This window comes from Lissotriton helveticus, chromosome 10 (assembly GCF_964261635.1).
Source record: "Lissotriton helveticus chromosome 10, aLisHel1.1, whole genome shotgun sequence".
Lineage (NCBI taxonomy): Eukaryota > Metazoa > Chordata > Amphibia > Caudata > Salamandridae > Lissotriton > Lissotriton helveticus.
This window is the reverse complement of record NC_136071.1, coordinates 696303882-696592239: the sequence shown is the minus strand read 5'-3', so window position 1 is coordinate 696592239 and position 288358 is coordinate 696303882. Positions and strand designations below refer to the sequence as shown.

The following is a 288358-nucleotide window of genomic DNA, read 5'->3' as shown; positions in this document are numbered from 1 at the left end:
GGTTATAGACCATATATAGTTAGGAATTAGCATTTACAAAACCTTGAAAATTCACTGAAAAAACCATAGGTTATAAACCATATATAGTTAGGAATTAGCATTTAAAAAACCTTACTTTACTCACACAAAACCATTGAAATTCCATATATAGTTAGTTGTACTAACTATATATCGCGCACCCGCAATCCACTGCTGATCATGTCACATATTACATCATTCATGACATGGTCAGTGACATCACTGATGACATCACTGATGACATCTCAAATGACATCACTGATGACATCACTGATGACATCTCAAATGACATCACTGATGACATCACTGATGACAACATCCAGTGACTGTATGTTTCTGTAAAGTTAAAATATGTCTTACATATTGAAGAATGAGTGGATGTAGAAGTGTCTGAACAAAGGATTTAGTAGGTGCATGACTGACTGTATGAGTAAGTGATTAAATGTGTCTCACTGAGTGCATGGGTTAGTGACTAAACTGTCTTAATTTGTGCATCATTATGTCTGTTGTTCTGTAAACTGCTGCATGTGTTGATCAGTAGCTATATGATTAACTATATGGGTTATTGATTGGTTGCCCAAGTATTTGTATGGGAGACTGAGAGTGTGTATGGGTGGCTGGGAGGTGTATGACTCTCTGCATAGATGTATGGGTTCAAAAGTGCATGTGGAAACAGCTGTATGGGCGGTTGACTGTGTGCATGACTGTATTGGTGAGTGAATAGATATCTCAGTGCTACATGTCAAAGTAAGTACATATGTAAAATACAGTACATGTGAGAGTTGACATATATAAATAACTGTGCATAAGAGCCAGTGAATGTGTGAGTGGCTGTATGGATCATTGTGAACTTGTATCCAGGATTGTATAAGTGAGTAAATATGTTTTAGTATATGTTTGAATAAGTAAGGTGTGTTTAACTGTATAGTTAAGGAAATGGAGGTGTGATTGATTGTTTGCATGACTGACTAGGTGTGTGTGTAACTTCATGGATGAGTGACAATCTGTGAGTCTGTGTTTACACTGAGTGTATCTAAGGTTATATTAGAGTCTGAAGAGGTTCATCGTATTATCACATGAATGATGTCATCAGTGATGTGATCAGTAATGTCAAATGAGATGTCATCAGTGATGTCATCAGTGATGTCATTTGAGATGTCATCAGTGATGTCATCAGTGATGTCATTTGAGATGTCATCAGTGATGTCATCAGTGATGTCACTGACCATGTCATGAATGATGTAATATGTGACATGATCAGCAGTGGATTGCGGGTGCGCGATATATAGTTAGTACAACTAACTATATATGGAATTTCAATGGTTTTGTGTGAGTAAAGTAAGGTTTTTTAAATGCTAATTCCTAACTATATATGGTTTATAACCTATGGTTTTTTCAGTGAATATATATATATATATATATATATGTATATATATATATATATATATATATATATATATATATATATATATATATATATATATATATATTGTAGTTAACAAAGCACAGTAACAACTGTGCCGATGCACTCCATTCAGGCAACGCGTTTCAATTAATTACTCCAGCAGTCGGGTGTACTTCTCCAGTTACTTTTTATTCACATCAGTTCCAAAGCACAGTACATGAAACAGCCCAACGCGTTTCAGCGAACCAGTCGCCTTGATCACGGGTAGTTGAGTAATGTTCCTAACACATATTAATAAAGTTTCAAAAAAGTTTCAAAAAACATACATACACACGTGATTGTCACAGTGAAAACATAAACAAGGGACAACAAAATAAATTAAAAGTACGGTGGCCATCTTATAGTGGTGTTTAAACATAACAATACATTGCAAAACATATATTGAGATGATGTCAGTCATATTATGTTTGCTAGTCAGAAGTAAAATACTTCAATTGTTTACATCCTATTTGATGCTGGACTTGAAAATCATGGAAAACAATATCACTATTGATTGGAAAATTCCCATCATTAATGCATGAATTAATCGGGTTGCTCACAATGTTCTAAATAATATATCCATTAAAAAAAATCCATTGTAAGAATCATTTCTCCATAGATATGCCTAACAATTAGAACCAATATGTATAATGCCAGTATATGATATGTTAATTAATCGAAATAAAACCCAAGTGGGTTAAGGTTCTAAGGCAAATCTTCATAAGTAAATTTATAATGTCGAAAAAGGAAAAAACAAGAGCAAACCAAAAGAGGAGAAAAAGAGAACAATCTACTGCCCCAGTGGGAAGATATCACGGCCAAATGTCCAAATTACACAAAGTCTTGAGAATGTCTCTCAGCAATCAAACTCCTCCGCAGCCCTCTGCAAGAAAGGGGGAAAGACAAACCACAAATTGCCTGTCAATGCTAGTATCACATCTTAACACCTATACTGATGACTTTAAAATTGTATGACTTTCTAACAGTGCCCTATTGATTCCCAAAACAAATAAATACAAACGTGTGATAGACAATAAGCCAAATTAGTTAATGGTTAAAAACAGATTCTAGCAAGAGTCTCAGGTAAGCAGAATTTCACAATGTACAAAAGGCACACTACAGAAAAGCAATATAAACATACAGACACTGTAAATGCCCTACGTAGTCCTACATAGTCTACGTGTCACCCAGATGCCATATCATTTCCTCTTCAGAATTGAGGCCACCAGGGATCCAGGTATCTAGATTGAGGATATACCTGTTTTCCAACTGTCGCAGTTTAGGGATTTTGTCCCCTCCCCTTGGCATTGGTGGCAGTTTGTCAATGACAAAGAATTTGAGGAGGTCACGATTGGTCTTGTGATACTCCTCAAAATGGCGGGCCACAGGTGAGGTCTGGTCTTTATTCTGGATAGCCCTCATATGTTGGAGGACCCGTATTTTGGCCGGGAACATAGTACTCCCAACGTACTTTTTAGGACAGGGGCATACCAGAATATACACACAGTATTCGGAAAGACATGTCAAATGTTTCCCAATGTTCTTTTCTTTCTCCTCTACTGGGTAGAATACCTTTTTCACGTTAGAACTATATTTGCACGCTTTACATTTCATACATGTAAAGAAACCTTGGATATTACTGGTTTTGGGTCTTATCGTGCTAATTTCATTTTGGCTTACTTTAGTTCTCAGTGAGTCTGCCCTCCGATATGTCATACTGGGATTGTCACCCAAAACGTCAGTCAACGTTGATTCCGTTTTGAGCACTTTCCAGTGTCTGATGAAACTTTTCTGAACTTTCCATGATTTGGAATGGTAAGTCGATATAAACCTAATGACTTCCTTATCCTGCCCTTTGTCTTTTCCTTCAGGGTTTAATAGAGATTCATGGCTAATCTTATTGGCCTTCAGGTATGCTTCCTCAATGATTTTGGGATGGTAACCTCTCTCTTTGAATCTTTCCTTCATAAATTCACTCTCTTTTTACAAAATCTTGATCCTGACTGCAGTTTCTCCGGGCCCGGAGGAACTCGCCGTATGGAATACTACGGATCAGTGCTTTAGGGTGTCCGCTGTCCGCATGTAGCAGGGTATTCCCGGCTGTCTCTTTGCGGTAAAGTCTTGTAGTCAAGTTTTTGTTAGACACCTCAACGGATAAATCCAGAAAAATAGCTTTAGAGCTACTGATTTTTCCTTCTAGCTTCAAATTGAGAGAGTTCTCATTAAGATCTTGTATAAATGATTCTGCTTGTTCACTAGGACCATCCCACACAATGAATAAATCATCTATATACCGCAGCCATATTTTCACATGGCTGCGGTATAGGTCATGGGTCCTTGCCACTTGTTGCTCCCAGCTAGCCATAAACAAATTAGCAAAGCTGGGAGCAAAACAAGTTCCCATCGCCATCCCCTGTTTCTGTCGATAATAGACATCATTGAAAACAAAAAAGTTTTTTTCTAGGCAGAAGGTCATCATCTGGATAATCATTTCTGTGTGTTCCAAATAGGAGATAGATCTGGTTTTAAGGAACCTGCTACATGCGTCGATTCCATCCTCATGTCTTATTGACGTGTATAAACTACACACGTCAAGAGTAATCAGCAAATAACTGTCCGGCCAAGCAAACTTGTGTATTTTGTTAATAAAATCCCTGCTATCTTTGAGATAGGAGGGAGCTCATTCCACAAAAGGACGTAAAAAGAAGTCAATATACTTCGATGTGTTCTCAAGTAGAGAACCCATGGAAGATACAATAGGTCGTCCTGGGGGGGAGGTGGCATTCTTGTGCAGTTTGGGCAGGAGGTACAATGCCGCTACCTTCGGATTTCTGTTTAGCAAATATGCATATTCATTCCACTCGATGATTTCCCTACTTCTCCATTCTTTGAGGAGCTCAAAATAGATATCATTAGTTTTCTCAATGACAGGTAATGAGGACACTTCATAGCATTCTGTACAATTCAATTGGCGCATACCCTCTTCCAAATAGTCATGTACATTCATTAAGACAACATTGCCTCCTTTGTCCGACGGCCTTATCACAATGGAGTGATCATCCTCCAAAGACTTAATTGCAAGTCTTTCGGATTTCAGCAAGTTGTCATGAGGCCAATAGTTCTGCTTAGCCAAGTCCTTGAAGTCGGCAATGACCAAAGACTCAAATGTATCACTGTGGGTAGAGAGGGATTGAATGTGGACTTGGGCTTAAAAGAGTTGGGGCAGTTCAAATTTGTGGTATAGCCCAAGGATGTCACATTGTCTGATCCATCCTCAGGAGTGCCGTGCTCCAAGCTGTTAAGGGCTATCAATGATTCAACTTCATTGATACTTACATCCGCAGGTTTAACAATTGATGTACTGTGGTCAATATGTCATTTGAGATGTCATCAGTGATGTCATGAGTGATGTCACCGACCATGTCATGAGTGATGTAATATGTGACGTCATCAGCAGTGCATTGCAGGCGCGCAAGTTATAGTTGGCTGAGCAAACTATAACGAGGAATTTCAAAGGTTTTGTATGAGAGAAATGTTCAGCTAACTATAACGTGTGAAACCTATGTTTTTTTCAATGAATTTGCATGGTTTTGTAAATGCTAATTCCTAACTATAACATGTGTGAAACCTATGGTTTTTTCAACGAATTTGCAAGGTTTTTTAAATAATAATTCCTAACTATAACGTGTGTGAAACCTATGGTTTTTTCAGTGAATTTCTGAGGTTTTTTAAATGCTAATTCCTAACTATAACGTGTGTGAAACCTATGGTTTTTTCAGTGAATTTCTAAGGTTTTGTAAATGATAATTTTGAAATATACTAATTATTATATTTCTTTCTTTTTATAGTAATTGCCTAAATTTTTATTATAAATACTAATATTTATTTTATTTTTAAAGTTACATTTCATATTTTTAACGTACAATAATAACAAAAGTAAATTCAAAAAGAATGCACTGCTAGTCAAACTGCCTGGGTGAATTTGTAAGTGTTTGTTAGGAGCAGATTTACAACACCCTTATGCCTCTTTTACACCACCGTTGTATCACTTTTCTGATGAAGCGGTGGTGCAAAAGATGAACCATGGTATGCGGTATTTAGAATGTGACGTATCTAGGAGGTGCATCACATTGTAAATCCCTGTACCAGAAGGAGACATTCCTACATGGGAGGGGGGAGGGGTGCCGTTCCGGCGCAGGAACACCTCCTAAAAGTGGCTCACTAAAATCTACAAGATTTCACTTTGTCACTTTTGCGCTCATGCTGTGTGAAAACCCTGCACTACCTTGAAGCAGGTGTAAGGATTGACACAGCAGTCTGAGCATAGGGCCCCCAGACCATTGCTGGAGATACGTTGCACTTCCAAGATAACTCAAACAATGCACCACCTTTACAGCACAGATACATTACATATATGTGCCTTTTTTGTCCCATGGTACACCGCATTGTAAATACGGCGCATCCATGGTGGTAGTGTCACAGAGCACAATAACTGACATATTCCTGGGGATATGCCAGTTATTGTATATGTGCCCATTAGTGTTTTAATGTAGTGATAGGATTACTACATACCAATGAATGAGTCACTACAAAACTAAAACAACAGTGACAGAGTGTTTGCTGGAAGTGTAACGATACAAACTAGTAAAATCTATACTACTATAATAAAGAGAGAGCCCAAACCTTTGAGGCGGGTAATCTCAGGAACCACAGCACCAATCACAACACCCAATACAGCGTTGGAAAGGGCAGTTGCAGCAGAAGGACATAGGCTATGCAGACGCCCACCATATACATTTAGAAGGTAAAAGAAACGTGCCAGCAAAGTAGTCCCTTGTGGGCGGGTCTGCGTTGTGCTCTGGGCGTGTGCTGGGGGCGTGACAAACGCTGGGGGCGTGTGGTATGTTCCGCCCTTCATGCCATGTTTCATATTGTGTGCTAATCCCACCCTGCTCCCTTTAAATACCCTGGACCCAATAATCATAACCCACCCTTACTCCTTAAAATACCCCAACACCCTTAAACACTAACCCATCTTAACCATATAAATATACCCTGTACCCCAAAACCCAAACTTATCCCTAAACCCAAAAAATACCCCTGTACCCCAAAACCCAAACCTAGCCCTGAACCCTATAAATACCCCTGTACCTCAAAACCCAAACCTACCCCTGAACCCTAAAAAATACCCCTGTACCCCAAAACCCAAACCTAGCCCTGAGCCCTAAAAATACCACTGTACCCCAAACCACCCCTGAACCCTAAAATACCCCTGTACCCCAAAACCCAAACCTAGCCCTGAACCCTTAAAATACCCCTGTACCCCAAAACCTAAACCTACCCCTGAACCCTAAAAATACCCCTGTACCCCAAAACCCAAACCTAGCCCTGAACCCTAAAAATAACCCTGTACCCCAAAACCCAAACCTACCCCTGAACCCTATTTCTATTTCTATTTCTATTTAGGGAGTTTTGTAAAGCGCTTGATGACGCACAACGGCGTGTCTCCGCGCTAAGGAGAGAAATGTACTGGGATCTACTGAGCGGCCTACCTTACTGAGCGAATAGTATAGTTTTAAGCTTGGCTCTAAAAATTAGCTCAGATGGTTCTAATCGCAGTGCCATCGGTAGTTTGTTCCATCTGGAGGCTGCAAGGTACCTAAAGGACCTTCCACCCATCCGCACTCTGGACACCTTGGGAACAACCAGGAGTCCAGAGCCGGCGGATCTCAGAGTACGGGACGGCTCATAAGACGTTAATAGTCCCTGCAAAGGGAGAGGAGACCGCCCGTTGATGATCCGGTGGCACGTGCATAGTGCTTTGAATTCTACCCTACTTCTGACCGGGAGCCAGTGCAGCGACCGGAGGGCAGCAGCAGAAGCGGCTCTTCTGGGTAGTTTAAGCACCAATCGGGCGGCGGCATTCTGCAGAACCTGTAGGCGGCTGAGATTCTTCTCCAAGGTCCCTAAATAGAGGAGGTTGCCGTAGTCCATCTTTGATGTAACTAATGCATGCACCAAAGTTTGTCGGGCTTTTAAGGGTAAAAACTTCAGAGTCTTCCTAAGACTTTTAAGGGTCCCAAAACAGGATCCGACCACCTGGTTAATCTGGGGGCCAAAAGTAAGGTCAGCATCAAACCAGATGCCCAGGTTCTTAGCTTTCTGGCACGGGATGGGTGTTGGACCAAGGCAGGATGGCCACCATGCCGACGTCCACGCTGAATGGCATCCCCCCACGACCAGCACCTCGGTCTTGCCCCCGTTGAGCATGAAATACCCCTCTACCCCTAAAATACCCCTCTACCCCAAAACCCAAACCTAGCCCTGAACCCTAAAATACCCATGTACCTCAAAACCCAAACCTAGCCCTGAACCCTTAAAATACCCCTGTACCCCAAAACCCAAACCTACCCCTGAACCCTAAAAATACCCCTATACCCCAAAACCCAAACCTAGACTTGAACCCTAAAAATACCCCTGTACCCCAAAACCCATACCTATCCCTAAACCCTAAAACTACCCCTGTACCCCATAACCCAAAACTATATCTGAACCCTTAAAATACCCAAACACCCCAAAACATATACCTCAGTACCCCAAAACTAATACCCCTATACCCATACTTACCTTATCCAAACATTTTTAAAAAACATGCTTTTACCATTCATGCATTTACAACGAATTTCGTTGTAAATGTATGCGTGGTAAAAGCATAGAAAATATAATGCCATGCGTTATAATGGCATTGCGGAGTCATGGTACTTTCGTAATGAAAGTATGCAGAGTGATGGTATGCGGAAAGAAAGTTGCGGAATAATGGGTGTTTACCCTCCCCCAGTAAGTACATTGGTGGCACGGCGGCCCACATCTCCAGCAACATACTCATATTTTTTCACCACCCATTTGAAAAATGCACAGGTCTCTCTCATTGATGGCCAGCACCGACATACACTTTTAGACACACCTCCCGCCACAAGTTCTAGAATAGCGAACTTTAGAGCTGGGGAGCTACGTTCGAATCTCGGCATCAGCTCAACATCCTGTGATTCCAGGCAAATCGCGTTGTCTCCCCGTGCCTACCACAAATGAATGTGTTCTTCTGTAATGTAAATTGTGCTCATGCCATGTTGTCAAGTTCGCGCTATATAATATTGCAAGGAAAAAGAAAGTAGGGAAACTCGAGTTCACACACTACTGAACGCACACTCTTAAGTGCATCAGCAGTGCAGTGTTTCACAGGCGTGTCACAGATAAGAAATGCTATCAAAACGAAATCCTACAAAACAATATACTACTGGCCGGCAGCAATTCATACCCGGACAACGTCGGGACGGGCTGCTAGTGAACGTATAAAACACAAATCTGCAAGTACATTGAAGACTGCATACATCGTCTACAAGGGTTTTGAAGTAGTCTATGCCCTAAGGACTATTTTAAAGCATGAGTACTTAGATAGTGAGTGGATGATTACAAGACTGCAAGGAAAGAACCTGATTGAATTTATAACAGCCTCAGTTGTACCACAGTATACAGATAAACACATACTGCTGAATGGCTCACTACAATATTGAAACAGTAGCGTGAGAATGTTTGCTGGAAGTATTAGGATACACATTGTGGAATTGAACGTATAAAACATAAGTTTGCTGGTGCATAGAACAGTGCATCCACAGTCCATAGAGGTTTGAAACAGCCTATGCACTAAGTCCTCTTTTAATCCATGACTATCTAGATACTGACTGGATCATTACACTTCTGCAAAGAAAGTTCCTCACTAAATTTATTACAGCTTCAGTTTTACCACCGTACAATCAAAAAGAACATACTGCTGAGTGGCTCACTACCATACTAAAACAGCAGTGTCAGGGTGTTTGGTGGAAGTCTAAGATTACAGACTGGGAAATTGAAGGCATAAAACACAAGTTTGCACCTGCATACAAGACTGCATGTATACTCCATACGGATTTTAAGCAATCGATACTCTCAAACTCACTTTGCATATTTTAAATCAATACAAACATTTAAAGAATATATAACTGAATCTATAACTGCTTCACTTTTAGTACAATAAATACATTAGTAGATAGTGTTCAAACCTTTATTATTTTTCAACAATAAATGTATTCTTGTAACATCTCATAATTTAACAGACATTCCAATACAACTTCACCACATATGTCATACAGATCAATTTCCTCGTCAGCAGGTTCTGATTTAATGTGTTCTAAAATTTCAACATAATTTAAAACTTCAACGAAATCTGCATCAAAGCTTTCGTCTTCAAAATCACAATTCATGTCTGCAGCACTAATTTCCCCTTCTTCACTCTCATTGCCTGTGACAGATACGATTAGTTCTTCAATTATACTCAAAGTAATATCCAAAATCTCCTCAATATGAGGCTGTTCTCTTTGCATAATTTTTCCTTTATGTTCTTGCTCCTTGTATAAAAATATAAACAGTTAATTTTATCACTTCTCATAATATATAATACAAAACTACCGTTTTCACCTATTTTGGCCTACAAAAAATACTATGTAAATACCATTATCTAATAATATTCCATTAGTAGACTTTTAGTCTTTTGCAAAATTATACAACTATAATTACTTATAAGGATATCCTGTTCTTAGCTTTTCTTAAATTTTGAAAGCAGTCACTCCTTAAGACTATAGGAAAAGACTCAGGCTGTTATAGTAAAAGACACTACAAAAAAATGTAGAATATGTCTATTCACCTTACCCTTTCCAAAATAGTAAATGTGTTTTACTATAATGGAAAAGATACTATTTATTGTCCTGAACACTGTGTATCTGTTTATATTTAGACATCATTATCACACTACTTTTTGAATACTTCATGTGTTTACTCTATCTCTATTCCTCATCTATAACTTAATCTAACCCTACTAATTACCTACCCCTTCCAATTTCGAACTAGCCTCTCCTCTAGTATTTATCTGCAACCTTGTAGTTTACGGTTCTTTATTTTTCTCACTGCTTTTAACCTATAATTACCTAACATTCATTAACCTAAGCCTCTCAGTTTATTGTCTAATTTTTATATTATTAATTTCCTTCTGTTCTTCTACTAACTTTTCTTTATGCAGTTGCTTGTTATCTATTCTGTCAATTCTTCAATATCTTGTGTTTTTCATTAATGTTCCTTCTTAATTCAAAAGTCTTTTTACTATTCCTAACTCAATGTGTTCTTTTCCACGAATTTTATCGTTTCTCCTTTTAAGTTAGAGAAAATACATCGACGGAGTACATTCAATATTGTCTATAATGTCAGGTAAGTTTACTTACTCACTAACTTGTCAAACAACGTTCTTTAACTCTCACAAAAATATTTCCACTTTCTCTTCACAAATGTCTAAAGAGCAACTGAAAATGGGTCTGAACTCCTAAACGTCTTCGGTGAAGTGCGCACTCGTTAGTGAGCGCGCGCCTCACCAAGGATTCCCCACAACTCTGTCGTAAATGACTAGACCGCAACCGCGTCTCAGCCGCGGCCCATGCAGGGATTTGCGATGGGCAGGCAGGGCGGGCGTTGGAGGGGCAGGGTGAGGGGTGATAAACAACAGAATCTGCATGATTGCAGGTAACTAAACAATGACATTAATAAAACTAATTTCGGGCCATATTATCAACAAAACTCGATCTCAACAAAAGGCGACACATTATCCCCGCTTTTATCAGCAAAAGTATCGATAAAGGGGCGATAATCCATCTCGTTTTATTCATAATATGATCCGAAAGGCATGCAAATGACTTTGTGGTGACGATCACGCGTGGTTAGGGGTTCGTACATGCATGTTTAAGCTCTTTTTTTAAATTTTATTTTTTAAGAAAAATCGCAGCGTACGCGTACAGAAATATGTACAATTACGAGCAGGAGCTGCATGCTGATTGGCTGTCAATACTCCAAACCAGGAAGTGTTGCAAGCCATCTTATTTGTCACGGCAGCCGTGTCACAAGGAAACAGTAAAACAAAGTTGACAAATAAGGAAAGGGGGCACGATAGAAACATTCTGAACCTATAGTGTTACTTAGGGGGTGGTAGATTTATTGTACAAGTACCAACCACGTATGGACGACGTACAGCTGTAATGTTTAAAGTCGTCACGTAAGCGTACGTAAGCAAGAAAACAAAAAATAATTTTAGATATTTATGAAGTGTATTTGTTTATGTGTTGTGGGGCTCTAAAAAGAGCCGTTGTGTTTATTACGAGATTTTAGTACCTACAAGTAAGTACCGATGCAGAGTCTTAAGTTTATAAGGAACACTCTGTTCCCCTCATCTGTAAAATATACACCATCCCTCCTATAGATGCCATGCATATTGAAACGCAGATTATTGTTGTAAATGGACCCCATTTGGTAGTCTCGGAGAAAGGCAGAAACAGATTTATTCACATGTTTCCTAGCTTTTTCAAACTGTGGACAATAATGGTTGGACCGCTTCCATCTCTGCCTTTGGCATATATTAGAATATACAAAGACAGTTTTGGGGAACAGTGTCATCAATTAGGCAAAGGTGTCATGAGCATTTCCAGAGCTACCCCAGTCAAAGTGCCTAGGTCATTGCCTCCACAGTGCACAATTATGAGATCAGGGTGTTTGAGATGCATAAAGGATTTCACCAATGGCATCAATTGGTACAACTTTAATCCTCTCTGTCCAATCCATTTAATGTCTACATTTGGTAAACCTAGGTCCTTGTGAATTCTTTTCTGTTGTGCGTACCTTTCACTCCAGAAAATATAGCTGTGTCCCACAATCCACATGTAAGCATTTTGAAGAGATGTCTGGATGCACTCTGATGGCGTCTGTAAATGAAATGCTAGTTTCAAAAGTAAGATTTTTCTAAAACGGTGGACAACATGCAGTTTCCAAAAAAAGAAAATAAAGAATTGGTTGTTTGACAACATTTTACAGAAAACTTGGTTCCATGTTTCTGTTTTTTAAAAGCCTTATTTTTATTGGTTAAGAAAAAGTGATAAAAAAAGAACGTTACATAAAATAAGCTGGTATATTCTCCAGTCAAGCACACTTGCTGTTTTAATTTGCAACAATCTATGATGAACTTTTCACCTGTGTGCTGAGTTAGGTGTTCCCTGAAGTGTTTCTATGGTAACTGGCAGATTCTGGAACGGGGAAAGGGTTGAAAGTTCTATTAGTTCGAAAGCTTTGGAATGTTAAACCAATAGAAATGTGTGTTTTCTTTTGAATTAATGTGAACAGGATTTTAATTGGTTATTTATATGTATGTATCCGTAAAATCAGAGGGGAAATGTTCAATTTGACAGTTGTGCTGCAAACACTGAACTCCAAGAATATCCACTGTGTGAGTGGTATTCTTGTTAATCTAGAATTCAATTTGAAAGGTGAGTTGAAAATGTGTATGGGAGTGCGTGTGTGCGGTGTATCTTTGTACATTAACGAATTATGGGGTATATTATCAAGACTCGGCGATACAATTATCGCCACTTTATCGGCAGGAAACTGTCGATAAAGTGTTGATAATGTTATCGCCTGTATTGATAATATCCCCCTATATTCATCCGTTGTTAAACGTTTTATAGTACTAAATGTGTTTTGCTACAATGCATGCTGTTATGTTTTTTTCTTTAATATCATTTTGTGCCTCTGTACATTAAGGGATTATTGTCGTTTTTATCAGCAGGAAAATGCCAATAAAGCGACGATAATGAGCTTGATAATATGCTCTTGAGAATTCCCATACCTGCCCAGGCTAACACTAGAACTTGGACTTCTATAGCAATTTACAAGAACCTATTATCAAGGCCATTTTCGCCGTTTTATCGGCAGTTTTCTGTCCATAAAAGGTCGATAATTTTAACACTGGTCCTTAATAATATGCCTTCAGTGCCATATTATCAGTAAAGGGCGATACATTATCGCCGCATTTACCGGCAGGAAACTGCCACTAAAGCGGCGATAATGGGCTCCATAATATATCCTTGTGAATTTCCATAGAAGCCCAGGTTAACACCATAACCTGGGTTTCTATGGGAATTCACAAGGATATATTATCAAGAGCATTATCACAGCTTTACCGGCAGTTTCCTATTCATAAAAGCGGCGATAATGTATCGTCCTTTATTAATAATATGGCCCATAATCTATCGCCTTTTGTTGATAATATGTCCCGAAATTAATTTTATTAATTTAATTGAATACTTACCTGCAATGATCCAGGGGGCATATTACCAAGGGGGGCGATTGACAATTATCACCGATTTAGCGTCCGTTTTCGGCCGCTAAGCGGCAATAATTCTATCGCCCTATTAGCAACCTGTCCCTAACGGATGTTAGCGACAGCTTTTAGGCGATAGCGAGCAGTTTATGGCCCGCTTTGCATGTCAGCGATCTTTATCGCTAATGACGTGCAAACTGGGTGTACACAACCAGTTACCGACTGAAAGCAGTCGCTAACGTCGCTATCGCCTATTAGCAAGGCAGGCGTACCCTTGGAAATATTTGCGCTAACCGCGAATATCTCCAAATACTAACACCTGCCCAGACCAGTTCTTAGCCATGTTATCCAATGGCAGGTGGATAACATGGCTAAGACCATTCCGTCTCTAATGCGTGAATATCGCTGTATTCTCAACGATATTCGCGCATTTCGCAGATATTGCTGGATATTTTAGCACAATGGAGAAAAACGTTGCTAATAGCATGTTTTCTCTGCTAACATATCCAGCGATAGGCAGCAATAAAAAAATCGTCGCTAACCCTATTTAGCGATAAATATCGCTACTTCTTGATATTATGCCCCCAGATTCCGTTGTTTATCACTCCTCACCCTGCCCCTCCTCCACCCCACCTGCCTGCCCCATCGCAACTCCCTCCACGGGCCGCGGCTGTTTCTATATTACGTTATATTGCACTGTCTATTTATACTCTCATTTGTTATTACATTTTCCTTGCTTCATACTCCTTGTTCTTTTATTGTAAGTCCTCTTATTTTTATACTCCAAGGTTTGTCCTCATACTCCTCCCTCTGTTCTTGTAAGTAATATAATAGAATATTTGATATATTTGTTTTGTAATGTTATATATATTTTTTTATTATAGGTTGTGTTTATCGATACTAAAAATACTGCATCATGCCAACGAAAAACCAAAAGAGAAAACAACAAAAGAAAAGTGTGTATTTAAAGAGAACTCACCAAGAAGATTTACAAGAAGAGAGATGTCTTAACAAACAGAAAGAAAGACCTGGTAGGAGCAGGTGCGCTTTTTTGAGGAAAAAACTAAAGACTAAGAGTAGTGTTCAGAAACAGAAAAATGTCTTTAGTGTATCAGCAACGAAGAAAATAAACTACTAATAATGAATAGAATAATGGAAAATCAAGTGCAGACAAAACTGTGTATAGTACAAGGAAAAAAAATCAATTCATAGAAATTAGGAAAAAAATGTTTTATAATAGATTGGTATCCAATTTAATGAAAGAAATTAAGGTATATAAGAAAAAAAAAGTATTTTATAAGAAGAAGAAAGCTACAGAAAATGTAGTTGAGAAAGCTTTATAATTGAAAAGGAAACTCCTTGCAGAACTCTTTCCTTGAGGGTCCTCCTTCCTGCTGCCAATGGGTCAGCTCAGGCAGGTCACCCAGTTCAGCTACCTTTTCCTCTTTGGGGGCTGGTTTCTCATGCCCTCTGCCTCTTCTCTTTAAGGCAGGCACCTGGGCCCCCCTCTCAGGCTCCAGGTCCTCTTGAACACCCTTACTGGCTGCCATGGACCGTGTGGTCACACACGCCCAGTCAGGCAGACCCAACATCTCCAAATGAGCACTTGGCTCCACCTTAGCCCAAGGTGAGCTCTCCAAATCATTCACCAACAACCAGTCAACAGACTTGGCTGGCCTCACAGCTACTTGAAAAGTACCAGAGGACCACCCCCGCCACACTCAAAGGGAACCTGAGCCACCTTGCAGTGGCTCTCTGTGTTGTCAGCGGCAACAACTGGGTAGACATCATTGGGGACACCCTGCTCTTCAGACACCAGGTGACACTTGATAGCTGTCACACTGGCTCCTGTGTCTCGAAGAGCTTACACTCTATGGCCATTGATGTTCGCCCACTGCCTGTACTTCTTAGTGTGTCAGGCAGTTGGTCCTGGGGACCACCTCACAGTCACCTAAAGAGACAAGGGACATCTCTGCGGAACCCCGCCCACCTTGTACACCCATCTCCTCCCCCAGGACAATACTTCACCGAATTTGAAGCACCTCAGGGATCCCCTGGGAACAGGTCTACCTGTCGGGCCCCTTGCTTCTTCTCAGGGGAAAGTTGGGAAACTTTCCCTTAGTTCTCTTTGGAAATACCTTGGGGCCCTTTCTGGAACTCCCTCTGTTTACCCTTGTCCCCCCTACTCTTCTGCTGGTGACCCTGTCCACTCTTGGCTGAGTCTCCCACGTGACCCTTGTGGTCCCAGGTACTCACCCAGGGGTCCGCCTCCTGAGCAAGCTTCCTCGTGTTAGTCAGCCTGCTATCAATCAGGTGCTGGCGTAGCTCTGGAAAACAATTACTTGACAAGTGCTCCCATGCAATTAAATCAAAGAGCCCCTCAAAATCATTAACTTTGCTACCCTTCACCCAACCATCCAACGCTCTGCAAAAGAAAGTTACATATTCTACCCATGTGCTTGACTCCAACTTCTTGCAATTTCTAAACCTCTGTCTATACAATTCAGGAGTCATCCCATACCTGGACATCAATGCATCTTTCATGTGGCTATAAGAATTTTAGACTTCAGAGGGCAAGTCTAACAGTGTATCCGGCCCCTCACTAAGGAACCGACCCCACAACCCCGCTCCCCAATCCTTCTCAGGGACCCGGTGGGAAGACATGGCTACCTCATAGGCTTTAAACCACTGTCCAATGTCATCATTCTTACAAAACTCTTTCACCACATCTTTATTAATATGCACTCTAGCTTCTACAGGCATGGATGGTGTGCTGCCACCAGAGGGAGTAATTTCTAAGCTGCTTGCTTTCAATTCCATCTCCCTCAAACTTTTCTCATGCTCCAGTTGCATTCTCTTTTCCTCTATGGCCAATTTCCTAGTTTGCAATTCCAATTCTAACTGCCCACTTAACTTGAGCTTGGTCAGCTCCATCTCATGCATCCTACACTCCTTTCTGTCCTCCAACTCCTCTGGGGACAGGCCATTGGCAGAAACACTGCTACCTACTGGGTAGGTTGCTCTCCTTCCCCCTGGACCCAATGGCCCATCCATCTGCGTATCTGCATTCTCAACCCTGTTCTCATTCTCAGGGATATTCCTTGCTTCGACCCAGGCCCTCAGCGACTTTTGGAACTCATACTTCTTGGTGAGACCAGTCATTGCAACTTTAAATTTCATGCAGAAGTGTTTTAGCTGTCTCACATTGTAGCATTCCAGTTTCTCCTCTTCCCAATCAAAATCAACAGATGCAATGGATGCTGCTTTCTCCATGGTGGTTAAACTTTGCAGTTCTTTGCAAAAATAGAAAATCCCAGGAAAAACAATCTACCAAAAGCATGTGGTTGCGTTTGGTCTGCACTCACTAGTAGTGTTTACCAATCACTCTAATATGAATCACAAATGCAAGTCCAAATCCTCACCGCTGACCACCAATGTTAGATTTGGGGGTCTCTAGTTGGCAGAAGTAGGTACCTTTGACCAAATAGGGACCATTGCGTCTAGTCAGGGTAAGGGGTATACTCCTAAAATAACCCCTGCTCACCCCCTTGGTAGCTTGGCACGAGCAGGCAGGCTTATCTCAGAGGCAGTGTGTAAGGCATTTGTGAATACATATAGTAACCCAGTGACAAGTTGCAGTATAAAAATAAGTATTTTTATACAGACTTAATACAAGAACACAAACAACAAAACTCCACAATACTGTACTTCAAAAATGGTAGAATTAGCTTGTTCTCTTAAGATGTAAAATGCGACACTTTGAGTTCAATGTACCTTTGGATGCGTAACGCTATACAACGAAAGGGTTGCAGGAAAGGTGGTGCGTCGGTTCCTTACACGCAAGAACGGTGATGCGCCAGGTCCTTACTGATGCTTAGGGGATGCGTCAGCTCTTCTTGTGTCGGAAGGTGATGCATCGGTTTCTTACTGCGCTTCCGTGGCGATGCGACCAGCAGCACCATGATGCGATGAAGATCCGGTGCAATGAAACAAAAATGGCATCTTCTTCTTGATGCGACACGATGCGTGCCCGCCCGATGGCCGTGTGGCGACTCATCAATTCTTCTGAGGCGTGACAGGCCCTGCAACACGCTTCTCCGGTGATGCGAAGGCGTCTGATACGATGGCGACACTCTTCTCCAGTGATGCGAGACGCTTCGGCGATGCGATGCGACAGCTACAGCGGTGACACCCTTCTTCAGTGATGCGACGACATCCGCTGTGTCAGCGCCACGCTTCTCCGATGATGCGACAGCGTCTGATGCGCCGTCGATCTTCTTCTCTGGAGATGCGAGGTGTTTTTGTGTTGCGAAGCGACATGGGCGACACCCTTCTTCAGTGATGCAACGGCAGCGGCTGTGACGCGCTTCTCCTTCGTGAGTCGCGCTTCCATCTCCTTGTGACACGCAGTCCCTCAGAAGGCCCAACACAACAGCAGGCACTTCAAAAGAACTCTTGGGGAGCTGGTTGGTGAAGCCTGTTGTCCCTGAGATTTCTGCAGGAGGCAAGCTCTATCTCAAGCCCTTGTAGATCCTTCACAAGTTGAATGACAGTAGCAAAAAGTCCTTTCTCCTTTCTTTGGCAGTCAGGCAATCACTCAGGCCAATCCCCCAGACAGCTTAGGGATAGTCTCTTCCTCAGTTCCTCTGGTTCCTCTCCTCAGCAAAGGTTTCTTCTTGTTTCCCAAAAGTGATCTAAAGTTCTGGGGTCTGGGTCGCCCCCTTGTATCCTCATTTTCTCTTTGTTCTCTGAAGGCAGAGAGGTCTTTGCCTAGGCAATACCTGTTCTGGTCAGTCCTGGAGCACTTTGTTGACAAGACTCCTTCTTCCCTTTCACAGTGTAGGCAAGGGACATCAGACGCACCACAGGAGGTGGAGCCAGCATTGTGGAGGGAAGGTGCAGCCCTATTCAGGTCCCAGGCACAACTCCTCCCACCCATCTACATGCATATGTTAAGTTAAATTAAGTTAAAAAAGACTTCTATAGCGCACAGCTGCCCCAGCAAAGGGGTGTCCCGGCGCTTAGGATAGGCAGAAGAAACACAACACTACAGAAAACCGCAGGAAGACCAGGGGCATAGAAAACTAAAAAACGGAAGGAAACAGAAAGGTTTTGATAGCCCTCCTGAACTCAAGCAGGTCATTGAGGGCACGAATGTGACATGGAAGTGAATACCAGAGTTTGGCAGCTAAAACACGATAGAAACGTCCACCAGCTCTACAAAGCCTAAATCGTGGAACAACCACCAGATTTTGGCCAAGAGACCTCAGAGATCGTGAAGGGACATAGGAAATAAGAAGTTTCTCAAGAATCCGAGGAGAGGATAACTTGAGAATCTTGAAGGAGAGACATAAGGTCTTAAAGTCAATCCTTTGCACCATCGGTAGCCAGTGGAGTGCGCGGATAGTTTCTTTTGCAGAGCAGAACCTCGGTAGGCCTACCACAGCCCTAGCCGCAGCATTCTGTGCACGCTGTAACCGGACAATTTCTGCTTGATAAGCCCCTAACAGAAGTGAGCTGGCATAATCAAGTCGGGATAAAATGCTTGCCTGAATAATCAGCTGCCTGGTAGGAGCATCAAAAAATTTTAATACGGGCCTCAAGCCATGTAAAATCCCAAAACAGGTCGCTGCTACTTTTTTTGAATGGCCACAGAAAGTGAGGGCTGGATCTAGCCAGACACCTAGGTTTTTAACCTCCGAAACCGGGGTAGAAGTGATTCCTAACTCTGGGGGCCACCAATTATCACCCCAGAGGTTGCTTTGCTTGCCCACAATCAAGACCTCCGTTTTCTTGGCGTTAAGCTGAAGACAGTTAGCTGTCATCCAGCCCGCCACTGCCAGGAGACCATTTCGAAACCTAAGGGCGTCGAGGTCAGAATTCCCACTAAGAGTAACTGCCAGCTGCGTGTCGTCAGCGTAGGAGACAACAGTCATACCCCACAGCTTGGCGACCGCAGCCAGCGGCTGCACTTAAAGATTAAATAATGTGGGACTCAATGCCGATCCCTGAGGAACTCCCAATTCCAGCGGGTAAGGTTTAGACTCATAGGGCAGAGTGGCGACCTTAAATGAGCGGTCTGCCAAAAAAGACCGGAACCATTCAAGTGCCATGCCGGAGACACCTGCATCTCCCAACCGTTGCAATAATATCGCGTGGGAGACTGTGTCAAACGCGGCACTGAGATCAAGTAACACCAGTGCCGCAGTTTGCCCAGAGTCCACCACAGTCCGCAGATGTTCAGTCATCGAAAGAAGAGCTGTCTCGGTGCTGTGACCAGCACGAAAGCCATTCTGGGTAGAATCCAACATATTGACCCTCTGCAGGTGTTCAGACAAGATGTTGTTAACATGGGCCTCAGCGACCTTCGCGACCCATGGAAGAAGAGAAATAGGTCGATAATTCTCTAATTTAAGAGGATCTAATGTGAATTTCTTCAGGATGGGAGTGACATAGGCCTGGTTCCATTTGATGGGGACTGTGCCTGATGAAAGAGACAGATTAATAAGATGACGTACATGGGGCAGACATCGAGTTGAGGATTCTCTCAGCTGTGCTGGTCTAAGTGGGTCAGCAGGGGACCCAGACTTTACCTTGGTTGCCAAGCTATCAAATACTTCTCCGGACATATCAGGGAGGATCGAAAGAACTCCATCGATGGTGCAGCTGGGCCTCAGAATCTCACTCTGTGAGGTGGATCTCGGGAAAGAGCGATAGATGGTTTGTATCTTTTCAAGAAAAAAGGTCGCTAAATCTTCACAATGGGCCACTGAGCGGATTTCGGTTGCTGGGGCTCTCTTGGTAGTGAGATCTTTAAGAACTTTAAAAATCAACTTCGAGGGATTAGAGCAGTTTTTAAACTCTAGAGCGTAGTAGGCCGCAGGGGCTCTACAGATGGCTCTATGATAAGTTTTAACTTTAGAAAGATATAATGCTTTCTTCTCAGCCCCGAAGGTTTTCCGCCAGCACCTTTCTGCTTGTTTACAAGCTTTTTTCAAAGGCAGCAAGGTACTATTGTACCAAGGGCTGGGCCCTTGAGAGCGGCATTTGCTCCAAGTGGCAGGGATCAGAAGATCGAGAGCCCGAGTGATCCATTCGCAAAATAGATCATAGCCATGATCTACATCTGTGAACGGACCAAGCGGATTTTCATCAAGTAGTCTGTGAAAATCTACAAGTGTTAATTTTTTCCAGGGACTTTTCAAGGCAACTTTCTCTGAGGGTTTAAAAAGAGGGCCATTGATCATAAGAACAAGTTTCACAAGAAGGTGATCAGACCAAACTATTGGACTAGGTGGCGACACCTTGGCTCATATTAAGTTGGTGAATATAGGGTCCAGGATATGTCTGTCCTCATGTGTAGGATGGGTCACCAGCTGGCTAAGCTGTATAGCCTCCAGGTCAGCAAGAATGCTACTGATAGCTGGAGTATGACAGAGGTCAAAATGGAGATTGAGGTCTCCAAAGACACTAAAGTTAGCAGAGCTTAGTGCAAGAGAGCTCACCAGATCAGGGAGAGCCTTCCTGAAAGCAGTGTCACTTCCAGGCGGACGATAAATCAACAGTCCCGAAAAGGAGAAATGATGGTTAACCATTATGCTAAAATGTGCACACTCACAGCCATCCACCTTCAGAATCTTCCAGGTACAGGGAAAGCAAGACTTCACTATTGCGGCAATACCCCCACCCCTAGAGTTGCAATTATGGGTGTAAATTGAGTATTCCGGAGGAATAGCAAGATTCACAATAGCCGATGCTTCATCCTGTAACAATGTTTCGGTCATGAAGAAAATGTCCGGGGTCCCCTCGGTAATAAGATCATGTATACCGGAATGATGTTTAGCCAAGGATCTAACATTAAGACTCCAGTCTATAAGATCAGAAGGGGCCCTCGACTCAGTACACGAAGGTGCCTCCAAAGGGAGACCTGCTACAGCTGGAATAGGGGTAGATTTCCTCAGAGAGAAATTACCACAGGCACATTGAAAGGGGCCACACAGCGGATTAACCGGGCCCAAAGTGCAATGTGGGAGCCAATGGCGAATACTCAGAAGCTCCTCCCTCGAATACCTACCTCCAGAGATCTCAGGCAGAGCAGGGTTCCTGGCGCTAAGCGCTTCCTTAGCGCTGACGGGCGCAGATGGGCAGGACTCTGGCACGACTCCGGCGCGAGTACGGTGGTCCTGCTGCGCGTCTCCATGACAGGTTTAAATAGGCGACTCGCCTGCACGCATGTGCACTAGAGCGCACACCAAAAATGGCGTCACCACACGTCCCTACCTACCTCCAAGATGGCCGCGAGGCGAGGATACCTGCCGAAGAATCCGCTAAAAGCAGCGGTGAGTATGACCTTTATAGTGCTGGTATGCGCTATAAATCTAATTTAAAAACAGGGAATACTAAAGTAAAATTAAATAAAGAGTAGACAAAACAGGGAAATTATAAAACACACTCGCAGTCGCAAATTAAATCGCCCAGGACCTGATGTATAAATATCCAGCGTCAGCGTTATACACACATACCTTATCCAAGGGCGAGCTGGCAATGAAGTACGCCTTAAATAGGCGACTCGCCTGCACGCATGTGCACTAGAGCGCACACCAAAAATGGCGTCACCACACGTCCCTACCTACCCCCAAGATGGCCGCGAGGCGAGGATACCTGCCGAAGAATCCGCTAAAAGCAGCGGTGAGTATGACGATTATAGTGCTGGTATGCGCTATAAATCTAATTTAAAAACAGGGAATACTAAAGTAAAATTAAATAAAGAGTAGACAAAACAGGGAATTTATAAAAGACACTCGCAGTCGCAAATTAAATCGCCCAGGACCTGATGTCTAAATATCCAGCGTCAGCGTTATACACACATACCTTATCCAAGGGCGAGCTGGCAATGAAGTACGCCTTAAATAGGCGACTCGCCTGCACACATGTGCACTAGAGCGCACACCAAAAATGGCGTCACCACACGTCCCTACCTACCCCCAAGATGGCCGCGAGGCGAGGATACCTGCCGAAGAATCCGCTAAAAGCAGAGGTGAGTATGACGATTATAGTGCTGGTATGCGCTATAAATCTAATTTAAAAACAGGGAATACTAAAGTAAAATTAAATAAAGAGTAGACAAAACAGGGAATTTATAAAACACACTCGCAGTCGCAAATTAAATCGCCCAGGACCTGATGTCTAAATAGCCAGCGTCAGCGTTATACACACATACCTTATCCAAGGTATGTCTCTCTATTTAGCCCTGTGCTGACTCACCCTGTCTCCTGGAATCCCTCAGCCCCTGTCACTCAAATTCCAGGCAAGGAATACACAACCTAGCAGAGGCAGGCTTGAATAGTTAGACAAGAAAATGCCTACTTTCTAAAAGTGGTATTTTCAAACACAGAATGTTAAAACCAATTTCACTAAAAGAATGTCATGATTCATCAGTCGCAGCTCCTTCTATAAAACTAATCCTGAATGAATCCCCCCAAAAGCAGTAATCCAAAGAGCTTTTCCCTTCATGAAACCCTATCCCGTGCATCCAGCACTCCAGGTATGTTCATGTAAATGTAATGTGCATTCTGTGAAATATGTTTTGTTAAGTACTTGCCAATGCTTGTTTATATAAGTACGTGCCAATCCTTGCTGTTTAGACACGAAGAAAGGAACAGTAGTTTTAGTATAATAATCTCGCCACTGTGTGCAGTTTTGAGAAAAGAACGGGAATAAAGAAAACCGAGAGGCGTTTAAAGTTGCACGCGTTCGAGTCAACAAATGCTCTTGCGCTGTGTGCAGTTCGAAACACAGCGTGAGAGCAAAGTTGACGCGTGCGGCAGAACGAACGTCCCGGGGTGTGGCAGGACTATAAAAGCCACACCCGGGATTCCAGAAGATGCTTAGCCTTCCGGATTCTTCAGAGGAGCATCGCGCCTGATGAATACTTACCGGAGATCCTAGGAACGGCATCTTTGCCAGAGTCTTCAGTCTTCAGAAATCCGTGATGTATCTGGTTCTGCAAAAGAAGGAAAGAGCTAAGTAAAACTTCTTTTGGGAAAGGCGCCCACCGCTAGCTAAAGACTTACTTTTCTTAAATGAAAGAACAATAATTTTTGAGAGATATGCTGGATGCCAAAATAGGGGCAGTGGGCACAGACGTCACTCTCTTGCGCCAAGACTTGCGAAATGCTGTGGCGCGGATCACGGAGGCTGAATCCAGAGTGTCGGTAGTGGAAGACGACGTGGGTACACTCAAGAAGAAGATGGCGGCAATGGAGACGGCGCAACGGGGTCTGGCGCTCCGAGTGGAAGATGCTGAAGGGCGCGCACGCCGCAATAATCTCCGATTTATCGGCTTTCCGGAACGATGTGAGAAGGGTAATATGGAACAATTCCTCACGCAGTGGCTGGGAACCTGGCTGCCCCCGGAGACTCTATCTACTTGCTTCGTTATAGAACGCGCACACCGCGCCTTGTCACAGATGCCACCGGAGGGTGAAGGGCCTAGGGCCGTAATTGCTAGACTTCTGAATTACCACGACCGGGATGCCATTCTGAGGGAAGCAAGAACCAGGGAGACCCTCCTTTATGAAAATCGCAAAATAATGATTTTCCCTGACTACACGAAGCTGGTACAGCAACAGCGCCAATCCTTCATGGACGCCAAAGCGAAGCTGCGGGGTCTTAAACTCCAGTACTCCCTGCTGTACCCAGCGCGCCTGAGGGTGATATTCCAATCACGGACATTGTTTTTCGATACTCCGGAGGACCTCTTTAGATGGACCGATGAGACAGTTAGGATCCGGCCGAATTCTCAGCCAGGGCTGAATCCGGGCCCTTCGAGGGGGGCGTCACAAGAGCAGAGTGGCCAAGCGACCAAGCCCAAGAGGAACCGGCGATCTAGGTCGCGTAAGCGGTCGGCCTCCTTCAGCGGCGCCCAGGCCGGTAGTAGGACCGAAGAATCAGACCAGTCTGAAATGGACAACGGCCAAATCTGAAGCATCTGCGCCCCTTTGTACTCTTGTTGCTATGGGCCCTGGCCGACGTGGTATGGGCTCTTGAGGCCCGATGTGCTGGTAGCGCCATGGCTGCCTCAGGATGGGTTTGTGACTGACCGCTGACCATGGGGGGGGATTGTGGGTGGGGACTCGGGGTGCATACATAGGGGCTACTGCTCTCCTTCGAATGTGGGAGGTTCTGGGTGAGGAGTGATGAGGTTGCTGTTTGCTGGGGAGTTGGGATCCATTGGCATGGCTGGCTCAGGGTCCTCGGTTCTGGACTCGGGGACACCCATGCCGCGACAGGTACTTCATGGTTTTTTGAGGTATAGGGTGGGGGGAGGCGGGGTACGAGTGGCCGGGGACGGAGCCACTGAGTTGGGCCTGCAACATATTCAAGATTGTGGTGACATTCCTTTGATGTTTGGCTCTGGGGTTCGGGGTGGGACGAGAGTTGCTCGTCATGTTCTCTTGGGGTTCTGGGGCGGGTGGGTGGGACTGCACGAGTGCTCTGCTATAGTATTCCTTACAGTGGGCGATGAGTGGCAATGGCGAGGACGTTCTGTTCAGTGGGTCCCACTTGATTATGGCTGACAAGACTAATAGACTTCCTGATGCCTCTCTGCGGGTGATCATGTGGAATGTCAGGGGGATGCTCGACAAAATCAAGCGTGGGGCAGTGTTGAGATGGGGGAAAAGTGAGAGTGCTGACGTTTTCTTGCTCCAGGAAACTCACATGATGGGCTCGAAAGTGCTGGGTCTACAGAGGTTTGGCTATCATCAAGTGTTTCATGCAGGATTTTCCCGGGGATCCAGGGGGGTAGCCATTTTAATACATCGTAGAGTGGCCTATGTCCATGAAAAGCAGTGGGTTGACCCTCAGGGTCGTTATATCTTTGTCAAGGGCATGGTGGGCACTGAATCTGTGGTCTTTGGGAGTGTCTATGCCCCCCCCCCCTGCAATGGGCCCTAGCTGAGAAACTTTTCACGATATGGGAGGACATCCCCGAATCCCTGGCGGTGGTTGGCGGTGATTGGAATGATGTGATGGAAACGAATGTGGATCGCTGGCGGCGCCGGGAAGTGGCTGAGACTGCCCCCTCCCCCGCGCACACTCGATTGCGTGCTATGACTGAGGGTCTGGGCTGGTCGGATGCCTGGAGACATATGCACCCCACTGCACGCGAGTATACGTATGTCTCCGCTGTGCATGGCTCCTATTCTAGATTAGACTGCGTGTTTGTGCCTGGCGACTGCTTGTGTAGAGTGAAGAGTGCTGCCATCTTGCCTAGGGGTCTGTCCGATCACTCCCCCAGTATCGATTAGGGTGGAACTCTGTCGACAACGCCAACCGTTTCGCTGGAGGATGTCCTCGTGGCATCTTCAGCAGCCGGCCTATGTGACACACTTACGGGAAGCATTAGACCTGTATTGGCGGGAGAATCTTGTGGGAGACATTGACGCTGGGGTGGTATGGGAGGCCATGAAGCCCACTATGCGGGGAGTAGACATAGCGTGGTGTGCCGCGGCCCGGCACAAGCGGCGAGAATTGATTGTTGAAGCGGCAGCACGGGTAGAAACCTTGGAGGAGCAGCACCGCATGGGGGGGGTGAGGCTGGGTTACGACTCCTTCTCCAGGCTCAGCAAGCCTACGCATCTGTCCTCCTCGATGATGCGAAACAGGCATGGCTAGCTACACGTAGTAGAATATACCAGTGGGGGGACAAGTCATGTACGATGCTTCATAGGCTCTGCCAGCGCCACCTTCAGCCGCTTACGCTGCCGGGACTCACGTCCATGGATGGTGGGGTCATTACTGACCCAGTAGAATTGGCGGCGAGCTTTGCCGCATACTTTGCTACTCAGTACGCCCAATGTGATCGCTAATCGGCTGATGAAGTGATCAAATTTATTGAGGACTTGCCCCCTAAGATGGTGTCGGACGACACCAGGAAGGCACTTGATGCGCCCCTTACAGCTGAGGAGCTGGGCGATGCTCTGGGACAGCTTAATACCGGAAAAGTCCCTGGCCCGAGTGGCTATCCGAGTGAGTTTTATAAACAGTTTCACATACAGCTGGGGCCCCATTATCACCGGGCGCTTAAAGCGGCGCGTGAGCGTGGCACTTTGCCCCGAGACTGGCGCCATGCCGAAATTGTAGTCTTTCAGAAACCGGGTAGACCTCCAGAGAGGCACGACTCGTATCGCCCCATCTCGCTACTCAATATTGAGGCTAAGGTTCTGGCCAAGGCTCTAGCAAATCGTTTGTCCCCGTATATCACGGACCTGGTGCATCCGGACCAGGCCGGGTTTATGCCTCATAGAGCGACGCGACATAACATTCGACGCGCACAGGCGGCGATTGATGCCATGGGAGCCACCGGGGAGCGGGCGGCTTTGTTACTGGCTGACATTGACAAAGCCTTTGATTCCGTTAGTTGGGCTTACCTATTTGCCCTATTGCCCCGCCTCAATCTGGGCCCGGTCTTCCTGTCCTATATCAAACTACTGTACACGGATAATACGGCCTCGGTGCGGGTTGCGGGAGCAGTGTCGGAGTCGTTTCAAATTAGACGAGGGACCCGGCAGGGTTGCCCGCTCTCCCCCTATCTGTTCGCTCTCCTAGTGGAGCCGTTGGCTGCATGGGTGCGTATAGATGCGCAAATGCGGGGCTTTGTCTGGAACAACAGCTTATCGGATAGGATCGCACTTTACGCGGACGACGTCCTTTTCTTTCTCACCGATCTGCGGCGCTCGGGACCGCGTGTACTAGAAATTATGCGAATCTTTGGGGAAGTCTCGGGCCTGTATCTGAACCTGCGTAAGTCTACCCTCTGGGTGCTAAATGGAGATGCCGAAACAGATCATTGGTCGGTGGGACTACAGGTGGCTACGCATGGCATAAAATATCTGGGGGTGTTTCTGTCCAACTTACCCAGCGTTGCCTGGGAACGCAACATAATGCCCGTTTGGGACCGAGTTCAGACGGATATCAAGACATGGTCTCGAATGCCCCTCTCTATCTTTGGTAGATTCGCAATTTTTAAGATGGTTGCGCTCCCACGTCTCCTCTATCAATTGCAGAACCATCCCTATCCAATTGCACCCCAGTGGTTCCGACAGGTCAACTCGATCTTGGGCCGCTTTCTATGGGCTGGGGGACCGGCCAGAGTGGCACTACGTACGTGCTTCTTGTCCACCTACTGCGGAGGCCTGGCCACCTCGGATATACTGTCCTATTACCAGGCCGCTCATCTGCTTATCCTGAACGATTGGTGGTACGGTGACAGTGGGGATCCAGCCTATGCCCTGGAACGCACATTGATGGGTGACAATACACTCCACACGATCCTCTACTCGGCTCGCCTGCGCCGGAAACTGCAGAGGGTCACGAGTCTCGTGTTTGCTGTCTGGTGGCATGCTTTACGCCGCATGGGATGGTGGGGCCGATTGACCGCGGAGACTCCGCTGTGGCGCAATGGCCTATTACCCGAATTGTCGGCCTTATCTGGTTTTGAGGGCTGGGATGCAATTGGGGTTTCGCAGCTGGGACATGTTATGTCCGGAACGACGCTCAAATCCTTTCAGGCACTCAGCATCGAATTTAACATGCCCCAGTCTCAATTTTTTCGGTATTTACAACTCCGGCACGCACTCATGCCCAGTATTGCCGATATGGATTCGCTCCCTGGATTTAGTCCTGTTGAGGCGAAAGTCTTTATGGGTGATCTGGGGGATAAGAAAGTCTCTCGCATCTATCAGACACTAGTCACTCATTGTTCCTCCACCCTTCTTCCACTAAAGACGACTTGGGAAGCTGATGTGGGCCCCCTCGATGAGGATGACTGGAGAGAGGCTCTGGAATCCCCTAGGGGAGCAGCCATTGCCATTCGATTTAGGTTAATCCAATTCAAAATTCTCCATAGAGCTTATTTCACCCGTGAACGACTGTGGAAAGCAGGCTTGATTGGATCCCCGGAGTGTTTGAGATGCGGAGCTGCAGTGGGCACTTTGCTCCACACGATGTGGTCTTGCCCTAGGTTGGTGGGCTTCTGGAGGGGTGTGTGGGACTGCCTGTCTGAGGTACTACACTGGACTCTTCCTCGCACTCACCGGCTGGGCTTGCTTCACATCCTTGAGGGGGTTGGTGGAAACACTTATAAACGTCACTTGCTACTCCTGGGATTGGTGATGGCCAAAAGAGACTTAGCTTGGGCTTGGAAGGATGTGAGAGCCCCTCCCCTGTGTGCCTGGAAAGCTGGAATGGACTTTTGTATGGGTCTGGAACGACCGATTTTTGAAGCACGTGGCTGCCCCCGCAAGCATTACAAGATATGGAAGGGATGGGCTGAGTATAGGGGATTGATGCTAGACCCACCAGCAGAACTGGAGGAAGATCTTTAGTCGCATGTTACTTGCAAGTCCTTGCATTACGCCACGAGTATCGCATCATGGTTACACGCTGAAGCTATCTATACACACGTGCATGGGGGGTGGGGGGGGCACGGGAATGGGAATGGGAGGGTTGGGTAGTTGGGTTAAGTGGGGGTAGGGGAGGGCATAGTTGTATTCCACTTATAATTGCTTTCTCTTGACTGTTTAGTCGGACGCTTGGATCTATGTTGTATATGTAACACAATGCTTGGTGGTGTTCTCCTGACTGTGGGGAGCCACGCGTACTTTTTGCCCGATCCTGCTAATAAAATTGTTGTGAAAAAAAAAAGAACAATAATTTTTGGACACTCTTCTTAACGAATGAGGAACTTGGACACTAAATAACTTTGGGACTTCTTCAAGGTGTTTATTTACAGCACTATAGAGAAATTGTGATGTTTTAGAATGTTTGTTAATTCTTTATTTTAAAAGTGAGAAGTCATTTTGAGCAACGAATTGGAGATTGTTAAGTGAGTAGAATTCAAGGAAGTTTTGATAAGGTTTTAAAAGGTAAACATAAGAGAAAGTGCAAATGATTTATGCTGTTGTTTCACACAGAATAACCATATTTTCGACGTAAAGATCTGGGGGCGGACAGTTCAACTACCTTCAGACTCTAAAGAACAACATCTCCTCAACCAGACTTCAAAACAACGACTTCCAGGATGCGAAGCCTAGCTTAGTAGATCGCAGGTAGGAGCTTAAAGACTTATCACTCGGATAAAGTTAAAAGTGCTGTCAAGTAACAAATTATAAAGGATACTGTTCTAAGGAGTTTCTTGTTGCTTCGCAGGTCGACTACAAGAATGTAAATAGCGTCAGACTCCGGCCTCCCTCCCTGACTGCTATCCATCACCCTAGTGTTAATTAAAAAACCACAGGTTGTAAGGTAGGGTTTCTGGGAGTTTGGCTCATAGCGTCTCTGCAAAACCAATCAAGCACCTTACAGGTAAGGGATCGTGAATACACAGTTAAGAGTGTTTGATCTTTCTAACAAAGAAGTATTTTATCATTCTGAGTTCAGGCATACTAAACTCGAATTTCTACCTAGTTCCCTGAGTCAGTTAAAAGCTGTAATAATCAAACTGCCCATTCTGGCCTATGGGGAACAGTTAGCCTTGCAATAGGGAAAAACGAAAATGGCTGTAATTCACTACTAGAACATGCCACACACATCAGGGCTTGTCCTACCTTTTACCTACAATACACCCTGCACTTTGGCCTACCATAGGGGTGATTAATATGCAGAAAAGGGAATGTTTAGGGACTGGCAAGTGGGTGCACTTTCCCAGTCAGCATGGCAGTACCAGACTGCACGCAGGCTCTGCAATGGCAGACCTGAGACACACTTTTACAGGTTGCTTCTGTGGGTGGCACAACCAGTGCTGCAAGCCCACCAGCAGCATTTGGTTCACAAGCCCTGGGCACACTCAGTGCACTGTACTAGGGTCTGACAAGTAAACCAAACCAGCCAATCATGGAGTCACTAGTCCAGAGATCAATTTACCATAGGGAGCACTTGCACTGTGGCACTGGACAGCAGTGGCACAGTGCCCAACGTGTCTATACCAGCAAAAACACATGAGGCAACAGCAAAAAATGGATGGGAGACCCTCGCCAAGGTGCCAGGTCTAACAGTTGTTAACCCTAACTAGGGTCACCAGCACCACTTCTACACCAGACCATGATCTGACATGAAGAAAAATTCAGCTGATTTACACCAAAGCTACACCTCTCTTGAATCACATCTGCACCAGAGCATGAATTGCACCAGGGCTGTATCACACATGAACAGGCCCTGTAATAAACTGCACCTGATCAACATAAGGGCTACACCACACCTGCATCACATGTACACCAGACCACCAGGAGACTGCTCCGGACCTGCACCAGGCAGACCTGTCTAAAACTGCACCTCATCTACATCAAGGCTACCCACACCCAATCACAACTTCATTCAGAATTTCTTTCACCCCCAGGCCAGAGAACACCGTAAGCGCTCTTACTTTTGGCATCTGACCGTCTGAAGCTCTTTCGTGTGCAGCTTTCTTACCCAGTGCGCATCTGAAGCTCTCTCACACTAGGTTCCTTACTGGCTGATGCTCTCTCACCCCACGCCCCCTTGTTAGATAGAGCTATCTAGCCCGAACCCCTGGCCGCCTTCTTACCTGAAGTCCCTGGCTGCCTGATGCCCGCTCACACTGGGACCCTTACCATATGGAGCTTTCTCACTCCTGTCCCCAGGTCACCTGAAGTTAACTCACCCCGAGTCCTGGCCGCCTGAGCTTTCTCCTCGCATGTCCTGGCCGTCCCTGACTGACATGTGTCTCTCTTTCCTCAGGAGCTGGACTCCCACTCCCTGGCAGACAGCGAGATGCACAGCACGCCCTGCAAGTTCCCGGAGGAGAGCACCATGGAGAAGCTGGAGGAGCGACGCCAGCACCTGGAGCGGCAGATCAGCCAGGACATCAAGTGAGATTCTTATCATCTACGAAATTCACGCACAGCGCTGCTTGGGGAGAGGCTGTGTCTCACCCAGTGTGAGGGCCCTTTAGATCAGTGCTGTAAGTGTAGTATGTTACTGTCCCACGGGCCAACTAGAAAGTGCCAGTGTCGGCCATTTGTTTGCATCCTGTTCGTGCTGACGGGACTAAAAACAAGTGCTAAAAAACAAGCGCGGCCCCGCGGACGCGAAAGTTAAAGTGACGCGCAGCCATGCGCTAAAAGTTGTCTATTGCCACTCGTGCACGTTTGCCGTTTACCTTACGGGAGCAAGCAGCGGCAGGGCGATAATTGTTAACAGATGGCACTGCTGCTCACTCCCGCAAGGGAAACGCCAAACGTGCACGAGTTGCAATACAAGCCAATGCAAAACATGCACGGTTTAAGCAAAATCCTGAGCGATAGCAAGAGGTCCCCTCCTAAGCAACGCTTGTACGCTGCGTAGGCGAGACCTAAAAACAGCTTTGTCTATGGCTTGCTTTCTTATATGAGCAAAGTGAGTGTCAATGGTTGATGTTTTAGTGAGTTTCACCCACTGGTGTTTCCATAGGTGAGGCAGACAGGGCCTGTGGCACAACTGTTTGTTCCAGATTCACTTGTGACCCATCTCTACCGCTATTACATTTTCCAGGAGGCTAAATAGGAAAAAGACACTACTCTTATCATACACATTATTTCTCCAACTTCCTTTTACTGCAAAGCATATGTATAAGGAACAAGGAAACCCAATTTAGATCAGTCAGGGACCTTGGGAGTTAACTTATTTCAAGAGACAGTGGTCCCTGAGAAGAACCATGGTTTAGACGTTAAATAAATATAGCCCAATCGGTACTATATTTGAGCCTTAGATCCAGATGGAAAGAAGGCAATTTAATATGCAATTTATACAAAATATACAAGCAAGCCCGGCTGAAGACGGCAGTCAACAGATCTGGGTTAAATCAAGCTATACTGGCTGAAGACGGCTGATAGCCAGAAACCGGTCCTAGGATGCTTGATTCCGGTCCAGGGAAGACATGGCTTGGCAGTTCGGGCTGGACTGTTCCCATGAGGCACAGGGTCAGACTGATTTGCATATGGCCATGTCTGAACTGGGGTGGCGGAGTGAGCTAAAGAACGGTGATGGGTTAAACCCAGATCAGTTGACTGGAGGTGAGTGTTTGTATTGTCAACGCTCCGTCCATCATCCCCTATGGTTTTTCTACAAAATATACACAACATATGAATTCATAGCAGTGAGACACAAGCCTGTGTCCAAAGACTCACAAAACAAGAAGCAAGGAAAGGCTCAGGCAGCATGTAAATGTCTGTATAGGAGCATTACGACAGAACAGACATCAAATGTGGAAGGTCACCTTTACACAAAAAATAGCATACATATCATAGTGTTTAAGGTAGACAACTGTGTCGACGCGTTTCGATCCTTAACATCAATATAGGATCATCATCAGGACTGTCAATATATAGTGCCTTCATTTGAAATTATCACAGTTTTATAGAAACCAGAAGGAAAAATTAGAGGGAAAAATAAAAGTAAGAGCAAAGGTTAGTGCGGGCTATGACAGAAAAGGAAGCACATGAGCGATGGGGGCCAAATTGCATATTACGTAGTTCCAAGTAATTCAGGCGATTACTACTGCAGGGCTCATGCCCGATAAGGAATCACACCGCGCAATAAGCGTGTGATTAGATGTAAAACACAATCATTCAGCAACAATTTACGTGTGTTATAGTGAGTGCACAAGACTATCTATCAATGGTGCATGTGGTGAGGTGGACTCTGCCAGTGGTGTTTGTGGATAGTGAGGTGGTGGCCGATGGAAGGGGGGGGCTAAATAGATTACCTTACGTAAGGAGTAGGTAACGAAGCAGTGCTATAGAGTTGGTCGATGCTCGAGCCGTGACTCAGACCTGGCAAGTGAGATAGAAATTAAGAAACTGCAAAACCATAGACTGACCATGTGGGTGTGAGTGGTTGGGGATAGCGGTGCGGGGGGCTTACCTAGTGTTCGGTATGAGACGATATATTCAGATCAAAATTCATGTCTCCCAGTATCGGTGGGTACGGGTCGCAGTAGTCAGGGAGGGCGGCAGTGTGGATGATTATGCCGTTAGAGTCAACGTGGTGGATAATCCTTAAAACAAGGGGTGGAGAGGAAAAGGTCAGGTCGGACCCATATGGCAATTGGTATCAGGGCATTCAGAGGGGGAAGCGGGACCGATAAAGACTTACTGGTCACAAGATGCGGAGCGGCATCGCGACGGTTGCTGTGTGCGAGTGGGGAAGGAGGCTCTACGTTCCGTGTTAAGGATCGGTGCATATGGTCATGTGACCGCAGGGGGTGGCGGCCCAACTGGGGTGGGGAGTCATGTGACCACATAGTGCGACGGCCCTGTTGGAACGGTGTGAAATTGCAGAGAAGGGGATAGCAGTAAGGGAAAATCAAGGTCACAGTATAATTATTCAGTCATAGATGTTGATGTGTGAAATACAATATGCTAAGTGCAATACATTTGAGCATTGCACCGGGACAGGAGGTCCTGTGATCACACTTATATGGTGATCAATTAAGGACGGTGTGCTAGATATTTGAGGAGATCATACATATGTTCAGTTATGCAATCATGCATGTTTGTTGGTCAATACAGTAATACAGTACATTCAGATTGATGAAGCAAAGCTTCGCATCGCGACTTGCTTTAGTCATGAACCTCGCTCATGTGTAATAAATTAATAATTTGTACGTCTTACTAATCTTTATTTCATGTTTGAACGTAATCGATGAAGCTTGCACATGTGTATTTCTAATACGATTAATTCGAGTCTATAAAATGGCCGCTGCTTTTTAAATAGCTTCTGCGCATGCGTTAGTCACACTCACGTGTCCTGACGTGTTTGCAGGCTTGGAGGGAAAAGATGCGCATGCGTAATACATAGCTTTGGTAATAACGTGGTACTGCTCGTGCAGTTGCTCTTGTGCCTGTGTATATGTAGCTAACATTTAGACTGCATAGTATATTTTTATAGTGATAAGTTGAAAGTACAAAACCAATGATGTGTTTTCATATCGTTATTTCTATGTATTAATTTGTTCTCGCTTACTTTTCATGTACCGCGGGAAATGGGGGTCTGACTGAGCCGAAAGCCATCTTGGAGGTCCTTTCTGCGCAGGACCGTCCGTCTGGGGAAATGTCAACCTTGGCTGGTGGAACTCAGCCAGCTGGCAGGGATGGGCAAGATGCTCCTGAGAAACTGACCTGCGAACCCAGCAGGACGGAGTCATGTGTCCCTATTCTGAAACAATGTTATAATGTCATTGTATTTCCCTGGACTTTCTCATGAGAACCCCAATCTCGCTAGGCGGTACCCAGAGATGCAAATTAGGCATCCAAATAGTGTGTTCTGATTGGTGTGTTACCCAAATCCTACCTTAGGACCAATCCAAATTGAGGGATTCTGACACTTTGCAACATTTGGGGGTGGTACACTGCCCCAAAACAGTATATCTACCCTGGGTTCACCTAGGGAAGTCGTCCGACTTGTCTGGTTTAGCTGACCTGTCACTGACCCAACGCACTCAATAGGTGACTGAGGATACAGAGAGCTGCGGAGCACTCTGTCCGAAATTGACCATAGACTAAGGTTCTACTGAATCTTAAAGTGCTGGCGGAGCACTTTGCTGGGAGTTCGCTGACCCAATCGGGGTCTTGATCGATAGCTGCAGAGAGGGTGGAGCGCAGGCGTTGCTTCCAAACTGCGGGTGCGGTCCTGTCCTGAGCGGTCCTGTCCTGAGGGTTTCCTGTCCTGATTCCTAATCTGAGGGTTTCCTGTCCTGTCCTGGGTGTCCATTCTGCACCTGCTGTCCATTGAGGGGTATCCTTCCTTGAGGGTTTCCTGTCCTTAACTGACCCTTGGCCAGGGTTTGGTTTCCACACCAGTCTAGGTAAATATTGCTCTGAAATCTTTAAACCTTGCACCTTTCTATTTTTCTGTCTTTTGCTTCAATAAAGACACACCTTTGCATATGTTAATTTTCCATGCTTTTCCGCAACTATTGAAACGTAAAGTCATTTGCATTTATTTCTTAACGTGTTCCCATGTTACCCTACCTGTTAGAAATTATATTTTGCATTGCGGTTTGTCATTTTCTGATATGGTCTAGAACCTCCTTACTTAAACTGTCTAAAGAACTTTTGCCCTAAATGCATAGCATATTCCCGTTGCATCTCATATTAGCATTTCAATGATTACCCTGACTTTATTTCTCTATAGTTATGTACTTTTCATTATCTTGATTATTGATTGTCTTATTCTTGTGAATCTCATGATTTCTGAAAACGAACTTTAGATAAACATTTTAAAACTTCCAGTTGTTCGTGGTCATTATACAGAGAAATTGAATGTTATTGGTTGGGTTTGTATTTTGCTGCCTTTCCTTTTACAGCTAGCTCCCTGATCCATTGTGGTCATAGGTACCCGTGTCGGTGGATGGTAAGTCGGGTACGCTGAAGAATAACAGTAGGGAATTCACACAAATTGGTAGTAGAGCGTGAAGTCACCTGCTCAATGTATGTGGTGAATTGAAATATATGGGCCCGAAGCCGGAAGTGGCGAAATTATTGGTCGGGTGACCTCGGGCGCTCTATCAGTTTTTCTGGTAGCAGAGGTATGGTTAGGGACTAGTTAAAGGATAGGTAGGACTAGTTAGGCTAGTCAAGTCGGTAGCTGCTAGTATATGCTGCTATAAGAGCGGCCGTTCCGAGGGACCTGATCATTCTCTTGAAATGTGTTGCCTTTGAAATTTATGAATTGTTTTAAAATTGTTATTCTTGTTCTTATATTGTTATATGTATTAATCCATGCGTTTGTAAACCGTCTCATTAAGTGTTGTCAGAACTCCCCGGGGAATTGAATGGCAAAGTGGTGAATAGAATCCATTTGCCTTGAGGTCGCAGGCTCGAGGAAAGTTAGGTGCAGGTTAAGTGGACCAGGAAGCACTAACTAGGGTTTTTCTGAATACGTGTGTGAACAAATGTTAGTAACGAGGTTCATTGGCAAAATTCCCATAGTGGCGTAACCTAATAAGGGTCACATCGGAAGAGTAGCAGGTTCATCGGAGCTTGGGTGAAAGCAGAGGGGTCCGCTGGGAAACCTTAGACTCGGATGTATCCCGGAAAAGTGGATGGGTCTGGGGGAATAACAGGTTCACTGATGCTAGAGTGAAGGGTAGGCGGAAGAGATCTACCCGCAGCGCGTGAAAAGTAAATGGAAGTAGTTTACTTGCAGTAAATTAACTTTTCTGTCTAGACACTTGAGCACTGTGGCGAATGTGTATTCGTTGTTAAATAACCAAGCACTGAGCACTTTAGAAAGAAAGAAAGTTTCCGTTACCTTGTGAAGGGAGGGAGTCAGCCGCGAAGCGTCTCTGACGTCACTCCGTGCCGCGCTGGGATTGGTAGAAACAGCGGGCGGGTAGCGGAGCTGGAATTGTGAAGGAGGGGTGAGCGCCGAAGCGTGAGAACTGCCTCGCGAAAAGGCCGCGCACCCATTGGTCGAAAATATTTGAACGCGTGCACCCCATTGGTCGCACGGAATTGCAAGACGCATCCTGATTGGAGGTCACTTTGTAAACAAAGTTAAGTGTAGAAATCGTATGTGGCACTCGTATTGTCCAGAGACTAGACCCGATCCAAGAAACCAAGGGTTTGAAAGGGATCAGTGGAAAGCCAATGGATACGATATTATGTACGGAACTAAGAGAAAAATGTCACTTGTAAATAAGGTGAAGAATTACTTCAAAAAGGACAACCCGATTAAAACCAGAGAGGGCGTTATTGTTCCACCTCCCAATACTCCCGCCTCTTTCATGATGTTTGACCGAGGGTACAATACCTGTGTGTGGTTGGAAAATTGGGTAAAGTACACAAAAGATGACGGAATATTGGCTTTTCCGTTAGACGGTACTTTCAATGGTAGGATTTTATTTAATTTGAGAACCCGAATGAATGAATTACATCCCAGACCGAGACTAACGCAGTATGAGGCATTAGAGGAATGGGAGATTGAGGCTTTCGAAAGAGAAAAACCCCGAATGGACAAAGGTCTGACCAAGTGGTACCCAAAGCTGAAACAAGAAACCAGGGATAAAAAGATGAAACAGTGGAGACAGAGCATGATTGTTGAGGGTCTGTTTCCCATGATGCCAGCAGGTAACCTTTCTGCGGGAGAGAAAAGGACAGAGAAGAGTAAACATTGGGGGCCCCTTGGGGAGTCAGACGATGAATTGTTAGATGACATCTTTACGAGAAGTCCGCCCCCTTATAATGAGGGAGCCCGACCTTCCAGTGCAGGAGAGAATCCCCGACATCCCTCTATTAAGGAGGAGGACAGATCCCTAAGTAGGGGAGGAGGTTGTCAGATACCGCCCTATTTTGAGAGTCCCAGACCCGCGGAGATGAGGGATATCTATCCCAGAGTGCCCGCGAGTCAGGAGGAAAAATATTCCCGTGAGAGAGTCTTTTTCCCCAGACCCCTTTATGAGAACGAAGAAAACCCATCAAGTTCAGGAATGCCCTTTTTACAGCCTCCATATGAGGAAGAGCGTAGGTCATTCGGCACCGGGACTTTGTTCCCAAAACCAAACTATGGTGGGGGACCGAGTGAAACGCATCCTACTGCCCCGAGCTTTACCCCTCATCTGACCCCACAGATAATACCTGACAGAACATTAGGCAGGGTACTGGATGAAAGGGAGCAAGAGGCTCTAGCTAAACAGAGAACAGAAATAATTCAGAAAATCTCCCAGTTAAATACCAGTCCTGAGGCTTTGACTATCCCGGTAACAATTGGACCAGTGGTTCCGTTATATGGGAATAATCAGGGAAATCCAAACCCTCCAGTTATTACTCCAATCGTGGCGCAACCAAGACAGGAACCCATAATAATAGATGATCAATCCAGTGAGTGCGAGTCTGAAGTTGCGTTCTTGGACCTGCCAAACAAACAGACCGGAAAGGGAATGCAGAAGAGGCCTAATCCTTTTAATACGAAAGAAATTAAATTAGAATCAACGTCAGGTACTAGGAGTGTCTCTCTGGTAACTCCGGAGGAAATTGAAAATTGGAGTTGTGAATTAGAAAAACAGACTCCGCCAACGAAACCTTTAGACCTCTACAAACTGAGGATAGAAATAGAGGAATTAATGGCAGGAAATGTGGGATTAGACAGATTAAATACCTACTCTGAAGAAGAGTTGCTGTTTATGTGTAAAAGCCTTACCAGAAGTACCAGAGTGCTCCACGAAAAGCTGACAGACACTGCGGCTAGTATGGGGGTAGATATTTCAAAATCCAAGCCCTTGCAAAAACCTTACCGAGCTGACTTCTCAGACAAAGATATGGAGAACCTGAATGTGTCAGGGAGAAAGTTGCAGATTAAAGAGTTGCTAGCAATTCTGCAAAAATGGGGAGATGTGGAAAAATGGAAAATCAGGTGGGCTCGAAAGAAAGATGAGGCTCGATCCAGACAAACGACCCCTGAGTTCGCGTTGAGAGAAGTAGACAAACCTGAGCAGTTATGCCCCATGCGGGAGGTACCAGGGGGGAGGTATGTGCACGTTCCATGGTCCAGACAGGATATTGTGTCCTTTACTAACGATTTCCCGAAATTTCGTGAAAAGCCAGTTGACTGGTACAGACAGGTGGAAAGGTTCGTAAAGGTGCAAAAATGCCTGTGGAAAGACCGGGATGGGTTCTTCGATATTGTGGTCCCGGTAGATCTATGGACCGAGAGTAAAATAGCCATTGCCTGGCCTAGTGAGGAGTACCCGAGGGACTCTAACACAGGGGAACCGTCTATTGAAGTGATGAAAAAATATGAACAAGTGATTCAGCATTTGAAAATTAAGGTGCCCGCAAAGGAAACTGATTGGACCAAGATAGATAGAACCACGCAGGAAAGAGACGAGACAGTGCATTCCTTTTATGAAAGGCTGTTGCAGGTGTTCAAAACATACAGCGGTATAGACAACATCGAGATGAAGGATATGACACATTTTATTTACAGGTTTGTAAATGGTTTAAGACCTGAAATTTGTCAGTGGATAAAAGATAACAAAATCTGTTGGCATACTAAAAAGATGGATGAGGTCCTACGGTATGCAAAATACTGTGAGGACGAGATGGCAGAAAAGAAAAAGGCTCTCAAGGAGAAGGTTATGTGGGCTCAAGTGAAGCTCGCAGAACAGCAGGAAAAACAGTTGAGTGAGATGGCCAAAAACACTCAGAACAAAGGTCCTGGGGGTGGGGGAGGAGGTAAGCCCCGGCCCAAAATGAGCAGGGAAGAAGCTATGAAGAAATTTCCCTGCCATCAGTGCGGAGAAATTGGACACTGGCGAAACGAGTGTCCTTATTTGCCAGATGATAACCCCAAAACACCTGATTTAACTCCACAGACGCAGAAAGAAAGACCAAGAAAAACTCAACCACAGGTAAAAACGATTCAGTTACCCCGAGCACCAAAGCAAGTGTATAAGGGAAAATCTACGGAGAGTGATGAGGTAGAAGTCTGGGAAAGCAATGAGAACAGAAATGCAGCAACTTCGCAGTATTTGTTAAAAGATACCTTCCTTTGTGATGACCAGTACTGACGGGGCCTGAGAGGGGAGGACGAGGAGTGCGTACTTGGCGCCTCCTTGCCGGTAGACCAGTCTGGACCATACATTGAAGGAAAGGTTGACGGAAATGATGTCAATTTTCTGTTAGACACTGGTGCTACCCGTTCTACTGTGAGAACAGTGGACGTTCCAAACCTACCCCTCTCGGGAGAAGCCATCCAAGTAGTGGGTGTATCTAATCAATTGATTAGTACTCCTGTTACCGAGCCCATGGAGATCTCAATTGGAAACTTTAAAGAAATGCATAGATTTGTCGTTTGTGACACTAGTCCAGTGAACTTACTTGGACGTGATTTGCTGTGCAAAATGAACTGTACCATCTTTTGCACACCAAAGGGTGTTGAAATTCAGACCCCAGATGAAGATGGCATTTATAAATTGATGCTAATCAGACCTGACTCAGAAATTAAACGAATGACTATGCAGGATTTGCCCAAAGAACTTCAAGAAGCAGTAAAGCCAGAGGTATGGGACTTTACGGGGAAAGATGTAGGGTTAATGAAAAACGTGGACCCCATACAGATAGCAATAAAGGACAATGCAGTATACCCCAATACTAAACCCTACAGAATGAATGCAGAAGTGAGAGCAGGTGTTACCCTGGAAATACAGAAATTGCTAGAAGGAAACATCATACAGGAAGTAATGAGTAGCCCATGTAACTCACCGATTATGGGCATCAAGAAGCCTAGTGGCAAGTACAGAGTAGTGCAGGACTTAAGAAAGGTAAACAAGATAGTGGTTCCCTGCTGCCCTATTGTACCGAACCCAGCAGTGATTCTGTACCAGATTCCCTGGGATGCTGAGTGGTTCACTGTGATAGACCTGTGTCATGCATTCTTTTCCATTCCCTTGCATCCAGACAGCAAATTTCTTTTCTCATTTGCCTTCAATGGTCACGTGTATGTCTGGAACAGGGTCCCCCAGGGGTACACAGAGAGCCCCTCTATCTTTAATCAGATCTTGAAAAAATGTTTGGAAACTTTGGTCCTGCCTGGAAACTCTGTCCTAGTGCAATACATTGACGACCTCTTGCTGGCGTCCAAAAGTCATAGGGATTGTGTGATTGACACCATTGCCCTACTGAATCACCTGAGTGAGAAGGGACATAAAGTGGCCCCTGAAAAATTACAGTTCTGTACAAAATCAGTGAAGTATCTGGGGCACCAGATAGAGAAAGGCGCCAGGAAAGTAACGTCAGAAAGAGTAAGGATAATTCAAAAAATGCAGTTACCCCGTACTCAGAAAGAAATCAGAATGTTCCTGGGAGTGATAGGATACTGCAGGCAATGGATTCTGGGATTTGCAGTCCTAGCTAGGCCCTTGATAAAAATGACCAAGAGAGGAACACCAGAAATCGTAGAATGGGATGATGAAAGCTTAACAGCCTTCACAAAACTACGGGAATGTCTGTGTACAGCCCCTGCGTTGGGAATGCCAGACTATACCAAAGAATTTGCCCTGTTCTGTGACACTCGCGATAATTGTGCATTGTCAGTCCTAACTCAAGAACATGGCACCACCAGAAGGCCTGTGGCATATTTTTCTGCCACCCTGGATCCAGTGGCTGCTGGATTACCAGGATGTCTGAAAGCAGTAGCTGCTACCTGCACCAGTTTGGAGCAGAGTGAGTCCATTGTCATGGGACATCCTGTAACTGTGTTTGTTTCACATGGAGTGGTAATTTTATTGACCAGAACGAAAACTCAGTATCTCACCCCTAGTCGGCTGACTAAATACGAGAGGATTCTTGTGGGTGCTGCAAATGTAAAAATTGTCAGGTGCAGTATTCTGAACCCCGCCACTTTGCTCCCCGACCCAATGGATATGAAAGATGGGGAGGACGATGAGCACAACTGCATTGATTTAACAGAATTCAGCACCAAGTCACGCCCAGACATTAAAGAAACACCTTTGCCTATACATGACAAGGAATTGTTTGTGGATGGTTCATGCCTAAGACATGAACAAGGAGGCCTGAGTGCTGCCTATGCGGTAGTCTCCTTAACCAAAATTGAAGAAGCAGGTTATCTATTTGACGTAAAGTCTGCACAAGTAGCCGAATTGATCGCTATGATAAAAGCTTACAAAATTGGGAAAAACCTACGCATAACAGTGTATACTGACAGTCAGTACTGTTATGGAGTTGTGCATGACTTTGGCCAGTTGTGGCTACAGAGGGAGTTCCTGACTTCATCAGGTACCCCTATTCGAAATGGAAAAGTTGTTCAAGACCTTTTAGAGGCAATCCAGTTACCAAAGGAACTGGCAGTGGTAAAATGTGTCGCTCATAAGAAGGGCATTGACACTGTATCACTGGGAAATGATTTTGCTGATCGAGTGGCCCAATGGTGCGCCAGAGATCGATATATCATAAATCCAAAACGAGGGGGGCCCGGAACCAGCTGCCAACTTCAAGTGTTTGAAGAAGTGCCTACATGGGATGAAGTGAGAGAGTGGCAGCAGGCGGCACCTTGGCAAGAGAGAGAGAAGTGGAAGGAAGACGGGTGTAGACCAAGACGTGAGGATGGTGTCATCTTGGGCCCAACTGGTATGCCTGTGTTACCTAGACACTTACTTGGCACAATGGCGAGATTGATACATGAAGGATCACACATTGGTAGGGACGCCATGATTCTAGTGTTCCAACAGACTTGGTACAGTAGAAAGTTCAGGAAAGTAGCAGAGTCCCTCTGCCAGAGGTGCCTGCCATGTCAAAGAATGAACGCAGGCAAGAGAACAATGGTGGAACTGGGGAAAATAGGGAGGTCAGGTGGTCCCTTTGTAAGAATACAGATTGACTTCATCACCATGCCACGTTGTGAAGGGAAGCGATATGTCCTTGTCATGGTCTGCCTATTTTCAAAGTGGGTGGAGGCTTTCCCTACTCCCCAAAATGACGCACTGACAGTAGCTAAGTGTTTACTGAAAGAACTGATACCTAGGTTCGGGGTTCCAGTCACTATTGAATCAGATAGAGGCCGACATTTTCAGAATGATGTAATCGACGAACTCTGTAAGGCCTTTGGAATAACACAAAAACTCCACTGTGCATATCGTCCAGAGGCTTCTGGAATAGTGGAACAAATAAATGGAACTAGCAAAAACAGACTAGCAAAACTGTGTGATGCATCTGGCATGACCTGGGTGAAGGTCCTGCCCTTGGTCCTGATGGGACTCCGAAGTGTTCCTGACCGCAAGACAGGCCTAAGTCCCCATGAAATCCTGATGGGAAGAGTGATGAGACAAGCATGGGTACCAGGAAGCAAACTGTTGAGTATTACTGACGATTTGGTGCTTGAATACTGCAAGAGATTAGGTGACCAAGTGCGTTCTATCTCTCGCCAGATCGGAGAAGACGCCATCCTCAATCCAACGACTCCTCTCCACAAACTGGTCCCTGGGGACTGGGTCAAGATAAAGAAGCATACTCGGAAAAGCTGCCTGGAACCAAGGTGGGGAGAGAAGCGTCAGGTGATCCTGGTAACAACCACAGCAGTAAAGTGTGCAGGGGTACCGCATTGGATACACGCCAGCCACACCCAGAAGGTATTACCAGACGAGGAGCCTGAAGAAGAAGGGCGTCCAGCAGAAGACTCTGCAGGAGCCAGACCAGAAGTAGCCGACGACGTACAGCCCAGTACCAGTCGAGCTGCGGGATCAACAGACGGTGGTCCAGGAGTAGTTGACGACGAACTACCAAGAGTCCAGCCTGCTGAAGGGGTCCCAGAAGTTGAGCCAGAAGTAGCTGAAGACGAGCTGCCGAGCATATGGCCAGAGGAATGGATACCATTGATTGATCTCACCGAAGACCCCATCAGAACAAGTGAGCGACTTCGGGAAGGTAGAGAGTGGACTAGAGAGGAAAAGCAAGGCACAGGCGAAGAACCTCAGGATCTTGAGATTCACATCAAAACTGAGGAAGGAGAAGGTCAGACAGGGACAGAACAAGTGATCGATACTCCTCCACTGACTCCTGATGTCGAGAAGGGACAGACTAGACATAGCGTAATAGTTTGAGCGGAAGAAAATCAAGAGATCGAAGTGCTCGAACAGGATCAGATAGAATTAGAAGAACGTGTTCAGGAAACAGAAACAGAGACATTTGAAAGGCAAACACAAAACTGTCCTGAACAAGGCCAGATTAGTGACCAGGCAGAAGAAATAGATGCTAGCCCTGGAACTAGTCAGATAGAAGAGGGAGAAACTGAAACAGAATTGCCACAAGTTAATGAAAATAAAAGGGCAAGAGAAGAAAACGAAGTCCAAGTGCCAACTAAAAGACTTAAGAAAAGAAAGCACATAGAGCCTGGCTTCGTAAAGAAATTGAGACTAAGGATAAAAACGGTGGAAGAAAAACGTGCAGAAGAAAGGAGAAGTGCTCGCATAGCTGAGCAACAAGAAGGAACCGCCAAAAGAAGGAGTGATCGAATAAAAAGACAAAACAAAAAGTACAAGTCTCCTGAATGGACGCTCGTTTTGGAAGAATTTGAAGATCTTGATATAACTGACGAAAGCGACGGGGAACCCGTCCCTGAGTACTCTGCCGAAGAAGAAGACGAGCCATCGTGAATTTTGCACAAAGTAAGCTACTTGTGTGAAGACACAAAGAGGGGTCGAGAAACTTCTTCTGAGCTGAAATGTCTGATTCAAGCATGAATGGTAGACCTAGTCGCAGTTGTTGCAAAACATGCTGCAAGGTATGTGTATGTAGTATAGTTATACTGATATTAGTTTGGATAGGACTAACAGTTTTCATTCCCTTTGCGGTGAGCAAAAATACTAATATTTACCCTACTGAAATTGTAAATACTGAGACTGAAGAACTGACAACACAGAGTGTAGCAAGACATGAGAGAGCACTGAAACAAACAAAACGAGACCTAGAAGCATCAGATGAGGGAGGACTGCATTATCATGGAGTTAAGAATAAGACACATTTAAATGTTTGCGCAAACTTGTTGATACACTATGTAGAGACTATGGAAATTGAAGATTGCTATGTCTGCATGAAGCTACCTACCTCGGTGGCTGAAGGCGTGACATACCATCACCTGCCCCTGACGTATGGAATATCCTGTAGCATTTTAGCAAGCTTATTTTACAAAAGAGGACCGTGACAGTACTATTACTCTAACAATGACGTGATCTTTTCTGAACTTCCTATACGTGGGAACTTGAATCCTGTACATACCAAAAGTGACGTTACTCGCTATATGGGCGAATATTTCCTGACTGTAGGTAATATCGACATAGGTGACGCACACAGGGATAACTTGACCTGTTCTTTGCGTGAGCAGGAAAAGATGTTCCTGAACATGGCAGAGAAAAGGAGAATAAAAATACAAAGAAAGGCAGATGACAAGAAACAGAAAAGGCCAAAATGGGCGGAAAACATGGAAGGCACCTCAAATGGTGGGGCGGGTCCTGCTCTGTTGCTGGATTTTGAAAAGAAAGGAAAGCTATGTCTTCACCGCGAGAAGACTAGCTACTATAATAACATTTTCATTGGTTCCAGTGAATGCGAACATAATTACAAGGTAATTGGAGGATGGGGTTTCAAAAATGGATCAGAGCCTGTGTTTCCTGGAATTTATTATATTTGTGGGGACAAGGCTTATTTCAAATTGCCGGATCACTAGTATGGAAGTTGCTACTTTGGCATTGTCTTCCCGAAAATATACCATGTGAATGAAGTTGCTGGAAGCAGTGAAAATACTAATGGCTTAGTGCGTAGTAAAAGAGAAAGTGTAGGTGAAATAATGGGTAGTATTTTCAGTGCACTGATACCTGGAGTGGGAGTGGTTCTGAACACTCACAGAATTTGCAAATTGTCCACGATAGTAGATGTGTTGTCTACTGACACAGCTCATGGATTTCTGCTGGTCAATACCGAAATGGTTGCGATCAGATCAATGGTTTTGCAGAACAGACTTGCTCTTGACACCTTATTAGCAAAAGAGGGCGGAGTCTGCCGGATGTTGAAGGCGCAACATTGTTGCACTTATATTCCGGACAAAAGTGTGCAGCTCAAAAGATATGTGAAAAACATTACTAATTTGGAAAAGGAACTCAAACCACTCGAGGTTGATAGTGCCTGGAAGAGACTGGTAGATGGTCTCTCAAATGTAGGTCATTGGCTTGCTAGCTTAGGAAAAAGCTTATTGTTCAAGGTACTGATGCCAATTGGAATTATAGGTCTTATCCTATTCTTCATCTTTGTCTGTTGCAAATGCCGTAAGCACACCAGAAAGCATCAAGTGAATGCCAGAGGAGTGAAACGAAGTGTGGATGAGCTTGAATTGGAGGAAATAAATAATAAGATATACAAAAGGGTGAAGAATTCTCACCCTACCAAAGATGAAAAAGAGAAGCTGAATCGACTGCTGGAAGAGATAGAGTTGTATAGAGTGTGAGAAGTTGGCATCTGGTTCCATTATTTTTGTGATGATAGTAAATATCATCAAAGAGGGGATTGATGAAGCAAAGCTTCGCATCGCGACTTGCTTTAGTCATGAACCTCGCTCATGTGTAATAAATTAATAATTTGTACGTCTTACTAATCTTTATTTCATGTTTGAACGTAATCGATGAAGCTTGCACATGTGTATTTCTAATACGATTAATTCGAGTCTATAAAATGGCCGCTGCTTTTTAAATAGCTTCTGCGCATGCGTCAGTCACACTCACGTGTCCTGACGTGTTTGCAGGCTTGGAGGGAAAAGATGCGCATGCGTAATACATAGCTTTGGTAATAACGTGGTACTGCTCGTGCAGTTGCTCTTGTGCCTGTGTATATGTAGCTAACATTTAGACTGCATAGTATATTTTTATAGTGATAAGTTGAAAGTACAAAACCAATGATGTGTTTTCATATCGTTATTTCTATGTATTAATTTGTTCTCGCTTACTTTTCATGTACGGCGGGAAATGGGGGTCTGACTGAGCCGAAAGCCATCTTGGAGGTCCTTTCTGCGCAGGACCGTCCGTCTGGGGAAATGTCAACCTTGGCTGGTGGAACTCAGCCAGCTGGCAGGGATGGGCAAGATGCTCCTGAGAAACTGACCTGCGAACCCAGCAGGACGGAGTCATGTGTCCCTATTCTGAAACAATGTTATAATGTCATTGTATTTCCCTGGACTTTCTCATGAGAACCCCAATCTCGCTAGGCGGTACCCAGAGATGCAAACTAGGCATCCAAATAGTGTGTTCTGATTGGTGTGTTACCCAAATCCTACCTTAGGACCAATCCAAATTGAGGGATTCTGACACTTTGCAACATTTGGGGGTGGTACACTGCCCCAAAACAGTATATCTACCCTGGGTTCACCTAGGGAAGTCGTCCGACTTGTCTGGTTTAGCTGACCTGTCACTGACCCAACGCACTCAATAGGTGACTGAAGATACAGAGAGCTGCGGAGCACTCTGTCTTAAATTGACCATAGACTAAGGTTCTACTGAACCTTAAAGTGCTGGCGGAGCACTTTGCTGGGAGTTCGCTGACCCAATCGGGGTCTTGATCGATAGCTGCAGAGAGGGTGGAGCGCAGGCGTTGCTTCCAAACTGCGGGTGCGGTCCTGTCCTGAGCGGTCCTGTCCTGAGGGTTTCCTGTCCTGATTCCTAATCTGAGTGTTTCCTGTCCTGTCCTGGGTGTCCATTCTGCACCTGCTGTCCATTGAGGGGTATCCTTCCTTGAGGGTTTCCTGTCCTTAACTGACCCTTGGCCAGGGTTTGGTTTCCACACCAGTCTAGGTAAATATTGCTCTGAAATCTTTAAACCTTGCACCTTTCTATTTTTCTGTCTTTTGCTTCAATAAAGACACACCTTTGCATATGTTAATTTTCCATGCTTTTCCGCAACTATTGAAACGTAAAGTCATTTGCATTTATTTCTTAACGTGTTCCCATGTTACCCTACCTGTTAGAAATTATATTTTGCATTGCGGTTTGTCATTTTCTGATATGGTCTAGAACCTCCTTACTTAAACTGTCTAAAGAACTTTTGCCCTAAATGCATAGCATATTCCCGTTGCATCTCATATTAGCATTTCAATGATTACCCTGACTTTATTTCTCTATAGTTATGTACTTTTCATTATCTTGATTATTGATTGTCTTATTCTTGTAAATCTCATGATTTCTGAAAACGAACTTTAGATAAACATTTTAAAACTTCCAGTTGTCCGTGGTCATTATACAGAGAAATTGAATGTTATTGGTTGGGTTTGTATTTTGCTGCCTTTCCTTTTACAGCTAGCTCCCTGATCCATTGTGGTCATAGGTACCCGTGTCGGTGGATGGTAAGTCGGGTACGCTGAAGAATAACAGTAGGGAATTCACACAAATTGGTAGTAGAGCGTGAAGTCACCTGCTCAATGTATATGGTGAATTGAAATATATGGGCCCGAAGCCGGAAGTGGCGAAATTATTGGTCGGGTGACCTCGCGCGCTCTATCAAGATAATTATTGCGTAGGTAAGACAGTGCGATTTACGATAAGAAGAAAAGTTATACGATCTTAGACAATTAAATGTGAAAGTCAATAAGTGCTGTACATTGGAATTGTAAAACAGACAAACAAGTGTGCAGTCATGGATAGTGATTGTTAAAAGTCAACAATTGCTGTACATATGGAAATATTGTGAAAACGAATGTTCAGTGGCAGAGGTCAGTGAATTAATGGGACTTTCAAAAGTCTTAGTGTCTGCAACCAAGGGCGGAGTCTGTAGTTGTTTACAATAGTGTTGTCCAGTCCTCCAGGCGGTTCAGACCTGAGTGGATACTGCCAGTTCGCAGGTTCCATTTCAATTCCTCTTTGTTCAGTAGTTGCGCCAGATTTGCCCCTTGTGGTGGTAGCTTGACAACGTTTATTATTGTCCAGAGTATGTCATCCTCGGTGTGACCCATGTGTTGGAAATGTTCTACCAAGGGTGCATTAGACCTCTTATACCGTATACTGCTTCTGTGTTGACAAATCCTTATTCTGACCTTTTGTGTCGTCTGACCGATATAGATCAAGTTGCAGGGACATTGGATAGCGTAAATCACGTTACCGGTATTGCAGTTGGAAAAGTTTCTCAATCAATCAATCAATCAATCAATCACATTACTTTATTCGGTATAGAAAAAATGCCATAAAAGTACAAGTAAAATACATCAAAGTTAAAAAAAGAGGAACCAATTCAACAATCTAAAATTCTACATGATACATATTCAATACATCAATAATTAAGTACCCCTCCCCTCAGACGGTTCCTTCATAAGACCATAAAAAAAATTACATCACGGACGACCTATGTTCTCCCAATGCCCCTTGTTGCTCTAAGCTTGACCCCTGCCCTTAAAAAATGTACAGCACAAAACAGAGTCAAAGCATCTGAGGACAGTTTTAAAAAATTGCAGGGCCACCCTTGCATGTTTAAATCTAGCTTTCTTTAAAATTCTCTTTAAAAAGAGGCTCCTAGATTGTGAATAAAAGGGACATAATAAAAAAAAGTGAAGGGTATCGTGTGGAGACCGTTGGTCGCAGCCACAGGGTCCCTTCATCTCTATGGACGATGTATGTCCTGCTGGGTCAGCTACTATGTGGTGCAGAAGATTTAGCCTGAACCGTGACATTAAAAATCTATCATGGCCATTGTGAAAATAAGACAAATATGGTTCAATGCCCACGGATGTTTTAGTTAGAAGATGGTCTCTCACTGACGATTTAATCAGCTCCTTATCTTCCCTGAGTGTTGTAGCATGCTTAAAAAAACGGTCCTTAACCATGGCCTTATCCTACACAGATATTTTAGAAGGGTTAATAAAAAGGTCTGCAATCCTATTCCCTCGAGCGTCTCCTTCACATACTTTAGCCATGGGATATTAAACTCACGGTTGCGGGCGAGGCAGTCTGCTATGACCTGCCTACTAAATGTCGCCTCCGCATTTGCCCAAATTTTAGCCCAGCAGACTAGGGGTTTAACTCCCAACCTTTCCCTAATGTAACAAATGCCAAGTTCTTCGTGGACAATATGGGATGGCGTACTCTGAGGCGCTTTGAGCAAGCGCCGAAGATACTTATTTTCCTCTATTTGTAATTGCTGCATGTCAATAAAACCCCATACCTCACTTCCATAGAGGACTTTGGCACAACACATGGAGCTGTATAATCTCAAAATTTGCTCAGGTGACCATCAAACTAACCTTTGTGCAAAATTCATGATCGACCCAGAGCAACTAGCTAGAGTACAACATTTCTCCTCAAGTAAATTTTTTTAATTTAGACGGCCATCAAATAAAATCCATAGATACGAAAAACAGTGCACCTTTCCCAGGCGATGAAAACCAATAGTATAATCGTACATTTTGCTTGCTTTTTTTCTCCACTTCCATAATATAAGATTTTGAGAAATTGGGGGACAAATCTAAGTTCTCCATAAAAGAAACAAAGCTGTCTATCAGAATCTGCAGGTCTTTGGGAGTGCAGGCAAGGAGAACGGCATCATCCGCATAAAGCAGGACAGGGATCCCTCGAGAGCCAATCCTTGGTGCGTCAACTTTTAAAGTGCTAAGTGCCTGATCCAGTCTATTTATGTACAATGTAAACAAAAATGGGGCCAGAATTCAACCCTGTCTGACCCCACTAGAGCATAAAAAGGGTTCTGTGGTACTTCCCTCATGGTTATATCAGACCGCGGTGATGGTATTCAAGTGCAAATATTTTAGAATATTAATAAGTCCCGGGTCCACGCCAAGGTCAAGGTTGCCCATAATTTCCCTCGGTTAACTCGGTCAAAAGCCGCCGTCAAGTCCATAAATGCCAGGTACACAGTCCCTTGGCTGGCAATGGTGTACTTGGCTACAAGTAAATATAAGTTGAGACATTGGTCGGTGGTTGACTTCCCTGGCCTGGAGCCAAATGGGGTGTCAGTTATGATGTGCTGATCCTCAGCCCAGTCCATTAGCCGGCTGAGGACAACCTGCCCTAAAACCTTTTCTGACACGTCAATTAGGGACATTGGTCGATAACAAAGTGGGCTATCCTTGTTACCTTTTTAGGGCTCGGCTATAACGCGCTGAAAGCGCGTTCTCGCCGAGAACTATTGTCGGCGTCTCAGCAGTCTGAGACGCCGAAGGGAGACAAGACCTGGCCGCGCGCAGCGTTTTTCCATAGGATAACGTTGTGCGCGCGGCCAGGTCTTGTCTCCACGGCATTCCAGGGCTGACCGGATTGCGTCGCGTGCCTCTCTGGAATGCAGGGGGAGTCTGCAGAGAGGCGCGAGGCGGTGATAAACAGGCAGGCACTGCGAAAACGCTTTAATGGCATCAGGTCCGGTTCTGGCAATGTAAATGCGAGCACTTTTAAATTTAAAAAAAAAAAAGGCAAGGGGGCAAGTAGAATTACCTTGCCCCCCACTCCCCCGCGGGCCCTGGTAGTGGGGGCCAAACCATTTTTTAGGGGTTTTCTTATTATTTTGCCGCAAATGCGCTGCAAATGTATTACCTTTTTTTTTTAAGTGTGGTTTCCTGTGCTTGTATTTAAAACTCCTCTTATGCCTGCTGTAGGAACTCAGGAGTCAGGGCCAAGCCGTACCTGGACAAGTGTCCCCGTAGCCAGACTGCTCATGCACAGTATTGCTACACTCTTTCATGCGGAACACCACGGAGATGCTTAATTCTGTTGATGGCTTTCAGGTTTTCCGCACAGCTGCCTTAGTCAAGGCTTGAATACTGATATTGGAACTGGGATATTTAATCCGGTAATTTGTACATCCCACATTATTGGACTCCAGCACTCATTAGCCCCCCTCACTGAAACACACTCCCACTCCATAACTCACTACAACCCTCACACTCACTAAATACCTCAGTGCACCCCTTAGACACTAAGGGGCAGATTTATGAAGGCCTTGCGCCGCCGGTGCGTCATTTTTAACATGGGAAAAATTGACGCACCGGCAGCGCAAGGCTTCATAAATCTGCCCCTAAGCACATTGTCTTCAGCCCTCTGTCCCTCCCCAACCCTCACTGCACCCACCTAGCTCTCACTCTCTGCTTCGTCGTACACTCAAACTCACTCACTGCCCAATCCTTCCTCCACCCTAAACCTTTTAATCCATGCAATTAAAACAATTGTGCACACTCAACCCTCTCCGACCCTCGATATGCATCAGTCCATCAGTCCAACCCTCAGTGAACTCTCCCCCCCCTCACTATTTTTAGCTCGCCACCCCCCCCCCTCCCGCACACACACAACTCTCTCTCTCTCATGGGCATGTGAGCTGCCAACTCCGTTTTACCCAATAAGTCCATTATCGCCCCGCTACCTGGTGAAATAGCTGCCGCCACCCTGGGGCTGGTGTACATGTTTTATTATCTAACTGGGGGCACCTGACCGGGGCACAGACCATTCCAGTGGGAAGGCCCTGTTAGAAGGGGGGGGAGAGGGGGGTCATGTGGTACTTGATTTATTTGATTTATTTGCTTACGGTGCACAGTTGGATTGTGGCGCGCCTGTTGGAACTGTTTGTTGAGTCTGGAAGCGCCTCGAGGCTATAATGTAACTGTGGGCACTATGGAAGCCGTTTTGCTGCCTGCCGGTGGCCTTGCGTTCTAGAGGCAGTGCCAGTCCCCGAAATACTACAATAGTTTTGGCTGAAGTAACTATACTTACTGAAAGAAAAAATAAAACCGTTAACCCAGATAGCACGAGACACCAGTGAAACCAGGGCAATGACTCTTTCACCAGAGCACTTTTAAATTTAAAAACTTCATATCCCGCCTCATTTTTTAGGGCTCGCCTGCTGATGCGCTTCAGCGCATAGCTGGCGAAGCTCTATAGGGGCTTATCCAGTGTTTATCCACTGGCGATTCCACTGGCGATTCCTTCAAGTGCATGTGCTTTTTAGGTCATTGCGCTTGCGCAAGCCCTAAAAAGCGCGTGCACAATGCCACCAGCCGCCTGCCTGCCTGCCTCGCATTACCACATCAAAGGCAGCCCTCCGAGCGCATTTCTCACCCCCTAATTATTCACGGCCGGCCGGCAGGCACATCAAAGGCTGCTGCTGCCGTGACTCGCATTTCTCCTCCCTCCTCCCCTATCACTGCCCAGGCCGGCCGTACTTTCTCTTTACAAGGGCGCCCATTCCTGAATCACTTGAAATCTCTCCACATTATTTGCATTTTGTTAATTAAAAAAATTAACTTCAACACAGCGTTGCACATTTTTCTCGACTTCGGAAGGATGAGTCCCAATCTCATTTGTACAAAGTGTTGTAATGGGATTATTGGAGAGTTAGAGAAACGTGCTCACAAGTTACATTTTTATGCAAATCATCTGAGTAAATAAACAATAGCATGGTGCCGTTTGCGTCCTTGACTTGATCTGGTTTTTATTTTTATTTTGCTATTATTCTCACAAAGGCTAAGAAGGTCTGCCTACTTTAGTATTAAGTGCTATACGTCGCATAAGCAACAGCTAACCATTCACTCACCCACGCAACGCCACTCACCCATGCAACGCCACTCACCCACGCAACGCCACTCACCCACGCAACGCCACTCACCCACGCAACGCCACTCACCCACGCAACGCCACTCACACACGCAACGCCACTCACACACGCAACGCCACTCACACACGCAAAGCCACTCACGCAACGCCACACACACACGCAACGCCACACACACACGCAACGCCACACACACATGCAACGCCACTCACACATGCAACGCCACTCACACATGCAACGCCACTCACACATGCAACGCCACTCACACATGCAACGCCACTCAACCACGCAACGCCACTCACACACGCAACGCCACTCAACCACGCAACGCCACTCAGCCACGCAACGCCACTCAGCCACGCAACGCCACTCAGCCACGCAACGCCACTCAGCCACGCAACGCCACTCAGCCACGCAACGCCACTCACACACGCAACGCCACTCACACACGCAACGCCACTCACACACGCAACGCCACACACACACGCAACGCCACACACACACGCAACGCCACACACACACGCAACGCCACACACACACGCAACGCCACTCACACACGCAACGCCACTCACACACGCAACGCCACTCACACACGCAACGCCACTCACACATGCAACGCCACTCACACATGCAACGCCACTCACACATGCAACGCCACACACACATGCAACGCCACACACACACGCAACGCCACACACACACGCAACGCCACACACACACGCAACGCCACTCACACACGCAACGCCACTCACACACGCAACGCCACTCACACACGCAACGCCACTCACACACGCAACGCCACTCACACACGCAACGCCACTCACCCACGCAACGCCACTCACCCACGCAACGCCACTCACCCACGCAACGCCACACACACACGCAACGCCACTCACCCACGCAACGCCACTCACCCACGCAACGCCACTCACCCACGCAACGCCACTCACCCACGCAACGCCACTCACCCACGCAACGCCACTCACCCACGCAACGCCACTCAGCCACGCAACGCCGCTCAGCCACGCAACGCCGCTCATCCACGCAACGCCGCTCACCCACGCAACGCCGCTCACCCACGCAACGCCACTCACCCACGCAACGCCACTCACCCACGCAACGCCACTCACCCACGCAACGCCACTCATCCACGCAACGCCACTCATCCACGCAACGCCACTCATCTATATGCAAAACGAAAAATGTCAAACTCTTCTATTGCGAGACCTATTGCATTTTCAATGCTTGTTTTTCTGTGCCGTCTAAAGTGCTTCCTCGAGAGATAATCTTAGGAGATGCAGCGGCTTCCTTCACGTCTTCTGGTTTGATCAATTATTCTGGGAGCAGGCAATCCCAGAGTTCATAACATCCGACCCAACAAAAGGAAGGTATATAACGGTGCAGTCCAGCAGCTTAAAAGCATGTTTTTGAGTGCGTGTAACTCTTTTGCAGCTCCTCGGCAGTCAGCACAGATGATCGAGGAGCATGTAACATACACAAGAAAGTGATAACTGGAGGTTAACATGTACACTAATGCTTCAGCGTAAGCACCACTGCCATGCACACACAGACACCACCACTCCCATGCACACACGGACACCACCACTCCCATGCACACACGGACACCACCACTCCCATGCACACACGGACACCACCACTGCCATGCACACACAGACACCACCACTGCCATGCACACACAGACACCACCACTGTCATGCACACACAGACACCACCACTCCCATGCACACACCGACACCACCACTGCCATGCACACACAGACACCATCACTGCCATACACACACCGATACCACCACTGGCATACACACACGGATACCACCACTGCCATACACACACAGACACCACCACTGCCGTACACACACGGACACCACCACTGCCGTGCACACATAGACACCACCACTGCCATGCACACACGGACACCATCACTGCCATACACACACCGATACCACCACTGGCATACACACACGGATACCACCACTGCCATACACACACAGACACCACCACTGCCGTACACACACGGACACCACCACTGCCGTGCACACATAGACACCACCACTCCCATGCACACACGGACACCACCACTCCCATGCACACATAGACACCACCACTGCAATGCACACACGGACACCACCACTCCCATGCACAGACACGGACACCACCCGTGCTTAATTTGTAAAACAAAAAGTACCAGGGCTTTTATTTGTAAAAAAATTAAGTGAAAGGGCACTCGTCAGGAGGCTACTGTAGTTAGCCATACACATTACGCGACTTTGAGCTATTGGCATTGTAAATGACAATGACTTTTATTTATGTTTTGGTTTTTAAAACATAAATAAAAGGCCTTGTCATTTACAATGTCAAGACCTTAAACTCGCGTTCATTTACAATGCTAATAGCTCTAACTTTTGCAATGCCGAGACCGTTGCATTGTAAATGCTTGTTTTAAAATGGGAACAATCGTGGCTGTGGACCAGGATGGCGGCATGACTGTATCTACTGCTGCATTATTTACCCTACTCAGAATGGGCGCCCAGTGATCTACCTTACTCAAAAAAAAGTCCGGTGGAATCCCATCGGGTCCTGGGGTCTTGTTTCGGGTCAAACCTTCAATCCTCACCTTGATCTCAACCAAAGAGAAACTTATCGGGTGCTATTCCGTTCCCCCCTATCATCCTCTGACTGAGCCTCAACTGAGCTGTGATTATAGATCCCATAAAAATACTCATGCCATTGCCCCGGCAAGATATTGTTAGCTAACCTGGGTTTATTTGCCTCTTGGAAACAAGGATTGTTTATAACTTTCCAAAAGGCAGTTGTATCCTTTAACTCCATTGCCTCCCTCAGATCCTCCCAGACCTGCTATTGTAATTTAGTTTTATGGCCTTTAACGGGCAACTTATAGTTTGTACTACAAAGGGTCACCCTACCCTTATCTCTTGGGGAAGATTTTAGAGTGACTTTCAGCTCTCTCAAAGCACGGGAATACATATTTAATAGTGCTAAACACAAATTCTTTACAGATGGTGGTGAATTTACAAACTGTACAGGTGCCACATCTGGCATGTCCTGTCAGTGGTGGTAGACCCCAATGGTCATGCAGTGTACCTGTGCTTGCACTGTGGGATAGTGAGGCCCGGACAAAATGGTCCTTGATGTTTTTGCTTTTTTTTAAAACAACGAGGGGGCGATCTAGATTTAAAATACCAGCTTTAATGACATTTCAGTGTTTCAGTATACTTTTGCGCAATTTGCTTGAAGCTGGCGAAAAGGTGGTTACGCATGCTATGCAATTTTGTGCCTGTTTGGTTTTAGGTACAAGTTGACAATCTCTTGGGCGATACCATGCTCTCTTTAGGGTATTCCGTACGAGTCTATGTGGATTGCCCATTGATGTTAGTTTGTTACTGAGGATCTTGGCCTCTGAGAAATAGTTTTCTTTCAGTGTACAATTCCGTCTAATACGGAGAAACTGGGAGTAGGGGAGTGAGTCCCTAAGTGCTTGTGGATGATTGCTGTCATATTTGAACAATGTATTGCGCTCTGTTGGTTTCCTAAATAGGCTGTTAATCAGAGAGCCATCATTGTGTAAGATATTGAGGTAAAGGAATGGGATGGAGGTTCTGCTGTGTGACAGTGGGAATTTTAAGCCACCACAGTTGTTGTTTAGCCAATGTAAAAATTGCTCAAGCAGGGCTTCTGAGTCATGCCAAATCATGAAAACATTGTCAATGTATCGCCTCCACATTGTCTTAGCAATGTGGAAGGGATTCACAGACAAAAGAATATAGTTGGTCAAGGGCATCCATGTAAAGTATCGCCAGATTAGGGGCGAATACAGCTCCCATGGATGTATCCTTGGTTTGTTGGTAGTATTGGCTATCAAAAAGAAAAACATCCATGGGAGCTGTGCAATGGGTCTCCCAGCATACGACCCACTTGGGTAATATTTTGAGCAATACCTGTCCCAGAATACACTACAAACTCACATGAGCGTATACTTTAAATAATAGAAATAAAAGAGGGGCTAATCTAGCCCTGCTGTGTGTGTGCTGTGAATCCATTAATGATGTCCATGAGGAAGGTCGTAGCCTGAAAAACGTTGGACGAGCGGAAAGCTGTGGGACAATTTGTGTGTGACAGCCGCTTTCGTTTAAAAGCTTTTAAACTACCTGGGAGTGCCATCCATCTGAGGGTAACTCTGGTTTGCTGATATACAAACCTTGTTCCCTCTTCTAGCCCTCTGCTACCATTCCCAATCCAAATAACCGACTTAACATATCATCCACAAACAGCCGCGGCCGGTAGTGAGAGTACCGGCCGGGCGGTGACGTGGGGAGGGGGAGGGGCAGGGTGGGGAGTAGTAATGTATGGATTACAGACTTTAACAGGTAAGCAAACATAAAAATAAATAAAACGAATTTTGTTGCTTGCACTGCATCACCAAATGCGATGCAGTGCGCAACGAAATTCGTTTTTTTTATTTTTAGGTTTACTTACCTGTTAAAGTCCGTAATCCATACATTACTACCCCCCCACCCTGCCCCTCCCCCTCTCCACGTCACCGCCCGGCCGGTACTCCCACTACCGGCCGCGGCTGTCCACAACTCAAATTACCTTCATATCTCAGTATACTAATACACCTACTAATCCTCACCAAAAAAGTGCTTCAAAACCCCATCAGGGGTAACAAGCGCCATATAAATGCAAACCTTTTTTCCCTTTCTATTGCTCCGCTATCCTTCTCAATCCGAATAACTGACTAATATCCACCACTCAAATTACTTTCATATTTCACTATACTAATTCTATGTCAGGGAGCGGAGGCGAGGATTTTGCTAGTCCTTTCTCCATTTTATTGGACAGCAAGTTAGAAGTAAGATAAAAACCAATAAGCCATGGACTACCCAAACCAACATGGCCACGGTAGTCCTGGTAACATGTCAACCAATCAGAGTCCAACATTAAGCATATAGGGAATCCCATCTGTTAGTCCTTCCTCTTTCTCCATTGCTGCCTCGGCAAGATAAGTCACGTTTTTTATCTTTGTCGTGGCAGTTGTATTTCTTATTATTGACAGCTTTGTTTCGATATAGCTTGATTAGATTTGACTTTGCCTTGTTGTAGGCTGTGTTATTGTGCTTTCTAACGCGGTAGGCTTTCAGCCCGAGCGTTTCTTCTCCGCGCGTGCGCGGTCTTGGTGTCGGTTTCTGACGCCGACCAGCTGTTCTCCTCAGCGCTCTTCGCGCTTGAGTAGAAACGCGCTGAGGCATTGCGCTTCTTTCGTTTTTGAGCCTATTCCCTCGCACTGACGCCGTTTTTGAAGGCAAGAATTATATTCTGACTAAATTTTATAAAATTTAATTTTAATCTCAGTCAGAATTTCGTGTTTCAGGCTTTTCATTTGTGTATAGCCTGTGTGGTACCTGTGTGAAGGGTGTCCCCTTATAAATAGTTGGGGTGTTTGTGTATGGGTACCAGTTTCTCTGCAAGAATGCAGTCCTGTCCTCCTACTGTTGAAGTGGTGGCTTCTAATGATCAGCCACAACTGACCCCTTTACACCCTCCTGCAGAGGTAGACAGGCTTCTCTCTTCGGCGATAGCTCAAGCTCTGGCACCTCTGCAGGACAGTGTAAATAGACTGTCAGCCCATGTTTTTAAGAAGGATACAGGTGTTTTTGGGGACAGTAGGGCAGGGTCCAGTGGTGTTCCATGTGCTCTACCACGTACGGCCAGGAAGCGTGACGCGGGGCACCTGGAGGGCTTCAGTAAATTATCTGAGGTTTTTCGTAAGAGTGCGCGCACGCTTAGAAGCGCACCCTACCGGGGGGACGACTCGCCCGGAGAGACTGGTGGCTTTGTCACCCAGGACCTTTACCCGGAAGAAGGGTTCCCCGTTGAGGGAGATGATGAGGAGGACGAATACGTAGATGAGGATGAGGACGCTTCCTCAGATGATTTTTCTGACGTAAGCAGGTCTTGGCGCCCAAAACCTAGCGCTCCTAGTCTTACGGATGGCGATCTTGCGCCTCCTAATATGTTCGACCCATCTACTATTGTAAGACCTAGATCTTCGGAGTGGTTTCCTGAGCAGTCTACAGCTGATTATGTCGCAGCTAAGCTTCGACAACCTTTACCTCAGGATGTCCGCCTTCGCCTACGTTCTGAGTGCCCTCGCCCTTCCCTTCCCTTTAGGGTAGCATGTACCCCTGAGATTGATCCGAAGTTGTGTACCTTCTTCGCCAAGTATATCAAGGACCCTAAGAAGGGTATAGATAGGTCCTGGAAGGCCTGTCAGGACAAGCTTTTGGACGTTGTGGGTCCCCTGACAAAAATTATTGAATTGGCCCAACGTTCTAAAGAGTCGGGCTTGCCAATGTCGGTTGATGAAGTGGCTGGCTGGTCGCAACGGGCAGTTTGCCTTCTGGGCAATGCCAATTGTGCACTTTCAGCGGAACGTCGACGATCTTTGCTTCTTAAGATTGATCCTAAGCTAGGAGAGTTGTCGTCTTCGGAGGCGGGCCCGGTTGCGCAGGGTGCTTTGTTTGGAGATCCCTTTGTGAAGGAGTTGGGGAAGTTTGTCGCTACGTTTTCTGCACTGGATAAGGCTCAGGCTTCTATGAAGAAGTTTTTCCCCAAAAAGGTTTTTGGTGGGGCCGGCAGAGGCAGGGGTCGCTCTTCCGGCCGTCAGGTCCAGCAAGGCCCCAACAGAGGCCAATTCAGACGAAACAACGGCTGGAATGATGGACGTCAGGGTACCTTTTACCCTTCCAGAGGAGGCAGAGGCCAAGGCAAGGGACGTGGTGGATACCAGTCCAACTCCAGAGGATTTAATGGTAAGATTTGGCATCGTATCTCTGGTTCAAATGGGGGGAAGATTGGCGTTGTTTCCCCAGGCCTGGTCGTCGATCACTTCAGACTCTTGGGTTCTACAGACAGTTCAGGGGTTTCACATAGAATTTTACGGTTCCCCCGTTCAAATCTCTCGTCCTCGCCCTCTAGTTTTTTCTGTCACAGAACAAGAACTTATAGATTTGGAGGTGCGGGCGATGTTACAAAAAGGCACCATCATCCCCTCGGTGCTTCATCCGAACGGATTCCTCAGCAACATCTTCCTTGTGGAAAAGAAGGACAAAGGGTTCAGACCGGTAATCAACCTCCGCTCCTTCAACGAATGGCTGATTTACAGGCATTTCAAGATGGAAGGCATCCATCTTTTGAGAGATCTTCTGTTGCAAGACGATGTGCTTATCTTTCGGTTCCAATCTTTCCTCCTCACTGTCGGTTCCTCCAGTTTCTGTGGAGGGATCAGATCTACGAGTTTCGTACGCTCCCCTTTGGTCTTTCCTCAGCACCTTGGTGCTTTACCAAACTCCTACGCCCGGTGGTAGAACATCTCCGTACCATGGGGATTCGTCTAATAATTTACCTGGACGACATCCTTCTAATGAGTCAGTCCAACCAACTTCAGGTCACAATAACCCTTCTTCAATCTCTGGGTTTCATCATCAATTCCCAGAAGTCGGACCTCATTCCTCGTCAGGAAATGACTTTCCTTGGCTTTCTGATCATAACTACGGATGCGACGCTTCATCTTCCTTCCGAAAAGATCTCCAAGATCAAGAAGGAGATTCGCAAGGTTCTCCGACGAGATCGGATATCCCTCCGTCAACTGGCCAGGATTGTGGGATTACTCTCGTCATCGATCCAGGCCATTTTTCCAGGCCCTCTTCATTACAGGGCCCTTCAGAGGCTGAAGGCGTTTCACCTTCGCAAGGGTCTCACTTACTCGGAACTGATTTCCTTGAACCTGGAAGCCAGGTCGGAGCTTCTTTGGTGGTTAGATCACATGGATGCTTGGAACGGGAAGGCGATTTTCGGTTCCCATCCGGATCTTGTGATCGAGTCGGATGCCAGCCGCCAGGGATGGGGAGCTCGGTGTGGCTCCCTCTCGGTGGGCGGCAGGTGGACGGAGGAGGAACTTCACCTCCACATCAATTGCTTGGAGCTCCTCGCGGGTTCCTTCGCAATCCGCTCTTTCACCACGACCAGAGTTTCGTGCTGTGTTCTTCTACGGATGGACAACACGACTGCGGTCAGGTACATCAATCGGTTGGGCGGCACTCATTCCAAAGTCCTAGCGGATCTGGCGAAGGACTTCTGGAACTATTGCCTTCTTCGTCAGATTTCTGTTACGGCAGAGTATCTCCCAGGCGATCTGAACACGGTTGCGGATTGGCAGTCCAGGAATTTTCGAGATGCCAGCGATTGGAGACTGGATCTCTCGGTATTCCAAAGAATTTCGGACCTTTGGGGTCTTCCGGTGATGGACTTATTTGCGTCCAGGTGGAACGCCCACCTTCCCCGCTTCTACAGCTGGAAACCGGACTCGGGTGCGGAAGCAGTGGATGCCTTCCTGCAGGACTGGTCCCGGTTTCCAGCTTATGCGTTTCCTCCCTTCCTTTTCATTCAGAGGGTGGCAGCTCAGGTCCGCAGACAGAGAGCTTCTCTCATTCTGATTACACCAATCTGGAAAGCTCAATGCTGGTTCCCTTCTCTTCTAGAGTTGTCTTGGGACAAACCTCTTCGGTTACCGTCGTTCGATCACATTCTGATGGATCCTTTGGGTCACCCGCATCCCCTGGTTCTCCAGGGCCATCTACATCTCATGGCCTGGAGGATTTCAGGGGACGTTGGTCTTGCGACTCACTTTCGAGAGACGCTGAACTCCTCATTCAAGGAGCCTGGGCCCCTAACACCACTAAGCGTTATAGATCAGCATGGAACAGATGGGTTCGTTGGTGTGTGGCAAAACACCTGGATCCCATGGGATCCTCGGTCACTGATGTGATTAACTTCCTTGCTGATCTTTTCCAAAAGAAATTGGCATACAGCACCATCAATTCTTTCAGGCCGGCAATCTCTGCTGGTCATGCCCTTGTTGATGGCTCTCCGGTGGGTGAACATCCTTGGGTTTGTAAGCTCCTAAAGGGTATTCGCCTTTCGCGCCCCCCGGAGCCTCGTTATTCTGGATTATGGGATGTTAATGTGGTTTTGAATTTTCTTAAATCCTGGCAGGATAATCAATACCTTTCCCGAAAGGAACTTTCGGCCAAATTGGCGATTCTTCTTTGCCTGATTTCTTGTAAGCGTGCTTCAGATGTTCGTGCTCTGGATATCTCAGCCAGGGTTTTTACCCCAGAAGGGGTTACGTTTACGGTTTCAAGAAGAACTAAATGTAATACCAGGTCAGTAACTTACCCAGCTTTCCCAGATTCGCCAAAGCTCTGTGTTGTTCGCTGCCTCAAAACCTATGAGGATGTTACTCTTGAGTTCCGCCCTCCGGGCGAGAGACAGCTGCTTATAGCGGTTAAAAAACATTTCAAGGCAGTTTCCTCTCCCACCATTGCCAGATGGGTCAGGTGGATTATGTCAGAAGCTGGAATTAGCATCACTGACTTTGGGGCTCATTCCACTAGAGGTGCAATGGCTTCTAAGGCTGTACAAGTTGGTGGACGATTGGAGGATATCATGAATGCAGCGGATTGGTCTTCGGATTCCACTTTTAAAAAGTTCTACTTTAAACCAATCCATGAAGCTGCATCGTTGGTGGTGAGTAAGCTTTGAACAAGCAAAATCCTCGCCTCCGCTCCCTGACATAGAATGAGAAATTTCCTAGTTATCACAAAGGAAAGTTTCAATTCTATTAAGGAGGCGGAGGCGAGGATTTTCCCACCCAGGCTTTATCGAGCCTTCCCTCCCGAACATGATTGGTGATGATTTTACTACGTCTAAGGGAAGTAACTCTTTTCCTATGTACTACTGTTCTCATTGATAATCTGTGCAATGATGTTTATTTCCTATTTGCAATTCGATTCTATTGCTCCATTGCAATGTTCTTGACTTGTTCTACATTGTTCTGGACAAGATATTATTATTATTGTTTCTTTCCCCTAGGCTCCGATCAAAAAGAGGACTAGTGGATGGATGACTTCTTTCCTGCGGCAGCACCCAAGAAAGAGGAAGGACTAACAGATGGGATTCCCTATATGCTTACTGTTGGACTCTGATTGGTTGACATGTTACCAGGACTACCGCGGCCATGTTGGTTTGGGTAGTCCATGGCTTATTGTTTTTTATCTTACTTCTAACTTGCTGTCCAATAAAATGGAGAAAGGACTAGCAAAATCCTCGCCTCCGCCTCCTTAATAGAATTGAAACTTTCCTTTGTGATAACTAGGAAATTTCTCATTCACCACTAATTCCTTATGGATCCCGGAATAGAGTGCTACTATTAAAAAAACAGCAGTCTTCAACACCCCCTCAGGGTTAACCAGCGCTATATAAATGTAAACCTTTTTCCCTCTTCTATCCCTCCGCTATCCTTCTGAATCCAAATAACTGACTAACCTATCCACCACCCAAATAACTTTCATATTTCACTATACTAATTCAATACTAATCCTTCTTTGGTTCCCGAGTAGCGTGCTGCTCGCCGAAAAAGCGCTTCGACGCCTCGTCAGGGGTAGGAAGCGCTATATAAATGGAATTACAATACAATAAAGAACAACTACTTTTGACAGCAAACTCCCCTAATTGCGTAACAAAATGTTCCAGTGCGGGAATGACTAGCGATTTAGACTGAACCGTGATGCCTGGCACTTAGCAGGGCTGAAAACAGTAAAATATATGTCCCAAACTGTAAAGTCAGACTCAAATACACTCAATTTAAGTCAGATACATTTACAAAAAAAAAAGACCTAGTTGGTTTGTTAATGCTTGTAAGCGAATGAGATACCTTCGGGTCGAGCTCGCGCTATATAAAACGGCAACAAAAAAAAGCGCTTAATGATGTTGTTTTGGTGTTTTGTTGCACTTTATAACGTAGCTTGCTGCCATTCTCTGGTTGGAAATTGTGGGATTTAACAACACCTAAGATGGCGATCGCATGGATGCATCGTTTCAGCTCCCGTTCTAGAACTGAAAAGGAACTCCGTTCGCAGGTTGTGTCTGAAACTGACAGGGAGGCGGGAACTATAAACACAGATATGACGGGACTGGGGGCTGGCAAGGGAATCGTCCCGCCCACTTCCACTCAAAAGGCGCCTTTTTCACCCCATCCCATACTGCAGTTTGTTTCTCTTCCTGTCTGGGGGGGGGATCTTCCTCCCGTCCGTACCATTAAGAAGGGTTAATTATTGTTACCGTAAAAGTTGACACGCATTCACAAAATGAATAATTGCCACAAATGACTTGCAATATATGTAGCTATTTGGCGCTGTTAAATACAGTGCCTACAGAGCAAAAGCAGTACCGAGTGAGTCTTTAGGTGTACTGTATGCTCGTTTCCCCCTCGGAAGCCCGCACAATGGTACAGGCCAAGGCGCGCGCTGGCTCTGGCGGTTCGGTGGCTCCAGGGGGCGGGGCGCTTCAGTCTGTGGCGCGGAAAGAACACGCTGGGCCTGGCTGTTTGGGTCCTGGAAGTAGCATCTGCTGATGCAGGGGTAGGGGGACGAAACTGCGGGCCGAGGCCATGGAGGAGCTGAAGGTCCCCGAGGACATGTTTAAGGATGTCAAGTTCTACCCGGTTGGAGATCTGGACCCCCAGGTACTTGAGATAGAAGGTCTGGGAAGAAGTAGGACCCAGGCTCCAAAAGGGAAGCAGAGGTATCTGGCCAGTGCTTTCTGACCTGGGTCTTGGGCGGCAAGAAAGGGCGCACCCGGGCATTGCAAGGCTGTGTCCCCGTCCTGCTTTTAAATTATTAACATTAGAGGCCCATGTTCAGAGCTGTAAACTTGTCCACTGGTTGTTGGCCCGAGGCACGCTTCTCCCAGATTGTAAACTGCAGAGTTTAATTTCCAATGTATGGCCCTCCAGGGCGCCGTCTATCACTACAGTGAGATTGCAGGGTGCTGTGCGAGAACTGTTCTAGGAGCCACAGGTGGGAGACTTTAGGAATCGACTGGGCCAAGAAGGCTAGGATAGTCCTGACTCTGCAGCCAGGATGCTTTTTGTTGCGTCGCTTTCACTCCATATGCCTGCGCTTCACACTAACGTTGCATAAACTTAATGTATAGTTCCCTGTCTTTGGGAAAACACCCCCATCCGAAGGCAGGATATAACGTATATGTTTATTTGTAAGTGAGTCTTCTCAAGCCGCTGCATTAAAAAACGTCAAACAAATGTGCAAAGCGTTAGGGGAAATGGTATACCATGCATGTGCTTAAATAGATCATTTGTGAACGTGGAGACAACATGTGGGAATCTTTCGTATCATCAAGGAACTGTATGTAGTTTCTGACGTGGCGCTACGTTTACATTCGCAAGTGCATCAACTTGTCGAGGTCACACTTTATGAGAGCTTGAAACCTAGCAGTTGGAGTTCAGATGCATGTGCGGGCGTGGGCAATGTCTGTACGTTACACTTCGAAGTGTTTTGTGTGCTCACTTTTCCTCGTAAGATGTCTGAAGGTAATCTGGAAACACGCAAATGGTAATGGGGGAATGCTTGCAATAAGTCTAACCACTGACAGTCTCTTGGGGGAGCGTTCCAACCCATCGCTCTTTTCCTCACCATGCCATCTCACTTTGGATCCAGTCATATGTAAATCAATCTCGACTCTGCTCCAGTCGAAACAATCCATTCCGTAGCTGCCAGGTCTTAGTTATACAAATGAACCTAATTTAGGTCGTTTGTTTGTGCTGACTTTTACGTATATAAAACCTTGATTTAAATGTAAAGTCCCCAAGTTTAAATACCGCGGTCCACATAGGCTTGCATTGTCTTCCTTTACCATGAAATTAAAGTAGCTCCTGGGTGCTAGCATTTCTCTGTTAATAGCAGCTGTTTAGAATGTCCAAGAGTTAGTGTATATTAAAAAGTTATATGCATGCTGTTGCCCTAGAAAGCAACCGTGTTGCTCTATCGTTCTACTTCTTCTTTTTTTTTTTTTTTCTTTTCTTCTTGATCCTGTTATTCCTTTAGTGAGCTCAATCGTCATATAAGCCCACTGAGGCTTTTTCCATTAGATGATCGTCAGGCCCCAACGTTAGCCTATGAGGGTGAGAGGGCACCCAATGTGCGCCACTCTTTTCGAGAATGGCTACTGATCTCTCTACCGAGACTGATGGTGTTAGCAGAGAAATTAGAGAAGGGAGGGCCTACTATTTTCTCCTGTATAAAAGATCTGTTCAATCTCGCCTGACTGAAGTCCTTTAATATGTATGTAATCGTCTGTGAGTTTCTGTTTTATAAAGTCAACTTGCATGTCTGATTAGCGTGTGGTGAAATTCCTTTGACTGTGTGCTTTCAGAACGGTGGGAGACTTTGTTTGGGGCTTTATACAACACAACAAAATACTGTTGTCCCTCAGGTTTTTGAAGGCCTAGTCAGCTGATTATGTACTAAATCTATTTAGAAAACCATCGCCCACATCTCTGTAGTATTCTTCATCATGGGGTTCGCTCCTTTCCATAGCAGGATGCTGTCATCCATGGTGGACTCTATAAGAGATCTTAGGCGGTTAGCCTGATTTAGTAATACTTTCATCAGTTTGAGGTGGTGTCTCTGCTGAGTCCCATCCATTGCGCGAAGGTAAGAAGATTGCAGTTCATAAGCATTGGGAGGATTTGTGGCTTGTTGTTAGTTACTGTGATACTTGGGACTTATATACTCAATACAAAACACCCTGGGTCTACACAGAAGGAGTGTGAGAGAAGTGAGTCAGCCAAGTGAAGCAAAAACTAGGGTACCAGTTTGTTGGAGTGGGAGCAAGATATCCTTATACCAAGACCCATCAATCACCCAAAGTGATGTCTCATCATCTGGGTTTAGGTACCATCCTATCAAGGAAAACCGATCTAGGTATTTGATCGGAAAAACTTTGACTAATAGGAAGGCTATAGGATGACTGGTTAACCCACAAGGAGCTTGCTCACATCAATAGACTCATTTGAAAAGGTGAGAGGATCAAAAGAGTGTGAGTAAAGTGCAGCGCTAAATTAAAGTAGGAAAAAAGTGGTGTTCTAAAAATGACTAAGGAGTACTTCTCACAACTTTATTCATCAAGTCCCCTTGCCATTATTAAAAAGCAGGATGTTGACGCTCTAGATATTCAAGACGTCAAACACAGTGAAAGGTCGACATGTTTCTGCCCTCACGGAGATCTAACTGTATCGGGGCATTCTTCAGGACCAGGCTATAAACAACAGGCTACTCTCCAAGCACTCAACTACACCGCGCATGATTGTGTTTTTGGGTTTTGCCTGCCGAAGGCTGCGCTCTGCGCAGCTCTTCAGCGCAGGTGAAATCCTATGTCGTCAATAAGGACTCCTGGAACGTCCCCCGGCTCTCATTGGTTAGCTCCATAAATGGAGGCTAGCCATTGAGTGCCGGATCTGTCCATCAAGGCTGGACCAGATTCGGGGGCGTTCTGGAGATTTTTTCCCAGGGCGGAGTTACGTTTTTTCCCGTTCCCTCCCCTTTCACTGAAAGTGAATTCAGATGCGCTGTCCATTCCCGCCCCCTCCGTGTGCCTTTCCGCCCCCCTTGCTGTCCTGTGCACGTTTCCCGCCGTCCGTGTCCTCTCCCGCCCCCTCCCGCCGTCCGTGTCCTCTCCCGCCCCCCTCCCGCCGTTCGTGTCCTCTCCCGCCCCCTCCCGCCGTCCGTGTCCTCTCACGCCCCCAGCGAGTGCCCACCTCGCGATTTCTGCCCGCCTGCCTGCCTAGCGAGGGCCGCCGCGCTGCCCGCGGCGACCCGGAAGTACCTGGCCGGCCGGCCAATCCCTTCGCGGCCGGCCGGAAGTCCCGCACCCGCAGCGGGGGAGGGAAAGGGAAGCCTTGCTGTTTGCCGCTTCCCCCTGCCTGGGGGAAGCCTTTGCCGGTGTTGCCGGTCTCCCATGCCTGGAGGGAGACCGGAGAGGAGCCTGACGAGGGTGGAGCGGAGGGGGCGCGGGGCACATTGTGGTGCCCGCCCCCACCGCAAATCCGTACCGGCAGCAAGGAGGAGGGCAGCAGCGATCAGGTAAGGATCAGCGGAAGACGTTAGAACCGTGCAGATCTCACCACCCACGTGAGCCCGTCCCCCCTCCCTGAGCCCGTGTGTAAATGCTTGTCTTTGTCCAGTAGCCGCTGCCAAATTTTAGTTTTATTTCTATGTCAAGCGTATTTCACGGCCTTACAGCACTTCTCTCGCTTTACGGCTTGCTGTATAGCTCTGTTCGTGGCCGGGGCTCCTTCCCTCCTCCCTTTCTACGCTTCACCAAGTTGGCCGCCGGGGTAAGAGTACGGAGCTGAGGGCCTGGATTAGGAAATCGGTTGCCATCCGCCTCCGTGAAACGGGCAGCGGGTTCAGAAAAGTGTGGCGGTCACTCAGGGTAGTACAGATAGAGTATTTAGATCGGGAGACCCCGGGGGGAGGGGGATACCAGGACTCTGCCCTGTAGGCACTGCCCCGACCCTGCCACACTTCACTGCGAGAGCCGCGGACGGACAGACAAACAGTCACACACAAGCACACACATAGACACAGAGTACACACACACAGACGGCAAGGAGACACAAACACGAGCACACACATTCATCTATGCAAAGGCAGACACACGAAGAGACACACAACTGTGCACAAAGACAGACACACAAACATAAATGCACAAATAGGCACACACACAAACTCACACATACAATACCCACGTTCAACTACTGAAGTACGACACACTCAAACACAAACATACAAAGAGGCACACAGACAACAGATAGCCATGCACAACTCCTCAAACGACAGAGTCACACACGCAGACAGACAGACACAGGGGGGCAGACGCGTCCGACTACTCAGAGACAGACAGGTGCACACAGAGTCACAGAGGACAGAAACACACAGACACACCGACACCCCACACAGGTGCACACGGGCGAAGATTGCAGGATGCCTACACATCTGCACCAATAGGCAAACAGTCACACAAACACACGTCCTGCAGCGCACTGGAGCTGTGCCATTGTGCGGCTGCGACGTTTTCCGCACATTATGGAAGCGCTGCATTTGCTGCATAATTCGTCCTCTGCTCCACCATGGCATGATTCGAACAAAAAACAAATCCGTTTCTATTTCACACACTTCAAACGTTACTAAAGTCGCAGTGACAACTGATGGCGGGCAGTGGAAGCCCCTCGTAAGGTTGTCTTCTCTCCTTTCTGAGGCTTGTTGCTGTGTTTGTGTGTTAAGACGAGCTGCAGACTATTGTTCCCAGACAGTTTTAACGAGGGTAAAAATGACAAAATGATGTCATGCTATCAGCAAATGCGTTGCATGACGCTGCACCATTTGCCTTTTCTTGCCTCATATTTCAGTCAACCCTGCTGCATAATGTGCCCCCCCTCCGATGCATAATTCCAGTGCCTTGAGGTTATGTCAGATAAAGCACCCAGCCGAGCCGTGGCTTAGCTGTTCATCCTTCCAATGTCGATACATTGAATATCATCGAGGTGGTTACTCGGTGAGGTGCTCTGGATTATGTAATGAGATCCTTACAATGACACAATCCAGACGGATTGGGCGTCTAGGCGCTAGATTACGCTAATCTAGGAATGGTATTCAGCGACCAGGAGTCCTCAATGCGCCCAGCGCGTGTCCCAGCGCCTCTTGGCGCTTCTTTGTAGGTTTGCACTACGGACGGTGTGATTCTATGTGGTGTTTACTACTACGAGCCCGGCTGCTTCATAAAATGTTATTTAATGATTGTGGTTTAATTACACTAAAATACACATTGGTAAGCCATACCCTATCCATCCCTGGGCCCTAATAACACCTTACTGTAGCTAGCTGCCACCCTGAGCCGACCCTAAAAACGCCTAACTGCCCCTAAACACTTCCTATGAGTGACCCTTAAAACTCCCCACTCCCCGCACACTGCCCACGCATGAGGCCTACAATCTGCCCACTGCCCCTGCGCACTGCCCCTCTCTGAACCCTAAAGGCACTTTTGTGCAGTTTTAAGAAGCACAAACTTGGCCACGGCAGTTGGAGCCCTTGGATTATATAATAGAGGGGAGGAGGCATGTTTTTTAGGCCCAGGGAGATTATGTGATTTTTTTTGTCAAGAATCGCACAGTATATTGGCGCAAGGCGTTCAGCTGTGCTATTTGGCACCCCATTTGTAGGGTGATTAGATTGAGTGTATTTTACCGTTAAAGGACCTAGCACACTAGTGTAACCAGGTGCTGTATGTAGCACACGGACATACCAATAAAGGGAATTTAAACTGCATAGCTGCGCTGCTCTAACTTTTCCAAAGGCGAAACCATTGCATTGTAAATGCTTGTTTGTCTTTATTTTAGAGCGGGGCCCCCTTCCCTGAGTAATGAGCCAGGTAGAGGTGAGGGCTACACCCAATTGTTATGGGTAAGTGATAAACCAATTATGAGTATCACCATACAAAACAAGAAATACATTTGCGTTCCTTTGCGCTAATACAATGTGTTTGAGAGTGAGTTCAGTTGAGGAGTATTTCTTTTGACATATACATGATGCTTGTTTTTTACAGGTTCCGGTTAATGTACCAGTAAAACCATTCAAGTTGGACATTACCGGTGGAGTATATGTACTATATAATATAATTTCGCACCATTATAATTTACACGTGTGTAGCAGCAGCTGTATTTGTTTATAGCCTGGTCCTGAAGAATGCCCCGATACAGTTAGATCTTCGTGAGGGCAGAAACATGTCGACCTTTCACTGTGTTTGACGTCTTGAATATCTAGAGCGTCAACATCCTGCTTTTTAATAATGGCAAGGGGACTTGATGAATAAAGTTGTGAGAAGTACTCCTTAGTCATTTTTAGAACACCACTTTTTTCCTACTTTAATTTAGCGCTGCACTTTACTCACACTCTTTTGATCCTCTCACCTTTTCAAATGAGTCTATTGATGTGAGCAAGCTCCTTGTGGGTTAACCAGTCATCCTATAGCCTTCCTATTAGTCAAGGTTTTTCCGATCAAATACCTAGATCGGTTTTCCTTGATAGGATGGTACCTAAACCCAGATGATGAGACATCACTTTGGGTGATTGATGGGTCTTGGTATAAGGATATCTTGCTCCCACTCCAACAAACTGGTACCCTAGTTTTTGCTTCACTAGGCTGACTCACTTCTCTCACACTCCTTCTGTGTAGACCCAGGGTGTTTTGTATTGAGTATATATGTGAATAGGGGATATTCACCCTGCAGGTCTGTAAAACATCCCTTAGACCCCCCAGTAAATTTGTCGTGAGTAGAATACTTGGGACTTACACATTATAATGCAGCTAACATGAATTTAAGGGCCATAGAGATCCACCCAAACTATCAATTTCTAATACTGCTGATGCTGTGTGCATTGAAAAAAAAGAATACAATATTGAAGGTTGCATATGGAAGAGATAGCTGCCTGGTAGCAGGAGGTATGTGTATTTAGCTTTATTGTTAAATTGCTTACAATCGTTACAATATACTATCATTACAATAATCTATAAAGGGAAAAATAGTTAAAAACCAACACAAATTGCTACAAATTATAAGGGAGTTAAAACATTAAACACAGTTATCCGAACTGGCAGTAAAGTGCCAAGTGCGTAAAGCTTAGTGGGGAGTATTGTCAAGGTCTCTCTTGCTTGCTAGCCGGCTGGTTTCTTTTTGTAACTCAATTTTCTGTGACAGTGCGGCCCGGATTGATTCTTTAAATTTCCCTAGTCGCACAACTGTTTGAGCTGGTTTAGCAGAGAAACGCAGGTCTGAGGCTTCTCTGCATCGTACTAGGCAGTGAGACCTGCAGATGGGAAGTATCAGTCGGTGCTGCTCGCTAGCTTACTTTGGACAGCAGATGGAGCCAGGATTCACAATCGTAACTACAAAGTCGACATGTGGCTGAATTGTCCTTCCGGGACCAGGTTTGGTTAAAGTCCGCGATGGGCAATGCAAGAAGTCTCATGTAGGTGATTTTTTTTTTCAGTGCTTGCTCAAAGTAAGGCTGTGGTTTTCCCAATATGTAGGAAGTGTCCAGTGATGAAAGTTTGGGTTGATAGTGTAAGCTTTCCAGGTCTCTTTCATAGGATATTTTCTTGACCTGTGTGTTCACTGATCTTTTCCATGCGGTTACTGGAATGTTTAAGTTATGCAAGTTTTGAGCGTCTATTTCTAGCAATTTTATGGCTTCTGCCATGGAGACCCGCCTTCTTCAAAGATTGTTTTAATTTACATTTTCAGAGAGGTTGCGGGAGCACGCAGGCTGCTAATATAGTATTTTAAAATATCCCCAGAGCAGATAATGTCCGGACTGGTGAGTCCCAGCTCCAACCTTACTCTTGCTTTCCTGGCCTGTCGTGGGAGTTCTAGGACCTTCTTATAGGCAGACATTTGGTGGTTTATGAGGAACTTAGTGAAGGCTAGGTGGCCGTAGTTAAGAGTGGGAACTAGTTTTGCTTTTACGACTTTCAAGATGGGTTCAGCAGTCGGACTGTGTAGTTGTCCATTGAGATTTCTCAAACGGTGTATGATGCCAGCCCCCTTACTTCTTAGATGTTTCAGATGGGCTGTGGGTTTGGCCTCTTCAGTTAACTTGAGACCCAGATAGTTATAACTTCAGCATGTTCTGATTTGCACGTTACCTAGGTGCCATTGTGCTGTCTTCTTTTGGTGGTACTTCCCGAAGATAATTATCCTGGTCTTCTCTTGGTTCACCAAGAGATTGTTCTTTTGGTTAAACCTATTCAGAGCTTCTAAGGCTTTCTGTAGGCCTCTCATAGTGTGATCCATTATGACTGTCATCAGCGTATTGGAGAATTTGGAGCCGCATTTTCCCCAACCTTGGTGTTAGTAGATTTGCCCCCTCCAGGGCTTTTCCCAGATCGGCTGTATAGCAATAAAGTAGAGGGGCGAGAACGTATCCTTGTTTGGGTCCGTTATTGATTGGAACCTTGGTTGTTACAGTCAATTGGCTGGTTTTGATACGAACCCAGGTCCCCTCATGAAGGGCAATTAACGCCTTTAACAGATTTTGAGGAACGCCCCAGGAATCCAGTTTTCTCATGGTCAACTCGGTCGAAAGCTGCACTGTAATCAACGAAGCAGCAAAACAGAGGTAGTTGTGATGGTGGGGTCGCAAAGAGTGACAGGTGTCCCAGTGCTAAGATGTTATCTATGGTAGAGCTTTGGGGCCTGAAACTGGATTGAAAGAAGGGAAGATATTATGAACTTCTGCCCAGGTTTCGAGTTCTTTCAACAGAATTCTGGCACATGCTTTCGCTTCTATGTCTAATAGAGCGACGACCCAGTAGTTTTCAGGTTTCGTGCATGTGGTATCTTCCTTTTCTAAAACCCCCCGGCGCCTTCGCGTGTGATGGTGCTGCTCGCGGTGACATCACTTAGAATGTCACCGCGACCAGCGTTCCAAGGCGAGCGCCGGGGACTGTGCATGAAGAGGCTCTGAGAACTCGAGGCTGTGGCTGAGGTCGCAGTAGTTAAGTCTCTTAAATAAAGACTTCTTGTTGAATCGTCTTCCTGCCTTTGGGTCATCACTTTTGAATGCCACACTGGCGACGAGAGAAAAACCTTTTCTGCGACCTCGACACGCCGGGAACACTAAGAAGTGAACAGCTGACGCGAGGAAACTGAGACGGACGTCTGATGAATGTATCCGGAAGCGCCGTGGTGAAGAACAGTTACGGCTCTGTGGGGTAACGAGTGAAGAAGCAGCAGTGATAAGAACGTAAGAGGGTGACTTCAAGTCGAGGACAGCCTGTCATCCGTCTGCTCCAGACTGGAAGTAAGGTGACCCCTGCCGGCAACCTCTGCGCGCACATCAGTTGTTTATTAGTGACTTTAAGGTCCCTCGCTAGCACTGTCATTTGTGGGTCTGCAGTGGAGTGGGGCGGTTTGTAGTGCCTCAGCCTGTTAAGCAGGGGAAGATTTTCGCCGGACTATTGCCTCGCTCCGCGCACGCTCCTTTCTCTCACCTCAAGAGTATTGTGACGGCCGTCACGAGTACTGACTTTGAAGTTTGCACCGTATAGTCCCGCATGATTAATCACGAACAGCAGGGCAGAGCGGTGTGGGCACATCTTAGGAGCGTGTGTGTAAAGACTCCTCAGTGACTTTTGCTCCGGGTTGCGCGTGACTGTATCTCTGCCTATTTCCAGGGAGGTGCGCAAAGGGCAGTTTGAGAGGAATACAGGCAAGGTGCAGGAATTTGAGCAGCACGCCCCCCTCACAGCCTGTGCCTGTGATTCATGCCCGACGGCAGCTGTGTGAAATATATGAAGTGAAGCGCGAGTGCGCAAGCAGCAGTTTTCCTAACTCGACAGTGGGCGACCTACTTATGACATTGCCAGGGTGAAAGGAGTGCACACGCGCTATCACTGTGAAGTACAGGCGTTGCCAGTATGTGGGATTCGCACTTGCCAGTGCTCTACCGATGTCTGATGTACTGAAGGGCTGTCCTTTCAACTCATGTGCCTTCTCCGCCACAGGCGTGGCTAAGACTGAACTGGCAGTAGTAAAAGTGGTGTATTGTGTGGTGCATCAAAAGAACGTAGCAGTGTCATTTTTAAGGAGGAGGGCCAAGGATCATAAGAGTCAGCGCTGTTCTACATTTAAAGCTTAATGTACTTTTCTCATTGGAGGGTGGACTGTGCATCCCTCTCTCTCCTTTACTGTCCCTGTTTGGAGTTGGATGGGGAACCTGTAGTTTGAGAATGTATGCTCTTTCTGGCAGTTGCTAACAGATCTTTTCTCCTCCAGTGTAACTGTGGTCTAGTGGGTGTGTACATCTCCTCTGGGTGCAATTACAGGAACATATAGCACCCAACCATGCAAAGTGTGACTCCCCCGCCTTTTTTCTTAACCACCCCAGGGGATCCAAATATCCAGTGGAAAAAATGGAGAAAAGTGTTTTTAAATTACGCCATGTTTGTGGACCAAACCTTGGTTTAGAAAGAAAGGTTGCATTATTGGCTTATTATCTAGGCGCGGAAGGGGAGGAAGTTCTTGATCATCTCCCAGATTTAGGGCCGCAGGAGGCAAGGGGTCTGAACGAGTTCGAAGTGAGCCTAAAGAAGTTAGATTTACACTTCCTCCCCAAGACTAGCACGATCATGGAGAGATACCACTTTGGGAAAAGGACACAAAAAGAGGGAGAATCGATAGAAGATTTTGTGTCCGACTTGAGGAAACTAGCCGCCACTTGCAAGTTTGGTGGTGCAAGTGAGGAAAGGATTAGGGACCAATTTGTTTTGGCTTGTAGGATGGAGCGAGTGCGTGAAGAGTTATGGCTCAAGGATGACCCGCCGCTGAGGGAAGTGCTCATCATAGCTAAGCAGGTGGAGCACATGCTTCAGTGCGTCAAGGAAATAAAGCAAGACGCAGGGGAGAAGAAAAGTGATGAAAAAGCTAATGTCAGTGAAGTAGTGACCGAGTGTGATGCAGTGTCTGTAGTAAAAGGCAAAAAATTAGCGGACAAGGAACAGAAAGAGGGCAGGTTGGGGGGATCATTCAAGGGCACCTGCTATAGGTGTGGCAAGCAGGGGCACTTAGCCAATGACAGATTCACGTGCAACAAGTGCGGGAAGAAAGGGCATTTCAAGCAATACTGCAAGAGTGGGCAGGTAGTCGGTAGGCAGAGTAGAGACAGGACGAATGTGGTGTGTGACGAGATTGTGGTGCAAGTACAAGAGTCACAAGTCCCTAGTCCCAGCAACTCCGTGTGTGCGGAAATAGTAGTGCAGGTTGAGGGAGGACAGGTCAGCAGCCCCAAGGACACCATAAAAGTAGGGGATGTCGATTTGGAAGCATTATTTGACTCATGTTCAAGAATTACCATTATCAACGCAAAAGAGTTCTCACGAGTGTCAAAGGGAACGATAACTTTGAAAAGAATGGATTTAAGGCCTGGGGGGTATGCTGGTCGCCCCATCTCCATGAAAGGGTATTTCCTGGGGAAAATTGAATACAGCAATAGAGCAACGGTCACCAAAGTGTATGTGTCCACGGTAGGAGACAACATCTTGGGTTGGCAGGCACAAAAAGAGCTGGGGGTCTATTTGAATCCTAACAGTAATCCCCAGATTTTGATACAAGAGATTCTTGAACGTGCAGCTGACGTCGTGACAGAGTTCAAAGAAGTGTTCAAAGAAGAACTGGGATGCCTAAAAAACTACTGTCACAAGATAAGATTGAAGGAGAACGCCAGGCCAGTCGTGGCTAAAGTTAGGAAGCTTCCCATTGCCATCCAGGAGGAAGTGAAGTTCGAGCTGGAGAAACTGTTCAAGGCCAGAGTCATTGAACCGGTGGAGGCGACGGAGTGGCTGGCCCCCATCGTGGCAGCAAAGAAAAAGGATGGGTCGGTCCGGCTATGCATCGACCTAAGAGCATTGAATAAGGAGGTCGTGGTCGACCGATACCCTTTACCCAACATCACCCAAATGATGAGCATGCTAGAAGGTGCCAAGGTATTTTCCACCCTCGACCTCACCTCGGCCTATTTCCAAATAAGACTACACGAGGAATCTCAGGAACTCACAGCTTTTGTGACACCTATGGGCGCATACAAATTCAAAAGAATGCCTTTTGGGCTAGTCTCGGCGGCCGCCGTTTTTCAGAGAATCATGGGCAACATCTTGAAGGGCATCCCGGGCGTCATGTGCTACCAGGATGACGTACTTGTATTCGCCAAGGACCATGAGGAGCACGATGGAAGACTGAGGTGCGTGCTTGAGAGGTTTCAGTCACAAGGCCTTACTGTAAAAAAGGACAAGTGTGTGTTTGGCTGTGCAGAATTAGACTTCCTGGGACACAAGGTGACGAAAGAAGGTATATGTCCCAAAGCCGAACTGCAAAACACCAACGTGAATCTGACACCCCCCAAGGGCAAGGACGAGATCAAGTCATTCATGGGGATGTTGGAGTTCTACGGGAAGTTCATAAGAAACCTTGCGGGAAGGACTTACGCCATCAGGCTACTGTTGAAGAAGGAGAATGAGTTCCGATGGAGTCAGAAGTGCCAGAGGGAGTTTGAGGACGTAAAGAAGGCGCTTGCTGAAGCCCCCAGTTTGAAGTCTTATATACCCAACCGGGCAACGGTAGTCACCACCGATGCAAGCGCCAAAGGATTGGGAGCTGTCCTCACCCAAGTTGGAGAAGAAGGAGAAGAAACAATAGCCTTTGCCTCAAGGTCACTCCAGAAGTCCGAGAAAAACTACTCTGTGATCAAGAAGGAGGCCTTGGCAGTGTCTTGGGCAGTAGGGAAGTTCAGAGACTTCCTCTGGGGAACCCAGTTCACTCTCCGCACGGACCACAAGCCGTTAGTGGAAGTATTCAGTAAGAAGGGATTGGATGCCATCTCCAGCAGGATAAGGCGGTGGGTGGTCAGCCTACAAGAATACACTTTCGATGTCGAGTACGTCCCCGGTACGCAAAACCTCGCAGCTGACTGCCTGTCCAGACTCGTCAGTGATGAAGAAATGAGAGAGAGGCAAGAGAAGACGGACGAAGAAGAGGAGGACCTTCAGATGGAGGATGTCTGCACCATCCAGAGGGCGTTGGGAGAAGAAACATGGAGAAAGGCGTTGCATGAGGACAAGATTCTGGAGAAAATTTTCATAAGAGTAAAAGGCGGATGGAAGCATGGTGACAAACAGGACGAAAACCTGCGGCCATACCTGGCCATTAAGGACGAGTTGTCCATAGTAGACGGGTGTCTATTCAGAGGCACGAGACTCGTACCACCTGCAACTGTGAGAGACAACCTGGTCGAGATAGCCCACGAAGGACATTTGGGCATCACCAAAACCAAACAAAGACTCAGAGAGAGCTATTGGTGGCCGAACATGGATCTAGTCACCGAAAGGAGAATCAGAGAGTGCATCCCATGCAGCAACAGTGACAAGGTCCTGAGACAGCAGACGCCCCCTATGGTGTGTAGACCGCCCCCGTCTGGACCGTGGGTTGAGTTGGCATTAGACATTGTGGGCCCTATGTCTGGGGAACTGAGGACGCCTTACATCTTGGTGCTCGTGGATTTGTATTCCAGGTGGCCAGAGATCAAGTTTGTCAGTGAAGTCACGACCAAAACAGTCATCAGTTTTCTAGAGGAGGTGTTCATCCGAGAAGGGCTACCAAGCAACATCCTCACAGATAACGGAGTGCAACTATGTTCGAAGGAAATGGAAGACTTCCTGGATGGAAGAGGCATCAGACACAAGCGCTGCGCTTTATACCACCCCGAAACCAATGGCCTGGTCGAGCGTTTTAATAAAACCCTCAAGGAGAGCATCCAGTTGGCCAAAGCCAGTGGCATAAACTGGAAAGAAGAGGCGTGGAGACGAGTAGAAGCTTACAGGTTCACGCCACATCAGACGACGGGCGTCACCCCGTTCGAACTACTCCGCGCCAGGATACCCAACACCAAGCTAACCCCAGGGTGGACGGAGTGGCACAAGGGGTGGTCAGACCGTACTAAAGAAACGAGAAGCTTGAAAAAGCAAGAGGAAGCCATGGAAAAAAGAAAAGAAGGATACGACCGGCACAAGGCCACACAGATGTTTGAATACAAAGTAGGAGACAGCATCAAAATCAAAGCTCCCACAGGAAAGGCAAGTTGGTCAGAGTACACCACTCTCACCAAACTATTCAAGAATGCAGTCAAGACACAGGAAGGGAAAATATGGAACCTAGGGAGAGTTGTAAAATACCATCCGCCAGAGAAAGACCCTGAGAGTTCAAGGGGGTGGGTGGGAGACTCTAGGCAGAACCTTAGTTCCACCACTAGGAGGCAGTCAGTGGTCCCTCACCCAAACAATAGGCCCAACAGGAGAGTGACCAGACCACCTAGGCATTTTGATCAGTATGTTATGATGTAATCTATGCCACTCTGCCTACCATGTGTCAAGTACCTCCACCAGGCCAAGGTCTTTTGTTATACACCCCCCGTCAGGTGTCATCCTGTCACCTGGTGTGTTCTGCAGTTCATGTTGTATTTAAGTTTTTTCTGTCCGCAGGGAAGGGGGATGTGTGGTATCTTCCTTTTCTAAAACCCCCCGGCGCCTTCGCGTGTGATGGTGCTGCTCGCGGTGACATCACTTAGAATGTCACCGCGACCAGCGTTCCAAGGCGAGCGCCGGGGACTGTGCATGAAGAGGCTCTGAGAACTCGAGGCTGTGGCTGAGGTCACAGTAGTTAAGTCTCTTAAATAAAGACTTCTTGTTGAATCGTCTTCCTGCCTTTGGGTCATCACTTTTGAATGCCACAGTGCAGTTCCCTTTTTTATGAATGGGGAAAAGTATTGAGCCTTTCCGCGACGATGGGACGGTACAAGTGGTAAATACATACTTAAAAAGTGATGTTAACTGTTATGCCCAAAATCTGTGAGAGGTTTTAAACACTGCTGCAGGGACTCCGATGGGTCCTCGGGCACCATCTGTCCTCAGGTTTTTTTAATCAGGTTAGTTATCTCGACCTTAGTGATGATAGGTGTATTGACGCCTTTTTAGGTCTCGCTTCTCAATGCGAATGCGCATTGAGCGGAGCGAGACTATAGGGGCTTAAACAGACCTTACCTAGACTGGCGATTTGATGCTGTGCCCGTGCGCTTTTAGGTCAATGCGCAAGCGCATTGACCTAAAATGCGCGTGCACAGCATCAAATCGCCAGCAGCTCTTCCCGCTCTGCCCCATAAGCTTCCCCCAGCGTGCGCTCTGCCTCAGCCGCACTCCTCCCACACCTTTGAAGTGAAGCTTAGCTTCACTTCAAAGGCCCCTGCTGCTTCACACTATTCACAGCCGCCAGGCCATGTCCCGCTCCGCCCCCTGCTGCGGCCGTGTCGCATTTCTTCTCCACCCTCCCCACAGCAATGCCCTCCGTCTTGTCTTACACATTACCACACTCCCATTCAGTCAACTCTCAGACTATGATCTGCCGAGGGATGTGTTCTGATGCGACAGGGATGTGCTAGAATTATCGATAAAAGACGTCCGTAAAAATACAGCAACAGACAGCGGATATTCGGCTGAATTCAGTGTCTCTCTACCTACTGGCGAGATTGACATCTGCATTGCGTGACAACCGTAGCCGCTGAACTCGAGCTGCGGTTGGAGCTGTGCCCTCGGTGAGTAACAAAGGCTGCTGTTAGTTCTTGGGTTCGTGTTTTGAGTTTAGAGTTATCAACTGTGAAATGTTTACTTGAAGTTCCTTTCCCGCATGGTGTTCCTGGCATGCTGGTTATTAAATAACAGGCATCGCTGTCGCCTGACATCAGCTGTTGTCATTTCTTCCACATGGTCTGGACACTCTACAGCTACTGGCCTTTGTGAACACGACAAAAACACAAATACCACCACTCTTAAGTAATTAAGAGCCACACCTTGAGGAAAGTAGCCCAACAGACAAAGTAAGCACACTTGACGCATACATTCTTCTATGGGTCTCTTACTGTATCTCTTACAACACTGTACAGGTTTGAATAGAGTGATTCATTTCATGGCTGTATAGGAAAGCGAGACTAAAGGCGTGCTTTGCTTGTACGGCAATTGAACTTCGAGGTGGCATGCATTATTCTTTTCATTAATGACTGGATTGTTGTTGTAAAACTCCGAATTAATCGTCAATCTATCCATTGCCGCTTCTTCTTTAGTACTTGCTCTCTTGTTCCCTCTGATGCGATATTTGTGATGTTTAGAATAAATGCTTTAACTGTATAGATCACCCTGTTCCGGTAGTGAGCTTCATCAGTTAAATAAACCTACTGTCCGGAATATCACCTTCTTTGGCAGTAGAGGGGGGGTATGTAAAATGTGGGTAATTATATTGCTAGATCGGTAGAAATTTCGGGACAAGTATGTGAAATGAAAACTGGTGTTTGGGGATGTACTTTCGTCCAAAATGTGTCCTTAGGTCCATTTCTGATGTAAACATGCATTTCCAATTAAAATACGGAACAAGAAAACAATGCAATCAGACAACTAATAAAAGTGCTTTAGGTCTCGCAATGGGTAAGAAAATAGCTATGTGAGCACATGTGAAACACTATAGTAGATTGAGTCTAAGCGCTACCAGAGTTTGCGGCGTGCCAATCAACAGTTTGTTCCCGAAGGAATATTCAGCTCATTGAGCAGTTCCTACAGGATAGCATGGCTTCTAGATGCTTCTACGTTTGTGACGTGGGGAAATCTTATAGTAAATTGCCTAGGGTTGCACATTTTCGTCATGAGATCACACATGGATTATCAGCTTGCATCTTTGTTACACTCAACTGCATCCTAGTGTAAGGGCTGCCGAGGTGGTAATAAAGGATGTATGTTTTAATGCAACAGTTCAAACATACTGCAGATGGTGCATGCTCCCAGCACAGCGGTCCGCGCGCCGTCCCAACTACTGTATGAGTGGTCGCCTTAGCGTGCCAGGACTTCCCCTGCTTTCCGCTGCACACTGATATGTTTTTGTTCACATCTCTGTGGTTGTGGTTTGTAGAATTCCAGGCATCGGACTGTATCGTTTTACTTTTGATCTTCATGTTGTGTGTTCCTCTGATCTTTTTTCCAGCACTTCTCTTGCACTAAAACAGAAATTCGACGGATTCGCTTGTTAAAATGTGAGAACTATTGCATTTTATTCATGCATTTACCAGGGTCTCTGCACCAACTGTAATTTGAGCGGCAATGCCCCTATTTCTTTTAAAAGAATGTAATCATTGTTGATTACGTTGTATATGCGAAACGTTGCATCTATAGTAAGCACGCTTTCCATACGGAGTTGTTCGGCTACAATACTGATGTTGCAGCTGGGAGGTCTTTATAAAGTCGTGACATTTCAGGATTGCGAATGGGGTATAATTCACGCTTCACTGGTAGATGATAATGCTCGCGCCCCACACCGTTTCACCTATGTTCCCTCAAATCTTTCAGCTGCGCAGGGAGATGGCAGAGGACCGGACATACATTACGACCTTACACAATTGAACATTCCAGTAATACTGAAAGAGGCTTTGGGACCACCTGCATTGACCTCACACAGGCATTCCCACTGTACTTTGAAGTCTAGGGACGAGGCTGCATGTATTAGGGCTTTGTACTTTGACCCCACCACTATCCTACTATTCCCTCCTTATCCCGATCCACCACTATAAAGCCCACATCCCAAATCTTCAAAGCACCCGCATTATATAAAGTGTGGCCTGGCCTAGGTTTAGTGCTTCTTTAGGCACCTGCGTGAAAAGGAGATCATTTCAAATATCTATTACTAATCTAGTTGGTTAACATTTTTTTAATAATAAATGTAATATAGCTACTTTATTTTTTTCCTTAAAGGCTGATATCTGGCAGCAATTTTTCCTAAATATTTCGAAAGACTTTTTTTTTCTCTCCATTATCAGGGATACATTCCCTTTAGCATCTTATTTATTGCGTTTTAAACATGTCACGTGGGGCAGTGCCAACCTGAAATTCCCCCTTTAATTTGTACTGTCACATTTTTGCTCTTTATCACTCAATACTGATACTAACAACTTCCTCCACTCTACCATGACTGCTGTGTGGTTCTTTCTATCTGTTTCCTCCTTCTCCTTCCTCTTTTAGCATGCAAGATAGATTTTCAACGCTATAGTCAAATGGTGTCAATTTTGACTTTTTTAAAAAAGTCTTTTTCACTATCTCTGCCATTTACTTCCAAAGCTTCAAAAACATCTTTATATCTACAAATATACAGTATTGAGTTGATTGACAAATCGCACTACGTTGTTACCAAAATTGTCGTGGTCTGGGTGAGGAATAATCCAAGCCTGGCAGCCTCTACTCTTGCACGAGACTATCTTGGGGGTCTAACTGAACACTTCTTACATACTTCCTCCTTGATAAAGTTAACAGAGGTTTTCACACACTTTATCTACCCGTCTACCACCACAGCCTGCCCCGGCGCCATCGGCAGGGCCTGCATACCCCTCCCGCCTCCCACCACAGCCTGCACCAGCGCCATCGGCAGTGCCTGCATACCCCTCCCGCCACAGCCTGCACCAGCGCCATCGGCAGTGCCTGCATACCCCTCCCGCCTCCCACCACAGCCTGCACCAGCGCCATCGGCAGTGCCTGCATACCCCTCCCGCCACAGCCTGCCCCAGCGCCATCTGCAGTGCCTGCATACCCCTCCCGCCTCCCACCACAGCCTGCCCCAGCACCATCTGCAGTGCCTGCAGACCCCTCCCGCCTCCCACCACAGCATGCCCAAGTGCAGCATGAGTTACATACGCACGGATGTGGGATGTTCTTAACTAAACTGCAACTAACAATCGTTTTTCAGTTTGTTTTAATAACGTTATTTTTGTACCTTACAAGTTACGGGATTGGGGGTGTTTTGTTTGGGTGCAATCACTAGCGCGCTAATGCTGCTAGAGTTAAAACGTGGGCGCTGAAACTGCATGCAAGCATCACGTTCTCAAGACGAATGGAAGTGTGCGGCCGATCCATGCACCCTGCCCATGTGTTTGAACCACAGCACGGTGTAAGGTGCAACACCCATTATTTTACTCGTTATAGCAAGTACGTAGCTGAATTTGAACAGACTCGCTCTTTTATTAGATGATTACATCTAAGTCACGTACATACAAAACATGTTGCATTACAAATGCTATAGGTGTCACATTTGAAAAAGTTTAAAGTATTGGCATTGTAAATGACAAAGCTATTAATTTGGCTATTTTCAAGACCAACACATTACAAAAAAAATTGTCATTTACAAAACCAATAGCTCCAACTTTTCTAATGTGAGACCTATTGCATTTCCAATGCTTGTCTTGTTGTATTTCTGAGGGAGTTTGTTGTTTTTGGGTATAATTCATATTCTGATGTGTTGTATAGTTGCTTTGCTTATTAAACCCACTCCGAGGCTGCCACCCCGTTTTCCTTGATCTGGCCGATGTGGCTATGTTGCTTAATGTATCTCCAAAGTTGGATATGTCCCTTTTCTTTGAGAAGATTATATATTTTCAGCCACTGCCTCGATTTTCTTTAGTTGTTTCCCATACTTTCTTTCTGTGTTCCATACGAATTGCTGTTATTGCTGGTGTTTGTGGATTTGGGACTCCTTTTCTTCTTGCCTTTAATGCCTTTGAGAGACTATACTTGGTTTTAGCCAGGGTCCTTGGTTTTATTTGTGATGGTAGGCATTGGGGATAGGAGATGCTGTAGATGTTGAGTTGCTTAGGCCGTGCTTTTCAGTGAAGATTAAATAGAACTGTATTTTATCTTTGTGATTTTGAGTATGGGTTGGTAATAGGAGGGCAGCTTTTTTGATGCCTTGGCCTTTTCCTCTTGTTTCTTTAATTTTTTCTTGGCCCTCTTAGAGAGGGGTTCTTCTCTCCTTGTCTAAATGGAGCCGCTGCCCTCGTGGATCCTCCCTAGATTTAAGATTCAGGAGCTAGAATTGAGACTGGGTGGACTGATGGAGAGTTTGGTGGTTACAAAGAGACCATGAGTGTCTGGTTTTGTTAAGGAGTTTCCCAAATTGTTTATGGCTGAGTTACCGTGAGGGTCGGCGAATGCAGTACTACAGTTGTTCGTCGTGCCCATGTTGAGTCCTGTTTCAACTTTTAATGAGACTACCAGATCTGTTAACATTTTTGGAAGTGTTGCCCATTTGTCCATGAGGTCTGCACACAAACCGGTGCAAAGCTGGTTGTTCTGATTGACGCTAAGCTTGTTCTCTATGAGGTCCACCTTGTTGCTCAGTTCCACTAGCCATTGGGCCATGGTGGATAGGAGGTCGATTTTGCAGCTCCATTTTGTTTGATTGCCAGAGTAATGCCCTGGCCATGAAGTGGACTGTTTCACCGGGTGAGGTTGATCCTGGGTCGGTAATGAAAATGCTATCGTGAAGACAATGGCTTTGAGAGCTTTGTGTAGGGGAGGGGGGAAACCGGGTTACATTGGCCATTCTGAAGAGCTTTGGGGTGAGCTCCAGTGTACTTTGATTCCAAGTTTTGAAGAAATAACAGTGATGGGTACCCAAGGTTTTGTTGACGCTCTAAATCTTCAGTCTTAGTTGGTCCAGTTCCTATGGGTACTAAGGGAGGTGGCTGAACAGGAGACTGCAGAGTAGTTGCTGGCGATGTATTTGGGCTGTCACAACCTGCACAAGGTTTCCTCGGGTTAGAGCAGTGGTGTCAACGGGTGGATCACTTGCAAGTCTCTGTTTAATTCCTAGGGGGCGACACGGCCAAGAGCAAGATTGAGACCGGCGTCTTTCGCTGTTTATGCTTCCGCTATTTGTACTTTGTACTTGTATTGCACGGAACTTGTTGTTAGTAAAGCTCCATGTCTGTTGGTTCATTCCAATACTAGCTTTGGCCCTTCCTGATCGATCTGTCGGGGCGGGGGAGCTCTCGTTGTTAATGGGACGTTTATATAAAAATTGAGTTATGAGCCCTGCTGCTGGAGACTTTAAAAATGATTTTTTGTTCGGGCTGCGTTCAGTGCACTCCTTAGGATTCTAGGTGATACTTGAGTCGGGGGGATTAACTTTACGAGGGTATTTTCTTGGTGCTTAGAGGCTTTTTTTTTTTTTTTTTTTTCATCCTTCAATAGGCTGAACTTTCTCCTAGAGGTTTAGAGTTTGAACAAGGCAGATGTCTACGCCCTGTGTCCTAGCTGGGTGGCTGTATGATCTTTAGGCTGTTGTTTTTGCCTGGTTACTCCCCCCTGAGCCACACCACCGCTAGCCACACCACCGCCCAAGGAATTGGATGCCAGCTAGAGGTACCCGAGCCCTTCTCTAGCCACCCCACAGTTTTAGGCTTTCTGCTTCAGCTCTGATCAGTTGTTGTCAAACTTATCAGATTGCCCCTGCTCCAGGCCCCCGGGCTCACCTCTCAATGCTGGCTCTGGGGGACAGCATGCACCGTCTCCCACTGCCTGACTTCGCTGCCTCGTTTCAGCCTTTCAAAGCCTCTCGCATCACAACGTTTCTCCTCTGATCCAGCACCCTGGGGAACTCACTCCTGCCTCAAACTTGTCAGCAGTCTGTTGTAGCAGGCTTTTGCAGCAGTCAGCAATAGGTCGCCCTCAGCGTAGTCGTGGTTGTTCCCGGGACTGATCCCGGGGCATTTTGTATTGCTGCGACTCGGTTTTCGGGCGATTCTCGTCCAGTTTCCGACTCGTTTTCGGATATTTTTCGGCCGATACAAATTTTCCGCGTCTCCTGTAGTTTGCGGCTCCCACGGCCCCTCCTCCTTGCGTCAGGCGTACCCTGTGACGAGTATAAAGCAGCCGTAATTTTGCTCACACAGCAGGAGGTTTATATACAATTGATAATGACAAATGCCTTGTTTCTACTGTAGTTGAAACAATGAAAATGCTTCATGTACAATGTGATATGAGGCCCTCATGCCAGTTCATTTGAAATAGCATAGCACAACACGAGCCATACATCGATGTTTGGCAACCGACAGCTTTGCAGTCCTATTTGGAACTGAATGATGAATCTATTTAGTGCACAGCATAGATGGGACCCTAGTGATCCCCAAACACCATTTGACACTAATAAATTTGCAGGATAAGCCCAGAAAGGGGTTTGTTTTCATTGAGCTTTTACTCTATAATTATTCAATTTCAAGGAATTATAAATGCAGGTGAGTTTGGAGGAAATGAAGTGTTAGCTATTATAGGTGTTTGGTAATGGTACGTAGGTAGAAACAAGTTTGTAAAGGGCTAATTCAGGTTCTGCCCAGGGACTTGCTGTAAAAATGGCATTCCTGCAGATCATTTCAACTCGTACATTTTTTGTAGAACTGGAAAGAGCATTGGATACTTTTTTTCGACTGCTGAACACGCTACTCCCAAAGAATTTCCAATAATATGTCTGTTGCTTTAAGTAGGCAGCCATTGTTTGAAATAGTAATCTTGAACAGTAGCCAGAAGAAAATATCTTTATATTGTAGTTTTATTAAATACAGTGGCATTTATTAAGGTGCCCTAGTTGAACTTGAGGTAGTTCTCATTAGTACTGACTGAAAATGCATGTTTTGAAATGCTTCCTAAAAGCAAGATGGTTGGTGGTGGCCGAGAATTCCAGGATTTAGCCACTACAAAGGAGTAGGAGAGGCTACTATTGCGTGCTTTCCAGTATTTAGGAACCTACATTAGACAGGCAGACTATGATCAAATTATCAGTGTACCATGATAACAGGAAAAAAAGCCTTTTCATAAATTGAGTGTTTCCCATACGTATTGTAACCATGCAAACTATATAGTCTAACACCATTGGTCTGGTGATGCTTAGTGAGAAAAATGGCATACCACCTATCTTGTATAATACAAGATTGGTGGCATGTCATTTTTCTCAGGAAGTGGAAAATCCTTGTGGACATGGCGAGGGCACATTCTAAATCCTTTTTTTGTCAGTTCCTCATATACAATAATCTGTTTGGTGCTTTCAGTATCACATTTCTCATTTGATATACGCTAATGAAACTGTTTTTATGGCAGTGTGAATAGGTTAGAGTTTATATACAGCATTCTTTTTTTAGACTCTTCTATTGTTGAAGACCTGTTGGGTACATTATCAATGCTTACAGGAGGCTTTGTGTCAACTCATTGGATATTATTGGTTTGCTTTCTTTTTAGTTTCATTGCCTGTTTCATATTCAGTGGCTTTCCTTTCTCTTATTGCGTTTGCCCCTGCACTGGAGCATAGCTTCTTTACCACCCTTTTGATTGGATAAATCTTATCCTCGCATTCAGGGATCTACTGTTCTTTTGATTTTAGCATTCTATGGCAGTGAATGCATTTTCTAGCGCTCTCGTGTGGGCCTCCCCCCATCACTGGGCAGAATACAAATATATGATTGAAATTCCCTCCACAGATAATCTTGCTTTGGCCTCCAAGGTTACTTTTAACCCTTCTTGGATAGAAAATATTTGTCATTTGCTTTCATTCACCTCCCCTTTTGGATTTTTGTGGAACATTTCTCTATCCCATTAACAAACCCATTCTGCTGATTCAGTGGCGCAATCACTGTGTGTTACGAGGGAACCTTTTTCTCCTGTTGTGAATTTGCGAATCCATAGCTCTATGATTGCCTGGTCTTGACAGATAAATTGATTTAGCAGTCAGCGGCGAAAAAAAGACAAAGAAAGAGAGCATTAGAAGACATGGCGAACCTACCTTCATGCCCCAGGCCCAGTATGTGGAACCACCAGCAATAACATGAGTAAAAAAATGATCACAGGATTTATTAATTCTGTTCTTGTTTAATGAATTCCAGACCCCCATATTACCCCCTACACCCTCCCCCCACTGGGTCCACGGGACCCAGGGATTGTTCAGAATTTGCAAATCCAACATAAGATACGCAATTCCTGTTTAAAAAGTAAAATGAAAAGTATTTACTGCCCGTGGCATGAGGGGGCTCTGAGGGCACCTCCTGCTGTGTACAACTGATGGCCTATCACAAGGGGTGGCTGTGAGTTGGACACATGACCTAATTGGCTGTAGCTGACTCCCTGCGGTGCAATTTTAAAGTTCATGTTCAGAAGAGGTTGGCTTCCTTTTGGGGTGTGTGTGCAGCGGGTGTGGCCAAGTACCAAGCTTTGCAGTCTATCCTCTTTAATGCTAGTCAAAGGCTGTTCACAGTGTGGTTGACTGCCTGCTCTTGGTTGGGTGCAGGGCCTGGCCACCAGCCAGTTGCTGTGGCCATTCCGCTGTGAATATCGAGTTGTATGTGTTCTTGTAGCTTAAGTGTCATGCCCATTATTCCTAGAATGCATTTGTATATAGTTCTCTCCGAAGAAGCATTTTTAAAGAATTGTATGATCTCTACAACAACCATATTCTTATCTACCATTTAACTAAATTCCATGAAACTTTAGTTGAAGGGACTGCGTGGTTGCTTTCCAGAACGTTAACTGCAGTTCTGCATTTATAGTTGGGCATGCATTTCTAACTGTCTGAAGCCAAGTTTAGTGTGATGACAAAAGACTTGTGCCCCTTCCATCACGGATGCTTCATAATTGTGTAACTTTTTCATGGCGCAGTTTCTTAAACATTTGGTAAAAAAATTGTCACTATTTAGTAATATTCTGAGACAATATGATGGAGGATTTTGGATTATGACACCACTCCTCATTTGTGGCAGTACATAATGGGCATAAGATTGCACATTGGAAAATTATTTAATGTGTTAGAGTACGCTAGCTATAGGGCATGTAACTGCATGTTTTAGGGAAGCAATAAGATGCTTGGACTCTGACCGCTTCTGTGTGATTGCTTAAGTGAGAACATATTGATCGAGTTGCAGCCTTTTCATCCCCCATAAATTATCTGTGAGCACATTGTTTGGCTTATAAGTGGAATAGCAGCCTTTCAGCTTAACTTCATGTCATCTGCTGTGATGCAACTAGTGCTTTTGTGTTTAATGATGCATGGGAATTTCAATGGTTTTAAGATTTTTTTAATCTAAACTACGTCTCTTGAACTTCTAATAGAATTTCACTACGTATGTCAACGTATAAAAAAAAATAGCGTGCCCTTAATATTTTTTTCAGTGAACGCCTTGGGTTTTGTAATTCATATTGTGCACTGCTTGTGGCACACATAGAGGTTGGTGTTTGATCATAGCCAGAGGATACAGGATGCAGAGAATGGTATTTGGCCAACCTCTGTACCGTGTGTTGGTGCCTAAAGAATGCATAGGTGTCTGATGTGTTCATTCGACCAAGTGTAAAGCCATTAGAGGAACTGGCCATACCTATTCATGGCCCCGATGATGAGCCACCTTGGATCAAAAAATCTTCGGGCTAAACAGTTTTGACTGAAGATAACCGAGGAAGAAACCAAACAGATCACCGATTTTTTTTTTTTTTTTTTTTTTTTTTTTTTTTCAAGCACAAATATATGCTGTTTCGAGTGTTATGTTTTCAAGATGATAAAAATCAATATTTAAAAGCATATGAAGTTTTGGAAGAAAATCACGTGCCACCAGATAAAGCAAATTTGTTAATTCGGTGGGTACTTGCCACAAGCATGTAGGTGTTGATTCTGTATGGTCAAGAGACTTTTCAAGACTGTAGCTTTTGAATGGAGTACGCATTTAATACTAAAAAAGAAATAACAGTGTACGAGGAACAGACCATACAAGTAGCACTCCTAAATTACCTCAACTGTGATCACCAGCATGCTGAAACTGTAGGAATTTTTATTGTTCCCCTTTTTAGGTTTCGCCTGGGGCACGGAGCTTTAGCTCCGTCCCCAGGAGAAATCTTTAGTTTTCAGTATGGGGGACTTGAATACGCCCTCTGTTCCATTGGCTAGCTCCATAAATGGAGGCTAGCCATTGGAACAGAGATCTGTCCGTCATGGCCGGACCAGATTCGTGGGCGTTCCCGCGATTTTTTCGCTCTCCGCCTCTGCGATGTCGCCATCGCGGTGGTGGGCGGAGTTTCGTTTTTTTTATGTTTGTTTTTCGCCATTCTGCGGCCGACCGCCGCCGGGAGCGCCCTCGCGCCCTTCAGCCATCGTCTGTGGTTATCTTGTATTGCTTTCCATGCACTTCGTTGCTTGTTTTTAAACTAATCAAACTTGAACCTGTATTGCTTACAGACCGAGGGGCTCTCAACCTCTCCCCACCTCACACAGACCCCGGTCTCTCGCTCTGCCTCAGCCTCTCCTCACTGCCTCTCTCTGTATTATTTGCGTCCTGCCGGCCACACACCATGAAGGGATTGGGGTGAAGCGGCCTGTACTTGCCACAGACGGTTTACAACCTCGCTTGCATCTGCCCGTGACTTCGCCGTCTCGAAAACACATCAGATACATTAACTTCATAAATGACGTGTCTCTGAAGAGGAGAGATGTCTGTGAACCACTCGTCGTTTGACACAAACAGACAAGTGAACCTAAATTCACGTCATATATCTCGCTGGCGGAGTCCACGGGCCAGGGAACGGAGGAGGCGCGTTACCTTAAATGTGAAAACATTTTTGTTTTTTATCTTAATAGATGAAATCACAAGTCAATTGTTCATTCGGCTGGTTTACTGCCACACCCTACACGACGAATTGTTTACTTTATAGATTCATAGCCCTGAAAGTTTCCTGCAAGGCCCAGATTTTTAAAAACGACTCCTTCTAACATTACAGCCATCTACAGTTTTGACCACTTGACAGCGTGCTCTCACGAGCTCTATTGTGCACTTTGGGGCGTTGTTTGTAAACCCAAGGACCAAGCGATTGTACATACAAGGTTGCCAACTTAAACCGGAACACATCATGCACGAAAACAAGAAGTGACATAAGAAACGTCTCGGTGACTGTAGTGCTAAATCGACGGAATACACATTTCAAAGTGCATTTAAATTTCATTTATTTAGTGTAAAACTTGTAAGTTATAGAGTCCCTTTCCTGTCTTATTTTCAACAAATGTAATAAAATCAGCTGTATTTTTGACCGCATTTGTGATGGCTAGTGGTGTGTGTTTGCTGTGATCTGGAGCCTCCTGCGTTTGGAAACTTCACACCTCCGGCCTCAGCGCCCGATGGGCTCCAGTCCAGACTTTATGAATGACAGTGGAACCTGAAACCACGAGCACTCATCCCGGCTTCCCCCTTGAACTCTTAACTGTGTGATCTTAGGCAAATAATTAAGCTGCAACGCGACGATTCCTTATCAGAAAAAAATCGGGAGCATTTACAAACGACATAAGGCAATGACAAGCGTTAAAAAAAATTTAAGTAGATCATAACAGGGGTGTGTATAGCGCCTTTGTGGGGCCGAAAGAGATGAACTACAACAAACCCACAGGTTTAGTGTCAGCTTTGGAGGTGGTTGGAAGTGGATTTAGAATATGTGGTTTGGTTAAGACATGTGTCACTCACGAAGAAGGGGACCCCTGGCGGACGAGACGGGGTCCTTGGGAGGTGGGGTTGGGGGGTGATTAAAAGTAATATTGGCCGAGGTGATCGCCGAAAGCAGCGAGACTCACAACGATGCACGTGTAACCAGACATAAGGCCTCTCACCAGAAAGGGAACTCTGGTTTATAACTTAACACTGTAACCGATGACGCACTCACGACACACGCGACAGTGCACACAAACACTCACGCATCGGCACGAGTGACCGATAATGTACGGGCCGTCCTACCCCGCCATATAGCGCCTTCCAAAAACAGGCCTGGCAGGGGAAAGATAGCGATAAAACGGGGACAGCCGGTTAGCGCTGCGAGCACCTCTCGGCGCCGTAAAATTAGAAAGGAGATGTAGGCTGTGGTGCAAATAAACACACCCATGCACACGGAGCAAAACACATCCACTCAGACACGGGAATAAACAGCTAAACACACAGACACGCGTGCACATAGGAGGGTAAACACACAGAGAAAAAGACACACAACACACGCCTGCCGTTTCTAAGCGCTATAATTATCGGGTACCATTACCCAATTGTCCTGCTGAGACTCAACCCCACGCAGTACTGATAATAGGGGATGTCCAAGCGCAAGCATTTAAGCTCTCATCTTGTGCTTGTTCTGAGAGTTCACGTGTGGAAAGTTCTGAGCTGTTGCTGGTGCACTCAGTTGTGCATCAGTCCATTGAGGTTACAACTGTCTCAGTGATGGCAACAATATAACCCGAGCAGCCCTGACCCCTCGACCCTCCCCTGTGAAAGACGAGAAGATGTTGTAACTGAAAGCATTTGGTTTTACTGTCAGCCAATCTGTCTTGTTTCCTGATGGACACTGTTTCTGTATCCCAAGGGCCGTGTACATCCCGATGTGCTGCAAAATAAGTTTAAATCCCAGCTGTGGTGCAAATTGTGTACTAAGGGGTTGTGTGCGTGCCTGGGCGTGTGTGCGCATCTGTGTGTGTTTGCCTGTGCATTTGAAATCATCTTTGTGTGTGTGTGTGTATGTGTGTTTGCCTGTGTATGTGAAAGCATCTGAGTCTGGGGATGTGTGCCTCCCTATGTGTGTGTGCCTATATATGTGTACGCATCTGAGTGTGTGCGTGCCCGTGCAATGGAGGAGCTGAAAGCCAAGGCGCAGGACTTCTCGCCCGCCCTGGCTCCTTCTTCCAGTGTCCTCGGTCTCCTCAGCTTCTTGGGTAACCTGATGGATGACTCTAACTTCTCAGTCCTGCACTGTGCACTGGAAGTGCTCAACCTGTTGGTGCTGAACCTTGGTCAAAGCACTGGACAGTACCTGCGTCCCGTCATCTCCGCCACGGTCAAAGTCTTGGGGGACAACAAGGCAGTCATCAGGCAGGAGTACATGAAGACCTACATGAAGCTAATGAAAGTCGTAGGACCACAGGAGGTGCTCTGCCTATTGCTGGAGCATGTGTAGCACAAGCAATCCCGAGTCAGGGAGGAGGTTGTGAACATCACAATTTCAGCTCTGCTCACCGAGGGTACAATAGGTCTCACATTTGCGCGAGATTAAGCTAATGGCAATGTGAATGACAATACCATTTATTTATCTGTTTTCAAAACCAACACATAAATAAAAATTTTGTCATTTACAATGACAATAGCTCTAACTTTTCCAAAGGCGAAACCGTTGCATTGTAAATGCTTGTTATTTTTAAGAGCCCAAACTCGGCCCGAAGGTATCCAAGCACTTTACACGAGCACCAGTTGTACTACAGACGGAAACATTCATTTTTGGTTGGCATGAGGAGATTGTGATTTGCCCAGAATCACAGGATGTTGAGCGTCCTTGAGTGACTCGAACCTGGTTCCCCAGCTTTGAGATCGACCGCTCTAGCTGTTAGGCCACATCATTCACATAGATGGGTACAATAAATCCTTCTAGTTCCATTCATGCTTTTTTCATTTAGCTAGTTAAATAACCCTTGTTATGATGGTTTGTTCCATAGGTGTGCATTGGGCGGAGTGTTGTCTTCCCTTTTGGATGTCTGCTGATACCATTCGGGAGTCTGTCTCTCATTAGAAACACTATTTTTGTGTGTCACGCACATTCGGTCATGTTCCGGGTGCTTGGGTGAGCAAAAAAGAAGGTAGCGGTGCAATAAAGGGACAAGGAGGCATTGGCGTGAGAAGGCAGAGGTGGAACATCCATGGAAGTACAACAGTTGGAGCAAATGGGCTGAATGAGCAGGAGTAGATGAAGCCTTAAGTAGAGCAGATAGGAGCCAGGAAACGTGGAGTGAGCAGAGGGAGAAGGGATGAGACGCAAGCAGAGAAAAGGTTGGAGCGAGGAAGTGGATGTTGATCAAGCAAGGTAGGTGTTATAAGTAGAAAGATGGCGATAGAAGAAAGGCCAGGAGGTGTGCTGAGCAGGGGAAGAAAGATGAGCAAGAATGAGAAAAGACAGATAGAGTGATTGGTAGAGGATTTATGTTAGTTTTTATTTTAAAAAGGGCCTCTTGGCATTGTTGAAATAACAAATGTAGCCTGAGAACCAAACCAGAAATCTGTGCGAGGGGAACTGTTTAAAAAGCACACGGATCCACGTCTATGTGATAATTGAAACAACAACTTTATTTGTTCTGCAGGACATGAGGACACAGCTTAGTCAATCACATGAATGCCGGTAAACAACATTCCACCCCTATATGTACGTATCTCCCCCACATGGTTCAAACCATAACAACCCGCGTGCCGGAAATGGTGTACCCACCTCACTTGAACCACAGTACCGATACATGAGTGCGAGGAAATCTCACTGCCCTGTCCCTACGTAATGCTCCAGTTTGTGCCACAACATGACACTAGTTTGTCACACGGGCACATCACGCTCGTGCACACACATACGCCCTGCTATGTATATGCAACAGAAACTGTTCCACTGCTTAACCAGCTCGTTTTTTTCAGACCCTTCTTGAACTTAAGAAATGAACAGATTCTTGGGGGTCAGTGATTTGGCCCTGGAGACTTTGAAAAGGGACAAATCAGAGATGTGTAGGGCCTCATTTGGCTGTCTACAGCACTTGCCACAGAAACTTAAATGCCTAGACTGCACAGGGCTTTTAGCAACATAGCTATGTGTACAGTTGGCATGACCTTGAACTGGCCTGTCAATAGGGAGTTAGCGGTGAGATCTAAATACAGGGCAGATGTGATATACCTGACATCGGAAATGATTTGGGCGGCATATTTTAAGCAGTCTTGTGGTGGTCAAAGAGACCAGACCCATAGAATTGGTACAGTCCACTCTTGACTGTATCAGTGCATTGATCAATATGATTTATATGTGGCATTCATGATAGGGGACTCTCTTTTAATGATTCTCAACCATGTGAAGCTGGTATTAGCAGTTTTGGGCACTTGTGTTTTTACACACAAATTAGAGTATATGTAGGTTCCTAGATTATGAACTGTATTGGCAGCATGGAACATTTTGGTTTATGCCAACAGCCATGCAAAGCAGGACTTCTATTTTTGTCAAAACAAATTAGAACCCCACAATCTGTTAATGGTCAAGCGTTTTGCCAAACTTTCTAGGTCCTCCTGAACAACAAAGGTGCCTGTCCGCAGTGATAAAACAAATATTAGCTGCCACGTATGTTCTCTGTCATTATGTTGCCACTGCTTGATGGAATAGTTTGGCCAAGGGGCACATTTACAGATTGCAAAGTGCATTGAAGTATGGGATGTAAAATAGACTTCTGCGTGATCCGTACAAATCAGTTATTTTATTTTGGAGATAGCAGGATGAAGAACAGCAGTATTCATCCCCAAAACCACCATTATCTACCATTCTTCATAGATCATATAGAACAGATAACCCCAGTACCATGGTGCTGTGCCAGGGACAGACGCCATCCTGGAAAGGGTTAGAGAAGTCCATTCTCTTCAGGTTTGTGTTACTCTGCATAAAGGTATGTATTTCTAGCAACTGTCCAAAACAAGGCAGTTACATGAGGCAGAAAATGACCCATATGGTTTATTTCCAGGGAAGACTATTGAAGCAGTAGTTTAACCGCAGCCAACTTCTAATTACTAGTGACAATGCCCTAAGTAAGCCAACTGGTGGAGTGGGATGACTAGCCATGTTGAGATCGATGGACATATGGGGTAAATAGAGCATAGGGAAGGTGTTGAGCAGGCAAGGGCGAATGTAGGTAGATGGCATATCGGAACTGGAGCCATGAAATGATCACTCATAGAGGGTAGTCTTTTGAGGCAAAGTGGAAAGTGCAAATGAAGAGCAAAGGAGAGAGTTATGGTGATGAAATGAGGAAGGTTGCCACGATTGCCAGCGTAAATCACTAGTGCTATTATTTTAACTTAACAAAGATCTCACCCTTTATGAATTTTGCTGTATACTCTGATTTGAATTAAAGTAGCTTGGTCATAGGCTTCTTTACAACTCCGGTTAGTATGCAATTTATCTAGACTTTGGCAGGTACCTAATGCAATTTATTGATCACAAGCACTTAAGGACACCTTTCTGCCTTTACTACTCAGTATTTTTCTTAGATACCCTTTTAATTGGCTGATCATGTGATTATGAGCTGTGGAATCATTCACAAGGGTTGAAACGTCAAACATTTCCAAGTTGTTAATGAGGTTTTGGGTATTTGCTAAGACCTACCTGTAATACAACCAAGGCATTTTTAGATTTTTGTATTGAGCATTTGCAAGGAGCACCACGTCTGCCAGTGCCCAAATTATTTATTGCTTGTTCACCAAGCTTTTAGGGCTGTGTTTTTGTTTGCAGCAGTTCTGGTATTTGTGAAACCGGTCACAATTATTAGTGTTTTATCCAGTGTTGACTAATTCTTCTTTGTTAATTAATCCAGGGGAAGAAACCATTTTCGCTATTAGGATTTCTCCAAAAAATTGCAAAACTTCTAACTAGCTCAGTGAAGGCTATAATGGCAACCTTCAGAATGTCTGCTGGTCGGTTCCATGTTTAAATATCGAAGTAAAAAATATTGTTTACAAAAATATCGAAAATATCGACTCCCTATACTTGAACAGATAAGTACAATTATATCGAATCACAAATATCAAAGTAAAAAATAAAGATGTAATAAATATCGACTTAAAATTACATATAACTTAAACAAAATATATTAAATAATATTTTTATTAAAACAAATTACATTTAATATATATTTTAACTAAATATAACAAAAAAATAGAAAAAAGTATACATATATTTACTTAAATACATTTTATCATTATTTAATTTATAAACTTTTTAAATTCTATAAAAATAAAATATATATACACATTAATTAATTTAAAATAAAACCTCCTATAATTATTTAACACATTAAACGTTTATAACAAAAAAATACATTTCACAACACAATAATTACAATAGCAGGTGAAATATTGGATAGCGGAGGGGTAAAAATTACGATTCCCACTCTATTTGGTGCAACAGCAGGGAAAGTGTTGGGTAGTAGAGTGGAAAAATTACTATTCCCACTCCAGTGTGTGCAAATCAGGGAAAGTGATGGATAGTGGAGGGGTAAAATTTACTATTCCCACTCCAGTGAGTCCAAAAGTAGGAAAAGTGCTAGATATCACACCAATAAAAAAAACATTTAAAATGAATTTAAATTACATTATCAACATAAATAATATTGAAATTTAAATATATTATTAAAAAATATAATAAATATTCATTAATTACACATTGCTTAACGCTATAACATCCACAACACACCTAAAATTTATTTTTATAATTAATGACTAATTAATACAAATTAACAAATAATTAATCAATAAAAAATAAATTACTTCTCCCCATTTACACCTATACATATCACAACACACCCCCAAAATGTAATAAACAATTACCATGAATAATAAATTTAAATTCACTAATGAGCATACAATTATTAAAAAAATTACACATTTAACTCAATAACATCACAACTACACAATTATGAATATACATAAATAATTCAATACATTTCATATAATTAAATTACTTCCCACCCTATTCCTCTATAAATCCATAACCCCTACGGAACTAAAAACGCAAAATTCAATTTAAAATGATTTATTAACTACTATAAATAATATCTATATAATTAAATTACTTCCCACTATACAATAAAAATACAAACAATTCTCATACAAAATACTAAAATACATAACATTAGTAATCAATATTTTTAACTATATTTTTGTAAACGCTATTTAACACTTCCATATTTTTGTAATCGATATTACTTACCTGACAATCGATATTCTTGTCCACGATCTTTTTTCCATCGATATTTATGACCCACAATATTTTTACCTATATATTTATTTATATCGATATTTATACATCAATATTCTAGCTCTGTACCCTGCTGGTCACTAGAATAACTTTAGCCTTGCTGAGAAAGGTCAGCACTTTTAAAAGTAGAGCAATCCTCCCATGAGCATTACTGATACTCTGCCAGGATGTGTGGGTTCTACCTTTTTTAGTTGTGGGGAGTTACTGTTTAATCTTCTGTGTTTTTCATCTTTGAGTTTGAAGTTTGTGAACCAGGCCATTTAAAAAAAATAAAATGAAGCTCCTCAGTGCAGCCCATGGTAATAGGGGACTTGCCTGACTCTTGGTGACGCATCTTTAGGGGCCCTGGGGATTTGGTCTTTTATCGCTGATGCCCCATGTTCTGACGTACTGTGGCACCACATACTGGGCAGTAAGTAAACTCTTTCTATATTTAGTGCTAAGGGTAGGGAGTTTTGAGACCTCAAAGGCTTATCACAGAGTTAGCACTGAAATCAGAGCCTTAGGCATGTATGGGCAACATCCACTACCCACACAGGTCTGTTCACTCTTGTCCTACTATTAAAGAGTTCTCATACCGTTACCTTTTGGAAAACAAAATCAGTCACCCGCCTATTTATTGATAAAAACACACTGTCCCTGCTCAAGTCACTTGGCTGCTTTTTACATGCAACTGCAGTGCATATGGAAAAAGGTGGAGCTTGCCTGTGAAGCCTGCCAGCCGCAGCAACATGAGCACGTCTCCGTGCGGTTCTTGTAACTGTGGAGATGGGAGGCCCTACCTGTTTTGATCGTGGAGGTTGCATCTCCGGTTGGCAATCACCTCACGCCGAGATGGCTCTCACACGTGCAACAGTGTGGACCCTCCACCTCATGGGTTCTCCAACAGCCATACCAGCTTACTGCAGAATCAGCGCACGATTGTCTTTTCCTCCTGGTGGTTGCAACAACATGGTCACTTTCTTAGGCAATCCGTTGCACAAACCTGCAATATTTGTCCAGGAATCTTAGAGGCCAGGATACCCACTTCTAGATCGGGCAGTGCCAGGCAGACTGAGTTGCTCATTTGTATTATTTCAATGTGCTTTATTTATATTGAGCTGAAATTTTAAATCTTGCCTGTTAATCTACACTCCACAAATTAATCTGAATTATAAAACATCATAAAGAGATGTAGAAAGCCAATTACTTAAAATTGTTATTTGAAGCAAAATGACCTCTGTTTGGTTGGGTACGGCTTTGTAGTCCCAACTGATGCCTTAATTAGCCACTCCACTGGATACAAACAATATTACAAAAAAATAATCTAAAGCCTATATTTAACATGTTCCGGAGTATATTCGTTTGTTTGGATGGGGATATGGGGGACGTTGAGGCTTAGTGAAGATAATAACCAGCAACGTTGAGAAAAATAGAACAATCTGCAACAATTGCTGCTCATAAACTGTGGAAAGTTTAGTTATGACTGTGCAGCCATTACACTTTGAGATACTTTTTTAGTCTTTTCCACTCGTGTTATGTGTCCACTCTGTTATGCATAGTGATGGATTCATTATACTCTCATTCAGATAGTTTTCTCTTGTTTATCCCATTAACTAGGTTTTGCTGAATAAACCCCCCCCCCAAAAGTTCAAGGAAAGTGATTATGGGGCGCCATCTTTTTGAACTCCTGCCGAATATGCAGTTGGATTTTGGTTCTAAGATTGCTAATCTATTTAATGATAATCCTGTGATTCTTTTTATTGGTCTATACATGGGAAAGAGAATAGGTGTAATGTCCCTGTAGTTTTGAAATGATATGCATCGCAGTGCAGCCACCTCTTCGTCTACTAGTCCTAACCTGTGCGGTAAATATTTTACTGTTATCCACCCACCAGTGTAGTCTCCCAAGTTACACTTCTTTTGGGTTTTCTGTACTACTCCAGTTGAAATCTCTTATCGCAGCCCTCTCCGTTTCCATTCATACTCTTCTCACCCCCACTTTTTAGGTCTCGCGCCTGCGTTGCACTGCGCGGCAGTGTTTGTGCAGCGCGAGACCTTTAGTAAGTGAAAAAATGTGGTTTCAGCACTGACCTAGGAATCGCACACGCTTGTGCGTGTGCTTTTCCTTTTGTGCTAACCCATTGGCCTTTGCGTGTGTCTTTTAATAAAAGACCGCACGCAATTGGCCAAAGGCTGGCGCATTGCTCCGCCCATGGCCTATTGGTGTCTGTTACGCGCTTGGTGCGCGTAATAGACCCTCATGAGGTTTGAATTATCGTGCTCAGACACAGGCTGGATAATTGAAAGCATATGGGTCGCAGTGGCGCACGTGCACCACTCGTTGTGCGCGTGAGAACAGCTAGTTTGAATCCATACCAACGCCCCAGACTTTTTTCTCCTAATGCTGTGAAAAGCATGCGTTAAACTTTGGGCACACCGGTAATAACATTGTTCTCCTGTTTTGCAATCTTTACATTTCGTCACATTGTCCGTTTTCTTTTTCGTGACGTTCTTGCACAATATCCAGTTGTGTTTCAGCCAAAGTAAGCAAAATGGTTGTAGGTCTCATGCGTACACATTTAATGTTATTTGTAGATAGCACGATGTATAATACGCTTTACATTTGCTTAATGAGGACATTTTTTAATTGCGAGGTGAATGGCGTTCTTGGCAGTGTTCGTGTCATCCTAGTTTATTTTGTGGATTTACTTGCAGGGAGCTAAAATCTCCACAGAGTTGGATGAGATGGCGTTTAGTGAGCGCTGAGTGGTTTAGGATGAGATTTGAGCAAGTGCCTACCAACTACATGGCAGTGCGTGATCTTGCCGCCTTTCAGTAGCACCGGCTGCGTAATGTGGTTGTAGCTCCCCACCCACCTGCAATGCTGGGAACTGCAGCTTGGTTTACATGTGAGCAGCGGCGCACAGATCTGCAGCTCGGTGCACGCGGCTGGTTTTCTCTTCTTTTTGCAAGTGTGGTTTGTGGCTAATTGTCGGCAGTCAGGGAACGGTCCGGAGAGCTCTGCACCCGCTGCTGTCTGTCCGTCACTGAGAGGGTGCCCGGTCTGTGTGACATGAAAACCTTTCGTGGGCCTGGCACACAAGCCCATGTGGCTTCTTTCAAGAGCTCTGCTGAAGCTTTTCATTAGTGAAGAGAACTGTTGCACAGCACGACTCCCCATGGTGCAAACCCCCAGTTACCCGTGGCTTTTGTTGTGAACGTTGCACAGCACGGCCCGTGAGATTAAACTGTACTTTGCAGAAATATGACAGCAGGACTCTGTACCCCCTGTGCTCAGCAGGCTTTTCATCAAAGGACATGACAATTATAGCAGGCGGCAGACACCCTGTAATTTAACCCTAGTTTGCAGTGATGCGTGGATAGGGAATATTGTGTGCAGTTCTGCAAGTCTTCCGTTGGCTTGCGAGGGCATGGGATGCGCTGTGCCTTCGAACCCACTCTGTGCATCCTAAGTGCGGTGGGTTACAATCAGTCCGTTAGTTGGTTTGTGGAGCGCTTCTTGTCGCCCGTGAGGGTATCGAGGCTCTGGCAAAGGCAAGTTGGTTAGTCAAATGGCCAGGTATGCAGGGCTTACCTCTGTGGTATGGAGTTTTAGCTGCTGTCGAGGTGCTCAGGAATAAGTCAGGGAGGAAGGCGGCCTCTTCCGCCACTGTGGAGCCGCCCCTCTGTCTGGCAAGCTTTCAAAGAGCCCCCTTTCAACGCGAGGCCAATGTATATCTTTGTAATCGTGCAGACTCCAGGGCCCCTCTTCATTGCTGCTGGGGGGGTTTTCATTTTGTACTACGTCTCTTCTATACATGTGTAGTAAGTCTCGCAATCCAATTTTTCAGTGTTTAGACATGAATGCAAGTACTGGGCTTTGCACTTTGAGGGCTTGAATTTCCAAGCGGGTGGACAGGCCTTACAATATTCGAATTTGTACCTGCAGCTTACGTTGTTCGAATCCTGGCTGGGCAAGCCAGCCTTTCAAACTGATAAGCTGAATGCCTTTGAATGGGTTAATAGTTATATTTGCTATCAATCGTTCTTGGAAGTGATTCGCGATAAGGGTGGCGGAGTAGTGTGATTTACTTACTCCCTATTTTTCAGAATAGAGCGGTTTTATTAATTTCACCTCAAAAAGTTTAGCACTGTCCAGAGGTGTTTACAACTAGAAGCTATAAATGTGTAAGTGAATAAACCTGCTGACAAATAGCGCGATATGCAATGCTATATAAAAAGCTTGTCGTTGTTGTTCTTTTCCTCCCCTCATGATGTACTCCTGTCACATTCTGTCAGTGATCTGATGATTGGTGGTCGGTTGCGCTCTAGATATCTGCGCTGGGGTCGCTGTGCTTCATTCACCTCTTTCACGGCTAAGGTCACAGACCTGCCCTGTCAGGTCACTACCCTCACCCACCCTGTCCCCAACACTGCTCCAAAGTATCAGAAATAGCCAAACCTTTTTGTCTTTGTTGTATTGGACCTTTTTTGTTGTTTTGTTTTACAATTTGGCAGATACTCTGTTGTGTTTTACCACAGGAGAGACGTTGCATAGAAAACAAGTACCTACATCCCGCCGGAAATACACTGTAGAAATATCGTTTAGAATGTAATCTGTTCAATGACACATGCTGTTAAGTTTTCTCTTTAACCACATGGATGCTTTAAATATTTCTCTGCTGTGCTGCAGATCCTAGATTCCCATTGTTCATGACGAGCTCAGCTCGTCATGAGCACACACGCAGTGTACTGCATGACGAGCTGAGCTCGTCATGAGCATGGAAGGGGTTAAGTGCCTACTTACCTTTGTTTGGTGCTTTCGCGGTATAATGCCCATGACATGTACTTAACATTTCTGCTCTTCTAAAAGGAGCACACACATGGCCGTGTGCTTGCGGGACGACTGTTGGCACTTGCACAGGCTGCGTTACTGTCGGCCCTTTACAATAGCAGCAGATTCCAGTTCAATCCCACCGTCATGCAGGTCTCTATAATAAATGTTTGGGTGTCGTTTAGATGTGTTTCCCAAGCAATGCCCGAAAAGAGATTTATTTTATTTTCTTTCAACCAATATATTTGATTTAATTATCTTTAGTCAATTGAGCAGCCATCTTGACTGGCACGCAGTGACTTGTCATGTAGGAAAGTCAGATCTTTCCCATGTTGGTGACGCCAAAAAAGGGATTATATAGGATTATAAAAGTGTTTTTGCAATCTTCCTTTGGACTGGATAAAAACAGCCCTCCAGAAGCGTCGCTGGTATGTGCACTACAGGTGTAGAAAGCCATTTCTGTGCCACTATTGGTAATAGGTCTCGCATTATTAAAGTTTGAGCTATTGGTGTTGCATTATTTAGCAATGCCAATAGCTCAAACTTTAATAATGTGGGATTTCCAAAATGTACAGAACATCCTCCTGTAAGCCGGCTGCTCCTGTTGTAGAAATATACAAGGCTCAAGCAAGATCATCCGCTTTATATGGGGCGGAACTTTGGGGACGCTATCGGCCTAAAAGTTTGGCAAGGGTTGAACATACCTTTATGAGAAATCTGTTTGCCCTGCCAGTCAGTACCCCCTTGGTCCCATTAAGACTCGACCTGGGCCTAATTCCTGTGGAAGAAGAGGTGGCCCCGAGTCCACTCACTTACTGGCGAAGACTCTGGTCTGTCCCAGAGCTTGCCCCGTATCGTGCAGAGTTTCAGGAAGTTTGGGTTTCCTCTAGATCTAAGAAAATCCCTTGGTTATCCCATATTAAGGATCTTTGTGCTAGGATCGGTCTCCCTGAGTTATGGGAATTTCCGGAGTTAGCCTGTCCAGCGTATGCCAGGGCGGACCTGGTAAAAAGGTACAGGTCCCATAATTTGATGATCCTTCATGTTAGCAGGTCAGTTGGCAGATTGACAACTCAATTCCTCGACATCAAAGCAGACTATAAGAAAGAGGAATTCCTATATATGATTCACCCTGCCCAAGCAAGAAAGCTGTACTTGCAATTGAGAATGCGTACCCTACCACTAAGGTCAATAACCAGCAAATGGGATGCTAATAAAAGCACTGAGTGCCCGGCGTGTGGACACCCGCTGGAAAATGAGTCATGTATTCTTTTTTTGTCCAGCATATGGGCTATCACGTGCTCGATGGGTAAAACCTATTTGTAAGAATCTGGGATTTCGCATTTGCGAATATGCGCTCAGAGTACTAAAGTATGACACATACCCCCCTGTTGTATTTGCTGTTTCTCGTTTTTTATATGGTATGTGGATTAAACGCAGGACCCTCATAATGACTTGAAACAGATCAATGGTCTTCATAGAATGTCTTGAATCGCATTGATAACTTTTAGATGGTTTAATTCTACTTGTCAGACTGTGTCTTGACTGAGAGAGAGGAACTTGTCCTCCAAAAAGGGTTAGGCTTCGTCCCCACCCCGAGGACCGACCTTTTCCAACAAACTAGGGAAATTAAATCGTTCTTCAGGAAAATAAGACTTAAGGCCTTCTTTGAAGGCAAACCCTGTGAACCTACTGAGGACTCTGGTTTACATAACCCTTCTACCTTTACACCCCACAATGGGATGGTCCCTAACGAAGTCTTGACTTTTGAACAAGTAGTTCTTAAAGAGATAAACCAACTAGACAGACAGACACACTTTTCTAACATTTCCAGCAATGAAATGTTGGTCTTGAAATCACTGGCAGACGACCCCCTCATTACCATTAAACAGGCGGACAAGGGCGGAGCTACAGTTCTCATGAATACTGCGGATTATGATCTGGAATGTACCAGACAACTGAATGATCGCAGATACTACACACCCATTCCCGGTGACCCAACTAGACGCCTACAGACCATAATAACAGGTCTGGTGATGAGTGCAGAAAGTTAGGAATGGATCACCAAAAAAGAGGCAGAGTTTTTAACGAAAAAGGACCCTCGGGTACCATATTTCTACATCCTGCCGAAGATCCATAAAGGGACCAGTCCAGTGCCAGGGAGGCCAATCGTGTCAGGGATCAATTTGGTGCTGGAGCCACTCTCACAATTTTGTGACCATTTCTTCCAACCCCTGGTGAAATGCATCCCCTCCTATATCCAAGACACTACAGATGTCTTACGCCTTTTGAACTCCATCCAGGACACAACACAAATCGATCTCTTGATTACTCTAGATGTGGAGGCCCTCTATACCAATATCCCTCAGAGGGCCACCCTAGAAGTAATAGAGGAAAGACTGGGCCTAGAAACATGGAACTCAAATACGCCACAAACCTTCATCATGGAGTGCGCCACCCTAGCACTTACCGAAAACTATTTTGAATACAAGGGACAATACTACCACCAGACCCAGGGTACATCTATGGGCAGCACCTTCGCCCCTTCGGTGGCTTGTCTGTATATGGCTGAGTTCGAAGACAAACATATACATCACCAGTCTAACCCCTTTCGAGACAACATCAAAATATGGAGGCTTTTCATAGACGATGTCCTAATACTCTGGACTGGCCCTTTGACAGCCCATGAGGAGTTCTTTGAATGGGTGAATACATTGAACCCGTTCTTGCACTTCACTATGTCCTCTTCACCGAGGGAAATTGCCTTTCTTGACCTCACCATCAAACTGGAAGGGGGGGTCCCTTAAAACCACTATGTACAGAAAACCCACAGACCGTAATAGTCTACTCCATTTTCAGAGTCATCATCCCAAGGCCTTACGCTCAAATCTACCATTCGGACAATTTCTCCGGATAAGACGCAATTGTAGCGAAGTGTCTGATTACAAGAAGGAATCCACTCTCCTATCCAGGAACCTCCTTGACAGAGGTTATCCGAAAAGTGATGTCTTCAAAGCCAGGAAACGGGCTCGGAATAATAACCGAGAAGCTCTATTAGAGAGACAGGAGAATACACCGGTTGAGAACCAACCTATCACCTGTGTCACCACCTTCACCCCCCTGTCCAACAAAATCAAAAACACCATCAAACGCCATTGGGGAATCCTTAATACAGGTGATCTGGATCTGGAACAACCTAGGTTTGCTTTCAAGAGATCACAGAACCTGAAGGATATACTGATCAGCACCAGGCCTAAGAAAGCTGCGAAAGAGACTCAACAAACTCTTTGGCATCTACCACCTGTCATGGGCCATTACCCCTGTGGCTCCTGTGTTGTCTGTAGATACACCCTAACACTGAAAACCATCAAACTCTCTGAGAATTTCAATTGGGAACTCAGGCACCACACTAATTGCAATACGACACATTGCATTTACCTGTTGACTTGCCCATGTAATTTGCAGTATATTGGGATCACCACCCGCCCAATAAAAACCCGCATCATTGAACACCGCAGCAATTTCCGCTGTAAAAAAACCCATACTAAAATGTGCAAACACTATGTGGATTCCAACCATAACGCAGACTCCTTGACATGGGTTATTTTGGAATCGAGTCCCAACTGCCCAAAAAATGCACTCTTTAGGAAGGAGCAGAGATGGGTCCATAGACTATCTTCGGACAGCCGAGGGTTGAATGAAGATATCCCTTGGCACTCACTATAAGCCATTCACCAGCTATTCCGAGATATTTGATACGACCTCCTTAAGTTTAATTGGGCATGGACCTCAGGCTAAGTCCTCACTGACTCGCATTGTTTATACCCCCATTGATTTGAGTTACAGACCAGGTCTATAATATCGCCTGCCTTTTACATCATGGCCGACCCGGTTACACACTATACCACGTGACCGCCGGAGTTCCCAAAACCAAATTTTGCAAAAAAGCATATTTTGGGGCATACTTAATGGGTTAACACATAACTTAATTCGGTTTTAATAAACCGACCCAGTATATACTCCATTCCCCACTCGTACTCCACTCTGCCTACGAACGACGACGTCCATTTGACCATTACATCATGGCCGACCCAGTCACCGCCCGTGTCACGTGACATTCACGGAAGGGCGGCGACAATTAGGATCCCATGATTCCGGTTAAAATAAATAACGAACACCGCGATCACTACCCATCTATCCGAGTTCGGCGGAGATGGGTAGGTGTTCCCACGCGGTCACGGGCTGATTAAGGTAAGATGGGGGCCCCTACAAGACTCGGTCACTAGGAGTCTTCTGAACCGATTCCTTAAGCCTTTTTGCATTGTATTCATCTTGTAGCTAAATCTGAAGGCTTAACCCCGATGCACTGACCCGCCGACCACTCATGTGGCTCAAAGACCTTGACCATTAGGTGAGTCCGGCGCTTGTTAACTTCTGCACCGTGTTTTTACAAACCACTTTGTGATATAGATGGTGCCACTCACATAATCAGGGCTCGACCTGCCATTTCGAGACATAATGGTGTTGTTTGAATTGTCTGCTGTTTTAAATAATTGGTTTTAAATTCTGTACCTACCCACCGACATAGTCTTGGTGTGTGTGCACCCCACACTGCACGCTGAAACCACTTGGCATGTACAGGTTGTGTTTAATTCCCAACAACGCCCCAAGCATGCCATACTATGTTCACACTCTGGCGCTGACCCTCCCTGCTGCTAATGAGAAGTGTACTATTAATGCTTATCTCCTTTCTTTCTCATGATCCAGGCATAGGACTCTCCACAGAGGTAAAATATACCCACACCACATACATGACACTGGCATGTTATTGAGTTCCTTTATTATAATTTTTCACTTCTTTAAGGTCCTGATGAATCGCAGGAGATTTACCCAATTGCGAGAAACATGTTGACCATTTGTTCTTCTTAGCTCAACAAGGGTCACTCTACCTAACGAGGTGACACCAAGCGAGCTTGTTTTCACGATTTTAATTGTAGTGGGGGGACCACCAGAATAAAATACTTTCCGGCACCCCTTGCTGCATTTTAACTATCACACCAGGCTCACCTGCTCTCTCGCCCACACACCCGCACTTCACCATAGGGCAGTTGGATACAAAAGATCTCCGCCAAAGTGCCCCTCTTTGAGGTGTGCCCGTCGGGGATTGCACCCCCCCCCGACGAGGAGCAACTGCCGATGATGAAGCATGACATCCTTCGGGGTGTGTGAGGCAAATACATCCAACAAAATGGATGCCCCAAGGTGTAATATTTACACCTCCGGTCACGCTAGTTTTTACTTAACCTCCCCCTCCTTGTAGGAACAGTTCAGTACCTCTCTTGTTGAATTTAATTCTATTTTAACCATGATAGATTTTGTTGTAAATAGGTGTACATATATGAATTTTTTTTTTCATAAATTTTTATGTATTACTTAAAAATGGATTTTAATGCTTTGATGCTTGTTTTAACGTACTTTTATGGCCCACAGTGGTCGAAATAAAGTTATCAATGATGATGATAATGCGAGACCTATTGCATTGCAAATGCTTGTTTTTTTTAGCCTCTTCACAAAGTGAAATATGTTACTATGTTGGTACTTTGGAACCCCCAACCTCCCAACCTGCTTGTATCCTTGCTACCTCTACCCTGCGGTTCATCCTGGTATATTCCTTGGCCTACCCTCCCTTCCTGCTGTTGCGCCTATTTTGTGCCTTGACCCTATTTGTACAGTCCTCAGATGCTTTGAAAATTAAGTTTCAGCGTTATAAATTTAAAAAGTACATGCATAGATACTATTCATAAGGTGATAGGGTTGCGCGATTCGCTGAAGGGTGATATTGATAAACGCTATGCTAACTGCTATACAATTTATTGGTTTAACAGCTTTTCCCAAACAATAAGCTGGTCATTTATGTTTCAAAAAAATGTATTTAGGTGATTCAGCTGCTGAAAACCGGAAAAGCTAAGGAGGTTTCCTACAATGCACTGGCAACTCATATCATCGCAGAAGATGGGGATAATCCTGAGGTTGGAGAAGCTCGAGAGGTGTTTGATCTTCCTGTGGTAAAAGTAAGTGTATTATGATATGGATTTATAGTTCTGATTTGACTTAGAACCTTTAATAAGGTTCTGAGCCATTGGTGCCGCATAGCTGTGTCCTCGATGTGAAACATTAGATTATCTCAGAAAATGAGAGCCAAGGGGGAAGGTGTAGGTAGAACTGTAGATTTGCTAACTGTCCGGCAATGCAGCCATTACTCAACTGCCTCTACTCCCAGTAAACCCCCAACTTCAGATAAGACATGCCCACCCCTTACTCACCCTGACCTATCAGCTCCTCCCCTGGCTTTAGAGGTACGACAGACCCTCCCCCACTCCACCAGCCCCATTGAAATACTAAGCCCATTTGCCTCCACTCAGCAACTAAGGACACTCTTGTCGGCCTTCTATTCACCTCTTCTCCAGACTGCCAGACGCTCACACCTGCCCATCCCCATTTCAGCCGCCTAACAGGCACATCCCTTCCTGGAGCACTGATTGGTAACCAACAATTTGCCTGCAGCAACAGTAGCTCATCAAGTTGTCTGGACATCCTGAACCAGAATGTCCGCTGGTCCCAGGAAGAACATTTAAAATATAATCTTGAGTGCTGAGTGTATGTGTGTGTGTTTGCCCACCCCACTGCCTATCCTACGGTAAAATGTAGGCCCTGGTATAATGGTAGTAACTCTTGGCAAATGCAGGAGTCCATGGCATGCTACTGATCCTGGTCATTGTTTAAGAGACGTTTTTGTTATTGCTTTAAAGAAGGTTTGAAAAAAAAAATCGTAAATTATATACAGTTTGATTTAATATGCGACGTGTTCCAAAGCATTTTTTGGTTAATATTGAATACTTAATGTCATTTTAGATTTCATTATTTGGTGGACTATAACAAGGATGGTGTTTCAAAAAAGTGTTCAACATTAAATCCAACCTTAGGACACACAACTGAATATTTTCAATTCATAGTTATAATCGCATTTGAGCATTGTGGAGTAATGCATATTTTATGTTCCTTTCTGCCAATATTTTTTATTCCTTAATTGGAACTGCTTGCTTGCTTCATCAACCATAATGCACAGTACTTTTAATGATCAATTTACCGTTTCAGTGAGAAGCCTAATGTTTTTGTCAATCATGCTTCATTTTCTTTGCCTATTTCTTGACTTTCTTTTGTTTACACCATGTTTAATAAACACTTATTTTGCAGCCTTCGTGGGTAATTCTATCAGTACGATGTGGAGTTCGTTTGCCGTATCCTTTGTCCCTGTTTGTAAATGTGAAATGCTTTAGTAATGGAGTTGTACAGAATGAGAAGGGTTTTGCTGGTATTTTCTGGTACTGATTTTGCTGTGTGTTCTGCATCTGTGATGAAACAGTTTTGCATCCACCCCAAAGTTCAATATGATTGCCACTCTATCTGAATGTTCTGCTTTCAAAACTACTAGCACCACCATTATTTTCTAATTTGAATTTTCCAATTCATAGTAGATTTGCCTGTTTCATTTTAATCACGCAGACAGGCTGCAACGCACATTTTTTCTGGGGTTACATTTGCAGATAGGTACATGTACAGACATCAACAAAATGTTACTTTCCATAGGGGCGTAGAGTTATTATGAGCTGAAATTGTTTCACCGGAACTGTGAAATGGAATGTTTAACTCGCTTGCACTGCACCAGCAACATTTAGGCATGACTACAGATACTGAAAGACAATACATTGAACTGATATCTCGCTTCCCTTTTGTACGTGTCGGCAAACCTCACATACAATTTTTCATGTGGACGACCCCCACCACGCTTTCAAAACATCTGTTGACCTAGAGATAAAACAAGTTCTGTTGTGATAGGACATGCCTGTCACCTGCAAGATATGTCACTATACATAAGTCATAAAATCCATTATAACCACATTGTTTGGTAAATTTATGATCAGATTGTGTACTTTTGGGTGCATTTCACAAAGTGAAGTGGTAAAAAAACTCATAGGAACCATGAAATGAGTTTTTTCGCTATGTCACAGCCCCTAAACCACTGAGCTTTACCTTTGTCAGGGCTGAGAGTATGCAACAATGAAGGGCGAAATGATGTGCCTGAGTTTTATACAATTTATGCACAAGAAAAGGGAAATTATGCAATATCGTGTGGAAAATGGGAGTAATCCATAATATTGGAAAATGCTCCAGTTCCTGAATCTCAATAGTCCTTTGTTTTGGCAACAATAGTCATACGAGGTAGACCACCCAAACATTCTAATTCCATTCACTGCCTGTTGTTCGCCTCACATTGATGAGAATAGCTTCAACACTCTGCCTTCTGGAAAAATAATTTGTTGTGCTTATTACAAGGGTGTGTCTTTTGTTTTCTTCTTGAAGTCACATTGTTTACAATATAAGTAAGCATTGTTCTTAGTTTTATTGCATCCTCAATATCGCAGAATGGTACGTAAGAACCTTGGTATGTTGAGAGCTCCATTAAAGATGGTGCAGTAGCTCTGGGCTTATAATGGGGGATATGAGCCCAGAGCCCCAACATTCCAATGTTTATCTTCCGGTTTTCCCTTTTAAATTTAGAACATTCTACCCTTAGTGGATGAAATGTTCTTCTAGGCAACTAGCCCTTCTGCTTCTGGCTACACCGGTTGTTGAAGGTCCTCTCCCTCTTTATAGGCCCTCTTCGGGCCTTTAACAACCGGTATAGTCCTAGGAAGCGGGCTGTAATAGTTCATTCAGTGTTTTCAATTAACATTTCCCTGATTGAAAAAATTATTTTTTCAAGTCAAGTACCCCAAAATATAAAAGTAATATAAAAAAACACATACTGCGTATTCTGTATTATATAGTCCTATATCTTGGGATTCTGATTACCTTTACTAACCAATCGGCTTTTAGCCACACGGCTCACCATATATTAGCCTATGTCACGCATAATGTATTCCCCTCTCGCTGCTTGTACGCCTGCGCTCTTGCCCTCTCTCTCATTTTTTTCTATGTAATATACTCACTCATAGGGGCAGGATAGTATGCCATTTATTACCATTCATGATTGTGTGGAATGAGCCATAACACAGGATTGGCCAAGTCTCGAGTTGGTAAGGATGCTCCTCCCCTCCCTTACAATGGTAATAGTATATTACACACTGCTTATCTGCATATATGTTTTATGCCATTACATCTTTGTTGTGTATTTGTTTAAAAAAAATATTTGACCAAAAAAAAGGATTTGATTGGGGTTATATTGGTGCAGTAAGTTGAAATCACTCTGAAGAGAACGTGTGCCTTAATAGCAGAGTTGCTTCCATGTTTGAAGTGGTTCTGATGTGCAAAGTAGACAGTATTTTCTCATGCATGTTTTGTACTGCTCTGGTTATACACTAGGATACACTTTTAAGTGACTTCCCACCTCCAGAAGCATAAACGCACATAAGCTGCCGAATCTTCCATTCCTGATCTGAGCTCCTCCAATTACCCTGCAGGTGTTCTAGTCTCCAGTGAGGAGCAATATCGGTGGTTGGTCTGACTGTTTTGGGGTCTTTCTGTCCTTCTCATCTGTGCTTTAAATAAACTCTGGGGTGTAAGGCGTAAATTAAATTGTTGCTGTAAGAGAAACCATATTACTGCAAGGATTACTGTTTTTTTTTTTTTGTTTTTTTTTTTTGCTGTGTGCCTTAATTTAACCTTAACCTGTGTTATCAAGGGAGACTGGCTTCTCTCCAGAATCTGGGCAGATCTTTTTTGGAGTCACAGCCTGCATTTCTCAGGTAAGAATCTGTGTTTTTGTGTGTTTTAACATGTTACTGGTGAAGCTAATTTTTTAAGATTGAGCTGCTTGTTAGTGTGGTATGAGGAAGTGTTTGTTGTTCTCCACAGTATGTTGCGCCGTCCAGTCGGATATGGACTTCTTTATCTTTATGCTAGGGATTAAATATTTTTTTTTACCCATTTTGCTGCCGTTTGAAATTGCTCTCACGTCCAGTACGTTTATGGTATCCATTTTTAGGTCGAGCTGGCGTTGGAGCGCGAAGCGCTCCCGCCAGCGAGACTATAGTCACCTTCCTCCCTGTCAAGGGAGTAACAGCTGTGAACGAGCCCGATACAGACCTGGGCACGAGCCGACCCAGGTCTGTGAACGAGCTTCAAGGTTGAGCAGCTTGTGCACGTTTGTTGGACGTCAGGCGCTGCAAGCCCGCCAGACCAATTATCCCAGCATGAAACTCTACTTCCTGAGGCCCACAAGACCAATTATCCCAGCAGGAGTCTCCACTTCCTCAGGCGCTGCAACAATTATCACAGCATGAGACCCACTTATCACAGCATGTCAACAGGCGCCCCAGGCTGCTGGAGCACTCAACTATAATTAATGTGCAGCTGAGTGCTCCAGCAGCGTGGGGCGGCTCTCTGCATGCTGTGATAATTATCACTTTGGGGCCTCATGCTGTGATAATTACGGCGGCATGCTCTATTTGCAGCACTGAACATTTTCAAAGAAGGCGAAGCAGTGACATTCATTGGAGACACTCACCCTCATGCCCTCACCCCCTCACCCCTCACACACCTCCTCACCCTCACACACCTCCTCACCTTCACACCCTCACCTTCACACCCCCTCACACACACCCTCACATACCCTTACCAGCACAGCAAAACACAACACAGCACAGCAAAACACAGCACAGCACAGCAAAACACAGCACAGCCCAACAAAACACAGCACAGCACAACAAAACACAACACAGCACAACAGAGCAAAACACAGCACAGCACAGCAAAACACAGCACAGCAAAACACAACACAGCACAGCAAAACATAGCACAGCACAACGCAGCACAGCACAGCGCAACGCAGCACAGCACAACACAGCACAGCAAAACACAACACAGCACAGCACAGCAAAACACAGCACAGGACAGCACAGCAAAGCACGGCACAGCAAAGCACAGCACAGCACAACACAACACAGCACAGCAAAACACAACACAGCACAGCAAAACACAGCACAGGACAGCACAGCAAAGCACAGCACAGCACAGCAAAACACAACACAACACAACACAGCAAAGCACAGCACAGGACAGCACAGCAAAGCACAGCAAAACACAGCACAGCACAGCAAAACACAGCACAACACAGCACAGCACAACACCACAGCACAACACAGCACAGCACAGCACAACACAACACAGCACAGCAAAACACAGCACAACAAAACACAGCACAACACAACACAGCAAAACACAACACAGCACAGCAAAACACAACACAACACAACACAGCAAAGCACAGCACAGGACAGCACAGCAAAGCACAGCAAAGCACAGCACAGCAAAACACAGCACAGCACAACACAGCACAGCACAACACAGCACAGCACAGCACAGCACAACACAGCACAGCACAGCACAACACAGCACAACACAACACAGCACAGCAAAACACAGCACAGCAAAACACAGCAAAGCACAGCACAGCAAAGCACAGCACAGCAAAGCACAGCACAGCAAAGCACAGCACAGCAAAGCACAGCACAGCAAAGCACAGCACAGCAAAGCACAGCACAGCAAAGCACAGCACAGCAAAACACAGCACAGCAAAACACAGCACAGCACAACACAGCACAGCAAAACAAAACACAGCACAGCAAAACACAGCACAGCAAAACACAGCACAGCAAAACACAGCACAGCAAAACACAGCACAGCAAAACACAGCACAGCAAAACACAGCACAGCAAAACACAGCACAGCAAAACACAGCACAGCAAAACACAGCACAGCACAACCAAGCACAGCACAACCAAGCACAGCACAACCAAGCACAGCACAACCAAGCACAGCACAACCAAGCACAGCACAACCAAGCACAGCACAACCAAGCACAGCACAACCAAGCACAGCACAACCAAGCACAGCACAACCAAGCACAGCATAACCAAGCATAGCATAACCAAGCATAGCGTAATAAAGCACAACAAAAAATAGCATAACCAAAAATAGCATAACAAAAAATAGCATAACACAACACAACAAAACATAGCATAGCAAAACAAAGCATAGCATAGCAAAACACAACATAGCATAGCATAACAAAGCATAGCATAACAAACACAACAAAACATAGCATAACAAAACATAGCATAACAAAACACAACATAGCATAGCATAACAAAACACAACACAACATAGCATAGCATAACAAAACACAACATAGCATAGCATAACAAAACACAACATAGCATAGGATAACAAAACAAAGCATAGGATAGCAAAACAAAACATAGCCTAACAAAACATGGCATAACAAAACATGGCATAACAAAACATGGCATAACAAAACATGGCATAACAAAACATAGCATAGCAAAACATATAATAGCATAGCAAAACATAGCATATCAAACACAACAAAACATAGCATAGCAAAACAAAGCATAGCATAGCAAAAGATAGCATAGCATAACAAAGCATAACAAAGCATAGCATAGCATAGCAAAACAAAGCATAGCATAACAGAGCATAGCAAAACAGAGCATAGCATAACAAAGCATAACAAAGCATAGCATAACAAAGCATAGCATAACAAAGCATAGCATAACAAAACATAGCATAACAAAACATAGCATAACAAAACATAGCATAGCAAAACAGAGCATAGCAAAACAAAGCATAGCATAGCAAAACACAACACAACACAACATAGCATAGCATAACAAAGAATAGCATAACAAACACAACAAAGCATTGCATAGCATAACAAAACAAAGTATAGGATAGCAAAAAAACATAGCATAGCATAACAAAGCATAGAATAGCAAAACAAAACATTGCATAGCATAACAAAACATAACAAAACATAGCATAGCATAGCATAGCATAACAAAACAAAACATATCATAGCCTAGCAAAACATAGCATACCAAACACAACAAAACATAGCATAACAAAACATAGAAAAACAAAGCATAACACACACAACCACGCACACACAACCACGCACACATAACCACGCACACATAACCAAAACCACACACACAACCACAACCACACACACAACTATCTATCTATCTATCGCCCTCACTCTATCTGTCTATCTATCGCCCTCACTCTATCTATCGGCCTCAGTCTATCTATCTAATCGCCCTCACTCTATCTGTCTATCTATCGGCCTCACTCTACCTAATCGCCCTCACTCTATCTATCTATCGCCTTCACTCTATCTTATCGCCCTCACTCTATCACCCTCACGCTATCTATCGCCCTCACTCTATCTATCGCCCTCACTCTATCTATCGCCCTCACTCTATCTTTCTATCGATCTATCGCCCTCATTCTATCTACTTATTTAGATACTGATCGCCATCACTCTATCTATCTGTCTAGCTATTTATCGCCCTCACTCCTATCTATCTATCTACCTATCTATCTCGCTCACTCAATCTCTCTATCGCCCTCCCTCTATCTATCTATCCCACTCACTCTATCTATCTATCCCACTCACTCTATCGCATCACCACAGCATCACTAAGGGGCACAACAACATCACTATGCGCTACCACAACAACATCACTATGCGCTACCACAGGATCATTGAATGCCACAGCATCACTAGTCGCCACCACAACATCTCTCAGCCCCACCACAGCATCAATCTGTGCAACCATTTACCAACAACTGGGTCAAATATGATCTCTCAATGTTTCAAGCTTTATTACAAATGTCACAAAAAGAGGTTAGTATTTCACTTCTGTTCTTGGATTTTCGTCACAATAAAATACACTGAACATATTCTTCAGAAAAGTTATTTACAAAAGTTTAAGCTATTGCCATTATAAATTACAATAACTTTTATTTAAGTATTAATTATTAAAAAAATTCAAAGCCATTGTTATTTGTAATATCAATACATCTAAGTCACGTGAATACAACACATATTGCATTACAAATGCTATAGGTGTCACAAGTTATAACTATTGGCATTGTAAATGACAAAGCTATTATTTTTGCTATTTTCAAAACCAACACATATATAACAAATGTGTCATTTACAATACCAATAGCTCAAACTTTCCTAATGCGAGACCTTATGCATTGCAAATGCTTGTTGAGTAGTGACACCTGATGAGAGTATATCTTCCTCTGTAGGACAGCTGCACAAAGATTAAATTTTTACTTTTGAAAAAAATAAATCTTCATTCTTTTCTAGTTCAGTAGTTGACTATAAAATGTATGGTTTGGCTATATTCAGCCGTACCATCTTTCACAGAGCCACCCTGTGTTACATATCGACTTCCTTCACACGGTTGCGTGGTGAGGGGCCGATATCACACAGCCTGCAGAGAGCAGCTTTCCAGTTAATTATTTGGAGGCTCTACGTAACCAACGTTCATTCCAGGGTGTGAAACCTCCCCAGGCCATTGGCGTCAGCATCACAGCGTCTTTTTGTGTCTATAGGGGAGGCGGGTTGAGGCAAAGTGCTTCAGGCTGTGCTTGACACAAAGGAAACACAAAGAGATGATGGACGGAGCGCTGACACTTTTCAGACACTCACCCCCAGTCACATATCTGGGTTGAATCCATCATCATTCTTTAGCTCACTTCACCACCTCAGTTCAGACCCAGGGGGCTAGCTTGAATCCAATGGCAAAGTGAGCAAGGGACCCACGTCTGGGCATGGCTTGCCAATTTAGGGCGAACAAAGCAAACACAAAGAGATGATGGACGGAGCGCTGACACTTTTCAGACACTCACCCCCAGTCACAGGTCTGGGTTGAATCCATCATCATTCTTTAGCTCACTTCACCACCTCAGTTCAGATCCAGGACCCAAAGCCATGCCGTTCCCAAATCTCCACCCTCTCTTCACACACTGAAATTATTTTTGAGGTTTGCAGGTGTATATATTGCTTTTTCAAGTTTGTGTTTGTTTGTAGGAAGTCGGTTGTATGATCTGCAATTTAAAAAAAAAGAAAAAAGATTTCATTTTAGAATCTGTTGTCATAAACCCTTGCCACAAAATGTGTGTATGCCTTGCGACTTCCTTCAGACACATCAAAGTTGGTTTCAGTTTACCCATTTCTCTTTAGTTGCCCCTAGGCCAACTTACATTTCTTGATTTAACGTGATTCATACAAACCAGAAAAGTCTTGATTAGCATATACGAAATTGACCTTTGAAACCACAACATGCAATTCTCTTGGAGCTGCACAACGAGGCAGCTCTATTGGGACTTATGTATTTAAGAATATGCTAAATCAAAATAGAATACTTGATAACAAGTATAGTTGAAACTGTAAGACTTCGTTCAGACTGCAGCATGAAACCAGATTGGACCATAATTAACTTAATTAATCAAAGACCGGAGGAAACGTTGTGGACTTTGAATACTGAATGAAATGTAAGGTTTATTTTGAAGTGTTTGTTTTTCAGAAAATGTGAATGAAACTGTAGACGCTTCCACTCCCTTGAAGTGGCGTCTTCAGTTTCAGTTGAGCACTTAATACAACTGTAAATCTTGGCTAATCAAGGAAAGTATCTCCACCTCTCCCACCCTGCTATTTACAGTTCTTGTATGAGGCACACCTTAACACTAAAGCTGACAAAATGTGCATTTCATAAGCACGCCCAGTACATTGGTTTCTGTCTTTCTCTATATGAGATTCCGGTGAAAAGCTTAAGATCGAATACTATATATAACCTTGCGATCTTCAGGCAAGTTCTAAAAACATTCTCCATCTACGGTGATAAACACATTTTTAAAATTTTTGTTTCTAGTTCTGTATTCCTGTAGGTTGGAGGACAAAGGGTTTATTGACTTGTTGACACTTTTATTTAAAATCCATTAAGTGCGAGATGAGTAATCGACAACATAATACATTTTGGATTTACTAAGCATTCCCTGCCACTAAACCTCCAGTCCATGCGAATTAGCGTTGAAATCACCTGCCTTTGGTCCATCGCTTCTCTCAGAAAACCAGTTTTGCAGCGTGAATCTTTCTGGATTCACTATGCTGTGCATTATTCCGCGGTCTTGTGGTTGGGTCCGGATTCGTAGTCTTTTCTTTGTTTTTTTTTTTTTTTTCTCTTTGCCCAGGTGGGCGTCGGCGTCACACCCCCTTTGGGTGTATTTCCGGTGACGTCGGCATGCTTCCTGCGGAAGCTCCCACTCTTGGGCGCCATCTTCAGATTCTTTTTTTCCGCGGTCGGGTCTGGATCGTTCCCGTTTGGGCTCCAGACATTTTTGGAGAAAGAAGAAAGAAAATACAGAAAAGACGAGGAGAAGTCATCTGAAGACTCCAGGGGACTTCACCGACGAAAGACAAGCAAAGATAAGGCGTTTTCCATCCAGATCTTCGACGACCGTCGACGAACACGCGACCAGAGAGGCCCTGGACGCTCGAGGATGGACAACACGCCGTTCAAGTTCTGCCGTAACTGCCACCACAAGTACGCGCAGAAGGACCAGCACCCGGTATGCAACCTTTGCCTACCGGTGGACCACGAAAGCGGAGACTGCAACGCCTGTTCCGCCTTCACCCCGAAGACCCTTCGTGTGAGAGAGAGGCAGAGGGTAGCACACGCCGCCCTGCAGGGGAAGGCCCCGACCCCGTCGCTCTACGAGCTGGGGATGTCCTCCGAGGAAGAAGACAACGCTGCCGCCGAAGACGACAGCTACACGGTCGTAGAGACCGATTACACGAAGACTTCTGACAAGGTAGGAGACTCTTCGGCCCCCAAGAACCCGAGAGACTCTGAGTCTCGAAAAATCGAGGGCAAGACCCCGAAAGCGCCGACGCCAAAAAAGGCGGCGTCCGCGACTACTCCCAGGCCCAGCGGATCCTCAGAGAAGGAGTCCCCGGCGCCGAGAGCTGCTGATCAGCAGAAGACGTCGAAAATCGTCCCCGAAAAGGATCGATCGACGAGGGAGAAAGACCCGAAACTGTCGACGACGACCAGAGACCCGATATCCGGTTCGACGTCGAAAACTTCGACTCCGAGAGGCACGGCGACGAGCCATCCGTCGAAGAGAGCGGCGGAACCATCCGACGCGGAACACGCGGCCGAGATGGAAAAGAAAAGAAGGCGCCTCGAGGCAGAAATGGAGAACTTCATGCAGCGGAAAAAAGATTTCGACGCAAGGATGAAGGCCTTCACGATCCCTCACAAGACCAAGCCACCAGTGCTGGAGGCGGTCGAGGAGGAAGAAGAAGAGGTCGCCGAAGTCACCGAGCAAGACCAGGACGTCGAGGTGTTCGACGACCAGGAGGAGTAAGAGAATCCCCACGAGAGCTACAGCTATGGGGAGGAAGATGAGGGCAGGACAGACACAGAGTCGGCGCCCTATGACCTTCAGGAGGTAGATTACATCGATGTCGACACCGACAGCCCGGAGGAGGTGGTCGACACCTACCCCTCGAGGCCCTCGCCGCCGGACGACATCGGGGCCTACAACGCGGTGATACAATCTGCCGCAGCAGCTTTCAAGCTCAAGCTCGACGAAGAGAAGCAGAAAGCAGACTTCCTTCTGGAAACATTGCTCCCAACACAAACGAGGAGCCAGTTCCTCCCGATGCTCGAGAGCGTCTTGGCTCAGGGGAAGGAAGCTTTCAGGGAGCCCGCAACATGCAAGGCAGTAACTCCCAGAACTGAGAAGAAGTACAAGCATGCCGCAAAGGACCCGGCCTACATTCAGGGCACGGTCTCCGCAGACTCCATTATCACGGCCACAGCAAGGAGGAGGGCTAACGTACCCACTACCTCGGGCCCGCCACCGGATAAAGAGAGCAAAAGGATGGATCTGGTGGGCAGAAGGATCGAACGGAATGCCGCGACCCACTGGCGCATGGCTAATTCCAACGCCCTGGTAAACAGACACATGTACCAAATCATGGAGGGACTGGGGCAGTTGGTGAAGGACTTGCCCCAGGATGCCAAGCAGAAAGCCGAAAAGCTAATTGAAGAGGGGAAGAATGCTGCAAATTCTTGCCTTAAGACGGCCCTGGATGGGGCAGACACCGCCAGCAGGCTCATGATGATGGGCGTCACGGAAAGGAGACACGCCTGGCTCAGGATATCCGGTTTCAAACCGGAGGTGCAACACAGCATCCTGAACACACCATTCAACGGCAGTACGCTTTTCGGACAAACAGTTGATGAGCAACTCAGCCAACTTAAGAAGGATAACGAAACAGCAAGATCCATGGGAGCATTGCAGTTCAGAGGGAACAAGAGGGGCACCCCGTCACGGAGGCCCGGCGGAAGAGGCGGAAACCAGCCAGGTACATCACACCAGGCTTTCCAGCAAACGCACCAGGCAGACTCGCAGGGTCAGCAGGGCCATCAGAAACAGCCCTGGCAGTACCAACAAAGAGGCCAGTCCTTTCGAGGGAGAAATGGACGGGGACAAAATAGAAGAGGGGGCCAGCAGCCCACCTCCAAGTGACTTCAAAAAAATCCGTGTGCCCACCCACAAAAAAGATCCCAGGGGGCAGCACGTACAGATGGGTCAAGACAAACTAGACACCTACGACCACAGGACACCAGTGGGAGGAAGATTAAGATTCCACCTCCAGGAGTGGAGAGGAATCACATCAGACAAATGGATCCTCAACATTATCCAATTCGGATACTGCATAGAGTTGGAGGCGAGGCCAACAAACAGAAAACCAAGAAGAAAGCCGCTAGCAAGCAAGCAGCTGCAGTGCCTTCAGGAAGAAGAAAAAGAACTCCTGCAGAAGCAGGCCATAGAAAGGGTACCCTTCAAGGAAAGAAACACAGGAGTATACTCAACATACTTCCTGGTACCAAAAGTAGACGAGACAATGAGGCCCATTCTCGATTTACGGTTCGTGAACAAATTCATAAGAACGCAAAAATTCAAAATGACCTCCCTGCAAGAGGTGCTCCCACAGTTGCAGACCGGGGACTTCATGGTCACTATAGACCTCAAAGACGCATACCTGCACATCCCAATGAACAGGAAGCACAAGCACATGCTCAGGTTCACCGTCGGAGAAAGCCACTACCAGTTCACGACACTGGCCTTCGGTCTAAAATCGGCACCAAGAGTTTTCACAAAGTGCCTCGCAGCAGTCGCAGCGCACCTAAGAAGGCAGGGAATACATGTATACCCTTACCTGGACGACTGGCTGGTGAAAGCAAACTCATACCAGAAATGCAAGCTGCACGCACATACAGTGACCAGCACGCTCATAAACCTGGGGTTCTCCATCCATTGGAAGAAATCATCAATGGAGCCGGAACAAGTGAAGATCTTCCTGGGAGCACAGATCAACACCTTACAGGGCAAGGTGTTCCCCAGCGAGAAGAGGGCGAGGGCGCTGGTGAAGGAAACTCGCCTCTACCGGAAGGGACAAGCTCGGACAGTGAGGACGGCGAGCAAGATCATGGGGATGATGGCATCATGCATCCACCTGGTACCGAATGTACGACTCCACATGAGACCCATTCAAGAATGGCTACAGGAGCAATGGTCACAAGCTACAGGCAGTTGGGAGGATCTAGTGGTTGTAACGCACGCAGTGCAGAAGGAGATGACATGGTGGACCATGGAGAACATAGCAAGGGGAAAGCCTCTAACGCCCCCAACGCCAACAGTGACCATCACCACAGACGCATCCCTGAAGGGATGGGGCGCTCACATGGAGGAGCTCAAGGTGAGGGGACTGTGGACACCGACGGATGCCACAAAGCACATCAATTACTTAGAATTGAAGACAATCTTCCTTGCACTGAAGGCCTTTCAAACAAGACTGTACAAGCACAGGGTATTGATACAAACAGACAACACCACTGCGATGTTCTACATCAACAAGCAGGGGGGCACACAGTCCGCACCGCTTTCAACGCTGGCGCAGGAGATATGGAGATGGGCCATCCCTCTCAAGATAGACCTGCTAGCCATACACCTACCAGGGAAGGACAACATACAAGCCGATTGGCTCAGCAGGCAGACATCGGCATCCCACGAGTGGGAGCTCAATGCTCAGGAGACAAGATACCTGTTCGACAGGTGGGGGACACCATCGGTGGACCTGTTTGCCACACGCCAGAATGCAAAATGCCAAAACTTCGCATCCAGGCAGCCCGAGGAGGGGACACTGGGGAATGCCCTATGGATAGATTGGTCAAGGACATTTGCCTACGCCTTTCCCCCGATACCACTGATGCACAGAGTACTGAGCAAGTGCAGAGCGAGCAACATGACACTGATACTGGTCGCACCGCAGTGGGCGAGGCAGACCTGGTACTCGCAGATCATGGAGATGACACAGTGTGCACCCCACAGATTCAGCAGGAGGAAAGATCTACTGTCCATGCAGAACGGAGAGGTACTGCATCCAGAGCCAGAGAGCATGAGCCTAGTAGCGTGGCTCCTGAGGACATAGAGTTCGCACATTTGAGACTACCAGAAAGCACCCTGAGGGTACTTCGGGAGGCACGAAGGCCCAGCACTCGAAAGTGCTACGTTGCGAAATGGAAAAGATTCACAATATGGTGCAGACAGGAAAGACTCCACAATAAGATGAAGAGGGACTCCACAGTGCTAAGGTACCTGACGCACTTACTGGAGAAGAACCTTAGCTCATCCTCGTTAAGAGTTCACTTGGCAGCGATAGTAGCCTACACAAGGGGAGAAACGTGCAGGAGCTTCTTCACATCACAGGTGGTGAAGAGATTCCTAGAAGGAGCGAAAAGGATCGCACCACCCAAGCGGGTGCCGCCACCTGCATGGAACTTGAACACAGTCCTAACGGAACTCATGAAAGAGCCCTTTGAACCACTTCACAAGGCCTCCCTAAAGATGCTAACTATGAAAACAGCCTTCCTGGTTGCGATAACGTCCTTACGCAGAGTAAGCGAGCTTCAAGCGCTGACGCTACAAGAACCATACATACAAATACACAACGATAGAGTTGTGATGAGGACTGACCCACACTTCATGCCGAAGGTGGTATCCAATTTTCACATGAACCAGTCTATACAGATACCGAGTTTTTTCCAAAAACCCACAACCAGCGCAGAGAGAGCTCTGCACACCCTGGACGCCAGAAGGGCAGTCATGCACTACATTGAAAGGACAAAGGGGCACAGGAAAACGAAACAGTTTTTTGTGTCCTTCGCAAACAGCTTCATGGGCAAAGCAGTAACCAAAAGGACCATTGCACGATGGATCGCACAAACAATCCAACTCTGCCACAAACGGGCAGGACAGGAACTGGCTGAGGGGACACGTGCCCACTCCACCAGGAAGAAGGGCGCTACAATAGCCTTCCTGGCTAACACACCCATAGAGGACATATGCCTGGCGGCAACATGGGCTTCGGTGCACACGTTCACGAAGCACTACTGTGTGGACATACAAATGAACAAGGAAGCTCAAGTGGGACAGAAGGTGCTACAGCACATATTCAACACCCAACGCTCATCTTCCACCCAGCCGCCACAGAGATGAGAAACCGCTACAAAATCTATGCACAGCATAGTGAATCCAGAAAGATTCACGCTGCAAAACGAATAGTTTTCTTACCTGTCGGTGTAGTTTTGCAGCTTGAAGATCTTTCTGGATTCACTAGCGAACCCACCCACCTCCGCCAGAAAGATGAGGCTGGAGAGAGAAGAGGTGGTTAACTAAAGAATAGACTTTGAAAATACAAAGCGGTAAATACAAACTAAGAAGAACATTGCCATTACTTCGGAAACGAAAGAAACACGGAAAAAAAGAACCCGAAGATGGCGCCCAAGAGTGGGAGCTTCCGCAGGAAGCATGCCGACGTCACCGGAAATACACCCAAAGGGGGTGTGACGCCGACGCCCACCTGGGCAAAGAGAAAAAAAAAAAAAAAACAAAGAAAAGACTACGAATCCGGACCCAACCACAAGACCGCGGAATAATGCACAGCATAGTGAATCCAGAAAGATCTTCAAGCTGCAAAACTACACCGACAGGTAAGAAAACTATTCGATAATGCTAGTCTGCTTTATCCACTGGTCCATTCCTTGGGTCTTTGTCGTTTCGTTACCTAATGAAAGAAATAATACTGTGTGTAGCACCGTGATAAGCATTAATCACCACAAACACCAATTGCAGTTAATTAAGATTACGTTTTTGCAAACGATATGTCTGCAGCTGCATCACAGAAAGACTTTACATAACCTCTTTGGTATATAGGGTGGTACGAAGAGTTTGAGTTTGTCCTAGATTTTTAGCCTCGCCTCTAAAGCCTCCGCTTCACCATGAGATTTAATCCCAGATAGGTATTTATTTTTCTATTTTTAAATAATTTACTTGAGACTGAGCTGTGGAAAACTCATTTTTAGGGCGTGTTATTTCAGCACTTTATGCTCTAGCCGTTTAACTATGACGAAGACCCGGTTGTTCTCAAGGTTCACTTGTTTCTAGGATTGTTTCCTATTTCAACTATCTAAAGGTGAACTCAATATTTTTTCAACAGTCCCATGATTCAAGAACTGAGGAAAGCCTAAAAATGCGCACACGTGAACAGAAATGCATGAAAGATGTATTTTCGTTTTGTCAGCTGAAGGGCGCTTTCCTGGGGTTCTCTCCTAGATTATTTTCACATGGAAGAATTTCGTGGAAACACAAGGTTCCCGATCTTCTGTTACTCATTTGATACCCGTCCAGTTTTGGAATGCATTTTATTGCAATGGGTCTTTACAAGAAACCATCCATGTATAATGCACTAGATCGAAGACTGCATAAAAGTTACCAGTGGTGTAAACCTGTAGTGCCAGTTCTAGATCAGATGTCTAAATGGTTGATTTCATTCTGTTTCATCTCCATCCTCTGACAGTTTCTCAAGTTTTGGATTTGTTACTGCATTTTTTAATGAAATGAGAAACCAGAGTATTGCAGCTCAATAAAGTGAGAACTGTACCTTTTCCTCACGTTTCAGGCAACTGAAATCCGTATTTTGCTCCTTTTCTTAGCTGGATTATTGCTCTTACCTTGTATCCCAATTCTAGATTATTTTCTGCTCCTCTAGCCACTTATTCCATTTACATTGCACTGCTCATATTTCTACTCTTTTTGCCCCTTTGCTTGTTTGCTTTCATGCTTTTCTTTCGGTTCTTCTGTGCCAAGTAAAACTGTATTCACAAACTTGCCTCTTCTTGTATATCTTCACATATGGCAGTCTACGGCTTTGCTTCTAACCTATTTACACCCTCACATCTTCATTTATCTACCTTTGTCATCCTGGTGCCTGGTTTCATGTTTCACCTCTATGCTTTCATTCATCCCTTCCCTTCTAAAACATAAGTTCTTGCTCGCTTGTCAAACTCTACAATTTCGCTTTTGAGTGTTTCTTATATATTAATTTGTACTATTTTAATTCGGTGTATAAAGCTTTTGCGAATGCACTCAAGAAATCCAATAAGTTTAAATGAAGTTTAATAACTCCTTCATAACGTGGATGTCTTATCCATACATACAGTATAGCCACTCATTGGTTGTAACGATGGTGGGTAATTGCATTTCGCAACCTTGCTACATATTTGCGCTCTTGCAATTTTGGCACCAGCCACATACATCCCGTTGATTGTTTTGGAAATGGAGAAAGTGGAGGTCCAAGTCTACAGCAGTGATTGACTTTCCCTCTTCTTAATTAGTAATGCTAGTTTTTACCTCGATAACTTGTACACTAACCATAACCTCATGGCTGTAAAATTCCAAAAATAGAAATGCGATCAGTACTTAATCATGCGAGGGAGTGGATGGTATGTTTTTTTGGGCTTTTTCCAAGTACCTATTTAGCAGTGGCTGCTCCGTCACCTCCATATAATTCATATGGAATTATGAGTGTGTCCTTTATCTGTATAATAAATTGGTAAATGATCAAGGATGCCGATTTTGAATCTTAAGCTTGGGTATCATATAGCATCCATTTATATGAAGGATTTTCTCAAGTTTTTAAGAAGAAATATTTTTTTCTCTGTAAATGTATCTAAATATTTGAATTTTCACTTAGCCCAAAACTGTCTGTACTTTTTCTGTTAGTTTTCGCCTGAGGACCGCAACGCAATCTGGGCTTTGATTACATTTTATGGAGGCAATTGTCAGTTGAGTCTCAACAAGAAGTGCACTCATCTTATTGTTCCTGAACCAAAAGGGGTATGTTAATTGCGTTGTTTTTATACAGTAAAAGCTTTAGCTAGGAGATCTAATGTTGCTCTTAGAAATTTTACAATGACATTATACGTACTGCTTACACAAGTGTTGAGAGACGCCTTTTTGCAGACCTCTTTTAATACAAGTGTTATCCTCTAGGAGTTTAGTTACCTACACTTAGAAATGTGTTATCCTCTAGGAGTTTTAGTTACGTTCCAACACTTAGAAATGAAAGTAACAGGAGCCAGAGGGTGTACAAATTAGCCCAAGTTACTCCACATAATCACTCCTGTTCTCCTAATTATATATTAAACGTCTTTATATACCTCCTTAACCCTTCCTGCTCTCTTGAATGAACTGATAGGATTCAACTATTGACTGTTGGGTGCTGGATATTTGGCTGAGGAGGGGGTCAGCTGGCCTTGCACTGCACATGGGCTTCCTGTGTGCTTTGGCATAGCGTTCTAATCACTCCCTGTACTGAGAACTGACCAATGCCCTTAAAAAGGTGGGAGAGAAGACTGGTCTTTTTCACTATGAGAACCAGAGCCACAGTAGTGAGTAAGCTGTCCTTCTCCATCGTGGGGTATGTATTGGTGGTCTTAAACACTGAATAGTCCTACCCATGTACAGGTCCCTGAAGTATTGTACTGAGACATTTTTTTAAAAACGTGCAAAATATAGAAAAGTCACCTTGTTTAATACCATGCAGTTAAGTCTTTGTCGTTTAGATGGCATGGTAATGAGAGACCTTGCTATTTGTACCAGTTTCATGGATCTTAGAAGCGGGGACCCTAATTCCCCTTCTGTGCACTGAATGTGGCGGGTGCTTAGTCATCCATTCTGTAGTTACCTAAAGCTTCACCTGACCTTATTTTTAAATTCAGGTCCAGCGTCTCTGTCCATGTAATAGCACTGTGGATGTGCTGTGGTTTTAATGTCCGGTGCCCTGTCAGGTTGGATTGTAATTGTATTTTTTTCTGTTTCCAGGAAAAATATATATGTGCTTCAGAAAGGGAGAGTATTAAAACGGTGACTCAAGAATGGATATTGGATTCCATATCGGATAAAGCAAGAAAAGATGAAGCTTCTTATCACCCCCGTCTCATCATTTATGAAGATGATGAGGAGGAGGAAGAAGAGGAAGATGATGAAGTGGATAATGAAGATCAATATTCTGAAAATGACGCGAGTGGTGATGAAAAATATTCCTCTAGATCAAGTCCATTCTCTTCTCGAGAAGGCTCCCCTGTGGGTGACCAGGACTCGTCACCAAAACGCGATAGTGCTGAGAAAACAAAAGGAGAATTAATGTTTGACGATTCTTCAGACTCTTCCCCTGAAAAGCAGGAGAGAAACTTGAATTGGACCCCAGCTGAAATTCCTCAAACTGCCCCAGCCAAGCGCCGGCTGCCCCAGGGCAAGGACTCCGGACTAATTAACTTGTGCGCCAATGTTCCACCAGTGCCCGGCAATATTTTACCTCCAGAAGTTCGAGGTAATTTGGCGCCTTCGGGGCAAAATGCCCAAAATACTGAGCATCCGGAAATGCCAGCCTGGAGCCCAGCAGCAAGGACGCTTCGGAACATTACAAATAGTGCTGATATTCAGCAGATAAATCGCCCATCAAATGTGGCTCATGTAAGTCCGCTCTATACCTTCCAGCACCGTGGCATGTTTTCAGTGAGTGTTTCATAATTTTTGATGTTAGGGATTTTTTCTTGCATTCAACTTCAGGTAGGAATATGCACGTGTAAATGTTGCAGTGTTTAGCATACATTTCATTTGACTATTTTATTTGCATAGTTTCGCCCCCTTTTTTTGCACTGCACGGAGTGTATGGAGCTACTGATGTTAGGGTTCACAGCATATTTCTTTGTTTATTTCACAAACTGAAATTTGTTTGAGTAGATGGCTGAAATATTAGGCAATATGTAGAAACACTTCAACATCTTGCTCGACTCTTCCACTGAATTTAATTATTTTAGAACTAGTTTGATAAATCAAGAATGCAAACCAGCTGAGCCAAACAGGTCCCTATGACAAACCTGATTGAAGTATGGAATGAACATCAAAATATTGAAATATGCTCTTCACCCAGATTGGCTTAGGGACCTTTGCAGCTACTTTACGTTCATGGTGCATTCAGGGATAACCTTCAAAGTGTTCACATCTGCCCAACAAGTTCATCAATTCTGGCTATATACTTAAAGTGCAGTTTGTGGATACAAAAAGCACTAAACTTACAAAAAAAGTGCACTTTGTGAATCGGGCCTAAGTGTTTGGACCAGCTTAGAAGGAAGGTTTTTGCCTCAGAGAGCCTTGGCTTAAGTCCACAAACCTAGTCTGTTTCCTCGCAAGATATTCCCATGCTCAGTGAGAAATTGCAATACTGCTGGTGCCACGCTTACTAGAGTCCACGCATAATCTTTTATGGATTTATGTCATGATGGGATGGACGCTGTAAAATAACTAATGTAAACTGAGCTTATTGTGGTTGATTTTGACCCAACCCTTGAGGTCTTCCTTGGTTTTCAAGCTCCCTTCATGAATAAGAACAAGGTTTATTTCTAGGAATGTCCAAGTACAGTTGCTGGACATGCCTTATGATGGTTATCACCTTTTCAGCAACAACGTTTAAAAGCTTATGATTTATTGGAGTGTGTAAAACGGAGTAAGTCTGCAGTTGAAGCTCGTGGCCTCTCCTCTCTGACTAGAGTCCCCTCATAAACAGTGCTGCAGTTTCCATGGTTGTACCCTTCATTTCAAACACCAGCAGGTGCAAGCCAGTTTACGACAACAACAGCAGCAGTATCCACTGTACTCCAGGACAAAGGCTGGCAACCAACCCCCCCCCCCATTTCTTACATTCCTACAAATAACACTCATTGAACTTTGTCCTGCACCATGAAACGCATGCAGTGCCACCACATTAGAGTCAGATCTTTGAGAGGAAGGCGGCAGGAGCAGACCGTTAGGCTTAAACTGTGAAGTAGACTCTTGTGCACGTCAATGCAAGCACTGGCATGATCGGGGCAGGACAAACCCAAACAGCCAAACAGCTTCAGGTGAGAGACTAATACTTTACTTTGACTAGCCTGTTACCACCATTGGCTGGCACAGAGACTCCAGCTATTGGTTGTAACAGGATGGTCAAAGAAAGCCCGTGGTTGAAAGATGGGAAGCCAAAGCTCTCTCATCGTATATTGTTTGCCACAGATCTGTTTGTCAGCTATTCTGTTAAAACCCAATCCTTAAAATAAAATAAATAAAATAAAGAATGAGTCCTGAGATTGATTCTGGATCTCAGATTTCTCAACAAATTCTTGTAGGAAAACTGATTATTATTTGGAGTGGACAAGTATCCATCTTAAAGAAGAAGGCCATCACCTGAAAGATAGCACACAAGATAAATAAACTAAACCTGTGCTCAAACCCTAGTAATGTGACACAGAGCAGCCAGGCGTAAATCACAAGAAATGTGTAAAGTTTTTAAGCTGTGCATACGTACACTGTAGAAAGTCACAAAAACACATTACTAATAATAATCTTTATTTGGATATAAAGTATCCTTAAAAGAGCACCTCGGAGATTCCTACAGCAATACACATTATTGAGAAAGAAAGAGGGAACTCAACATAAAAACAATCATTAGGTAAGAATCTTCCAAATTACATTAGGGGGCTTCAATAGCATATGGGTGATTAAAAAACATAATGTGCAAAACAGCAAAGTCAACACGGCGTTAAAACACAAGAGGTTTGTGGTACTAACAATTAGCAATGTTGAGCTAGTAGATGCAATCTGGTGTTCAACAAATAGCAGCAGGTTATGATGAGGTGTGGTCAGATGAAAACAGTTTTGGCAGCATAAAATAAAGTGCAATTTAGTATAGACTATTACTTAAAAGAAGAAGGCATTGGCGAGCCCTTCTGGTTACTGAGTAAAATTACGGTATGCATGACGTATAAAAGTTGTAAGGCCTATATTTAAAGCTGTATTTTCAGAGGTCAGAGCTGCGATAATTGCCTGTCTGCAGGTCTGAATTCCCAACCTATTCCACTCAGTTTTCAGTTTACGTCTGCGCTGTGACATAAGAGCGGGGCAAAGACAGCCCACGTGCTCCAAGGTTTCAGCCGTCTTGCCACACCCTCTGCATAATAAATCCTCTGACGTACGACGCCAAGAGGGCAAATCTTTCAGAAATTGCCAGTCACCCAGTCTGACAGCCATGAAGCTGAGTTTTAAGTACAAGGAGTAAGTGCAGGACAGATAGGAAGCGGGAGATATCCGCACGTAAGAATTCATTATTGCCCATGCGTGTCTGCGTTTAGCGAAATGAGCTTTATCAATTATTAGGGACTTCATTCTGATACATTTCTTAATGCTGGTTTTAAATACTGTCTTGCTGGGATTGAGGACCCATAGGTCGCCCGCAGACATTTGCTGGATGGAATCCTTAAAAAAACGTCCGTAAGAGCCACCTGGGTTTTTCTGGGAGATATCTAACCAAACTAATGACTCCAATGAACCCGTGTCTGCTTGTCTAAGTTTGTGGCACAGATTTAAATACGTGCCGGTGTTAGAAATTTCATAATTTAATACGCCCAATTCTTGTCTGCTCTGGGCGGCAGAGGCAGTGTTAAGCAGGTGGAGGACTTTTTTTGTAAATTTTGGTCACATGTTGGTTTAAGTTGGTACTTAGTTTACCCCTAAAAATCTCGATGCCATACGACAGAGTCGGCCCGATATTTGCTCTCATAACTTCCAATAGTGGTGATAAACTTGGGCCAGACAGATTTTTGGAAAGCTTAGAGAGGGTCACTTGAAGATTCATGGCTTTTACTGAAATTTCATTGCGCTGTTTGGCAAAGTTACCCCTGGAGTCAAAGTTGACCCCTAAGTATTTATATGTATTTCCAGTTGACAGGCTCCTGTTGTTATACAGCCAACCACCACCGAGGTTACGTTTTCCTCCGAAGGTAACCACTTGGGTTTTCTTTAATTTAACTTCTATTCGTGGTGATATAGCTTTGTAGTTTATTTAAAAGCCTTTGCAGCCCTACCCGTGTGAGACTGAAAAGGACCAAGTCGTCGGCGTATAAAAGGTTACTTATTGGCAAACCTCCCATCTTGGGTGGGTGGCTATTTGTTTCTTCTAGGGTGGCTGGCAAGTCTGCTATAAACAGGTTAAAAAGAAGTGGGGCCAGCACACATCCCTGTTTGACACCTCTAGTTGTCATGATTTTCCGAGAGAGATGTGTGCCGGACCCCAACTTCACTTGAACCCATGTGCCTGAGTGCAATTGGATAATCGCCTCCAGGAGTTTTGCTGGGATCCCCCTTTTTGTTTTCAGCTTTTCCCATAGAGCAGCCCTGGGGACCCGATCGAAGGCAGCTTTAAAATCTACAAAGCAACAAAAACAGCCCTGAATGTAGTAAGTGCTTTGTCAACAATTATAGACAATGTCAGTAAGTTGGTCAAAGTGCCGGAATTAGCGGTGAAGCCGGTTTGGTTCATTGGGATCAGGTTATTCTGCTCAGCCCATGTTCTCCGCTCCTCCAATAGAATACCTGCATAGTGCTTAGCCTCGATGTCTAAAAGGGCAAGTAATCTATAATTGTTTGGAGAGGCATGAGAACCTGACTTGTAGATCGGATGGATTATTGCACCTCGCCAAGAGTCCGGTATGGTTGAGCTTCTTAATGCAAAATTAAAAAGGTTAGTTAGGTATCCCGACCAAAGGACTATATTTGATTTGAACAAGTTCTGTGGTAGACCATTTGGACCCGGAGCTCCGTCTGTTCTTGCTTTTAATAATACTTTGGTGACCATTTCTTGGGTGGTCTGCAGATCTTCACTTCGAGGGTCTAAACATCCAGTGAGCCTGCTCCAGCTCTTACTCTGGCTTATTTTCGTCGGGTTAGTAGCACATGTGTCTATAGGTGCTGTTCCCTCGGAGGACCTAAAGTGGTCAGTCAGGAAGGCGGACCAGTCAGGTTCTGCAATATTTGCCGACCCAAAGCTGGATGGGCTAGAGTTATGACGATGGATTAAGGCCCAGAATTTTCTTGAGTTGCGGTTTTTGCTCTCCCATAGTAGTTTGCACCAGAATTGGCCTAGGTGAAGTCGTTTATCTTTTTGTAGAGCCTGCCTAAATGATTTTTGGGCAGTTTTGTACACATTCAGGAGCTCGTTATTTCCTGGGGATATCTTGAAGGTCCGCAAGGCATTGTTTCTGGATTTCTTCAGTACCCTTGTTTGGCTTGAGATTGAAAACTGGCGACTAGAGGAAGCCTTATGGGAATGCTGTTTAGCTGGGAAGAAACTTATCAATTGGGAACAGAGCATCGACAATGGGAGAGGCCACCAGGTCAGTGCCTCCTGTTATGAAGACCAAACATGCCTTCATAACGTTGGAGCAGATGTCTTCGCTCTATCTTAAACGTTTTAGATTTTCAGTATAAGTTCCTATGCATGTTGTTGAGGCAGATTTATGATGCTCTGGCTGTACGTTGAGGGTAACGACCTGTGGACGGTGGTCGCTTTCCGATCGAGGATGAATACTATAGTTGCCCAAGTGTTGGAACAGGGCTGAATTGCAGGTGGTATAGTCAAGATAGGAATGTTTGCGGCCATTTGTCCAAGACCACTTGGTGGAGTGTCGTTCATAGATCTACCGTTCATTACCAAAAATCCGGCACTGTAAAGTTGCAACAGACCATGCTCTCCCAGACCGCAATAAGCTTGATTTGGTGGTTTGGACTGTGCCTCTACCTCTGTTAATGTAGATGGAAAAAGCCCTTCATAGTCAGCAGAGTTTCCCTGAAAGAGGTTGGTGTTGAAATCTCCGGTGATCATACAGTCTGAATGGGGATGATCCGCAGCCAGGTCACACACGATTTTCATTAAACGTGTTAGATGGTCCTTTTTTGTGCATGTGCTCGGATTAATATAGACATTAAGGAGTAGGAGTGGACGCTGTTTGCTCCATGAACTGATTTTAACTCCGAGTAACCAGTCTTCATCAAAATTCAATAGCACGATCGGGCCTTTTAAGTTATTTGAGACGTAGATCGACAGACCGCCTTTAGGGTGGCCATAAAGACAGTCTCTATTCCAGAATTCAATAAAACCTGTCACTGGACAATTTTGGGTGGCCCATGTTTCCTGAAGGGCTATTAAATCGTGCCCAAATGTAAAGGAGTGCATCTCCAAGTTGGCAATTTTCTGGTGGAGACCACTGATGTTCAATGAACACAGTGTAAAGGAGGACTGCGACTGGGAATTTTGGAGATTTGTGGGAGGAGGTGCTTGGGGTCCTAATTGGACCAGAACCTTGCAATTTGGGTCTGCAGAAAAGGCTTCGCATGGGCAGTCTGATTTTTTGCGGGACAGGGCAGCCGTAAGCCATCCCCAATCTGGGGTTTTATCAGGGTTAGGGGCTTCAGTCCATACATTTTCAGTCGATTGTGTTGTTCCTAAGGCATTTTTTAAGATTGAGTATGGCCTGTTTTTAACTCCAATCCTAGGGCATTCAGCTTTTGACTGGATGGCTGGCTGATTTTGTAGCACTGTGGGGTAACCTGAGATGGAATAAGGATAGATTTTAATACCCCATTGCCGAAAAGTATCCTTTTGGTCTAAGAATTCTCATGCCCAAGTAGCGGACCTGAATGACACCAAAGTTACCTCGGAGGGTTGTATGCCTCTTGGTGGAAGGAATTCAATGGACTCAATTTCGTCCGATGTCAAGGCCTCAAAAACTGGGGCACGGTTCACTAATTTATTTATATTTGATCTGTTAAGGGTATCATGCCGACCTTTTGATTTATATTCAGGGGCAAGAAGTATTTTGGAGTACTGTGGATCACTTTTAGCACTCTTGGTGCTTGAGTTTAGGTTAGGCTGAGTTGTTTTATCGATTAAGGAGCCTAAGTCTGATCCCAGTTGAGTTTGGAGAGGATCTCGTAAGAGTTTGGAGAGGATCTCGTAAGCCTTGCTTGGATGTCTTGAGTATTTCTAAGTGGAATTGATATATTTTAAATTACTTTTAAGGGATTGGTTCCAATATTTAATTTTTCAGACTTGGGTGGACTTGAAGGGGAGACTAGTTGGGGTTGGGTTATCGTGACTGTCGTCATCGTTGTGGTTAATTCGTTTTACCCGTGGTTTTTTAGTGCCGGGCTGAGGCTCTAGTGCCGCTATTTCCGCAGGTGAAATATTTCGATCGTGGCTGCACGCAGAAATCTGTTGACTGGCACTTGAAGTTGAGTCTGCCATAAGGGGGCTTTGACAGAGACTTGTTGACATTGGTGGTAGTTGTGAGACGCTTAGGACTTTTTTATTAGCAGCAGTTGAGAACAGTGGGAATAATTTAGGAAGTTCGACTGTTGGATTTAGTCTTAATTTATTTCTTTGTTTGCGCTGACGTTTACGCTCTCTTGCTACAGGGTGGCAAGGGGACAGGGAGTGTTTCGGGGTTGGAGGCTGCAGCAGCGGCTGGATTGACACGGGTCCCCTGCCACGTTATTACCGGTGTTGTGTGTTTGCCCACTTGCTGTCTGAAGGCTTAAGGCCGATGGTGCAATCAATGCCGCTAAGGTTGGAGGACCTTGGGCTTAGTGGGGGTCTTCTTGATGGTTAATCTGTATTGTGGAAGACTTTAGTTCCCCACTCGGCAGAGTCCCAATTGCAGGTGGGATCGAAAAATTGGCCGATTCTAAGTTGAGTGTTGGGGGTTTTTGGGGTAACTGGTCGAGACATTCAGATGGGCTGACTCCCTTCAACAGCTTAACTTTGTTTATGACACTGGTTAAGAAAGCTGGAAGCGAGGATAGAGAGTCAATGATGGGTGAGCAACAACAAACTGACTGTACTAGTTTTGAGGACAATTGCGCTCCTATTAGGTTGTTCAGTTTGTCCAGCTTGTTATCAATATCTGCTGTAAACAGTGCTAAGGTATTCAGTAGATCAACCTGCGTGTCTAATTTGTCAGAGTGTAGTTTAAGGCAGTAACTTGTCGATTGAAAAGTTTGAAGTAATTGAGGCCAGATACTCTATGTTGTGGAGGCATCATGGTGTGGCTCAGTTTTTGATCTAGGATTGGGTGAGTTTTGAGAGTTTTTAAGAAAAAAGGACAAGTCCACTAGCAGTTGATCATTTGGATCAGTTTTTTGTGGGGACTTTGAAGAAACTGTTGCTGCTGTTGGTGGTGAGTGTGGGCATTGTTGGAGATTGGTCGACTCTGGGCTCCCCTCTGGGAGGCTTAAGACCTGTAGTGAGCAAGGATTAAAGATGTTGAAGTTGAGTGCTAAATCTTTTTGTGCATGGATTTGTGGAAAGATTAAGAGAGTGAGGCACAGGGGAAGCCTCCCCGGGCACATGGGAGTTATGAGGTAACGTAATCGAAAAATTCTCTGATTGCAATGATTGCAGTGCTTGGGGACTTAAGTTATGAGTAAGGCTTGCAGGGAATGATTGGCTGGAACAGGCCTCTTGCTTACAGATGTCATGGAAGGGAAGAAGCTGACTTGGTGAAGGTTGATGACTTGGTGAAGGGTTTTGAATGACCCTCACAGAGCACTCCGAAGCGGTGTTCTGATCGTCAGGTACTGACCCAAAAATAGACATCCAGTACTAGAGCATGCTTGTTGGTTGATGTTGGAGACGGTTGGAGCAGATGCGTGCTTGGCTCAGTAGGTTGGTTAAAGTCACAAAACTTAGTTGCCTCAGAGGCTTGAGGGGAAAGAGGGTGCTTAACTCCACCCTGAGCTTTTTTGAAGTAATCCAAAAGAGAGAAAGATTTTGAAGCGTTCAAAGATGATGCATAAGGGAGATGCATATTGCTGTTGTTGTTGTGTTGCCATCCGTTTGGTGGCAGGTTAGGAGCCTTCAATGTGACCGTAGAGGCCAATGGATTTGTGAGGTTGGCTGAGGCGCACTCCACATCTGAGCCAACTGTTTTGATTTCTTTCGTTTCAGTGCGGAAGGTGCTTTTCTTATTTTCCCGGATCTCATCGCTTCTGTTGTTGTGCATGGCTATTCGGGGCCTGTGAATTAAAGGACTAGTACGGGTGGACCCTCTACCAGATGCTCTCTTGTTTGCCAACCGTGCTAGGATGTATTTACAGGGTGCCGGGAGGATCGTGAAGAACCAGTTTGGCTCTGAGTCGGGATTGCTGGTCTTGTCTTATCTTGTCTTATCTTGTCTTATCATGGGCGGCAGGATCAGTTGGCAATGGCTATGTGCATAGGCAACCCCGCTCTCTTGGTCCCTACACGACCCCTCGCCGTTCACTGTTCGCGACCACCTATCCACTGGTCTTAAGGCTGCTCCAGAGGCCTGAGGCCTGTGCTTAGCTCCTAGACCCCTGGCCCCAGATGTAGCGTCCGCAACGAACTGGCCGGCAGCAACCAGGTGAGGTCGCAGCATAGGGGGGGTACTAAATGAGCCGTCATGGGCCAGTTCCCATCTGGGCAGTAGGGCTGGCAGTGATGGCAACGTGCTGGGGGGGTTGGTGGGGGCGGGGGAGCAGAACCAGGGCTGGGCAGGCCTAACTAGCGAGCACCCTAAGGAGCTGACCAGGGGGGGCGGAGGGGGGAGCAGAGCGGGAACCCGATGCAACGGAGACTGAAACTGAGGCTGCGGCCACTGGGCGACACGCTGAATAGCGGCCCGGCAGGAGGTGTTACACCAAGCCGGCGGCAAGGTAAGAGACCAAGCCGGAAGAGAAGCGATTCGGGGACAGGCGGGGGCAGAACTAGACAGGGACCACAATGCGCCCGGTAGAGGAGCGAGGTCTAGCTCAATACCAGCTCCATACTGGTTATTGCTCCGCCAGAAGTCCGTGGTCTTGAGGGCGACTCGGGGCTCACCTTGGCTCAGAGCAGTTGCAACCGGCCCTCAGCTATTCAACACCCACGGTCACTTGGTCGACTTACTTGGTCCCGCCATGACCCCCGCCTTCGCTGCATTAACTGCCTCCTTCCGTCCGTCCCCCTCCGCTGCCTCCACGGCTCACAGCCTGCAACCTCAGCCCCAGCCCGCTACCGCAACCGCTCCACTCGGCTCCGCCCACAAGCCACGTCCTCGTCCCCGTCAGTGCCCGCGTGCACGCTCAGCAATCCTCCGTCCGTGGTTCGCGGCCAAAAACCAGCCACAATCAATTTTAAAATGAAGAGAAAAGTTTTATGAGAAGAGTAAGTAAAAATAGCACAAAAAAAGCACAAAGCTTATGTTGGTCCAGGAAAGCGGTAGACCGGGAACTAGAGAAGATTTGAGGCCCCTGATCGGGTTACCGCTGATTTTGTAGCAACCACTATGGAACTGAAAGCCAGATACAAGTGCCAATGCAGGATGGGTCTCAGTCATTTTTTGGGAGGTGCTGGAATTCAATCCGATGCCATGGAACTGGCACTCTAATACATTTTGCTTCAGACCACCGTGCAGCTCTTGCGGAAAAGTTTTCAGAAGTTTCCAAACTTTATTCTGGTGCCCAAACAACCACATAAGTACACTTCTAAGGCCTCAGGTCATGGCACTTGAGAGGCCCGTGGCATTAGGCTGCCACTGGTCAGCTGGGCATTTCCCAGAAAAGCAACTTTATAGCTTGTGCCCCTGTGGCCACACAGGAGGTCAGCCAACTGACCATTGAAGTCCAATTCTGTGTCCTGTGTACACAAGGGAGCAGGGCTACTCTCTGGTCTCAGTCAGTAGGCCTAGTCCTGCTTCTAACTTCTGTTGGTCCAGTAAGTTTTCTGAGGAGGGTTCCCGGGGATACCATATTTACGCCTGGCACCAGCTGTTGGGTAGGGGTAAGTCCTGGGCACTCCCTAATCAGTGTGGGCAAATGTTCCCAGGGGCAGCCCTAGTCACTCTTTTTACAGTAGATCCCGTTTGCCTTTACTGAACATAATACCACAGTGCTCCTCACTATTAAAATTCAAGATGGGGAAACCATTCTCCCTTTGTACAGATCCTGTGTACTCACTCAGGGTTGTGGCCAGTGTAAGGAGCTGTCCCCTCCTCTGTTGTCCCAAACCAGTTCTGGGGGTGGCTTTCTTCCTATCGGGTTCGATGAAAACCTGACTAGGTGGCCAAAAACTTTGCCCTTTCCATGTGTCACTGAACATTTACTTGTGACATGGCAAGCCCCTTTGCAATAAATTAAATTCTTAGGCCCACAACATCTTCCCTTTCTGCACTGGGGAACAAAACATCTCCCCACTTCAAGACCATTGTCTTTACTCTGGGAGCAATCTTCATACCTCTTTCACACCTAATCCGAGGCCAAGTGCAGGTTGAGAAGTAAAAATAAGTCTTTGAACTGAGTGTGTAGCTGGAACAGGTCAAAAATGATAAGATTAAAGTATATGATCTATACTTACTTTTCCTATCTGCAAGCTACACCCTGACCAGTAGCAATGTCATTTTGAGCCTGGTCACGGAAGGTGCATGCCATTTCTAATGTCACCCACGTCCCTCTTTTTAAATATTAGTTTAGTAATAGGGATGACATACTTAATATTTAAATCTGGTTTTCATACCAATCTTGACTGATTGTTTTTGCAAGTCAGGGAAGCAGGGCGAGGATACGGCGGTTGACTACACAGGGTTGCCCTAAAATGTTTTCACTCCCACTGTACTAAATGGTGCAATAGGTCCTGCAATTCGTAATTGACAGTTGCCTTTCCATGCCATAGGTGTATTTCTGCAATGGCTGCCATAGGTCTATTTCTGGCCGTGTACGAAAGTTATCTATGACAACCTGGTTTTAAGCCGATTTCGACATGTTTTAGGGGGTCAGAACACATACTCTAGGCACTGAATAGCAGTATCCTAGTGCTAGAGTTCAAGATCATCAGCAGGTGAATCCCAAAAAATGTGTGAGACCAGCCAGAAAGTGGTCACTTATAAACAGTTCTGGAAAAAGGAAAGGTTCGAAGTAGTAACCCTTCATTATATATCCTCCCAGCCGTTCAGTTTTAGGAATGTCTATTCTCACTGAATCTGAAGGACTCCTATTATCACATACAGATATTTCCACATTGCAGAATGTGTTGAAAAGTCACAATTGAAATAGTAAATATTGAATTAACATTTTTGGGATAGTTTCCTCTCCAATAGACAGTGGTGCTGTGAGAGCATCCATATTTATCTGTGCTTAAATGACTGGCTTCTAAAGTGAAGTTTCCTGCAAGCTCCACAGTAGTGACTGCATTACCACCCCTCCTTAACAGTCTTGCCATGTATGTTAAACCAAAGAAATATGTCTTTTCCCTGCATACATTTTCACCAGCTGTAGTGTGTGTGTGTGTGTGTGTGTGTGTGTGTGTGTGTGTCTCTGTCTGTGTGTCTGTCTGTGTGTCTCTGTCTGTCTGTCTCTGTCTGTCTGTCTCTGTCTGTCTGTCTCCAAACCACCCACATCCAAGAGATGATTGCAAGGTTTCCTCACAAAAATTAATTCAGTTTGGATATTTACCTGTTAACAATATAACGTTGAGCCCCGTCCGATTACTGCTATTAATACATTATGTCAACAATACTTATCACAGCTTGGCGTCTCTATATATAGTAAATGTGAACAATGTAATCCGGTCTTAATATTAGTCTTTTCCCCATCCAGTATCCGTCATTACTGAATAATCGCTTTTCTTCACTATGCTTCATCCTGATTAATTTTTTAATCATTCAACCCCCCCCCCACCCCAAATGTTCAAAAATGTGATTGATTGATCATTTATCTTCTATATTGTTTTCTCATGACTCGTCCTAAAGACCATTTTAGCCAGGAGTTACTTTGCTGGTACCCTGTGTTTTCCAGTTCCTCTGTATTTTATTTTTTGCCAGTGATGTCACAAGCCATATTTGCCGTTTGTATGTGATTGTAGAGAGCATGTTGATGTCGCCTCATAATGTAATTTATTCTGTAAATGGCTCTGTGATTCCCACCTAGTCGTTTTAAGTCCTATACACTAGACTAGTATTGTTAGTCTAACACGTTCCCATATTATGTCCACTGTATCACAGTTCTGTGTTTGGCATCTTGACCATAGAGATGTGTGAGCTGTTTCTAATGTTGTGGTGACTAACTAACTCTATTTTAATCTTGCTTCCCTTAAATTCTTAAAATGTAGCTTATTGATTTCTTCCTATCCTCATCTGTTTATTCATTTGCTGGCCATTTTCCCACCAGTCTTTTGATGTATGTATGGAGACTCGATGGTCTTTGATAGTCCTTTATAGGTTCAAGTCTAAAGCTTTCTTGCGTTTATCTGGTTCTGTAAACACCGCTTCACATGATTCTTCCTCCGTGGTTACTGAAATGACCATGAAATCCACCGTAGGGTCACTCGGAAAACCAAATTCTTCTCAGTACAATCTTGATGTCTCTGCTGTGGTGGACAATTAACTCTGTCCCAGTCTGTTCATTGGGGGGCCCTTTGAAGCCCATTAACCCTTCATCACCTTAATGACTGGTAAATACATCCCTTCAGTGCTTGGAATTGCCCTTAGATAAGCCAGCCTTAAACATTCCAGGTGGAGTGCTGTCTTCATGTCTTCCTGCTGGAATGGAGGGTGGTAATGTTATCACTGAGCTTAGCTTACTTCTACTGAGAAAAACAAAAATGTGATGTTCAAATTTTTGCATTGATCTCTGATCCTGGTAATTTGTTCTGGTCATGTTCCTCATGATGGTTATTTTGCCCACTGTGCCATTCTATATGATCAGCACCTTCTCCTACATTTTCCCTGCTCCAATAGTAACTGGACAGCCTGAGCTGCCAGGCACGGTCGGTCCCCGGTGAACGGGAAAGAAGCAACCCTAGAAATGGTATGCCCCTATTCGCTTTTATCTATGAGGTGCAGCTTCATATCTGATTGGTCTGATGACTTTTTATATTTTCCCAGAGCTTTAACCTGCATTTAAGTGAGAACTCAGTAATTACTGAGACAGATGACTAATTGCAGTAGTGCATTCCTCTTAATGCAATGTTACTAGCAATTGGGGGTCTGAGGAGTTGGTGCCTTTCTCCATTGACAGGTGGCCAGAAGCTTTATGGCTGGGGACCTTTAAATAAGGAATTGGTCTGTCAGCAGCTCATCTTGTGGCCAAAACGAACCAGACCACAAAATTCCTGAGCAGACAATGGGATTTAACTTAAGAGGTTCTGGATCAGTTTTTGCTAGTTGGTGCATTTCAAAAATCTTTCTCTAGGCGATTACTGTGAAGAGGAAGTGTTGTGTATTCTATTAAAGACGTTAGGATTGTACAGACTTCCGCTAAAATTAGTTTTTGTTTTCCATAGTTGATCTGAACCTAATTTAGCAGACTATTTCTCCTGCTATTTGTTTTAAATCTTGTGATGTTTCTCAAAGATTATGAAGTACCAAAACACTCATGGAAACTTTCTCACACCACAGAAAGTTAGTCGAGTCCAATCCCAACATATGGTTGCCATTGCATGTGCATCTCATACCCAACTTTGACCTGGTCTACACATTTCAAGCTGTGTGTGTGAGAGAGGAACTTGTATGTGTTTTTGGAAAATATTGATTCAGCCTATACTTGATGAATCGTTTACCTTTCTCAACAAGGATGGAAAGTCCATTGTACGAAATGCAACATGCTGTTCTGTTAAATGTGGTGTAGTGTATTTTTCAATCCTCCTTCCCTGCTGTGCACGCAATAGTGTTCCACAGCATATGCATCTTTGACGCATTAAATACTTCTGAACTGTACCTGCATCATCTCTGTGTTACTGTCATAGTTAAAGTAAGGCTAGTTCGATCTATGTCGCTAATCCGGAGGCTCTTCATCTGCTTCATCCTCCAGTAGACTCCGAAGGATGACATATAATGACTGGTGGTTCTGCACTACAGAGCCAATCCATCAAATTCTCCAAAAGGAAGTTTTACAAGTGAGGTGCAGCAGTGCATGTCTCCCTGCTTGCCACGTGATACGTACTAGAGACTTGACTCATAAAGAAAAGCGAAGATGTAAAGAAAACGACCAAGGAATGCATAATGTGTGAACCAGATAACAGTGTGTGTAATTTGTTCTTCTACAGCTGATGTATCCACTGATTTGCTATTGCCCGTTTCTCTAAATTGCATGCTAGAATATGCTGTTTATTTAAATTGGAACCTGTGTTTCGCCGAATGCAATTGTTAGTAATTTCAGTCATTTAGTGCATCAATCAGTGATAATGAGTCCTTCACGTAGGAGTGTTGTTGGAATATCAAAAGTTACAGATGATGGTTAAAGCCACTGTACTCCAATTTCTCTCTTGTTCTATTATTAATCAATTTTTTTCATGCTTGATTGGTAGACCCTGAGCCCATAGTCCTTCCAGAGGTAAACTGCATAACCCTTTCCAGGAGTGTATCCTCCAAAATGGAAATTCAGAAGGAAAACTATGCATTGGGCGTCCCATGTCTAATGTGAACTAGCTTGATGCACTGGTGCTAGCTCTCAGGTGGTGAAAGCCAGCACCCCACAGCAAGGCAGATTCTCCTCATTAGAAAGTGACCGCTTGCTAACTGTCAAAGGACCTGCTAGTTTCTGTAGTACCTCCTAGCTGAAAACACTTGATTGAACTATTGAACAAACTAAAGAGCTTTTATCATTTGGTGAGTAAGCATGGTCTGTGTTCAATACCAACCCCTCTGTCAAGACACCAAGCTTTCAATTTGACTCCAAGTTTAGTTTCCCAGCAAGACCTCCACTCCGCACACAGCCCAGTCCACTGGAAACAGCTGGACTCAGTACCTTTTCTTTTGCCTTTTCACCGCCTTCGTGTTTTTGTGTAGTATCTTGTAAGTAACCTGTTGCAAACTCCAAAGTCTCCTTTGTCTGCACTAGAACATTTGTTTGATCAGCCAACCTCTTAGGGTAATGTTCAGTAAGCACTCACAATCTTTCAGTAAGCAACAGATGGTTGATTGCATTGGCCACGAAGCACAATGGCATAAGATGACGGAAACGTACCATAAAGAAAAATAAAGGAAGGCTTACAATAGTTGGTGTAGTGCTAATAAACTACTTTGTGCTGTCCGTCAAATCTCCCCCCCCAAAAATAATATTTTAATGTGTATACTGTACTGTTCCTGTTGAATTCTCTACTCTGATGCTTATATTTTTCCCCGTAGATTTTGCAGTCCCTTTCAGCTTCAACAAAAAACTTAGAACAAGTAAATCCTAGTCAGCAAGGACATCCAAATAGAATGCTATTCAGCCAAGTAAAACAGTTAACACCAGAGCCACATTTATTACCACAGTCGCATCAAACCCCGCCACAGCAACAACCTCCACCGCAGCATGGTCCTGTTTTACAGCTTCAGCCACAGCAGCTAATGCAGCTTCAGCAGCAACAGATAACACAACAAACATTCCAACAGCAACAACCTCATCAGTTTCCACAACAACAACAACAACAACAACAACAGCAGCAGCAGCAACCACAACCGCAGCAACAGCAAGTTCATCAGCAACACCAGTTTCCACAACAGCAGCTGCAGTTTTCACAGCAGTTGCACCCTCAGCAACTGTTGCACCGTCCGCCACAACAGCAGCAGCAACCACAGCAACAGCAGCTTCAACAGTTCCAGCAGCAACATGCCTTGCAAAACCAAATTCACCAGCTGCAGCAACAGCAGTTGCAGCAACAACAGCTCCAAAAAGTGCAGCAGCAGAACTTGCAGCAGCAACTTCATCAACAACAGATGCAACAGCAGCAGCATCAGTTACAGCAACAACATTTACAAAGATTGCACCAGCAGCATCAGCAGCAACAACAACAGCAACAACAACAGCAACAACAACAACAACAACAGCAGCAGCAGCAATTGCAGAACCAGACACCCCCACGTCCAGCACCACAGCAAGTGCTACATAAAGTTGCTGCACAACAGCTGCAACATCCGCAACAGCCACAATCCAATCAACTATTTGGTCATGAACCTGGTGTAGAGAGTAAGTTTACTTAAATTAATATTTTGCTAGGTACTGGCAAAACCAGAGTACCCAATTGCTGGATTCTAAAAACATTGCATCAGTAGGTTAGCCCTATTGAAATAAATTGGGGATGCTGCCATGCAATTTTTAAATAATTGTAGCAAGTCTGGATGGCTTTCAAATAGGGGTGGGGGAGAGAGGGGCGGAAGTGTCCCACCACTGTTTAGAACTGAAGTATCAACAAATTAATCATGTGTATATAAATGAAGAAGCAAAATGCAAAAATTACACATTTTAAAATGGTCTGTGAATGTGAAGGAATTTGAAATTGAAGGCTAAAAATGTAGATAGTATCTTCGATTGATTAAATGAAGCAGCGCAAGTACATCAAACTGAATATAGTATGGACGATGTGTGGCCTCATTTGAATTTAGAAGACAGACAACCTTTCCGTTCACATGTTGATTTTTATTTGTGCACAAGTTGTAAAATGTTTAGGTCGCGGTTCCCAGCTTCTAGTAATGACTATGTGGGTGTCCCCGGATCCCAATAAGGATTATGGGGAGGTCTCCGGGTTCCAATAATGATTAAATTGGGGTCCCCAGAAGTTAAAAAGTTCAGAACTACAGATCTACATGTTTTTTCTGGCTCAAAGGTAGCAAGGTCGGCAAATAGAGGCTGCGTGTGTTCCGTGAAACACGAGGGGGACCTTTAATAAACAAAATCACCTTAAATCATAACTGAACACTGGCTATTGCAATTTTAGCTCCTGAATGCTGGCAACTCTTCTCAGTGATGCCTTGTGATTGTCAGCTTTCCTCTGTATCCGAGTATCTAGATAAAGGCACTAATTGGCAAATACAAATTAAAATAGTGCTTATCATAAGGGGATTTAATAGCATGGGGCAACATTGGGGGCGGGGGCGGTAGTATGCAGAGTTTTTAAGTATAATTTCATTGCTGTCTTATGCCATTGACCTGAGGTTTGATGTTGAGAATTAATTGTGGAGAAGTGTGGCTCACTGGTTAGAGGAGGCAGACCTGGAAGCAGAGGTCAGCCCGGGACCAGGGTTCAATTCCCGGCTCGGCGGGGTCTTGAGTCCTAAAATGTCCATGGACTCGACAATTCTCGCTCCGGTGCCTACTCGATTCACGGGGTCACACTCTGCGACTCTGGGCAATAGCTTGCTTAATCTCCACAACGGCCCCTCGCGGCGGGATGCCTGGCTTTCACCTTGCGGATACCCTGCTGGGGTTATCTCACAGGGGAATACCAGGACGGGTTCTCTAAGTAAGCGCTTAGAAACCGCTTGGTGATTTGCGCTATATAAATTCCTGTACATTTACATTTACAATGCTGGCAAAATTGTTCATGCTGTGCTCCGACACCACGTGGGAGCTGTGCAATTTCGCCCATTTTCATCAAACCGGATGAAAGCTTCTCAGTGACATAAAGGTGGCTAATATTGTATAAATAGGTAAAGAAGAATATGAGCATTGCAATGGTATATGGGTGATAGGATAACGACCCGAAAAATAGTATTGGTGTTTGACAGGAGGAATGATTTCATTTTCTACTATTTAAGATCGCAGCTTTGAGAATTGGGCACACTGACAAATGGGCTTTAAAGAGACCAGTGTTCAGTTCAGAGATTCTGTGGATTTAACTAAATTATGCACCAATTGAGGGCAGGATGGATTGAAGCGGTATGGTTGACATGAGCAATAGTGAAGTTCATTACAGGGTACAGAAGGATCCCACATTCAGCCCAGAAGAAATCCTAAAGCTAGTCACCATAGACGATGCGAGTGGTTAAATGGAGGACAAGCCAGCACCCAGCAGTGTTACTGAAATTACTTTTTGATTAAACCCTTTTTTACTTTGCTGAAAAGTTGATGAAGCAGAACCATTGAAGGCAAACTGTGAGTGCTTGAAAATAGAGACACAGGAGACAGCAATAATAGACTGGCATAAGGGAAGAATTCTGAATTTTAGGGTCTGTTGTGCAAAGACTAACTTGAGAAATATGCACAGTAGATGATTTTGGCATCCGCTGTGGGCAAAGAAATTCAGTTAAATTTTCTTGCATTATCACATATTTTTTTCCAATTTTTTTTTATTTCAGTTCCAGAAGATTACTTCTTATTAGGATGTGTCTTTGCAATTGCTGATTACCCAGAACAAATGTCTGATAAACAGCTGCTAGCAACATGGAAGCGGGTAAGATGCTGTATTTTCAAGCAGAACAAATTTTGGACACCTTGCAGTAATTTAGCTGTTTTGTACCATATAAGAATTAATAAGCGAACCAATTAAGAGATTGCACTAGAAATTTCATTTTGAACTTAATAGATGATACGCAGAATTCATGCTGCGCGTTTATCTTAATTTCCTGTCGGATGATATCAACTTTTTGAAAGAAGCCTGGTAATGAAGTATTCCTATAACCTCAAATTAAAAAGGCTCTCTGTTGATTTACCAGACTTAATGGTTAAACCTAAGGATGTGTCTGTGCATGCTTTGTTAAGGTTTAAAAAGGTTGCAGAACGAGGCGGCGGCGGCAAAATAAGGGGCGCCAAGTCTATTTTTACTGAGGCAGGTACTTGTATCATGTCTGCCTTCTGGAAGGTACAGGAGTGCTCATGGTCAGATGGAGAGGTTTAGTGGTGTTCTAAAGTGCTGGAAGTATTGAACGTGCCATTACTTTTGACAATACTGGTCATATGAATATTGCTCTGTCTGACAGTAGGGACCTGCAGAAGATGTTTCATACAATAAATCAGTCTTTTTTATGTAAAGTTCATTTGTCTGCTTCATATGCAAGACCTGTGAGTGTTAAATTCGTTTGTTTGATCACAGTTTTATCTTTAAAGAAACACTGCAGAGGTTATAACCCCTAAGTCTGGGAATTATTGAAGCTCTGACATGTCGCCTGTGACGTCTGTAGGCTGCAGAGGTTAAGAATGTTGTAAAGGGTGTTGTGAATGTCACGTTGGCCCTAGCTGCCAAAGTGGAAAAAAATAGTCTCCTCAAAGTGCACGTGTATGGACTTCAGCAATTCAAGAATACATTTTGCAGTCGTCAGTTCACCCACCCGTACACCTGTTTGAGCTTTTGTCCTGTAATCTGCCCATGCGCTCTACTGCTAGTGCATTCACTGTCTCTCCCCCTTTCATCCATGAACTCCTATATTCACTAAGACATACACTGTCCAGGCAATAAAGTGTGTTTAAAAAGCCTGACCTACTGGTTTTGCCAGTGTCTATTTTAACAAATCCGTTGTGCATCGTTGTAACAATCTAATGCATGTGTTCGAGGCATGTGGGCTGCTAAATTCATATCTAGTGCATAGATCGCCGCCTAGTGTTGGGTCCGGATGATTGCACATTGTTGTCCTGGAAGAGTCTTCGAAGTATCACGAGATAGGTGGTTCCTCCCCTGGACTACAGTGTGCATGGGCATCGGCTCCATCCCCAGATTGTTTTTTTCCGCCATTGGGTTCGGATGTGATTTCGACGCCTCCTTGTCGGAATCGAAAATATTACTTCCTTAAGGCCAAAAGGCCTTCGTTATTCGCGTCGGTATTGTTTGCGAACGGTCCCGAGCATCGTCCGACTCTTCGTGTCGGAATTCTGAGGAGTTTCTTACTCTTCGCATCGAGGCCCTGTGCTCGCAGCAAGACCCCGACGAACTCATCATGGAACGGAGTCCGCTCAAGCGCTGCCCCGTGTGTGGGTCCAAGTACCCACACATCGACGTGCATCCAGTTTGTAATAAATGTCTCTCGCCGGATCACGACGAGGACAACTGCATGGCCTGCTCCAAATTCAGGTCAAAGAAAACACTCAAGCATCGGCGCGCGGCGCGCCTCGAAGCCTTACACGCAGCCCCGGCACCCGACGACATATTCGACGACCCCGCAGAAGAAGGCCTAAGCCATCATCTTCAAATTTCACCACCATCGACGGAGGTCGAGGCCGATCCAGAAGAATACATCGAAGGACAGTGCCAAGACCTTGAATACGTCGATGAGGTAGGGGACGACGAAGAAGTCTATGGGGCCGCGGAAGATAGCTCAGAGGAAGAGCTATGCCCCGAAAGTTACTCGACTCAGGTCACGGGATCGCCAGTCGGCCTTACCCACGACCCTGCACCGATATCCCCAGCCCCGCCTTCGGGCCCGGCCACGGATACACCGGAGGAGCCGTCGTTGCGCGTATCGAAACTGAAACCGCAACCATTGCAGTCGACAACATCTAAGATGGCCGGCGTCACGCCGAAACCGAAACCTACGGCCTCGACGACACCTAAGATGGCCGAAGACCCGTCGAAAACGAAACCGAAACAGACGGCTTCGTCGACGTCTAAAATGGCCGACGTCCCGTCCAAGATGACGAAGCCTGCTCCGTCTTCGACTCCGTCGCCCTCAGGCCCTCCAAAGTCGAAGAAGGCTGTCGAGTCACCTGCGCCACACACGGTGGCCAAGGACACGTCCTCGAAGGTAGTCCATCACGTCTCGACGGCTGCAGCGTCGACCTCCAAACATACGGTCGAAGCAAAGACCACTAAAGGCCAAGATCCGAAAGCCGGAGCCACTACTCCTCGGCACAAAGATACCGGATCTGCATCAACGGCGTCGGCGCCTAAGACTGCTACAGGGCAGCGAACAGTTGGAATCGAGGATTCATCGGTGCCTACTTCTGCCACGCCGAAGTCCTCCCAAGCGGACGAACATGAAGCATCGGTTACCAAACCCTCGGCTTCATTTACAAAACAGGTCACCGACTCCCTCAAACGGATTCAGGAGAAAGCCATGCCGTCGACGAAGGCCGCGCCGTCGGATCCAAAACCAGTGGAGCCACCTGCCAAACGTCGACGAAACTTCTCTACACCCTGCCACCGAAGGTGGCACCAAAGGCGTTTGCACCCAAAACAGTGCCGAAGACCTCGGGAACGTCGGAATATTCGACGCCCAGTGCTAATTTGCCTTGACAAACAGCGTCAGAGGACCAATCAGAGCATTATATCGATGCACACACAGGGAAACTGACACTTTACAAGAGAAAGATCTCTTCCCAGCCACTGGAGTCTTTTGTTGTTCCACTAAAAAAGAAAAGGCAATCACAGGACATACCTGCCCTTGTTGAACCTCTTCACCCTCCACCAAGGAGGAGTCCAACACCTTCCCCCAACCAATCAGGGGGTGAGGATGATGACCAAGATGAACAATACAACTTCCCTACTGGCAATGACCCTGATGTACAACAGGACTCATATGACGACGCTGGGGACCAGGGAAGCCATCAGGTGGTACAGGATCCACAGGGTTTTGGGGCACGTACATCACCAACAGAGGATTCAGCAGCTTTCAATGCTTTAATAGAGAGGGCAGCTGCAAATCATAATGTAGACATGCATGCTGACCCGGTGGAAGAGGATTTCCTGTTTGACACTTTCTCTGTCTCCGAAAGAACAGTCAAAACACTTCCTATGTTGAAAGGTGTCCTTAAACATGCGCCTGAGATCTTTAAAGAACCTACAAGGGCGAGAGTGGTAAACCCACGTATCGAGAAAAAATACAGGCCAGCACCTGGGGACCCTGCCTATATTCGGGGACAGTTGCCTCTGGATTCGTTGGTGGTCGCAAATGCCCGCAAGAGGGCCAACTCCCAAACGACTGGTGAAGCTCCTCCCCCAGACAAGGAGTCGAAAGTGCTTGAGGCATCCGGCAAGAGGGTGGCTGCGCAGGCTGCTAATGTATGGCGTATTGCTAACACACAAGCACTATTGGCGCGTTATGATAGGGCGCATTACGACACCCTAGAACAGCTCCTTCAACATCTACCTGATGAGTATAAGGAAGTAGCCGAAATGCTCATACAAGAGGGAAAGCTTATATCAAATGCTGCAATAAAGTGTGCACTTGATGTAGCGGACACAGCGGCTAGAGGAATTAACACTAGTGTCATGCTGAGGCGCCAAGCCTGGCTTCGTATATCTGGATTTAAGCCTGACATCCAAACTACAATCCTTAACCAGCCCGTCAATCCTGACAGACTGTTTGGCCCAGATGTAGACACCACACTTGAAAAGATTAACAAGCATTGAAAATGCAATAGGTCTCGCAATAGAAAAGTTTAAGATTTTGGTGTGGTAAATGTAAATATTTTTTAATTTTTGTTTATGTTTTACAAATTATAAAAGTATTAATTTTGTTATTTGAAATGCCAATAGCTATACATTTAGCAAATGTTACATCTATGGCATTAGTAAAGGTACATGTTTAGTTTTCCCCTGTCTTACATGTATTGATCTGACAAATCACAATCTTTTAAAAATGTTATAAATAATACGTTTGCAATGCAATAGGGCTCGCATTAGTAAAGTTAGGGGTATTAGTATTGTAAATGACAAATTTTTTATTTATGTTTTTGTTTTGAAAATAACGAAATTAATAACTTTGTCATTTACAATGCCAATAGTGTTAACTTTTGCAAACGTGACACCTATAGCATTTGTAATGCAATATGTGTTGTATTTACATGACTTAGATGTATTAATATTAAAAATAACAATGGGTTGTATTTTTTCCAATATTTAATACTTAAATAAAAGTTATTGTCATTTCTAATTGCAATAGCTTAAACTTTTGCAAATAACTTTTTGGAAGATTATGTTTAGTGTATTTTATTGTGATGAAAATACAAGAACAGAAGTGAAATATTAACATTTTTTTGTGACATTTGTAATAAAGTTTGAAACATTGAGAGAACATATTTGAATCAGTTGTTGTTGAATGGTTGCACAGATTGATGCTGTGGTGGCTCTGAATGATGTTGTGGCGGCGACGAGTGATGCTGTGGCGTTCAGTGATGCTGTGGTAGCGCATAGTGGGTGAGGGATGGAGTGTGGGCGAGGGATGCAGTGTGGGGCGGGGGAGGGAAGGAGTGTGGGGCAGGGGAGGGATGGAGTGTGGGGCGGGGGAGGGATGGAGTGTGGGGCGGGGGAGGGATGGAGTGTGGGGCGGAGGAGGGATGGGGTGTGGGGCGGGGGAGGGATGGAGTGTGGGGCGGGGGAGGGATGGAGTGTGGGGCGGGGAGGGATGGATGGAGTCGGGGGATGGATGGATGGAGTGGGGGTATGGATGGATGGAGTGGGGGGATGGATGGATGGATGGATGGAGTGGGGGGATGGATGGATGGATGGAGTGAGATGGATGGATGGAGTGGGGGGGATGGATGGATGGAGTGGGATGGATGGATGGAGTGGGGTGGATGGATGGATGGATGGATGGGGTGGGATGGATGGATGGGGTGGGATGGATGGATGGATGGATGGAGTGGGGGGATGGATGGATGGAGTGAGATGGATGGATGGAGTGGGGGGATGGATGGATGGAGTGGGGGGATGGATGGATGGATGGATTGGGGGGATGGATGGGTGGAGTGGGATGGATGGATGGAGTGGGATGGATGGATGGATGGATGGATGGAGTGGGATGGATGATGGATGGTTGGAGTGGGGGGATGGATGGATGGATGGAGTGGGGGGGTGGATGGATGGATGGAGTGGGGGGGGTGGATGGATGGATGGAGTGGGGGATGGATGGATGGAGTGGGATGGATAGATGGAGTGGGGGGATGGATGGATGGAGTGGGGGGATGGATGGATGGATGGATGGATAGAGTGGGGGGATGGATGGATAGAGTGGATTGGGGGGATGGATGGATGGAGTGGGGGGATGGATGGATGGATGGATGGATAGAGTGGGGGGATGGATGGATAGAGTGGGGGGATGGATGGATGGAGTGGGGGGATGGATGGATGATGGATGGAGTGGGGGGTGGATGGATGGAGTGGGATGGATGGGTGGAGTGGGATGGATGGAGTGGGGGGGTGGATGAAATGGGGGGGATGGATGGATGGAGTGGGGGGGATGGATGGATGGATGGATGGAGTGGGGGAGCCGAAGGCAAGAAAAAAACGAGTGCAATCAGGGGAGCAGAAGGCAAGAAAATGAGTGCCTTCAGAGGAGCAGAAGGCACGAAAAACGAGTACAATCAGAGGAGAAGAAGGCACAAAAAATAGAAGAAATGGAGAAGCATGGGGAGTGGGCAGGAAAGAGATGGGGGTGAGAGGATAAAGAGTTGGATAGAAGGACCAGGAGAAAAGGATGGAAGGTGGTGAAAGGAGGGTGGATGAGATAAGGGCGAGGATGTAGGTGGAAGAGACAGACTCAAAAGAGATGGGAGTGGAAAGAGACTATAGAGGAAAAGGAGGCTGGAGAGGAGAGGAGCAAGAAAGAGATCAGGGGGGAGGGGGCAGGGAGGCCAGAGGAGCTGTGAAGCATCCAGACTGTCCTGAAGAAAATAAGGTGCGAGGTCGAGGTGAGGCCAGAAAGAGATGAGAAGGGCGGATGGAGAGGGGAGAGAGGAGGTGAACATATGGCGGTGGGAACGGAAACATGCTAGAAATGACGAGCAGGGAGAGAATAAAACAGATGTGGGGAAGAGAAGGGGTTTACGCAGGAAGAGGGGAAGTAGGACGCTGCAAGGCGAGGAAAGAACATCGTAAGATGAGAAAGAGGGGTGGGGAGAACAGAAGGAGATGAGGACGGATAAGCATAGGGAGAGAAAATAAAGAAAATGAGGCAAGAGTGGAGAAGATAACGAGATACAGAAGAGACGATGGCGGAGGGGACGAAAACAATGAGATAAGGATGAGAGGATGGGAAGGAGGCTGGAGAAGTGAAGGGCATGGAGGGCGGGAGAAGGGTGAGGGAGCGAGCATAGGAAGGAGGAGGGAAAAAGATTCTGAGGGAATAGTGGAGGGGAGAAGAGAAAGGAGAAGCAGAGGGAAGAGAGACAAGAATGAAATGTGGATGCGTAAGAAGGGTAGGAAAGAAAGAGTGACGGGTGAGGACTCTAGGGTGGAATATTGTAAGAAATGGGAGGCAAAGAGAAGTGATGTGAAGAAAATGGATGAGAGAACATTATAAAAGAGAGTGCTGCTCTAGAGGGTACACGAGGAGAGTGAGGACAGGGCATGCAAAGAATGCACCTGAAGATGCTTACAGATGGTGAGAGGGAGCAAAGGGAGGGCTGGGGAAATAATGATGTGGAAGAAGTGAGGCGTAGCCAGAGATTGGGGGCGGGGGGGGGGGTAGAGGAGTAGGTGCAATGGAATGGTGAGGGGAAGTGGCATAGCGGAAGGAGTGAAGGAGCACGAGAGACTGCGCAGAGAGGTCAAGAGAGTGACGTGTGTGGTGGTGTGCATCAGGAGGCACTGGGACAAAGGCAGTCAGAGAACAAGTGAAAAGAGACAGGCCACGTGGAGTAAGAGACAGCAAAGTGGAGAGGGTGGTCACAGGATTAGAAGCAGCCCAGGTAGAAATGTGGGGAAAGAAGTGAGCCGCGGAAGGACTGCATGGTGCACGCGGGAAGGAGGGGAGGAACAAGGGAGGGGAAGGACACCTTCGGGTAATGTTTGCGCTATATAAAAGCGCATTAAATAAATAAGTAAATGAAGTCCGCTTTAGGAATTGTAAAATTCCTGGAGTCCAGTTTGTTTTGCTCTCTGCCGTCAAGTATTTTCAGTAGAGCAAGGAGTACGATTACAAACATGAACATTACGAACCTCCTGGAAAGTAAAGATACTTGCTTTGGCTGCAATAAATGTGCTGGTTTGTAGAGAGGATTCCTGTAAACAACAAGCTCTTGGCATTGCTGTGATTAGGGGGGGGCGGAGAAATGCGGCTCGGGAGCAAATGGGGGGAGGGGGCAGGGAGGCCAGAGGAGCTGTGAAGCATCCAGACTGTCCTGAAGAAAATAAGGTGCGAGGTGAGGCCAGAAAGAGATGAGAAGGGCGGATGGAGAGGGGGGAGAGGAGGTGAACATATGGCGGTGGGGACGGAAACATGCTAGAAATGACGAGCAGGGAGAGAATACAAGCCTTTCACCGTAACACGGCTGGCAGGGGAGGGGGCGGAGAGGGGAGAGGTGCGACACGGCAGTAGGAGGAGGAGGGGGGAGGAGAGTAGGGGAGGCACGGCCTAGCGGCAGGCGAGGAGAGGAGGAGGGGGGGAGGAGTAGGTGCAATGGAATGGTGAGGGGAAGTGGCATAGCGGAAGGAGTGAAGGAGCACGAGAGACTGCGCAGAGAGGTCAAGAGAGTGACGTGTGTGGTGGTGTGCATCAGGAGGCACTGGGACAAAGGCAGTCAGAGAACAAGTGAAAAGAGACAGGCCACGTGGAGTAAGAGACAGCAAAGTGGAGAGGGTGGTCACAGGATTAGAAGCAGCCCAGGTAGAAATGTGGGGAAAGAAGTGAGCCGCGGAAGGACTGCATGGTGCACGCGGGAAGGAGGGGAGGAACAAGGGAGGGGAAGGACACCTTCGGGTAATGTTTGCGCTATATAAAAGCGCATTAAATAAATAAGTAAATGAAGTCCGCTTTAGGAATTGTAAAATTCCTGGAGTCCAGTTTGTTTTGCTCTCTGCCGTCAAGTATTTTCAGTAGAGCAAGGAGTACGATTACAAACATGAACATTACGAACCTCCTGGAAAGTAAAGATACTTGCTTTGGCTGCAATAAATGTGCTGGTTTGTAGAGAGGATTCCTGTAAACAACAAGCTCTTGGCATTGCTGTGATTAGGGGGGGGCGGAGAAATGCGGCTCGGGAGCAAATGGGGGGAGGGGGCAGGGAGGCCAGAGGAGCTGTGAAGCATCCAGACTGTCCTGAAGAAAATAAGGTGCGAGGTGAGGCCAGAAAGAGATGAGAAGGGCGGATGGAGAGGGGGGAGAGGAGGTGAACATATGGCGGTGGGGACGGAAACATGCTAGAAATGACGAGCAGGGAGAGAATACAAGCCTTTCACCGTAACACGGCTGGCAGGGGAGGGGGCGGAGAGGGGAGAGGTGCGACACGGCAGTAGGAGGAGGAGGGGGGAGGAGAGTAGGGGAGGCACGGCCTAGCGGCAGGCAGGCAGGGGAGGAGAGGAGGAGGGGGGAGGAGAGTAGGGGAGGCACGGCCTAGCGGCCGTGCAATCAAGTAGTGAGGGGGCGGAGCTGGGGGAGGCTGTGAGAGAGAGTAGGCAAGGCAGGCGGCTGGGGGCATGTGCACGCGCTTTTAAGCTCAATGCACATGCGCATTGAGCTTAAAAGTCACGGGCACTGCAAGGAATCGCCACGATTCCTTGCAAGTTAGATAAAGTCTGGATGAGCCCCTATAGTCTCGCTTGCTCGATGCGCATGCGCATCGACAGGCGAGACCTAAAAAGGACAACGAGACTGCTAAGTCCATGGGGGCACTTCAGTCACAACAGTTCAGGGGCAACACTTTTCGTCGCTCAGGAGCGCGTAGTGTTACCAGAGGACACATGGGACAGCAAACACAATTCACAAAAGGTGGTGCGCAATCCTCGTACCCCAAGCAAGGTAGAGGGGGTTACCGAGGTAACAGTGCCAAAGGCAGGGGCAGAGGGAACAACAACTCCCGTTCCTCTGCCGCAAACAAACAGTGACTCCCTGTCACTACCCCCCGACCATCCAACACCTGTCGGGGGAAGACTCCAGCAGTTCCTGCCAGTCTGGTCGTCCATCACCACAGACAGGTGGGTGAGAAAACTAATCCAGTACGGTTATTGTTTGGAGTTAACATCCACTCCTCCCAACATTCCCCCAAGACACCGTCCTATGTCGGCAGAGCACTTTCACTTATTGCAGCAGGAAGTGCTAGTAATGCTGCAAAAAGGAGCAATCGAACTCGTGCCAGTGGAGGAGGAAGGAACAGGGGTCTACTCCCTGTACTTCCTCATCCCAAAAAAGGACGGATCCCTCAGACCCATTCTGGATCTACGCCCTCTCAACATGTATATACTGTCAGAACATTTTCACATGCTGACACTGCAACAGATCCTTCCCCTCCTCAACCAAGGGGACTTCCTGGCAACCTTGGACCTCAAGGATGCTTACTTCCACATCCCACTCCACCCGTCCCACAGAAAATACCTCAGGTTCACCATTCACAACAAGCACTATCAGTTCAAAGTGCTACCCTTCGGAGTGACTACTGCCCCCAGAGTGTTTACAAAGTGTCTGGCGGCAGTGGCGGCGCACCTCAGGAGACAGAACATACATGTCTACCCGTACCTCGACGACTGGCTCGTTCAAGCAAAGTCGGAAAGACAGTGCGCCTCACACATGTCCGACACTATTCAACTCCTTCACAGCCTGGGGTTCTCGCTAAACTACCCAAAGTCGCACCTTCAACCAGCCCATGTGCGGCAGTATCTGGGCGCGACAATAAACACCCTGACTGCTATGGCTCAGCCAAACACAGTCAGAATCAACAGCATTCAGTCGCTGATCCAACGGTTCAGACCGCAACACTCCCTGCCAGCGAGAGTGTTCATGCAGTTGATAGGCATGATGGCCTCCTGCATCTTCATAGTCCCACACGCAAGGTTGCACATGCACCCCCTCCAAGAATGCTTGGCAAATCAATGGACACAGGCTCAGGGACAACTGACAGACCTAGTGTTGGTGACCGGTCGGGCATACAACTCTCTGCATTGGTGGAATCCACACAACCTTTGCAAGGGACGACCGTTCCAAGAGCCTGTGCCACAGATTGTCCTAATGACGGACGCATCTCTCCAAGGGTGGGGAGCGCATGTGCTCCACTACACGGTGCAGGGACTGTGGTCAACCCAGCAACAACGATTGCATATCAACTACCTGGAATTGATGGCAATCTTCATGGCGCTCAAGTCCTTCAAAGTACATCTGTGCAACAGGGTCGTGTTGATCCGGACGGACAACATGACAGCCATGTACTACATCCAGAAGCAGGGAGGTACTCACTCGCCACAGCTGTCTCATCTGGCTCAGAGCATGTGGAAGTGGGCCATTCAGAGGAACATCTTCCTCATGGCAGAACACCTCCCGGGCAAGGACAATCAGATGGCGGATCTGCTCAGCAGGTACAGCCATCAAATGCACGAGTGGGAGATACATCCATCAGTACTCCACCCGTACTTCCAGCAGTGGGGTCATCCAGAGATAGACCTGTTTGCCACAAGGGAAAACGCAAAATGCCAAAGCTTTGCCGCCAGGTTCCCTCACCCGGAATCGCAAGGGAATGCGATATGGATGAACTGGTCAGGCAAATTTGCGTACGCTTTTCCCCCAGCGCCTCTCATTCCGCTGGTGGCAAGAAAGCTAAAGCAACACTCGATGACTCTCATCCTGGTTGCTCCAACATGGGCACGCCAACCATGGTACACCACGTTTCTAGAACTTTCCGTGGTACCGCATCAAAGGCTGCATCTCACACCCAGCCTCTTGACGCAGAACCATGGCGACATTCAGCATCCAGATCCGCAACAGCTCAATCTGGCGATCTGGCTCCTGAGGTCCTAGAGTTTGGCTACCTCAACCTGCCTCCTGAATGCATGGACATCATCAGAGAGGCAAGGAAGCCCACTACCAGAGCTTGCTATGCAGCGAAGTGGAAGCGGTTTGCCATTTACTGTACTGACAACAATATCAACCCGCTAGATGCATCCATTCCTAACATCATCTGCTATTTGTTACATCTTTACAAATGCAATCTAGCGTACGCTTCCATTCGGATACATTTATCCGCCATAGCGGCTTATCTCCAGAATAGACAGCACCTCTCTGTTTTCAGGGTGCCTGCCATTAAAGCCTTCCTGGAGGGACTGAAGCGAGTCATTCCTCCAAGAACACCACCAGCTCCAGTGTGGAACCTCAACGTGGTCCTCACTCGGCTGATGGGTCCACCCTTCGAGCCACTGCACTCCTGCGAAATTCAATTTCTAACATGGAAAGTGGTTTTCCTCATTGCTATTACATCGCTCAGGCGTGTTAGTGAGCTGCAGGCGCTCACAATCCAAGAGCCATTCATCCAAATAATTTCAAACAGGGTGGTGCTATGCACTAACCCCAAATTCCTTCCTAAGGTGCTGTCACAGTTTCATATCAACCAAACTATTGACCTACCCGCATTCTTCCAAAACCCACAAACAGTAGCTGAACGAATGCTCCATACACTGGACGTTAGGAGGGCGTTGATGTACTACATTGACAGACACAACACTTCAGGAAAACACAACAACTTTTTGTTGCCTTCTCAGCACAGCACAAAGGCAACCCCATTTCCAAAGCAGGAATAGCCAGATGGATTGTTAAGTGCATCCAAATCTGTTATCAAAAAGCTAAGCGCACTTTAACAATACCCCCAAGGGCGCACTCCACACGCAAATTGGGGGCGTCCATGGCTTTCCTGGGGAACATTCCTTTAGAGGACATTTGCAGAGCAGCCACATGGTCCACACCACACACATTTACAAAACATTACTGTGTGGACGTGCATTCCAAGCAGCAAGCAGCTGTAGGACAGGCTGTTCTCAAGACACTTTTTCAAGCTTCTGCAGCTGGCACGGGCAACCGCCCTTAATGGAGGGACTGCTATGTATTCTATGCACTAGATATGAATTTAGCAGCCCACATGCCTCGAACTGAATATGCTACTTACCAGTATGCATCTGTTCTTGGCATGTAGGGCTGCTAACATTCATATCGCCCTCCCTCCTCCCCGGTGCCCGTAGCGGCTGCAGATACTATCTTGCATTCATCATTAGCATGGACATCCTTTACACTATTTCACTCCATCTCTGCCACAATGGCTAAAAACAATCTGGGGATGGAGCCGATGCCCATGCGCACTGTAGTCCAGGGGAGGAGCCACCTATCTCGTGATACTTCGAAGACTCTTCCAGGACAACAATGTGCAATCATCCGGACCCTACACTAGGCGGCGATCTATGCACTAGATATGAATGTTAGCAGCCCTACATGCCAAGAACAGATGCATACTGGTAAGTAGCATATTCATTCCTATTACCAGCCATAACACACAATTGTATTTCAATATATTAGTGAAATTAGCAGAAACCGCTTTTTAACTACTGTCGTCCACTGGCTTTCAACTTTAACTGGAGGGCAGCTTGGTAGTATTGAGTTTATTTGGCAGCTGGGCCTAGTTTCAAATCCAGCAACAACGTTGTCACACTTGATAGAGACTGTCATTACAAGCGTGCTGCAAACCATTGATTTATAACCTTTCTGCAGTGTCTGTCACTTGGTATGGGGTCGTGATCATAGTTCTGATTGCAGTTAATCTGGAGTGGGTGGACCAAGTGAAACCTTTGTTTACTGTCCAAGCATGAGGCATTTGTACCTGAGAATCACCGCGCTCAAGAAAATTGCCCTAATAATTGTCGGTCATTAATTTGAAGCCAGCCGTACTTTTTTTTGTCTTGCTAACTAAAGTCCTACCTTTTTTACTATACGTTGCAGTTGTATAAAGTGGCAGTATTTCTGCTGAACGCCTCTTGCTCTCGATATTAGCTGATGCAAACTCTTCTGTGATGATTCATGTTTGTGTTCCTTACTTTGACTTTATCTCGTGTTCCTTTAGACAAAGGGATAATTTACAATCTTTTCCATTAGTATTAAAAACAAATTCTTGCTTGTAAGAAGTTCCCACCTTAACACGACTGACTCATTTTGTACCGTTGAGAACTGTCATAGGTAGCCTTTGTAAATGGTAAAACTATTTTACTATGCTATTTGAAGATGGTGAACATTTTCTCCAACTGAATTGATAGTTATGGTAAAAAAATTAGCATTATTTTAAAACAAACCTTCCGTTATTCATACTTGCCATGAAATGTTATAGGTGGCCGCCAATTGATACCATTTACGGTAACGTATTGCAGAAAAAAAATGAATGTTGCTTTCCTTGCCTCTCCAGATAATCCAAAACCACGGTGGCACCGTGGAACCCACGCTTAGCAGTAGATGTACTCACCTTCTTTGCGAGAGCCAAGTGAGCAACATGTATGCACAGGTAAGTAGAAGCAACGTGCTGAAGGGGGCGTGGGGGCGACATCAAACCTGCTGAGTTAGTTATGGATTGAAGATTTTCTTTAGACCAGCCAGGTTTGACTTTTTAATATAGTTCCACTTAAAAAAATAACTTCACGTTAAAATTGTGACTTTCTTAGTTTTCTCACTACAGTTTTTGCTGCTAATTTTCTTTCTTAATTTCTCCCTCCAATGCGTGTCAGAGAAATTGTATTAGTTCAAGTCATGGAACGTATATGCCCACTCTAACTGTACAGCCAAATGAGACCGGGTGGTTGAAGCACGGTGCTCTCCTCCCAGTAAGTAAATGAGGCAAAGTAGTGTTTCTGATTAATACATCTGCCTGTGGATTCTTCACTTTTTGAATTCCCCCTGCACCAATTCAAAAGGTGAGGAATCACCAGGCAGATACTGTATCCGCCAGATAAAGCTTTACCGAAGGTAAGTAACTTGTTCATTTAGTGCAGCATTTCTACTTGTGTTAAAAAGCCATTGGTTCTGGTAGGGACTCTGATGATGCATTCCAGTGTTTTCAAGAAGTGCCACATGGGCCTGATTCTCTGGAGTGATGCCTGTTTCGGCACAAGTGCTGAAAGGATTTGAAAAACTTAGTGATGCAGGCTGCTGGGAAACATCTTCTATCATCATATTTATGCTATATTCTTCACGTCTACATTTCACATCTTTTCAATCTTTCTGGCTCTTCCATTGAGAATCTGTCCTTGCCTTTGCCAGAATGAAAAAATAAAAACGGACACAACTCAATCGCATTTATCCGCAGACCCTGGCACAATTTACAAGCTAATGCCGAAGTGCTGCCTGTCCGTTTATAAAGACATTACAGATTCAGACCGCAGATTGGTTACATAAATCTTGCGTGCTAAGGTCTCTAAAAACGGTAGTACATAAAAGCTTTTCATTTGTTAAAATGAACACATTTGCCTTGCATACATCTCCACCTCTTTCAATGTATTCCCACAATATTCAAGGCCTTGCCACTATTGTTCCAGATCCACCATTATAGCTGGGTGGACATTCTCTCTCCAGGCATTTTCACAGAATACTGACATTACCACTTTTATACATGGCCTTCCATTGTACTAGGGTGGACACGGTCATGCTGTAGATGGCCTTGGAGCAAGACGTTATTGACGTGCTCCTACAGCAGTCTTATCACTCAGGTTATGGAGGCCTCACAGGTTTGGACGGACAGGTTGCACCAGTTTTCTAGAATAGGTCAGCACAAAGCAAGAGCTATTATCATTGAATATCAGCTTTATATACCATCCCTTTCTTCCCATATATCTGTTTGGGCAACATCTTGCCATGGACTCCCAACAATATGCCTAGAATTGACATGTTATGTCAGCAGCAACATAATGCAGGCTCTAGCAACTATAGTATGTTCTCACAGGCACATAGCAATATTCAAGAACTTTTTAAAATATACTTAACCTGACACATGGCCGCTCTTGTTACCTTCTCCACCACACACAGATCTCGTTTTTTCCTCTGCTTTAATAGATTTCCACTTCATGCCAGGTACTTCACACAGTAATCTTGTGAATGACTCTGCTGTGCCTCTATATCACATAAAAGAGGTGGTGCTGAACGGCACAGGGCATTTTGGACTGACAACAAAAATTGCTGTTGGAGCACTGCCCAAATGCCATTTCCAGTTGGGTATTATGTTACCTGTTGGCACACGTAGGGCATAGTGGTGTTTCACTTCACATATGAAGTTAAAAATCATTGGAATTTTTGCGACATGCTAATTGTGAGATGGTGTGCTTTAGTGACAAACAGCATATAAGGATTAAACACTTAAAACACATACATGGAGGAGCATCAGACTGCTTACGTTGAGGACCTTTGCACTAATTTTACTAATTTCACTCTCTTCTAGGTGTGATCTTAGCTAGTTTCCCTTTTAGAAAGATGGGGGTCTTAATATTGTTCCTGCTCAGAGAAAAAGATTGGCACAATTTTATTAATTGAATGTCACAATAGAATAAACACATCTCTCTTAATTATGTAACACATTTAAAGTTTTACAGGATATTTTAGGACGGAAATATTTTGTATGTATTTATATACATTTTTGGGGAGAAATTTCTAATAAGAGTAGCTTTAGCACAGCATTTCACCTTTTCTGTTTGCTGTGTTGAAATGTTGCTATAAGTAGTTGTGTCTAGCCTTGGTTGAAAAGTTTTGCAAAAATATGAAACTGTTGAAATACACCTTTTTTATAATGTCTGCCTGCGAACGAGTTTTGTTTTAAAAAACTGCAGGATCTAACGAAAAGGATTAGATTTTATGTCTGACCAAAGAAGCCCACCTATGTTTAGGCTGTCCGGTCTTTCTAGTCAAGCTGCCCCCTTCTATTTTCATTTGCTGCTGGCAGCCAACTGAGAAGGTGTGCGACACCCGCTCCTATTCTGATTGCTTCTAACAGTGGCCACTCAGATTGATGTTTTTATCAATTTCACTGTGCCCCCATTCTGTCATTGTGAATAAGGCCCAATTTCAGGTCCTTTTTGGATGACTGCTGGCAGCCAATCGGATTAGCTCTGTCACACAATTTCTGCAATTTATGTTTTTGGTCTGCAATCTCGCAGCAGTCTGTTTAGTGGTGTCCAAAGGCCTACTATTTTCCAAGCTGCTGCAAAGGGCGATCCAGATGTACAGACCAAGCTAAATATGTTGTGCTTTTGTGGGCACATAGTGACTACCAATTGGATTACTAAGAAGAGGGATTTGCAAACGTTTCTCCCCAAGTTTCTGAAATGATGCCATCATATGAACCTGTTTTTGAAACTTCCTGCTTTTTTTGTTGTTGTTTCCTTATTAAGCAGAAACCGGTTCCCTTAAAGACAGATTTACCCTCCGTTCTATTTCAGCTTATTGTGGATTTTTAGAAAAGTTTGACAAGTCTTGGTTTGAATAGCTCTGCTTAAAGTGCACTTTTTGCTCGAAAATGCCTGGGCTAACTTTTAACTTCAGAGGTTGCAAATGTGAAATAGATCTTGAATTGTACTGCATAAATGACTTTTCAGTCGGGCTAGCCTTTAACAACAGTATTTATAAGGTACTGCTTACTAGCCAAGATTTCTATTACAGCAGACTCATGTTGTTCTGTTTTCTGTTTCCTGCTATGTAGAGCACAAAGGTCCTGGTTGCCTTTGCCACAGTACAAATGTTTTTCCTTCAGCTTGTAAATATTTTGTAAGCAAGTCTTGTAAAGCAAACTTTATTTGCATTAATTTCCATATGAAAACTGAATGCGATGTTATATTTGTTTTTAATTTCTATCATGTTTTTTGGTAGGCAATGAGGGAGAAGAAGCGATGCATCACAGCACACTGGCTCAATTGCGTCCTGAAGAAGAAGAAAATGGTGCCGCCCCATCGAGCTCTACATTTTCCGGTGGCATTTCCACCAGGGGGAAAACCTTGTTCTCAACATGTGAGATATGAAAATGGTCATTTATAGTAAAACTTCAGCTTGTGTGCCTAGTGATGTACGTTTTCAGGATCTTTGATGTACCATGAGACATAAGGGCTTGGTCTAATGCCCCAAACATTTGATCTTGGTGGGTCGTTTGGTTGTGGCAATTGATAAATAACAGCTTTTTGTTTGGCTCTCAACATATAGAATGTGTCTTATTGTGGCCGTCAAGATTTCTCTTATAACTTACTTTTTTTGTACTTTAATGTTTAGACCACGTGGTTGACATTCTATAGGACCGACTTTGACTATTACATTTCTTTAATGTTTACCCTGTCTAAGTTCAGTTTTCTTTATCAGCTTAGGAGGGTAAGCCACACCATGATATTTCAGTTGTTTTTCACTTTTGTGAATGTTTGTGACTTTGTTAGGTAAAATAAAATCCTCAAATATTACATTTTAATAACAAACATTTGAAAGTGCACTTTGATACGTAGATTTTAAATTATAAAATTGCTTTTTTTTTAATTCAAATCCTTTTTATTGAGATTTTATGTGAGCAAAATAGTACAGACAAGGTAGCTATCCAAGGGATAAACACATTTCCATTGGGGAATCATAAATGCATTGAAGTACAACATTTATAGGCATGTATTATTGATGAAGTAGTCTAATTTGACCCAGGCATTTTTTCCCCTTGATGTAGTCTTTAGGTATGTGTTTAGGGAATTATCCTCCCCTCTGTTGATTTGTACCCATTCCCACCAGGTGTGAGCTGAGAGTTTGGATAGGACTCCCATTCCGAGAGAATGGCTTGAAGGCCAGTTGAGACATGGATGTCCCATGTAATGAGATCCTCTTTATTTAGTTTAGTGTGTGTCAAGGGGTGGTGTGGGGAAGGATTCCCATTGCGATAGAGGCTAGGTCCGGATTGCAATTTAGAATTTTGATAAGGTTTTACCGTTTTCTACTTAAAAATAATAAAATTGCTTTGACAAAAATCCTTCTCTTGAGACGGATACGTATGCTGAAGATTATTAGAATTCTTAGTCTTGTAGATGCTTAAAATTAAAACAAAACTCAATGCTTTGTTTATAGTAAGGAAACTGCCATTAAGCCTTTACATGATTTTCAGTTGAAGTTACGTAGCAAGTGGCTCCATTCAATGATGGCTGCTCCTTTTGCTAATAAGCATGATTACAACGATTGCTAATAAGCATGATTGAAAGAATACCAGTTTAATTGAGTTGAACTTCCTTCAGCTTGCTTTAACTATTTTAAGTCTCCCTATTATTCCACAGAAGCACAAAACATATTGGGGAAAATAGACCGTCTCATACCACAGGCAAAATATTTGAACGTTATATCCTGTCTGGAAATTTTAATACCAGTACAGCAGTTGTAATATTTGTATTACAGTGTACTACACTCAAATACATTGCATCTCTAACACAATGAGCTTGGTTATAAAAGAGGATTGGAGACAGCAAGGATCACACAGAAGAAATTCTTTATATGTAAAACATACTTTATGGATGAGTCCCCCTGGTCTTTCAGGTATTCATTTTGAACATCTGTTCGCTCTGTTGTGACTGGACAGGAATGTCTTAAATCTTAATGTAATCCATGTGTTCGAGGCATGTGGGCTGCTGAATTTATATCTATGCATAGATCGCCGCCTAGTGTTGGGTCCGGATGATTGCACATTGTTGTCCTGGAAGAGTCTTTGAAGTATCACGAGATAGGTGGCTCCTCCCCTGGACTACAGTGCGCATGGGCATCCCCTCCATGCTCCGCTTGTTTTTTTCCGCCATTGGGTTCGGATGTACTTCTTAACTCACGTTCGGAAATTGTAATAGTTACTTCTTTTTTCGAGGCCAGAAGGCCTTAGGGGCGTCGGTATTGTCTTTCGTTCGGTGCCTTCAGCTTTCTTGTTCTTTGAACTCTACTTCGGAAGACTTTTAGTCTTCGACCCCAAAGGCCCGTCGACAACCGACGATGGAACGGAGCCCGTTCAAGCGCTGCCCCGTCTGCAACTCTAAATATCCCCACATCCACGTGCACCCGGTCTGCAACAAATGTCTCTCACCGGACCACGACGAGGCCAGCTGCATGGCCTGTTCGAAGTTCAGGTCGAAGAAAACTCTGTCTTCGACGCGCTGCACGACAGTCGGCGTGAGAATCAGCACCAGGCCCCGCGTCGGAGCCAGACTCTCCCTACAACGATGACGAGGAACAACTCTACGTCCATGATGAAGACATCGTTGAGGTAGGAGACGACGCACAACCTCTCGGAGCCGTCAACGACGACTCAGGCGAGGATCTCGGCCCAACCGCGGGGCCCCATACAGACTCTTCCACGGCTCAGGTCGAGGCATTCCCGGAAGGCCTTAGCCAAGATCTTCAACACCGTTCTCTAGTCCCGCTTCAGGGCCCGACTATGAACATTTCCAAAGAGCCATCGGTCGAAAGGCCTCAATTAGTGGAGAAATCGAAAGTAAAACATAAAGACACGATATTGAAACCGAAAGTGTTGACAACAACCGTCGGCTCGAAGACTTCGGAGCCTTCCAAGTCAAACCCGGCGCTAAACCCCTCGGAGTCGATAGGGGGCGTCGAGCCAAAGATCGGAGCGACAAAGCCTGTGTCTGCTGTTAAACACGTCACGCTCACGTCGACGTCAAAGCACGGCTCCAAAGATGGCGACTCTTCCAAAGGACTCCAGGCCCAACAGGCCGTCGGTCCGAAGATCCAAAAGCCACAACTGGGCTTGAAGGCTTTGACCAAGACCACCATCGGCTCGAAGGAACGAACCTCCTACACCGTCACAAGCGGCCCTGCTCCACAGCAACGCATCGAGTCGACGAAAACTCACAAACACGCGGACCAGTCGGAGTCGGTCGGTTCGAAGTCTTCAAAGCAGGTCGGCACGGCACCGATGCCTTTGGCGCCTATCAAATACGGCCTGCCCCGAACGGCTAGACCTAAGGCTGTGCAGCTCCAAAAAGCTGAGGACTCGTCCAAGTCGACATCAGTGGCTGCACCCGCCCAGCCTCGGGCCGACGACGTTCAGTTCCAGCCACCAAGCTACGCCGAACAGTCGAAATTATACATCGACTCCGAATCAGGCCGGCTCGCCGTTTACAAACGGAAAATAAGACCTGAAACACCAATGGAGCCTTACAAAATACCACTTAAGAAAAAGAGAGACTCCACTACCTCTCCAATTCTTTTTGAACCCATACACACATATGGGCAAGGCTATACCTACTCACCCACACCAGTCACTGAGGATGTGGAGGGAGGGGACAATGAGGAGCAGTTTAACTACCCCATGGACACAGATCAAGATGAGTCCCAGCCATGGGCTGACACTGGTGACCCCTGATGAACCACACACCACCCCTGACACTCCATCATATGCAGTCAAGACTTCGCCTACTGAGGACACTGCTGCGTTCAACGCGCTCATTGAGAGAGCGGCACTTAACCATGACGTGGATATGCACGCTGACCCAGTGGAGGAAGACTTTCTTTTTGATACATTCTCCACATCAGAAAGATCAGTAAAAACTCTCCCTATGCTCAAAGGTGTGTTCAAACATGCAAGTGACATTTTTAAAGAGCCCACTAGAGCGAGGGTGGTGAACCCAAGGATTGAGAGGAAGTACCGGCCTGCGCCCGTGGACCCTACCTACATCAAGGGCCAACTCCCACTGGACTCCTTAGTGGTAGCTAATGCTCACAAAAGAGCGAACTCGCAAACAACGGGTGATGCTCCTCCTTCGGACAAAGAATCCAAGATCTTGGAATCCTCTGGGAAACGTGTGGCTGCTCAAGCTGCTAATATTTGGAGGATCTCCAATACCCAAGCCCTGTTAGCAAGATATGACAGGGCACACTACGACACTATAGAGCAGCTACTGCAACACCTACCTGACACTTATAAGGAAGGAGCAGAAATGCTTATACAGGAGGGGAAGTTGATTTCCAACGCGTCCATTAAGTGCGCGTTAGATGCAGCCGACACGGCAGCTAGGGCCATAAACACTAGCATTATGCTGAGGAGGCATGCCTGGATCCGCATCTCCGGGTTTAAGTCAGACATCCAACCTACCCTCCTCAATCAGCCAGTAAACCCTGACTTCCTCTTTGGTCCAGAAGTAGACACCACTCTTGAGAAGATTAAAAAGGACACTGACACTGCGAAATCCATGGGGCTCTGCAGTCTCAGCAGTTCAGGGGCGGTTCCTTTCGTCGCTCCGGTAACAGGGGAGCTTCAAGAGGGCAAGCGTCGCAACAAGCCCAGTACAACAAGGGAGGCACACAAACCACCTACAACAAGAATACAGGTGGATACCGTGGAAACCGCACCAAGGGCAGAGGGCGTGGAAATAATAATGCCAGATCCTCCGCCACTAACAAGCAGTGACGTCTTGTCACTGCCCCCCGACCATATAACACCGGTCGGGGGGAGACTCCAGCAGTTCCTGCCAGTCTGGGAAAGCATTACCACGGACAGGTGGGTGAGACAACTTATACCACACGGTTATTGTCTAGAACTAACCTCCACTCCACCCAACGTACCCCAAGGCACCGTCCTATGTCCGCCGAGCACATGCACTTATTGCAGCAGGAAGTCCTATCCATGCTGCAAAAAGGGGCCATAGAACTCGTGCCTTTAGAACAACAGGGAACAGGGGTGTATTCACTGTACTTCTTAATCCCAAAAAAGGATGGGTCTCTCAGGCCCATTCTAGACCTCAGACCTCTAAACCAATACATCCTATCAGAACACTTTCACATGCTCACGTTACAGCAAGTTCTCCCATTGCTCAGTCAAGGAGACTTCCTGGCAACCCTAGATCTGAAGGATGCCTATTTCCACATTCCCATTCACCCCAGTCACAGGAAATATCTCAGGTTCACCATCAACAACCAGCATTACCAGTTCAAGGTCCTGCCTTTCGGGGTCACTACAGCCCCCAGAGTGTTTAGGAAATGCTTGGCGACAGTGGCCGCGCATCTTCGGAGGCAACACGTCCATGTCTATCCGTATCGGGACGACTGGCTTGTACAAGCAAAGTCAGCCCAGCAGTGTACCGACCACATGTCACGCACAATCCACCTCCTACACAATCTGGGATTCTCGCTCAATTACCAGAAGTCCCATCTTCCACCCATTCATGTACAGCAGTACCTAGGCACAGAAATGAACACGCTCGCTGCTATAGCTCAACCAAACTTAGCGAGGGTCACTAGCATGCGGGTGTTGATTCAAACATTCAAGCCCCAACACTCACTCCCAGCGCAGGTGTTCATGAAACTGATAGGCATGATGGCCTCCTTCATCTTTATAGTCCCTCACGCGAGGCTACACATGCGTCCGCTTCAGGAATGTTTGGCACGCCAGTGGAACCAGGCTCAAGGACAGCTAAAAGACCTATTGTTGGTGACCGGTCGTGCATACAACTCTCTGCATTGGTGGAACACACAAAACCTTTGCAGGGGACGACCGTTCCAAGAGCCGGTACCACAGATAGTACTGACGACGGACGCATCTCTCCTGGTGAGCGTATGTCCTCCATTATACCGTGCAGGGGCTGTGGACACCGCAACAGCAGAAAATGCACATCAACCTGTTGGAACTGATGGCAATCTTCATGGCGATGAAGGCATTCAAGTTGCATCTCTGCAACAAAGTCGTGCTGATCCGGACGGACAACATGACTGCGATGTATTACATCCAGAAGCGGGGGGGGGGGGAACACACTCTCCACAATTGTCACACCTAGCACAGTGCATGTGGAAGTGGGCCATTCAAAGAAACATGTTCCTCATGGCGGAACACCTCCCAGGCAGGGACAACCAGATGGCGGACGAGCTCAGCAGACACAGCCATCAAATGCACGAGTGGGAGATACATCCCTCAGTGCTCCAACCATACTTCCAGCATTGGGGTCATCCGGAAATCGACCTCTTCGCCACACACGAAAACGCAAAATGCTGCACCTTCGCCGCCAGGTTCCCCCACCCGCAGTCTCAGGGCAATGCGATATGGATGAACTGGTCGAACAGATTTGCGTACGCCTTTCCTCCAGCACCACTCATACCGCTAGTGGCATGCAAACTGAGGCAACACTCCATGACGCTCATCCTGGTTGCTCCGACGTGGGCAAGGCAGGCATGGTACACCACGTTCCTGGAGCTTTCCGTGGTTCCCCACCAGCGCCTCAGACTCACACCCAGTCTCCTCACTCAGAGCCATGGAGACATTCAGCACCCAGATCCGCAGCAGTTGAGCCTTGCAATATGGCTCCTGAGGTCATAGAGTTTGGCTACCTAAACCTGCCTCCTGACTGCATGGACATCATTAAGGAGGCTAGGCGGCCTACCACCAGGGCCTGCTACGCGGCCAAATGGAAGCATTTTGTTATCTATTGCTCCAATAATAACATAAACCCACTTGACGCTTCCACACAAAACATCATAAGTTACTTGCTACACCTATACAGGTGTAATCTAGCGTATAGTTCCATCAGGATACATTTAGCTGCAATGGCGGCTTATCTTCAAAATAGACAGCACCTATCCCTTTTCAGAGTACCAGCCATTAAAGCTTTTCTGGAGGGACTGAAAAGGGTCATTCCTCCAAGACACCCGCCTTCGCCTGTCTGGAACCTCAACATAGTCCTCACCAGGCTCATGGGCCCACCATTTGAATCTCTTCACTCTTGTGAGATACAATTTCTCACATGGAAAGTGGCCTTTCTGGTAGCAATTACGTTGCTACGACGAGTTAGCGAGCTGCAAGCCCTCACTATTCAGGAGCCTTTCATTCAGATACATGCTAATAGGGTTTTACTGCGCACCAACCCTAAATTTATGCCCAAAGTAGTGTCACAGTTTCACATCAACCAAACTATTGAACTACCGGTATTCTTCCCAAATCCTGATTCAGTGGCAGACAGAGCACTACACACACTGGATGTTAAGAGGGCTCTCCTGTACTACATAGACAGAACTAAAGATTTCAGGAAAACTAAACAACTGTTCGTTGCCTTCTCTCCACAGCACAAGGGCAACCCAATTTCTAAATCAGGTATAGCCAGATGGATTGTTAAGTGCATCCAAATCTGTTATCAAAAGGCTAAACGCACGTTAACAGTTCCCCGAAGAGCGCATTCCACACGCAAGTTGGGAGCATCCATGGCTTTCCTAGGTAACATTCCTCTAGAGGACACATGTAGAGCAGCCACATGGACCACCATACACACATTCACCAAACACTACTGCGTGGATGTACACTCAAAGCAGCAAGCTGCTGTAGGTCAGGCTGTTCTCAAAACTCTTTTTCAGACTGCTGCAGCTGGCACGGGCACCCGCCGCTAAGGAGGGTACTACTATTTATTCTATGCATAGATATAAATTCAGCAGCCCACATGCCTCGAACGGAATATGCTACTTACCAGTATGCATCTGTTCTTGGCATATAGGGCTGCTGACATTTATATCGCCCGCCCTCCTCCCCGGTGCCTGTCGCAGCTGTAGCACTCAGTATTAATTGAATCTTTCTCATGCATGGTCATCACTTGCTATATCACACTCCATCTCTGCCACAATGGCGAAAAACAATCTGAGCATGGAGGGGATGCCCATGCGCACTGTAGTCCAGGGTAGGAGCCACCTATCTCGTGATACTTCGAAGACTCTTCCAGGACAACAATGTGCAATCATCCAGACCCAACACTAGGCGGCGATCTATGCATAGATATAAATGTCAGCAGCCCTACATGCCAAGAACAGATGCATACTGGTAAGTAGCATATTCCTTATACTTGTATTCAATGAAATAGGCTTAAGGTTTAGTTACTGTTGTGTTTGTAGCAGTCCGAAGCCATTACTAAGCAAAAGCCAGTATAAACGGAGGTGCTTTGGTGGGATCCCAGTACTGTATTGCCAATGTGTGCTGCAGGTTAGCATGGAGATTGTTTGGATTACAACACAGGTTTTCATAAGTTAAGCACATCTAGAATTTTGTGAGTGTTGTGCAGGCTGAGTAGGCAAGCTTTGAGGCAGAGCTACTTCTTCGTGCCTGAAAGTCAGGGATGCCCACTATGAGGGTTGAGCTGAGTTGGAACAACTGTAGGTGGGTGTAGTTATTTGAATTAGTGGCATTGCTGCATGGTATTGATTGTATTTCTAATATTTAGAGTTTAAGAGCAAACGTGTCCTGTAAGTATCCGAGCCCTGTACAGAAAAGCCACTCCAACCTCATTGTTTGATGGAGTTTACATAACACAAACGTCATTAAGCATGTAAGATTTTTTCTTGTTACAGACTATTGTGTTTGGTGTGCACGCGTCTGCCAAACAGGATGTCTTGATTTTAATATGTATAGTCGATGCCTTTGGGTGTTGTAGGACTGTGCAGGAAGGCAATATACTTGTCATCCTTTGAATGCAAAAACATGTTAGAGGTCGTTGCTAAGTTACAAAGAGTGTGATGTTATGGGCGAATTGTCTCTGGTGTGGGAGGTTCTGCTCAAGATATATATGTCCTCATTGAACACAGTGTGCTCCTCCTGATCCTGGCTGAGGTAGGTATTTTGCAACTAGCATTCCTTTTACTCTATTCTTGAACGTGGTTTTGGAGTTATTTGTCCATATAGTGGGTGTTGTAGAACTCCATATTCCGTATGGTGCTTTGAAATCGTTTTATGTGTATCCCTGTTTAATTGCAAAGTTTATTAAATGTCAGGTTTTGGGTACATTTCTTGAGCTTTGGGGTTTTCCATACCTGAGAAGCTCTGGGTCCTGCAGGTCAGGTTTTAGCTGCATTGTTACAAGTGTGTTTGGTTCTTAAACTTTTATAGCAGATTCTAATTGATGTGCATGGCAAGCTATGTGTATGGATCGTGTTACTTCGATTAGAAATTCAGGATTGAGTGCATTAGAATGTCTTTATGTGGGTATGGCTGTGGAGAAGCAGTGGTTGAGGAGTGGCATTGGTGTGTATTAAGAAAACTGTTGCCTGCCAAAATCCTTAAATGCCAGTTGATAATGGTACTTAACATTTACCACTGTACAAGAATTGTAGGTGGTTACTAGTAAGAAAAATTATACAATTCGAGGCAATGAGCAATCTGGTTTTTCATTTTCTGCGATTATGGCCAACTTAGTACATAGCGCCTAGCCACCCAAATCACATATAGATGCTGCTCTGTTGGGAATCGGTGCTAGCATTGCTAAATGCTTAGTGCTTTTGTGGGCACATAGTGACTCCTAATTAGATTAGTGAATGAGATGGGTTTGCAAAGTTGATTCATATTCTTCTGCTATTTCCACAACACGTTAGGTGGAACCATGCCATTAAAAAGTTATTCTTCCCACATTTCTAAAGTGATGTCATAATAGAATGAATTGGTGTAATTCCAATTGGTATCTTCAGTTGATGAGATTATTGTTGTTCCTTCTTGACCATTCACATTTTTTTTTAAATTCCAGATCATTTCAGTTACTGGATTCACAGATAGTGACCGAGATGACCTGAAGCTAATGGCCTACTTGGCAGGAGCCAAGTATACAGGCTATCTATGCCGTAGCAACACTGTACTAATCTGCAAAGAGTAAGTCCTGCCTTTATGTCGGAACTTGTTGAGTGTAAGAATTTAGCACCTTCCATTGCTGTTAAATACTGCTCTTAATAGATTTCCTTGAATCGGTTTAATAGTGGTTGCTTCATTTCCGCACCTCTTAAAAAGGGCATTTTGCAAAATGTGAAGGATTTCAGCATTAACATGTAATCACTGAGAAATTACATCACCCTTTTCTGGGTGGGGGCGGGGGTTTATAACCAAATTATCCTTAAGTTTATAACTTAAGTATCCTTAAGTCACACTGTTGTATCGTGTTCTGATGATTCTAGACACCCCACAATTAGTGGAAGAGCTTCTTGTAGAGAGCTCATGCATCGGAATTCTGCACAATTCTCCCTAACGTTTCTTGTAGACCTACTGTAAATAGTTGATCATTTGTTGTTTTCCCTAAAGTGAGTACTTCAGAGCCCATGGGACCTTCCCTCAGTGTTTTACCTTTTAGTAGAGGTGTACAATCAGTCTCTTTTAGCGCTCATAGTTTTGATTTATAGAGTAACTGATATAGAGATTAGAAGATTGCCCGCTAGCTCACCTGGTATTGAAGTTGATGAGTGGGGATTATAGCCCAGTTTTTTTTTTTGTTCCAATTTTAATTTTCAAAGCAGGAATATAATAAATTAGGAATATGATAGACTTTTAGCCACAAAATCCTTATCGAAGAATATTCCCAGGCATCGGACTGGATCCGCAAGTTTTTGAGCAATCCCCCTTTTGTGGCCGGTATGTAGTGGTGTTCGGCTGTGTGTGGTGCCGTTGGCGGCATCCTGTCCGGAATTTACTTGTGCTTTGTCTATATAGGTGCAAGCTTGATACACTGACCTCAGTTCCTTCTTTTCCATGCCGTTAGTGGAGATATGGATCGATCTCCCTTCAGTCAATTTTATGACTGGCTTCTTCAACCTTATCTCGAAGTCTTGTGTGCTTTCTCCTTTCCGACTTTTGTCAGAGAAGTCCCAGAAGAAACACACAATATTCAACCTTGTGGTGCATGTCATCAACAGATGTCAGTGACTAACCCTCACTTGGTTTGTCCGGGGTGCCTGGAGAGGGACCCTGACTCTGCATCATCTGCGGAGTGTCACCCATGAATTCCAAAGCCATCTGCGAGCAAGCCCGAAGCTCTTGGCTGCTGATCATTCTACTCTGCGCCGCCCCAGCTCCCATCTGTTTAGGAGGTCTATACCGGTGTCGATCGGGCCCACACAGCATCAATTCGGGACACAGCCCTATTTCACTGAAGGGCTTACTGAGGAACAGAAGGGAGTGGATCTGAGGATCCCTATTATACACTGCCCCCCCCCCACCCCAACAAAGTCAATGGCTGATGAAAACTGGTATGACCTGGGCTGACACCAGTGTTCTGGACACCTCACCAGACGCTGGCCTCTCCTCTCTTTCCATAGTGGCTATGGGGGAAGGGGCTTCCTTTCGAGGTGATCAGGAGGATGGTTAAAGTCCTGGACCTACAGCAGTCCACAGTTCAAGTCACATCAAATGTTTTGACAGGTACTTCAATTCTTACTACTTTTCCACAAAGCCTTCACTAATGTCCTGCTCGGGCCTGTGTCAAGCCCTGCATAGGCACTCCTGTGCACAGGACCATTGCGTGCCACCATCACCATGCTACCAGGGACCCAGTCTTCCTCTCCCATCACCCAACCGCTAAGAGTATGGTAGTCCAGGCCTCAACTTCCCGGATCAATCCTGGTGCGTTCCCTACCACACCACCGGATAGGGAATCCAAGAGGCTCGATAACTTCGGAAAGAGGATTTTGCCTTCCTCCAGCCTGGCACTATGGTCCGTGAACGTGTGTTTATTGGGCTGTTATTCCCATACTGTGTGGGTTGTACAAGTGCTGCCTATGGTCCTGGATGAGGCCCAGGCCATACTTTCCCAAGCTGTTGTGTATGGGTGAGACGCAGCAAAGTTCACAATTGGATGCAGGTTAGATACGACTGGCTTATTGGGCAGAGCCATTGGTTCTTCTGTGGCTCTTTGACGTCTTTCCTGGTTGCAGAATACTGGCTTGTCTAAGCCTTTCTTATGGACATGCTCTTCGATGGAACCGGTCTCTTTGGAGACCAGGTAGGTTCGGCCTTGGAGCGATTCAAGGACATTAGGGCCACCGGTAGGTCGTTGGGGCTCTCTGTGGCCCCACGACAGCCACATTCCCCCCTTTAACCCCTACCAATAGGGGCCATTAGCCACGTCCCAATCCTCCCTAGCCACCAAATCAAGCATGCTCAGTACTCCGTCATTTATTGTCTGCGGATGTAGCTCCCACAAGCCTTGTGGGGTCTAAAGCCAGAGGCTTAAGCAATCATTCCCCCAAACCCCCCAATCCCCCTACCAGGCACCCACACAGCGAGCATCTGGTTGGCAGCAGAATGCAATATCAGTTGCACCTGTGGCGAAAGATTACAACAGACAAAAGAGTGCTCCAGATTTTCCAATGGGGTTACCCCCTCCCATTCCAACAAACCCCACTGCCTTAGATCGGCTGACAGAGTATCCCCTTTCACTCTTGCAACGTGAAGTTTGGGTCCTTCTGCCCAAAGGAGCTATCAAGAGGGTGCCAGCATCAGAAGTAGTTCTTAATTGCTATTCCCGCTACGTTATGGTGCCAAAGAAGAATGTAGGCCTCTGTCCTATCTTAGATCTACTCCTCTCTCAACTACTTCTTGAAAAAGGGAAAATCCAAGATGCTCATCTTGGCTCAGGTCTCATCTGCACTCGACCCTGGATGCTTGATGGTAGCGTTGGACTTGCAGGATGCCTATTTCCACGTTTTGTCCTGCCTGCCCACACTCTACCTGCAGTTCAGGGTGGGCCAGGGGCATTATCAGTTGTCTGTGCTTCTCTTTGGCCTTACCAGTGCCCCTCGGAAGTTAACCAAGATGATGGCGTTGTTTGCAGTACATCTGCGGAGGTCACGGTTTTCTGTCTTCTCCTAGCTCGACAATTGGCTGTTGACGGTGGGTTCGCCCCAGACACTCCTCTCCCACCTCCAGACTACGGTGGACCTCCTGCACTCAATGGGGTTCACTATCAACGTGCGTAAATCACACCCGACTCCCTCTTAGACGCTTCCTTTCACCTAAGCTGTTCTGGATACAGTGCTGTTTCTGGCTTATCTTCTGGCACAGCGAGTCCAGGAAATTCAGGAGTTTCAACCTCTATCCTGCATTTTGGTGAGGCTGACTCTGAGGCTGCTGGTTCTCATGGCCTATTGCATCCTATTGGCATATGACTGCTCTGCAATGGGGCTTGAAGACCTAGTGGACACGGATGTATGATTAAACAACTACTTCTTAAACACCGAATGCCTAAACCACGAGGAAACCCAAACCACTACATTTTTAAAAACGACTTGCTAAACCACGAAAAATAATCAGTTGCCACATTACCCGAATATACATCTCTGTCCTTAAGTGAACACATGTTTGAAACACAGAAAAAAGTAATTAAATTAAACATGACTTTTATAATAAACATTTTTAACCGAAGAATGTTTAAATTATCGCGTAAATGGTCTACGATATTTCGCAGAGCACAGTCATCTTACAAATTAGATACTTAAAATGTAAGTGTATTATTTTCTCCATAAGAGTTATATCTCTGTTTCCGGTAACTGGCCATGTATGAAACCAAAATTCGTACATGTGTAAATTGTGTTTGTGATTTCTCACATGAGCAAAGTTTTATTTGTTTTCAGAAGGCAATTATAAGTGCTCGTAGACAGAGGCGCCAATGAGAAAAATCTATATTTGCATAATAAAAGAAGTCGGCAAGAACAGTTGTGTGGCATTCTTATGTATTATCCACCTGCGATAAGCGGTCAGTACATCTCCTTATACAACAAATACTTTGTGTGAGCCACTGCCGCTTCCCTCCAAAACACAATGCAGCAGATCTAAGATGCAGAACGTATCGGCATATAAACCTGGTAGGTACCTTACTCATGCCCTGCCGTGGGTTGCAGTGCCATCTATTGCCAATTTTTTATAATAATTCATGAATAAGTCGTTTGTGTACTTTTAAGTACTATAGAAGTCGTTGTTCGTGTACGTCGTGGTTTAGGAAGTCGTGGTTCATGGAAAGGTCGTTGTTTATGAATCGTTGTTTAGTACACTCTTTCTTAAAGATTCGTTATTAAAGCTGTTTCCCAGTGGACACAGCATCAGGGAAATCTCTCCAAGCTGATCTAGATATCAAAGGGAACTACAATAGACCTCCAGCGGTGGCTCATGACCACAGTTAGGTAAACGGCAGACCTCTCTCTCTTCCCCACTCAGAGTTCACATTGGTGACAGAAGCGTCACTCCAGGGCTGGGTCAGCCACCTGGGAGAGTTGGATATCAGAGAACTCTAGTCTTTGGCGGAGTACAGGCTTCATATCAACCTGCTGGAGCTTCGGCAATCCAGTTGGCTTTAAAACCCTTTTTGCCTGTGATCAAGAGAAGGCTGGTGCAAGGGTTAATGGAGAACCGCACCGCCATGTGATATTGCTGGTAAAAGGTGGGGTGGGGTTGCAGACCCTTTTCAAGAAGCCCTGCGCCGCTGGACATGGCTGGAATGTCAGAGCACTTCCCTGGTGGTTCAACACCTGCTGGGCTCTTTGAACCCCAGAGCAGACAAGCTCAGCTTTCAATGCCTAGGGGATCACAAATGTTATCTTCATGCAAATTTAGTGCAAGGTCTCTTCCGAGATTGGGTAGAGCCTTGGTTAGATCTATACACCTCGAGAGCGTGCAATGGCAGCACTTTTGCACAATGAAGTTTCCAAGGCAGCTCTTGCTCAAGACTGGACTGCCGTACTGGGCATCTGGCATTTCCTAGGGAGGCTGAAAGGGTGGTGAGCCGCTTTTGTTAGTGGAGCCAGTTTTCTAGCAGTGCAGTAGTATTAAAAGCACTGCAAAGTTCCTGGTATATTCAGCAGTTTTCAGGCAACAATAAAAAGTGTTAAGATAACTCTGGTAAATTATGTACCCGCTTGTCTAGTGGCAGCTTTGACTCATCTAGGGTAGTACAGAGGTTTAATATACCTGCTGCAAAGAACGTGTACCATGCATATCAAAGAATATTTTATGTGCATTGCTCAGTGGGTTACTGCTTTTGTCACAGAGATTCTTTTGATTCTGTGCAGTTCATAAGTAATAATCGTAACTTAGAACAGTGATCGATGAACAGCCATCAAAGAGCTGCATGGTACAGGTTAGAAAGTAGTTTTTACTCCAGCCTTTCATTATCCTGATGCTGCTAAAAATGTTTGTTTGGGTAGGACTAAATTCGTATTATTAAAGGCAACCCTAACTACTGTTATGTTCTGCATTCTGAGTTTATGCCTCTTAAGACCAAGCATCCTTAAACAATGTCTACGTGTATGGATGACATGTGAATCCTACACCTTGTAGTAATCTTTGCCTTATGTAACATTTTCTATACACTGAATTACACAGGTATGATTCATTGGCTCTGTATGTGTGTGATGTAAAGTGCTCTGACTCCTTACACTGTCATGAGAAGTGCTATAAAACACATGTGAGAGAGGGGCTATGGAGAGATGAAGCACTATTGGAGGGTGATAGTGAGGGAATTATTGAAGAGCCTCAACAAATATTGTTGTACCCTGTGCACAGTAAGGTCATAATTTACTATGGTTTAAAAGCTAATGCAATTGCATATATAATGACATGTTGTATAATGTAGTAGAGGGGTAAAGTTGCCTTCAAGGGATATGATTTAATTTAGAAACAATTAATTAATAGGACTTCATTTAAGAGGAGAAATCAATTGTCCTCATGTGTAACTAATACATCAACATGCAAAAAATCTAATTTCTTAAATCACATTCAACAAATCTTAACACATACAAAACATATAAACAACAAAACACAAAGGTGTATGTAAAAAAATGAATTTTATCAAAAGTTCTTGGATCAGCAATAATTCAACAAAGCAGGGAAGGAAATGCAGGTACATAAATGATACTGATAAACTAATAAATGACACAGCAAAACCTAAAAGAGCATCTATCCCAAAACAAAATGAATCAAACACTGCAGGGATAAGATGAGTGTTGACGTTTCGGTCTCCTAAAGCACAGTTATCGGGACCATCCTCAGGACTGATGTCAATTATACACTGCTGAGAACTGTACTGTAATCAAGGTGGAGACAGTTGCCACAATGAGAGTCACGGAGAGGGATTTTTCACAGCCGGAAGCTATGCCTAGTGGTATGGCAGACCAAAGCCTCAGTTTGGTGACAAAAGACAAATTAGACCTTCAAGGGCAATGTACGATGGTAGCCGGATGTAAAAAACACTCTATCTACGACAATATGGGCCTTGAGTGTGGAATCCTCGTGGCGTCAAGTAGATGTATAAAAAGAGTGATATGATCTTATTCAATGCAGCAATATCGTGAAGTGGAATCTTTAGGACGCTTCAATCATTTATTTTTGAAGTCTCTCTTGTTTCTACAGGGGTCGGGATCAGTCTGACCGGCAGCACGGCTGAGACGAATCTTTGATCATGTTGTATAATGCACCGTTTTCTCAAATTTTATTTGGGGGGAGAATTTCCCCCAAAACCCACTTTTGTAGTGGTCAGGACTGCTCACTGCACTTGCTATGCACTGTATCGGGGCTGGTCTGACAAAATATGCTCAGACATGAGTCCCTTGCTCATTGCACCATCAGGATTCAAGCAAGCCGGGCCGAAGACGGCTGTAATGCCAGAAACCGGTCCCCGGAAGCTTGTTTCCTTCCCAGTGTAAGAATTGGCTTTTGTAGTTTGGTTTGCCCTGTTCCCATCATGCACTGGGACAGGAACAGACTAATTTGCATACAGCCACGTTCTGAAACTGGGATGGTGCAGTGAGCTAAAAAACGGTGTTGGATCTAGCCCTGATCTCTTGACAGGGTGAGAGTATTCTGCTTAATTCAGAGACTCTGTCCCTCACCACCCCTTGTTGTAAATATTTTTGTCCACCCTTAGCGTGGAAGGGTATACTCAGACATGAGTCCCTTGCTCATTGCACCATCAGGATTCAAGAAAGCCGGGCCGAAGACGGCTGTAATGCCAGAAACCGGTCCCCGGAAGCTTGTTTCCTTCCCAGTGTAAGAATTGGCTTTTGTAGTTTGGTTTGCCCTGTTCCCATCATGCACTGGGACAGGAACAGACTAATTTGCATACAGCCAGGTTCTGAAACTGGGATGGTGCAGTGAGCTAAAAAACGGTGTTGGATCTAGCCCTGATCTCTTGACAGGGTGAGAGTATTCTGCTTAATTCAGAGACTCTGTCCCTCACCACCCCTTGTTGTAAATATGCCTGTACTCCACCAGCATTGTCATGATCTCAGTATCTTCTTGCTGTCAGGGTTTTCATTGTGGAGCAGCTTGATACATTGTCGAGAGGTCCCCTCCTCCTCAGTCGACTATTAGACACTTGGGAATCAGCAGGACACAAGTTTCATATACTTGATTCTCTTTCAACCTTTCCCCTCTTAACTCCATCCCTATTTTCTACTAATTTCTCTGTTATTTCTACCTCTTTTTTCTTCTTACCTAATTGGTTATTTCCTTGTTCCCTTTATCACTGATTGCCTTTTTTTTGTCTCTTTAAATGCTTCATCTGCCTTCAACTCCCTCTGGCTTCCTTTCACTAGCTTGTAACCCTCCCCTCTCAAATGCTTTCTTCTCTGTTGCCATCACATAGCTGCATCACTATCTAACTATATTTCAGTCCCTCTATCCATACCCCTCACCCTCCACTCGTACTTCCTCTCCTTCTCATTTACTCTTCTACCCTACAGTCATTCACTTATTTCCGCTTGTTCATTTGAATTCAGTCTCTTGTTTCCTCCGCCACAATGATTGCATGTTTTCTTCTCCCTCATTTTCGCTCTCTTCATTAATTGTTCATTGTATTTCTTCTTCTGTCTTGTTCCCTCTCCTTGGTTGTTCTTTCGTACCGCATATTTCTCCTTTCACCCTTTGATTGCTCACTTTTTTTCATCTGCTCTCTTTTTGAAGACTTTTTCCCATTCTCCAAGTTATCCTTCCTCTTTTTCTTTTAGACCCATTTCATTCTTGCATGTACCTCTTCCCTTTCTCTGCCTTCAGTACCTCTCCCTTTTCTCTGCCTTCTGTACCTCTCCCTTTTCTCTGCCTTCTCTTCTCCGCCTACTCTTCCTTTGACACCCCCCCACATACCGCTCCTCTCTTCCCATCCTAAACGGGGGTTGACCTCTCCCTCTCAAAGCAAGCAATGGGGTGCACTGTATCTTCTTCAGTGTATCCAGGGTGTATTCTGTGTTCCCACTGCTGCTTGTCGAGATCTCCATCTTTTCTGTCCAATCCCTCCTCAAGCCAGCAGTAAGTGCTCAATGCTTTGTATCCATTTTAGATTTTGGGCAACTAGACTTTGATTCATAGCTTGGCATGACTCTCACTGCCTCATATTCTTCTTACGGGACAATGGGCTTGTGTTAGTTTTGAGAAACTGAGCTGAAGGAGGGGAACTTTTAAATTGCTCATAATTACCAAGGGTATCTTTTAAAACCTGTGTTTTCTTTTAAAAGGCCCACAAACCTAAAGTATGAAAAAGCTAAAGAGTGGCGGATACCTTGTGTGAATGCACAGTGGCTGTGTGATATACTTCTTGGAAACTTTGATGCATTACGACAGATTCAGCACAGCCGGTATACAGCCTTTAACCTTCAGGATCCACTTGCCCCTTCACAACCCCTGGTTTCAAACCTTCTTGGTAAGTTTAAACACTTGCATTGCGGTTTTTTTAGTTAAAAAAACACTTACATTGAGTTGAACATTGTAGTTGAATACTAGATAAAGTACATATTTATGATGTGCATGATAGAGATTCTATGATTGATAATTGTATGTTGTTCACAGGTAATGCAGCTAACAGCTTGTAACTAAAGTAATTTTACTTTGTGTACTAACTAAAATGCAATAATGTCTTTGAACTCTTTAAATAGAAAGAACCTTGTTTTTTTTTTTATAGTTTCCTAATATTGTATTGTTGATCCAATTTTAAAAAAGTGATGTATTTTTGTGTTCTCTTCATCCAGATTCCTGGAGAGTGCCAATAAAGGTATCTCAAGAGCACTTAATGGTATGTTATTGCCAGTTTACTTTCCCTCCAAAGTAAGAATGAACAGCAGTTTATGAAAAACGTATCATATTTAGGAGTGTGTTAAAACATTGTGGGAAAACAACCTTTCCTTGAACTAGTCCTTTCAGAGATGCGCATTTACTTGTGGTATTTTCACTGACAATTGATTTGAGAAATTAGCATGCTCAAAGCTCACATGTGCATAATTGTATTTCAATAAGAAAATATTAAATATTGAACAGTCGTAATGTTATTGCTATGATGGATCAAATAAGTGTTAGATGCATTTATTTATTCATAATGGCTTTACTTTTTTCGATTGAATTATTTCTTTACATTTTTGCTTTGTAAGGGATGGTAAGAAAGAGCTTTCCTGACTTCTCAAAGTTGCTACCCACTTTCTTTTGCATATTTCTGAGAAATTCAGATGTTGTAGTAGTCTGTGCAGTCAAGCTCCGAGTCAACACTCCGCGGATCCATTTCTGCACTCGTCAGTTCTAAATGTCAGGTCAGATAGATTACTTTTCGTCAAAGCATTATAGGAGTTTTACAATTAAATAATACAAATAATCAATAGACACCACAGTTGGGCTGGATCCAGTTTGTTTTCCATAACTAATTTCACTGGAATCATGAACATGGATTTGTTTATACTATCTATAGTAAGCTGGCTCTTTTTAATGTATCAAAATTATCTGCTCCTACAGTTATGCCCTCATGTAATATTCAGCAACATGCCTTAAGGTGGTTAGGCCTGCTGTAGGTTAATTCACAAATACTACTTGAAGTAGTAGGTGACATGGCACACAAGAATGTGTGACATGTAGTGTTTTCACTGGTGTCTACACCCAAGACAAGCAGCCTGAAATGGCAGTCTTGCATGTGCTTGGTGAGGGGCCCCTTAGGATGGCACAATTTGTGCTGCAGCCCTTAGGGACCTTTTTTACTACATCTGGCCCTAGGCCCCAAGGGTACCATTCAGTAGGGATTTACAGAGGCTGCTAAAGGTTTTGCCAGTTGAGGAATTTTTTAAAACATTTTTAGGGAAAGAACACTGTTACTGGGGGACTGGCTAGGAGGAGCCCAGTACACCTCAGTCACAGTTGCATCAAATACCAGGCAGGAAGTGTGGGGGGGGGGGTATTGCAACAAGAACCTAGCTTGATGGCCAAAGGAGGCTAATCAGCAGTGTAGGAAACTGGCTCTGTATATAATATGCTACTAGGTGGTAATACCGTGCACAAATCCCAGGGGTCCCCCAAAGTGTACAGGGCTCAATGTAAGTAGTGTGGGTGAGTAGCCTTAGGCCTAACACAGGAATGTAAGACCTTAATTGCACAACATTGACCAATAATAGACACACTACTTAAGAAGGAGATCGGACCAATTTTAGAAATTATGCTTTGAACTTTATTTTGAGACCAAGATCTTCACAGTAAGGTAAGTAAGTTTTTAATTAAAAATAGTTTTCACTTTGAAAAATCGACACTTTTCAGGACAGTTCAATGTTATCCTATGGGGAAAGCAATATTGCGGTTAAACAGGTAAAGAATCACTTACATTTCCAGTCTTCGGACCCAAAAGTCAGCAAGGGCCAGGTGAGTGCCGAACCTGCACTACCAGCAGCACATCGGCAGCCGGGTGCAGAGGTCAAAATCTGAGTTTATCTGCCAACTCCCCATCAACACCTCATTAACCTAAGCTGCCTTTCCCGACACTTTTAAACACGCTGAGATCAGACCCCTAAGACCCTCAGTAGACCTCACTCCAGAACCATTGTCCCATCTCCCTACTCCCGCTCCCCGCCAAAGTATTGAAGAAGACCATCAACTTAAAACTCACCTAACACCTGGACAGAAACAACTTGCTAGACCCTTCCCAATCAGAATTCAGAACCAATCACAGCACAGAGACTGTTCTTATCGCCGCAACAGATGACATCCGCACCCAACTCGACAGAGGAGAATCAGTTGCCCTGATCCTGCTTGACCCCTCCGCCACCTTCGACACAGTCTCACACAACACACTCATCGCTCGCCTACACCACATTGGTATAACGGACGACGCGCTCAGAAGAATGGCATCCTATCTCACAAGACGAACCCAGAAAGTCCGCCTCCATCCCTTCATAGCACATCATCTGCAATGTTTCCTAAGGTTCATCCCTCAGCCCAACACTCTTCCGCATCTACGTGACTCCACTCACATACCTAGTCAGTACGCACATCAACCTCCTCTCCTACGCCGATGACACACAACTCGTCCTGTCTCTCTCTGCCAATCCCTCCGCAACGAAGACCAACTTCCACAGCTACAGGAAGGTGGTCTCCGCATGGATGGACAACGGCCTAGAACGTAACCCATACAAGATGGAAGTTCTGATCTTCAGCAAACACACTGCCTTCTAGAACGACTCCTGGTGGCAGTTGGCACTCTGACCTACCCCCACACCGAAAGGCCACGCCCTCATCCCCTGCATTATCCTAGACAGTGAACTCTCCATGAAACATCAGGGCAGTGCTGTCTCCTCAACATTCTTCCACGCGCTCTGCAAGATTTTCAAGTGGCTCCCCATCAGCACCAGGAAGACAGTAACACATGCCCTCCTCACCAGCTGACTAGACTATGGCAACACACTCCATGCAGGCACCACCACCCAACTTTTGCAAAGACTCCAGACGATCCAGAACACAGCCGCCAGACTGATCCTCAACCTCCCCAAGAGAACCCACATCACACAGCACCTGAAAGACCTCCACAACCTCCCAGTCCAGAAGAGATGCATTTTCAAGCTCCTGACCCAAGCCTACAAAGCACTCCATAAACCAGTCTAATTGAACCACCGACCAAACTACCACCATCCCCCCCTAGGAACTTCCACTCCGCACAGCTCGCCCTAGCACAGATACCTTGCATACGCTACTGCTGCACCAGAGGGCGCTCCTTATCCAATCTCGCTGCCAAAGCCTGTACCACCATCATTCTCCACTTCGCAACTCGACCTTGCTGACTGACTTCAAAAAGTGGCTCTAGAGCTGGCTCTCTAAATGAGACTACTAGATTGATTGGAAAAAAACTTGAACTGGTGGCAGAGTGTTATCTGTACATATGGCCGGTCTTTGGAATAGCTTACCTCTGTCACTTCGCTCTATTGACAACCTTTATGCTTTCAGGAAGGCTTTGAAAACCTGGCTTTAAAATCTATAGGCCTTTTGTGCAACCATCACCACACTAGTGTCTATGGGGTTGCTAGAGCTGCATTGTTTACGGTGCACTTCCCATCCACCCTCTGCTTTACTAAATATTTGAAGAGAGCGGCTTACCTGTAGACAGGACCCTCCTGAGATGTGGCATGGGCTGCACCCGTGGATTCTTGTTTGAAGACCTCAGCAGTAACTGGATCGCTTCTCTCAGGTCCGCTGGCACGAGGAGGCGAACCAGCAGCTCCGGATTCCTCGTCTAGGCTGTACCCATTTACGGTTCCCTTCGTTTGCTGCTCAGACCCGTCCAGCACGTTCTCGGTTTCCTCTGGCATCCAGCTCTTCTCACTCTCTGTCCAGGACCCCTTTCTCCTCTCCGGCCGTGCAGCTTTGTCCTCCTCTTCCGTTTTGCTTACCGCCAAGAATGGTACGCTAATCTCTGCTTTTCTTTGGCTATCACCGGCTGCCATGTTGGTATCCCGGGAGGTGGCCGGTGCGATACTACAGAGACCAAAAATGACCTAATAATCAACAAACCGAAGTGGGATGACTCTAACGAAGTAATGTATTTATTTTGTTGACAGATTTGTTTCAAGATGCCCATAATTCAGTTTGAATATTTTTACCAGCACCGTAATCCATTATCATTGGCTTACACATGTGAAGAGTCCTATCACCCACAAACAATTGACTTTTAAAATTTCACTTCCATAAATCAGCACAGGAGGTAAAAGCACCAGGTATAAAAGTGCAACCTTACTGAATTTTACGAACGGTCTGTTGGAATACCAAATATAGCAGTAGGTTTATTTAAAGGCACTGGGTGACCAATCTATTTGTTAATCTCATTTTGGAAGATGGTTGTAAGAAAATTAAGTCCGGCAATCTAAGAGCTTATGTACAATAGTTTTACATCATGGACATGCTCGCCCTATCTCTAGGTTCATCTTGTTTTTTTTTTTTTGTTGGAAACAGATATAGCCTAAGGACAGTATAGAAGTGGACTTGCTTTAACCTGGCCGTCAAATCCTTGCAAATATTCTTACCATATAGTCATCCAGGTTATCATATGGAAACCACTTCTGCCACTGTGTCCAAGGAGGGGGCCATCATTAGTCCTTCAATCTACCGCAATTCACATGGGGCACCAATACTTAAAAGAAGATCCTGCATGGTCAAAAGGGCTTCATTCAGGCTACAGCCCTGTCCTAGTAGCCATCATCCATTTGGTTATTTGATAGTATTTGAATCGTAAGAGAGAATTCTTTGCCAGTATTTCTTCACATCCAAATATAGATGCTCCCTGCTCATCTAGCAAATCCCAAAGGATGTATAAATCTGATTGTTTTTATAGTAAAACTAATTGCTGCAACGGAACACACAAATAATCTTTGAAGATGCTTAGCGACCTTGTTTGAGACCCATAAATGTTGACAGTAAGACTAGCAAAAAAAAAGTGAATATCTTACATGTCTGTCTCCATGTATGCAACCGTTAGTGCAGATTCTACTACTTAATTTGATGTTTATCTACCATACTTAAGGGTGGAAAATGTATATATAAACCTTTGCCTGTCTCTAAACGTCATCATGAACAGCCAAAAGTTATATTTCCTAATCGTTGAGCATACCACTAGACATGGAAGAAACCGTCACAAGGAACATCCCCCAGCAGTATAGTTAAAGACCTAAAAAATGCAAGTTCTCCTTTCCACAGACCCCTCTTTTCAGCTTTTTGTTTGAGGTTACCGATTCCAGAACCCAAGTGTTTTGATTACGTTCAACACTTTTTCCAAACTCAAATTCACCAAATGTTTAAGATTAGTTGCGGTATAGATTTCTAAATATTTAAGTATTGTTGAATGCAGTGCAATAAGGTTAGATACTTATAATCTAAACAAAGTGCCCGGACTAAACACCATTCACATAATTTCCGGGAAAAGGGTAAAAATCATGTATTGTAATGCTAGGAGATAATGACAGGGGATTGAAGTATAAAATACAATTGGCTTACAGGGGAATGTTACTGTCCCATCCAATATAGAAAAAAGGATTTGTTTCTGATGGCAATGTTAAACTATATATCTTCCACCTTTAACATATTTGTTGTGGTCCTACAAGCCAGCAGGCATTTTTTGTGCAGCTCGTCCGAGAATATGGTGCCATGACAGTAATAAAGTGGCGCCGAATATAAGCACCACCACTGCACATACATGTTACTTCATTTCTTTCTGCAACTTCCAATGTGGATTGGAAGCTCTGCACCCAGTGTTTTCCCTCTTCTGATTTCAAAATTTTCGACAGTGTGCTAGGGAACAGTGTCCCCACGAAAAATTGACAGCCCTCAAGCTATGCCAAGAATGTAGTAAGTAGATGTCAGTCATAGACCTTCAGGAAGTATGTCTTTAGTGTCCCGCTGTGGTCAAGACTACAAATTGTGCGACATGTGCCCTCCTACAACTGGCGATGAGCTGAGACTGGGAACTGAACATACAAAGGTTGCAGTCGAAGCATAGGTTCTTTTCCTGCTCCAAGTTGCTGGCTTGCTGCCAGTCTCTGCTGCTCAAACGAGAGGCCCAGTTTCTGCTTGAAGGATTCGGTAAGTCAAAGTCCAACAAGCATAAAAAGACACCACTTGAATTCAATGATAGGGGTCAACATCAAGATATAATTCCTACCCCTTCAAAGTCCCCAGAATCTGGATCTATTATGCAGTCTGTTCCAACACGGTCTTTGTTTCTAAAGCTGTTGTCGACTCCCCTGTAAGGAGGCTATGATGCAGTAAGGAGACTCTGATGCAGGTTTTTGGTGCAATTCTAGCTGACTCTAGCATGACTTTTGGCCCCCTCAAACCCACAGCAGTCTCCATTGGGACTGTCATTGGCTGGCCCACCCCTGACGTTGAGCGCCCCCTTTCAAACCTGCTACCAGGCACAACAGATTCCAGTACAGACTTCCACTCCATCACCAAGGTCTGACGGTTTCGTCAATACTGCTGCCAAAGCCACTTCCAAAACAAACTTAAAAGCTGGTTCTGGCACTAATCTGTGACCCTTGGTCGATGCCTGCCTGACAGATGTTGCATTAAGAAAGTACAAAAGCACAACAGCTGTCATACAGCCTGAATCTAATCCAAGAAATCTCCCTTAATGCCTCTCCCAGCAGATACTTAATTCTCCATAATGGATGAAACTGCATATGTAGACTCCAAGTACCAGAGGATTAAATAACCTAAAACATTACTTCACTCACCATATGGACCATCAACAGAAGAAAGGCAGCCTAAGGTAGAGGAGCATCGCGCCACTGCTCTCAGGGCAATGAAAAAAGGAAAAATAAAATTAGAACATTATCCTCTTATTTTTTATAGCTGGGTTAGGGCGGGTGGGCTAGTGTCACAGTGGGAGGAGTGGTGGACAGCATAAGTGTGCAGACTGTTTGGCCAGCCAAACAGTCATGCACACTTTGCATGTCCTCCACTGGCACTGTTTTGTAATATATAGCATGGGTGGAGAACATGCACAGACTCTCAGTCCCTGTCTGAGCGCCAAACGGAGCACAGACCAATCGCAACGTTGCTGACAGCAGCGTCAGCAGCGTTGTGATTGACTTGAGGGAGCCTGTGTGCTTCCTGCTTCCGGGACTTAATAGGAAGAGCAGCAACGAAGGAGGAGAGACGGCGGCTGTGAAGAGATCTGATATAAAAAATATATATATATATATTTTTTTTTTTTTTTCAATAGCCCCTCGCTCCGCCATACCCTTTCCCTCCCCGCCTCCGCTGCCTAGGTTACAGGACATTAGCTGTGCATGTGTATGATCCATGTCACATGGGATCCTCAGAAGCAGGTATTGTAGACTGGCTGGAACAGTCACTTGTAATGTCGTCAGGGTTTTGTTGCTCAGATTTACAATTAAGTAGGATTGCTCTTTGATGGACTTAAATCTCTCATCATACTCCTGGGTATGCTCTGTCCAGAGAAGGGTCCCACTGTAGCATTTTGTTCCGTTGGTCCTCTTGGCCCTGTTGACCTCAACCTCCTCTTCTTCTTCGACCTCTCCTGCCCCGGTCCTGTCTGATAAAAGGTTGCTATCCTGGGCCACCAAAGGGCCACTGTTGGAAAGGGTTCATTGAGAAACCCCAAGGTTGGGGTGGCCACCACTGCGATGGCGTGATTGGATGGAAAGGTCTTCCACGTCCTCTCATTGGTTTCATCCTATTAGATGAACAGTCAGAATCACTCGAGCTGGAGTCCTCTGTATTGGTCCAATCTTCAGAGTTGGACATCCATTCATCTGGCGCCAACCCCTGACACACCTCCTATTGTACTATTTTTATGTCTGGATCTGGTAATCGTCTGCTAGATATGGATAGACTTACTCTTGTGAAAACTGCTGTAGATCTTTTCTGAGTTTATTCACCTTCTATTTCAATAAGTTTCCTTGGTCTCATTTAGTGTCTTCGTCACTTCTTCCAATTTTTTCTTAAAGGTCGTTATCTGTAGGGAACATTTCAGTTGATTTTCAAGAGTTTGAATTTGTATTAATAGTAGATCGTCTGTTTCCTTGGCTGTATTATTCAGAAGAACAGAAGAATTAACCAATCCCTGGTACACTTCCATGAAATTGGAGACCAATCTCTTATAAAGGTTTTGTTGTCCAAGAAGAGTCTAGGAGCATTAGATACTATCAGTCCTTGTGACGCTATATTCCCTCTAAGATATTCAGTTAGTATTGATGCATGTAATGCTGTACGTATATGTTGCTTTTTTATATTGGAAAGTTTCGTCCATTCCTCTGTCTGTGATAGGGTTTGTGTAATCCGTGTATCTAAAATATTCTGTGTTTGGAGATGGGTTGAAGCATGGCTTCATCGAAAGCTAAACCGGTATTTTCTGTCATGATTCCCGATAATAATTTCTAGTTTGTGAGACGCAACGTCATGACAACACTGCTATCTGGAGCCTGTGGAAGCTTTTTCTAGGCAGTCTTATTTTCATGTGTAGTGTTGATCATAGAGTGATGAAAGTGGTAATGTTAGTAGGCAGTTACTGTCCAGCACACATTTGCTGCTTGCAATGACCAGACTGCCTCAGCTTTTTATAAATTGCATGTAGATCTGCCCTTTTATTTTTTCTGGAACTGAAGGAGGAATATTTTTTGTTTATTAGGCAGTGGCTGGACCGCTGACTGCTTGTGATGCATTATCGAGAAAGAGGGAAGGTCTGTTCTCAACTTTGTTTTTAGGTCTCGGCTAGACAGCGCGTGCACTGTCTCGGAGAGATGTGTTGTGTTTTTATCTATGGGCTTCAGCCCGCCACAGGGTTCCCATTTGCTTGCTCCATCATTTGTCTCCTATTCTTTGTCACTGCTTGTCCATGGCAATCATGGTCATGCCTCTTCTCTACACTCTACAAAGTGCTTGTGCTTTTTCCAGCTCGGTCACCTCCCATCCGCTCTCCCCCTTCCAAATACTGTTCCAACTGTATGGCGCGCTTTACTGCTCCCTTGACTAGCACGTTTTATTTTATGATTGACTACAGCACTGGAGTGTTGCTTCCGTGATATCCGTTTGTTCGCTTTACTGTGTTAAGTGTACGGCATGCCGCTTTCCTGCTCCCTTGACTTGCTCACCCTCCTCGATAACAGCTGCACAAATGAAGGGACCATGACGGCGCTGCGAATCTGAAATGGTAGTCTGATTTCAATGCACGCTCTTTAACCCCATGGATGCTCAGCATATTCCCCTGCTGTGCTGAGAAATCGGAAATCCCACACAACATGACGAGCTGGGCTCGTCATGAGCGTGCGAGGAGGCTACTTCATGACGAGCCCAGCTCGTCATGAGCGTGGAAGGGGTTAAGTCTGATTTATGACCACGGTACTATCGCATCAACAATTTAAACTTCCACCAAGGATTACCAACCTACATTTTTTTAAACATGATTTTTAGGTGTGTGCAGTGTAAAAGCTTGTTTCCTAGTTGGTTAAAAGCTTTATAAGCACCGGAAGAGGATGTGGCATAACTACTTGAGCGGCCAACTTTGATGCTGAGGAACTGGGTTTGAGTCTCGGCATGGGCTCAACATCCTGTGATTCTGTGCCAATCACTTTCTCTGTTCCTAAAAAATAATGAATGCAACTGGTGCTCATGTACAGCGCTCTGATACCTTCGGGTTGAGTTTGCACTGTATAAAACGACTAAAAGGTGTTTATTTTGAATTAGGCATGATTCTTTTATTTGATGTAACGAATTTGCAATTAAAACATCATTACGCACCCAGTTAATTCACATACTCGCAACTGCAGCCATTCTTCATGTCTACAGGCTCAGGCTTCATGCTTTTTCACTTCCCTTTCAGCCATGCTGAATAGCAGAGGTTTCGCAACTTCAACATGGCTAAAAGACATTAATATTGACCACGTTAATAGCTCTCGGTTTTCCGAGACCTATGGGGTTTGCCAGTGCTCGTTGTTTTATTTTTGTTGTGTTGATGGGCTCCCCTGGTCAATCTGGAACTATTGAAAAATGGGCATGGTACAGATATTGATTTAGTTTAGGTGTTTGAAATGTTCAAGACGAAATGTTAGATAGCTATATGGGATGAATTCAGGTGGTCCATCTGTAGTGTGCCATTCTGGCACACGCATTTTCATCCAACTGCTGTACTTTTTTCTGTTACAGTTGTCAGTTTCCATCCTCATTTGTTTTATAGTACATTAAAAAATGAAGGTGCAGAACACAATCGATTTTTTTTCATAGTTTGATGTTGGATGTATTTTGTTTTTACTTGGACAAGATTGTGGGCTTCTAGATCCTGGGCTTGCAAATCAATGAAAGATAATATGTGTATTTGTTTTTATTTATTTGTCAAACCTTGGCCTCATTAACACTACACTGAGAGAATCCATATAGGTGGTGTTTTGAAAGCCAAGATATTTTGCATATTGCCTGTCGGATGGTATTGTGGCCATGAAACCACAGGGCAACATTGCATCTGTGTTCAGCTTTACTTCGTGTAAATGTTTTAAAAATTTGTATTTCAGGGGATAAGATTGCCTCTTAAACCAAAGCAAAATGAACCTAGTTTCCAGCCTTCCATCAAGAAAGCAAGGTACATTTTAATTCATTTTAATGTTTTAAAATAAAGCATCTATGCGTGAATGTTATGCAACTTTTGTTGACTATTTGTATGTATGATAATTTTTGTTTGGTTCACTGCTTTTATAGGCATATTTTCTGCCCTTCATGGTAATGGTATATTTTTTTAAGTGGGTGCAAATCGTGAACATGCACAACAGAAGCGACTAAGTGCATGTCTGTGGTCCTTATTTAAACTTAACTTGGCATAACTAAGGCCCAGAAAAAAATGTATGAACATTTCTCTGCCGCAATGGAATTTAATAAGGATTTATTACAGACTTTTATTACAGGACTGCGTAGCATGATGCACGCTTAACTTAACTTTTTATCATGAATGTTGCTTTTTCAACATCTTAGTTTTCAGGAGTATCTACTTTATTTTTTTCAGTTTTCTTCTTTGTGTGGCTATTGGGTACTCAATGGAGAGCCACGATTACATTGGAAAGCCTTGAGATGCCCTCTGCTCCTGTTTAGCTTACTTAATGTGGAGTTAGAATAGGAGTTATGGGGCAGCTACTCGCTGTCAGTCTGTTTCGCACTGTATGTTATTAATTTAGGTTGCAAAGCACGCTCCACCAGATGGCTGCAGAATGTTGACTAGCTGATCTGTATGCTTGATGATAGAGACTAGACTCCTGTTGCTTGATTGATTTTTAGATTACTGCTTTTCTGAAAGGAGTCACTTTGCTGCTGTAAACTCTAAAGTTGTTACAAGGAATACTGCATTATATATGCCTGTACTTGTTCATATCAATAGAATTCTTTTAAAATTGCTTCACAGATCCGGCTTTCATAGTGCCATTTAAATCGTTCTACTGCTGCAGTCCAATCAGGAAATTCTAAGCAATACAAATGCACATTTGTTTTGGATACTTCTACCTGCAGAATCTTCACCTCTAGAATATCCCCAGGTGCCAGACTGAATCCTAAACCTCATAGCTCTCTTCAACCAGCAGGTGGTGCTTACTCAATCTCTGCACTGGAAGCAGCACAGGTATGATGTCTTTGGAGCGATAAAGCTTCACACCAGCAACCAATGTTGGTTCTCTTTTTTTCCACGCCTTTGGATGTGGATCCAGGATTTCTTTCAGATTTTTCACACTCTTCCATGTTTTGCACATGCTTTTTACCAATTTCGAAGAGCAGTGCATAGGGATCTCTTCTCCAGTATAATCAGATTCAAAGCCTGTCGCTCCTGCAAAGGACAGATGCCCGCCTTTGGTGCCTGCACATCAGCACCATTGAAAAGCCCGGGGCCAAGCTCCTTGTAGCCCGCAACAAGTGTCCGGCTCGATGCTGGTCAAGGTTTCCCTCAAAGTCGCATTCCTCTTTGTCATCCATATCCACGAAGGAGAAGACAAGGAAGTACAAGAAGAGGGGACATAATGACATTTCTTGACATCACTTGAGATGTCAAGATAGTTCACCTCAACACAGTCTGCCTCCAGATGAGTCCTCTTAGAAAACATAGCTCATAGACCACACCCTACCCAAGGAGCCTGATGTAGCGGAACCACTGACACTGGCACCCACCACATGGCCTGTCGCCAGCTCGCTGCCACCTTTACTGTTCGTGGCACCATTGCGAAGGTCTATTTGAAATTCACAATACCTGAAGCTGATACGGCTCAATTCCTCTAAGCTATAATGGTGGTAATAAAACAGACTGCAGTCCCCTATGGTGCATCTTTGGGCTCCACGGGTCACCATGGGTTTCTGGTACCTGACCTGCCCTCTGTACTTTTTGCCTCACCTTGGGGGATGCATCTGTTGCGGGCTAGACCTCTCCTGGCACCACAGCTTTTGTGAACAACCCCTCTATCGGCGCCATTACTAATGGCTCACTCGGCTCGGACACCAGTGACTCTCGAGAAAAAGGAACAACATCTGAACATCAATCAATACAATTTTAATGCAGTCTAAGAGAGGGGCCCAAGAGGTTAGCCAAAGAGACCAGATACAGAGATGTCGCACCCTGAGCCCTCACCACTCTGATATTGAATTACCTCTTCCGATAGGACCCTGATCCTGTCCACATGACTGGCCCATTAGATCATCATGAAGGTGACAACAGCAGTGAGGTAATGAATTTGCTGCCTCTTCCGTCTTGGGACGCTGCAGACTGTCTTGCATTACAGAACATCTGTGGGCTGGTCGGAGAGCTTAGTGCTTCCATACCTAGACGACGGGCTCATCGCAAAATGTGTTGGACCATCTTCAGGCAACTGCATCCCTAATGTTTAACTTGAGCTTTTCCATCAGCATGCCCCAGCAGGTCTTTATTAGGGCCCCCTTGAGCAGTACTGGACACAACATCCATGAGAACCTTCTGATTCCTATGTTTCAAGAGAAGGCTCAAGTTCCAGTCCTGCCAGTTCGTTGTCTGATAGGTCTCCTCGCTCACAGTATCCTACTGGTCACGCATGTATGCTGGCACTTTGGGGCTCTAAGAAACACTGTAAATGATTTAAGCTGGTGGTTGCTAGAGGAGCATCCGTCACAAGAGATGGCCTTTAATCAACTCCAGCAGTAACCATAGTAGTGACCGATGCATCCGCCCTAGGGTGGGTGTGCACATCTAGAGGAATTGGAAATAAGACATCTGGTTCTTCACATCAATCAGCTCCCATCACTTTGCAGCTGGAGTCTACTGATCTTGACGGCCAATTGGTCGCAATGTGGTATGTCAACAAGCAGAGAGGAGTCTTGGGCTCTGGACTGACTCTGTGATGATTACCAATTACCTGGCATCACCAGAGCTGACCACCTAGGTCCGCAGACCAACTGCAGTACTGTGCACCCCCTCTGTCTACCCCTTAGGGTGGACCTCCTGTCCCCGTTGGATTGGTAAGTTCTGCGCCCTGACTTCCAGAGCCTTCACCTTCACACTTTGAGATTCATTGGGGACACCTGAGCTCTTTCCAGCGGTCACCGAACTTGGTCAATGTCCTACTCTTAACATGTCGCCGCACCATTAATTTGTTTTACTACAGGAAGTGGAACCACTTTCCCACATTGTGTGTAGCGCAGAATGTGGATCCACTGAAAGCGCATCTATTGGACATCCTATTGTTTTTTATCTGTTGCTGCCCCAACCACCCTGTGCAGTGGGTACTATTGGGGATTACATCACAGTCCTGTCCACATTTAACTTTTTGTTGGTAAAGCTAGGTTAACATCTCTAATTCTAATCAGATTTTTTAGGGGACTTGCACATACATCTTGTTTTGCCCTTCTTGATTGGGGGCAGGGGAATAGCTTTTGAGCCCCTTCTCAGTTTCCGGTTATATTTCCATGGGTTGAAAACTTTTTTTTTTGTGCCTGTCACGTTTGTGAGACATGTCAGTGAATTGTCGCTCTGTGCATCTGTTTGCCTTTTTTTTTTTTTTTTAAGTTCAACAAAAGCTTTATTTGTATAGCGTTGCACACATACACAGCCAGTGACCTACAACCCTGGGGCCGGCCGCAGTTATTAAGCAGACAGAATTATCCTCTCCACAGCCATTTAGCCAACAACCCTGGGGTCCGGCGGCGTATTCTGTAACAGTGATGTGGTCATGCAACCTATAGCAGCCTTCTTACTTAGGTTGTTGACACTTCTGCAATCTATTACGATCAATCACAACTTCCATTTGGGGGGGGGGGGGGTTTGTTGTGGAATCCATTCAACCGGTTAGTGTAGGAAGCTGGCTCTTTATGTGATGTATTGAGAATCTGATATACTGTGTAATGAGACCAGGGGTTCATTTGAGTGGACAGGTGCTTGCTATGCAATCCCAAAGTGCTCTATTAGGGGGTAGTGTGGTCGAGCAGCCTTAGGTTTAACACAGAGAAGTACAAGAAATTTGGAAATGCACAACGTTCAATAAATGACGCACAACTCAAGAAGAAGATCCACACCACTTTATAAAAATAGCATGTATCTTTATATAGGTTTAGGCATCGTAGAAAAATCTTTAATGTAACTATGTTTCTAAATATAAATTCTTTTCACTTTAAAAATTGAACTCAGTGCAATTTCTGAGTTCTGTAATGTTTATCCTATGGAAGGAAGAACAAGTTCTGCAAGCAGGTATAGTACAGCAATTTAAAAGACCAATCTCCAGGAGTCAAGGTGAGTGGTGGGCAAGGCAGTACATGCAATACACCACCAGCGGCACGGGGGCAGCCAGGTGCAGGGTGCAAAAAAGTGTCAGGAGCCCATTGTATTTCGATGGAGATCAGTCATTGCGGAAAGAGGCTGCTGGCTCTGGCCAGGCAGCCATTATGGCTGAACCAGCAAGGGGGATTCAAGGCTTGCAATTCTCTGGGACGGGTAGGACACCTTTGGTCCTCTTCTCCAAGGCCCAGGGGGAACACGTGCAGGGGTGTCCTTAGGCATCTGGTTTTTCCTTACTTAATTAGTTGCGGTTGAGGTGGCCTGCTTGCAGAGGCTGCAGGCAATGTTGAGGAGTCCAGGAGGGGTGAAACCACAATGGGCGCGAACTCTGAAGAGCTGAGGGATCTTGGTGACAGCAGTGGCCCACTTCAACTCAAGCTGGAAGCGGCGGGTGCAGTGCTGACTTTAGGTTTCAATCTTTCTGGAGACCTCGGAGTATTCACTTTTGGAGTTTCTTCAGAAAAGGGCCACTGTTCATGGGAGGTCTTGAGTCTTTTTCAAAAGCATGCAGTCCTCCCAGGTTTCTTTGGTCAACAGCTGCAGAATGAGTCGACTTTGGTGCAGTTTTCAAGGAAAGATGTAGACATCCTGACAGGGTTGGTACCAGGTCAGCTGCTTCTTCTCTCCTCTGTTTTTGCGGCTCTTCAGTGTCCTCTCTCCTCTTAGGTCATCAGGATCTGATTCTCTGGTGCCAGAGGCTCCCCTAAATACTGAATTTAGGAGGAATGGGCTGGGGGTCATTATACCCCTATATGGCCACTTCCTTTTGGAAGATGGCATAACCCTGTCCCAAAATTCCGAAGTGTGCCATCACAAAGATGGCTACTTCAGAAAAATTGTGTCCACCTCATAGTAGCCCACCTTAGGGATGGTACTAGTCTGGAGGTGGCATGCCTACTTGACTAGCTAATTTTCCTGCATGTCCAGGGTCTAAGGGGGCTCGGGACGGGGGTGGCTTCCTCTCCTGTGAGGGGAGCCAGATTCACATTCCAAGGTGGCAGCTTCTTTGAAGCTTGCAGACCCAAGGAGACTAATAAGAAGGTCATCCTGTGGGAGGGGGTGGTACACCTTCTTCCCAGACAGGCTTTTGTTCTGGGTCTCCTTAGAGCAAAGACTCTCACCCTAGCAGGTCAGAACAGAGTCTCTGGTGGGAGACTTGGAGAAACCAGTCAGCAAGCACACTAGAGGCTGGTAGGGCTTCAGGAGGCACCTCTAAGGTGCCCTCGGAGTGCATGTATTGGTAAATCGCATCCAGGTGGGTTTACCAAACATCCCTATTTCCAGAGAAGCCATCATGTAGCTAGGGAATTCGTTTTCACCAGTGTCCAGCACATGTTTTATAATGGCTTCCCTGGTCACTTGTACTGGCAGTAATTGGACTGACCAGCACAGGGGCATATCTGCTCATGCAGGTATGCTCTTACGTTTAATATTCAGCACCCTGCCTTATGGCTGCTGTAGGGGTGACATACAAATATTACAAGCAGTAGTAGGTGACATGACACACAAGCATGTGTGACATGTTGTGTTTTCACTTTTGTCTGGACCAAGACAAGCAGCCTGAAATGGCAGCCTTGCATGTGTTTGGTGAGGTGGCCCATCTATCGTGCTGCAGCCCTTATTGGCCCTTCTTTTCAGGCCCAAGGTACCAGTGGTACCATTTAGTAGGGACTTACAGAGGGTGCTAAAGGTTTTGCCAATTGGGGAAAACAATTGAACCTTTTTAGGGAAAGAACACTTGTACTGTAGAACTGGTTAGCAGGAATCCAGTACACTTCAGTCAAAGTTGTAACAAATACCAGACAAAAAGTAGGGTGATATTGCAACAAGAACCCAGCTACCTACTGTTTGAATCTTCATTTAGAAAAATACATCAGAAGATAAATGTACTTGCCTTTAGCAACTAGATTTCTGATTGATTCTCTATCTCATGCAGATGTCCTCACTAATCCCTCCCACCTCCCATGCCTGACAGATGGTCATAGGACTTGTATCTTAATAAGGTTCCAGGTTTGTTGCTGCACCCCACATCGATCAATATGATAACTTTGTCTCTGCCTCTAAGCGCATGGAAAAAATTGAAAGGAACTGACATGTGTGCACCAGGGTGGTGATTATAGGACTCCAGTGATGCCCCACATGCGCCCTTTCCAGTGCCAAGATAGCACCATTTACTGGCAGATAACTATAAAAGGTTTCCAGATTCATACTAGTGTCTACATATATTCAATACGGTAGGAATTTGCTGGTAGAGTATCCTCAAGAAATGTGGTTAGAGAGGTTTGTAACCGTTCCCATTAACTCATTACCTCTAACTTAATTCCTGTTGTTTTTACCAAGTTATAAAAACTCTAATTGTATTCATATATATCATTTGTTTTGAAAATGTTCCTTCTGTAGAATTGAAGACATACCACCACCGACAAAAAAGTTGGCACCCGAATTGACTCCTCTTGTGCTGTTCACAGGATTCGAACCTGCTCAAGTGCAACAATACATCAAGGTATAGTGTTTTTTTTTCTGTTTGTTATAGTACATTATGCTTTCTTATTGTTTCCAGTTATGCTCAGCCTAAGTGCTAATATGATTGTTGGGGAGTAATGTGCATTGGCTACTACAACAAAACCATTATCACATTAGAAAATTTGCCAGAATCCCAATAAGGAGGGAAAGTACCATAAACTCAATTTGTTCTTCACCCATCTTAACTCCTTGGAGTGAAATGATTCTGTCAGTGTATGACAATTCTTCAGATGTCACCTACAGTTTTGATTTTTAATGATTCAAAATAAGCATAGATATTCCTGAATGCAAGAGCTGTTGGTTGTATTGTTGTCGAGTAATCAGTCACCTTGTCTAAAACTCAAGAGTGCATGTTATATTAGTCAAGAAAAGACCAAAATTCCTGTCATTAATAACTTACATGAGAATTGAACTGTTAAAGTAACGTTTGTCTAATGGTTTAAATTTTAATCATACCATGTTATATCTTTAAGAAGTTGACCTTTTTAGATTGCTCTTTTTCACCAACACGATCATGAAGCTGTAGTGCTGACAAACTATGCGATCAATGGTTTTCTTTCTTTACACCTTGGAATTGCCTGATTGTTCTCAATAAATTTCGTGGTTATTATAGATGGGCAGTATAAAAAAATGATTTATTATATTCATCAAATTGAATTGTGGTAGCATGGAACATAGAAAGTGGAAACAGTTGCTTAAATGTTGATCGCTGTAAACAGACCCTTTGTTGGGAGTTTAATGCCCACCGTTCTCGACAACTAAGCTCACTTCTAAAGAATCACTTGGTTTGCGTCTTCATAACCCTCATGCTAAGCAAACCGTTTCAGTTCTATTCTGTACATAAGCTAGCTAAATAAAAGGCATGTACCAAAATATGCGGCTCACTGATCTGAAGGAAACAGAAATTACAGCTATTTTGAGTTGCCTGTTTAATCAAATAGGAGTAGTTTCTTACCTGTAACTCCAGTTCTGTAGTAGGGGTATCTCTGTTATAGTCATAATCTAGTGAATAGTCCCGCTCATGTGCAGGGTTCCCGGAGCAATCAAAAATAATCTCTTAAGCTGTCTTAATGTGCAGTCCTGCATAGACACTTAAGAGAGAATTTAAAGACAAATAATGCAGCCTATACCTAACAGGCTACACTGTCCAGTACTTCAACTAGATATTCCACCAACATTAAGTTCAGCACAGCCTGCCAAGTTTCTCTCATAGAAAAACTTCCCCTTTTACCAAGAAAGCCTCTGGAAGATAGAGAGGAAGGTGTGGACAGACAAGCCCCATAGGCTGCCATTATGTGGCTCAAAAAGGGATACTGTGCCTTTAAGGAAACTTTCCAGAACACTCAGTATCCCAGAATGCACAGCAGGTCCCCTCCACTTTCAGTTCCTTTTGGAGGCGTATAAAGCTAGACATGTAGCATTCAGTACATGAACATCTTTCTTCACCGGGGAGGAGGGCGGGCGCTTATGACTATAACAGAGATACCCCTACTACAGAACTGGAGTTACAGTTAAGAAACTACTCCTTCTGAAGTAGGGGATCTCTGTGTATAGATATAATGTAGTGAATAGAATGGCAAGCCCATCCCCAACACCAAAGCGGCGGTGGAGAAGAAGAAACACAACTCCACTACTGTGCGAACAGATTTCGCAGCGAAGCTTGCCCAACCTGAGCATCTGCCTTGGCATGAGAGTCCAGACAGTAATGCTTAGCAAAGGTATGGACCGACTTCCAAGTGGCAGCCCTGCAGATCTCTGCAATGGGAACATTACGGAGCAAAGCTGTCGTGGCCGCTTTGCCCCTTTTGGAATGAGCCTTAGGTTTACCCCCTAAGGTCTTATTAGCCTTTTGATAACACAGTTGTATGCAGGACACAATCCACCTCGAGATGGACTGTTTAGAGGTAGCAAAACCAGTCCTGACTGACCCATAGTTGATAAACAATTGGTCTGACCTACGAATATCCTTGGTTTATCCAGATAACATTTCAACACCCTTCTGACTTCCAGAGAATGAAGAGATCTTTCCGCTGAAGTGTAAGGATTCTGAAAAAACGTAGGTAACGTTATAGTCTGGTTAACGTGGAAATCAGAAATAACCTTGGGAAGAAACTTAGGGTGAGTACGCATTACAACCTTAGCAGCATGAAATACAGTATAAGGTTCTTGGCAACACAACGCCTGAATTTCACTCACCCTGCGGGCCGATGTAATGGCCACGAGGAACGCCGCCTTCCAGGACAGGTGCTGTAGCGAAGCCTTATGAATAGGTTCGAAAGGTTCCTTCATCAATCTGGACAGCACCACATTCAATTCCCATGAAGGCTAAGGAAGACGAACAGGAGGAAACACTTTCTTCAAGCCTTCCAAAAAGTTCTTTATCACAGGAATTTGGAAAAAGGAAGTCTGTGAAGGGCATTTGCTGTAGGCAGTCAGCGCAGCTAGATGGACCTTAATGGAATGGAAGTTAAGGCCTGACTGCGCCAAACGCAAAAGGTACGGAAGGATGACATCTTCCTTACATGTCGTCGGATCATAGTTCTTGGACTTGCACCAGATGCAGAATCTCTTCCACTTGTAAGCATAAGAAGTCCTAGTGGAAGGTCTCTTAGCCTCCTTCAGTATGTCCATACAATCTGCAGGGAAATTCAAATGACCATATGGCACTATCTCAGGAGCCATGCTGCCAAACTCAAAGACGAGAGGTTGGGGTGTACCATCTGTCCCCCGAACTTCGTGAGAAGGTCCGGCCGGCACGGCAGCCGCATGGGAGGAAGAAGAGACCGGTGAAGCAGGTCCGTGAACCACCACTGCCTGGGCCATTCCGGGGCAATTAGGATCATCCACGCCCTGGACTGGGACAGTTTGATGAGCACCGCCGGAAACAGGGGAATGGGTGGAAAAGCATACAGAAAGCTGTTCGACCAGTTGATCCATAGCGCATTCCCCAGCGTCCCCTGCTGGTAATACCTGGACGCGAAGTCTCGGCATTTGCTGTTTTCGGCGGTGGCGAACAGATCCACGTCTGGAGTGCCCCACCTGGCGAAGACGTCTCGGAGTACTTAGTTGTTTATGACCCATTCGTGGTTTTCCTGAATCAGTCTGCTCAGCGCGTCTGCCTGAACATTCTGCACACCTGGCAGATTGGTAGCCGTTATCGTCAGTCCTCTGGCCAGCAGCCAGTGCCAGATCGCCTGCGCCTGTTGCGACAGTGCGCGATCTCGAACCCCCCTGCTTGTTGAGGTAATACATCGTGGTCGTATTGTCAGTCTATACAAGCAGAGAGTTGGACTGGAAGGACAAATGAAAGGCCTTCAGTGCCAAGTGAACCGCTCTGAGTTCCAGGAAATTGATACGATATGTGGACTCTGTCGGGGACCACATTCCTTGTATCTGTAACTCCCCGGAATGCGCTCCCCAGCCGTGGAGATAAGCATCCATCACGATGGTCTGAGTGGGAATGTCCTTGTGGAAGGGAACCCCTTTGAGGAGGTTCTCCGCTGAACACCACCATTTCAGTAACCAACCAAACAGAGATAATGTCTGCCCTACAGGATTAATAAAGGTGGCTCACAAGGAGTTCAATGGATTATATTTAACACAGTTGAGCTCACCACATTCTAGGACCAAACCACAGAATCAGCCTTGCGGCAGTTATAAACACATGTTTTTTGTTTTCATTTTATTAATTTTTTTATATATAAAGTGCAGATTATGCATTATTATAGTTATTTTCTGCTTTACAAAAACATACTTAAAAGGCAATTCACAATACACAATGGAATTTCATAAAATCTCTAAGTTAGCCCCTAACACCACACTCCTCACACATTCAAAATCATTCAGTCAAATGACACATTCACTCCACCAACAAACTAAACATTCATCCAAGATCCTTGATGTAGTTCCAGAGTGACAAGTTGAACCGGTCCTGCAGGGTCTTCTCAGCACAGGACGGGAGATGATAACGCCAACGCGCGTTTCGGTGCCAGGCCTGATCTATTGCCGCACCTTCATCAGGGCATTCACACGAGGAAAATGCAGGGGCAATAATTAATACGCAACGGCAAATCTGTGGTGGACAAAAGAACAACCAATTACAATGTTGATCATATTCAGACAAAATTTCATTAGAATATCATAATGCACTATTCTAAGCGAGGGTGAGAGACTAGCCGCATGGTTTTTGTCCAAATGGAAGCTGGTGCCTATATTGACTTAAGTATAAATATGTATGTCATCATCATCTTTCTTCACCCCCTATCACGGTTTTTCTGACATGTTTATTGTCGTTATTCGGGGTGTGGTGTAAATAGCGTAACTCTCTGTGTGTAATGGCTTGTGGACCGTGGCTAATTTTACATTGTTTCCGTAGGCCGATTTTTTTTGGTGGACTGCAGGCTTGGTGCTATCAGGATAGATTGTTTCCCGGCCCCCTGATCATCTTGCCTCGCATGGGCAGACTCTGTCGTCGACGCCGAAGCGGCGCTCTGCACCTAAGAGGAAGGCTTCGTCATCCAGGAGGCATTCTGGCGCCAGAAGCTCCTCCAGATAATCGGGGGCACGGCGGCGACGTCGTTCATCGACATGGGGCACGGCCTCTCGGTCTCCCCAGTCGGGTCAGGCCAGGAAGAAGAGGAGAGAGGAATCTCCGGGCTCTGTGTACTCTGTGGTATACTCACCCCCTAAACCGAGGTTAACTTCACAGCCTCCGTTGCCAAAGGATGCGGCCCATCGGATTCCGACGCCACCTCCTCCGCCGCCACCTCCTCCTCCGCCGCCACCTCCTCCTCAACATCCTCCTCCCCCGCTGCATCGTGGGCTAACACCGACTCCACTTCCGCCACCTCAGGGACGTCCACCTGTTCCACCGAGGACGACCTCGTTACCACGCTTTCCGACTCTGCCTACAGGGCCTCTTCTCCCGACGCTTCCGGTCAGGCCGCCACAACTTCCGCCACTGAAACCTGCAGAACGACCAAGGCCGAGGAGGTCTAGATCCCGCTCCGGACGGAGAGGGATATACAGGAGTCGCTGTCGTTCGTCTACTAGATCTAGACGGCGCCACAGGAGGGGCAGGTCTCAATCTCGTACGGATTCGTCCAGCGCCAGGGACTACTTACCTACCCTGTCGGGGTCCCCTCGGATGAGGGTGTCGCCTGTGGACGGCATTATATCCTTCCAGGATGTACTGCTGAGAGGCGCGAGCAAGCTGGGCATAACGCTTGCTGTGCCCACGCTGATGACCTCAGTCATTTTTGAGACCCTTCATAAGAAGCAACTGTCTCGACCTCTGTTGCCATTGGTTCCGGGATTGGAGGAGCCCGCCATGTAGTTGTTCCTCACTCCTGCGACTACGAAATCATCCCCCTCCAGGCTCCAAAAGAAGTGCAGGGCTCCTGACTCGGACCCAGCATTTCTCAGGGTGGATCCAGCACCGGATTCTGTGATAGTGACGGCGGCACGGAAACAACATGCCACCACCCAATCATCTAAAGTGCCTCCAGACAAGGAGAGCCGCTGGATGGATTCGGCAGGCAGGAAGATCTGCGGGACGTCCGCCACCTCCATGAAGGCCGCTAGTGCCTCGGCACTGTTGGGGAGGTACGATCAGGCTCTGTGGGAGTCCCTCAAACAGTTCGCTGACCTCCTTCCCAAGGAGAAGGAGGATTTCATGGAGATCCTGAACGAAGGGCTGCTGGTCTCTAATCAACTGTGTCTTGACGTTGGACTTCTCCTTCTCGACGTCGAAGATCGCCGTGACCTCGACGCTCTTCGTCTCGACGTCGATCTTCTCGACGTCGACCATCTCCTCCTTGACGCCGAACGCCTAGTCGACGGCGAACGGCGGTGTCGCCTCGCCGGCGTGACTTCTCTTGACGTCGATGACTCGACGACGACATCGAATCTGTATCCGACCTCGACGTAGGTCTCGACGTCAGTCCCCTCGACGTCGAACGTCGACGCCGCTTCGACTGGGAAAACAGGGAACAGACCGTGGTCATTCCTCTCGACGCCGACGTTGAGGCTGTCGACGTCGAGGCTATCGACGGAGACCGGTGGCGTTTTCTGGCCTCCTTCTCACTGGGGAGCCCCCCAGAGGCCTCAGCACGGGCAGATGAAGCAGATCCAGCATGCCCAGACCCACCTTGACCTTGATGTTTTCTTTGCTCCAGTCCTTGGAGCCTGATCTTCTGTCTGTCCTTCAGGGTCCTGGATGAGAAAGTCTTGCAGATCTCACACTCCTCAGGAACATGTGTAGAAGGGAGACGCAGGATACACACCTTGTGTGGATCGGACTTGGCCTTCTTCCTAGAGCACTCAGGGCATTTATCAAATAAGGCAGGCATATTTGATAAATGAGGGCTCAGAATTACCGGAAAAAAACCAGTAATTAAAGAAGACTCAAAAACACGTCGAGTGAACACACTCGAACACTTTAAAAGTGCAAAAAAAAATTGAAATAAACCCTAAAAAGGGAGAGCTCAATGCCCCAGGGTCCTGCTAGCAGGAGCCGGAAAAAAGAACTGAAAGTGGAGGGGAACTGCTGTGCATTCTGGGATACTGAGAGTTCTGGAAAGTTTCCTTAAAGGCACAGTATCCCTTTTTGAGCCACATAATGGCAGCCTATGGGGCTTGTCTGTCCACCCCTTCCTCTCTTATCTTCCAAAGGCTTTCTTGGTAAAAGGGCAAGTTTTTCTATGAAAGAAACTCGGCAGGCTGTGCTGAACTTAATGTTGGTGGAATATCAAGTTGAAGTACTGGACAGTGTAGCCTGTTAGGTATAGGCTGCATGATTTGTCTTTAAATTCTCTCTTAAGTGTCTATGCAGGACTGCACATTAAGACCGCTTAAGAGATTAGTTTTGATTGCTCCTGGGTCCCCGCACATGAGCGGGACTATTCACTAGATTAGGACTATACACAGAGATCCCCTACTACAGAATCAGCATTCCTCCTCAATAAAATGTTTCCCATTGGTCAGAATGAAAACTGACAATCAAAATATTGGAAGTCTTTGCCCCAAAACATTTCAACCTGAATGCTCTATTAGAATTAACACAGGCCCAAAATCACCAAGGCCTCGATCTTTTTGTTTTTTTTAATAGCTTTTCTACAAACACCTTGAAGGGCAAAAGGAACCGGATTAAATTTGAATCAGTGCGTGAGCTTGTCAGTTCTACATAAAATATATATACTGAGAAGCTACTTAGGCAACACTTCGAAAAGTGCTTTAAGCCTAGCATGGGGTATACCTCTATAGTACAAGATAGTGACTGAAGCCTGTATCTCTATTTTATCTATTCAGCCAACTGCCTGTACACCCAAACCTCCCAGTCAGCTTGTTTCTTTCCTTTATGAAACATCTTCCTTTTTTTTCTGACCTTCCTGTGGGCTTTTCCTCGAACCCAAGCTGTCAGATGTCGGACTGTCCTTTTAGGCAATTTGTAATGTTGAGACCCACTTGGCAGAGTCAAATGTATTTGGTATTTTTGCAGTGCGAATGTGTATTTCTTGCTAATCTACATGTTATGTATTTAAATAGTCATTAGATCCTAGGGTACTAGTGAATTTGCCCCAGCACATAACCTCTCTAGCTCCCTAGATTGCTGGATAACACCAACTATAAATATATTCTATTTTTTTTTTTTTTTAGACTAATGGGTCCTACCTACCGACTGTAGCACCAAGACCGGTCATTGCCACTCATTGCTGGTCATTGCCACTGTGAACGAACTCAGTCGCTCAGCCATTACAAATATCTGATGCAGATTTACCATTTATGAGAATTTCTAAATAATTGTATGAAATTATTTTGCTTTGACTGTTAGGCTAATTAACCTAGTGTGAGGGACACCGGTTCCCTTTTGGCGTGACTACACTGCCACGCTGTTTGTTGCCCCTTTCATTGTTGAAATTTGCCCTAGCAATTTTCTAAAATAATTAGAGGTGTTTATAATCTTTTAGTAGAGTGTTCAAACATCCTTCTTTTGCTAACATACATGAGTGCAACTATACAAGCAAAACACAAGCATCACATAATTGTGAGCAGCATTATCTAAGCTTGCCTAAATGCATCATCCACTCTGATGCCAGCACTTTCATTGAGTACAGAATGAAGTGGCGATCTCTAAGGTGGCATTAAAGAACTTTTCACATAAGTTATGTAAGGGTTAACTAAATCTAACAGTTGTCATCAATTTTATGGCAAGACGCACTGCTCCACCAGCAAATAATTTGTGTGGCAAATACCATACACTATTACTTAATTTGATTAAAATGTTGTGCCTGGAGTACTGGTTTTACTGTAGTGCACCATTCCGGTTTCCAGCCTTTGCTTGCTCACGTTGCCCAGCATTGGAGCCAGAGCCTCCGATGCTGGATTTGAAATCATTCCAGCCATGTATCATTGTGACAGACTTTTTCTGTAACAGTTATGTCTTATGGACAAGGTATTAAAATGAAATGATGTCTGTTTGTGTCATTGTAGTGTGTGATACTGATTGTTTGATGACACTGACCTTCTTGCTTGTTCCTTTCAGTTACGACTTTCAGCTCCTTCATTGCATTTGTACCCTATCACATATATCCCTATGCTTTTGTTTATTCATCATTAGTTATCTAATTCTTTGAGAAATTACTGTCATGGATGCATACCACTCATAGGCTTACCCTTTCCCTGTCCGATTTAAATTGTAATATTTCTGTTGCTTCCCTTTTTACATTTCAACGCTTCATGCCCATATCAGTCAATTCTTGGTTTATTTAAGTTTAATATAGCTCCCAGGTGCAAGAGAAGCATGTGAGCATTTTATATAAATAACTTGTGTAAATGGCATTTTAAAGTAGTGAATGTTTAACAGACCCAGATCACAGAATCTGATTGAGAACAAACAATAAGAAGCGATATGAGACCGCAGTATGTATTGTTAGATTAGGTATATACTCGGAGGTAGGTCATTTGGTCGATAAGTGTCCTATGCAGTGATAACTGTGAACAGCGACCACAATAATTGTTAGTAAACTGCGACAACCATGACAGTGACTGATTTAAGGCGATGGTGGTTTATCAACCTACACAGAGGTTATGACACCCGATGGTGGGTGAGAACAGAATACAAAAGACTGTAGTATATCATAAAGGGTACTACATGATTTTAGACTGAGGGCAAGAACCCATGGGCAGAGAGCTCAGTAGGGTTGCTGGGATAGATTAGGGTTGAAATGATGGTTCTTCAGATGTTGCTAGAAAAAAAGTAACAAAGGGTTTGAACTTTATATCCACCAGGAGCGAATTCCAGGACAGGGTAGCTGTTTAAGAGCTGGATTAGTATTGTAACATAAGTATGTATCGCATTCATACTTTTATAGTTAAAAGTAAATACAGTAAATTAACTGCCTGAGTCAACGTCTCAAGTCTTTGTGGTTTTCAAGGGCAGAATGTGTCCAGCCTCTTGAGCGTAGTGGAAGAGGCCACTAGTTTAAGTGCCAACATGGTATTGTTTGAATTACGGTAAGGATGAATAGCAGACACACTTGAGCCTGTCTAAATGAGGATGGTGAGACAAACTAAAATAATAAGTTATCCTGGGAGAGCATGTCAGTCATTACACATTCCTGCTAAAACATCATCCGATGTTTCGCAATGCCATCTATAACATTCTAATTATGATTCAAGCGCTAACCTAAGGTTAAAACATCAGTCTCCTTTACACGCCATTCAGGCAAAATTTCAACAAGATGCTACACGGACACGAGAAAGCAAGGTATTACTACACACTAAACACAAAGCTATGCTATGCTCTCATTTTTATATTTTCCCAAATTGGCTTTTGCCATATCTAACATGCTAACATTCTTTAGCCTACTAGGCTTCTAAAACACTGAATTATTCTTTGTGCATTCCTGGGTAATTAGATTTCTATCCGATCCCTTCCTTGTACCTTAACCTCCTTTTATCCTTCCCCATTGTCAAAGTGTACCTTACTCCGTACCTTATATTACTCAACAAATGTTAAACCTTAACCACAAGCCTCTCTTCTTAATACATGTAGGTTTTAACTTAGACCCTACATTATTTCTTCCCTCATGACCTGACCCCAGTGAAAGCTCTGACCCAGTAGTAGCACAGAGATGGTCTATCTGGATGTCCAGCTGCTCTTGATTGTTTTTGTTTTTTTGTCTGGCTAAAAGTGACCTTGCTTTGTTCTTGCTTGGCTTTGTTGGTGGCTTTCACCACCTAACATCCGATAGCCCCATTATGTTGGTATGAAGCTGTTGGAACTGACAGCCAAATGGTTCGGCTCCTTTCAAACTAATGACATTCATGACGTCTGGGAAAATAACATTCTCACTGTCGCTGGTTCGTTGTGATGCCCTCCAGGACGTCTACACAAAGGAATGAGCAATTTTAAGCAAGCAGCAGAAAGGCATATTATTTCGGACTCTGAACTTCTACTGCTATGTAGAATAAAGAAGACACCCTAGTAAGTCACTTAACTCGTATATTAGGCAGTAGAAAGCCCATGCATATGCTTTATATTGCATCACCTTTCATTTTGCTGGGAATATTTAAAGAATTAATGATTTAAGGAATATTTTGGATCCAAGGTGATGGATAGTTAACCCAAATGATTAGTTTCTTTCTTGACCAAATAATTCTTGCTTTGAATGAACAGTCTCTCATGGAATTCCTTGCTGATGCTAATTCTTAAACAACTCTTCTGTCAGGCGAATGGCAATACTCTAGGCTATGTCAGCCAAATAACAGAGTTATAACTAGTTTATGTATGTACTAAAGCTGCATTAGTACATGGATTTGCAATGGGCAGTGAAATATGGTCATCACCCCTTTGATCACCTCTCAAACCAGAAATTCAGCTAGCATGTGTTCATACTACAGAGTACTTTTCTTAAACCTTGACAATAAAATCTTGGTTGTGTCAAAGAGATTGCCTGTTGTGCCTGTGGTAATCCTACCAAATCAGGGTGCCTTCATGCCTAGCAGCTCAATGGCTTTATAATTTGAATAATCTTTTTGCAAATCTCCATCTGTTAAGTCTAACCCTTCTAGTTTTATTAGCTATGCTCGATGCAGAAACAATCAATATGTTGGGTTTTTTCTACTTTAGTTGCCGTGCAGAGTAATCATCTGGATTTCAAGTTTTCAATATTTATATTGTTAAAATCTGTGGTGTGAAATCGACCATGTGATATTGAAGTAATAAGTAATTGAACTGAGGACAAAACACTGTCCTTAAACACTCCTCCTGCTCCCATGCGGGGATTTGTATGTACACAGTTAACTGGTCTTAATTCAACTTCATAATTACGCTGTATTGAAATATATATTTTACTGTATGTTAGGTTGCCTGAGCAGCCCCCTTCTCTTAGTGATAAAAGATTGTAGCTCCTATATAGATCAATAGTCTATTGATGGAAGCCACAATTATTTCCCCTTATGTCTGCAACCTGGGTATGTTCAGCGGATACTACCATTTTAATTAGGGATAATCCATTCCTTAGTCATGTCCTCGACTTTATGATGGTTTAGCCAAAATGAATGCTAGGTTTGCTGAAATTGAGCCAGCTTTAAGCATCTACTTTAACTCTGAAAACTTGAGTTGATGGTGTATGAACTTCAGACAGTACAGCTCAACCATGAAGAGGCAATCGCCTCAATTTCAGGAATAACAGGTGCCTAGACCCATTCTGTGCCAGTGCACTAAAGTAGGATATGTTATTTAACATCCCCGGTATCGCTAAGTTTAACTTCGAATCCTACTTCCTTCATGTCAAAATGAAGCTTGGAACGGTTTGTGCTGAAACAAAACTTGACACTTAACTAGGCGTTTTACAAGTGATATTGTTAACTGCATTTGATGAAAACATATTGAGCTGTGCTTGTTCTTCCCCCAACAGGGAAAATGCGCTTTGGCCATTTTACAGCTCTGCATGGATAGCACTGTGCTAATCTTATGCTGAAACACTTTGCTGTAGAAATGGCAAAATACTTTGTCCCGTTCTATCTCAGCATGGATGGCACTGTGTTAATCCTACGATTAAAGACTTTGATAAAAAAGCAGACATTTGAGGTGAGCAAATTTAGAGTGTCGCTGGTGTTGAGAGTGCTCTATACTAGAGCTGCTTTCCACCTAAACTTCAGAACTACCCAGAGTTCTCTGCTTCTTTTTGTGTGTCTATACAGTATGCATATTAATACCTTGGCGGCCTTCTCCCTTATGAGCAGGCAGAGCACTAATAGGTCCAGATGAGACCGTCATAATACATTTCTCATCCCAGTTCTTTCTTTGTATCTCAAAACAAAATTCGGGCAGTGTGATACTGGCTTGCAATAACACCCCCACAATGTACTTCTCCTGTTCGAAGTAGAACATCTTTTGCTGATCTTTGCCATTTGTCTAAAGAACAGAGCAGCAGAATAGTGTGGTTAAATGCCTATTAACCTTTTTTTCCACTCCAATCAAATCTTAAGGAGGTACAAATATATATTCAGCCATGTACAAGCTTGACATGTGTGGTGTAAACTGCTGAAAAGGGTTTAAGTACTAAGAATTCAGATAGGGCGCTAAAATTAGTTACCTGAATGAAAGCATTCGAGGAACAAAGATGGCAGATTGAAGTAAGAAATAAGGGAAACTATTTTTAAATATGAATGAAAAGGGAGCAAGGAAATAAAAGCAAATTTCTTTTTAAGCACTGGAAAAACACAATCCCCATGTTTTGTATGGTGCAAAAAAGAGTAAACCTTAATTACCACATTTTTAAACTTGAGATAACACTGAAAATAACCCAGTGGACTCCACAACAAATAGAAGCTGAAAACAGGAAAGCATAGCTGTATGCAATTGTGGGTCGAAGCAAAATGTGAATGGCAGTTGCACGGATCAGTGGGTGAAGAAGACTGAACCCCAAATCACACTGTATATGCATGTTTTATTTTTTATTTTAAAATTGTGCATGTGGTATTTCAAAGCACAAACCTAGCCACAAAACAATAGAACTCTGTAAACTAGTGACAATGTGGCTAGATTGTAGACTGTTAATGCATTATGAGGTAATGGTCTTTAAAGAGGCGAATGTTTAACTCTGTTTATTCATATTATAGTGGTGTGACTGTTAAAGCTGTCCCTATTCCAAATACATGCATAAATTAAGCATATACATACTTTGGTTGAGCTTTTAAAGTGTCAACAGTTAACCATTCTTCTTTGAGGCTATGTGCATCTACCTTTAAATATATGCAATCTAGTGCTAGGGTTTCTGGGACAGTAAATTATTTTTCCAGTGGTTTTTCTCTGTAAACTTTTTTTTTTTTTAAACTAATTCTTGGATGTTTAAATTATTTGTTCAGGGTGCAGTAGTTTAAGGCCAGTAGTACCTTTTCTTTCCATCAATCAGGTTCATATTTTCCTGTGATGTGTATTAAAAATCAAAAGGATTTCTGAACTTGTTCTACCTTCAAATGCCAGGTAGGAAGCATGCATACTGTATTGTATGTTCTATTGGAATTCTGAGATTTTTTTTTTCTTCAAGAATGTAAAATGTTTATTGGAAGCATATGACTGCCATGTTAAGGAAGCGATGTTTACTTTTTTTTCTTATTATTATTTGAAATACGCACCCAATTTTAAAAAAGTCACATCAGCTTGCCAGCAGCAGACCTATTAACTTTGCAAATACATGTTCAGAAGTCGGTTTTTTATACATTTCATGGATCTACATTGATGGGGACTTCGGCAGCAGTAGCTTTGTAATTCTACTTAGACTTTCACTTTTTAATGTAAACCGAAAATCTTTTGTGTTTCAGAAGCTATATTTTCTTGGAGGAGAGGTTGCAGATTCGGCCCACAAATGCACACACTTGGTTGCCAGCAAAGTGACACGAACTGTAAAGTTTCTCACTGCGATCTCCATAGCAAAGCATATTGTGACTCCGGATTGGTTAGATGAGAGCTGCAAATGCCAAAAGTTTGTTGGTGAGTGGATATTTTAGTACTTATCAGCAATAGAGCAACATGTGTGAACTAGATATTTCTAATGAAACAAATTTGTTATGTGATGATAATGTAACCAATCAGTTTGAAGAGCAGTTGCAAAATAATGGATACCTAAAGTTACTTTGGTGGTTGTATTTTAATGTCTTTTTGTGCTTGATGTACAATTTTGAGCTGGGTGGCTGGGCTGGGTAGCATAGATCCGCACAATACAAACTTAAAATTGATACTTTGAGTTAAACAGAACTACAAATTTGGAATTTTAAAGTTCATTACAGAAAGTTTGATTCATACATATTCCAGCTAAACACAAACACTGTAGAATTTAATTTACAGGTATCCTTTTAATGTTCTATGGCCCACACCAACACAGGACCCATATGTGCTTCCAAACCTAAAAAACTGTGCCATAAGAGGGCCCCAGCTTTGTTTTTATACGTTGAGCATTGTATCTAGCACTAGATCAACGTAATGTTGGCAATACCATTGTAAGACCTATTGGTAACCTTCATTGCAACCACACGAGTCTGCAGGCGACTCCTGTTGGCACCTTTAAGTGCTATGGTTGCAGGACCCCTTGCATGTTGTTGGTCTCCTCTGTAAGAGCAGGCACTTAAGTGTTTTAGGCTCATGGATTCTCCCATTAATGAGGTTTGAGACACTTGGAGAGTTTTGGACTTTTTATCACTAAGGAAGTATCCTTCTGTAATGCCTAATTTTCAAAGTGAATGATAGACAGTCAATGGTGCTAGTAGGGACATGGTACAGGCCAGTATACTTGTATACTGGGCGGTTAAGAGGTAGTTGCCATTGAATGTGCTTTGTAATTGCAGCCGTATTCTTGCTTTTTGAAGATAAATTGAGCCCACTTGCCCCCAAAGGATTCTGTTTGCGTCATGTTGTTCACTATGCTGCTTGCTGGCTTTGTTTCCTGAAATGTAATTTTTGCAGTGAGTGAATTGCAGGTTTAATTGTAATTGTTTCTTTCTTGTCAATATGTTGCTCTTATGCAATGTTTATATGGATGAAGAAAATCTAGCATTTGTGCATATTTTTATTAGGATGCACAGTGCTGACTGACCATTTGTAAACCAGCTTTTCTTAATATTAACAAACCAATCTGATTAGTAGAGCAAGGCTGGTGACTACAGTATGATCAAACACTTTATTTGACTGATTTGGAACATACAACATTAACGGTTGTCTATTGTGTGACTGAATGCTAGCATCCCTGTATTGTTTTTTTAATGTTTCTTTGTTTCAGTAAAAGACTGCCATTTCCTATTGTCTATCCTTCAACCAGCAATTATTTTGTGCTCGTATTTAAGAGGAATGAAGACGGTAGCTCCCAAACATGTAGAGTACAGTTTACACAATTTGTTTCAATAGGGGAACCCGTTATGCAAGTGTGTGCAGGTGTTCCTGTGTCTACGTGAAAAAAGTGAAGATTTCTAGCCTGATCATTGCACATGAGGGCTTTATGGATCTCCGAAAGCTAATGCATCGAACTCTTAATATAGTTTATTTTCAGTGTAACTCCTGTAGTTCTAACATGCATTCATAGTCTTTATTTTTAGGGCCATGCCTGGTGACTTTTGTAGCTGTGTTATCATACCTACAGCCTGTGTATGATGGATTTCACATGGTTTTGAATTCCACTTGTGACCTAAAAGAGGAGCCTAGTTTCCTTTGTGACATATATGCTTAATATGTCCTCCTTTACAAGTTTACGCCTTGAGGAATCTACCAGTGGTTCTTTAATGCTGCCTTGTTAAAAGGCTACTAAATGGTGAGATGAGACAATCTATCACAGCCCCTTTGCTGTCCTATAGGAGTGGGTGTGTGGAGTTCTTTAGCTTCTTTATCAGTATTTGTTGTTTTATTAAAATATATAAACACTGTTATTACCCAGAAGGATGCCCTGGTGATTCTGAACACAGATTTAGTTTACCAGGGCACAGGTTTGGGTGAATAATGTTTTCAGTCATTCTATAAACTGAAGGTGATTAGAAGTATCTTTCAAGGAGCAGGGGAGGGCATTCCAGTATTTAACATCAAGATAAAACGTTACAATCACATTTCAATGTTGCAGTTTTTGTGATGCTTTTATGGGAAACCTCTTGGTCGCTATATAGTGAATTTAGGGTCCACAAATTCTTGCCTCTTCTCAGATAGCTCTAGGGTCCAGCCTGGTACTTCCTCCAGGCCAGATAATTGTGCCAAACGTTCCAAAGTCTATTTCAAGTTTTTCTACATATTCTTTGTTCCTCGACAGGTCTCTTATGACTGGGATGTCAACTAAGGAATCCATGATTCTGTTGAAATTGACTCAATGATAGTCTTCTGTGAACGACCTCCTCTTAGCTCTTTTTGCAAGCTTTGAACCCTGAGGTGATAAATCCTGCCCAATATGTTTACTATGCTGCTGCAGTAAAATACCTTGACTTTCTGGGCATTTTGTGTGTACACTTAAGGTCACTCTGGCATCCAGAGTGAATGGAGATCTTTAAAGTCTATATGGGGCTTATAAGAAGTGGGCTAACAAGTTGATTCTTATAAAGATACACTTTCTCTAGTGTGGAAATGTAGGTAGGTAGAAACGCAACATTAAGTGACCAGAAGAGGTTCGGAAACTCTGTGATAACATTAAGGGGTTGCTAAAGAAGACTTCTTAAATTAACTAATACAGCTGACATTCATCAACAACCGATAATGAATAAAACCTATCCTAAATTATCAGCATTTTAGATGGATGAAAACAGTATGCCTGGGAGAAGGCTTTTATATAGCCTAAATAAATTGTAAATATAGGAAAAACCGAATAGAATACTGGATAAGCTTAAGTAACTACACTAAGCGAAGTGTTATGAATTGTAATCTTTGTGTAAATGGGAAACTATAGATTTGAATTTATGAATCCCCATTAAAGGAGAAAAAGTGTATAAGTATTAAAGCTTTGCACAATTTTCTTTGTTCCTGATATTGCAAATGGAATTCTTTATATTTATTTGGCTAATTTCACCAATCAGTTAGCAGTTTCATCTTTTACAAATTACATAGCGAAACTCACTTTATCCAGTAACTAATCAAGTACATTTTTCTAGAGGATACTCCAGTGCATGATAATCCCAATTTAATACCTCCAGTGCATTTACCAGATAGTGAGGAAGTCATTCTGCATCTTCTTACGGATCACAGTCCTAAATGTGTCCAGTCCCTTTTTAACTTTGGCTCTACACTTCCAGTAGAGGGCAGCTGAATTGTGATGAATGACTCCTTGCCTTGTAGGTGGATATGAGTAGTCTTGGTAGCATTGTTGCTACACCAATTTGCCCAGAATAGAGAGATGCAGGAGTTGTGAACAGGAGGACAATCCCATACCATGACCTGCTAAGTGGGAACTTGCCCAGTTGAGAAAAACAACGACATACAATAGCCCCTAAGCTCTTTAGCTACCCTAAAATGCCTTTTAAGTTTTAGAAGTCATGGAATTAGGCATCCTGAGTCTAAGCTTCCCTTCAGAGAAGCCACTCTTTGTTAAAACAAGAATGCCTTTCAACAAAGTGATAAAAACAAAACTTTTAACTATGTCATGAAGGTACCTATCACATTTTGAAAACTGCAAAATAGATGAGGGAAATGATTGGTTGATAAGTAATCTGGTGTTAAGGGACTTGATAGATGAAAACATACGGTTCTTCAGCATTGGATCTGTTATAGATTCACATACTTTAATCGGTCTTGGTCATAAAGGTGAAAGCTTCACATATATACGCAGTAGCTTTATGTTCTAAGTTCCCTAGAAACAAACTTTAAGCATTTGTTTTAGGATCCTAGTTATCTCATTAGCGATGCCCAAACATCCAATCTATAAGGTGAGAACAGCTTGAATTGCACTCTCCCTGTTACTGCTATATGTCAGATTATCTACTGCACATTGTGTGGAAGGCAGTCCCCTTCAGAGCTCAGCTCAGAAGCACATTTGTCTCTTAAATATAAAACCAGTAGTGTTTCCAGTGTGCCTTAGAAATTCCTGAGATAGTTCCTCTAGCAAAACTTCTGTTCTTGGGCTGAAGCTTGTGTGACGGGCATTTATTTTCTTCAGAATGTCTGATGTAAAGAAATATGTACTAATTACTTATGCCTCCTGTAGCAAAAAGACCTTCTGCAAAAGATTTGCATTCTGAATACATATATTGTCTGCTCACTGCACGAGGCCAAGGGTTGTACATTTTGGATAATAGTCAACAAAAACCATCAATGACAGAGATGGACTCCTACATATGTGGCTCCAGAAATGGATGGCTTCAGGACAGCCCTCCCTGGGTGAGTAATCTTTTCAGGACCTAAAGAAAACCCGCAAACAGCATCTTGAGGGAAAACCATCTGAGAGGGCAAAGTCTGGCAAGGACTTGCCTTCCATTTCGGGACAGCCTCCCAAAAATGTCATTGAAAAATCCAAAAGGTAGCTGTAGTCTGTCGCACAGCAGGTTAAACGGAGCACAGCATCTTCGGAGACTCCTTTTCAGCAAAAACAAATTTGAATACCTAGTCAATCACGCTTTCTTCTTTATTCTTTCTGTATGCTCCCTTCATTATGACTGAAGCTGGGATTCTCCTTTTGGGCATACAGGTGATTGAGACATGATTTATGAATGCACCCTTGCATGTGATCATTTTGTTCTGTTGAGTTACGCTCTCTTAAAGAACCACGTTGTTTAACAGCATGCTTTACACATTTCTAAGGAAATTTCTAAGATTTTAGTCAGTCCTACTATTTGAGTTTAAATTAAAATCTGAACAAATACAATTCTTCTCTTTTTAAGTGTGGGTGATTCTGGTCCTGCAGTGTCATGTGGAGGCCATAATCGGAAGGCCGAAATGCTTTACCCCCCCCCCCCCCTTACTATTTAGGACCAACCTCATTTCTTCAAAAAGAAATAAATCTATATGTAAACCATGGATCTTAGACCACAAAACTATTGTTTGAGGCCATTAATTGAAGCCATGTATTAGATGGTCGATTTTGAATTGCCGTTGTTACCTTAAGATGGTTTTTCTCTATTGTTATTGCCTTAACAACAGCAGGTTATCTGTCACTGTGATTACTTGTGCTCACCTATCTAACAATATATTTTTCATTGTTTTCCCTTACTTTTGAATGGCCTGGAGTCTGTTCGGTAGTTGAAAGGCGATTTCCACGTAAAGGGAGTTGCCATGGTCAGAGTGGCTAGTAATGACAGCTTGGCGGATGATACTTCTGACACTGATCGGGAGCCATTTGAATATTATCCTGAGCATGATCATGGTGAGGAAGCGGGAGGACAAAACCGCGTTTATTGGCTTCCTCATCATGAGGAAGCCAAGTATGATTCCGTGGTTTCGCGCATGATCTACGGGTGAGGGTCCGAGTTCCGCTGGCCGAGTCGTCCCATGGGGAGTTGCTGCTCCAAGTATTTCTGTTTTGCCCGTGTTTAATTTGAGGACATCTGTTCTGCATCCAGCTTCAGATGCTAGTCCTATACCTGTGGAAGTTGGATTTTGTGTTGGCGGGATCTAAGGATAGGGAGAGGATGAGCTGAGTGTAGTCACCGTAGGAGATTATGTTTATGCTATAGGACCTGGCCAAGGGGAGCATGTGTATGTTGAATAGGGTTGGGCTTAGTGAGTCCTGATGTCATCTGTTGCCTCGCTCAGGGCAGTTTCTGTGTTGTGATTTAAGCCAAAACCGAATTGGTAGGGGTCCAGTGAGTTTTTGATTTGTAGGTGGGTGATAACTGGAGGTTTATTACTTTTTCCAGTACTTTTGCAGGAAATGGGTGCAGGGAGATGGGACGATAGTTTTTGAGGTCCTTAGGGTCAGCTGTGGGGTTTTGCGGAGTGATTTTACTTCTGCATGTTTACTCCCCTGCAGGATGGATGCTTTTATGATGGATGGTAAGTTCCTTGCTGATGGTGCTGTTGCCCAGGTTGATCATATGGTGGGGGCAGGGATCTCGGGGTGCTCCCAAGAGATTTGGAGCCCATGATGAGGGGGCGGTTGTACAAGTCATCCAGCTCTGTGTTTAACAGTCTGTAGGATGCAGAAAACACATCAAAGTTAACAATTGTATAAAAACATCAGTATAAAATCGGTAATAAGCATAGATTAGTGCAAAATTAGTTGTTGGTAACGTGTATTTACAAAGCTCCGGACTACCTTCATGCCCATTACCCCCCCTGGACTTTATACAATGGGCTACCGACAGGCATTTTGAGGAGGCAGCTAACACCATAACCGATGTCTGGGCTACACAACATCTGGAAATACATTAAATCCTCTCTGCGTTTCTTAAAAGCCAATGACTTCAGGTTGTGCTCGAGACAGTTGAAAACATTTGCGCTAAAATTGGTAAACTATATATATATATATATATATATATATATATATATATATATATATATATATATATATATCAGCAATGTTTTCCATGCCATCACATGGACAAGGAGGTAAATAACTATCCCACACCTTCGCCGCCTCAGAGAAGCACATTAGACGCCACACAGCGCCTGACCTGAATCCACAAAGGAGAGACCTCTCCCAGCATTTAAGCTCCAGGGTTAAATATAGTGCTAGGCCTCCAGTCGCTAAAGTGATAAAATAATTACAAATGGAGTGTTCCTGTGTTTTTTCGTAGAAGGTGAACTCCTTGTGACAGGACTTAACCAACCTCTTATCAAGCTTAATAATGGTGCCAGGAGCGGTAAGCATTCTGGGGAGACCGATGTCAGCAAGGGACTTACTGACAGTCAGGACAAGGGTACATTCCTTGGCTAAACTAGGGCAGTCAGGTATAACATCTGTTAAAACTTGCTTTGTTATTACTCTACACACTCACCCAGAGTACTTGATAGCATCAAGTTAGGGGGGCTCGCCCAATGAGATGCTCGAGCATGTGGGGACACCTTTGGTCCACTTCCCCTCCGGCTGTGGGGCTCTGGTGCAGTGGTGTCTTTTGGCGTCAGATCCAATGCTGGAGTCTCGCGCGGTTGGAGGAGACTTGCGGTAAGAGGCTGCAGGCAGGGCATGGAAGTCACAGGGGCAACACGTTTCCTGAGCTACATAATGGCTTCACTGAAACATATGGTGTTTGTTATCAAACATCTCGTATTAATAAACACACACTGATTCCAGTGATGGGTTTATTAATACATGCACTCAGAGGGCACCTTAGAGGTGCCCCCTGAAAACCTGCCAACTACTAGTGTGCTGGCTGACGGATCCTGACCGGCCTGCCACCACAGACTAGTTTCTGACTTCCCAGGGGTGTAGGCCAATCCTCTCAGGAGGTCAGGAAACGAGCCTGCCTCTGTAGAGGGTGTTTAAACCCCCTTCCAGCGAGATGAACTGTAAATGTGCATTCCAAGGCCGGGGGCTTCGGAGGCTGCTGCTTTTGGTATGCAAATCTGGCTTCCCTCCGAGGGATGCCAAACCCCCTGACCCGGGCTCATTTGGTGCCTGGATAGGCGGAAACATTAGCTATGCAGGAGGTGTTGCTCTGACAGGCTGGATACAGCTCTGGGGTGACTACTTGAAGTGAATGACTTTAAAAATTCCACCATCTTGTATGTGGTGGAATTAGGAATTCTGGTACGGGGTGATGCCCACTCCCCAAAGAAAGTAGTCATCTAAGGGGTGTGGTAACCCCAGGGGTAAGTAGCCCATACTGCCACTCACTCCCCTTAATGTCCCTAAATAGAGTATTTAGGGGACCCCCTGATACCAGGACTTTAGATTTCTGCGAGCTAAAATAAGTGGACAAATAAGACTGCTGAACCGAGGAGCACGACTGACTGGGCGCCATCCCTGCCAGGCTGATTGCTGCACCCAATCCTCGTGGAGCAACTGACTCGTCCTGCCGCTGTGCAGACCTCAAGAACCCCCGAGGGCTGCCAGTGCTTTGCCAATTGCCAAATAAACTCCCTTGGAGAAGAAGAGCTGCTCCAGTGCAGCTGCAGGCATCAAAAAAGCAAGACCTGATACACCCACCTGCCGCCTATGGGGACGACTGACGCAGCAGCCGCCCAGGAAAAGGTAGTAGTGCTCCTACGGGTCCGATTCGTCCTCCCTCTAAGTGTGGGGATAGCAGTATTGACTGGAGTCGCACAGTACCAACACCTAAGGTATGTTATGTTATGTTATTTGTTGTTTTGTATAGCGCAACGGTTACACAAAAAGAGTGTCCCGGCGCTTTAGGTAAGGGGAAATAATGCAGAGTAACATAACACAGTTAAAAGAAATGAACAGCACACAGACAATAAAAACAAAGGAACAACCTGGAGGCCTACTGGGAGAACAGCCAGGTTTTGAGCCCTTTCCTAAACTCAAGAAGAGTAGTAGCTCCCCGAAGTGGGAGCGGCAACGAATTCCACATCTGTGGGGCCAATAAACTAAAGGAACGGCCACCCAGGCGGGCCCTCTTAACACGAGGGACCGCCGCCAAGAGTAGAGATTCAGACCTCAACGAACGAGTCGGATGGTAAAAGGCCAGTCTCTTTTGGAGATACTTCGCCCCCACCGCATGGAGCGCCTTATAGGCTAAGGTCATAGCCTTAAAGGCAATCCGTTTGCAGATGGGTAGCCAATGCAGCGTCAGCAGTAGCCCAGAGATGCTGCTGCGTCTATTTAGACCAAAAATGGCCCTGGCCGCCGCATTCTGCGCCACTTGAAGCCGCTGTAGCAGGTACTCTGGTAGGCCCAGGTAAAGAATGTTGGCATAATCCAACCTGGAGCCTATCAGAGCCTGCACAGTCAGCTTCCTATGCTCCTCTGACAAAAGAGGCAAAAACCTCCGCAGCATTTTTAATAGGCCAAAGCAGGTGCCGGTCACCCCAAGAATCTGGGCTCTCATCGTCAACCCCTTGTCCATCTTAACCCCCAGGTTTTTAGCCATGGGGGAGGAGCCAGATGGTGGGAACATGTCGACGGGCCACCAGGCCTGCCAGCTGGGCTCTATATCGCACCCGAAGAAGAGTACCTCCGATTTATCGGAATTGCACTTGAGGCTGTTCAGTTGGAACCATGTGAACACCGCCCCAAGGCAATTCCGGATACTCTCCCCGTCAAAGTCAGCCCCCCTCTCGCAAGAGAAAAGGAGCTGGGTGTCGTCGGCATACGACACGATCCGGGCACCAAATGACTCCGCCACCGCCGCCAGCGGGGTCATAAAGATGTTAAAAAGGGTCGGGCTCAAAATAGAGCCCTGAGGGACCCCGACTCCCAATGGCGGCATCACGGCGGAGTCAGGTGGTGTCCAGACCGTCTGCCGGCGGCCGGCTAGAAAAGACGAAAACCATTTGAACACCGTCCCCCGAAGACCAATCTCAAAGAGTCTTGCGAGAAGGCCATCATGGGGGACGGTGTCAAAAGCCGCCGACAAGTCCAACAACACCAGCATGACTTTGCCCCCGGTATCCAACACCCCTTTGATGGTTTCAGAAACCTCAAGGAGCGCGGTCTCGGTGCTACGATTAGAGCGAAAGCCTGACTGAGAGTCATGCAGGATCTCATGGGACTCCAAAAAATTGGAGAGCACCGACTGAACGTGCTTCTCCAAGATTTTTACAAGGGCCGGCAGCAGCGAAATCGGCCTATAATTAGCTGGGACCTTTGGGTCAAGGCCAGGTTTTTTAAGTAGCGGGATGACCATGGCCTTCTTCCACTCTGACGGAACCACTCCCAGACTCAACGATAGGTTGAGGAGAGGGTTCGCCAGTGGGTTGATTACCTCCGCCAATTTACCCAAAAGTTTAGCTGGGCATGGGTCCAACGGAGACCCAGATTTTAAATTGCCCATAAGCGCTAGAGAGGCGGGGGCTGACAAAGATGGAAACTCGGCCAGCATAGCGCCCCGCGCAACCGAGGAGAACATACCAACCTCGGACACCGGCGGCCTAACAGGTCCTACAGATGAAAAGGAGTCCTGTATAAGTTTTATCTTGCTAGTAAAAAAACAGGCAAGATCCGCCGCCCAGGAACCTGAGGGCACCTCTTCCGATGTAATGGTCCGAGGGGAAATGAATTCTCTTACGATGGTAAAAATCTCCTTGCTGGAATTCCCGGCCGCTTCAATTCTCCCCGCGAGATAGGCCTTCTTTGCGAGGCGGATGTCCCGGTGGTAGACCTTAACCACAGCCTTATAGGCAGACCTGTCCGTGCTGTCATAGTGAGCCCGCCAGGCCCTTTCGGCTACCTTGCACTGCTGCCGCATAGCCCACAGTACAGGAGTAAACCAAGGGGCCGACACCCGCTTTGATGTCAAGCGGGGGGGCTGCATCGGGGCCAGGTCATTAAGCCTCTCCGTAAGCCAATCTTGCAAGGACTCCAAGTCCCTCTCCAGCTCACCTGAGAGAGGACAAGGGTGATTCAAAGCCGCCTGAGCCAGTATCTCAGGGGTCACTCTACTAAATGCTCTGAAAGCTCGTCCCCGTTGCTGTGGGACAGGGGTGGACAACCTGGCAGTGCCACTGATCACAAATTTGGCAAGCCAGTGATCAGACCACAAGACCGGGAGAATCTCTTTCACCACCAGCGGGGATGTAGAAAAAACCTGGTCAAGGGTATGTCCCTTAGCATGAGTCGGCCCCTGCAAATGAGGTATGAGGCCCAGTGGATTCATGGCTTCAGAAAGCTTTATGGCAGCAGGGTCAGACGGGTCATCCATCCGGATGTTAAAGTCCCCCGCCACTAAGCAATGTTCTGCTCTCAGAGCCAGACCCAACAGCACCGAATCCAGGTCGGCAAAAAAAGTTCCGAGCGGTCCAGGGGGTCGATAAACCAACAGCCCCTTCACTGACTGGTGCGGCGCTAGCGTGAGTGAAAAAGCCAGCGATTCCGATCCACGGATATCCTCCGTGGGCAAGACGGTGCACAACGTGCCCTTCCTCACCACCAGAGCGACCCCACCGCCCCTGCCCCTCGCTCTGTCCTTCCTGAAGATGTTGTACTCAGGCGAGATTGCCGTTGCCACATCGGGGTTGGAGGAATCTCCCCACCAAGTCTCCGTCAACATTAAACAGAGTGGCTTCTCTGTCTCGAGAAGCTCGAAGATGTCTTGCGCATGACTGCACGCTGATCTGGTATTTAGCAGCATGCAGGCATACTCTGCGCCAGCTATGATACTAGCCGGGGTTGAAGACAAAGCCCGGTTAGGACGCCAGCCACAGCCCGGGCAGCGAGACTTACCCCTATGGCGGCCCGGAAAGACAGAACAGCAACAACTCTCCCTATAATTCAAAGAGTGCAACTCCTCACATGTGTACCGCACCAGAAGTGCGCCAGATTTACACATACTAGAGGAACAGAGCCCCACCTGCCGCCCGAAACGCCTCCGGGACGCTGACGGGCGCAGACGGGCAGGACTCTGGCTTGACTCAGGCGCGAGTCAGGCGCCACCGCTGCGCGTCCCCGCTGCGCGGAGGAAGCGAGCTTTAAATACAGCCTCCTCGTTCTCCCCTCGGAGAACTAGAGCGCTGAGTGGATTGGCGCGCTGCAAGGCAGCAGCCCCAATATGGCGGCCCTACTTCCTGTCCAGAAACACTAATGCCCGGTGACAGCGCTCCGCTTCTGCAAGCGGTGGGGGGCACAATTATAGTGCAGGAATGAGGGCGCTAACGCGCTTTTAAAAACAGGTAAGAACCTGATTAAAAAACACCCATTGTACACAACAGCACAACAATACAAACGAGAGGTACTGGACCCCTTGCAGCAACCAAGGCTTGTTTTGTTCAGTCCGGACACCAGCGCCGAGGAAGACCGACCTGCATGTCGAGGGACTTCAGGGACAGTGAGACCCGCATCGAGAGTAGAGCAGCTGTCTTGTTTGCCTTCCTCTGCAGAAATGGAAGAGTGAGTCTGCAACCACCGCCACTCGACGCCTCAAACCACCTATGCACCCATGCTCCAGACCCAGAGTCCAAGGTAGTTGATGGTGCCACCTGGGTCCCCAGACCCACAAGAGCCAAACTCCTCCATGGGTTTCCCAGACTGGACTTCCAGTCCCTGCCTGCAGCCTCGTACTGCAGGCCCCTTCCAACCGCGAGAGACTCCAGCACCGGATCTGACGCCAAGACACCACTGCACCAGATCCCACAGCCATAGGAGAAGTGGATCAAAGGTGTCCCCACATGCTCAACCATCTCAAGAGTCGAGCCCCCTGTAGGTTCTCCCATTCTGGTTCCCCAGTCCATGTTTGCAGCCTCTTTGTAACTGGACCATTCTTCCATTGAAGTGAATGCAACACCCGATGCCATGACACACCTCTGCACTTGGATATCCCAGAGCCTCCTGAGGTGACCTGTTGGTGTGGCCTTGGAACAGTCCCATAAGTCTCTGTAAAGTGCCCAAATGCAGTACGTTTCCCCCCATTGAATAACTTTACAGCTCCCAAAATTGTTCTGTCAACTTTTGAAAACTGTAAAAATTCATAGCTCGAAAATTACATACTTGATTCTGATGATCTTGGTATGTAAATTCATATAAAAGTATGTTATTTATTGAGTGTGGTCTCACTTATTGCCTTTGTGTGTGCAATAGATGCTTAGCATTACACTCTAATATGCCTAACTGCTCTCCCACACTACCACAAAATAAAGCATTTGGGGTGTCATTTGTGCCCTTTGGGGTTTGCCTGGACTCTATACACAGTGTACCCCTTTTTGGTCCACTATATAAAGAGCCAGTTTCATACAGGTACAAGAGTAGAAAGGATCCAGGACTCCGGGACCCTTGTACACAAGGAGTTATTAAATCGGTTAGTGAGCAGGGATCCCCACAGATCTAGATTTACACATTAGAAAACTCATAGGGATCCCATCAGGCCATGGGGCTTTCCCGCTTGAACGAAGTCTGATTGTGTTCTCCACTTCCTGGAGTGAAAACCGGAAAGGAGTTGAGTAACATAAGTGCTGTTGAAACCTATCATTGCACACCCCATCCTCTGGCAGTTGGTAAATGGTGAAAAAATACTACCCACTCCTGGTCCAGAATATTACAGACCAGGAGTTTGTGTGTGGGGGGGAAGGTTACCCACTGTCAGAACATTTTGAGTGTATCCCAGAATACCTTACTGCTATTCTGGTCAGCTGCAAATTGAAGAATTTCCCAATCCCGTTTATGTAGGACACTTTTCCTCTCCCTGAGGGTCCACTTATAGTCCAGCCTGGCCTCCCAGACCTCCCCAGCACTTCTAGGGGTCCCAGTCAGTGCCTTCCTCAAAAGACGATTGGCCGCTGAACATTTCCCATCAGACCAACATAGGTGTTTTGAAACAGGATAACAGTGTTTAAACAGATGGTTCTTAATGCGAGTGCACAAGAGTTGATAAGACTGATAAAACTTTAAAGGAAAAAACAGTGTTGTATTGAGATCCTTAAGGTACCAAACTAGCCTGAGTCTGTCTTTTGAATGTTGGGTAATTTCATTGCACACTATTGATGGTTTGTCCCTACTCAGCAGGAAAATCCCTTTAATCTAAAGAGCGTTGTGGTTGCTCCACTGCATTTCTATTACTGCACTGTTAAAACACCACTGGAGGAAGTGCTTAGAGGTGAATATGTAGTCAATGACTGATGCTCCACTGGAGGAAGTGCTTAGAGGTGTATATGTTATCAATGACTGATGCCCCACCCCCTCCTCTGTAGGTTGGTTTACTTGGCCCTACACCCTGATAGTGGTTAATTACATCTATAAGGACCAACTAGGCAACAGAATTCCCCAACTCCAACAACCTGGAATCCCGTGGTGCACTTTCTGTAACTGAACTCGAGAGCCTAATTCTGTTGGCTCTTCACCAATCTTAGTGTTAAAATCCCCACATAATAAAAAGCATGTATATATACACATTGGACAAAGCAAAACATCAACTCCTAGGTTGGCGCTTATGAGTGGGATTGCATACCACTAATTACTACAGAATCAGCACCACTCCATATCAATGAACCACCATGTATAGCCTAGTTTTATACACTAGTCAAAAGAACTTGAGAGAAATGTCACCTTCTTATTTCAGTAATGGAACAGGTTGTTTGTTATGACTTCAAAGAAACCCGCCTAGAAGATAGATCAAGGCGATTCCCATAGTGACTAAAATCTTACAAGCCTCCTCTTCGTTCTCCACCAGCGTGCCTGCTTGGACCTAGCTGCAATAGCCAATGCATAGGTGGATGCATTCAGCAAAACGACAGATGTCAGCCATGAGTGGGTGGTGACCAAAGAGCAGGGAAGATCTTTCTTTAGTTGATGCCATCTGGTGTTTGATTTATTTGCGACTTGGAGCAAAAAATGCAGATTCTATGCATTAAAGTGGTGCTACACCGGATTGCGACGAGCAACGTTTTAGTGTGATGGCCAAATCTTTACGAACACTTTTCCATTGTGTCTTCTCATACCACAGGTAAATCAGGAGAGAACCATGCAAACGGTGTCTCTTATCACTGGCATGGCCTCATCATTATTGGTTTTCCCAGCTATTTTCATCTGCAGAATCTCCATGCATTCATCTAAGCAGTCTGCATGATTTGCTGTTCAGGGACATGGGCCAGATTCCTCATCACAATCCAGAATCTCCGCATTTGACATCATGGCTTCTGAACACCTGAAGCTTCCAGGTTTAGGTGTTCCTCAAGACTGCGAACATATTCTGCACCCGGCTAGTGCATATTGCACATTATGCATTTAGTGCCATTTCAAAGGATTGCATCTTGTCACATTTGACCCGCGTTCTGTCTATTGTAATGAGCTAAAGCAGGATTCAAGCCTGCCCGTGTTAATATTCCCTTGGCCATATCAAGAGGTTGTTGCTCTTCGGATTCCACCTTCCTATTGGCTTCCAGAATCGTCAAACAGTTAATTTAAGTACTTTTCAGGGCATTTCCTCCTATGCGATGCCTACCTCCATTATAGGACTTGCCTAAATGATAAAACCATAATTTGAATCGATACATAGGGCGATCATGTAACATATTACATGGACGACAGCATTGTTGTTAAACCGAACATCAGCTGGAAGTGTTGCTTGGATCCTAGCCTTTGCTATTGAAGTGCCATTTCCTTAAAAAAAAAATGTAAGTGGTCCTGAGAACCAACAAGTTTATTTCAAAGATATCAACAGACATTGAAATGAATAACACTGGGACTATCGAACCTTATTTTTAAAATGCCACATCTGTGCCTGAAAGAACTCTTTATTCATGTTCATTGGATATTCAGTATCTAGACGAAACAAAGAAAATGAGACCAATTGTTTGTGGTGTCCGACCTACCAAAAAAAGGAATAGTTTATCCCCAAACAGGCAACAATGAGATGGATGACTTCAGCCATTTCAAAGCTAGTCGGTCACTGAAAACCTATCTCAGTTCATTCCACCAGGAGTGATTCAACAACTTTGGCCGTGTGTGCTGGGGGCCCTATCGCTCACATCTGCAAAACAGGAGTACGTAAGAGCCACCTCACACTTGTTAAGCATTACTTCATGCATACAGAAGCATTTATAGAGACTGGTTGGGAAGACAGACCTTTATAATCTGTTTGGCTGAGGAATGCCTCTTCTTTATGCTTCATCAGGATATTATAGCACAATTTGTCAGATGTTGTATAAAATATAATAAAACTATAGTCTGATATGTGTTTCGTACTGCTAGCTACCCTGATTCAAGCATGTCAATCTAATAAAAATCCAATGCTGGATATAAACTAACCTGTAACTACACTTCTCTAGCTGTGGTATCTTGCATTAGATTCACACTCAATCGTCCCTTCTCCACAGTAAGACGCTTTAAACATTCTCTCCTTCTACACTTGTGCTTTAGAAAATCTGACGTATGGTAGCCCCATGGCGAGCTAAATTCAGTCTGCTTTCACCTCATTGTTTAGAATCCATCTTTTCTAATGAGATGACTGGGATATTAAAGCAAATGTTTTCTGTTTAGTTCGATGTAAGTGTGACTTTACTACTAATACACAACATACCACTGAACTCCAAGATCAACGCCTCAGTTACACAAGCATATTAATCTATGAACATAACACTGCTTTAAAACTGAGGAATTGTACTGTTATGGTACATTTTACTACCGCTAGTGACTATGCGACATGTCTCATGACAACGCAACATAGCATGTTTCCAAATTGGCACTGCAAAATCCGTTAAGGAGTGAATGTTAAATTGGTTTCAAATCTTTGTTTATGCGTATTTGCACATTGGTGATGCAAGTGTCTTTTTTTATTTATCTCCTAGATGAGCAAAACTTCATTCTTCGAGATGCTGAAGCGGAGGTGCTATTTTCCTTTAGCCTTGAGGAATCTTTAAAGAAGGCTCATGTAACCCCCCTGTTTAAGGTACTTTTTTAAATATATTTTTTTATAAGAGAAAATGTGATGTGATCTTATCTGGGAGGCCATCCGTCACCTGTTTTCCAGGTAATATTTAAAAAAACAAAAACGCAATGGTGATACAAGAGCATAAATGACTTGCCTTACTAAATCTTCTCTTTATCTACAGATCTATGAGATGCAGCCTATGTGCACATTTTGCAATGCATGTAATAGTAACATGTTATAGCCAAGGCTGAGATATTTTATGTTTTAAATAGCATAGGTTTGGAAAATAACATTTATTCTTGGTTGCTAGTGTAGCAGATACTCTCAGGTCAGAAAAAAGTGTGTGTGGTACTTCGGTGTGGGTAAAGGTTGGTAAGCGAAGACCTATTAAGGATTGAACTATGCCTTTCAGGGTAAGCTCTCAGTATGCATAATTATTTTCAAATAGTTGACTGAAGTAAAACCTCGCCGTAAAAATAACCGTAGCAAGAAATCTTGCTTGCTCTAATATTCAGATATTATATTCAGATATTACACTGGAGCCAAAACTTGCATAAATACCCATTTAAGAAAATGTATATACAAGAAATAAGTATTTACAGAAAACGCACAAATAGCTGAGGAGTGTTTGGCTATTTAGTTCATAGATTGTTTTAATATATGACCACCTAAAAGCAGTTCAAGGAAAGTGAGCTGAGGTGTGCAGCTCTTCCTGCTTCAGTGGGAGCCACCTCTAGTAGCACACACTTCTAAAGTTAGAATAGAGTAAAACAAAAATGACTTAATGGAACATAGGAGACTCTGCTAGGGTCGAGGCAGACCTACCATCACTCGCCGCAACACTCGCTCCTGGGGCCCTGACGCTCCGTGTTTCCCCCGTCGTCGTTGTTTGCCACACTGCACGGCCGCTGTGGGGGGAACTACAGCTCCCAGCCAGCACAGCGACCAGCACCGCCCACTTCCTGTCTTTGCGCGCCCAGAGGCGCTTAAACTGCGGCAGCTTCCACTGAGGAGCGGGGAACATAGGAGACTCTGCTAGGGTCGAGGCAGACCTACCATCACTCGCTCCTGGGGCCCTGGCGCTGCGTGTTTCCCCCGCCGCCGTTGCTTGCCACACTGCACGGCCGCTGTGGGGGGGAACTACAGCTCCCAGCCAGCACAGCGGCCAGCACCGCCCACTTCCTGTCTGCGCGCCCGAAGGCGCTAAAACTGCGGCAGCTTCCTCCGCGACGCCCACGGTCTAAGCCCGGGCAAAGTGCGGGCCGTCTGTGGCCGTCAGAGGCCAGAGGAGGCTGGGCTGGGCTGGGCCCTCTCTCTAACATCACCTGAGTAATGGGTAAGCGCAAGAAAAATCTGCAGGGAGCGGAGGGGGGTAAAAATGCAAAGGTTCCAAGACATTCTGAGAGTATCATATCATACCTTTCCTCTGCTGTGGGAGCACTAACAAAAGAAATTGCTAGCGCCGAGCACGAGCTAGGGCTGGGCCCTATTATATCTTCAAACAGTAACAACTCTGACACTGCCTACTTATCCCATATCCCCTTACAGCCAGAGGTGATTGTGGTCAATCCACCGCCAACAGTGCTGCCAGCACCCGCCCCCCCCCCACCCGTCTTGTAACAACTCGGGAAATACCTCTCAACCAAAGCGGCAAGAACCTAAACAAAAGACGGAAAAATACAGAGGGCAACGCCATTACCGCAAATGTGTCAGATGAAAACTTGGGTGCGCAGTTGGAATTGTTATTTGTAAATCGCATTGAGCCCCTGTTAGTGGGCATTGCCAAAGACATCGTAGAAACTTTAAATACCTGTCTCACAGGCCTGTTGAAGAAATGTGCATTGATTGATAAAATTGTTCAGGGTCATACATCAGCACCAGTATCACATAGCCTTGGCACAGTCCAGCAGGGCACATGCCCGAAGGAGGGTATTGGCATCAGTGGTCAGCTGCGGGGGAATACTGGGAAGGATGCAGGTAGCAATGGGAGCGGGGTCCTAGATACAGCTCCCCTTAGCAGCGAGGCTATACACCCTGCCACACGGTCCATGGGTAAGGTCTTACAGCCCATTAGTTTTGTCCCAAGCAGGTGAGTAAAAGAATCACAGGTGATACTGAACTTGCCCCCGGAGGCTGCACCTTTAGTCGCAATATTCACGGGTGTCTCACCACTAAACGAGGGACAGCGCGAATCTGCTCGGGACCTGCTAACAAAGGCCAGAGCCTGGTGCGATGACTTTAGTAGTGGCGGATCTAATATCTCAAGCAGAATTATTATGGCTGGAAGGGTGGGGTGGATTGGGACGCGTCCTAAGAACATTCAAGGAGATTGTGTGGTAGTTCATTTTAATTGTTACAACCAGGCTGATAGCCTGTTTTGGGATGGCTCGGAGCTCTGTGGTTCAGGCCACATGAGGCCGGTACCCCTGGGCTATTTTGACCCACCGCCACCAACTCACATTGGGGCATACCGCCATGTTCCTGTAGGGGGCAGCATGAATTGTCCAGCTGGAGGGGTTAGAGCAGGTTTCTACACTTACTCATCTCCCTAGTAGGGGGATAGGCCCCCGGGTGGCTTCTCCCCCCCCCCCCCCCACCATTATCCATATTCACGAGAGGTGTTGGACCAGCTTTAAGCAACCGCTTTGCCCCACTCTCAGAGTTAGAGGAATTGGACTGACAGTTAGCCCATAGCACTGCCACCACCCTAGGGCTCCCGTCATCGATGTACCAGCTGTTTGTAAAATCATCAGCTGGAATGTAGCAGGGACCAGAGCAAAGAGGGCAGATGCAGCCTGGGTTGACTTTGTTGGCAGTTACGACATTATAGCGATTCAGGAATCGTGGGACACCTCCCCTAGTTTTTGGTTGGATGGTTTTACCAGTTTCATTGTTCCGGCCACTGCAAGTCCTGCCGGTAGGGCCAAGGGTGGCCTTATAATCCTTTTTTCATTAAAACTTAAGGGCACCCTCCACATGGTTAAATCCTGCTCCCCTAATCTCCTAATTGTGGAATAGAAGGTCTCCCCTTGTCACAAAATTATTCTAATTAATTTTTATAACTCCTGGGCTAGGGAAAATGGTAACGAGCATATGGCTGCCCTGGAATTTTTTTTAATAATGGTTAGTCAAAACACTCATACTTCGTTTGAGCTCATTTTAATGGGCGATTTTAATGTTCATCTATGTAACAATATGGGGGAGCCTGAGGGCCCAGCATGCACAATGATTCCCCACTTTGAGCATACTAAGGCAGGGGAGGCTCTTGGGGAAATGTTGGCCAACTTTAACCTCTTTGAATCACATATCACCAAGGGAGAGGGAAGAATAGCTACTTATAAAGGCTCTGATCCGGGGTCTGTGATAGACTATATCTTCCTGACCCCAAGCATTTTACACAGGGTTGCGTCTTACAAAACAATTGTATCGATATATAGTGACCACAATCCTGTATTGCTCGAGTTATATTGGGGAGGCCCCTTGGGAGTTAAGCCACTAGAAGTTCAACCTGGCCCGGCCTTAAGCCCTAAGGATCAAGGGAGAAGGCTGAAATGGGAGAAGGTGGTTCTCGAAAACTTTTTGGAGGAATTACTCCCGAATATTCAGTGTAATATGTTGATTTGTCAGGACTCGAACGCTACAAACAATGAGATCATGGGTGCCTTTGAAGCTATATGCACACAAATTTCTAAGGCACTTACTGTCAGGCCAGGCTCGGGGTGTATTAAACAACATCGATGGTTTGATTCTAATTGCTCAAGAGCCCATAAGGTGTTATTGCAAGCACTTAAATCCACCCGAGAGACAAGACAGTTGTAGCTATGTTAAGGAAGGAGTATAAGTCTACAATAAATAGGAGAAAGTCTGCCCTAAAAAAATGCAACTGTATTGCGTGACAGTTCCCAGTTTTGGGCCATAAAAAAACAGCCTTTCTTCTCTGACTCAGATAATAACGACATGGACTGCGTCATCCCTGATGATACTTGGGTGCAGCATTTTAGGCAGGTGTGTGGGGATTTAGATTCTGCAGTCCAAGGAGGCCCACGGGTAGTACCCAGGTCTGCTTCCCTTATTTTTACCCAGGGTGAAGTGGAGAGAGCCATTATAGAGACATCCAAGAACAAGGCACCGGGACCTGATGGTGTCCCGGCCGATCTCTATAGACTTTCCCCAAAGCTTTGGGCCGGGGTGCTCACTAATGTTTTTAGGGCAGCAAATGGGAATTTCTTCCCTACCACCTGGGCTACATCAATAATCGTGCCAATCCTTAAAAAAGGGCAGCGTAACGACCCGGGGTGCTATAGACCCATCTCTCTTTTAGACTCTGCGATTAAGATACCAGGCAGAGTCTTATTATTTAAGTTAAGGGACAACATCGAGAGAGGTGGGGGACTGTCTAACATTCAGTATGTCTTTAGAGCCAAGAGGGGTACCCTGGATCAGTGCTCTAATTTACATCTGTTAATCGCCAAATACACGGTAGCCAGGGAGGGGTCGCTTTTTTTGGCATTCATGGACCTCTCCTCGGCTTTCGATTTGGTGAACAGGGCTAAGCTCTGGGCAATTCTCTTAGAGATAGGGATTGACGTATCCCTAGAAAACTTTATGGCGTCTCTTCACCAGGACCTGTTCGCAGCAATCCGGGTCACAAAGGAGGGGAGATGCACGAGTCGTTTTAAGTCAGAACGAGGGGTGCGCCAGGGTTGTATCTTGGCCCCCCTCCTTTTCACCTTCTATGTCAACGGCTTGGGCAATCACCTTGAGTTAGTGGAGGGGGACGTTCCGCGTGTAGGAGGAGCTAAAATACCAGCTCACCTATACGCGGACGATGCAGTTTTAATAGCTCGCACCGGGGTGGGCCTCCAGCGGCTGCTGGACTCCTTTGGCATTTTCATGGACCGATTGGACCTAAAAATAAATGCCAAAAAGTCTCACACGATGGTGGTTGGCTGTCACAGGACAAAACGTAAAATTTAAACCTTTGCGTGTAAGGGCGACGTGGTCTCCAGGGTTGCTGTTTTCCCTACCTGGGGGTGCTTTTTGATGAGAGGGGTACGTGGGGGCCCCCAGGTGAGGGCAAAGAGTATATCCATGGCTAGATCAACATCTGCTCTAATGGGGTTTTCGAAGAGGCTAGGGGCAAGGCCTATGGAGGCCTTTTTGAAAATCTACAAGTCCAAATGCATTCCAATTGCCACGTACGGATCACCCCTATGGGGATATACGTCTAACGACCTGATCCAAAGGGCTGAGAACAGGTTCTTGAGACAGCTTTTGTCTGTCCCGCAGTCCACACTAACCTTTTCAATACATTGCGAGGTGGGTCTGTACTATGTAACTGACAAACTTAACCTGGCCCCTCTAATATTTTGGGTAAAGACGTGGCTCAACCAGGAGTTAAGTCTCAACCACGCAATCTTAACTGATGTTATGTCATTGGACTGTGTTAGGAAAATACCCTGGTTGGAATACTTGAGAAAAACCTTTGCCTTGCTAGGACGCCCTGAACTTTTCCTTCCACCATCTAGCATTAGGAGTGAGGACATAAATTGGACCAAAAGGCATTTCTTGGATAGGGCTAGATTGGCTCGTGAAGAGCAGGAATTGTTAAAACCCTCTGTAAGAACGCATTACATGCTAATGACTTCTCCTTCGCTTGAGCCATATCTCACGATTGTAACCAAGCCCTTCCATAGACTGCTTCTAATCAAATTTAGGTTCAATCTGATCCATTACCACTTGGGTAACTATCAAATGTGGGCTAAACCTGAGGAGGGTCCTGCTTGTAGTTGTGATAAATTTTCAATGCAGGATACCATGCATTTTATCACGTTTTGCGGATTGTTTACTGATATAAGGCGAAAATATCTGGTACCCATCCTGAGGGAGGCAGGCTTCACCTATGTGAGGCCGGCCCTAGTCCACCTTCAGTGCCTAAATAACATCCACACTATATTCTCCGTGGCTAGCTTTCTAGTAGCGGCAACTAGAATTAAATCAAAACAGTGCACTTTAACATAGCACAACGTATGCTTGTTAGTTACATGCACTATCTACGCTGTGTATATTATGATCATGTGTACATATTTGATTATGCTGCTCTCTACGGCGTTTTTGTAACCCATGATGTAGATGCTTTTATAATGTTCTTACGTATGTACATAAATGTTTTAATCCTTTTATGATTTTTTAAAAAATCGAATAAAGTGTATTTGACTGACTGACTTAATGTCTTCTGATGTGATTGTTAATGTAATGATTAGACTTTGACAGTTGCCTATACAAGAAATCAAATTCATCTATTATGATGAGAGTACTAGAAGCAATGAATGACTGCATCTCCTTTGCCAGTCATCTTGGAAGCTTAGCTTAGGATCTGTATGACAAGTGGAACTGAACTATGTGCTTTTTATGCTAACTCTGAGCAGAAAGTTTGAAGATTTCCCCTATCCGCCTTCTGCTAAGGAAATTCCGGCATGGATGTAGAACCTATTGCTCACCCGGGAATATAATTTTTATTAATTTCCCATTAGAAGGACTAGCAGTGGTATTTTGCCCACTCTGTGAATGATCTATTCTCTGTCCTACCCGTTAAGAGGAGTGTATAGGTTTAGAATAAGGATAAGAGTCTTGGCAATAAGGTATCTGTCACTGTACAGTAAATTATGTCTTGATCGATATCCATTTAAATGGATACTAAGAACCTTGAAATTAACAACTCTTTAGATGTCAGAGCCCTGCAAGACAAGTATTTTAATCCAATGATTCCCTAAATATTATGTACCATTACGTATAGAGGTGATGTGAAAGCGGGCTTTTAAGAAAAAAAAATGAGGGTGTCATTGTACCATTGTTGGAGAAATGCAATGCTGTAACTGGGAAATTGACGGTGTGGCAAAGGCTTGAACATGTTTGTGATTTGTGTGGCAGGTTGACCTGTGCGCATATTGATCAGTGGTTTTGTATGTCAGGTTGGTTGGTGAAGTGGGCCAGAAAGATCCTGATCAAGGGACAGCACTGTGTGCTTGCTTACAGATTTTACTTGATGTCATTGAGACGACACATCAATCGCCCAAATGACAATCCTTAGGTGCTACAACAGTGCAAGACATGGAAGTTAAACAATTCCTTTTTGTAAATTGGGATTACACGGATTCCCTCCGAGACCATGTAAAAAGGCATACTTTAAAAAACTGAATGATTTAAGAGGTGCATCCAAGTGCAAAGTCTTCTATTTAGAGTGTGGCCATCCCACCTGGTCCTTTATGGGAGAGACAAGAGATGAAACCTATGTGACAAAGAGAAGCCTTAGAGATTGAGCAATAAAATGTATAAAGAACGATGCACCATGATGAAATGGAAAAGTTGTGTTCTGCAGAGTGTGACTATTTTACGTTCCCAAGCTGTGTTTTAGCCCAACATTTGGGTTCAAATCACTAGCGGTCAGTGTGGGTCGTACTGTATCCGCTTATGGTGGATTCCCAGAGATGAATCTTTGTTTTAGGGATACAGTTCTGGATCCAACCACTAGATTGCAGAGTTATGTACAGCAGCAACAATGTTTTGGTGTTTTACATTTTGATTTTACATTATCCTGACTCCTTTCATCGTCGATTCTTTAAACAAATTTAAAAAGTGCTCCTTTCTGAACCCAGCCACGAGATTGTATAATGCACAGCTTGTGAACATAAAGTGGCCTGAAGCTGCAGAAGTATTGTTATTGTTAAGTAACTCTCCTTACCAATGTACATATGAGAAGCGTAAGCTCATTCTAGTAGTATATCCTGCCATTTGTGCTATTTCTTCAGAAGATTACAGATAGACTGGTGTATCCCAGAGAATATTACCAAAATTGTGAATGTTTCAGTAACATTCTCCGAAGAGAGGCCCAAGAAATATGTGCATAAAGTGAAATAAAGGTAGAAGGACACGTTTGACTTTTATGTACAAGGTGAATAAATGCAGTACTAGGGGCGTGCCTTTTCCTCCGAAGTGCTTCTAAAAAGACATTTTACAATATGGGGCTTTAAGGTATGGTGAAGGAGGTTTGGAGGGGCAATGGGGCTCGAGAGTTAACAACTGAAATATTTTTTTCGAGAAAATGATTGTGTATACACAACAGTCGCCCAAGAGAAATATTGATTCGGGAACACGTATTAAATCCAGAGGTACTGCTGAGAGTAGGGTCGAGGAAAGCAGTATTGACCGCAACATCGAAGGCAAAGTTGGCCTTTTGTTTCAGACATATAGTTTGGGCAGATCTGTTACCCGATTGCCATGATGAAGAATATAAAAGCAGACTGGACTGTTAAATCTAGGATCTCCTTCTAGACAAATGCTCCTGTTTACCTCCCTTTTTGTACACTCAATTCTTTCAATCTGTACATACGCTTGAGTGCTGCATTCAAAGCAGTCTTAAAGAAGGTTCTTGAAAATTGCATGAAATAAACAATCTTTTCCTGTTTTTTTACCGTCTTGGTTTTATTTTAATCAGGGAAAATATTTCTACATCACACCTGGTATTTGTCCAAGTCTTTCAACCATGAAGGCAATTGTGGAAAGCGCAGGAGGGAAAGTGTTATCTAAGCAGCCTCCCATTCGCAAACTGATGGAACATAAACAGAACAAAGTAGGTACAAGTGTTTACCCCTTGAATGTTCATGCCTGCTTGAAGGTCTGGTTTATTGTCTAACTCAATCTTTTTATTATTTCTAGAGTTTACCAGAGATAATCCTAATATCGTGTGAGAATGACCTCCACTTGTGCCGAGAATACTTTGCAAGGAATATAGGTATGTTTCATGTGCCAACGTACTTGCTTTCTGGTTAATGTGGAATGAATGAGCGTATGCCTATATTATAATCTGTTTCTTTTTTATTTCCAGATGTCCATAATGCAGAGTTTGTTTTGACTGGAGTACTTACTCAAACACTGGACTATGAGTCATATCCTTTAATTAAAGACGTGAAAGTCTAAAGATCTGTGATTCTGGTGGTTTGCCATCACGGTCTCTCATCTTGTACCTTGCACTATTGGTCCTCAGGGCATTAAAATGCATTTTGAGGCAAATTCAGTCGTATGGAACACTTGTATGTTTCTCAAACCTATATAGTTTGGTGTGTGTATGACTAGTTTTCCTACTGAATGCTAATCGAGCCAACGTCTGAATTATATAATTGTTTTTGTAACCTTTTATCTGCTTATCGGAATGCCCGCTGGTCCATACTGTTCGGAAAATCATGGTCCGACACCTTTTTGTCATAACAGCACACAGCACTGTCTGACATGTATTTGCCACAGTGATCTTGACGGTGCACTGATATCACTGGTTCAACAAGTGCCAAGATGGGATAATGATAATAAAATAATTACTTTGTAGCCCACATAGACACTGTATTGCCATTCTTCTCCGAGTGGTAAACACATGCCTGTGGAGTAAACATCCCTGAATGACTCAAAATGTCCTCCATATCCGACACTGCATAGTGTTGCCTGCACTTTCCTACGGCTGTAACTCTTCCAAAAGTCCTTCAAACCAGGGTAATGATATACCTTTGAGTTGAATTGCAGCAGACACCCACTGTTGACATAACTCAATTAGAGGGTACATTATTCAGATTACACAAATTTCAACCAGTGTACTTTGGGCTATGGTCTTATAGGAACATACAATTAAATAAAAATCTAACAAAAAAATAAGGTCATTACTATCCAGTTGATTCAAAAGCCGCCAAATTGCCCCTGGTAAAATGGGGATGATTAAAGGCCTCGACCTTTGGGGAGAGAATGTGGCCAAACGGCTAGGGCTGTCTACATCAGAGCTGGGGAACCGGGTTCGAGTCTCGGCAGGGACGCTAAACATTCTGTGATTCTGGGCAAATCACTTATAATCTCCCCGTGCCTAACAAAATGAATGTGTCCGTCTGTAACCTGACTGGTGCTCATGTAAAGCGCTCCGATACCGTCAGGTCTAGTTCGCGCTATATAAAACTCCACACAAAAAAAAGAAAAAAAACTACTGTGTTAACGTACTGCAAAAGTATGTAGTGTTTTTGCTGGTGTAAACTGTAGAAAGGCAGATCATTCACAGCTAGAGGCACAAAAAGCTGTGTCTGACTGAGCAATTTATACGGGAAAGGGGCGGAGCTAGGGCATGTTTGTAAGGTCAGGTAGAAGAGAGGAAGATTCTGGTCAGAAAACAAATGAAGAAGATGATGTGGCAACATGCACTAGTGGGTCACTGGTATGTTTACAACAGCAATGTAGGCTGCTGTTCTTGAAGGAACTCCTATCGTACGACTTATACTTACAGTAAAAACTGTGCGTTTGTTTAAACATCAGAAGTGTGCAAGACGGACTCCGTGCACACCATCTAGATATGTTGCGCTTAGTCCTACTAACTCACAGTGCACCATCTGTGCCCCTAACATAACAAGGTGCCAAATGGACTGTGCAAACTCAGAACATGACAACCCTGACCCCCCTAGAAAAGTAGTAAAGACTTTCATGAAGGTTCTTTGAGAATTATCGGTCGTGCTGGGGTTGAAAGGTGTATGAAACAAACTGGCTTAAAGAACATTTCTCTGATAACCTTAGAATTTATGGTCCCTCTCCATGGTGTGAACTGTGGTCATTCCAGTATGTCAAGAGATCCTTAGGTAGTTAATACAACCTGGAAACACACTTGCCATGGGCAGCATCTTTTCCAGGACAATGTTCTAGATGAGAAGGAGCAGCAGAACTCCAGTTGAGGTGTTTCATGTGTTGACAAGATTCAGAACTGCTATAAAGTGGCTATAAATATTGTAATTTTCCGAAATGCCTATGTTGCCTTTGTTCCTCAGTAAGAAACAGCCAAGTGACAGTCTATGTACCCATGCTGATAGATGCCTATTATAGTTTCCAGAGCAGACTGAATTGGAGCGTATACTTGGATACTGTCATCCCATTCTGAATCTGCTTCAGGCCAAACATTTTTTTCTCTCGCTAGAGAGAGGCACTCTTTGTCTTAAGCTGTGAAATTGGTGAAGCGGAGTACCTTTTATACTACACCGTGAGTCAAAATCTGGCTAGACTTCAAAATCCTTTTTTTCTCACTGTCTATACTTCAAGGTCTGGGTGCAGGGAACCATTGTCGCGGAGTATATACAGAGCCTTAAAAGCGTCAACAAAAGGAATTCAGTACCTGTACTGCTAAAAGAAATCCTGTCCGGTTACAAAGACTTTATTCTCAACCATTCCAAGCTTTCCAGATAAACTGCGACCCTCCCACCCTCAATCCATCTTTGCTATAGAGTACTTACTTGTAAAGAAAGTGCCAGTGCAGAATTGTAGCTGTACATGGTATAGTTGGTTAAAAAAGGTTTTATCTATCTGTTTGTCAAGGGTTTGCACTTGAAGCAGACCAATAGAAAATGGTTTCATCAGTTTGTCACAAAAGCAAATTCCCTTATTAGATTTTGGCTAGTGTTCAGACATGAGTGCCGTTTAGACTCTCGCTTGTACAGGTCCTCGCTCAGGGCATTTGGTTAGCCCTCTTCAGTAAGGTGTGGCAGACCTAGTTTGTTTTGATGGGCAAATATCTCACTTGCCTGATGCTTTTTTTAAGCACTGCATTTGATGGCACGTGGTTTCCACTCGATCTTTCTTCTCCCTAGAGCACAGCAAAATGAATTCAAAATATCCTGGCTTGATGGAAACTAACATTGCAATTACTGTAACTTTCGTGAACAGGATGCATCTGTTGGTGTGAGCCATCTTAGAAGTATGGTCAGACTTGATATAGCTGTGTGTGGGTAGAGAACGTACATTTCAAGTGCAAGTCCAATATTTGTCCCGGCGGTGCCTTATCATATGTTGGCAGTTTTCTTGAAGCGGGGTTGGGCAGACCGGCCTATTGTAGAAGTGAGCTTGTATCGCTCAGTGGTTAATTACATTTCTACTCTTTAACATTTTTGTCTGTCTGAACTGTACTAATTCTTACTTGATGTATGCAAATTATTTTGCCTTAAAAGTAATGTATGTACTTTAAGTGTTGCAGTGGTGTTGTAGCATGAATATTTGAAGGAATCCAATATTGGCAAACCCCGCAGTTGTTACTCTGGCGTTGGCCTCTCCTTGGAGTGCAACTTTGTGAAAGCAAATTTCATGTAAACACTTCAACAATAAAATGTATGTGTTGACTCAGTTTTTTTCTTTTAAAAGTTGATCGATATTTTTTCATTTGTGAATTAAAATTTCTTATTGAAAGTTATCTCCTTAACAGTCTTACATATAAGTTTACTTGATGTCTACCAGGCTTCCTGATGACGTCAATCTTTCTAAAACTTGGCCATTCAACTGCATCATAATGCGATGAAGACTTCCTGCTGGCGCTGTTTACTTCCATCTATTTTCCTTGGCTTCTCAACAGCAGAAATGCAGGAATGTGAAAAACTGCATCTTTTTAGGATGTGTAATTTTGTTAAAATAAACATAAATTATGTTTGTATTATAGTATAATTTTAAAAGCCCATATTAGGTTGACTGATTTTTGCCTGGTTTAAATGCTGTAACATATCTGGTACTTTGACAAAAGTATGATTGGGTGTAGAAAGTGAGTTCTGTTAAATTATGACAGTTGAAAAATAAAATTTTTGTACAATGTTTATTTTTGTTTCTCACCTAACTTTGTTTATATTAATATTTTGCCTCCGTTTTAAATAAATTTACCTTTACAAAGTAAACTGTATTTTTCCCTACAAGAGATGCAAAATAATCAACGTAAACAGAGAATGCAAACTCACCTACTGGATCTGCTTTTAGAAAACCATTAACTAGACCAATCATTATGACACTTATATAGTGAAACTGTTTTTGAAGCTTCAGTAAGAGGCAGAACATGTACCAAATAGGAGGCATGACTCCAGACATCCCTCGCACATTGGAGAGGTACAGCATAGACCCCTGCAGTGCAAGAGTCCCCCGCACACACACACACACACACACACACACACACACACACACACACACTACAGATCAACAGAAATTATGCAAATAGCTGTTACATAAAGAGACCAGGCACAGCATGGCAGCGGATATTCAAACATCACTCACTCCGAATACATACAACCTTGATCGTTTGCAACCTCAGTCGCACAGAATAGGTACAACATGAGCAGAAACAAAGCAAGCTTTAATCTCATACAGAACTAATTTAGTGCAGGCCTTGAGGTGCACTCTCTAAATAAACCCATCTGGGCATAACGTTCTATAGGAGGAACAGTGGCAATGCAAACCTTCCAAGCACAGAGCAAGTACATTTTGTGATTATCAAAGTCCTCCTGCTCTTGATCAAGGTACAAATCCTAAGTCCATGTTTAGATACCTTCCAGATGTGGACCTTGTTGTGCTGTCCTTGTTTGGAAGTCACGAGATAGGTGACTCTTCCTGTGGATGTTAGTGCGCAAGTGCATCGGATCCATCTTCAGATTGTTTTTTTCCGCCATCGGGCTCTGATGTAGTTCTTGTGCTCCAGTTTGGAACCGTCATCGATTTCACTTTTAACGCGGCATCCTTCACCCTTTCTACTGTATTGTTTTCGATTACGAACACCAGTCGTCGCACATGTCTACAACTTCAAAGTCCTCAATTCTGATCTTCGACGAGGGTCTTCGGGCCTGCCTTGGCATCTGGCTCATGGAAAGGACTCCATTCAAGAAGTGTCCTCAAAACACTCTGAGCCAAGCAAAAGCTGCTCTTTAAAAGTTCGGATTCACAACCTTTGGAGCCGAAAAAAGCTTCGGAACCGAAAAAACAACCGGTTCCACAGAGACTGTAAAATATCACAGTTCCAAGCCAAAAGACCACAAAACCATTCCGGAGTCGGCGCCGCGTAAGGCTACCGAACCGAACGGCGCCGAAAGACCAGCCTCCATCAGAAGAACTTTTTACACCAGATCCTAGACAAAAAACTCTTCTAAAATACCCTAAAACTGGTCAACTCGCACTAAGTTGAATGAAGAGTCCATTGGATACGCCTGCACCGGCTCCACCACCTAAAAAGAGGGACATTGCTACATCTCACCTCAGGGACCCTTCACCACCACCTCCTCCTCCACACCATTCTCCTACACCATCTCCTCTACCAAGGGACGATGACCCCTTTAATGAAACGGGGGTGCGGATGTAGAGCCACTAGGGGATCCTAGTCCACCTTCTTCCCCTGATCCCTGGGACGATTACAGCACGTCAGATGTCCCTAATGTTCCACAGGAGGACATCTACCCCTCTAGGCCTTCCCCTCCAGAGGACACAACGGGCTTCAATCCGCTATTCCACAGAGCTTCCCAATACCACGGGGTTAACTTACATACAGACCCAGTGGAAGAGGATTTTCTAATGGACACTTTTGATACCTCACAAAGGTCCACCTCTATTTTGCCTATGCTAAAAGGGGTCATCAAGCATGCACCTGAAGTGTTTATAGATTCTGTGAGGGCTAGAGTTATTAACCCCAGGTTCGAGAAAAAGTACAAAGCTGCCCCTGCGGACCCAGTCTAAATTAAGGGCCCCGTACCTTTAGGTTCCCTAGCAGTCTCCAATGCTAGGAAAAGGGCCAACTCTCAGACATCAGGGGACGCGCCACCCCCGATAAAGAGTCCAAACTCTTTGACGCCTCTGGCAAATGAACCTCGTCACAAGCAACTAACATATGGCTTATCGCCCACACTAAAGCTCTGTTAGCCAGGTACGATAGGGCACATTACGATGAACTAGAGACCCTATTGCAGCACCTTCCAGACCAATATAAAAACAGGGCCAATGACCTCATACAGGAGGGAATTATCATCACTAACACCTCCATTCGGTGTGCTATGACGTAACAGATACCGCCTCCAGAGCCGTTAACACAAGTGTCCTTCTGCATAGACATGCTTGGCTACGCCTTTCAGGTTTTAAACCTGAAGTACAAAGTTCCATCTTAAACCATCCATTCGATCTGGAACACTTATTTGGACCTAATGTAGATTCATCACTTGAAAAGATGAAAAAAGACAGACACAGCTAAATCAATGGGAGCCTTGAAATCGCAAGGTCCCAGTCGTTCTTTTCGTTGCTCCTTCTACAAAGGCACCTCCAGAGGATACTCCTGTGACAACCTCTTACAAGGCTCCCACCCAGTCTGCATTCACCAGAGGTTACCAGAGAGGAGGCTACAGAGGCAACAATAACAAAGGTAGAGGCAAGATCAACAATACCCGATCTGCCTCCACCCCTACCCAATAACTTCCCTCCACTCCCCCCGGACCATTCCACTCCGGTAGGGGGAAGAATACAACAGTCCTTTCCTGTCTGGAACATTATTACCACAGACAGGTGGATGAGACAAATCGTTCAATCAGGTTACTGTCTGGAACTTACCTCTACCCCCTGAACATGTCACCCAAACAGCTCCCAATGCCGTTAGAACATTTATCACTGCTCAAGCAGGAAGTCATCTCCCTCCTACAAAAGAGTGAAATAGAACCAGTTCCCCTGCACCAACAAAACACAGGAATTTACTCTCTGTATTTTCTCATACCAAAAAAGGACGGCTCTCTGAGACCTATTCTAGACCTCAGACCCCTAAACCTGTATATACTCAGACCATTTCCACATGGTCACACTTCAGCAGGTCCTTCCTCTTCTTTCACAAGGCGACTTCCTTGCCACTCTAAATCTCAAGGACGCCTACTTCCCTATTCCCATTCACACATCTCACAGGAAATATCTATGGATTGTAGTGGACGATCAACACTACCAATTCAAAGTACTCCCTTTCAAAGTCACATCAGCACCCCAGGTATTCACCAAGTGCCTGGCGGTAGCTGCAGCTCATCTGAGAAGACAACACATTCACGTCTTCCCATATTTGGACGAATGGCTCATAAAAGCCAGCTCATACAGTCAGTGTGTACATCACACCCACGCCAGTATTCAACTACTCAACAACTTGGGGTTTATAGTAAACCACGCAAAGTCTCATCTACAACCGTCCCACTTACAACAATACCTGGGTGCCACAATATATACCTCAAAAGCACTCGCTTATCCCAGTCCAGCCAGGATAGCAAGCATGCAAACCTTCACAACCAAATTTCAGCCTCAACACTCTTCCAGCTCGAGTGTTCATGCAGCTCTTAGGGATGATGGCCTCTTGCATATTCATAGTGCCTCACGCCAGACTCCAGATGCGTCCTCTCCATGAGTGCTGTCCTAGTCCACACTGACAACAATGTACTTCATACAGAAACAAGGCGGGACACACTCCCTACAACTCTCCCAACTAGCACAAAGCATATGGAGATGGGCTATTCCCCAGAAAATGTTTCTCCTAGCCCGACACGTTTCAGGAGTCCAGAACAATATAGCAGATCTGTTAAGTCGTCAAACGCTTTCACGAGTGGGAACTTCATCCCCAAGTTTTTCAACCATTTTTCCATATCTGGAGACAACCAGAGATAGATCTCTTTGCCACACATGCAAGCGCCAAGCGCCAAATGCCCAAGCTTCGCTGCCAGATATCCACACCCACTGTCCAAAGGCAATGCGACCTGGATGAATTGGTCAGGCAGATTTGCGTACGCTTTTCCGCCTCTCTCACTCATTCCACTGGTGGTGCGCAAACTGCTGACACTTATCCTAGTTACTCCAACATGGGCCAGACAACCGTGGTACACAACATTGCTGGAACTATCAGTAGTCGCTCACCAAAAACTACACCTCGCCCCACGCCTCAACCCAGAATCGTGGAGAGATCAGACACCCGTACCCAGCACAGCTCAATCTAGCGATCTGGCTCCTGAGGTCCTAGAGTTTGGTTACCTTAACCTTCCCCCTGACTGTATGAACGTTATTAGAGAGGCTAGACGCCCCACCACTAGAGCCTGCTATGCAGCCAAGTGGAAAAGATTTGTAATATACTGTAACAACAAGAATATCAATCCTCTAGATGTCTATTCAACACTTCATTTGTTATCTATTACATCTTCAAAGGTCTAACCTAGCATACACATCTATTAGGTTACACCTAGCTGCCATAGCAGCCTACTTACAGAATAGGCAGCATTTATCACTATTCAGAGTGCCTGCCATTTATTTATTTATTTCAATTTATATAGCGCGTTATCACCCCAGGGTCTCTAAGCCATTAAAGCATTTATGGAAGATCTCAAAAGAATAATTCCTCCCAGGGCACCACCTCACCGGTATGGAATTTGAACATTATTCTCACAAGACTAATGGGCCCTCCATTTGAACCTCTGCATAAATGTGAATTACAATTTCTTACATAGAAAGTCGCTTTCCTTGTTGCCATTACTTCCCTTAGAAGAGTTAGTGAGCTACAAGCACTCACTAATCAAGAACCATTTTACAACTCCATCATAACAAAGTGGTTCTCGAAACCAATCCAAAATTCCTCCCTAAGGTTATTTCTCCCTTTCACCTCAATCAGTCTGTGGAGTTGCCAGTGTTCTCGCAGCTCTACATACTCTAGACGTAAAAAGAGCACTTCTTTATTACATTGAAAGAACAAAAACTTTTCGTAAAACAAAAAAACTTTTCGTGTCCTCACCACCACATAAAGGCAACCCCATATCAAAATCTGGAATTGCAAGGTGGATTGTCAAATGCATACAAATTTGCTATCACAAGGCAAAACGTACATTATCTATTTATCCTAAAGCACACTCTACCCGCAAGATAGGGGCTTCAATGGCATTTCTAGGGAACATTCCCTTAGATGACATCTGCAAAGCAGCTACACCGCACCCATTCATAAAGCACTATTGTGTAGATGTGCAAACAAGACAACAAGCTACTGTAGGCCAAGCTGTACTCAAAACACTATTTCAAACTACTGCAAAAGATACTTGTGGTCGCCGCTAAGCACGGGTACTGCTATACAATGTATGCATAGTGTGTGATATGCAGCTCATATGCCTCGAACGGAAAATGCTACTTACCAGTATGCATCTGTTCTTGGCATGTAGAGCTGCTGATCCACACAAGCCCACCCGCATCCCCGGCTACCTTTAGCGGTTCCAGTATTATATCTTGTTTAGATACAGCATACATGGGCATCTTTTCTGTTTGTTACAAAACTCAATTTCCCTGCTGGCGAAAAACAATCTGAAGATGGAGCCGATGCCCATGCACACTATCATCCAAAGGAGGAGTCGCCTATCTTGTGACTTCCAAAGACTTTTCCAAGACAAAAACAAGTGCAAACATCCGGGCCCAACACCAGATGGCGATCTTTGCATAGTGTGTTGATCTGCAGCTCTACATGCCAAGAACAGATGCATACTGGTAAGTAGCATTTTCCTTTATTACTACGACTCCCCTGAGCAGCTTGTATCATTCCTGCCCAGCACCCCCTTCTCAAATCACAGTAACAATAGTGTTCTGTCTTCCATATTCTTTTTGCAGAACACTGGCTCAGCTCCCAAACATGATCACACCCATGTCTAAGCCTAAAACATAACACTAACAGCTTGAGTTCTCGAGACTGCCTGGAGCATAAGAGGTGTAGATACCTTGCTGTGTGCAGACCCTTGCTCGCACCCCCTTGGGAAACTTACCTCCGGGGTTGCCATAACCATGGTGAACCCTTCTCTGCCACACTTTGTCTCATCTGTCTTCTGAAAGGAGGGCTAACCATCATCCCTCCATCAGGGTGAGGTCTGTTATGTAGAGAACTAGAGAAAAATTATCAGAGGGCTGAGGTTTCTGAAGTAGGAGCTGTATGTAGGTCGACTCGTGAAACTTTTCCTGCAGTAAAACCCACAACATCGTCAACGGGGAAAATGTATGCTTCTTCTACACAGCCCTAAAGTTGCAATAGTTGTGGTAGTATGAGTCATCTATCTGATTAAAAGTTTTGCTTTGCCAATAACAATGTGTGTAGAAGGTGTGGTCGTTTAGGGCATTTTGCAAAGGTGTGTAGGATTGTACGTCGTGGTAAAATAGCATGTGTCTCTGAGGCACCCACTAAGCGAGCTGAGATTTCGGAGAGAATCTGAAGCATAGAAATTGAAGATTATATGACTGTTGAGGAACAAAGGAGGAATAGAGCAAAAGCCATGTTTAAAATCAATGGTTGTGCAATGCAACGTCTGATAGAGACATCTAGCTGCATATTCCTTACCTTTGAACTTCCAGTCCTCATGGTGAATCTGGAAGATTTTTCTTAGCAGTGCCCCTGCGTCCTGGTAGGTTGTGTCGGTCGACTCGGCTTGATGGCGTTGTGTTCGTCGTTGTCTGTTCTTTTCTTTCCGTGCCAGCCAGCGAAGAGCGCTTACCTTCTGTCATTTTTTGACACTTTTTTTTTACTTTTTGTTGACTACTTGTGCTAGGTATGTCTAGCAAGAAGACCTCCGTCACGGACCCCCCTTACTGTGTCTCTGGTGTCTGGAGCGCAACCACAACACAAATTTGCGCTCTGATTGCCAGGCCATGGCGTCGAAGGCTTTGAGGGAGCTATCCCTAAAGCTGATGGCGGCCGAGTCCGGCAACACGGAGGTCGCCTTGCCGACTCTGGTCTCGGTCGAAAAGCAGGTTCGAGCACTGCTCCGATGGATCGAAGTCTTAGAAGTCAGGTAAGAGGCACCACAAAATGTCAAATCGTGCTTCGAATGTGCCCTGCCCGTCACACGACGGGGCGAAGGAACTTATGCAGCCGAGGCCCCACACTGCGGAGCAGGTGCCTGGGTCAGCTCCGCGTTTCCCTCACTTTCCAGGGCCAGGGGCGACCTACTCCCAACTTAAGTAGTTTTGATGCCATCCGCGCGTTAGTTAGGGGGCCTGACCCTGCCGCAGGCTCAGATGACACAGGAGTCCCATTGTGTTCCGCACCTTCGGCCCCAGTGCCATGGCCTCCTATTGGACCTGTGCCCGGGTCTGGACTGGTGCCGTTCACACTGCCACAGTGACCGGCGCCGCGTCCAACACCAAGGTCCTTGACCTCGCCGGCTCCCACCGGCAGCTCATCCCCAATCCTCATTCCAGACAACACAGAGCCGGTCGGGAGTCCTCTGACACTGAAACCAGCACCGAGGGAGCTGTACGGCTCCATGCCGTTAAACCTGCCTTATTCTGAAGGGTTAGGAATAAATGAGGAGGATTCCTTAGAAATCCTGCAACCACAGACATAAACTGGTATGAGGAGCTGGGTGATACCAGGGGTCTGGACACCTCCCCAGATTCTGGCATGCGGTCTCCACCGAACCTGGCTACGGAGGAGGAGGCGTCATTTGCTATGGTGGTGTGTACGGCTGGGGAGCTCTTGGACCTGCAGCTCCCTACGGTGGCAGTCAAGACTAACGTCTTGGCAGAGGTCCTGCAGCCTGGTCTCTCTAGCTCGGAACCCTTGCTGTCTTTCAATGAGGCCTTGACGGATGTTCTTCTGGGCACCTGCTCCAGGCCCTGCACAGCGGCTCTTATGAAAAGAACGATTGCCCGCCGCCATCTCCCTGCATCGGGTGACCCAGCTTTCCTCACCGCCCAACCCACCCTACAAAGTTTGGTGGTTCAAGCTTCCACTTCCCATGGCGTGTTCCCTTCTGCACATCCAGACCGGGAATCCAAGAGACTGAAAAGCTTTGAGGAGAAACTTTTTTCTTCCGCCAGTCTAGCATTGAGGTCGGTGAATACTGCATGCCTTTTGGGCTATTATTACCATTCGATATAGGACACTGTTGTGCAGGTGCTGCCCAGAGTCTTGGAGGTGGACCGGATTCTATTCTCTCAAGCCATTTCAGACGGTAGAGATGCAGCGAAGTTCGCCATCCGATGTGGCTTGGACATGACAGACTCGCTGGGCAGAGTGATTTCTTCAACAGTGGCTGTATGTCGCCACGCCTGACTGAGGACATCTGTTTTTTTGAGGATGTCCAAGTTAATCTTATGCACATGCCCTTTGATGGCTCCTATCTCTTTGGAGACAAAGCAGATGCCGCCCTTGAGCGTTTCAAGGACTCGCGAGCTACATCCATGTCCTTGGGCCTCACCACAACATCCTGGCCTGTATCTGCTTTTCGCTCCTTTCGTGGCTAGGGAAGGGACCACCAACCGCGCCAACACTATTCCGACCTGAGGGCCCTGCAAGTTAAGCAACCTCTGCAGGCTGTGGACGCGGTTCACCCCGACCCCATGAGTCGGGAGGCCTGAAGTCGAGCTAAGCCATATACCCGTCCTCTACCATAAAACCTTCCTAGTCTGATCCCCCAGGATCATACACGATCAGTCGCCATCATCTCCACCACTGGTGAAACATTACCTCAGACAGGTGGGTGTTGTAAATAGTCCGAAGGGGCTACTCCCGCCCACTTGAGACTACCCCTCCATCTTTGCCTTCAGTGTACGATCGTCTGACGGAGGATCACCTTACCCTACTAGTCAATGCTCTCTTGGCCAAGGAAGCAATAGAGGGTTCCAGGGCCAGAAATAGGCTGTGGTTGTTATTCCCTGTATTTTCTGGCTCCAAAGGACGACGGTGGCCTTCATCCTAACTTCAGAGCCCTCCCTTACTTCCTCTAAAAGGAGAAGGTCAAGATGCTCACCCTAGCTCAGGTCCTGTCTGCCCTGTACCGGGGAGACTAGATTGTAGTGCTGGACTTGCAGGATGCCTATTTTCATATCTCTGTTCTGCCTGCCCATCGCTGCTACCTGCGGTTTACGGTGGGCCACAAGGACTTCCAGTTTGCAGTACTCCCCTTCGGCCTCACCAACACCCCTCGGGTGTTCACAAAGGTGATGGCCACAGCCCATCTGCGGAGATCAGGGGTTTCAGTCTTCCCCCTATCTCGACGACTGGTTGTTGAAGGAAAGCTCGTCCCAAGCAGTCGTCTTCCACCTCCAGACTACGGCGAACCTCCTGCACTCGCTAGGGTTCATTATCAACATGCCAAAGTCACACGACTCCCTCTCAGATGCTCCTTTTTATTGGGGTGGTTCTGGACACGGTGCATTTTCGGATCTATCCTCTTGGACGAGTCTAGGATATTCAGGCTATGATACCGATGTTTCAACCTCTATCCTGGATTTCGGTGAGAATGACTGAGGCTGTTGGGCCTCATGGCCTTCTGCATCTTGCTGGCGGACCATCCGCGGTGGCGCATGGGACCTGAAGTTCCAATTGGCACAGCATCATAGAAATGTCACCGATGTGGTTCAGATATCAGCGGGTACTGCGAAAGACCTCAGTGGTGGCTGGCAAACCGCGATTGGGTCAGAGGCAGACTCCTCCACCCTTCCCCACCCAGATCTCACAGTAGTGACGGAGGCGTCTCTTCTGGGATGGGGCGGCCATCTGGGGGAGGTGGTGACCAGAGGACCCTGGTCTCTGGCGGAAGCCAAGCTCCATATCAACCTATTGGAGCTTCGGGCGATCCGACTGGCACTGACCATCCATCAAGGGGAAGGCTGGGTCAGGTGTTCACTGACCACACTACCGCCATGTGGGACTGCAGCAAACAGGGTGGAGTGGAGTCGTGAACACTGTCAAGAGGCCCTGCGTCTCTGGACTTGGCTGGAACAACAGGGCATTTCCCAGGTGGTTCAGCATCTGGCCAGCTCTCTCAACACCAGAGCAGACAAACTTGGCCGAAGGTGCCTTGCCGGATCACAAGTGACGTCTCCATCCAGAGGTGGCACAAGGTCTCTTTAAGCCGTGGGTAAAGCCTTGGTTGGATCTGTTAACCTCTGAGCAGAACGCACAATGTCAACAGTTTTGCACGTTGGAGTTTCCAAGGCGACTCTCACTCAGTGACGCTTTTTGTCGCGATGGAGCTCAGGCCTCCTGGGCTCCTTTCTGCTCATACCACGCCTGCACCGAGTGCTCAAGAAGATCAGGAGTGACCGGGCACAAATTATGTGGCTCCATATTGGGCATGGAGAGTTTGGTATCCCAAGCTTCTGGATGAGTTTTGAACCTCTGAATAGGCTGCCCCTTCGGGAGGATCTTCTGTTGCAGCAGCAGGGGAGGATCCTCCAACCGAACCGGTCTACTCTCCACCCATTGGCGTAGCTAGGAGGGGGGCGGTCCGCCCCAGGCGGCACGATTTTAGGGGCGGCGGACCCGCAGCACTGGTGGTCCGTTAGATGGCACAGCGAGGAAGGCCTCCTGCTCGCGGCCTGTGAGACCCAGGCTGCCCATGGCAGCGAGGTCAGGCCTGGCGCCAGCGTCCCGGAATAGCTGCCCCCCCGTAGCCCCTCTGGGGGAAGGTCCTGGGAATTTAGACCTGAAGAGAAGGCCAAAGCCAGCAAATTAACCGTCGGGGCAGATTCCCGCTCTGCCAATGCATGTCTTTTCTACTCCCGACATTGCATGTGCCGCTCAGCGATGCAGGGGCAGCGCCGGAATAATGAATGGTGCTCGGCTGCCTGGCAGCACCGCTGATCGCACCTGCTGCACGGCCGAGTGAGTTCTGCAGCCACTGACGTCACATCATGAAGTAGCACCGATTGCAGCGGGACTGGTACAGGCAGAATCGTGGCTGCCCTGCTTTCCCCGTACATCATCTAACCGCACTACGCAGACACCAGCGTTAAAAAGACGGAATAAAGTGGAAACAGCTGCACCCAGAAGAAACATCAAGATAAAGAGCAGGACGGTGAGTCAGCCCCCTCACCGTTTCAACTCCGTCACCTGCAGCATTCGTGCTAATCTGATTATACTCCCGTAGTTCGTAGATATGATTTTTAAGAAAATGCCCATCTGTTTAATAATAACTTCCTCCAAATGCCTGCTCATGCCTCCTTCTACGTTTTCAAGCAATTGGAAAAAGTCGCCAAGCACTGATCTCCCAGACTAAAAGGGCATTAGCATAATATTGATTTTACTATCCTGTCAACTGTGGGAGTAATTACATAGGCCAGACTTAACTTGGGAGAAAAGTGGGAATATCTTTGCTGTACTCTACACAGTTATTGCCGGCCATGAGAAGGTTCACTCGTAGCAGTGCGTTCCTTCATGCATTGAAAGAGAGAGCCATTCCCTATTTGTAAATTTCTCCCCAGTACGCACTCTACAAGTATGACTCAAAAATACCTTCTACTAGCTGTGCGCCTGACCCCTCGGAATAGGACCTCGCATATCACTCTCTTTGTTACAGGGCCTCCCCGCATACTGCCTCCAGGGTGAAAAACATTAGACAACGTATCTCTTCATTCAGACCTTCATTGACTGAAGGTCTGAATGAAGAGATAAGTTTGCAGGTGACGTGATAAAACTACATTAACTGGCATCTCCTCTTGTGTATTACTAGACAATGGTGTTGGATGAGACAATCCCAAAAACCATACCACCATTTGGGTGTCCTTTTCGACAATACTTAAACTATTCTATATGTAACTTAGATCACATGTTAGTAGGCAGCCTAAAGGCGGATGTACCATAATTATGTCTCATGGACTTCTACCATCATACAGCAGAAAAAAAGAAATAATAAGACGTTTTTTCCTGCTTTTCTTGCTGGGTGCCCTATATCAACATATCTAATTTCTTTTTTTGCAAGGTGAGTTACATGACGTAACATGAATGTTTGACCCCTCCAATGGATGGGACACAGATCATGACAAAGATGATATCATTACCCTCTGTAGTCATCGGGGTAACTATTAGCAGCGATACTAGTGTCTCTCGAAACTCTTTCGTGTTCACCGTCCTTTTTCCCCAGCACCCTTCCCACCAGGGGCAACAATCTGAGGGATAGCCCCGGGCGCCACAAGCTCTAGGTACGCCTCTGTCTCCACCTCCATGCATGAAGATTGTGGCAACAGTTGACCGCTTTTCGCCTTCTTCCCGAAGTCCACAAAGTTATTCTGGCTGCCAGGCGTCCCTCCACAAAATTGGTGTACGCCTGTCGATGGAACAAATTTTGTGAATAATGCACAGAACGTTCTATTGAACCCTTGTCTGCTTCTCTGGCAGATATTCTCCTATTTATCCTTTATTTGGCCAAGCAGGACTCTGCTTTGGGCACTTTGAAGGGCCACCTTTCTGCCGACTTGGCTTTTCTGCGGCTGCCAGATCAGCCTTCAATTTTTGAGTCCCCTCTGTTGCAGAGGTTTATGAAGGGGTTAATTCACTTGTTTTCCCCTTCTCCTTTTCTTATGCCACAATGGGACCTTAATTTGGTCCTTAGCTTCTAGATGTGTGCACCGTTTGAGCAGCTGCACAAGTGTCCTCTACGGTGGCCCACTATACAGAAGTTTTGATGGCAATTGCCTCTGCCAAAATGGTGAGCAAACTACTGTCATCACAGCCTGCTTATCTGACAGTCCTCCTGGACAAAGTGGTACTAAGAACAAGGGCATATTTTTTGCCCAAGGTTGTAACTCCTTTCCATCTGGGACAGTCCATTACTTTGCCCACTTTTTATGCACCTCCGCACCCTTCCAAAGAAGATGAGCGTCTCCACCGCCTGGACCCAAAAAGTGCGTTCTCATTCTACCTTGACCGTACAAAAGAGTTCCGGAAGGATGACCAACTCTTTATAGGGGAGCAAAGAAGTGGTGTGCTGTCCAAAAGAGGACCATATCATGTTGGGTTATCCTCTGCATCAGAATATGTTATGCCTTTGCGAAGAAGCAGCCTCCTGAAGGTCTTGGGGCCCATTCCCCCAGGGTGAGAGTAGCCACCACGGCCCTCCAGCGGGGTTTTCCCATTTCTGATGTCTACCAAGCGGCCACGTGGGATTCTCTGTATACGTTTGCCAGACACTATTGTCTGGATTTTTAGGGAGTGCCTGTTTGGCCGTAGTCCCATCTCCGGGGAAGGTATTGCTTGGGTATCTGTTCAAAGTAAGGAATCTACTTCTAGATGTCTCTATCAGATGGACAAGTTACTTACCTTCGGTAATGCCTTATCTGGTAGAAGCATGATCTTGCTGCTGATTCCTTACCCACCCGCTCTTTCTCCCCGCACTGCGGAATTGTCTTTTAGTGTCTGGGCTGTTCCCCTTCAGGGCCCTAGTTCTTTTTTAACACACCATGGTCAGTCACTTCTTGGCCCCCGGTGTCTGGCGTGGAAAGTCGTTCAAAGTACTGACGTCAGCGCGCCGGAGTGGCGGTTATATTGATGACACAGACGTCACCACAACGACAAACACGACGCTGATGACGTCACGTGGAGTCGATTGCTCCACCTACCGGCGCACAGGGGTAATGCTAAAAAATAAATCTTCCAGATCCAGCCTGCCGCCTGGAAATTCAAAAGTAAGGAATCTGCGGCTAGATCATGTCTCTACCAGATAAGGCTTTACTGAAGGTAAGTAACTTGTCCTTATGGTGGATACAGAGCTAATATATACCATTGTGCCCAAAGCCTTATTTGTGGGGTGGAACGTTGTTGAAAGCCAAGGGCATTTCTCCTCCGGGTTACCAAGGGGAAACAATTGACATTGTGAAGTTTACGGAATCTGAGAGAGAATTTGGGAGTCGGACCATACTAGGAAAACTTTATGTATCTGAACAAGGCCCCTCAAATTTAGGATGGATACATCAATACAACCTACACAATTTTCAACTCTAGGGCAAGTAATAGTGGAGGAAGAATTTGTTTCTGACATTTTAGATTTCATGAAACAATTATTTTACAAACTGGGCATGTTGAACGGGTATGCCCACAAAATCATACTCAAGAAGGGAGCTTTCCAGTCCAACATGATCTAAGGAGGGTTCCCTTTATTGTCAGGAAGGGTGTGAAAGAGTTGATAAATGAAATATTGCAAGAAGGATTCATAGAGAATGTGGAAGCCTAAAATTGGGTTTCACCAGTAGTTAGTACACTCCAATCTGATGGTCATTTGAGGTTCTTTGTAGATCCTTAAACCAAAACATTGTGGCAGATACGTATCCTCTACCAAATGATACTTAATTTGTGCTAATGTTGAAAGGGGTAGGTATTTTTCGAAGTTAGATCTGAAAAACAGTTATCATCAGATTAACCTTCATCGACATTCAAAGCTGCTTACTTCTTACCTTAAGTGTACTTTTCATTTCACGCGCATGCATTTTGGGCTCATCAGCGGCAAGTGTTTTTCAACGAGTGATGTCAAAAGTGTTTCAAAGGATGGACAGCATACTTTACTTCCAGGATGACATATTAATTTTTGGAAAAACTATTCACGATCATAACACTGTTTTGGAGCAGGCCGTGCAGAGAATTGTAGATGTCAGAATTACTTTGCGCAAAGACAAACGTTCCTTTTTTGTCAGAACAGGCGGAATATCTGGGGTACGCACTGTCGGCTGATGGTTTCAAGCTGAAAGAAAACCTGCTGAACGCTATTGAACCTGCTCCAAGACCTACAGACAAGACCAATTGAGATCCTTTATGGGTCTCATTGAATATTATGCTAAGTTTGTGCAGAGGTTTGCAGACAGAGGGGCTCAGGGTATTGTTGAGGAAGGGTCAAAACTTTGTTTGGAAGCTAGAACAAGAAGAGTGTTTTAATGCTATTAAGAGTGAAGTTTGCCAAGGAGATATTTTAGTTCCTTTTGATATTGGGCTCAAGTCTGTCATAACTGTGGATGCGAGTGCAACAGGAATTGGTGCTGTTCTCCCTCAAACACATGCAGGGGCTGAGAACTTTTGCTTTCGCGTCTAGAACATTGACAAATACTGAGAGGAACTACTGTCATCAATAGAGAGGCCCTAGCTGCAGCATGGGAGTAGAGTATTACCTTACTTATGAAATTCATATTGAGGTCTCATCACAAGTTTCTAGTCAATGTTCTTCTACATGGTAGTGCTCACAAAGGTTCCACAAGGTTAACCAGACTGGTGGCCAGACTTCAAGAATATCATTACATTCTAGAATAGATACAAGGTTGGCGTAATATACAGGCAGGTCGCCTGTCCTGATTATCTGCTGATTGGAAGTTGATGGATGATTCTAGTGAATGCAATGAAACACATGAAGAACCAGTTGCCTCTATACAGGATGTTGTACTCAAGGGTGCCGTGCTCTTTCCATGGAAGAATGGTGTAAAACAAAATGGAGAAATATAACATTCTGAATGAGGTTATGCGGATGGTAGCTGCCAGAAGCAGGAGAGAAAGTTGTGTAGCTTTAACCGTGCTCCCTTTGATCAAAATTATAGATGAGTTGACCACTTGTGGTGGGAAGGTTTAATGAGAGTTTCTAGGTTTGTGCCTCCTTTGGGTTTGAGAATAAACATTATAAGCATGGTGCATGAAGGACACCTAGGACAGGTTATGACCCAGCACCACCGCAAAGCATAATTCTGGTGGCCGGGTATGGCTGACCAGGTCACTGCGTGGGTGGTGAAATGCAATGTTTGCAAAGAAGGAGAGAAAAGACTCAAGGTGGGAAAGCAGTCTTTCCCAGGACATATCACCATTCCATGCAAGCCTTGGCAATGTGTATGTTTTGATTTTATCTGACCCATGTCTGAATGGAATAGTGATTGCAAGTTTGCTTTGGTGGCTTTGGATGTGTATTCCAGGTGGTTGTGTGTAGTGTTCATGAGGGAAATCACCGCAGAAGCCACCATTGTAGATTTACAAAAAAATGTCTTAGAGGAAGGGACCCCATCTATACTCACCAGACAATTGTACTCAATTGGTTTCTCAGGACATGGAGTTTTTTCTTAATCCAAATAGTATTACCCATCATTGCTCTACATTTTACAACCCACAAGGCAGTGGCATTGTGGAAAGGGCTAACAGAATTATGAAGGGTGTGAATCAAATGGCTGATGTGGCAGGTCAGGATATCAAAAGAGCAGTGCAAGATTTAGTTTGTGCCTACCACACTATGGAACAAGAAGCAACATCTAAATCGCCTTTTGAGTTAATGAGAGGAAGGTTTCCAAGATCCAAAATGGAACCTTCTTGAAAGAAAGAATGGGTAGCTAGAGGTGGTGCGCAAGAAACTGACTTTAGGAAAGCAGATTTGGGTTGCATTCACCGATGGTTATTGGGCGAATATTCATACTGGATGTGTGATGAGATGTCTGTCCAAAGTTAAAGGACTATATAAGGCGTTGCGCGCATATAAGTTTTCGTGGTCTAAGAGAACTGTGAACGGTGGCATTGCCTTAGCATTGCTTTGGATCAGAGAGGTGGAGAATGTGGAGTGAAGAGAAAAGTGCAGTGGTTACATGTTGATGAAAGAGGAGTTTGAGTCTTGTTCATCAGAAGATAAGATTAGAGAAGTTGAAACATCTTTGGTTCCCCCAGAGGAGACCACTGTTGGGAGATGAGTGCAGGTCTAGAGGTGCGAGGAGTTTAAGAGATCACAGACCACCTATATACTTTAAAGATTTTGTAGGTTAATGATCTTTCCAGTATCTTGGTGTGAATAGGATTCATATTAAAGTTTTCGTTTAATTCTGCTAGCATTGTATATTTCTAGGTATATCTTTCACCTGTTTATTAGGTTCTTTGTCATATTATTCTTTTCTTTTCTGTTTTTATTCTTTCTTTAATTTGCTTGCTTTCGAGTCGTTTCTCCTTCCTTTAGAGTCATAAAGCACGTTCTAGTTTTTCTTCAAAGATTGTATTTTTGCAGAAAAGAAGGGGATGTGTTATGTAGAGCTTGCACTCTTTGTGCCTCGTGCATAACTTGTCATGTCTATTGCCATGGTATAAGAAGAGCCCTGTGATTGCGGGGTTCTAGAGTGGTTTGAACGGGGGGAACTTCAGAAATGGGCAGTTGATGACTGTCCGGCCTGGGGAAGGCCGCTCTTACCTGTGTCTCGGATTAAAGCCACTTCATTGTTTCATTCACTGCGTCCGTATCATCATTTCACAAGTCTGTAAGGGATGTAGGCTGAAGCCACAGACCCCTTTTCCCGTCCCAGACAGGCATTGAGTGGAGGCGGGTGAGAGAACCGTGAGGAGCAGGCCACCAGACTCAAAGGCAGCTATAGTAAAAAAAAAAAAAAAAAGAATCCCAAGGAATAATCATGTAAGCATTCTGTAAAATTCTACTCCTGGGCAAAAAAAAATCAAAGGGAAGTTCATTGATTCGCGTTTGTAGCACCATGAAGTTGCTAACATGGTTGTGAAGTACGTGGACTACAGCTCTGCTGGATGTGACTGATCATGAAAACAGAGACCTGGGTTATGATTGTTCATTTGGGGCTTGAAACGATTGTGTGACTTCTGGATGAAGTAGTCAGTCTCCTTATACCCTGCTTTGTTAGCGTATGAAATAAAGACAAATACTAAATATATTGTATGGGGAGAGAATAGGATGAGCAACAAAGACTACCTTAGAAGCAGGCCTGAATTAGAATCCCAAGTTTAGCACCTAGAAGCGATCATTCAATTCTGAAGAAATCACTCCATCTGTTAACCTTATTCTGAATATATAGAAATTGTCCCTTTAAAGAGATAGTAGAGGAAACATGGTGCCTGACATGGTGGCATCTTGATGCAACTGGTGGGTGTAATGTCCTAAAATCAGCACCTTGTCAAATCCCTCCCCAAAAGGAGCATCACCTCTGCCTGTACGTGTCAGAGTCCTAAAAAGAGAGGAATGTCTACAATGGCAAGAAGTCTTGCATAATTATTTTGCTATACAACCACTGCAGTTCCAAGATGATAAAGCCATTTGTATAAAGCACATCAATAGCCACCTTTCCGTGTGGGTCTAAGACTGCAGCAAACGGGAACAGGTTGCGGACCACACACACAAAGGTAGGGTTCAGTAAACTACACCAGTACAGACCAGAAATAGGGCATTAGTGACAGCAACAAATGCAATATTCATTGTGGCTGGAACTGGAGGATGCTCCAGGAGTCCTCTAGTGTTACTACGGTGCCCTTTTCAGCTTAACTGCTAAATGTCTGTTATAAGCCACTAACCACCAAAAGATGTCCAGTAATCCCAGTGTTAGTGTCTTCAAAGTAGTTTTGCTGTTGTTTCGTCCATTGATCATTTTATTTCTCTAATTGGAGTGCTTGACTGTTTGGGAGCTAGCCAAGAGGCATCGCATCTACCTTTAATTTGCAACCAAACCTAAATAATGCAGTCTGAAGGTTTTATCACTTCCCCATATAGATTAATCAGAATGTAATGCACGTACTATTTATATGTCCTGAACTGAGAGAACTGCGTAGGCAACATCTGAAGCGATGTATTGTAATTGCGGGACATGTAATGAAATATATGCCAGGTAGTGTTTATGCCAACAGAAATTATAATTTGAGTTTTATTTTGTTTTTTTTAACCAAATAAATGTCATTGAGGTTTTTGCATTTTTTGTTTGACTTTATGGCGTTATCATTTATATCCAATTATTTCAAGAGATTATGATACTTGGGCTGTAGAATTGCTTTGCGAATTGGTTAAAAGTTGGAGGTTTGCATCCGTTATAGCTCAATCATTGAGTTTACATCTGTTACATAATTGCTATCCTCACTGTTCGGCCACTGGTGGTGATAAAAACGTGTTTGTATAGAAAACATTTTGAAACAACATTTCTTGGAATTGCTGCAGGGCCCATATCAATGCATGGTTGAGTGATGGTAATAGGTCTTTATTTTTAGATCAGGGCTCCGCCATCACAATGATTTAACTGCTTTGAGGCAATTGTTAGCGAGTACAATAAACTGATGGAGATAGCTGGGCATGGTAAAGGAAATAACAGTAACTGGTTTGGCGGTTACATAGTGCCAAAGGATTGAACACCTTTGACAGCAGGCACATGAAGAAAAATAAATACTCTCAGATAAACATGTATCGTTCTCATAAAATTGTACCTCTTGTGTAACTCCAAGTGGTTTAATTTGAAATCGGGAATCCTGAAGTAAGTAGATTTGTAGCCCGCTCACTTCAGATCTGCTAGGCACCATGTTATTTTGCCCAGGATTTAAGTTTAACATATCAGTGCATTCTGGGAATTATATACTACTTTTTGCTTCAAAAACAGTACTTTTGATAATAATTTGGAAGGGAAAGCCCATGACTGAACTTCAAAAGGTTTGTGTGTGTATAGAGCTTACTAGCCGACTTGTCATATATCTGATAGAGACATCTAGCCGCAGATTCCTTAACTTTTTAACTCTCACCAGGCGCCATCCGTATCTGGAAATTTTTCAGCAGTACCTCTGCGTGCCTGAGGACAGCGTCATATGGCACTGTGATGACATTGACTCTGGTCATGATATCAGGGGAGCCATATAAGTAACCTCTTGCGCTTGGACTTCAGTTTCTTTTTTTCCGCGCTGTATCGCGGATTCGGAGAAGTGGTTCCTCATGTCGTTTTTTCTCGACCTACATCGAGACCTGGTGTCAGTGGGATAGTGTGCCTTTCTCAAATGTCAACAGGTTTCAGACCTTTTGAGTCTTGTAGCTGACATAGGTCGGTGACGGACCTGAATACGATTTGTATGTTGTGTCTAGGTGAACACTACAACGCAGAGGATTGTAGTTTTTGACAGAAGCTAAAACCGAAGACTTTGAAGGAGTGACGTTTGAAGTTGATGGCGGCTTGCGTATCGCGATCCTCGGAGGCTTCCTATCCTCTGTCTTCATCATCCCAGAAAGAAAATTTGCGGGGTCGATCTGGAAGCCGAAGCCGGTCTGGAGGACGTTGTTCTCCAGGGAATTCGAAAGGAAAGGGATGATTGAAGTTGTGGCATCCTAAACTGACTTCACCATGTGGAGACTGTCTCCCTTGACTCTTCTCACTCGACAGCTGAGGAAGCCGTACGTGACTCCGCACCGCATCTCCCTATGTTCCCAGAGCCGGTGTGCTGATGCATCAACACCGTTCAACGTCAGCTGGCGTCTTCCTGGTGCATGCTCACAGTCCTTCGGCATTTTTGCTTACGGTGCCGGTCGAAGTCGCCTCTCCCCCAGTCGATGTCGTGACTGCACCTCTTCAGCATCGGACGTGGCTTCGCCTGTGCAAACTGAGGGGATTGTGCACTTGGTTGCCCCTTTTTAGAAAGAGGTGTTGGGAGGTCCACCTGTATCGACTGGGGCATGGCTTCTTCAACCTATTTCCAACACCAATGTGTTCCAGGTGGAGGAGAGCTGGCTTACAGCTCTCAGTGAGGCAGTGGGCTAGATTCTTCACCAGCCTCGAAGTTGCTTTCTCCCCCTAGTATTGCCGCAGAAACAAGTTTCTCCTTTGCAGACATGCTGAGGAAAGCTGTGGCACTGTTAGATTTGTCACTACCCAAGGTGCAGAGTTCTGCAGACCCTTTGTTTGAAATACTTTGCCAGGGACCGACGGGACAAGAGCCTGTTCTTCTGTATAGTAAGGCTCTATTTGATGTTTTATTAGGTGCTTGGGCCAGGCCTGAGTAGGGGGTCTCAGTGTACTGTGATGTTGCACGTAGGCATTTACCTGCACCTGGCGACCCAGTTTGTTTGCATAGACATCTTTTCACTAGGGCCTGGTGACTCTGGCTGCAACGTCTTCTCAGGCTGTAGATTTTATTCCTAAAACTCCGGTGGGTAAGGATGCTAGGAGCTGTGATGATTATGGTAAGTATAAATTTGCTTCAGCCAGCTCAGCATTGAGAGCCACCAACACGTTTTGTGTGTTAGCGGCTTTTTTCATATGCCTTATGGGATTCTTTACAGAAAATGCTCCCATCTCTTCCAGATAACCCCTGTGCTGAGATAGGCAACTTGATTAGAGATGGTCAGCAGGCCGCTAGGCTTACCATAAGGTGTGGCATGGACACAATGGATTCTGTGGGTCGGGCCATGGCACCTGCAGTGGCGCCAAGGCATTGGGCTTGGTTGGCATCCTCTGGTTTCTCATTGGCTGTCCAGTCGACATTGGCCGATATACTATTTGACGGAGCCCTTCTTTTTGGCGATCAGGCAGAGGCGGCGTTAAGACATTTCCATAAAAGACGGAGAACTAGTCCTACATTTTCGTGTACTGTGTGATTTGCAGGTCTTTAGGCTTGGGATATATGTTTTTGTTGGTCAAGGAGTAACCTTGTTAGGACATGTATATGTCCAGTTTCAATTTCAGTACTACCACGTGTACTCTGGTGAGGAGTAGTGGTTATAACCTCAGTACCACTTTCTTTTTAAATGGCCGAGGGAGGTTCCCTTTGATTCTTGGCCTCTGAAGGTGAGCTTTCTGCTCAAGAACTTCCTGTATGGAAGCGGATCTGTTACATGCTTCTTCAAAGCAGTTCAGTATGAAAAGTGCAAGAGTTTCCTCTTCAGGGTTCTCTTCGAGAAAGTGTATAGTATCTATTTGATCTGCTCTTGGAGTAATGCTAATTGCTTGTGAGTTCTTCCCTTAGGGTGAAGGAATAGTGTTTAGTTTAGTGAAGGTATAAATGTTACCTCAACCACAGATTTGCCCTGCCAGCCACGACTGTTATTAGGACACCTACCCAACCCTAGGGTTTTACTATTTTGAGAGATTGTGCTAAACTTCATTATATGTGTTTTTTGTGCCCTGATGAAGGAAGCTTGTATTGGCACTTTTCTGAAACGCGCGTCGGCGCTTTCTGTGGATGTCTATGTTTGAATGTGATTGCGTGTTGAGGTTTGGGAACGATTTTGGTTTGATTGTTTGAGTGAGTGAATTGTGTGCCAATCTTTTATAGATGTTTGTGTCCTTTGGCTGATGTTATATTTATTATACCTTTTATGTATGTGTTTTTGAGAAATTTATATATAAAAAATACAAGAAAGAAATAATTTGTACAACTATTTTTGATATAAACAATGTTATGTGAATAAAAAGAAATATTTGATATCACTTAGTTTCTCTGTGGGCATTTCTTGGATTGTTGGAGTAATCTCCTCCTGTCCATTATTGGGAACTCCCTTTTCATGTTGTTTGACTATTTTCTCATGTTCCCTCTTTATTTAGTTTAGTATTCAGGGTCCCTCTTTAGTTTTTTGTTTTGTGCTGTGATTTGGTAGCCAAATGTTTATGATGTTTGTATTGCGTCAACTTGTCCCAAGCCTTAACTTTATACAATATGTCCTAAGCAGTTGGGCCATTTTGGTCGACAATAAGGTCGCCAATTTATCTATAAAAGTCTTGGGAGATACTTTTATAATAGGAGGATCTTTGACTTTATAGTAAAGACTTCCTATGGTAGTCTTGATATGTGTTGTACTGTCTGATTGCATTACCTGTCTTTTGGAGAGGATGTATTTATTATTTTCTGCATTGCTTCACTTATGAGGAATCTTGCCTGCTGTTTCTTGTACAGCTTCTTCTTATGGCAAGTCACCGGCAGTGTTGTATTGGTTGCGTTCTACCGTGTCTTCACTGGGTTGGGTAATTTTACTGAACCTCATTTCGGAGTGGCTTTTTGTATACGGGGTATACATAATATAATATGCTGCTGTGGTTTCACATAATTGTTGGACTTACGATCATATTAGTCTTGCATCCCGAGTGTGATCGTATGTGCTTGGAGTTGAAGATTGCACTAGTAAGGGCGTTACCATTTAAAGAATTAGTGTAAAGAGCTTTCTGGTACGGTTTTCTGTTCTAGTTAGTTGTTAGGTATACAGAGTATACAGGACTGTGTGTTATGTATTATACATATTTGTTCTTCAAAAACAAAAAAGGAGAAAAGAGTGAAATGAACCCTAGTAGTGCAAGGAAACCACTATAATGCCTACTGCTCAACTGTCGATCCGCAGCAAAATATGCCTCGGACATTGCAGCCCTCATAGTTAATCAGGAAATGGATGTAACAATCCTAACAGAAACATGGCTTACGGAATCTTCATCTCCATTCATGGATCTTCTTGTTAGGGGTGCTACTGGTCGTCTTTCTAATTCTGAGTAATTTGTTCTGTTAATACTTGATGAAAAAGAAAACTCAATTTTTTGTTTTAAAAGAAATACTCGAATTGACTTTGGTATGTCATTTCTAACTCTAGTTATTGTTAATAGAAGCCTTTGGAAATTGTTTTTGGCAATGCTTGTTGATTTCATGCTAATGTGTTAAGCTTCTTGTGATATGCTGTTTAGACTGTGCGCTCCAAGAGAGAGAGGTTCGTAGGTTCTCGTGACGGGAGCCTTGGTGATCTTGTGCTCGCGCGTGCTCTCGAGGCAGTGCAGGGTCTATAAATAGACCTTTCAACCAACGGTTCAGCGCTTCGTCTCGTTGAATATTCCGACGAGCGCTTCTGAACCTGAGCTCTCGTTTTGAGAGAGAGCCGTGTGAGACCCAATCCTTTCCAGTTAATTCTTAAATTAATACTTCCCAAATTTAGCCCGTAAACCTTGCCCTGAGACGCGGTCTCTTCTAGACGGCAGCGGCAGTGTGTGTGATAGAGCCACGATCTCCTTCGTCGAAAGTGAAGACCCGTGGCTTCCTGTCAGCTGTGCTTCCGCCCTTCTTCGTTAAAAGCGACGACCCGTGGTTTTCCTGTCAGCGGTGCTTCCGCTTCTGGGCATCGCCTTGCAAGACGGTGTTTCGAGTCTCCTGCTCACCGTAAAAAGGACAGTAAGATTTATTCTTTCCACAACAGTGATCTGAAGATCCTTGATTTATTGGAACCTTAGACAGTTTTTAAAGCGGAACTAATGGCTGCAAATAATTAATGAGAAGGCTTTCAATGAGCAGTCAGAGACAAAATCAAACCTTGGCAAAAGCAAGGGAACTTGCTAAAGAGCTCGAAATTGTTATTGAGTTAATAGTTTTTAGGTTAAGAGTATTTAAGATAAATAGTCTGAGTAAGAAACAAACCTTGGCTAAATCAAATGTCAATAGAAGTTTATACTGAGAAGTATATTAGAAATGTAAATAAGGAAACTCTCATTGAGCACAAAATAAGAAGAGGTCATTTACAAGAGAGTTTCATGGTTTTAAATTAGAATGTACAACGAATGTTGAGAGTAGGTTGTTATCTACTATCTTCCACTGCAGATATCCTTAAGGCGGTGATTCGCAGAAGTCTCGGGTATGAAGTTGGCATGTTAGAAACTAGTTCAGTTCACTAAACCCAATTAACAAACTAATTCACTTGTTAGATAAGTTAACTAATTGGCTTCATTACTTTTAAGGTGTCAAAAGAATGGGACTGTGCAAAATCACCTACAGTTAGAGTGTGAGCAAGGGCCACAAGAATCCATGGTCAGTAATAGGAGTGATTAATCTATTCCTGTGGTAAAAGTTAGAGATGATGAATAATAATTGTTAATCTTGTGCTACAGAAAAGTGTGGAACCGGAATTACACACCAAATGAAAAGTTAACGGCCTGGAACACTCTAGAGAAACAACAGCAGAAGCCAGTGTTTGTTTATATGTTGTTAGTTTCTCTTCCACTTCCCCTTTCCCTTAGGGAGGAATTGAGTCAGTCAGTGTAGCATTCCTGATTGTGTTGGTTGATCCTTGAGGGAGTTGGGAGTTTGCAGCTTCAAGAGGAGACGTCAGAAGTGACTCGCAGGAGTACCTCAACAATTCTGGTGCCCCCGCATTATAACATTGTGAGACTAGACAGACAAAAAAAGACAGGAGGCGGTATTGCATGCATACACCGAACGGATATAGAGATCAACGAAATACAATCAGACCCTCTTGAATCTTGTGAATACCTAGGCCTCAATGTAAGAACAGCAGATAACCAAAGATGCAGCCTACATGTGCTTTACCACCCTCCAGGCAATAATAATTCTACTTTCTTAGAACAGTTAATGGAGATCATCACAGCTAACTCTAACAGCCACACGCATAACACATTCCTAGGCTACTTCAATTTGCACTGGGACGACAAGAATGATAAACAGATCAACGTGCTGAAAGACTTCCTAACAGATCTAAACCTCACTCAAACCTGCACACATCCAACGCACGTGAAAGGGGCTACCTTAGATTGGATAATATCAAGGAGTAAAGAAATCACAATCCAATCAATTGTCCCTTGTGACTGGACTGATCACCATGCCATAACCTTTGTAATACCATCAATAAAGAAGAGCAAAACAACACAACCAGTCAAACTAAAAAAATGGACTGGAGACATCAAAGATCCTAATATTGAGACACTGGTAGCAAGATGCGAGAAAGAACTAAACCCGTCTTACAACTTACAGAATGCTAACGAACTCACCGAGCACTACACTAAATCAATGACGAACATAGTCAACTCCGCCATACCTCTAAAACTAAAAAGAATATCTGAGAAGGATAAAAACCCATGGTTTAATGAAACTTTGAATGAAGATAGGCGTAAACTGAGACAAGCTGAGAGGAAATGGAGACAGCATCCGTCATCCCCTCAGCTTAAAACGTTCAGAAAGATCAGAAACGAATATAACAAAAAAGTACTCAACTCCAAGAAAGAATTCTTTAGATCAGAACTAGACAGAGCCAAAAACAGACAGCGGAAACTATTCGAAATATTAAAGCAACAGTCAAATAAACAGGCCAAATCCACACAAGAAACTGCTAAAACTCAATTGCGCTGTGAAGAATTCTCTACTTTCTTCACGGACAAGGCCAGCAAACTAGAAAAAGAACTCGGATGTGCAGCTGACAACCTTCATAGTCACCTTCTCTTTTTTACCTTTTACTGTATATTGGACTTCTTACTTGTCAAAATGAATTATCCGGACCGTTTTTAATTGTTTGTCGATGATATGTACTTTTATGATTGTAATCTTTACAATCGAATAAAGTTATTTGAACTGAACCTTCATAGTCCATTACCTCAACAAAACAAGGAATCCTTGACAAACGATCATGATAGTCTGAAAAGCAGTGCACAATAGACTACTTTCAAGCTTTATGACCAGAATACCATTGACAAAACTCTTTCGGATATTAAACCTAACAACCACTACAATGATCCCCTCCCTTCTAAATGCCTAAAAAGAATCAATCGCATTGTCGTTCCTGTATGGACAAAAATAGTAAATGCCTCACTCTCACAAGGAATACTACCAGACTGCCTCAAAACAGGTCAAGTTCTTCCGATTGTCAAAAAACCTACAGCGGACACGACGGAGCCAAATAACTACCGCCCAGTAACGAATATTCCTATACTTGCCAATTTAATTGAGAAATGTGTACAAAATCAACTGAGTGACCACATTGTCAATTTCAAGCTGCTGGACGACTGTCAATCCAGATTTCGACCTGGCCACAGTACGGAATCAGCAATCCTACACATAGTAGATGATGCACTGCAGGCCCTGGACCACAATCAAACTTGCCTACTAGTACTTCTGGACCTGTCGTCTGCCTTTGACACAGTAAACCATGAAAAATTGCTAGCCAGGCTTCGAGACAGGATGGGTCTATCTGGAATTGTTCTGAAATGGTTTGATTCCTTTCTCCAGAACAGAAATCAAAGATTCCTAGTCAACCAACAGCTCTCACCCTCATGCCCTAACTCAATTGGAGTTCCTCAAGGATCAACACTATCTCCATCATTATTCAATTTATATATCGAACCCCTTACAGAAATTCTCCATGACGCATGCATATCTTTTCACATGTACGCTGATGATACTCAGATCTACATCAAGATATCGTCACTGGAAGACATAAAGAAAATGAACGAGGCATTAAAAATATCATTACACTGGCTAACTAGTAATCATCTGAAACTAAACGCACAAAAAACTGAATTCCTATTAATTTTACCACCGAATAAACCCACAGAAGTGAAAGAATGGACCAAACTGATCACAGCACTAAACTGCATCCCAACTCTAGTAGAATCTGCAAAATCATTGGGTATCTTGCTTGTTAAGAACCTAGACATGAAAACACACATCAAATCAATGGCAAAAAGTGCCCGGTTTCACCTGAACTATATTAGGAAAATGAAACCTCTCATCTCTACAGCAGACCTTAAACTAGTAGTACAGTCCTTAGTTATCTCTAGGATTGAATATGGATGTATAACTCTAGCAGGTCTCCCAAAAATCTCAACAGCCCCTCTAAAAGTATGTCTAAATGCGGCAGCAAGACTCATTACTGGTTCGAGAAAATATGACCATATCTCCCCTCACCTGAAAGCATTAAACTGGTTACCTTACAAAGCCAGAATTCAATTTAAAATGGCATGCACTACACACAAAGCGCTCCACCACAGAACTCCAAAGTACCTTGCTCAGAAAATAGAACTTTCAGGAGGAAGCAAACCAGCCAGGAGCGCTAGAGATATGCTGCTGAAACCACCCAACTTTCGGAAGAAGAAGACATACGCCAGAGCTTTCTCCGGAGCAGCCCCAAGAATCTGGAACTCACTCCCTCCAAGCATTAGAAAAATTCCAAACACAGCAACATTCAAGAAGGAAGCGAAGAGTTTCCTAATGAGCAAGTTCCTGCCATAGGCCAGATGACTCTTTAATCGTTAAGACTCATACACCATCGTTAATCAGGAACCGTTCATGGTGTAGACTCCTCCGTAATCACAACTGAATCATGTGTAAAGAAATATTACATTCAGCAAAACGTATAAGAAGAAAAACACAGGAATAATATATATTCGCAGCTGGCGGTCACACTGAGTGGGGACTCAGACCTGGAGGCTCCCAGGTTCTGTGATGGTCTGCGGGAAGTGGCTAACTGGATGAATTCCAACTGTCTCCAGTTAAACACCAAGAAGACGGAGATTATGGTGGTTGGTAAACAGGTGGCTTTGTGGGGTGACAAATGGTGGCCTTCGGAGTTGGGTGTGACTCCCCTCCCAGCGGCAGAGATAAAAAACCTGGGGGTGTGGCTTGATCCTTCTCTGAGTTTCATCTGTCATACCAAGAAGGTGGCGGCTTCTTGCTATGGCATCATCAGAGGACTTCGACCCATCCTCAAATTCTTTGATGCACCCACAAGACAGCTGGTGGTCCAAGCATCAGTGCTGTCCAGGCTGGACTATGCCAGCTCCCTATTGGCGGGGGTCAACCAGTCAGAATTTCTGCGGCTCCAGCGGGTTCAAAACGCTGCGGCCCGACTGGTGACAGGTCTGCCTAGGCGGTCCTCGGTGTCCAATGCCCTGCGCTCTCTCCACTGGCTCCCTGTGCAGCAGAGGATTAGATTCAAGGTTCTCTGCCTTGCATTTAAAATCCTTAAGGGTACTTCCCCACAAATCTTGGAGAAACTGCTGATCCCCTATGTCCCCTCTCGCACTCTTAGATCGCTAGGCCAGAACTTAGAAGTGGTCCCGTGTTTTAAGTTGAGCAGAATTGGTGGCCGCTCCTTTCGAGTCCTGGCAGCGAGCTGGTGGAATTCTCTCCCTCCACAAATCCGGGCCATCGATGAGCTCCTTCAGTTTAGACGGGCTATCAAGACCTTTTTATTTGTTTAGCTCATCTGTTGTGTCTCTTCTCCTTTCTGCCCGCTTTTAATGTTGTGTTGTGTTTACCTTCTCAAAGCGCCAGGACGCCCCTTTGCTGGGGCAGCTGTGCGCGGTACAAATAAAAATGACATAACATAACATAACATATAGCAATGATGATGTTTTTGTTGTAAGGTTAGGAAATGCATGTCATGTGCAGTAATTTGTATATAGTAATGCCACTCATTTTACTGAAACTGATAAGAAAGTTCATGTACAGGAGGTATATACAGTTATTCGCAATGTTTCACTAATGTTCATAATGGAGCTGTTGAGCGCTCTGATACCCAAGGGTCATGTCCACGCTATATAATACTCTATAAATAAAGATGAGGTTGATTCTCTTTTTCTCGCCTTCCTTGGTGTTTTAGCTTAGCTACGGCTCCAAGATGTGTTCAGTCTGTCGGACTATGGCACTGGAGGCAGTATGAGGGCAAGCTTTATACATCCTTGCGGTCTGGCAGTAGTTATTGGCCACTGAAATACTGTGAATTGCCGGGCCAGCCAGTCTATCTGGTGACTCATGTGTATAGATTCCTGTCCATATATACATCTTTGTGGCAAGATGTTTTACAATTGGCGCATTTGATGCATATGAATGCACATTTTGTCCAAACTAAATTATTTATACCAAGGAGGTGTTGTTCATCTCTCCTTTGGGGAAATGGGTAATGAGAGTCCTTCTTTGAGAATTTGTCAAGACAACTCTTGTTCTGATTTTCTTTGTCTTGAAAGATGCAGATTACATGGCTTTTATCGAGCATTTGATCCTTTTTGGTCAAGTTTTCTTTCTCCTTCGGGCGATAGGGGTTAATGTCTGTTATATGACAGAGGATTCTTTAGGGTGTTTTCCCCCATTTCCCTCAAAGGCAGATTCTCTAGAACCTGTAAGGTTGTTTTTTTTATTTGTATGGTCTGTGACAGTGATCATGGATGCTATTAAGAGACAAGTTCTTGTTTTGATATTCCTACGTACATTTGGTCGGTTGTTCGTTTTGACTGGCTGGTTCTCTTTGAGAACTTTTGTAGGATTGGTTCGCAGACCCTCCTCCAGTGGCTATACCTTTGGTATTTGTTAGAAATGGGATCTCTGGTTGGCTAAGACTTGCGCCAAAGCCAGGCAGAGACCCCCACTATAGTCAGGGCAAGGGAGTTACATGCCAAAGATAACCCCTGCTCACCCCCTTGGTAGCTTGGCACGAGCAGTCAGGCTTATCCTGGAGGCAATGTGTAAAGCTTTTGCGCAACACACACACAGCAGCAACACACTAGGCACACCACAAAAAGGAACTCCACACAAGGTTATATATAAAAATAAAAAAAACCAACTAAATAGTAGCACAGGGTCGAGACCTCATAAGAGGGGTGACTAGTGTGTGTGAACTAACAGCGAAATCCTTCACTGGGCACTCTCAATGTTATTGAAGTGTTCCCATCAGAATTCCGACCTGTACCGCCCTACATCATTTGGGAGAAAGAGAAAAAGAACTGATTAGCTTATTTCTCACATGCAGCAGAAGGTAATAAGTTGTATCATACTTTGGCTGCTCATTTAATTAAGACAATCACAAGTTTGTGAGACAGTATATCATGTTCCCTAACTACGAGTAACATGAGAGCAAAGTTACCTTTTGTAAGCTACACTCACCCAATGGTCTGGAGAATGTTGCCCCACCTCACCCGGCATCAGCGCAGGTATGACGGAGCCCCGCTCTGTGTAGGCAAAACATAAGCAAAGGGAGGGGTCAGGGGAAGCACTAATGGGCTGAGAAAAGCCATTGATTAATGTCATTGCTTTCATCGGCAAGAAAATATTTAAGTGAGCGGATCGAGTTGATCACACGCGCCGCCTCGTGATGTTGTAGTTTAGTAATCACTCGTGCTCTAGACTTAAGTGCAGAAAAAAAAAGACGGAAAGGTATGATTTTGCCAAATCGTACATTGGGTCACTCCTGTGTGCTATCTGCCAGACTCCCAAATGATGTAGGGCGGTACAGGTCGGAATTCTGATGGGAACACTTCAATAACATTGAGAGTGCCCAGTGAAGGATTTCTCTGTTAGTTCACACACACTAGTCACCCCTCTTATGAGGTCTCGACCCTGTGCTACTATTTAGTTGGTTTTTCTCTAGGTTTGAGGGCTGTAGCATTGTTGGTCGTTAAATATTCCCTCGGACCCCCTTATGTGTGAGTATTGTATATATAAAAATAGCCTTTGTGTTACCGTAAACACATTAGATCATAATCACACAATTGCACTGTGCCATCTGGCACTGGGCAGTATTTACAGGGGATTATTTACACATGACAGGGCCACGTGGGCCACTGTCAGACTCAGCACTTTGTAGAAATAGCACTTCTAGAACATAGAATAAATATAGCACCAAATAACAAGTGTAGAACACAGCCAGTAACCACTGGTAAAAGGTAGGTACACACTACGCAATACTAATCACCATAGGCTTAGGTCATGCAGTGAAACATAAACTCGCTAGCATAAACCACTCTAGGCAACACCACCTCCTAAGCATAAAATCACATTAGAGGTATAGGCATAAAGGCATTGCACATTACGCATAAATCACAGAAATTACGGACCCCAGGCCAACTGGCCTCTCAAAGGGCACCAACGCCCTGCGTCCAAAAGTCAGGGCTGGCTGCGCACGCAGCCAAAAGCAACAACGCAAAAAGACCAGGCCTAAACGTGGCAGCTGCCCACTACTTGCTGGGCAGCTGTGGAATAACTGGGGCAAAGGAGTGCGTCTCACTCCGGAGTCCAAAGAACCTGTCCCCTCAGGGCTCCTTCTGATGCCGCTTCTGACCTGACAGTCACACGCGGGGCCTCTCCGTGGTCATGGGAGCCCCGCCTCCATACCGGCTGCTGCTTTTCTCTCCGACCCGCACTTGCTCCTCTCTGGGGTGACTGTACTTTCCTGTGGAGCCTCCGAGGCTCCAGGGATTTGGGCGGCAACGTGGGGCTCTCCTCTAACACCGGAGCCCCTCCCGCGCCTCCAGTCACTCTCCTCCTCACTGAGCTTCATGGGGCACAAGCAGGCAGTCCGAGGCTCTCCCTGGCTCTTGGGAGCCCCGGTGAGGATGCGGCAATCTGCTTCCGGGCACAGGAGCGTGGGGTGGGCTCCCGTCCGCTTCCTGTTTTAGCTTGCCTGCACTTCTGGGTCGCCGCAGGCAGAGCGGCGGCCCTCAGGGCGTGCTTCTCGGCTGCTGCAGGCGGCAATACGGGGTAGGCTCCCGTTCTTAAATGCAAAGGTCCCTGGCGGGGTGGGCACCCACTAGGGGTTAATTAAAAGCGGCACAACGTCCCTGGTGGGCACCCGCTAGGGGTTAAAACTCGGCAAACAGTCCCTGGCAGGATGGGCACCCGCTAGGGATATCAACTTTGGTAAATATGCGGCAGGCAATGCGGGGTGGGCACCCGCGCCGCAAACAAACACAATCACGGGGGAAACTCCACGCCGGGGGTTCCCTTGTGCAAACAATCCCAGCCAAAGCGCCTTCTGGTTAGGATGAGAAATACAGCGCTCCCAGGCACTATAGAACCAAAGTTCCAGGAAAGTCTTGGAAGGAAGGCAGGGGTGGGGGCAAAGGCTGGGCCCAGGGGCCAGCTCACAGGGCCCTCCAGGTAGGGAGACAGTCCCCAGTGGCGGTACCTCCTGGCGCCCAGCAGCAGCAGACCCCCGTCAAGATAGGATCAGTTAGAGCATTTTTCATGGGGTCACAGCCCCTTTTTATACACCAATTCCTTTGTCTCCTAGCACAGGGTGAAGGGAAAACCAGATGCAACTGGTTTTGGAGCATTTTGTTGTGCTTAGCCCCTCTCCCTATTCACAGAGCAGGCTAGGGACATCAGACGCACCACAGGGGGTGGGGCCAGCATTGTGGAGGGAAGGCACAGCCCTATTCAGGTCCCAGGTGCACTCCTCCCTGCCATCAAGGTGCAGATCTCCCCATTCAACACCGGGCAGACCCATCCTGACTCCTGGAGCCAGGCACACCAGCCAGCTCCAGCCAATCACAAGCCAGACAGTCAATTCACATTCACTGCACAGACATGCCAACTTCTAGAAGTGGCACTTCTACACTAGACACATTAAATCTGCGCACACCGCCACGCAGCATTTAATCTAATGAGTTCGCACATACTAAACTCGCCTTTGCACTCCCCACACATCAGGAACTACCGTGGACACACTCATTCCCCATGCATTCCTGTGGGAGGGCAGGCCAATCTCACCACACACACTCGGACTGCGCACGCACTTTACACTGGGACACAGTGTTAAAATGCGCAGAAGCCGGGGGCGTGGCTGGCAGCCGACGATGGCGGCCACAGCTTAGAGGGGCTCCCGTGTTGAGGCGGCTTCCCGCTAATATCCGACCTACTTATCCTGAGTGAGACGGTGCCTAACGGGGTGGACCGGACCCTGAGTCCTTGCGGCACCCGCCGGTGAAAATTCGAAGCGGCAACGACCTGGAAACTGCCAACACTCGTGCGGCTACGACCGGAGTGGGGAGGGGCCTTCCGACATCCTGTGAGCAGCGGAGTCGTGGGATGAGTGGATCCAGCCGGAAGTGACCTCTTGGCGGCCACGATAGACCGGAAGTGCCGGTCCCCGGAGCACACGGCCTGAATCATCCCCTGCCGGCCCGGAGTGGCGGGCGAGACCCGGCGGCATCCAGCGACAGCGGACACGGCTGAGTGGCCCCTTCCTGAGGCGGCGCAGACAACACCAGCGGTTCACGGATCGGGACCGCCATTTTGGGCGCCGGAGGCGCATCGCACCCAGGGCTCCAGTGGAGGCAGCCTGCTCTCCAGGGCGGCGATATTGAGACCCGCTATCCTTGAAGTGCTACGTAGGAGGGGGCTGGCGGACTGACCGGTGCCTATCCTCTGCGGTGGGGGCGATGGTTGGAAGCCCCCCCCCCGGGAGGCACCTCGGTGTAAAATAGTTGCAAGAGACAGTGCCGGCACACCTATCATTGGGACACTACGGCGAGGTGAGACGCTGAGCCACGACCTTGCGTCGGCTGTGCTGCGTACCCGCCTACCTCCTTTGGACACTCTGCAGGCATATAGGCTCAGCGAGCCACGTAAGCACCAACACCAGTCGGAGGGGTACCGCGTCTTGCCTCCTGCTTACAGCGGTGGGCCGGCCGGACCTAGCGTCTCTGCTGGGCTGGGGCCCTACACCTGAAGGCCAATGAGGGACATGAGGCCCACGCCCTGAATATTTGTCTGCGCGGCAACCTCACAGATAGACGCGGCAGTACGACAGATATCCCTCCCGGGCCCGAACACTGTTCCCCAACACCAGGCGGCAACGCCCATAAGAACACAACTATGTCCAACAGAGGCCCAAAACACAACGCTACCCAGGCCAAGCTGGATAAGTTTGCGTACGAGAGACACACTCCTCCGCCGGAGCAACGCAGGAACGCCGGAAAGACGACAGAAGCTGAGGGGACGAAAAAGGCCACGTTGGAGGACGTTCTGACGGCACTGGCCCAAGTACAGGCGACGGTGGGTGCTACAGCCACAGAGGTCACCTTGATCCGGGCGGACCTCCAGAAAATGAGCGAAAGAGTCAAACAGGTTGAAGTGGTCACTAAATCCTTGGTTGAGGATGTCTCTATATTACAAACGGCGATGGAGCGGCTACAGACTGACAACAAACTACTTAGAGACAAGTTGGATGACCAAGAAGGGCGCTCCCGGCGCAATAACGTACGAATTTTGGGTGTGCCCGAATCGGAAGACACGGGAGCAATGGACATCTATGTAGAAGACATGATCAAAACCAGGCTCCAGCCCAAGGGCCTTTCAAATTTCTTTTCGGTGGAACGGGCCCATAGAGTGCCAGGGGGCAAACCTCGGACAGGAGGACCGCCTAGGCCAATCTTAGCCCGGCTGTTCAACTTCAGGGACCGCGACGCCATTCTGCAGGCCGCAAGAGTAGCACCGGCCATTCAGATTCAGAACTAGAGAATAGCCTTCTTCCCGGACTACACGGCAGAGGTCGCCAGAAGGCGAAAAACGTTTCTGGAAGGGAAAAAGACTTTGCGGGAGAAGGAACTGCCGTACTCGATGATCTACCCGGCGAGGCTACGAGTGGTAGCGGACAAAAAGGTATGGCTTTTTGACTCCCCGGACGCTGCTCGGGACTGGCTGGAGGGATGGCACACCGTGGGCAGACAGAGGAGAATAAATAGATCTACCCAGGATCGAGGAGGAGGCAGCAGGCCTGCTTCACAAACGTCTGGCCGGGAAGGAGCGGAGGGCTCTCCGCCCCGTGGACTTGCAGGGGCGGGCGGAGAAGAATGACGAAGCCCCCCCCACCCCACTGAACTCTAAGGTCGAGACGCTCGCTGACCGTTTCAGCACAGTTTCATAGCTGCATATGGACGCTGGCATGGACACCCCGGATGCATGCAGGGATGCCGCCTGCTCAGGGAGACACTCTCCCCCTTACAAGCAAGTACTCTGGTTAAGGGATGGGTAAAGCACTCTGCTCAGTTGGGGGGGCGGGCAGTTGTAAGTCCGTTAGGCAGGGATGCAGGGAGGGGGGTTGGGAGGACGGTTGTTCTTGGTTTTTTGTAGTTAGGAGTTGGAATAGTATGTCACGGAATAATGTCAGGCCCCTATCTGTGTATACCCCGAAGGGGACGAGAGCAAGGAGGAAATCTGCCCCGATGGGGACGTCCACCGTCCCCCTAAATAACCATGCACTCATAGCCGATGCTACGTATGCCTTCCGACACCCCATGCTACCCATAGTTCAGAATGGCTGACATACCTTTGAATGGCGGAGGCACCGCAGACACCGAGAGAACACGTCCCACCCTGAGACTCATGACATGGAATGTGAGAGGGCTGGGTGACAAAGTGAAACGGGTTGGGTCCTAGCAGCGATTAAGAGGCAAAAGCCCACTGTAGTGCTCCTGCAAGAGACTCACTTAACAGGGGGGGCTGTTAAGGCTTTGGATAGAAGAGGATACAAAATGGTGGTCCACTCGGCATTCACGTCCGGCTCCCGTGGGACTGGAATCCTGTTACAAAAAAACGCGCTGTTCATCCCCCTGCAGACCAAGACTGATGATCAAGGTTGCTTTGCTGCCCTTCAGGGGCAGTGGGAAGGGAAATTCATCAGTCTAGTTTCAGTGTACATCCCACCGGCGCTACACTCGATAGTACTCCCTAAACTGGGTGATTTTATCCTATCTCTCCCGGAAGTGGAAGTCATCCTCGGTGGGGATTTCAATGCAGTCATAGATGCTCAACTTGACAGATTCCCGGCACCGGTCTCTGGGGGAGGGGTCCCTCGGCTCCAACAATTCTTAACGGCCATGGGCCTAGTAGATATTTGGAGGCATCTCCACCCCTCAGATCAGAAATACACTTACCATTCAGCAGTGCATGGAAGTCTGTCTAGGATCGACCACTTTCTAACGCTAGGGGAGGGGCTTCAATATGTAGACGAAATAGCGATTCACCCTAGGGGAATCTCAGATCACTCCCCACTGACTCTTACGCTTTCCACCCAGATACCAACACCTAGGCGCATATACCTTATACAGCCTACCTACCTCAAAGTGCCCCAGATTCGCAAAGCTCTGAAAAAGGCCACGACACAATATTACTCTAAAAATGTCCGCTCGGTGGGATCTGCAGAGATCCTCTGGGAGGCATATAAAACAGTTCTGCGCGGGCAAGCTATAAATGCTATCACGGGATACAAGAAAGAGCGGTCCCGGGAACTAGCGCACCTGGAACTGACACTGCAGGACTCGACCACAGCACATGAACAACATCCCACCCCAGCTACTCTACACACGCTTACATTGCAACAGCAGATGTATACAGATCACATTCGCCTACACGTTAGGAGCGACATGTCTAACACTCAGAACAGGGTCTATGAGGTGGGTGACAAGGGGGGAAGGATGTTGGCATGGCTCGATAAACGAGAAGGGAACTCGAGGGGAATCCATAGATTGAAAAATGACCGGGGAGAGGTGCATGCCAACCCGGAGCTCATTGTGGAACTGCTCGCAGACCACTTCGAACGGATATACACCCCAGAGAGTGAGGTGACGCCTGCAATGGCCAGAGAAGTGTTAGCTCCAATCGAGGTCAGTACGCTGATCCCGGAAATATCTACTGAATTGGATGCAGACATTACCGCTGAGGAAATACAACTTGCGATCAGCGCATTGAACCCGGGTAAGGCAACGGGCCCCAACGGAATACCAGTGGAATGGTACCAGACAATGCCTGAGACCCTCAGTACATATTTACTGGAAATGTATAGGGAATGCCTGGGGCGGGGTACACTTCCGCTGGATCAACGAATGGCTACGATAGTGGCCATCTCCAAGCCGGGCAAGCCACCTGAGGAGTGCTCTTCCTACCGTCCCATATCGCTGCTTAACGCAGAAACCAAAATTCTCGCCAAACTTCTAGCCCTGAGATTGATGCCCCACTTGGCATCACTTATACACCCGGACCAGTCCGGTTTCATGCCTCATCGAAACACTGCACTAAATCTACGCAGATTACATGGGGTGTTAGCTCGTGCTGAATCGATCACTACTCAGGCAGTCATCTTGGCACTTGATGCTAGGATGGCCTTTGACCTCGTGGAGTGGGCCCACCTATTTGAAACACTGTCGCGCATGGGGTTCGGCCCCCGATTTATTGCATGGGTGCGATTGCTTTACACCAACCCCACGGCGCGGGTGGTGGCGAATGGGCATATCTCACGAGAATTCCCACTGGGCAGGGGCACACGACAGGGCTGCCCTCTGTCGCCGTTGCTGTTTGCAATCTCACTAGAACCTTTGGCCACTTTGATTAGGACGTCGCCTCGGCTTCAGGGTATTAGCTGGAAGGAGGGGTGGGAGGACCGGCTGTCTCTATATGCAGACGATATGCTGATATACCTTACCAACCCTGACAGCGGAATCCCTGCGCTCTTACACCTCTGCGATGCCTATGGTAAGACCGCCGGTTATACGTTGAACTGGAGTAAGTCAGAGACGTACGTCCTGAAGGGGGAAACCCCGGTCCTGGCAGCGGACTGTCCTTTACGGATAGCGGGTACCTCGTTTAAATACCTGGGCATTCAGGTCACCGCGGACCCAGTAGAATTTATGTACAAAAATCTACGCCCCCACATGGACAGGCTCAAACGTGATGTGCAATTTTGGTCAGGACTCCCATTGACGCTTTTAGGACGGGCAGCACTCTATAAAATGATGGCTCTGCCTAGACTCTTATATGTTCTTGAAAATACTCCCTTTCCGGTAGCCCCAGGGTTCTTCCAAAAGATATCAGCGTTGGTATCAACCCTATTATGGGGGACCCTCCCAGCACGTGTAGCCCAATCCAAATTGCATAGAGGGTGGTTTGACGGAGGTATTGCCCTTCCCAATATAAAATTATACTACTGGGCAGCACACCTTAAACCCATTAACCAATGGATCCACGCTCCGCAGACTGAACCTGCATTCCGAGCAGACAGAATGCAATTGGGCACCACCACCCTCCTGTCCCCGTTATATGACCAACGTAAAACGCGCACACTAGTGGGCCCTACTAGACTGACGGTAACACTCTGGCACACGGCAACGGCGGCCCTGGGATGGAAGGGTAAGATCACCAAATTAACCCCGTTGTGGGACTCCCGAGTCCTTGGTAACCTGAGAATTAGCAAGGGTTTCTCGCACTGGGATACAATAGGCATTTCCACTGTGGGCGATCTATGGGAAAGGGGAGGGGTCATACCCTTCGCTAGAATGCAGGAACTGTACGAACTTGATGACAGGGAACTCTATAGATACATCCAGATCCAACACGCTCTGCAAACGGCCCTCCCCGCGGGAACGGACCTACCAGAGTCCTCCCCGCTGGAGGACCGCCTCCTTACTGATTTCATGTTGGAGCGAGCGACATCTTTCACATATCGCAAACTGATTAACAATCTACCGTACCCAATGCTTTCCCTGAAGGTGAAGTGGGAGGGAGACACAGAGGAGATGGATGAGCACGAATGGAATGAGGCGTTAGCTTCGCCCAAGGAAGTGGGCATCTCGGCACGACTGAGACTAGTGCAATTGAAAATTCTACACAGGGTATATTACACGAGGACAATGCTACACCGTATATCCCGAGCTCAGCACCCCTATTGCCTTCGGGGTTGTGGGGAGGAGGGTACGTTTTTCCACACCATATGGGACTGCCCCCGCATACAGGAATACTGGAGACAAATAATGAGAACGATCTCACAAACATTGGAATTATCCCTAGTGCCAGAACCAAAGAGATGCCTGTTAAACGTGTGGGCACCTACAGATGTTACTAGACATGGGCGGCTTTGGGCAACGGTGGGACTGGTTGTAGCGAAGCGTGATATTGCACAGAGGTGGGGAGTGGCGGAGGTTCCAACCACATCGGCCTGGTGTCTAAACATGGACAGAATAATGATAACCGAGAGGGCGGTGTACTCCAACCGCGCATGCCCGGGGAAATGGAATAAAATCTGGTCCAAATGGAACGTTTACAGGGGGGACATCTGTGACCCTTTGCCGGAGGATGACCTAGTGGAGTCAGATGAGGAAGAGGAGGAGGGCTGAAGTAATTTGCACCAAGGGAGGAAGGGGGACTGCGGGGAGGGATGTATAGCCACACTTCAGTGAGGGGTGCGGTCAAGGGGGACTGCGAACCTTAGCTGAGAAAGGATCCATACCTCAACACGTGTATTGTAGTTGGGGAAGATGGGAGAACTAGGAAGCGAAATACTTGAGGGTACATGGTTGTGGGGGCCACGATAACTCAGTGGTAACACTTACATGAACACATGATTATTCCTTAATGTTCTTTTAATTTTTTGTTTTTTGCGGGGGCGGGGGAAGAAAACGTAAAAATCAAAAACCTGACCTCACGAGTATAATTTTGCTTATAACACGCCATTTCTTTTTAGCAGCGGACATGATGAAGGAAAAGTTCACGAATGTTATATAACCAGTGATCATGTCTCGTGTGTCATACAACCTGCTATAGCGGCCAGCCCACTGGGATGTAGGCATTTCGCTGTGTGAATTGAAGGTGTAATAAAGGTTTTTGTTTTAAAAAAAAAAAAAAAATGCGCAGAAGCCAAACACATCTAACATCAAGTCAAATGTAAATTGCAAAAAGTTTAGGGGTGAACCTGCCAAAAGGGCCATGTCCAACAGTATTTAATTCTAAAGTTAAGGAATCTGCGGCTAGATGTCTCAATCAGATGTATAAGTTACATACTTTTGGTAACGCTATAGCTGATAGAGACAGTCTAGCCGCAAATTCATTAACTCCCTACCTATCCTCCCCACTCTGCAAATGACCTATGAGGTAAGGGTTATATATTTTTTTTCAGGACTGGTTTTATATTCTGTTATCATATTCTTAACTTATATTGGGACTCAACAGACCACTTAGCCTGGCCACATAGTTTCGCTTAAAAATGTTGCCATACCATCCATTTCTAAATGTTTGTGGTCGGTGGGGGGAGTGTTCTCTCTTTCACACTGGATTAGACACCAGTGAGCAGTATTAATTTATTTGTTCTTTTCTTTGTAAGTTTTTATTGGGTATCATCATACCTTGAATTGGCACTATCAATATGTCACGTAGTGATGTGATTCAACCCACAGTTTGGCATTGTTTTGTAGGCTTTGTTTTGCTATTGCTACGCAATTCAAGTCAAGTAACTAGTTTATTGTAAATGATTACTTAAAATAGTTACAATTTACAATATAAAATATTTCGACATAAGAAGCTGAGCAATTTTTTAAAATCCAAACCACGTTATTCATGCACATAAGATGTTACTAACAGTTTAAACAAACTTTCAAAAGTTCATATTATTCCAATTTTTCCAAGAGCTCGGGTACCTGCATTGTTCAAAGATGAATTAACCCAGTTCTGTCGCGCTAAAATGTGCCTTTAAAAGATGCTGCACTTTACAATGAAATGTTATCATCTGTTATTCAAATTATCCCATGCTTGGTTAGGCTTTGAGTCAGCTTATTGCCATGCCATTCATTATTAGTGAGGAAAGGTATATAGAATGTATTGTTTTCTTCCCTTATATTGGGGTTAGTCACTACGGTATAGGGTTTCAAGTAGCCCTCTGTTGATTTTGTTGGTGCTTTCTTTAAAATCCATGTCTGTTATTAACATACCATTTGATGTTTCTTCTTTATTAATGTTTCAAAGATTTATTATCTTTTTTGGCACACTGTTTCCACAACCAGTTTCTATAGTTTCACAGAAGAAACTGATGTCTGCTCGCTGGAGGGGACTTATATGGCTCGACTGACTTCATGAACGGAATTGACGTAATCACGGAGCCGTACGATGCCGTCCCCTGGCGCACAGAGGTAACTGCTGAAAAAATTTCCGGAGCCAGACTGGCGCCTGGGGAGAATTCAAAAGTTAATGAATCAGCGGCTAGACTGTCTCTACCAGATATAGTGTTACCAAAGGCAAGTCACTTTTGCGTTCGTTTTAAAGAAATTAATTCACCAAATTGTTCTGCTACTTGTATATGATTATAACAAATATTCTTAGGATTAAAATGACATGCAGAGATCAGTGCATTCTTACCAACAGGATCATTCCAAAGAGGGCATTGTTTGAACGTGCACTCCATTGCCAATTAAAAGCAGTTTTTATCCCAACCAAGAGGCCAAGGACTTATTTGGCATTGATACAAATCTTTCCTGTACCGCAGATTTTATTTTGTCAGCAAAAGTTCTACATTGTAAGGGGACATGAAGCTTGCATCCATCCTCCTTTCTGACCGTTCAGCCATTTACCTCAGTTTGCCTGCCAGTGTACTGTCTGAGATCAGAGTTCTGTACAATTCCTCAAGAATGGTGATAAATAGTGCGTTATAATCTTGGCACCTGCATATAGTTTATGCCTTGCCAATTCTTGATATTTCTTTCACCAATAGGTTTTAACCAAAACAAGGATTGAAGAGTGTACATTTGTGCAGTGTGTTAAAATCTCATTGAATAGGCCCTGTGACTATTAAGAGGGTTATTTTTCTTTATGAAAGCAACATGTGAGGCAATAAACCGTGTTTTTCGAATGTCAGTTTTGCCTACTGTGGTGGCAATCTCGAACACATATTTGACATTTGCACTGTAGTAATAAATGTGTGAATATGCGTTTATTTTCAGAACTAATCAAGAGGATACACATTCAAGAATTTCTGAATGTTTTCTCAATGTACTAGCTAATGCTACAAAAATCCTTCTGTAAACCAAAAAATACAAATAAGTGCAGCATCCCAATAAAGTTCAAGTATATGTCCAAGCAATCCACAAATTGACCGAAAACTACTATTCGCTTAATTATATGGTTAATTCATCAGATTTAAAATAAAAATAGCAGTGCTAACAACTACATAAGTCATAATTAATGTTACTCTTTAGTTCATCAAGAGCTTTTTTTACATTGTGCACTTGTCCATAAAAAAAGTAATTTTCTGTACAGTATCGGAAGATGGACTATTAGGTTTTCTCACAACATTGCGTTACTGCTCATTCAAATGATACCAATAACAAATAGGACATTACTGCGAAATGACGAGGTTTAGTAATGTTCTTAGAGGTTTTCAATACAAATACAAACGTAAATTTAATTTCTTAAACTCACACACATTCACAAAACGATTTTATTTTTTGGTGTATCAGCAGAAGACACACAATATCCAGGCACATGTTGCTAAGATTGAGGCATATATGTAAACATGCCAAAAGAGCAACATACCTACAGACATCCATGCAAACACAGATCTACACACCTGCTTCCATCCACAGGCAGACCAACAAGCTTGGTGTATGGGGACATCCCCATACACTGATGTGTAGTGAAGAGTTCGGTCTTACCCATTAGATCCTCCGTAGCTTCCAGGACGTGGCACTGTATCTACCTGCCATGTTCAGCCTAAGTCGTTTTCTCTTATGTGTAGCCTTGATTAGGAGGATGAAAAACCTAAAAACCTAATGAAATAGGCTACTCCACCATGTTATTGAGTCATCTGTTCGCTGCTAAAGTGCTGCTTGCTTTACTGTCCTGATGTGTATTCTTTTAACAAAAAACAGATGTTTAATTTATTGTTTTATTATTTGTATATTCTGTGTTCTACATTCTAGAGGGGCCAATCAAGATCTGCCAACTTTAAGTGGATGATTTGGAAAATGAATTGATTTTTAGGTATTTTTTGTAAAGGAAATGTGTTGATATTTTTACCTATTGCTATTTTATCATTATGTAATATATTGTGATATGATGTATTATGATTGAATGTATTGCATCTTACAAGGTTTTTTAAACCGAATAAAGATTGAAATGAAATGGAAAGGAGGAAAGCAACAAATGCCCCCTGACCGTCCCTCAGACCACACCTGATGGAGGGTCTATTTTGGGATGAATCCTGTATGCTAATAACTTTTATTATACGCCATCAAGTACACAGTGTGTTGCACAGTGGTTAGTATATGGACCATTCTGTTTGCTATAAAATAAAAAGCAGTAAATTCGTTTTTATAAGAGTTCTTCATACATAGCTTAATGCTCGTTAGCACTAGCTGGATAATCAGGAGATTAGAGGGGAAGCCCACTTCTGGAGGTCACAGTGGATTGTTACTTTGTTGCAATGTAGTGCTCTTTAAAGAAGTGTCTTCACTTCTTTCTTAAACTGGAGCAGGGTGGTGATGGTGGATACAGGTATGTCATACAAGATTAAGGGGACATAAATGAAGAAAGTCTGTTCCCTTGGTTTTCCTTTCTGCACTTTGTTTCGGTTCTGATGGTGTCTGTGCCAAAAACCTGGTGGTGGTGGTGGTGAACATATCAGCCAAAAAGGCAGGGCTGGAGGTCATGATGGCTTTGCAGGTGAATGCAGCCAGTTTTGAAAATAGTGTGTGCTGGCTAGAGGAATCATTGGACTGATGTGGTCATATTTCTCTGGACCTTGATGAGTTGTGCCAGTGTTGGAGTATGATGCCATTGAGCAAGGTGCTTCCACTATCCAGATGGAAGAGTCCATGGTCTTGAAGTAGATTTTTTTTTTTTTAGGAATGTGTTTACTGTCTTTGTGAGGGAGCTGCTACCAGGCCATTTGGTTTTCTTGATGGTTTGTTCACTGAGAGTGAGGCCAGTGTCCAGGGAAAAACAATGACTTTGCACTTTGTGAAAATTGGGTTTCGAGTCGGTCCTGCTTCTTTTTATTAAGCCTTGTTTCAGCTGGTTGCTGCTGGTTGTTCTTGAATAATAGTGAGAATGCTTTTGTGTTTGGATTGGGCTTCAGGGAGCCGCTGGCCCATCAGATCTTGGTGTGAAGCAGGGGGTCCTTTAGGTGTTGGATGTCTGAACTGGAGGAGAGTTTCACATGGGTTTGTCATTGGTGAATTAGTAAATGTA

General features: G+C 45.1%; 1 protein-coding gene across 2 annotated transcripts; it reads left to right on the top strand.

Moving 5' to 3' along the window:
- The first annotated feature begins 65209 nt into the window (after positions 1 to 65209).
- PAXIP1 (PAX interacting protein 1) lies at positions 65210 to 244217 on the top strand. Of its 2 annotated transcripts, none has more exons than XM_078663248.1 (21): positions 65210 to 65399; positions 109757 to 109891; positions 111075 to 111118; positions 113563 to 113626; positions 127899 to 128012; positions 129000 to 129650; positions 145166 to 145988; positions 148097 to 148191; positions 161811 to 161906; positions 165251 to 165388; positions 174877 to 174998; positions 183614 to 183798; positions 184124 to 184167; positions 194414 to 194481; positions 201070 to 201172; positions 215023 to 215191; positions 231488 to 231588; positions 240065 to 240199; positions 240286 to 240361; positions 240455 to 240512; positions 243836 to 244217. In XM_078663248.1, the coding sequence occupies exons 1-21, from the start codon at positions 65325 to 65327 to the stop codon at positions 243855 to 243857; spliced, it is 3318 nt and encodes a 1105-aa protein (XP_078519374.1). In that variant the 5' UTR covers positions 65210 to 65324; the 3' UTR covers positions 243858 to 244217. The 2 variants fall into 2 exon arrangements, with proteins under 2 accessions (XP_078519374.1, XP_078519375.1); XM_078663249.1 differs by having other exon boundaries at positions 240455 to 240519; positions 243846 to 243988.
- The last annotated feature ends 44141 nt before the right edge of the window (positions 244218 to 288358 follow it).

Coding starts and splice junctions, on each gene's coding strand:
- PAXIP1 (XM_078663248.1), top strand. CDS start 65,325: ATGGAGGAGCTGAAGGTCCCCGAGGACATGTTTAAGGATGTCAAGTTC. Junction 65,400..109,756: donor TTGGAGATCTGGACCCCCAG/GTACTTGAGATA, acceptor AAATGTATTTAG/GTGATTCAGCTGCTGAAAAC. Junction 240,513..243,835: donor ACTCAAACACTGGACTATGA/GTCATATCCTTT, acceptor TCTCCTTAACAG/TCTTACATATAAGTTTACTT.